The sequence below is a fragment of the Myxine glutinosa genome, chromosome 7, assembly GCF_964187855.1.
Source record: "Myxine glutinosa chromosome 7, kmMyxGlut1.1, whole genome shotgun sequence".
NCBI classification, from domain to species: domain Eukaryota; kingdom Metazoa; phylum Chordata; class Myxini; order Myxiniformes; family Myxinidae; genus Myxine; species Myxine glutinosa.
Genome location: NC_136267.1, coordinates 36,932,089 through 37,220,446, shown reverse-complemented (window position 1 = coordinate 37,220,446; position 288,358 = coordinate 36,932,089). Strand labels below are relative to the sequence as shown.

The following is a 288,358-nucleotide window of genomic DNA, read 5'->3' as shown; positions in this document are numbered from 1 at the left end:
TTGGGCACAGTCTATTCCAGGGCAAGACGAATATGTCTGCAAAGTTTGGCGATTCTCCGTGCAACGGTGTAGACGCAGTGCTGCAGACAGACAGACAAACAGACAGACAGACAGACAAACGAACAGATCAACATACTTGCCAGAATCTTTTCCGGCAAGTAATGAAAAATCGGTCAGAGACCGAGGACTTACCAGAACATACATTTTTATTGGCCATTTTGGACAAATATAGTGGCCGAACCACGTGATAGATGACGTCATCATTAATTGTTTTATAAACTAATTTATTCCGAGACTATGCTCAACAAATTTCATCTTGTTCGGATGACGTTTTGTACTTGTCGAATTATGACATCATAATGGAGGCACCTATAACATCATCATTAAAATATTTTATTCCCCATGGAGAGTTCTTTACAATGAGCAATGGCTCAATTTTTTCTATTCAGCACTTTCGGAGATATAGAGGTGCAAAGTTTTTCGGTTTTCCCAAGATGGCGGCCGAACCACGTGACCGATGAAGTCATCGTTTTTTTTTTCTCCACAAGTTTATGCCATCATGTGGCTCAAGAAATTGCATCTTGATTGGATGAAGTTTTGTACTTGTCAAATTATCAAATTATGACGTCATAATGGAGGCCTTGGGCCGAGAGAGTTAAAAATTGGGTACAGTCTATGCCAGGGCAAGACAAATATGTGTGTAAAGTTTTGCGATTCTACGTGCAATGGTGTAGACGTAGTACTGGGAATAAACAGACAAACAGACAGACAGACAGACAGACAAACAAACCAACCGATCAACATACTTGCCGGAATATTTTCCGGCAAGTAATAAATGAAAAATCACTCATATAGCGACACTTGGCAAAAGAGAAGAAAGCAGAATGGCACTCAGTAGAACATCCATTTGACCTCACAAAGAGTTGGTGGTTGAATTCAGTTCGCCGATATGTAAATCCTATTCAAATGTCAAGTCAATCGGATGAAAATAGAGGATTTTAGAAATTAGAAATTGTTGTTGACCTTTGGCCTATGTTGACGTTTTGGCCTATGCTGATCTCAAAATAGTTGGTGGTTGAATTCAGTTACCTGATGTGTATATCCTATTCAAATTTCAAGTCAATCGGATGAAAATTGAGGATTTTAGAAATTTGAAAAAAATGTGGGTTGACCTCTGGCCTATGTTGACCTTTTGACCCCAAAAATATATAGGATTTTGTCGGACCACGAACTCTACCATTTGGTGAAGTTTCGTGAAGATCTGTTTAAAATTGTGACCTGTAGGCAAGTATAAGTGAGCGGACAGACAAACACACAAACCGGAGTGATCAACATACTTGCAAAAATTTTTTTTTAATTTTTTTGCCAAATAAACAAACAAACGGATTCAAATGGAAAAACCTCTCCTCTGGTGAGGGTAACTAGCTGCTTGCTGACGGAACACCCCCTGCCTCCTACCTGCTTCCTTCATCCTTCGCTCCATCACTCATTCCTTCCTAATAAATCCTTCATGCGACCTCCCTTAGCTCAGAAGACCGTTGCTCGGCAACAGGAAGAGGCGGAAGTGGCAGACGCACGATTAGGGGTGAAGGTGCAACTTGGTCAAAGATGAAATGTGAATATTACCGCAGATTGAGTGCAGAATGGCTGAATTATAGATGAAACATTGTTAAAACAGGACGACGAGTTCTCCAAAACACTGGAATTCCCTGTGGGCATGGTCAGTATTCCAAGAACCTGCGGATGGCGCGAAATTCTCGTCATGGCTTCTCCCTCAGCTGAGGTAAATGTTGTTGTTGAAATCCGTGTAATATAATAACAACAGATCGGTTGAGGATTACTCACCGGAGCTTTCAGGGAAAATCACTTCAATTCATTGAACTCCTGCGTGGTCAAACGACGCGACCGGCGGCGGGAGAAGTTCAAGAGAAAACACAAAACGGACGGAAAACCTGAACGCTGTTTCCGACGAAGTCCGCGATTATTAATTACCTGAACGCTGTTTCCTACGACGTCTGCGTTTATTGATTAAACCATTTACTGTTTTCGCACCAGAACCAGACTCTATGGCGAGGGAACGGTCGCAGATCTTCTAACCCTTTTTTTTTTTCCTTCCCCGTCCCCTCTTGCTCCTTTACCTGTTTTTCCTTACTCAACCTGAAGATCGCGCGAACGGTCCCGCCGCATACAGATGCCATATAGATGTCTCCCCTCGCATGGGGGTGATGCCTGATGGGCAAGCCTGGTTTTGGCGGTCATCGTCAACACCAGGCAGGTGCACTCAGCCAGTCATCCTTCGGAGGTGGACAAACACCTGTCATCCTTTCGAGGTGGACAAACGCTTGTCATCCTTCCGAGGTGGACAAACTGAGCACCAGCTTGCTGGGGCCGAAAGGTCCCCAACAATAAAGAAAGAAAGAAATAATATGACTTATTCGGCAAAGATAGATGGACATAGATAGTGTCATTGCGGTGCGTCACAGACAAGGTACATAGTGTCATGGCGGTGCGTCACAGACACGGTACATCATGTCATGGCGGTGAGTCACAGACACGGTACATCGTGTCATGGCGGTGCGTCACAGACACGGTACATCGTGTCATGACGGTGCGTCACAGGCACGGTACATCGTGTCATGGCGGTGCATCACAGACACGGTACATCATGTCATGGCGGTGAGTCACAGACACGGTACATCGTGTCATGGCGGTGCGTCACAGACACGGTACATCGTGTCATGACGGTGCGTCACAGGCACGGTACATCGTGTCATGGCGGTGCGTCACAGACATGGTACATCGTGTCATGGCGGTGCGTCACAGACACGGTACATCGTGTCATGGCGGTGCGTCACAGGCACGGTACATCGTGTCATGGCGGTGCGTCACAGACACGGTACATCGTGTCATGGCGGTGCGTCACAGACATGGTACATCCTATCATGGCGGTGCGTCACAGACGCGGTACATCGTGTCATGGCGGTGCGTCACAGACACGGTACATCGTGTCATGGCGGTGCGTCATAGACACGGTACATAGTGTCATGGCGGTGCGTCACAGACACGGTACATTGTGTCATGGCGGTGCATCACAGACACGGTACATCGTGTCATGGGGGTGCGTCACAGACACTGTACATCGTGTCATGGGGGTGCGTCACAGACACTGTACATCGTGTCATGGCGGTGCGTCACAGACACGGTACATAGTGTCATGGCGGTGCGTCACAGACACGGTACATAGTGTCATGGCGGTGCGTCACAGACACGGTACATCATGTCATGGCGGTGCGTCACAGACACGGTACATCGTGTCATGGCGGTGCGTCACAGACACGGTACATCGTGTCATGGCGGTGCGTCACAGACACGGTACATCGTGTCATGGCGGTGCGTCACAGACACGGTACATAGTGTCATGGCGGTGCATCACAGGTACGGTACATCGTGTCATGGCGGTGCATCACAGGTACGGTACATCGTGTCATGGCGGTGCGTCACAGGTACGGTACATCGTGTCATGGCGGTGCGTCACAGGTACGGTACATCGTGTCATGGCGGTGCATCACAGACACGGTACATCGTGTCATGGCGGTGCGTCACAGACACGGAACATAGTGTCATGGCGGTGCGTCACAGGCACGCTACACAGTGTCATGGGGGGTGCGTCACAGGCACGGTACATGGTGGTGCGTCACAGGCATGGTACATGGTGTCATGGCGGTGCGTCACAGACACGGTACATGGTGTCATGGCGGTGCGTCACAGACACGGTACATCGTGTCATGGCGGTGCGTCACAGGTACGGTACATGGTGTCATGGCGGTGCGTCACAGACACGGTACATCGTGTTATGGCGGTGCGTCACATACACGGTACATCTTGTCATGGTGGTGCGTCACATACACGGTACATCATGTCATGGCGGTGCGTCACAGGTACGGTACATCGTGTCATGGCGGTGCGTCACAGGTACGGTACGACACATCGTCATGGCGGTGCGTCAGAGGTATGGTACATCGTGTCATGGCGGTGCGTCACAGACACGGTACATCGTGTCATGGCGGTGCGTCACAGACACGGTACATCGTGTCATGGCGGTGCGTCACAGACACGGTACATCGTGTCATGGCGGTGCGTCACAGACACGGTACATCGTGTCATGGCGGTGCGTCATAGACACGGTACATAGTGTCATGGCGGTGCGTCACAGACACGGTACATCGTGTCATGGCGGTGCATCACAGACACGGTACATCGTGTCATGGCGGTGCGTCACAGACACGTTACTTCGTGTCATGGTGGTGCGTCACAGGTACGGTACATGGTGTCATGGCGGTGCGTCACAGACACGGTACATCGTGTCATGGGGGTGCGTCACAGACACTGTACATCGTGTCATGGGGGTGCGTCACAGACACTGTACATCGTGTCATGGCGGTGCGTCACAGACACGGTACATAGTGTCATGGCGGTGCGTCACAGACACGGTACATAGTGTCATGGCGGTGCGTCACAGACACGGTACATCGTGTCATGGCGGTGCGTCACAGACACGGTACATCGTGTCATGGCGGTGCGTCACAGACACGGTACATCGTGTCATGGCGGTGCGTCACAGACACGGTACATGGTGTTATGGTGGTGCGTCACAGACACGGTACATAGTGTCATGGCGGTGCATCACAGGTACGGTACATCGTGTCATGGCGGTGCGTCACAGGTACGGTACATCGTGTCATGGCGGTGCGTCACAGGTACGGTACATCGTGTCATGGCGGTGCATCACAGACACGGTACATCGTGTCATGGCAGTGCGTCACAGGTACGGTACATCGTGTCTTGGCGGTGCGTCATAGGTGCGGTACATCGTGTCATGGCGGTGCGTCACAGACACGGAACATAGTGTCATGGCGGTGCATCACAGGCACGGTACACAGTGTCATGGGGGGTGCGTCACAGGCACGGTACATGGTGTCATGGCGGTGCGTCACAGGCATGGTACATGGTGTCATGGCGGTGCGTCACAGACACGGTACATGGTGTCATGGCGGTGCGTCACAGACACGGTACATCGTGTCATGGCGGTGCGTCACAGGTACGGTACATGGTGTCATGGCGGTGCGTCACAGACACGGTACATCGTGTTATGGCGGTGCGTCACATACACGGTACATCATGTCATGGCGGTGCGTCACAGGTACGGTACATCGTGTCATGGCGGTGCGTCACAGGTACGGCACATCGTGTCATGGCGGTGCGTCAGAGGTATGGTACATCGTGTCATGGCGGTGCGTCACAGACACGGTACATCGTGTCATGGCGGTGCGTCAGAGGTATGGTACATCGTGTCATGGCGGTGCGTCACAGACACGGTACATCGTGTCATGGCGGTGCGTCACAGGCACGGTACACAGTCATGGGGGGTGCGTCACAGGTACGGTACGTCGTGCCATGGCGGTGCGTCACAGGCACGGTACATCGTGTCATGGCAGTGCGTCACAGGCACGGTACATGGTGTCATGGCGGTGCGTCACAGCCACGGTACATCGTGTCATGGCGGTGCGTCACAGACATGGTACATCGTTTCATGGCGGTGCATCACAGGCACGGTACATGGTGTCATGGCGGTGCGTCACAGGCACGGTGATTTATCATTGTGTGTGCGCCGTCCTTCGGATGCACGTTAAGCCGGGTGTCCCGCCTGCTATCATTAGTCGGTGCATGTTATAGATCCCACGGTGTCCTTCGCCAAGAGAGGCGAGTTATCACCGACATCCTGAAGAAATTACAAATTCCTGCCACAATTGTTGGTTCACGAGTTATCAAACAGAGTGACCACTATATTCGTCATGGGTGTGTCTGTCTGTGCGTGTGTCTGTGTTTGTGTCTGTCTGTCCGCAGCATAACTACCCGATGATATCATATGATCTTGATGAAACGTGGGTGGGAGGTTGATATCATGATCTAGTTGTGTCCTGCCTAGAGTGGGCGTATTGCGCCCATTGGGGGTAATCGAGTTCAAGCTCCATCTTCTCCGAGGGGTTTGGTGGAATCTGACAGGGGTTTCGGTATTTGGTTCGGCCAATGTCATGTGTCTTGCCCCACGGAGCTCGATTTTTCATTTTCGCCCCAACGTCAAGGTCACAAGGTCACGAAATTTAGAAAAGTCGATTTTTGATGGTTTTATTACATTGTTCGCTTCCTGATCGGGTGAAATGTCGTGCATGATCTTATATCATATCACATACATCATGAAATACAAGTTTTCCAACAAATTTCAGAATCTTCGACCTTTGACCTTTGAAGGTCACAAAGGTCAAATTTTCAAAGTTGTCGGAATTGAACCGAATTTTCGGTATTGTGTAGCCAACTAACCTCATAACATTGCTCATTGAGCATTGTCATTGAATACCGCTCGCTCGTGAACCATCGTCGTCTCCTGACTTGTTATATTTTCTATTTATGAGGGGCAGGGGAGGGAGGACACATTCGGTAATCAAGGTGACAATTCGTACATAGTATACATACCTCCGCTAGGCTGAACAGTTTATGTTTTGTATCTCTCTGATGGGCCTTGATCTGGATTCGGACCTTAACCTAAATCTAAGCGCATCTTGGAGATCTCGCGAGATCTTGGAGACGGCGGCAGGGATTTTCGAAGCTCCACACGGTCTCCACGTTTTTCGAAGTTAAGTCTGTTCACAATTGTATTTTGTCGAAACTGTATTTATCTTTCGGTGTGTGAAGTTATTGTGTGCAACTTTGGTTGTTTCTCGGTGTTTTTCTTTCATAAATTGATCGTCTGTTTGCCGTGTCGCGAGCAAGGCCTTGTACAGTGTGCACTGTACAACCTTGAGGCTTTGTTTTTCTCTCAGTGGTCCGTCGTTTGTGATCCAATAACTTTCGTTCTCTGTATTCCCAGTCTTTTCACCCATAGCCTACTTCCTTGTGTAAATCTCAACTCAAAAAAAAAAAAAAAAAAAAAAAACATTTCCTTCTCTGTTCTCATTCGTTTATTCATTCTTATTCGTTCGTTCGTTCTTCGACCACGTGTTTCTCCCCCATTTCCCCAGATAGTTTTCACTCATTAACCTTCAATGTTTACACTTTCCCCTCAAGTTATGTATTCCGTCATATTTTATAACACCTTTTTCTTCTTCTTCTTTAAAAGGCTGCTTTCGACTTGCTCACCAAATCAATTCATCCCAAAAAAAATATCCATCTCCTATAGTGCCTTTGTTCTACATTCCCTAAACTCTCCTGCACTGCATCCTCCATCCAGCGTCCTTAAACGTATTTTTAACTCGAAGGTCACAAGAAACTCATTTTGCAATAAATGTTCGTTTCCCATAAATCGTACACTTTCAAAAATCCAATCTCACCCCTCCCCTCCAAATCTTCCCCATAACCCCTCCCCTCCAAATCTTCCCCATCACCCCTCCCCTCCAAATCTTCCCCATCACCCATCCCTTTCAAATCTCCCCCCTTGCCCCCTCCCTCCTAAACTACCCCCTCACCCCTCCCCGCCAAGATGCCCCCTCGCCCCTCCCCTCCTAGAATCCTGCCTCACCCCTCCCCTCCAAATCTCCCCCATATCCCATCCCTTTCAAATCCCTCCCCTTGTCCCTTCCCTCCCAAACTCCCCCCTCACCCCTCCCCTTCAAATCTCCCCACCCTCATTGCTTCTCAATTTCCCCCCGCTCACTCCCCCTCCTCAAAGCGTCCTCCCCGCTTCTTCCCCCTTCAAACTCTCACCTCCATCTCCCCCAACCTTCTGCCTCGCTCTTCCCCCTCCTCAAATAACACCTCATTGTGGCTCACCCAATCACCATCAAACCTTTTGTCCGCCCCATCCTTCCCTTTCTCCGAGCTATTCTGAAATCTCTGACACACCTTCAACAGCTCTCCCTACCTCTTCCACCTCTTCCACATCTTACCCGACCCCTCCTCCCCCCTGTTCTGTATCTGATGCTCCCCCTTCCTCTTCATTAACGGTATGGACCTCAAACATCCGGGGCCTTCGTTCAAACTTAACCGATCTCTCCATACAGGTTGCTTCTGTCAAACCAGACGTGATCTGCTTAACAGAAACTTTCCTCCTTTATGATGTCTCTGATTCCATAGTATCTCTCCCGGGCTACTCCCTCCTCCGGTATGATAGACCTGAGCCTCGTCCTGGAGGCGGGGTTGCTATCTTTATCAAAAACTCTCTTCCTCACTCGCCCTGCACTGCACTCTCTCCACCTCACCCCCAGGAATACCTCTGGCTACGGCTTCCCCTTCGCTCCCACCTCTTGTTCATATGTGTGTTGTACCGTCCACCAAACAGTGATGACTCCATCTACATCTCGCTGTCTGATGATATGGACCAAATTCTATCTACTCATCCCAACTCTCTCTTCCTCATATGTGGTGATTTCAACTGTCATCATGCCAGTTGGCTGGGTGTGGGTACCTCTCTCACCAGCCATGGCTCCTCAGCAAAGGACTTCTGCGACTCACTGGGACTGACACAATCTGTCAATTTCCCGACCCGGATCTCAGTCAACGGAACATCTTCTCTTCTGGACTTGGTTATGACTAACTTCCCTGAAAATGTCTGCTGCTCTTCTTCTGCTCCGATCGGAACATCTGATCATGTCCTTGTTAAAGTGGACATCTCTCTGACCATCCTCAGGGAGCCTGCTCAGCGTCGACGAGTCTGGCATTTCACTCAGGCCAACTGGCACGGTCTTCAAGCAGCCATCAATCATCTGGACTGGTCTCCCATCTCTACCACCTCTGACATCAACTCATCCTGGGAATTCTTCCAAAGTAAATTGCTCTCTCTCATGCACAGATTTATCCCATCTCGTCTTCAGTTGTCATACCCTTCCTCCCGTCCATGGTACACGGAATCTTGTGGTGAGGCTGTTGCCCAGAAACAACTTGCCTTCGTCTCCTGGAAAGCAAATCCAACGGAAGGAAATCTCATTTCCTTTCACAAAGCCCGAAACAAGTGTGTGTCCACCCTCAGGAGAGCCAGGAAACAATATCTCTCCGTTCTCAAGACCGAACTCTCTTATCTGTCTCCCTCTTCCAAATCCTGGTGGCGTCTGGTCAAATCCGTTTCTGGTGTTTGTTCCCCCTCCATCCCCTCCCTTACCTCAAACGGCTACACAGCTGACTCCGCACGTGAAAAAGCTGAATGCCTCAACTCTGTGTTTGCCTCTAAATCTTGTGTCCCAAACCCATCCCTCTCTGTACCCACCATACCCAGTCGTACCCTGCTGCTCCTGGACTCCGTGTCCTTTCCTCCTGACAAGGTGGAAAAGTTTCTGTCAACCCTCGACTCTGATTCTGCAACTGGACCCGACGGCATCAGCCCACGGGTCCTAAAATCCTGCTCTGCTGCTCTATCTCACCCTCTCTCTGTTCTCTTCACCCTCTCTTTTGCTCAAGGTCAACTGCCATCTGCTTGGAAATCAGCCAACATCACCGCTTTGCACAAAAAAGGTGCAAAAACAGATCCTAGCAACTACAGACCAATCAGCCTTCTCCCAATTATCAGCAAAGTCATGGAATCCATCATTGCTTCTGATATGAAATCTTTCCTCTTCTCCAATGGCTTGATCTCTGATCATCAATTTGGTTTCAGACCAGGTCACTCTACTCTGGACATGCTGCTTCTGCTGTCTCAACAATGGATGGAGGTCCTCAATGCCAAACAGGAAATTAGAGCTGTCTCCCTCGACATATCACGTGCCTTCGACACGGTCTGGCACCCCGCTCTGCTCACCAAACTCTCCTCCTTTGGTATCCATGGAAATCTCCACGCATGGCTGGCGGACTTCCTCTCTAGTCGTCGTCAACGTGTGGCCCTGAATGGGTTTCTCTCATCTCCTCTTCCTGTTCAGGCTGGAGTTCCCCAAGGCAGTGTTCTGGGCCCCGTGCTTTTTCTGGTCTTCATCAATGATCTCTCTGACTCTCTCGAAAATCCTCTCTATCTCTTTGCTGATGACTCCACTCTCTGCCGCTCCATTCCTCTTCCCTCAGATCGGCAGTCTGCTGCCTCCTCACTCTCTGAAGACCTGGACAAAATCACAGACTGGTCAAACAAGTGGAACATGTCTTTCAATCCTGACAAATCTCACACTCTTACTATGTCTCTCCGAAAAGATCGACTGGACAACCCTCCCATCTACTTTCTCAACAATCCTCTCCAAGAAGTTCTGTCGCTCAAGATTTTGGGTCTCACTATCTGCCATGATCTTTCTTGGGAAAACCACATTTCCAAGCTGGCCTCCAAAGCCAGTCGCCGACTGGGCATCCTCCGTCGTGCGAAGTCCTTCCTCGGCACACCTGAGCTCCTCACCACATACAAGGCTTTCATCCGCAGCTCAATGGAATACTGTTCTCCCCTATGGGCCGGTGCTCCTGCCTCACACCTAGCTCGGCTTCACGCTGTTGAAACCAAAGCTTTCAGAATTATTGGAATCTCCCGCGATGAAGCTATCTCTGAGGGCCTTTCACTCACTCACCGCAGGCAGGTAGGTGGTCTTTCTGTCTTCTACCGACTCCTCTCCGGCCTTGCACCCCCAGCTCTCTCTGTGCTCTGTCCCCCAAATATTCCTACAGGTCGCACAAGATCTGCCAGCAACCCTCTGATGGTTAAACTGCCGAAATCTCGGCTCTCCGCTCACCTTCACTCTTTCATTCCTCTTTTCTCCCGCCTCTGGAACAAACTCCCTCACTCCCTTCAATCCCACTCCTCCCTCCAGGTCTTTAAAACAGCTGTTCACCACCATCTCTTATCTTCCCCCATCCAAAACCTTGATCTTTTCTACCCCCGCTAATTCACCCCAGATCCACCTTGTTTGAAATTCCAACTTCTTTCCTGGAAGTCCTGGCAGTGTCCATATGTTTTATACCTCTCCCAATGCCCCCTTCCCACGCCCCCCCCCCCCCCAAAGCCCTCGCCCTCTCTCAGATCTCTCGATGTCTCCATGTCTCTCGGTCCCTGCTCTCAAATGTTGTGTTTGTGTCCTTCCCCCTCTCTCCCCATCTTGTCTACCGCTCCCTATGTTATATGTTTTATGTGTCGGTTTGTCTTTCTGTGTGATTAATGTTCGCTCTTTCACGAGCCTCGATATTGAATACAAAAAAAAAAAAAAAAAAAAAAAAAAAAAAAAAAAAAAAAAAAAAAAATTCTTCTTCTCACTTACCCAACTCATCCACCTAATTTTGTCATGAGGCGTCCATACATTTTATGCCTCCGCCGACAAAGTTTCCGGAGGTATTATGTTTTCGGGTTGTCCATACGTCCGTCCATCCGTCCAGGCTAAACCTCATTTTTCTCAGCAACCACATGTCCGATTGAGACGAAACTTTTCGGGTAGGAGTGACACCCATGCAGAATGTTGTTATAATTGTGACGTCATAGGTCACGCGATATGGCAGCCATCTTGAATTAAACACAAATAATTTAAATATATATTTCTCGGAAACCGCTGAATGCAAAAATTTGAAACTTGGCACATTGTGAAGTACTCCCAATAGGGAACAAAATCATGATAATGATGACATCATAGGTGAAGTGGTATACCAGCCAAAAATGTTTTAATCAAATTCCTTGTCCTATCTCACGTCCAATCTCAACTGAAATTTGAGATTTGAAAAAATCACGTCCAATCTCAACTGAAATTGCATGCACATGATCTATGACCCATTTTTATTGAAATATTAAATTTATGACATCATATGCCACATGGTTTGGCAGCCAAATTGGATTGAAGGAAAATATTAAATAATAATATATCTGAAACCGCTGACCCTATCGATGCGAAATTTTACAAATACTATCTAACAGCACTGTTGCATATAGTTTGAAAATGATGATGTCATCGGTCACGTGGTTTGGCAACCATCTTGGATAGAAAAACGAACCTTATACGATCAACACTAAACTTCACAAACGTGATCCCCTACCCATACATATGCAGAGTGATGGCATCTACCCGTTGTGTGACTATGCGGAGGCATATTGGCGACACAGTCGCATTGTTATTGTTGAAATATCGTGCTATATATCATTTTTGGCCCCATCTCTCAATGGTGAAGAATCACTTGAAAACAAAACCGAAAGTCTAACAGCGGCGTAGCCGGGCTTGTAAAATATTATAAACCACAAACACACATGCATGATAAGCTTTTGAAACAGTCGCTAATGTTGTTTATAACATTAAACGAAGAAATTTGGAAGTTTCCCGACATCCCTGAGGTAAGTTATACTTACAGAACCGAGAGAAGATCTACTGTAATCTATATTATACCCCACAAGCGTTGGGTACGTACCGTTTTGTTGGAAGAGACGTAACCCCGATGCTTTCGATATTTGATGATCATTTTAACAATCGGTTTGTTTGTGTTTCACACTGAATGAAAAACGTAAAGGTAAAGCATGGAGATTGTGATGTATAACAGGTTCGATTATATGTTAGGCATGAACGGCATATAAATCAAAATGGCGGTGTGTGGAGAGTTAGCCGCTGTAACGCCGTAATGACATCAGACGTAATCACATCACCCTGTCATGTGACCAGATCCTCAACTCTGATTGGTATACGTTTGAGGGGACATACATACATACATACAGACGGACAAGCACTGTTCTGGACGGGTTTGCCCATAGGGCGTAGCCGTAAAAACGATAATGGCACTCGGTAGAGCACGTACCTCCGCCTGGTGAACAGGTTACGTTTTGTATCCCACTGATAGGCCAGATCTGGATTCGGACCTGAACCAAAATCTAATCAGCTTGTTCTTGTCACCTAACCAACTCATCCCCCAACTTTAGTCATAACTCGTCCATAACGTTTTAAAATATCACGTTTTATCTCGCTTTTCGTCCAATCTCTCAATAGTGAAGAATCACTTAAAATATGATACTATTAGGATCCGGACATGGATATTCACGTAATATTTAACCAATTCTTCCTCGTCACACACCCAACCTCTCCACGAAGTTTCGTCCAAATCCGTCCACAACTTTTTGAGATATCCTGCTATATATCATTTTTGGCTCTATCTCCCAATGGTGAAGAATCACTTTAAAATTCTACTACTTCTAGCCGGATCTGAATCCGGATCTTCACCAAAATCTAATCATTTCGTCCTTGTCACATACGCTACCTCTCTGCCAAATTTGGCCTGAATCCATCTACAACTTTTTGAGATATCTTGTTCACAGACAGACAGGGGTGATAACATAACCTACATCCACCTTCGGTGGATCCACCTTCTGTGGCGGTGGTAAAGATACAAAATGAAAATTGATGATTTTATGCAGCCATGACCTTTGAGATTTAGAGCTAAAAAAAAAAAATCAGCTTCTAGCTTTTGATTGGGAAACCAGTTCTGTGACCCAACATGCAAATTCTTCAAATTTCATGTCAGTCAGTGGACGAAAATTGATGATTTTATGCATCCTTGATGACCTTTCACCTTTTTATCTAAAAAAACAACACAATCGAATTCTACCTTTTGATTAGTGAACCAATTCAGTGACATGCAAAACCATCAATTCGATATGCAAATTCTTTAAATTTCACGTGAATCGGGTGAGTACAAACTCCTCTACCTATGACGTCATGATTATGATTAAAATATTACAAAGGAGGAGGTGCTCCTATGGTGAAAATTTCGTGTCTATCACACCAACAGTTGCTGAGATAAAAAAAATTCATAATGATTGGATAAGTGTTGTATTTGTTGAATTATGACGTCATAATGAAGGCACCGATGATATCATTAACATATCTTATTCCGCATGCGAAGTAGTTGACAATGTGGAAGGTCTCAATTTTTTCCATGGAGTGGTTTCAGAGATATAGAGGTGCAAAGTTTTTCCAAGATGGCGCCTGTACCACGTGACCTGTGATGTCATAATTATCATTAAAATATTATACAGGAGGAGGCGCTCCTATGGTGAAAATTTCGTGTCAATCGGACCAACAATAGTAGAGAAAAAAAATTCATGCAGATCGAATTAAGCGTTGTACTTGTCGAATTATGACGTCATAATGAGGGCACTGATGACATCATCATTAACATATTTTATTCCCCATGGAGAGTTCTTTACAATGAGCCAGGTATCAATGTTTTCTGTGCAGCGCTTTTGGAGACAGAGGTACAATTTTTTTCGGTTTTTCTAGGATGGCGGCCGAACCAGGTGACCGATGACGTCGTCATTATTTTTTTTTCTCCACCAATTTATCTCGAGATGACGCTCAAGAAATTTCATCTTGATCGGACAAAATTTTGTACTTTTCAATTATGACGTCATAATGGAGGCACATACAACATCATCATTAACATATTTTATTTCCCATGGAGAGTTCTTTACAATGAGCCATGTCTCAATTTTTTCTATGCAGCACTTTCGGAGATAGAGGTGCAAATTTTCTTCGATTTTTCCAAGATGGCACCGGTACCACGTGACCTATGACGTCATAATTATCATAAAAAAATTATACAGGTGGAGGTGCGCCATCGTGGAAATTTCCTGTCAATCGGACCAACGGTTGCAGAGAAAATCATATTTATTCTGCACAGACAAACAAACAGACAAATGAAAAATCGGTCAGAGACCGAGGACTTGCCGGAATATACTTTTTTAACGGCCATTTAGGACAAATATGGCGGCCGAACCACGTGACCGGTGATGTCATCATTAACATATTTTATTCCCCATGGAGAGTTCTTTACAATGAGCCATGTCACAATTTTTTCTATTCAGCACTTTTGGAGGTATGGTGCTAAGTTTTTCGGTTTTTCCAAGATGGCGGCCGAACCACGTGACCTATGACGTCATCATTAATATATTTTATTCCAATGGGTTCTTTACAATGAGCCATGTCTCAATTTTTTCTATTCAGCACTTTTGGAGATATGGAGGTGCTAAGTTTTTAGGTTTTTCCAAGATGGCGGCCGAAACACGTGAGCGATGACGTCATCATTGACATATTTTATTCCCCATGGAGATTTCTTTACAATGAGCCATGTCTCAATTTTTTCTCTTCAGCACTTTCGGAGATATAGAGGTGCAAAGTTTTTCGGTTTTTCCAAGATGGCGGCCGAACCACGTGACTGATGACGTCATCATTAACATATTTTATTCCCCATGGAGAGTTCTTTGCAATGAGCAATGGCTCAATTTTTTATATTCAGCACTTTCAGAGATATGGAGGTGCAAAGTTTTTCGGTTTTTCCAAGATGGCGGCCGAACCACGTGACCGATGACGTCATAAATTGGGCACAGTCTATTCCAGGGCAAGACGAATATGTGTGCAAAGTTTGGCGATTCTCCGTGCAACGGTGTAGACGCAGTGCTGCAGACAGACAGACAAACAGACAGACAGACAGACAAACGAACAGATCAACATACTTGCCGGAATTTTTTCCGGCAAATAACGAACAGACAAACCAACCAACCCACATACTTGCCGGAATCTTTTCCGGCAAGTAACAAACAGACAAACCAACCAACCCACATACTTGCCGGAATCTTTTCCGGCAAGTAACAAACAGACAAACCAACCAACCCACATACTTGCCGGAATCTTTTCCGGCAAATAACAAACAGACAAACCAACCAACCCACATACTTGCCGGAATCTTTTCCGGCAAGTAACAAACAGACAAACCAACCAACACACATACTTGCCGGAATCTTTTCCGGCAAGTAACAAACAGACAAACCAACCAACCCACATACTTGCCGGAATCTTTTCCGGCAAATAACAAACAGACAAACCAACCAACCCACATACTTGCCGGAATCTTTTCCGGCAAGTAACAAACAGACAAACCAACCAACACACATACTTGCCGGAATCTTTTCCGGCAAGTAACAAATGAAAAATCACTCATGGAGCGCCACTTGGCAAAACAGAACAAAATAGAATGGCACTCAGTAGAGCATCCTTTTGACTTAAAAAATAATTAGTGGTTGAATTCTGTGACCTGATATGCAAATCGCCTTCAAAGTTTAAGTTAATCTGATGAACATTGACAATTTTAGATATTTGGCCTATGTTGACCTTTTGGCCTATGTTGACCTCAAAAATAGATGGTGGTTTGTTTCAGTAAGCTGATATGCAAATCATATTCAGATTTAAAGTGAATCGGATAAAAATTGAGGATTTTAGAAATTTGAAAAAAGTGGTTGACCTTTAGCCTATGTTGACCTTATGACCGTTGTTGATCTCAAAAATATTTGGTGGTTGAATTCAGTTCGCTGATATGAAAATCATATTCAAATTTCAAGTCAATCGGATGAAAATTGAGGATTTTAGAAACTTGAAAAAAGTCGTTGACCTTTGGCCTATGTTGCCCTTGCGACCTATGTTGATCAAAAAAATAGTTGGTGGTTGAGTTCAGTTCGCTAATATGAAAATCCCATTCAAATTTCAAGTCAATTGGATGAAAATTTAGGATTTTAGAAATTCAAAATTGTTGTTGAGCTTTGGCCTATGTTGACCTTTTGGCTTATGCTGATCTCAAAAATAGTTGGTGGTTGAATTCAGTTAGCTGATGTATAAATCCTCTTCAAATTTCAAGTCAATTGGATGAAAATTGAGGATTTTAGAAATTCAAAAAAAGTGGTTGACCTTTGGCCTATGTTGACCTTTTGGCCGAAGCTGATGTCAAAAATAGTTGGTGGTTGAATTCATTTAGCCGATATGTATATCCTATTCAAATTTCAAGTTAATCAGATGAAAATAAAGGATTTTAGAAATTTGAAAAAGGTGGTTGACCTTTGGCCTATGTTGACCTTTTGACCTCAAAAATATATAGGATTTTGTCGGACCTCGAACTCTACCATTTGGTGAAGGTTCGAGAATGTCGGTTTAAAATTGTGACCTGTAGGCAAGTATAAGTGAGCAGACAGACAAACACACACACACACACAAACCGGGGTGATCAATCTACTTGCAAAAAAAAATAATAAAAAAATTTGCCAAGTAACAAACGGCCTCGAATGCAATACCCTCGCCTCTGGTGAGGGTAACTACGCAGCCCCAATTATTGCCACCATACAGTGATTGGCCAGGTAACCCCTGTGAGCCAAGTCTTTCACGAACTGGCTGGCCAGGCCTGACGTTCGACCGAAAATCCAATGCGCTCCAAATAGTTTGCATTTTGTCCACACGAGCTACACTAGAACTTATGTAAAAGTGAATTATTCTTCTTCCTATCAAACCAAGGAGAATGGCATCAGTTTGCACAATTGCGTTACCCTTAAGGCCTGGCGCAAGCGAGCGTGGCGCAGAACTGGCAGACTGGAGTACAGGAATCGCTGTATCTCATCTATATTATCATCTGCATCACATACTGAGTGCCTCGTTTGGATGAAGCATCCAAGGCATGGCAAATAAACAAACGTACATCGTCTTAAAAAACCATCGACGTCTTAAATAACTCATGAGGGTGAAAATAGATTGGAACTGATGCCAGAAAATTTAACCTCATCATTGCCAAAGTTAGTTTTTTTAATTAAGGCACCACCGACTAGTAACAGCTGCCCAGCAACTGTCAGCCAAGGCTCAGGTCTTGAGCTATGCCTAATTGATCAGCCAGATGGGTTGGTGACGTCTTCATTTTAGAATATTACTCACAGATAACATGGTTACACAGGGCTGTTGCAAGGGAATTTGTTCCCAATAGAGAGTGGAATATTTAGGGAGTGCTGGGAATGCCCTTTGACACCATAATAGTCGCAATAACTGTTAAGACTGCTAAGGTTTCTCGGTAAAGTAAATCGAAAGTGTGCAAACCAGCAACTCTGAACCTACACACCACCTGTGTATGCAACATTGCAACAATAATGCGTATAAATAGAAACTGCATGAATATCAATATTTTTATACCTGCCCATCCACTGTAGGGACCAAAGAGCTCTTAAATGAATTATCATCCAGCATTATGTGTGCTGTGGTTACGATGTTTACCCCGTTCAGACGAAATTGGGCAACTTGCATATATATATACAGTCACGTGAAAAAGTAAGTACACCCCATGTAAAGTTTTGACTTTTTCAACATATTTCAACATACAGCTATTTGATCTTCATTTCAACAATATTGATAGATAAAGGTGATATAATATAACAAATATCATGAAATATTTACATTTTGTAGTCCACGGCAGGCCGTTTTTGTAGTGTAGTATAATATTACATTTTTGGGTTTGTTGATCTGGAGAAAGCATTCGATAGGGTTCCACGCAAAGTATTGACATGGGCATTGAGGAAGTTAGGAGTGGAGGAATGGTTGATCAGAGTAGTGATGGCAATGTACAAAAGAGCACGCACAGCTGTAAGGACGAAGGACGGGAACAGTGGTGAGTTTGAGGTGAAGGTGGGAGTGCATCAGGGGTCGGTACTAAGTCCACTACTATTTGTAGCTGTGATGGAGGTGCTGGCTCAGACCGTAAAGGAGGGTTTACCGTGGGAGTTGTTGTATGCAGATGATCTGGTGTTGATTGCGGAAAGTATGGATGGACTGAAGGAAAAGATGAAGATGAAGAAAGGAATGTATGGAGACAAAAGGTCTGAATGTAGTGGCTACCGCTGGGTTTTCACAATCGCCTTGCACCTATCAAGGACGCGGAGCGATCACCATGCCGGGCTCGTCCAGGACGCCCGGGCAGGCCCGCGCTCAACTTGCCAGGCCTCGGTCGGGACGCCCGGGCATGCCCGGGCATGCCCGGGCAGGCTCGCCCTCAACTTGCCAGGCCGCAGCCAGGACGCTGGGCCACGCCCCCTCTCGCCTTTCCTGGGCAAACGCTCCGGGATAATATGTATATATATTGCTGCCCGATAAACGGGCTTTTCAGAGTGCCTGAGTGTTTGGTTTGATTAAAGCAACTCGGATGAATTCCAGCTTTTTGTCGCGTCCATTCTTCCGATCGACGTGGGAGCCCCAGCTCCTTCATTGGTGACCTACCGACATGGACACGGCAGTCGCCCTTAAACTGCCTACCTTCTGGGAGGCTCACGCGGCGGTTTGGTTCGCACAGGCGGATTCCCTGTTCGCCCTGCGAGGCATCACGGCCGACGACACCCGCTTCCACCATGTGGTAGCAGCGCTCGGTTCGGCCACCGCGGCCCGCGCCCTGAGCCTCCTCGAGAGCCCGCCAGCCGCTGACAAATACGGCGCGATTAAGAAGCTTCTCCTCGACGCTTTCGCCCTCCCATCGGCGGAACGCGCACGGCGCCTGCTCGACCTGCCCGAGCTCGGCGACACGCGCCCTTCCGAGCGAATGGACTACATGCTTTCACTGCTCGGCGAGCACTCTCCGGCATTCCTGTTCCGGGAGCTGTTCCTCCGTCAGCTGCCTAACCCGGTACGCCTCGCCCTGGCAAGCACGACGATCACAGATCCCCGGGCCCTTGCCAGAGAAGCCGACAAGATCTCCGCCGCAGGACAGCACATCGCAGCGGCGACATGGGACCCACCGCCGTCCGACGCAACACCCATGGCGCCCGAGCACCCGGCACGGTCGACGACCGAACTGCCGACGCAATTGGCGGCCGCTACATCGAGCCGACCACCTCCAGCACGACGACCGGGGCCTCCACCTGACCAAGCGTGGTGTTACTATCATGCCAGGTTCGGACAGAAGGCCCGGACATGCCGACCCCCGTGCACCTTCGGCAGGCCGGGAAACGGCCGGGCCGGCGTTCATTACCAGCCATGAGCGCCGGCCACACAGGCAACTTACTGTTCATCACGGATAAAGCGTCCGGACGGCGCTTCCTGTGCGACACCGGCGCCCAACTGAGCGTCATACCCGCCTCTGACCAGGACAGGCAATCCGCGGTTTGCGGCCCCTCCTTGGTTGCGGCCAACGGATCGACCATCCGCACCTTCGTCCCGCGCAACGTCACCCTCTGCTTCGGCGGCCAACGCTTTGCTTGGACGTTTGTAACCGCAAACGTGCCCATGGCTCTGCTAGGCGCCGACTTCCTCTGCGCACACGGACTGCTGGTGGACGTCCAACGGCGTCGTTTAATCAACGCCGAAACCTTCAGCTCCCTGGTATGCACATTGCGCAGCTCTGCGCCGACCGAGCTGGCATGCGCCGTCCCGGCGGCGAACGAGTTTGCTCGCCTGCTCACGGAGTTCCCGGCCCTCACGCGGCCGACGTTTTCGGCCGTCGCAGTACGGCATGGGATCGAGCACCACATACCAACCACGGGCCCGCCGGTCTACGCCAGGGCCCGCCGCCTCGACCCAGCCAAGCTCGCCGTGGCGAAGGCCGAATTCGACGCGTTGGAGCACCTCGGCATCGTGCGGCGCTCCGATAGCGCGTGGGCCTCGCCACTGCACATCGTGCCAAAGCCGGGGGGTGGATGGCGCCCGTGTGGCGACTACCGCCGTCTCAATGACGCTACCACCCCCAACAGGTACCCGATCCCGCATATCCAAGACTTCTCCGCCCGTCTGGCGGGACGGGTCATTTTTTCGAAAATTGATCTCATACGGGGATATCACCAGGTACCTGTCAGGGCGGCTGACCTCCCTAAAACGGCAGTCATCACGCCGTTCGGCTTATTCGAATTCTTGCGGATGCCGTTTGGTCTCAAGAACGCGGCTCAGGCGTTCCAGCGCTTGATGGACGGCGTGCTGCGTGACCTGCCGTTCCTTTTCGTTTACCTGGACGACATCCTCGTCGCCAGCACGTCCCGGGCCGAGCACCTCCTCCACCTCCGAACACTGTTCGGGCGCCTCAGCGAGCACGGCCTCATCGTCAACCCGGCCAAATGCCACTTCGGCACGACGGCGGTTGATTTTTTGGGCCACCACATCACCAAGAACGGGGCCGTGCCGCTGCCAACTAAGGTCGAGGCCATCACCACGTTCCCGCGTCCCCGCACCATAAAGGCCCTGCAGGAATTCCTGGGAATGGTGAATTTTTATCACCGCTTCGTGCCCCGCGCTGCTCAACTCATGCGGCCCCTCTACGAAGCCCTCCGGGGCAAGCCGGCCAAGCACGACATCGCCTGGTCCGCAGCAATGGATGCGGCCTTCCAAAGCTCAAAGCGGGCCCTCGCCGACGCAACACTGCTCGCTCACCCGGTGCTCAACGCTCCCATCGCCCTCACCACGGATGCCTCCGACTACGCGGTGGGCGCCGTACATGAGCAATGGGTGAACGGGGTTTGGCAGCCACACACTTTTTTCAGCCGGCAGCTCCAGCCGAACGAGCTCAAATACAGCACGTTTGACCGGGAGCTCCTCGGTCTACACCTGGCCGTCCGCCATTTCCGCCACCTCCTGGAGGGCCGACCTTTCACGGCGTTCGTCGACCACAAGCCGTTGGTTTACGCCATGGCCAAGGTCACGGAGCCGTGGTCGGCCCGCCAACAGCGCCACCTCTCCGCCGTGTCGGAGTTTACCACGGACATCCGGCACGTCGCCGGCAAAAACAACGCCGTGGCCGACTGTCTTTCCCGGGCCAGCGCGAACGCGGTCCACCTGGGCGTGGACTTTGCGCTTATGGCGGCGGACCAAACCACCGACACCACGGTGCAAGCCCTCCGGGCGGCGGACACGGGCCTCCGCCTGGCCGACATCCCCTTCGCGGACACTGTCCTGCTCTGCGACGTCTCCCAAGGCCAGCCTCGCCCCATCGTGCCCGTCACCTGGCAACGCCGCATCTTCGCCTCCCTCCACGGCCTTTCCCACCCGGGCCGGAAAGCTTCCCAGAAGCTGGTGTCGGCGCGATTCGTCTGGCACGGCCTTCGTTGGGACGTCCGCGATTGGACCAGCACCTGCACGGCCTGCCAACGGGCCAAGGTCCACCGACACACCCAGGCCCCGCTGGCACCTTTCACCGTGCCCGAACGACGTTTCGACCACGTCAACGTGGATCTGGTGGGCCCCCTCCCCCCATCACGGGGGTTCACACACCTGCTCACCATGGTGGACAGGACCACCAGGTGGCCGGAGGCCGTTCCCCTCGTCTCCACCACCACCGCCGACGTGGCGCAGGCTTTCATCGCCACCTGGGTCGCCCGCTTCGGCGCACCGGCGGACATCTCGTCAGACCGCGGACCACAGTTCACCTCCGAGCTGTGGGGCGCGGTCGCCCGCAACCTGGGGGTCAAGCTCCACCGTACTACGGCCTACCACCCCCAAGCAAACGGGTTGTGCGAGCGATTCCACCGCTCCATGAAGGCCGCGCTCATGGCCGGCCTTCAAGACGGCGGTTGGGCCGACCGGCTGCCGTGGGTCCTTTTGGGCCTCCGCACGGCCCCCAAGGAGGACCTCCAGGCATCCACCGCCGAGCTTGTCTATGGCCAGGCGCTACGCGTCCCGGGCGAATTCGTGCCCGACGCTACCAGTCCCTGGTCCGCAGCTCACCAGCGCTCGGACCTCCAGGAGGCCGCCCGACGGTTTGCCCCCGTGCCAACATCCCACCACGGTGACCCCCAGTCCTACGTCCCCCCAGCACTTCGCACAGCGGAGTATGTTTTTGTGCGTCACGACGCACATCGGGGGCCACTCCGGCCGCCGTACGACGGGCCCTTCCGGGTGCTGCGACGGGACGACAAGTCGTTCGTCATCGACATCGGCGGCAGGTCGGACCGGATTGCGGTGGACCGCCTCAAGCCGGCGCACGTGGACGTCGACCACCCACCACGGGTGGCCCTTCCGCCGCGGCGAGGCCGCCCCCCGTCCACGGTGCCCCCCACTCGACCGCCCACCACCACACCGGACCCCCTCCCACGACCCGCCAGGGGTCGCTTCGGCCGGGTCATCAGGACCCCCCTCAAATTGACCCTGCCGGTGCAAGTCGATTCTGGGGGGACGTGTGTAGCGGCTACCGCTGGGTTTTCACAATCGCCTTGCACCTATCAAGGACGCGGAGCGATCACCATGCCGGGCTCGTCCAGGACGCCCGGGCAGGCCCGCGCTCAACTTGCCAGGCCTCGGTCGGGACGCCCGGGCATGCCCGGGCAGGCTCGCCCTCAACTTGCCAGGCCGCAGCCAGGACGCTGGGCCACGCCCCCTCTCGCCTTTCCTGGGCAAACGCTCCGGGATAATATGTATATATATTGCTGCCCGATAAACGGGCTTTTCAGAGTGCCTGAGTGTTTGGTTTGATTAAAGCAACTCGGATGAATTCCAGCTTTTTGTCGCGTCCATTCTTCCGATCGACGTGGGAGCCCCAGCTCCTTCATGAAGGTGAATATCAGAAAGACAAAGGTGATGGCAAGTGGTAAAGCATGTGGTGAGGTGGAAAGAACTGGGAAGTGGCCGTGTGCTGTGTGCAGGAAGGGTGTCGGAGTGAACTCCATTCAATGTACAATGTGTGCTGAGTGGGTTCATCAAAAATGTAGTGGTCTGAGAGGGTCATTAACCAGTGTGGCAGCTACATTCAAATGTAAGGTGTGCACAGAGGGAGCTGCAGATGGAGGAAATGTTGAGTTGGATCTTGGAGACGGCGTGAAGCTGGAAGGTGTGAAAACATTTTGCTACCTCGGAGACATGCTGAATGGAGAAGGTGGATCAGATTCGGCAACGGTTGCTCGAGTGAGATGTGCATGGAAGAAGTTTCGGGAACTGAGTGGCGTGCTGATGAGGAGGAGAGTGTCGCTGAAGCTGAAGGGAAAGGTGTATGCTGCATGTGTGAGAAGTGTTATGATTTATGGGAGCGAGACATGGGTAATGAACGTAGAGCAGCAACGAAGGCTGGAAAGGGTGGAAATGCGAATGGTTCGATGGATGTGCGGAGTATCGTTGAGAGAGAGGAAGACAAATGATGAATTGCGAAAGATGATGGGAATATTGCCTGTGATTGATGCTGTGAAGAGGAACAGGTTGAGATGGTTTGGTCATGTGTTGAGGAAGGATGAAAGTGACTGGTTGAGAAGAGTGATGGAAATTAATGTAGAAGGACGTAGAGGACGGGGAAGACCGAGAAAGACTTGGCTAAAGATGGTGGAAGAAGAAATGCGGGCAAGGGGGTTAACAAGGAGAGATGCAGAAAATAGGGCAAAATGGAGAAGATTGTCATGGGGACCGCAAGGCTAACCCCCGCTCTAGCAGGGAACATGGCCTTAAAATGCATGTTGTGTTGTTGTATTTACATTTTGTAGTCCATTGTATAATTTAAATAAACATAAATGCAAATTTCACATGTGGAAAAAGTAGGTACACCCTTGGCTCTAATAGGTGGTATTGCCCCCTTTAGCAGAAACAACCTCAAGTAGGCGTTTTTTATAACTGTCTACCAGTCTCTGACATCGACTGGGAGAAATTTTTGCCCACTCCTCCATGCAGAATTATTTCAGCTGTGCCATGTTTGAGGGGTTTCTTGCATGCACAACAACAACAACATGCATTTTAAAGGCCATTTTCCCTGCTAGAGCAGGGGTTAGCCTTGCGGTCCCCATGACAATCTTCTCCATTTTGCCCTATTTTCTGCATCTCTCCTTGTTAACCCCCTTGCCCGCATTTCCTCTTCCACCATCTTTAGCCAAGTCTTTCTCGGTCTTCCCCGTCCTCTGCTTCCTTCTACATTCATTTCCATCACTCTTCTCAACCAGTCACTTTCATCCTTCCTCAACACATGACCAAACCATCTCAACCTGTTCCTCTTCACAGCATCAATCACAGGCTCTATTCCCATCATCTTTCGCAATTCATCATTTGTCTTCCTCTCTCTCAACGATACTCCACACATCCACCGAACCATTCGCATTTCCATCCTTTCCAACCTTCGTTGCTGCTCTACGTTCATGACCCATGTCTCGCCCCCATAAATCATAACACTTCTCACACATGCAGCATACACCTTTCCCTTCAGCTTCAACGACACTCCCCTCATCATCAGCACGCCACTCAGTTCCCGAAACTTCTTCCATGCACATCTCACTCGAGCAACCGTTGCCGGGTCTGATCCACCTTCTCCATTCAGCATGTCTCCGAGGTAGCAAAATGTTTTCACACCTTCCAGCTTCACGCCGTCTCCAAGATCCAACTCAACATTTCCTCCATCTGCAGCTCCCTCTGTGCACACCTTACATTTGAATGTAGCTGCCACACTGGTTAATGACCCTCTCAGACCACTACATTTTTGATGAACCCACTCAGCGCACATTGTACATTGAATGGAGTTCACTCCGACACCCTTCCTACACACAGCACAGGGCCACTTCCCAGTTCTTTCCACCTCACCACATGCTTTACCACTTGCCATCACCTTCGTCTTTCCGATATTCACCTTCAGACCTTTTGTCTCCATACATTCCTTCCACGTGTTCATCTTTTCCTTCAGTCCATCCATACTTTCCGCAATCAACACCAGATCATCTGCATACAACAACTCCCACGGTAAACCCTCCTTTACGTTCTGAGCCAGCACCTCCATCACAGCTACAAATAGTAGTGGACTTAGTACCGACCCCTGATGCACTCCCACCTTCACCTCAAACTCACCACTGTTCCCATCCTTCGTCCTTACAGCTGTGCGCGCTCTTTTGTACATTGCCATCACTACTCTGATCAACCATTCCTCCACTCCTAACTTCCTCAATGCCCATGTCAATACTTTGCGTGGTACCCTATCGAATGCTTTCTCCAGATCAACAAACCCAAGAAACAACTTCTTCCTCTTCTCCATGTACTTCTCCTGCAACTGCCTCACAATGAAAAGCGCGTCTGTCGTTCCTCTTCCTGGCATGAATCCAAACTGCATTTCGTCGATCTTCACTTTCTTCCTTATCCTCCTCTCCAACACCCTTTCCAATACCTTCATTCCATGCTCCAATAACTTTATCGCTCAGTACGAGCCACACTCCAGAGGGTCACCTTTCCCCTTGTATAGAGGGATGAGGGTACCCAGTTCCCAGTCCACTGGAATGCGGCCTTCTTTCACCACCAGATTACAGATCTCTGTCATTCTCTTCACACCCCAACTTCCTGCTGCCTTCAACATATCTCCCACAACTCCCGTCGGCCCTCCCGCTTTTCTACCCTTCATTGCTTTTATCGCTTCCTCAACTTCCTTCTCAGTTATCTTCTCTGCCGGTCCTAAAACAGGGTTACTCTCTATGTTGCCATCCCATTCATTCTCTGTATTCAACAGCATTTCCATATATCTTTTCCATCTTCCTTTAATTCCATCTGCGTCGACAACGATTTGTCCCACTTCATCCTTCAAGCAACTCACCCCCATCACATCACACCTCTCTTTCGCTATCTGCTTTGCATGCACAGCTCGTTTCAAATCCCCCCACAACATCTCGATGGGATTTAGATCCGGGCTTTGACTTGGCCATTCCAGAACCCTCCATTTCTTTCTTTTCAGCCATACCTTGGTGGATTTACTGGTATGTTTGGGGTCATTGTCATGTTGCAAGGTCCACCTTCGTTTGAGCTTCAACTTTCCGACAGATGGCCTCACATTATCCTCAAGCACCCTCTGGTACAATGAAGAATTCATCGTGGATTCTATGATGGTGAGCTGCCCAGGCCCTGATGCAGCAAAGCTGCCCCAAACCATAATATTTCCACCACCATGCTTTACAGTTGGTATCAGGTTCTTGTGGTCAAATACTGTCTTTGGTTTTCGCCAAACATGTCTTCTGGTACTGTGGCCAAATAGCTCTACCTTTGTCTCATCTGTCCAGAGCACATTGTTCCAGAAGTGCGGGTCTTTGCCTAGGTGTTCATTAGCAAACTTTAGTTTTGCCCTGATGTTCTTTCTGGACAGCAAAGGTTTCCTCCTGGCACACCTCCTATGGAGATCAAATTTGTTCAGCCTCTTTCTAATGGTAGACTTGTGCACTTTAACATCAACAGTGGCAAGAGCTACCTGTCGGTCCTGTGATGACATTCTGGGGTTCTTCGAGACTTCTTTCAGCATCTTGCGGTCTGCTCTCGGGCTGAACTTGCTGGGGCGGCCTGGCCTGAACAAGTTGGCAGTTGTTTGGAATCTTCTCCACTTGTAGATGATCTTCCGGACAGTCGAATGATTGATTTCAATTTGTTTGGAGATCTTTTTAAATCCCCTCCCAGATTCGTAGGCATCTGTAACCTTCTTTCTGAAGGCCTCAGAGAGCTCTTTTGATCTAGGCATCGTGATGCCGCACACTTCAACAACAAAAAGCAAACCAAACGAAATGTCTGAGGTTTAAATAAGACAGGTTCCTCCAAGATCCTCTCTAACGATGTTCTAATCATTTGCACCTGAGCTGGTGCACCTTTTTTTTTTTTTTTTTTTTTTTGTATACTGAATCGAGGCTCGTGAAAGAGCTAACATTTATTTCACAAACAAATCAACCAGACAAACAAAATATATATAAAAAGAGGGAGCGGAAGACAAGATGGGGTGAGAAGGGGAAGCACACAAACACAACATTTGAGAGCAGGGAGGTGGGAGGGAGGGAGAGGGCTTGAGGGGAGGAGGCGTGAGAAGGGGGGGGGGGCGGTTGGAGAAGAATAAAACACAAGGATACCAAGGACTTCCAGGACAGAAGTTGGTATTTCAAAAAAGTGGATTTGGGTGAAATTAGCGGGGGTAGAAAAGATCAAGGTTTATGAGGGAAGATAAGAGATGGTGGTGAACAGCTGTTTTAAAGACCTGGAGGGTGGAGTGGGATTGAAGAGAGTGAGGGAGTTTGTTCCAGAGGCGGGAGAAAAGAGGAACCTGATTCTAATTTTAGGTATTTGAAGTCGTGATAAATGTAGGGGTGTACTTACTTTTTCCACATGCGAAATTTGCATTTATGTTTATTTAAATTATACAATGGACTACAAAATGTAAATGTTTCATGATATTTGTTATATTATATCACCTTTATCTATCAATATTGGTGAAATGAAGATCAAATAGCTGTATGTTGAAATATGTTGAAAAAGTCAAAACTTTACATGGGGTGTACTTACTTTTTCACGTGACTGTATATATATATATATATATATATATATATATATATATATATATATATATATATATATATATATATATATATATATATTGTTGCGAATATGGAATTTGGCCTCCATATCCGCTTGTAAATATTCCCCTATTTTCTCCAATACTCCCCAACTTTCCCCAGTCCCCCATTCCCTAGTCCCATTGCATGTAAATAACAATCAGTAGAGCCGACCTTCCCCTTATTCCCCCATTAAATGTCGTGCCCAGGTCCACCGCACCACACGTAGACAACTTTCGGACATCTTCCTAGTTATTCTTAATCTATGTCAGTTAAGGCCTCGTTTCCATTAATTATGACTCTTCGTTGCACCAGAATGTGATTATATGGCACCAGTAGTGAGTTTAGGACCTTCCCATACCTCCTCCCATCTTCTTCCCCAAACAACAACAACAACAACAACTACAGCTACAACAACAACAACTACAACAACGGCGCGCGCGGGGAGTGTGCGTCCTCCCTCCGGCTCGGTTAGCCGCCATTATCCATGCGCCCCACGGGGTTACCACGAAGGGGCTGGCTGTCAGCTCCTCGTCAAGGGCGGAGCCTGGTAAACCCCCCCCGCACCCAATAAGAAGGGCGGACCGATTCCATCTGGGCGGAGCTAACGAGCCGAGGGCGTGTCACTCCCCGCCGGATATACGCAGCCGCTTGCCGGACGTGACGTCAGATGCGCCCCCAGCTTGAGACGACAAGACGCCACCTCGAGCGCTGAGAGACCTCCTGCATCTTTTGGGCCGCGCCATCCTGTCCCTGAGCACAAGGTGCACCTTGTGCTGGCCATCGAATACCCGCTTTCCTAGCCATCAATCCCCGTGTGAGTCAGTTTTTGTCCTGTTTCTCTGTGGTCTGTCGGGAATAATATAAGGTTGTGTCTAAGTGCCTGTCTTTCTATGCTGTCCCTCTTGTAGTTGTAATCTAACCTTCCGCCTTAATATAACCTCCTCCGGAGGTCTTGAGAACTGAACCCCTGGTGTCGTATTGTGTCATTATAACCCAGCCGGGTGTCTTCTCTTTCCTATTGAGCCAGCGTAGCGCGGCTTCGTCGACGTTCGAGTACAATCGGGTAATTTGTGCGGACACGACGGCCATTCCGCTCGGCCCACCTTAACATCAAAGTCGTGTCTGTAACAATTGGTGTCGAGGAGTGGAATTCGAACCCGGGACTAAATTAGTTAGGCCCAAATTTTGGGAGGGAAAATCGATTCGGAGCGCGTTTCCCACGCGAAATTATAACGGCGAAATTTGAATTTGTTTTACGAAAATAAAAAAAATAAAAACCGAATTTTGAAAGTCGCGCTATGGCGGGTCAAGACAGCTGGGGTCCGGTAGGGGAGAGTGAAGCAGGGTCGATCCAGGACCAAAATGAGGGACAGGAGGAGAGCGAAGCAGTGAGGGCGGCAGGTTCGCAAAATAGCGCCGTCACGCACGAAGAAGCGGGCGCGCAAAATGGCGCCTCGCTGATCACCGCGCCAGCGACCGTGGCAGCGCCCCCGATGGATTTGAACTCGTTTTGGATACAAATGAAGGCCCTTATGGCCCAGAATAATGAAGAAATGGCAAACAGAATGGGGAATCGGATGGATGCTCAGGGTGAGCGATTGGAGGGCCAAATGGGGGTAATGGGAAACCAAATGGGGGTAATGAGGGACGAAGCGAGGGGTACCAGTGAGAAGTTAGACAATAATTTTGAGGAGTTAGACAAGAAAATTGAGAAGTTAGACAATAATTTTGAGGAGTTAGACAACGGGATAAAAGAAGTAAAGAATGGGTTAACGGGGGTAGAAAACAGAATGGCCGCTCAAGAGAATCAGATAGAGGGAGTGAAACATGGGTTAACGGGGGTAGAAAACAGAATGGCCGCTCAAGAGAATCAAATGGAAGGGATGCAAAAAGGGTTAGAGGGGTTAGAAAACAGTATGGAAGGCAAATTGAGGGACATGAGGGACCAAGCGGAAAGGGAAGTTAAACAAATGGAGCAGCAGATAGAGGGGGTCAGAATGGGGGTAGAAACCAAACTGGATGCTCACAGGGAGGAAATGGAGCAGATGAGGGTGGCATCTGGGCAGGAGATGCAAGTGATGGGAGAGGAGATCAGAAGAGGAGTGAGTGAGGAGGTCGGAGGAGTGCGCGAGGAGGTGAGGCACTGTGAGGAGCACATGGAGAAGGAGGTGAGAAAGGGGACTGTAAAGTTACAAGGGGGCATAGAGGACCTGACGCAGGAGGTGGAGCAGCTGACGGTGGGACAGACGGAGTTAGTGGAGCAGGTTCAAAGGAACACTGCGGTATTAGGAGGGTTGAAAGCGACACAAAACGACATAAAAAACGACTTGATAGCGACAAAGAGGGAATGTCAGATGGTACGTGAGGGACTGACAACGAGGTTGGACGAGGTGATAGAGGTAATGGAGACGAAGGACCGGCAGGTGAGGACGCACCTGGAAACGGTCAAGGTAGCCTTAGAGGATGAGCTTGAGGAGACGTACCGGGGAATAAAAGAGGTGAAGCACAAATTAGAAGAAGTGGAAGAAGGGATGAGCGAAATTAAGAAGCGACGGAGAGGGGATAAGAAAGAGATAAAAGAGGAGATAAAAGAATTGGTCCAAAGTCTGTGTTTGGATCGTGATGATGTGCTCATTAACCGGATGAGGGATTCGCAGGTGATGGAGGAGAAGCGAAGAGGAAGAGGACCCGGTGTAAGTGGTGACCAATATGGTCGTGCGTATGATGCGCCAGGTGATTTAAGAAGATTGGGGGTCGAGATGGACCCGGGTGTTCGTGAGAGGCCGTGGGTGAAGTGTGCGACAGGTCTGGTGTGCGAAAATGGAGGTGTGCAAGAAAGTCCGACTCTGGGGTGTGTGAGGAAAAAGTGTGTACCAAGGAGTGAGTGTGCTGGCGAGAGTGAGTCGGTCGTAGCGTGTGTGCGAGGGAGCACATGGGAGCGCGGTGTGGTGAGTGTTACAGAGGGTGTGACGGGAGAGTGTGCGCGAGGAAGGTGTGTGACGGACAGGTGCATGGGGAAAGAGTGCGCTGTCAAGAGTAAGGGTGAGTGCGCTATCAGGAATGGAGGTGAAAGTAGTGAGAGTGACATGGAGCGTGAGTTAATTGTGACAGGTGAGCGAGGATGTACACCTGGGATGGAAGGATGCACACCTGGAATGGTAGAGCGTGAGTGGGAATGCACGCTGGAGTTGGTGGTGAGGCACGTGGTTGGGTGTGCGAATGAGAGCACACCTGTGATTGTCACAGAGGAGGTGACCGAGGAGGGGGTGCGAAGCGGTGTATTGGTGAGGTGTGCGAGCAACGAATGTGTGCCAAAGTGTTCGGTGGTCAGGTGTGTGACCAAGGCTGTGAGTGGAATGGGTGTACCTGGGTGTGTAAGGAAAGGTACGAGGAGCATGGGCACGGCTGGATGTGTGAGCAAGGAACGGGCTGCGGGGTGTAAGCGTCCAGGTGAAGCATCGACGTTAGACGGGGTCGAGTTTAGAACGACTTATAGCCGAATCGGGCCCTCGGTGCGTGCCGGGCTTCGCGTGCCGCGAGAACCAGCGGGGATCCGAGCCACGGCGGGTTCGAAAGGACCGCCGTGCGCGATCCACGCTGGGCCTCGCGTGGGACGGCCGCGTCCGTGCTCCACTAGGCGGAGCGGGCAGCTGGATAGGAAGGGTCGTTATGGCGACCACTTTTTGTTGAGACGTGCCGGCAGGTCGAGATCGGGACATTGGATGGCTCCACGCCGAGGTGATGCGTGGGATCTCGGCCCGGGTAAGCCCCCGTCCCTGCACCGAGTGCCGGACGCATTCAGCCGCTGGCACAAAACAACCAGCATCCATTGCTTGGCTTTACGAAGCCGGGCTTTGGACAGGGATTGGCGCACCGAGAGGTATTAGTGAGTAGACTGGGTGATGAGGTTAGTGTATTGGACCCAAAATTAGAGAAAACCAAAATTTGATGATTGGCAAGGGATTGGCAGTAGTGATTGGCAGATGATGGGTAGTGATTGGCAAATTTTTAATTTGTTGCAATTTGATGTGCAAAATTGGTAGTGAGAGACCCCCGATGGGGTGGGATGGCATCCCTGCCACCTTTCCCATATGGGGGCAAAGGAGCAATAGTTTATGGGGTGTATGGCAGTGAAAACTAGCCCGGGTGGGTTAGGTTATATCAATAGGGCTCTAGAGAAGATGACATTAGGTGACGTTAAGTTTAGTTGGTGACTGATACCTGTAGTGGGGACGCAGGTAGATTAGTATGGATGATAATGACGTGGGAGCGCAATAGTTTAAAGGGACGACTGGGAAGCGCAAGTTTCAGAAGGGAGTAGTTAGCTGAGATGATGCCGTGTGTGTGTGAGAATTGAACAGGTGTGATTGCACAGGTGTGCAACTGGACAGGTGTGTGGAGCAGTGTATGAGTAGTGAGTGTGTGGATCAGCGCGAATGCGCTTGGGGAGAGAAGGGTGCAGGTGGCACCAGGTGTGAGAGCACAGGTGTGCAAGTACAGGTGTGTGGAGAGAGTTGGAGTAAGTGGTATGAAGTGGTGTGCGTGGTGCGAAGGTGTGGATGGGGGAAGAGTGGACCCCTTTCACGAGTACCCGGGGCGGGTAGTGTAAGTGTTAGGTAGAGGGTACAGGTAAATTGTGGTTGGATATTTGCATCTGTGGTGCGGTTGCAGAATGGTGTTGTGAATGGGTGCATTAGTGTTGTGGAAATGGCTGGGCGTGTAGCCTGTTAGTGTGTGTAGTTGGTTGAGCACTCCACCACTGTGAGGATGTCGGCCAGGTGAGGCCGCAGGTGGGCTCTGGGAGCCGGTAGAGTTGTGGATGGGGCCCGAGGATCCGGAGGATGGACCCGGGTAGCCCAGTGCCAGAGAGGGCACCGAGTGGGGAGAGTGCCAGAGGGCCTTCCCCAGGTAGTTAGGTTAGGGCAAGGAGCAGGTAAGCTCGGAGGCAACTGCAGTGGTGGAGGTGTGCAGGTGGGTAGACCCACTGGGAGAGGTACACGCCACAGCCCAGAAATTGTGCGAGGGCACCGGGAGATGAATCGGGGGAGTGAGACCCCAAATTGAAGCGCACCACAGTTTGGCCAATGGGAATTGGTTTTTAGAACCCATAGTGTAAGAGGGCCAATGGTTTGGCCGGAGAAAGACCCCGGGTAGTGTAAAGTTGTTAAAGTCATTTAGGAAATAGTTAGGATTAATGAACCTGTCGCACCATACGCAGCCACTTACCTGTGGTGATGATGATGACTCCACACCTGTGTTTTCTTTGTTTTGTTGCAGGAGATGAATCGCTGTGTGGATTTGTGAGACGCATCACGACGTGGATGAGACATTGGGGTGATTCCATCTCTCCCTCCCTAGGAGGGACTGATGATGAATTGGTAATGGCAAATTATGATGTTGAGTTGGAGATGGCAAATTTTGATGAGAGTTGAAAATGGCAAATTTGATTGGTTAGGAGGGAGAGAAGACGAATTTGGTTTATGGGAGGAACGGGGAAGACAGTAGGGATGTTTGTTGATTTGTAAAGTAGATGTTTATGGGTAGTGTTGTGTTTTGTGGATACAGTAAGGGGTAAGGGAGGGGCCATGTAGGTTACCTGGTGGGGGGGGGGGCGTACGATAGGAACGTACCTGTCTCACCTGGTTCCCATGTGCCCCCAGTGTGCATCACCTTACATTGCGTGCACTTTTGCGCCCTTACCACCTTACTCACTTGTTTCTTCTTTTGTCTCCCACCTCCGAGGATCTGGCTTTGGGGTAGAGAGAGAGGAGAGAGAGGTGCTGGCTGCGCAGTTGTGGGCCTGCACTTTCGCTGTTTGCTGCCGGGATCGATACACCATATGGACCGCAATGTTTGTGGCCACCCACAATGGACCGCAGTTCGTTTGCGGCCAAGCACCACCCGGGGATGGACCTATGGGTCAACGTGGCACCTATGCCATACAGGTGAACCACTAATAGTTAACACCACCAAGTGCACCACAAGAAGAGCAAGAGACACCTGCAGGGTTAGGGGTTGTCGAATTTATTTTTATTCCAATGAACAATGGTGACTGCACCGGATGGTGCTGACTGTGTGGTGGGGTGGTGCTTTTGATGCTGGGAAAGGGTGCTCTGCACGTTATTAAAGGCCGTCGGCCACAGAGCACTCGTGGGTTGGTGTATCGATGTTGGCAAGCGCGCTCTCTCTATGCATAACATCTGCATGTGTTCCTCCAAAGACAGGTCCTGGATCGTAGTGTAAATAGCAGCGTAGTCGTGTAAATAATGCTCCCTACCGGCTGTATGTTTAGTTTGAGGATTCTTTCCGGATTCGGTTATCCTGTGGGTGTGTTTCTGTGAGGAGAAGGGTGCAACGTCGCAGGGGGACATATTTACTCATTTGTGAATATCTGTAAAACTGTCGCACTCAGGGTAGAGTTAATAGTAGAGGGAACTACATTGCGTGCCACACTAAAGTAGGTAAAAATTTATCGGGTCGGGACGCCCCGAGGGTAGAGAAGGGTGCAATGTTGCGAATATGGAATTTGGCCTCCATATCCGCTTGTAAATATTCCCCTATTTTCTCCAATACTCCCCAACTTTCCCCAGTCCCCCATTCCCTAGTCCCATTGCATGTAAATAACAATCAGTAGAGCCGACCTTCCCCTTATTCCCCCATTAAATGTCGTGCCCAGGTCCACCGCACCACACGTAGACAACTTTCGGACATCTTCCTAGTTATTCTTAATCTATGTCAGTTAAGGCCTCGTTTCCATTAATTATGACTCTTCGTTGCACCAGAATGTGATTATATGGCACCAGTAGTGAGTTTAGGACCTTCCCATACCTCCTCCCATCTTCTTCCCCAAACAACAACAACAACAACAACTACAGCTACAACAACAACAACTACAACAACGGCGCGCGCGGGGAGTGTGCGTCCTCCCTCCGGCTCGGTTAGCCGCCATTATCCATGCGCCCCACGGGGTTACCACGAAGGGGCTGGCTGTCAGCTCCTCGTCAAGGGCGGAGCCTGGTAAACCCCCCCCGCACCCAATAAGAAGGGCGGACCGATTCCATCTGGGCGGAGCTAACGAGCCGAGGGCGTGTCACTCCCCGCCGGATATACGCAGCCGCTTGCCGGACGTGACGTCAGATGCGCCCCCAGCTTGAGACGACAAGACGCCACCTCGAGCGCTGAGAGACCTCCTGCATCTTTTGGGCCGCGCCATCCTGTCCCTGAGCACAAGGTGCACCTTGTGCTGGCCATCGAATACCCGCTTTCCTAGCCATCAATCCCCGTGTGAGTCAGTTTTTGTCCTGTTTCTCTGTGGTCTGTCGGGAATAATATAAGGTTGTGTCTAAGTGCCTGTCTTTCTATGCTGTCCCTCTTGTAGTTGTAATCTAACCTTCCGCCTTAATATAACCTCCTCCGGAGGTCTTGAGAACTGAACCCCTGGTGTCGTATTGTGTCATTATAACCCAGCCGGGTGTCTTCTCTTTCCTATTGAGCCAGCGTAGCGCGGCTTCGTCGACGTTCGAGTACAATCGGGTAATTTGTGCGGACACGACGGCCATTCCGCTCGGCCCACCTTAACATCAAAGTCGTGTCTGTAACAATATATATATATATCGTCCCAACTTTAACCAATTTATTTTTGGTTGACAGATTAGTATTTGTAATCATTCACTCATTCGTTTTCAGTACCTGGGTGCTGGTTGCATCATCAATGCTCTGCAGCAGTTGCAGTCTCGTGCTGACAAGATGGCCGAGACGAGAGGTACGCACTCTCAAATCTGAGCCATCTCACCTGGGTTTGAACCTCAGCCCAAGCTACAAACTGTCTTCCTGGTGTCTGGCAAGCAGGGAGAGGTATCGATGTGTGGGCCATCCCTCAGATGGACATTAAACTGGGCGGCCAACATTAGTTGATGGGCATTAAAGATGTCAAGGTATCCTTCGCGAAGAGTAGGTGAGCTATCGCCAGCACCGTAGCCAAATTCCTCCTGTTGAGAATGATCCTGCGATCCCGTTGGTTAGAATGAAACAAATTGATTTCTCACGTTAAAATCTCTTTGTACGGATATAATATGATGCTCAAGAGAACTTGAAGACCACAGAATATTTAAAATCTTTGCCGAAATTCCTTCTAGAATAACCTCTTCTCACCACGTGTGTAGTGAGGTCGAGAGTAGGTAGGTGGTGCTAGACTGGTTTAAATGTGAAGAACTCCAATCTGGCTGGAAGATCAAAGCAAAAACGTTGAGATGTTTTGACGTCAAAGGATGCCATGAACCTGCAAGAAAAGCAGAGAAGCAGAGAGAGAGAGCTATGATTATATGACGTCATCCTTCTAACATTGCGTCACATTGAAAGTGAAATGAAGCTATCAAGGGAAGCATCTGGGGTAAGATATGCAAATCATTTTGAGATGGACTTCACTTTCATGAACAGGAAATCTATCGCTGCAATATTTGGCACAGCATCTGTTACTCTCAAAAACGCAATCAAGACAAGCCTGTCACAGGCTCCACCGATAAACAAAGATTTCTGAATACGGAGTTTGAGGCTCACGGAAAAAGATGAACTTCAGAGGCGGGAGTGAACACACAAACAATGGAGTAGAAGAGAACAAGCAGATAAGGGATGGACAAACAAAGAGAACAATGAGTGTGCGTGCATGGATGAACAATGGAGTAGAGGGGAACAAGCAGGTAAGGGATGGACAAACACAGCGAACAATGAGTGTGCATGCATGGATAAACAATGGAGTAGAGAGGAACAAGCAGATAAGGGATGGACAAACAGAGAGAACAATGAGTGTGCGTGCATGGATGAACAATGGAGTAGAAGAGAACAAACAGGTAAGGGATGGACAAACACAGCGAACAATGAGTGTGCGTGCATGGATGAACAATGGAGTAGAAGAGAACAAACAGGTAAGGGATGGACAAACAGAGAGAACAATGAGTGTGCGTGCATGGATGAACAATGGAGTAGAAGAGAACAAACAGGTAAGGGATGGACAAACAGAGAGAACAATGAGTGTGCGTGCATGGATGAACAATGGAGTAGAGGGGAACAAGCAGATAAGGGATGGACAAACACAGAGAACAATGAGTGTGCGTGCATGGATGAACAATGGAGTAGAGGGGAACAAGCAGATAAGGGATGGACAAACACAGAGAACAACGAGTGTGCGTGCATGGACGAACAATGGAGTGGAGGGGAACAAGCAGATAAGGGATGGACAAACACAGAGAACAATGAGTGTGCATGCATGGACGAACAATGGAGTAGAGGGGAACAAGCAGATAAGGGATGGACAAACAGAGATCAATGAGTGTGCATGCATGGAAGAACAATGGAGTACAGGGGAACAAGCAGATACGGGATGGACAAACATAGAGAACAATGAGTGTGCATGCATGGACGAATAATGGAGTAGAGGAGAACGAGCAGATAAAGGATGGACAAACAGAGAGAACAATGAGTGTGCATGCATGGAAGAACAATGGAGTACAGGGGAACATGCACATATGGGACGGACAAGCATCGAGAACAATGAGTGTGCATGCATAGATGAACAATGGAGTGGAGGGGAACAAGCAGATAAGGGATGGACAAACACAGAGAACAATGAGTGTGCATTCATGGACAAACAATGGAGTAGAGGGGAACAAGCAGATAAGGGATGGACAAACACAGAGAACAATGAGTGTGCGTGCATGGACAAACAATGAAGTAGATGGGAACAAGCAGATAAGGGATGGACAAACACAGAGAACAATGAGTGTGTGTGCATGGACGAACAATGGAGTGGAGGGGAACAAGCAGACAAGGGGATGGACTAACAGGGGGAACAATGAGTGTGCGTGCATGGACGAACAATGGAGTAGAAGAGAACAAGCAGATAAGGGATGGACAAACACAGAGAACAATGAGTGTGCGTGCATGGATGAACAATGGAGTAGAAAAGAACAAGCAGATAAGGGATGGACAAACACAGAGAACAATGAGTGTGCATGCATGGATGAACAATGGAGTAGAAGAGAACAAGCAGATAAGGGATGGACAAACACAGAGAACAATGAGTGTGCATGCATGGATGAGCAATGGAGTAGAAAAGAACAAGCAGATAAGGGATGGACAAACACAGAGAACAATGAGTGTGCGTGCATGGATGAACAATTGAGTAGAAGAGAACAAGCAGATAAGGGATGGACAAACACAGAGAACAATGAGTTTGCGTGCATGGATGAACAATGGAGTAGAAGAGAACAAGCAGATAAGGGATGGACTAACAGGGGGAACAATGAGTGTGCATGCATGGACGAACAATGGAGTCGAGGGGAACAAGCAGATAAGGGATGGACAAACACAGAGAACAATGAGTGTGCATTCATGGTCAAACAATGGAGTAGAGGGGAACAAGCAGATAAGGGATGGACAAACACAGAGAACAATGAGTGCGCATGCATGGATGAACAATGGAGTAGAGGGAGATGAGTCGACAATGGGCAAGTTGTGATATTGGAGAAACAGACAAACAAGGTCGGTGTGGGTAGATAAAGTAAGCTGCCATTTTTAGAGGGTAGAGAGAGGAGCATGACTGGACGGACTTAAAGAAGCAACTGGGAGGGAGTAACAGGTTTTGCACCGGGTGAGGGTAACAGTATGGACTGGGATGGGGTAACACGGTATGCACTGGAAGGGGGTAACACGGTATGCACTTGAGGGGGTAATACAGTATGCACTGGGAGGGGTAACAGTATGGACTGGGAGGGGCGTAACATGGTATGCACTTCGAGGGGCAACAGTATGGACTGGGAAGGGGTAACATGGAATGCACTGGGAGGGGGTACCATGGTATGCACTGGTAGGGTTAACAGTATAGACTGGGACTTGGAGGGTAACATGCTGGTTTGTGCTCCTTCTTCTTCTTCTGCGGTCTCTGGTATGCAGCACGTTCCTGCGAGTAGAGTCATTACCTTTTAAGGTAATATAAGGGGTGGGAGGGAAGATCAGCCGATGCTCGATGGAGTAATATTGCATGTCGAGTGTTCTATACCCACTCGAGTACCTGAGGGTTTTGTGTGCGCCACAAAGCGTGACGTCATATATAACAGTTGTTGTTGCTGCTGTGATGCATTGTGGGGCTTGGTAAACGTATTCATGGCAATTGCTTCGCTTTTAATGATGGTGATGCCTCGTTGGGCTGGGGACAGGTTGAAGAGCCAGGGAGGAGGTGAGGGGAGATGAACAGGTAAATGTAGTCATGTGTATCCGAGCCAACGAGAATGACTCATCTGTGCGCAATTAAACTAGGAATTCGATGCTGTGTTCAACAGATGATGTCGTTTGCGAGTCCCAAACATGTTTCGAGTATTTATTAGCGTGGCCTGCTTCAATGGCTGAAATTTGGTGTCATCTACTTATTACGTACGCTATTATGGCGGAAATCACCCAGAGTGTGTTCGGTTACCAAGCAGCTTGCTAATGCTCGCCAAGCGGCGCACTCCATTCGAAAGCGTTGATACGGAATGGCTCGCTCGGCGAGCGCTAGCAAGCTGCTTGGTAACTGAACTCACACTGGTATAATATGCTTCTTCTTCTTCACCAAACCAGACCCTTCCTGATGACACCAAATACATCACCTCGCTAGTCCAAGTCTTGCCATTCCGTATTGCCACCCCGGCCCGAGTTTCTCAACAAACATCAGGCATCCTTGCAGGTATGAACACACCTTGGCCAAAATTAAAGTACCAGATTATCTGGTTAACCTGCACCCTTTGACACAGCAGTCATCCGTTACAACCTCACCAGCACAATCCCCCTTACCCTTGGGTCCATTATTGGATTGAATTTGAAGTCTCGCCTCGAATAGGACCTGACGTCGCCTTTGTTTCTCTTTATCTACAGCCATGATGGCCGCTGCTAATGAAATAACCAATCCATTTGTGGATTGAATGGGGAGTGGGTTGTGATTCAGCACTCCCAGCCTTCGGGCAGAGCGAGCAAATGTAAAAAATAATTCTCACGTATTTTACACCAACCTTGTGCTTTTGATCAGTTTTTTTTATCTTCCGTATATTATAATCTGAAACTAGGAAACATTTCATATGATTTAAAGGCATGCTGTTGGGTTTTACGGTGCAATCATCGCTTTGACATCTCATCTCAGAAGCCGAACTCACCATGTACAATATTTTCGGCTTGCTCAGTGCCAGAACGGAAGTTGATAGATTGATCTGAATTGCCCTGTTTTGATCCGAATTTGATCTGTACTCAAATTTGGATCAAACAACTCGGATGCGGGAAGGCTGGCTGTCCTGTTTGTCTCCCAGCGTAAGGGAAAACGTTGGATTGGGGCCTTTCTCCCACCAGTGTAGTACGGAGTGGCATTTCATTTGCTCTGCTGTTCACTTGTTTAATTCCCCCCTCTGAGTACTGGCAAGATGGCCTAGAGGTTCCAATTTCGACCCAGCTATAAACTGTCATCCTGGGGTTTTGTAGGGCGAGATATCAATGGCGTCGCCCCTGCCAGCAGTAGTTGGTGGACATTAAAGATCGCAAGGTGTCTTTTGTGAAATCAACGATCCATCGCCAGCACCTTGAAAAAATATCTTTTTTTTTTTCATGCTAACATTGTTTTTATCCTAACCGACAGGGGCACTGCATCAGCGGCGTGCTCATCCAATGATGCTACTCGCACCCAGGTATGCGAAGAAGGTCCGGTGTCCTCTGAATGTTGGGAAAGTTCCACAAATGGGAGAAAAAAAGGAACAAATGAATGCAGGTGTGCAGAAAGGCACGATTTGGGGAATTTAACCCAAAAAATTTGGGCTATTTTTTAGCCCCTCCTGGTTTAATTTAACCAGGAGGGGACAAGAGGGGGAGAGAGAGGGAAGCACAACAACAGTAGAGAACAGGGACATCAGGAGATCTGTGCAAGAGAGAGGCCTGGGGTGGGGTACATGGGATAAACAAGATGGAAGCTACAAGGGATTTCAGGAAAGAAAACGGAATTTGAAGGAGGTTGGTTTTGGGTGGATTAACGGTGGTAGAAAGGATCAAGGTTTTGGATGGGGGAAGAGAAGAGATGGTGGTGAACAGCTGTTTTGAAGACCTGGAAGGAGGAGTGTGATTGAAGAGACTGTGGGAGTTTGTTCCAGAGGCGGGAGAAAAGAGGAATGAAGGAGTGAAGGTGAGCAGAGAGTCTTGATTTTGGCAGTTTAACCATAAGAGGGTTGCTGGCAGATCTTGTGCATCCTGAAGGAATATTTGGGGGACAGAGCACAGACAGAGCAGGGGGAGCAAGGCTGGAGAGGAGTGGGTAGAAGACAGAAAGACCACCAACCTGCCTGCGGTGAGAGAGAGAAAGACCCTCAGAATCAGCTTCATCGCGGGAGATTCCAATGATTCTGAAAGCCTAGGTTTCTATAGCGTGAAGCCGAGCGAGGTGTGAGGCAGGAGAGGAGGGCAGTATTCCATCAAGCTGAGGATGAAAGCTTTGTAGGTGGTGAGCAACTCAGTAGTCACACACCCAATTTGTCCATTAAGTTTCTTCGAATCTGTCTATACCTTTTTTATATTTAGTACTATGTATCGTTTTTTGGCCCTATATATCTCTCAATGGTGAAACATCACTTTAAAAATTTTCTAGCATCCGGATCCGGATCTTCCCCAAAACTGAACCAATTCTTCCTTGTCGCACACCCAACTTGTCCACCAAATTTCGTCCGAATCTGTCCACAACTTTTTGAATTATCCTTCTAAAGCTAAACTGGTATATACTAGTTATAAGCTAAACTCTTGGTATACAGTACAGAGGTTATAAGGTAAAAGGTTATGGACAATAAAGATTATGATTTAAACATTTGTGACCTTTGGCCTTAAATTCTGATCCTTAGCAACCAATATGGCGTCCATAGCAACCGAGACATGAATGATCAATTCATGAATTTCACTCAGGCCGACTGGGACGGGCTTCAAGCAGCCATCAATCGTCTGGATTGGTCTCCCATCTCCACTGCCTCTGACATCAATTCTTCCTGGGAATTCTTCCAAAGCAAACTGATCTCTCTCATGCACAGATTTATCCCACCTCGTCTTCAGTTGTCTTACCCTTCCTCCCGTCCATGGTACACCGAATCTTGTGGTGAGGCAGTTGCCCTGAAACAACTTGCCTTTGCCTCTTGGAAGGCTAATCCAACTGAAGGCAATCTCAGTTCCTTCCACCAAGCTCGGAACAAGTGTGTGTCTACCCTCAGGAGTGCCAGGAAGCACTATCTCTCCTCACTCAAGAACGAACTCTCAAACCTGTCTCCTTCCTCCAAATCCTGGTGGCATCTGGTCAAATCCGTTTCTGGTGTTTGTTCCCCCTCCATCCCCTCCCTTACCTCAAATGGCCACACAGTTGACATCGCACGTGACAAAGCCGAATGCCTCAACTCTGTGTTTGCCTCAAAATCTTTAGTCCCAAACCCATCTCTCTCTGTTCCCACCTTTCCCAGTCGAACCCAACTGCTCCTGGACTCTGTGTCCTTCTCTCCTGACAAGGTGGAGGAGTTTTTGTCTAACCTCGACTCTGATTCTGCAACTGGACCAGACGGCATCAGCCCACGGGTCCTAAAATCCTGCTCTGCCACTCTATCTCACCCTCTCTCTGTTCTTTTCACCCTATCTTTTGCTCAAGGTCATCTGCCAGCATCCTGGAAATCAGCAAACATTACCGCTTTACACAAAAAAGGTGCAAAAACAGATCCTTTTAACTACAGACCAATCAGCCTGCTCCCAATTATCAGCAAAGTCATGGAATCCATCATTGCTTCGGATATGAAATCTTTCCTCTTCTCCAATGGCTTGATCTCTGATCATCAATTTGGATTCAGACCAGGTCACTCTACTCTGGACATGCTGCTTCTCCTGTCTCAACAATGGATGGAGGTCCTCAATGCCAAACAGGAAATTAGAGCTGTCTCCCTCGACATATCACGTGCCTTCGATACGGTCTGGCACCCAGCTCTGCTCACCAAACTCTACTCCTATGGTATCCATGGAAATCTCCATGCATGGCTTGCGGACTTCCTCTCTGGTCATAGTCAACGTGTGGCCCTGAATGGATTTCTCTCATCTCCCCTTCCTGTTCAGGCTGGAGTTCCCCAAGGCAGTGTGCTGGGCCCTGTGCTTTTTCTGGTCTTTATCAATGATCTCTCCGACTCTCTGGAAAATCCTCTCTATCTCTTTGCTGATGACTCCACTCTCTGCCGCTCCATTCCTCTTCCCTCAGATCGGCAGTCTGCAGCCTCCTCACTCTCTGAAGACCTGGACAAAATCACAGACTGGTCAAACAAGTGGAACATGTCTTTCATTCCTGACAAATCTCACACTCTTACTATGTCTCTCCGAAAAGATCGACTGGACAACCCTCCCATCTACTTTCTCAACAATCCTCTCCAAGAAGTTCTGTCGCTCAAGCTTTTGGGTCTCACTATCTGCCATGATCTTTCTTGGGAAAACCACATTTCCAAGCTGGCCTGCAAAGCCAGTCGCCGACTGGGCATCCTCCGTCGTGCGAAGTCCTTCCTAGGCACACCTGAGCTCCTCACCACATACAAGGCTTTCATCCGCAGCTCAACGGAATACTGTTCTCCCCTATGGGCTGGTGCTCCTGCCTCACACCTAGCTCGGCTTCACGCTGTTGAAACCAAAGCTTTCAGAATCATTGGAATCTCCCGCGATGAAGCTATCTCTGAGGGCCTTTCACTCACTCACCGCAGGCAGGTAGGCGGTCTTTCTGTCTTCTACCGACTCCTCTCCGGCCTTGCTCCCCCAGCTCTCTCTGTGCTCTGTCCCCCAAATATTCCTACAGGTCGCACAAGATCTGCCAGCAAGCCTCTGATGGTTAAACTGCCAAAATCTCGACTCTCTGCTCACCTTCACTCCTTCATTCCTCTTTTCTCCCGCCTCTGGAACAAACTCCCACACTCCCTTCAATCCCACTCCTCCCTCCAGGTCTTTAAAACAGCTGTTCACCACCATCTCTTATCTTCCCCCATCCAAAACCTTGATCTTTTCTACCCCCGCTAATTCACCCCAGATCCACCTTGTTTGAAATTCCAACTTCTTTCCTGGAAGTCCTGGCAGTGTCCATATGTTTTATACCTCTCCCACCGCCCCCTTCCCATGCCCCCCCCCCCCCAAAGCCCTCGCCCTCTCTCAGATCTCTCGATGTCTCCATGTCTCTCGGTCCCTGCTCTCAAATGTTGTGTTTGTGTCCTTCCCCCGCTCTCCCCATCTTGTCTACCGCTCCCGATGTTATATGTTTTATGTGTCGGTTTGTCTTTCTGTGTGATTAATGTTCGCTCTTTCACGAGCCTCGATCTTGTATGCAAAAAAAAAAAAAAAAAAAAAAAAAAAAACATTCCGAAAACATTTTCTCAGTTTGAAGTTGGGCCAACTGCAAAAATTTGAAACTTCAAGGAGTTTGAAATAATCTTTTGAAATAAAAAGATTTAACTCCAGCTTTTCCTGCTTGGAAACCTTAATAGTTGTTCAACAATTGTAGTTATTCTTGCAATAGCAAGACACACTATATCAACTGAGATCTCCAGTGGCCCTTTTTCAGAGGACTGCCATCCAATCCAAGTATGAAGCACACTTGACCATACATTCACGTCTGAGATGTAGTACCAGATCGGATTATTTAAGCAGAATTGTTTTTATAGACAGAGGTCTATACTTATGGAGGAGCGAGTTGACAGGACAACAGATTTAGACTTGCAGGGATCAAAGGGGAAGAGGGAGACAAATACATCACAGATGAGCAAGGTGAGTGAATGAGTGATAGAAAGAAAAGGGGTGAAATGGAGGGGGGTGGGAGTGTGCGAGAATAAGAGTGAGCAGGGTGGGTGTGGGGAAACCATGAAGGGATGATAGAAAGTGGGGAGAGGGGAATGAGCCAGATATCGGGAGTCAGTTTCACAGAGGAGAGAATCAGGGAATGAAAAAATTGAGGAGAGTGAGGAGCAAAGGGAGGATGGAATGGAGGAATGGAGGAATGAAAATAAGTGAGGGATAGAGAGATGAAGAGGTAATCTGAGGATGAAGGAAAGGTGAGTGAGGAATAGAGGAATGAAGGGGATTGACATATAGAAGAATAAAGGAATGAAGGTGAGTGAGATATAGAGGAATGAGGGTGAGTGAGATATAGAGGAATGAAGGGGATTGACATATAGAAGAATAAAGGAATGAAGGTGAGTGAGATATAGAGGAATGAGGGTGAGTGAGATATAGAGGAATGAAGGGGATTGACATATAGAAGAATAAAGGAATGAAGGTGAGTGAGATATAGAGGAATGAGGGTAAGTGAGGATAGAGGAATGAAGGTCAGTGAGGATTGAGGAATGAAGGTCAGTGAGGATTGAGGAATGAAGGTTCGGGAAAATGCAAGAATGAAGGAATTAAGGGGAGAGATATAGAGGAATTAAGGTAAGTGAGATATAGAGGAATAAAGGTAAGTGAGGACAGAGGAATGAAGGTAAGGGAGAATAGAGGAATGAAGGTAAGGGAGAATAGAGGAATGAAGGTAAGGGAGAATAGAGGAATGAAGGTAAGTGAGGACAGAGGAATGAAGGTAAGGGAGATTAGAGGAATGAAGGTAAGTGAGGATAGAGGAATGAAGGTAAGTGAGGATTGAGGAATGAAGGTAAGTGAGGATTGAGGAATGAAGGTTCGGGAAAATGCAAGAATGAAGGAATTAAGGGGAGAGATATAGAGGAATTAAGGTAAGTGAGATATAGAGGAATAAAGGTAAGTGAGGACAGAGGAATGAAGGTAAGGGAGAATAGAGGAATGAAGGTAAGGGAGAATAGAGGAATGAAGGTAAGGGAGAATGCAGGCATGAAGGTGAGTGAGATATAGAGCGATTCTTTTGCCTTGAACATTTTTACTTTTTAATAATATACTCGCAATGCCAAAGGATATTCATCACTTGAAGTCATTCTAAGTTATACCGGTACCTCTCAATATTTATATAACTTATAGGCCGACTGCGTATATGAATACTGGTATTGATGAAGTTCTCCAGGATGAGTCACCATGCACTCATTTTGCCTTCATTCAATGACAAATATCTATCTGTCTGTCTATTTATCTATCTGCCTGTATATCTGCTTCTCTATCTGTCTATCTGCCCTTCTATCTATCGATCGACCTATCAATTTATCTATCTGCCTCTCCATCTGTCCATCTGCCCATCTATCTACAGTGCATTCAGAAAGTATTCAGACCCCTTCACTTTTTTCACATTTTGTTATGTTGCTCGCTTGGAGTTGTTGCTCGCTTGGAGTTTGCATAAAAGCATCTAAAGGACTCTCAGACTGTGAGAAACAAGATTCTGTGGGCTTTCATGTGTCTTTCACTGAGGAGAGGCTTCCATCTGGCCACTCTGCCATAAAGCCCAGATCGGTGGAGTGTTGCAGTGATGGTTGTCCTTCTGGAAGTTTCTCCCATCTTCACACAGGATCTCTGGAGCTCAGCCAGAGTGACCATCGGGTTCTTGGTCACCTCTCTTACCAAGGCCCTTCTTCCCCGATTGGTCAGTTTGGCCGGGCGGCCATCTCTAGGAAGAGTCCTGGTTGTTCCAAACTTCTTCCATTTAAGAATTATGGAGGCCACTGTGCTCCTGGGAATCTTCAATGCAGCAGAGAATTTTTTGTAGGCTTCCCCAGATCTGTGCCTCGACACAATCCTGTCTCTAGGCTCTGCAGGCAGTTCCTTCGACCTCATGGCTTGGATTTTGCTCTGATATGCATTGTCAGCGGTGAGACCTTATATAGACAGGTGTGTGCCTTTCCAAATCATGTCCAATCAATTGAATTTACCACAGGTGGACTCAAATCAAGGTGTAGAAACATCTCACGGGTGATCAAGAGAAATGGGAGGCACCTGGGCTAAATTTCAAGTGTCATAGCAAAGGGTATGAATACTTATGTCAAAGTGATATTTCAGTTTTTTCTTTTTAATGAATTTGCAAAACTTTCTAAAATCCTGTTTTCTCTTTGTCATTATGGGGTATTGGGTGTAGATTGATGAGGGAAAAAATGAATTTAAACGATTTCAGCATAAGGCTGCAACATAACAAAATGTGAAAAAGTGAAGGGGTCTGAATACTTTCTGAATGCACTGTATCTATCTGCCTACATATCGATCTGCTTATCTATCTGTCTGTCTGCCCATCTATCTATCTGTCCATCTATCGATCTATATATCTGCTCATCCATCTACAGTCACGTGAAAAAGTAAGTACACCCCATGTAAAGTTTTGACTTTTTCAACATATTTCGACATACAGCTATTTGATCTTCATTTCAACAATATTGATAGATAAAGGTGATATAATATAACAAATATCATGAAACATTTACATTCTGTAGCCCATTGTATAATTTAAATAAACATAAATGCAAATTTTGCATGTGGAAAAAGTAAGTACACCCTTGGCTCTAATAGGTGGTATTGCCCCCTTTTGGCAGAAACAACCTCAAGTCGGCGTTTCTTGTAACTGTCTACCAGTCTCTGACATCGACTGGGAGAAACTTTTGCCCACTCCTCCATGCAGAATTCTTTCAGCTGTGCGATGTTTGAGGTGTTTCTTGCATGCACAGCTCGTTTCAAATCCCCCCACAACATCTCGATGGGATTTAGACCCGGGCTTTGACTTGGCCATTCCAGAACCCTCCATTTCTTTCTTTTCAGCCATTCCTTGGTGGATTTACTGGTATGTTTAGGGTCATTGTCATGTTGCAAGGTCAACCTTCGGTTGAACTTCAACTTTCTGACAGATGGCCTCACATTATTCTCAAGCACCCTCTGGTACAATGAAGAATTCATAGTGGATTCTGTGATGGTGAGCTGCCCAGGCTCTGATGCAGCAAAGCTGCCCCAAACCATAATATTTCCACCACCATGCTTTACAGTTGGTATCAGGTTCTTGTGGTCAAATGCTGTCTTGGGTTTTCGCCAAACATGTCTTCTGGTACTGTGGCCAAATAGCTCTACCTTTGACTCATCTGTCCAGAGCACTTTGTTCCAGAAGTGCTGGTCTTTGCCTCGGTGTTCATTGGCAAACTTTAGTCTTGCCCTGATGTTCTTTCTGGACAGCAAAGGTTTCCTCCTGGCACACCTCCCATGTAGATCAAATTTGTGCAGCTTCTTTCTAATGGTAGACTCGTGCACTTTGACATCAACAGTGGCAAGAGCTACCTGTAGGTCCCGTGATGACATTCTGGGGTTCTTAGAGACTTCTTTCAGCATCTTGCGGTCTGCTCTCGGGCTGAACTTGCTGGGTCGGCCTGGCCTGAACAAGTTGGCAGTTGTTTGAAATCTTCTCCACTTGTAGATGATCTTCCGGACAGTCGAATGATTGATTTCAAATTGTTTGGGAGATCTTTTAAAATCCCTTCCCAGACTCGTAGGCATCTATAACCTTCTTTCTGAAGGCCTCAGATAGCTCTTTTGATCTAGGCATGGTGACGCCGCACACTTCAACAACAAAGAGCAAACCAAACGAAATGTCTGAGGTTTAAATAAGACAGGTTCCTCCAAGATCCTCTCTAACGATGTTCTCATCATTTGCACCTGAGCTGGTGCACCTGATTCTAATTTTAGGTATTTGAAGTAGTGATAAATGTAGGGGTGTACTTACTTTTTCCACATGCGAAATTTGCATTTATGTTTATTTAAAGTATACAATGGACTACAAAATGTAAATGTTTCATGATATTTGTTATATTATATCACCTTTATCTATCAATAATGTTGAAATGAAAATAAAATAGCTGTATGTTGAAGTATGTTGAAAAAGTCAAAACTTTACATGGGGTGTACTTACTTTTTCATGTGACTGTATGTATCCATCGATCTATCCATCTGCCTATATAATCGATGTGCTCATCTATCTGTCTATCTGCCCATCTATCTATCTGTCTATCTGCCCATCTCTCTATCTGCCTATCAATTTATCTATCTGCCTGTATATCTGTCGAATTTATCTATCTGTCTACCTATCTGCCTATCAATTTATCTATCTGCCTGTATATCTGTCGAATTTATCTATCTGTCTACCTATCTGCCTATTAATTTATCTATCTGCCTGTATATCTGCATATCGATCTGTCTATCTGCCCATCTATCTATATATCGATCTGTCTATCTGTCGATTTATCTATCTGCCTGTATATTTGTCTATCTATCTATCTGCCCATCTATGTATCTGTCTATCTATCTGCTCATCTATCTGTCTATCTATCTGTCGATTTTTCTATCTGCCTGTGTATCTGTCTATTTGTATGTCGATATATGTCTATTTTTCTATCTGTCTATTTGTTTATCTATCTATTTTATCTCTCTGTCTATCTGCCTGTCTGTTTAATGTTTATTTAATTATTTGTTTAATCATTTATTGCCACTTTCTTTAATTGCATTTGCCCTTTAAATTACCAACATTATTCTTCCAGATAAATCTCAGAAGCACTTGAAGCAATCTGGATGAAAATTTCCACCATTGATTAATGAGTGAAACTGGCAATTTAAATGGGAAAGAGGCAATTTGGCAACGTCATCAATGTGAGATGATCACATTGAAAGAACACGATTTTTGTTCACAACTTTGGAACACCTCATGAACACCATCATTCATTTTATAGATTATATTCCCCCGGAACATTTTAGTTCTTCGTGTGTTCTTGCTGGGATTTTAATGATTTTTTTGTCAAATTTTGTCACACAGATTGAACCTGGAACTTCACGGAGATGTCACAAGTGATAGATCTCAAGTAAATCCTCCAGGGAAACTGACTGGTCCAAATTCTTGGTGGCAATCTTGAATTTATCAATCTTTGATATAATCTTCAAATATCTTTTTCTTTAGATGCATTATTGATGGCATTTGGCGTGATCAATCATATATTATAGCTGCACTCCGATCCGATGTATTAGACGTACTATACTCTGTGTTATAGAGTGTTCGTGCTGCCGAAGTAGTTTCCAGGCAAGGGGTCATGCTGGGCAGTTTGCCATCCCTCTCCCAGCAGTAGTTATGGCACGAATTTGTAAATTGTTTGTGGTGCAGGTGATAGCTCACCTACCCTTCTTGAAGGACACCGTGTGATATTAAACGTCCGCCAACTAATGCCGGCAAATGGGACGTCCTAAATGTGAAATCCTAAATGTGAAACACCAGGATGACAGTTTATAGCTGGGTTTATAGCTGGGTCTGGATTCAAATCCAGGCTAGACCTCTAATCCCATCCTGTCAGCCCATAGCTGCACTACTGCTCCGAATAGACGAAACGTCTCATGATGAGGCAATAACCTGTTGATGACATGTCCATACGTTTGTCTGTTTTGTACTCTTTTTGGTTGTGGGTTTAAAACAAAATTTGCCTTTTTATGAATGATTATATATTTTTTATTAATTATATATTATAAATATATTTTGCATTCAGAGTCAAGGCTCATTGAAGAGTGAGAACACTGAATGGATCAGGACACCACAGAACAAAAGGAACAATAGCGAGGGGGGGACACCCAACAGTGGAGTTTAAGGACAAAATAGGGGAGACTTGGACAAACAATAGGTGTGGGGAGGAATTGGCGGGAGAGGGAGAGGGGAGGGGAGGGGAAAAGGATGCATCAAGTGGACAGGATTGATACAGAAAGAAACTCCCTCAAAGGAAAAATTGGACATTTGGATGGAGGTTGGGCTCGGGGTGGGGAGGGATGGGTGTTAACGGCAGTAAGAAAGATCATGATTTGGGATCGGGGATGATCTGAGAATTATATTTTTGTCCTTAATGTCTCATTTTCTACATTTCACCCACTAACCCACACTAACTTGTCGTATCTCTTGCCTACTCACAAACACACCCACTCTTGTTGTCACGGGTAGGCTGTCGTTTGAAGGTTAACATGCACATATTTGCACGCTCGTTTGTAAACTTTGGCGTATTTAAACATAGTACGCGTTACGTTACAATCTTTATCCGGAGGAAAACAATAATAACTAGAACGACACTCAGTAGAGCGCATGCCTCCGCCAGACTGAACAGCTTACGTTTTGTATCCCACTGATAGTTCTGATCTGGATCTAACCTGAACCAAAACCTAATCGGATTATTCTTCTCACTTACCCAACTCATCCACCAAGATTTGTCATAAGTCGTCCATAAATTTTTGAAATATCATGCTATATATTACTACATGTCATAAGTAATACCCTATATTACACAATAGTGAAGAATCACTTTTAAAGAATTAAATAACTCTCGTATCCGGATCCAGATTCGAATATTCACCAAAATTGAATCAATTCGTTTTTGGTGAATTTGTACCCAGATGGACTTAAATATACTGGTGCAAGAGGAACAAGTCGGAGGAGGTCTCTTCCACTCACCTGTCTCAGCAAACACTGCACTTTGTTTGCTTTCACAGTGCCCCTTGTTGGTGGTGGCTCCATACTACTGCAGTCTGGAAAGATTATTCTGTATAATGAGGAACAGTCGGCCAGTTAATGCTCCCATTTGAACACGTGGTTCACAGTAGTTGGGACCAAAGTCCAAATCCCATACACCATATGTTTGTCCTTGTTTACAGTATCATAATATACTGTCATTGTATTTAATATAAAGATACACTGGTGTCTCCTAATGTCTTTGCTCTGCAAGTGTAATATGTGTAGAAGCTCTGCAAGTCTAATATGTGTAGAAGCTCTGCAAGTGTAATATGTGTAGAAGCTCTGCAAGTGTAATATGTGTAGAAGCTCTGCAAGTGTAATATGTGTAGAAGCTCTGCAAGTGTAATATGTGTAGAAGCTCTGCAAGTGTAATATGTGTAGAAGCTCTGCAAGTGTAATATGTGTAGAAGCTCTACTATGACGTCACAGTAAAACTATTTGCTGCTCTGTGAGACAATTGGGGGAATGCCTTGGGTTTAATGGTTAGCCTCTAAAATTAAAGGAATACTGTTTTGGGGTTTGTTCGTTTTCTCTGCCCAAGGACTCCCTTTTTGAAGATAAAGACAAAATGTGGACAGCGTGAGACAAACTGAGACATGGACACGCGGAGCGAATGAGTCGGGTATAAGGTCCATGTTTTGAAGTACCCTTTGCAGAGGTTCAGTTTGCACAGCAAATGGGCGAAGAAGGACATCCAAGATGGCTGGACATGTTTGTTTGTTTTTTTTTTTGTTTTTTTTGTTTTTTTGTATACAAGATCGAGGCTCGTGAAAGAGCGAACATTAATCACACAGAAAGACAAACCGACACATAAAACATATAACATCGGGAGCGGTAGACAAGATGGGGAGAGAGGGGGAAGGACACAAACACAACATTTGAGAGCAGGGACCGAGAGACATGGAGACATCGAGAGATCTGAGAGAGGGCGAGGGCTTTGGGGGGGGGGGGCATGGGAAGGGGGCGGTGGGAGAGGTATAAAACATATGGACACTGCGAGGACTTCCAGGAAAGAAGTTGGAATTTCAAACAAGGTGGATCTGGGGTGAATTAGCGGGGGTAGAAAAGATCAAGGTTTTGGATGGGGGAAGATAAGAGATGGTGGTGAACAGCTGTTTTAAAGACCTGGAGGGAGGAGTGGGATTGAAGGGAGTGAGGGAGTTTGTTCCAGAGGCGGGAGAAAAGAGGAATGAAAGAGTGAAGGTGAGCAGAGAGCCGAGATTTCGGCAGTTTAACCATCAGAGGGTTGCTGGCAGATCTTGTGCGACCTGTAGGAATATTTGGGGGACAGAGCACAGAGAGAGCTGGGGGTGCAAGGCCGGAGAGGAGTCGGTAGAAGACAGAAAGACCACCAACCTGCCTGCGGTGAGTGAGTGAAAGGCCCTCAGAGATAGCTTCATCGCGGGAGATTCCAATAACGTCTAGGTGAGCACCTGCCCTAACCCTAACCCTAACCCTAACCCTAACCCTAACCCTAATTTACTCAATAAAATCTCAAGTTAAACCACCGCCGGAAACCCTTTCGGGACCCTCGATGAAATGCAGACTCCAAACGCAATGGACCCGGATATTGAGCTTCCGTCACCACTAAAAGACTATTCTATGGCTCGAGAGCCAGAGGGACCTTTTATCACATCAGGTTATTTTCCTACCTGATGAGCTAAATAAACATCTGGTGTGTATATATATCTATATATATATATATATATATATATATATATATATATATATATATATATACATATAAGAAAGTTGTTTGTTTGTTTGTTTGTATGTTTGTCTGCATGCGCTAATCTACTGAACGGTGAAAGATAGGAGGAAACCTCTCAAACAAAACATGTCAGGACAGGCCACGGAAAGGTTATAGGCTAGGTGGCGAGGCCGGTCGAGGCCACGTCGGCCGAGCAGGGCCCATTTCACAATTAAAAGCTGAGCTGAATTATAGTAGTCAATCTTCTACAGCCACGAGTAAAAGCTGAATTATAGTAGTAAATTCATTCAAAAAGAACCCGGGCAATGCCGGGTGCTTTCGGCTAGTATATATATATAATTTTTTAAAATCAGAATGCAGACCGAACAATCTTAAGCAATTAACGCGTCTACTCGAGCACCTGCCCAATGATCCAGTGCGACAGACACTCCATGAAGAAAACAGAGATTCGAGGCTCATCTGAGCCAAATGAGAAGATGCAGGATGAGAGAGACTCGAACACCTGATGCTGGAAATACAGTAGTCCTTTATAAGGAAAAGCATGTGACACCGTCTGCTATTATCACGCTACATTATATGACTCCTGCAGCAGAATTCCAAACCAACATGTACAGATCCCAACAAAAACTCCCGGGCGGATTTGCGGCTAGAAACGTATAGCATCACTCAATATAGGAACCTTCAATCACCTAAGTCTTTTGTTCAACATTATCTTGATATATAACATCTTCTGATTGTATGATTTGTCCAGTAGGTCAATACAAGTACGAGTAACTAAGTGGCACGCCAAAATTAAATAAATAAATAAATAAAAACTATCCGCGGCTCCACTCGTGTAACAGATATACAATATCGTAAATATAGACTCTATAACCATGGAGTTTTTGTAACCTGCACAGCCATGACATGATTATAATACAACAATAGCTTCCATAGTTCGTTTTGGATCACTCAAAAAATGTAACTTTATAAAGCTGCAGATATCATAAATGCCATATTAGCTTTTAACGAAACGTCCTGAAAGAAACCGAAACATTTATGCGCATTTGGCTAAAGTACTTTGTCTATTCGTCTAGGTGAGGAATGGTGACCATGTGACATGGGTTATGCCACGCATGATGGTGGCGTCGATGATGTACGTTGTGACGTATGGGTGTGTAAGAGTTTTGAAAGTCCTCAGGTCAAAGGGCAAGGCTACTATATAGTCACAAGAAACCCTGCTTGAAACGAACGTGTTTCCCTTAAGCCGAATCGTCTGTACAGTTGGAAAGTTTCCAAAAAATGCGTAAAATTGTATGGCACGAGCAGGTGACACCATCATTGATGACAGTTTGCCAGAATGGATGCAAAAAGGCACCCATGGGCAATGACCTATAAGGTCTTGGTAGCAGATAATCTGCAAGTATACCAGATGACAGATAGGACCACTGCAGCCATTCTTGGGGATTTGAATGAGAAAGGGCTCAGGTGAGATTGAACTTGGGGTGAGGGGTGGGGAGGAATGGGGTGTAGGTGAATGGGGTAGGAGTGGGAGAGGTAATAATTCTGACCATAGCGATTTTAAGATACGTCCAGACCGGATAAGAACGCGCATGTTGATTGTATAATAGGATAATGCATGACCACTCGCTTCCCCATTTCATGACTTGCACATCCTATAACCCGAAGCGATCGACAAGGGCAGGTGTATGGCTAGGTAGCCTCTGAGAAACATGACCAGTGGAAAAACCGATCAATCCAGATTACAGGTAAACAAATGAGGTCCTTTTGACAGTTATTGAGTAATATACAGAGGTGCCCTTTCCCCGAAAAGTCAGTGGCCACAGAATTAAAGAACTGTGTTTCCTCCAGGTCCACCCTCAGATTGACACCCCATGATGAGCTATCAGGAGGAGAAAGATTGAAAAAAATGAGATGCACAATCTCTTTCTTTCACGCACGTGCACGCACGAACGCACACACACACGAACGCACACACACACACACACACACACACACACACACACACACACACACACACACACACACACACACACACACACACACACACACACACACACACACACACACACACTGTCTCTCTCTCTCTCACCCTCTCATGAGCCATGAGATCGTGGGCGGAATCAAGATATTCTTTAGGCATGGCGACCTTTTGCTCCGCTTCGATTGCACAAATAATGCTTCCCTGTCTTGCGACCTTTCCGAGCAGCCGATCAGTGCACCCTATCTGCAGAACCGGCAGTGCGGAATCTTCTTGAAGGCGTTCTGGAAGTCCTTATTGAAAAAGGCGTATATGATAGGGTTCAGCAGAGAGTTGGAGTAGCCGAGCCAATTGATGACCGCGGCCAAAGTAGGTGGTGGGGAACACGACAGTTTGCAGAATGGCAGCACAAGAGTCACGATGAAAAATGGCAACCAGCACAGCACGAACGTACCCATGATGATTCCCAAGGTCTTCACGGTCTTGCGCTCTCGGGCGAGCGCGATTTTCCTCCGACAAGGAGCTTTGGATTGTTGGACCAGACCATTGTGCTGCTTTTCCTCTGTTCGCAAGTTGATCGGCTGTGAGGGTTGTTCCTGCAGGGGCAGCGTGGATCTGGGAATGTCTGAGCTCATGGCGCTCGGGCTGGATACAGCCGTGGTGGTACAATCCGAAATGGTGGAAAAGGTCGTGGACACGTCCTTCAGGTTCAGTGTTCCGTTAAACATACTTCCCGAAGTACCGGAACAATCCATCATGGTCTTTCTCTCGTTCTCCCCATCCTGGAGATCTTGAGACCTCTCAGCCCGAAGTCGCACCCCTAAGATCGTCGAGGGTCGTGATGGAGCTCTCGGGTTGTTCTTTTTCCCAGCTCGCTTGCGGATGCGGAAGCGTGCTGCCTTGAAGATGCGCCAGTACAGGAAAAGCATGAGTATCAACGGGATGTAAAAAGCACCAAAAGTAGAGTAAATGGTATAGCCATAGTCTTGACTGACGACACACGCGTTTGGATCTGAACGGTCTTCAGGGGTACGCCAGCCCAACATTGGTGGTATTGAGATGGAGAAGCCAACCAGCCAGGTGAGAGAGATGAGAAGTGCGGCGCGGCGTGGAGTGCGCCGGTTCACATAGTTGATCGGGTCCACAATGGCCCAATAACGATCGAGCGCGATGACACACAAATGTAGGATAGAAGAGGTGCAGCAAAGAATGTCAAGGGCAATGAAGATGTCGCACAGCACTTGTCCCAGGGTCCATCGTTCCAACACTTGGTAAAGCGCCGCCATTGGCAGCACCAGCACGGACACCAGAAGGTCGGTGACCGCAAGCGAGCAGATCAAATAGTTGGCCACGTTCTGCAGAGCGCGCTCCAGCACCACCACGGCTATCACGCACGCGTTTCCCACAATGGAGCACAGGATGAGGAGGCCTAGGCAAGCGGATGTTAACACCACGTAGGCTAAGGATGTTTCGGGAACCTCCTGCGCTGCTCCCTGCATGGTGCTTGTCGTGTTTGCTCCGCTTTGGTGAACCTCCATCGTTCACAACTAGTCCTTTCACTTTCCCCTTGACGATCCGACTACAGTTCGGTCCCACTTGCCGTCACAAGTTCATGCACCTCTCGGATCGCCGCGCAGCTATCGCTGCGTCCTCTACTCTCCCGTATTAGTTGCGCTCCTGCCGTCCGGTCATACTGGGATGGGGAGTAGGGGAGGGGGCTCGGGGGTGTCCACGCTGCGCATCGGTCTGCTTGCCGCGGTACTGCGTGTCCGTTTCCCTTCTCTCTCTTCGCTCTTTCCCCCTCTCGCTTAGGGTCCAATCACAAGTCCGGCACGCTTGAAGGTGGGTTGGGGTTTTGAGGGGGGAAGTGGGGAGCGGGGAGATCGCACCGTCGGACCTGTTGCTGTTTCGTTTGTCTTGTCTCGGCGCTGTCCCGTCTACAGCGGTGGCTTCACCATCCCTGGCCCTTTACAGAAATACAACTCTCCACCCCATCCCAATCCCATCAATCCATCATATTTCCCATAGCTCCTCTCTCCAGTACCCTCACCTCCCTGTCACTCTCAACCCCTCCCCCCCCCCCTCAACCCCTAAACGCCCCTCACAGCACGAGCGCTTCACCTCGTGCGAACGCGCATGTAAAGGTCCCATTATGATGTCGAGAATAATAAATGGCGGTTTTAGTGAAATACAACATCCCCGAGCATAGGATTGTTTCTCCCCTAGCATAGGTTGAAAAAAAGGTTAAATCATTAGGATTAGTAAAAGCGTTACGATTGGGTTAATATTACAGGGAATTTACCTGTGTAGGTATATCAGTGATAGTTGAATGGGGCACGGATTGACCAGCGTGCTGCGGAGCCAGTAGATCGGTGCTGGAACATGGGTGGCCATTTTGGCGAGTCTAGTCAGCGAACTTGTGTTACCGACGGACAGATACATAGTCCGGGAGCAGGTCGAACTTACCTGCCCTCCTCAGCGTTCGCGGTGGTCCCGAGGCTGCAGCTGCAGGTGGAGGTGACGCACGCATGAGCCCGGAGGAGGGTAGGAACTGTCATCTCGTCAAACACGTCCCGACACCAGACCATCGGCATTGTACATTCGGTTCGAGCCTCTGAAGGACGTGTTCTCTGAGCCCGAGTCAAAGTGCGTGCGGTTCCCGCGCTTCATTACATTATCGATTATCCTCATGACGTCATGAGCGTACAAAGCTGGGAACGATCAAGTCATTCCAAACTCCGAAAAGTTTCCTTATGAAGGAGAATATTTTACCCACCACGCGCTCTCCAAACATATGCACAGTACATGATAATCCGATCCGATGTACATGTACAGTACATGATTATCCGATCCCATGTACACGTATAGTACCGTACCGGTACATGCTTATCCGATGTGCATGTAGAGGACACGACTATCCCATCCGATGTACATGTACAGTAAATGATTATCAGATCCAATGTACATGTACAGTACCGTACATGATTATCCGATGTGCATGTACAGTACACGATTATCCGATCCGACGTACAGTGCATGTACAGTACGTGATAATCCGATCCGATGTACATGTACAGTACTTACATGATTGTCTGATGTGCATGCACAGTACACGATTATCCGATCCGATGTACATGTACAGTAAATGATGATCCGATCCGATGTACAGTGCATGATAATCGGATCCGATGCACATGTACAGTAAATGATTATCCGATCCGATGTAGATGTACAGTACATGACTATCCGATCTGATGTGCATGTACAGTAAATGATTAACCAATCCGATGTATATATACAGTACACGATTATCCGATCTGATGTACATGTACAGTACCGTACCATACATGATCATCCAATGTACATTGACAGTACCATACATGATTATCTGATGTACATGTACAGAACAGTAATGATTTTCTGATGTACCGGTACATGTACAGTACATGATAATCCGATCCGATGTACATGTACAGTACATTATTATCCGATCCGATGTACGTGTACAGTACCGTGCATGATTATCCGATGTGCATGTACAGTAAATGATTGTCCGATCCGATGTACAGTACATGTACAGTACATGCTAATCCGATCTGATGTACATGTACAGTAAATGATTATCCGATCCGATGTACAGTACATGTACAGTACATGCTAGTCCGATCTGATGTACATGTACAGTAAATGATTATCCGATCCGATGTACATGTACAGTACATGATTATCCGATCCGATGTACATTACAGTACATGATTATCCGATCCGATGTACATGTACAGTCCACGATTTCCCGATCCAATGTACATGTACAGTAAATGACAATCCGATCCGATGTACATCTACCGCACCGTACATGATTATCCGATGTGCATGTACACGATTATCCAATCCGATGTACATGGACAGTAAATGATTATCCGATCCGATGTACAGTACATATACAGCACATGATTATCCGATCCGATGTACATGTACAGTCCACGATTTTCCGATCCGATGTACATGTACAGTAAATGACAATCCGATCCGATGTACATCTACCGTACCGTACATGATTATCCGATGTGCATGTACACGATTATCCGATCCGATGTACACGTACGGTACATGATTATCTAATCCGATGTACGTGTACTGTACATGAGTATTCGATCCGATGTGCATGTACTGTACATGATTATCCGATCCGATGTACATGTGCTGTACATGGTTATAGGATGTACACGTACTGTACATGAATATCCAATCCTATGTACATGTACTGTACATGATTATCCGATCCGATGTACATGTAGGCTACTGCACATGATATGATTATCGGATGTACATGTACTGTACATGATTATTTGATCGGATGTACATGTACTGTACATGATTATTTGATCCGATGTAATGTACTGCAGCTGATGATCCGATGTACATGTACAGACGGTACCGGTACATGATTAATCCGATCCACATGTACAGTACCCGATTATCCAATACGATGTACATGTACAGTAAATAATTATCTGATGGACATGTACAGTAAATGATTAATCTGATCCGATGTACATATACTGAGCGTTGCTTGGCCAAGGCCAAGGGTTCATAAAGGGTGGTTTGCCATCCCTCTCCCAGAAGTAGTTAGGGTATAAATTTGTAATTTGTTCATGGTGCCGGCGATAGCTCGCCTACCCTTCGCGAAGGCATCGTGGGATGTTTAACGTCCACCAACGAATGCTGGTACTGGTATATGTGACGCCCAGTTTAACGTCCATCCGAGGGATCCCACACATTGATGAATGAATCACCTTGTCTGTGAAAATGATAACTCGGTCGGGATTCGAACCCAGGACAAACAGCGTAGTGGACACACCTCGAGGTTATCCTGTGAGCCCACACATGATTATACAGAAACATTATTAAAACACGAAACCTATTGCAGTATGTTTCATACGCAGTTCGTGACGTACCGAAGCCGCAGCCACGCCCACTACCAAACCGTTTATTTGTGACTGACTATACTATTTGAATATGGTTATGTAGCGACCCATGGGTCCCCCAAGCAAGACCGCATCAGAATCTCCTTGCTCCAGCCGGTGACGTCACCGGCGGGGCTCCACGGCGCCAGCGTGGCTGGTCACGTGACCGCCAAAGCGTGCCGCGCGTGCGGGTATAATGAGCTACACCTGTGGATCACGTGACCACCGAAGCACGCCTCGCTTGAGAGGCGTGGGTTTCGGTTTTTGCTTTTGCTTTATAAGGCAGCCCGATAAACGGGCTTTTTAGTGTTCCCGAGTTGGTTTTACGAATAAACATCTTCTCGGACGAGTTTGTGCCTTGCCATACTTTTATCCGTATTCTGCTGGAGTCCGGACTCCTTCACTGGTGACCCCGAATTTGCAACACGACAATGGACACCGCAGTGTCCCTCAAGCTGCCCACCTTCTGGGAAGCACATGCCGCCGTCTGGTTCGCGCAGGCGGACTCCCAGTTCGCCCTGCGTGGCATCACGGAGGACGCCACCCGCTACCATTACGTGGTCGCCGCGCTCGGCTCCGCGACCGCCGCCCGCTGCCTGAGCTTCCTCCAGTACCCGCCCGCTGACGGCAAGTACGACGCCATCAAGGCACTTCTGCTGGGCGCGTTCGCCCTTTCCCCGGCTGAGCGCGCACGACGCCTGCTCGACCTACCGGAGCTCGGCGATACGCGCCCGTCCGAGCGCATGGACTACATGCTCGCGTTGCTCGGCGAGCACCCCTCGGATTTCCTGTTTCAGGAGCTCTTTCTTCGCCAGCTCCCGGCCCCGGTACGGGTCGCCCTGGCAGGTACGACCATCGTAAACCCCCGCGACCTCGCCAAGGAGGCCGACAAGATCGCTTCGGCAAGCCAGCTCGTCGGGGTGGCGGCCGGGAGCCTTCCCGCCCACCCGCCCGACGCCTGCGACGCAGTCTCCCTCCCGGAGACCGCCGGGCCGGCACGACTGGCAGCGGCGACGCCGCGTCGCCCGGTCCCGACACGTTGACCGGAGCCCCCGCCGGACCCGGCCTGGTGCTATTTTCACGCCAGGTTCTGGCGATAGGCCCGATCATGCCGACCCCCGTGCACGTTTGACCCCGGGAAACGGGCGAGCCGGCGTTCCCTCCCAGCAATGAACGCCGGCCGTTCCGGAAACCTGCTGTTCATCGCGGACCGAGCGTCGGGGCGGCGCTTCCTCTGTGACACCGGCGCCCAGCTGAGCGTCATTCCCGCTTCGGCGGAGGACAAGCAGGCCGCCGTCTGCGGCCCCCCATTGGTCGCGGCCAACGGCTCCGCCATCCGCACTTTCGGCCCACGCACCGCCGCCCGCCGCTTCGGCAGCCAGCTCTTTCACTGGGAGTTCGTGACGGCGGACATCCCCATGGCTTTGCTCGGGGCCGATTTCTTGTGCGCCCACGGGCTGCTGGTAGACGTGAAACGTCGGCGTCTTGTCAACGCCGAGACTTTCAGCTCCCTGGCGTGCGCCTTGAGCCGGGCCGCACCAACCGAGTTTTCCTGCACCCTCCCATTGGCGGACGACTTCGCACGTCTCCTCGCGGAGTTCCCGGCCCTCACACGGCCGACGTTTTCGGCCATCGCGGTGAGGCACGGCATCGAGCATCACATCCCCACTACGGGCCCGCCGGTGTACGCCCGGGCTCGCCGTCTCGACCCCGCCAAACTCGCCGTCGCCAAGGCCGAGTTCACGGCGCTGGAGCGCCTCGGCATCATACGGCGCTCCGGCAGCGCCTGGGCCTCGCCGTTGCACATCGTCCCGAAGCCGGGGGGCGGATGGCGGCCATGCGGCGACTACCGCCGCCTCAACGACGCCACTACCCCCGACAGGCACCCCGTCCCGCACATCCAGGATTTTTCCGCCCGGTTGGCGGGGCGGACCATTTTTTCTAAAGTGGACCTGATTCGGGGGTACCACCAGGTGCCCGGCCGACATCCCGAAGACGGCCGTGGTCACACCTTTCGGCCTCTTTGAGTTCCTCCGGATGCCCTTCGGCCTCAAAAACGTGGCGCAGGCGTTCGCCTGATGGACGGCGTGCTGCGCGACCTGCCGTTCCTCTTCACCTACCTGGACGACATCCTCGTCGCCAGCACGTCCAGAGCCGAGCACCTCCTCCACCTCCGGACGCTCTTCGGCCGCCTCAGCGAGCACGGCTTGATTGTCAACCCGGCCAAATGTCACTTTGGTGCGGCGACGATCGACTTTTTGGGCCACCGCATCACTCGGCACGGCGCTGTGCCGCTGCCGGCCAAAGTCGAGGCCATCGCCGCTTTTCCGCGCCCCCGCTCCGTCAAGGCGCTGCAGGAGTTCCTCGGGATGGTGAACTTCTACCACCGCTTCGTGCCCCGAGCGGCGCAACTCATGCGGCCCTTGTACGCCGCCCTCCGAGGCCAGCCGGCGAAGCACGACGTCGTCTGGTGCACGGACATGGACGCGGCCTTTGCCGGCGCGAAACAGGCCCTCGCCAACGCCACGCTGCTGGCCCACCCGGTACCCCATGCCCCCATCACCCTCACCATGGACGCCTCCGACTACGCCGTGGGCGCGGTCCATGAGCAATGGGTGAACGGGGCCTCGCAGCCGCTCGCGTTCTTCAGCTGGCAACTCCTGCCCAACGAGCTGAAGTACAGCACGTTCGACCACGAGCTCCTCGGGCTGTACCTGGCCGTCCGCCATTTTCGCCACCACCTGGAGGGCCGCCCATTCACGGCCTCTGTCGACCACAAGCCATTGATTTTCGCAATGGCCAAGGTCACGGAGCGGTGGTCGGCCCGCCAGCAGCGCCACCTCTCCGCCGTGTCGGAATACACCACGGACATCCGGCACGTCGCCGGGAAAGACAACACCGTGGCCGACTGCCTTTCTCGGGCCGGCGCCAACGCCGTCCACCTCGGCGTGGATTTCACCCTGATGGCGACGGACCAGACCACCGACGGCATGGTGCAGGCGCTCAGGGTGGCAGACACGGGCCTCCACTTGGCTGACGTCCCCTTCGCGGGCACGGTCCTGCTTTGCGACATCTCCCAGGGCTGACCGCGCCCCGTCGTGCCGGTCTCCTGGCGGCGCCGCATTTTCGCTTCCCTCCACGACCTCTCGCACCCAGGCCGGAAGGCGTCCCAGAAGCTGGTGTCGGCACGCTTCGTCTGGCACGGGTTGCGACGAGACGTCCGTGACTGGGCCAATGCCTGCACAGCCTGCCAGCGGGCCAAGGTCCACCGTCACACCCTGGCTCCGTTGGCTCCTTTCACCATGCCCGAGCGGCGTTTCGACCACGTCCACGTGGACCTGGTGGGTCCCCTGCCCCCATTGCGGGGGTTCACCCACCTGCTCACCATGGTGGACAGGACCACCAGGTGGCCGGAGGCCGTGCCCCTCACCTCCACCACCACCGCCGACATGGCGCAGGCGTTCATCGCCACCTGGGTCGCGCGCTTCGGCGCACCGGCGGACATCTCGTCCGACCGCGGCCCACAGTTCACGTCCGAACTTTGGGGCGTGGTCGCCCGCTCGTTGGGAGTCACTCTGCACCGCACCACGGCCTACCACCCCCAAGCCAACGGGTTGTGTGAGCGGTTTCACTCGCTCCATGAAGGCCTCCAGGACGACGGGTGGGCCGACCGGCTCCCGTGGGTCCTTTTGGGCCTCCGCACGGCCCCCAAGGAGGACCTCCAGGCGTCCACCGCCGAGCTGGTGTACGGCCAGACTCTCCGCGTCCCGGGCGAGTTCGTGCCCGACGCCACCAGCCCCTGGTCCGCCGCGCGCCAGCGCACGGACTTCCAGGAGGCCGCCCAACGTTTCGCCCCGGCGCCACGGCGACGCCCACTCCTACGTCCCCCAGCACTCCGCACGGCGGAGTACGTCTTTGTGCGCCACAACGCGCACCGGGGGCCGCTCCGGCCACCTTACGACGGACCCTTCCGGGTCCTACGCCGGGACAACAAGTCCTTCATCGTCAGCATCGGCGGCCGGGCGGACCGGATCTCGCTGGACCGCCTCAAACCGGCCCACATGGACGTCGGCCAGCGGCCACGGCTGGTTCTGCCACCGCGGCGCGGCTGCCCCCCGTCCACTACACCCGCCGTCCGACCATCCACCACCACACCAGACCTCCCCCTCCCCCCCGCGACCGGCCAGGGGTCGTTTCGGTCGGGTCATCCGGACCCCCCTCAGGTTGACCACCCTGGACCAAGTCCATTCTGGGGGGGCGTGTGTAGCGACCCATGGGTCCCCCAAGCAAGACTGGCATCAGAATCTCCTTGCTCCAGCCGGTGACGTCACCGGCGGGGATCCACGGCGCCAGAGTGGCTGGTCACGTGACCGCCAAAGCGTGCCGCACGTGCGGGTATAATGAGCTACACCTGTGGATCACGTGACCACCGAAGCACGCCTCGCTTGAGAGGCGTGGGTTTCGGTTTCGGTTTCGGTTTTTGCTTTTGCTTTATAAGGCAGCCCGATAAACGGGCTTTTTAGTGTTCCCGAGTTGGTTTTACGAATAAACATCTTCTCGGACGAGTTTGTGCCTTGCCATACTTTTATCCGTATTCTGCTGGAGTCCGGACTCCTTCAGTTAATTTTTTTTTTTTTTTTACCGCCAGGAGAACGAGTCAGTTGTGATTTCGTTCACTTTTTACGATCCTGCAAAATAATCAATGAAATGAAATATAAATGGAACCTTGAACCTAATTGATGATGAAGATAGCAAGGCACAGATCGAGTCTCATCACAACATAATTTATGTGCAAGACGTCAGTGTCATATATCACATGACGGGTCACTGTGCGCTTTTCGTTTAATTTATCATTCCTGATTGCCAACCTCCGAATGAGCGGGACAGAGACAACGTGTTCGCATGGCAGACAACACCTGTTGCTTAATGATAACAGTTCATGCAGTAAGTCTGTAAGCGCTTTGATGAGACTCGATCTGGGCCCTGTGTGTGTCCATGTTTGAATGTGTGTGTGTGTGTGTGTGTTTGAATGTGTGTGTTTGAATGTGTGTGTGTTTGAATGTTGGTGTTTGAATGTGTGTGTGTGTGTGTGTGTGTGTGTTTGAATGTGTGTGTTTTTGTGGATGTATATATATGTATATGTGTGTGGAGGACACGAAAGCCCACTGGCGTGGTGACATCATTCCGCGCACCAAGTGGGTGGCGGCCACCCCCCAGGGGTAGGCGTGGCCTCAGGATATACACCGGGCGCGCAGCCCGGAGCGCGCCAGTGCTACAGTGACCTCTTTGAATAAAGAACATTAAACTTACCGCGTTGTCCGCTTCCTCCTTGGTAGCAAGTCACGCGCGTAGCACCGCGTGCTTCATTGGTGACCTCCAACATTCGAGTCAGCCGTCGTTGACCACCCGAAACCGCCGCAACAATGGCTACTAACGCGGTCTCCATCAAGCTCCCCAAATTCTGGGAGTCACAAGCCGAAGTTTGGTTCCTGCAGGCGGAAGCCCAGTTCCGACTTCGAGGCATCACAGTGGACGAGACCATGTACTGCCACGTGGTCGCCGCCCTCGGGCCCGGCATGGCCACCCGCGTCATATCGGTCCTAAGGGATCCACCTGCCGACGGGAAGTACGAGGCGGTCAAGCGTCCCCTCCTCGCCACGTTCGGCCTTACGGTGGACGCACGGGCCGATCGCCTCTTGGACTTCCCCGAGATCGGGGACACGCGACCGTCGGTCCGTATGGACCATATGCTGGCGCTCATGGGCGACGAAACCCCGAACGCTCTATTCCGGGCGTTATTTCGACGCCAGCTGCCAGCACGAGTCCGCCTCGCTTTTGCTGGTTCCGCGTTAACGGAACCCCGTGCGCTCGCTGCCGAGGCCGACAAATACTACGCGGCTTTGGACACGCAGGCGAGTCTTGGCGCGGTTGCTGCTCCCGAGGCTCCCGAGGCTTTCCCCGATGCACCGCACCTCGTGTCCGACGCCACGCCCCGCCCACCACCACCACCGCGAGGAGAAAAACCGCGGCCTCCGATGCCGCAGCTGCCCGCCTGGTGTTTCTTCCATGCCAAGTTCGGCCACGAGGCTCGGCAGTGTCGCCCGCCGTGCTCATTCGGCAGGTCGGGATACGGGCGAGCCGGCGCTCGGCGGCAACGGTGAGCGTCGGCAATTCAAACAGCCTTCTGTACATAACGCACACCTTGTCCGGGCGCCATTACCTGTGCGACACGGGGGCGCAGGTGAGTGTCATTCCTGCCGGTACGTCCGACAAGCACACCGCGGGCCGAGGTCCCGCGCTGCTTGCGGCCAATGGTACGTCTATACGCACGTACGGAAAACGCTGTCTCTCTGCGGTTCGGAGGGCAGGTTTTCCGTTGGTCGTTCGTTACGGCCGACGTGCCCATGGCACTGCTTGGCGCGGACTTCTTATGTGCTAATGGATTACTGGTCGATGTAAAGCGCAGAAGGCTTGTCCAGGCTGAGACGTTCAGCTTGCTCGCGTGCGCGCTGCCCGCCTCGTTGAGCAGCTCACAGAGCGGCTCACCAAGCGGCTCGCCGAGCGGCGTGCTGAGCGGTTCCGTTCCGGCCAGGTTCATCTGTACGCTTTCGGCAGCGGACGAATTCGCCCGCCTCCTCGCGGGTTTCCCGGCCCTCACGCGGCCCACCTTCTCGACGGGGACCGTCAAGCACGGGGTGGAACATCACATCCCCACCGCCGGGCCACCGGTCTACGCCCGGGCACGCCGCCTCGAGCCGACGAAGCTCGTCGTAGCTAAAGCGGAGTTCGCTACGCTGGAGCGGCTCGGCATCGTGCGGCGCTCCGAGAGTGCGTGGGCGTCCCCGCTCCACATCGTGCCCAAGCCCGGCGGGGGATGGCGACCGTGCGGGGACTACCGGCGCCTCAACGACGCCACCACCCCCGACCGCTACCCCATCCCCCACATCCAGGACTTCTCCGCCCGGTTGGCGGGGATGTCCTTCTTTTCAAAGGTGGACCTCGTACGCGGCTACCATCAGGTCCCTGTCAGGCCGGAGGACATCCCGAAGACGGCTGTCATCACGCCATTCAGGCTTTTCGAATTTCTTCGGATGCCCTTCGGTTTGAAAAATGCCGCTCAGGCGTTCCAGCGCCTCATGGACAGCGTCTTGCGCGGCTTGGATTTTTTGTACGTCTACCTGGACGACATCCTCGTCGCCAGCGCGTCCCGCGAAGAGCACCTTCGTCACCTCCGCACGCTCTTCGAACGTCTGGGCCAGCACGGCCTGATCGTGAACCCCGCCAAGTGCCGGTTCGGTGTCGCTGAAATCGACTTTTTGGGGCACCGCGTCACCAGGCACGGGGCCGTCCCCCTACCGGTCAAGGTGGAGGCGGTGAAGGGGTTTCCGTGCCCCCGCACGATCAAGGGGCTCCAGGAGGTCCTGGGCATGGTAAACTTTTACCATCGGTTCCTGCCCCGCATCGCCCAGCTCCTGCGCCCCCTGCACGAGGCCCTTCGAGGGAAGCCGGGCAAAGGTGACGTTACCTGGACCGAGCAGATGGACGCGGCGTTCTCGTGCGCGAAGCTCGCCTTGGCCAACGCCACCATTCTCGCGCACCCGGCGCCCGATGCACCGATCGCCCTCACCACCGACGCCTCGGACTACGCGGTGGGCGCGGTGCACGAGCAATGGGTGCGTGGTGCTTGGCAACCGCTGGCGTTCTTCAGCCGGCAGCTTCGCCCGCCCGAACGCCGTTACAGTACCTTCGACCGCAAGTTGCTTGGGCTTCACCTGGCGGTCAGGCACTTCCGCCATCTGCTCGAGGGCCGTGCGTTCACGGCCTTCGTCGACCACAAGCCGCTGGTTTTCACGATGGGCAAGGTCGCCGAGCCGTGGTCGGCCCGGCAACAGCGTCACCTCGCGGCCGTGTCCGAGTACACGATGGACATCCGACACGTCGCGGGAAAGGACAACCCGGTGGCCGACTGCCTTTCCCGGGCCGTCGCCCACGCAGTCCACCTTGGCATCGACTATGCCCGGATGGCGGCGGACCAGGCCGCCGACCCCGGGGTCCAGGCCTTGCGGACCGCCGTCACGGGCCTCCGCGTCACCGAGGTGCCCTTCGACGGCGCGGGCACGGCCCTCGTTTGCGACGTCTCCCTCGGGCGGCCTCGCCCCATCATGTCTGCAGGCTGGCAGCGCCAGGTTTTTGACGCCATCCACGGCCTGTCCCACCCGGGCACGAAGGCCTCCCAGAGGTTGGTCGCCGACAAGTTTGTCTGGCATGGCCTCCGGAAGGCCGTCCTCGGCTGGACCAGGACGTGCCTCGCGTGCTAGCGCGCAAAGGTACACCGGCATACCCAGGCCCCATTGGCCCCGTTTACGGTGCCGGCACGTAGGTTCGACCACGTGCACGTGGACCTGGTGGGACCTCTGCTCCCCTCGCGGGGTTTCACGCATGTCCTTACCATGGTGGACCGCACCACCCGGTGGCCGGAGGCCGGGCGAGTTCCTCCCCGACCCCACGGCACCTTGGTCCGTGGCGCAGGAGCGTTCTGCGCTGCAGGAGACCGCCCGGAGGTTCGCCCCTGTGCCGACGGCGCACCATGGGCACCCTCCTACACATGTCGCCCCGGAGCTTCGCACCGCGGAGTACGTCTTCGTCCGGCACGACGCCCACCGGACACCACTGCGGCCCCCGTACGACGGGCCTTTCCACGTGCTGGAGACCGGGGTGAAACATTTCACCCTGGACATCGGCGGCACTCCTGACCGGGTCTCCATAGACCGCCTCAAGCCGGCCCACCTCGACGTGGACCACCCAACGCCGGTGGCCCGGCCCCCGCGTCGGGGCCGCCCCCCTGCGGGCGGACCCCCGGCACCGCCCCCCTGCGGGTGGACCCCCGGCACCGCCCAGCACCGCAGGCACGCTGCCCCCCGGTCCGGCACCCATCCTGGATACAGCCGGGGGCATCCCACCTGGCATCCCTGCACCCCGGACGCCGCCGGTCGCCAGAGGGCGCTTCGGCCGGGTCATCCGTTTGCCCCGCAAACTGGCCCTCCAGGTGCGCGGGAATTCTGGGGGGGCGCGTGTGGCAGACACGAAAGCCCAATGGCGTGGTGACATCATTCCGCGCACCAAGTGGGCGGCGGCCACGCCCGATGGGGTAGGCGTGGCCTCAGGATATACACCGGGCGCGCAGCCCGGAGCACGCCAGTGCTACAGTGACCTCTTTGAATAAAGAACATTAAACTTACCGCGTTGTCCGCTTCCTCCTTGGTAGCAAGTCGCGCGCGTAGCACCGCGTGCTTCATGTGTATATATATATGTGTGTGTGTGTGTGTGTGTGTGTGTGTGTGTGTGTGTGTGTGTGTGTGTGTGTGTGTGTGTGTGTGTGTGTGTGTGTGTGTGTATCAATGTATGTGCACACCATACAGGTTGACGGGACATCTTCGAGTTGCGACGTGCGGACAGAATTCGACGGAATCGGGACGTTGAGAGGGGATAATGTGAATCATGCCCCCATCGATGCAGTAACCCCCACGGGACCCCCAAAGCGGTGATTTCCCCATCATTTTACCCGCACGAGTTGTGAAGGAAATTCAAATGAAGCGAGAAATGGTGATTGAGCCGGGGAAGCGGAGAAGCTCTGTTGTAGTGGAGTCGGCTGAGGGTGAGGTTGTCGCTGAGGGTCTCACCCTTCCCTCCCCTCCCCGCAATGCCGAACGAGACACGACCTCGTTTGACGTTTGTACCTGCTCCATTTGGCCGCTCCATGGTGACTCCCCAAAGACCGCGAGTCTCGGGGTTCGACCTGACGAACATTTTTTACCTTCGCAAAAGCGGAAGGTTATGTTTTGATCGCTGTGTATTTATTTGTACTAGGGCATGCCCGTACTATATATATGCCCGTACTATATATCTATCTAAAATTATATCCCCCCCCTCTATTTACATGAAATGGTTTGGTTCATTCGCAACGCCAAAGCGAACGGCGAACGGCTTGCGAGTACAGTGACAATCCCCCCCCTCTATTTACATGAATGGTTTGGTCCATTCGCAACGACCACAGAACCCCCCCCTCTATTTACATGCAATGGTTTGGTCCAAAGCGAACGGCTTCCGGAGTTTGGTAAAGCAATCGCCATCGCGTGCACAAACGCGCAGGAAAGCGAATGAATCGCAAATTCGTTTTTATTAGTTTTAAAACATCGTTTAACGCCAACATAGCGCCAACATAGTTTGCAAACGTGAAATAAATGAATACGCTCTCAAATGTGCCATCCGAGGCAGAGTGTGTCCGCCACGTTCGGCACACGCGCTAGTTCGCTGCTCTCTGATTGGTTGAAGCGTTTTTTGGACATATCTCGGTAAGTAATTGTCCGATTAATATGAAACCTTGAAAAGGCACATCCTCGGGTCCCCAGCAATATACCTGGCAAGTTTCAAGTATATCGGACCCGTGGTTGTCGAGAAACAGCGGTCACAGACAAACACACAGACAGACACACACACACACAGAGATTACTGGAATTATAGATAGATGTCTGTGTGTGTGTATGTTATTCGCATAACTCAAAAAGTATTCAACCGAATTGCATGAAATTTGGTGGGATGATTGGTTATTATACGGGACACATTTGATTAGATTTTGGGAGCAATCGGGTCAAAGGTCAAGGTCAAGGTCAATAACTTTGTTTTTTGTAATAACTCGGTCAATTCTTATCCGATTTGCATGAAATCAGCACCAAACTGTTCACTGTTCTGTTCCCTACACTCCCATGCCAAGTACAGAACAGTAGCTGCGGCGAAGGTATGCGCTCTACCGAGTGCCCGTTCTAGTTTAATGGTGTTTTGATCTTTCTATATAGATCGCGGTGTTTAATATGAGACCAGAAGGCGCATGATTTGAAAAGTTCAAAGTTCTTATATAACTTGGAGATCAATCAATTATCGCAGTTTCGACGTCATTTCCGGTTGTTTTACGTCATTCTGTATTGAACGTCTTTGCTTTGATGTTAAATGGTATTACGATCGCTAAGCTCGGCGTCGCCGTGTCCGCTGCCGTCACGTGCGTGTGTATACAGTGCGTCTCCGTGCGTGCCGTGCGTCTCTTTAGCATTCTCTCGGCGCGCACGTCCTGCGGATGTCACGAAGCCCGGGCCTGGCTCCGTTACCCTCAGGCTCGGGGTGGAGACCGAGGTTGCCGGCTGAGGTGGGAGGTGGGGGGGAAGGGAGTCTGCACGGTGCCGGGCCGAGCCACCTGAGCCCTTCGACTCGAGCAGGACGAAGGTGCGAGACGCGCGAGCGAAGGGCCGTCGTCCAGGTGCTCCTCGCACACGCACCGCGCCCAACACGTCAGCACCGGTACACTATTGGACCGCGTCCGCCCTTGTCCTCCTTCCTGTACCCCACCCTCCACCGATAACTCCAAAACCCGCTACACCTCTTCATCACCTCCTCGGTGCCTCCATACCCCCATCATTGTTCTGTGTGCCTCCTCTCCACCCCCATGAGTTCTCTCCAGATTTGTCCGCCGCACGCCCTCAATCTCCGGACGGCTTGTCTCTCTCTCTCCCGTTCACCCTCCATCAGCGCATGATCCCGCGCTCTTCCCGTCCCGCATGCCGGTCCCTCGGGCCTCTCGCTCCGCCAGGTTCCGCGGGCGCCCCTCTCTCGGAGGCCACGGGGGCCTGGGGGGCACGCGGCGCCACGCCCGGGGGGCTCCGCGACTCGACACCTGTCAAACGGTACGAGCACGCGGCACCGCGTTTGATTCATCTTCTTCATCGTTTGGTTCATTTTTCATTTCGCCGTCCTCTTGATGTCGCGGCTCATTAAAGCTTATTTGCTGCGCTAATGAACCTAATGTAATATTAATAATGAGCGTTCATTTGTTGCTGCTTCTTGAGCTCTTTCTGCTTGTTCCGATGACGAACGCAGTTTTAGTTGAAAACCATGTCGGGTGCATCGTCCGTTTGTGCAGCTGGTTGAGGAGTTCCACGGCCGGGTAGCGCTGTTCCGGGAGTTGGTGATGTGTGTTGGTGACGGGCGCAGCGACGGGACGCCCCGCCGAGTTGCTCTTCGACGTCTGCGGGGCGAGAGTGGTGCACTCGCATCTGAAGCGTGTGGGGCACTTGGCGCACTCGCCTTGTTAGCCAGGTGAGTCCCGATTGTGTGTGTGTGTGTGCGTGTGTGCGTGTCAATGAGTGTGAGTGTGTATGTGTGTGCCAGTCAATGAGTGAGTGAATGTGTATGTGTGTGTCAGTCAATGAGTGAGTGTGTGTGTATGTGTGTGTCAGTCAATGAGAGTGTGTGTGTGTGTGTGTGTGTGTGTGTGTGTGTGTGTGTGTGTGTGTGTGTGTGTGTGTGTGTGTGTGTGTGTGTGTGTGTGTCAATGAGTGTGTGTGTGTGTGACAGTCAATGAGTGAGTGTGTATGTGTGTGCCAGTCAATGAGTGAGTGAATGTGTATGTGTGTGTCAGTCAATGAGTGAGTGTGTGTGTATGTGTGTGTCAGTCAATGAGAGTGTGTGTGTGTGTGTGTGTGTGTGTGTGTGTGTGTGTGTGTGTGTGTGTGTGTGTGTGTGTGTGTGTGTGTGTGTGTGTGTGTGTGTGTATGCATGAGTGTGTGTGTATGCATGAGTGTGTGTGTATGCATGAGTGTGTGTGTGTGTGTGTGTGCCAATGAGTGTGTGCGCGTGTGTGCCAATGAGTGTGTGCGCGTGTGTGCCAATGAGTGTGTGTGCGTGCCAATGAGTGTGTGTGTGTGTCAGTCAATTAGTGTGCATGAGTGTGTTATGTGTGTGTCGTTGCCGGTTTCAGAAGGTGCAACGGAGTCCTCCCAGGTCTCGAAGGATCGACCCCCATTTCAGTAAGGGGTCATGATCCATGGACCACTTTGTGAAGTTTTATTGTTCTCAAAGTTTTGTTCCGAGGGCTCTTTTCAGGATCGTCACCGAGCCCCGGACAGCTTCCAACTGTCGTTCGTTTGTATTAATATTCCAAGGGACGTTTTAAAGATCTGTAAGGTTCTTCTGTATCATTCCCGTTGCTCCAATTATCACTGTTACAATTTTGTTGCTCTTCAGCTTCCAATATATTTTCACGTCATTCTTGGGGTTTTGATAATTGGTCATTTTCTTGAGTTCTGCATTATTTAGACCAAAATCAATTGGGTACTGACACTTCAATTAGCAATGTCTTCTCTTCCTTTTTGCACCTAAGCACTACATCCGATCGCAGCGCTTTGTTTTATGAGATCACACTCAACGGGATAATTAGGGGTCATATGTGAGCATTGCTTCCTTGTTCCCAAGTATCGTTTTTGGTTCATGTTGCCATGAGTTTTCTGGGATGAGGATATTGAAATGTCTGCAGATTTACCAGTGGATTACTCGACATACTTTGTTGTGCCTTTGGGTGTACAGCTGCTCTGACATGAGTTTTCTTTTTTTTACATCCCGATATGAGGTGGCTCATACTTTCTGTTTTTACCTTGCAAAATCTACACCTGTTCGATCAACTCAGTCCAACCATTTTCTTAAGGCCATTCGTGTAGTGTCCTTGGTCTTGGGCATTTATAATGATTCGTTCTCCATCCCAATTGAGCTGACCTCTTCTTAGCCATTCCAAAGAGCCTTCTTTGTTTATCCCCAATCTGCCCAACTCCTCTTCTTTTTTTCTTTTTTTTATACCTTCCTGCTCTTTTATCATTTCCCCAGTTGTTGGTGTATATCTGTTTATATTTCTTTTTATATTTTTCTTTCGTCTTTTTGCAATTGTTGGAGCTGTACTCGTTTTGGTTTATTGTGCGACATCTTTACAGACACCACCAAAGGTGGATGGAGGTTATGTTTTCACCTCTGTCTGTTTGTTTGTCTGTGAACAAGATAACTCAAAAAGTTGTGGACAGATTCGGCAAAATTTGGTGGAGAGGTTCAGTATGTGACACGGATGAAATGATTTAATTTTGGTGAAGATCCAGATCCGGATCTAGATCCGAGAATTTTTAAAGTGATTCTTCACCATTGAGAGATAGAGCAAAAAACAACAACAATTTATAGCACAATATCTCAAAGTTGTGGAGGGTTTCAGACGGAACTTGGTGGAGATGTTGGGTATGTGACAAGGAAGAATTGATTTAATTTTGGTGAAGATTCGAATCCGGATCCAGATGAGAGAATGTTTTTGTGATTCTTCACCATTAAGTGATAGAGCTAAAACTGAAACATAGTACGATATCTCAAAGTTATGGATGGACTAGAACGAAACTTGATGGACAGGTGTGTGTGTGACACGGAAGAATCAATTAGATTTTGGTTCAGGTCCGAATCCAGATCTGGCCTATGAGTGGGATGCAAACAAAGTTGTGTTCAGCCTGGCGGAGGTTTGCTTGCTACCGAGTGCCGTCCCAGTCCTGTTTTTGGAAATGTTTTGCTTGGTAAGTTGGGGATACCTTCTCTGGTTTGTTTCTTCGTGTTTGCTTATAAATTGGATTTGGTAGACTGTTGCACTTTTCACGTATTCAGCCAATCCTTCTGTTGTAATTCTGTGCACTTGGTTGAGCTCCTTCAGGCCACCACCTCCTTCTCATCTCGGCAGGTAAATTGTTGGGATGCATTGATTTTTAGCTCACCTGGAACGTAGTTCCGGGGAGCTTATGCGATCGCGCGTCGTCCGTCCGTCAGTCCATCAGTCTGTAAACACTTGCAACTTCTTCTCCGAAACCGCTGATGGGATTGTGACAAAACTTGGCACAAATGATATTTGTTGTGTTGTGACTAAAGTTTATTCACGGCATTAAAAAAAATCGGGCTTTAAGGGGGTTTACCGGGGGTCAAAGGGGATCCAGGTTTGACCCACTCCCAACCCCCTCCCCCCCCCCCCCCCCCCCCAAAAAATAGGAATTGGCTTTTTCTTTCTGAAACTACACACACAATTTCGATGAAACTTGACCACAACCTTAATCACCCGTGTTGCACCAAAGTTTGTTCACAGCGTTTTTAAAAATCGGGCCCTGAAAGGTTCTACTGGGGGGGGGGGGTTGTCCCCACAAAATACATGCTGCCCTGTCTTCGAGAAACCATTGAAATTGGTTTAAAATACCTTTAGTCGGTGCAGTATACTGTTTATTCTGCCAGGTGAACGTCAGGGGTTGTAAAACCTATGTTGTAAAACCTATGTAAAACCTATGTCAACCCTATGTTGTAAAACATTTTGTGGATGGTGAGGAGTTTCCTTGTTTTGATATCCAGTTTATTGATTTCTGTTTGTTGCCACTTTATTATTCCGCAACTGGATTTGAATGCTGGTACTGCTGGTTGATTATTGCCTCCATCACCGAAGGTGGATGGAGGTTGTGTTTCCACCCCTGTCTGTTTTTATGTCTGTCTGTCTGTGAATGGTATATCTCAAAAAGGTATGGCTGGATTCAGATGAAACTGGGTGGACAGGTTGGGTGTGTGACAAGTACGAATATATTAGATTTTGGTGATGATCTGAAAACGGATCCGGTTACAAGGATTTTTAAGTGATTCTTCACCATTTAGTGATAGGGCCAAAAACAATAAATGGAATAAACCACCGTTTAGAGGCCATTTTTCCCCGCAAAGCGGGGGTTGGCCTTTTCGGGGACCGTGGTAGTTGTTGTTTTTTGGTCCCCTTTTTGAAGCAATGTTTTACGGCCGGATGCCCTTCCTGACGCCAACCCTTTTTGCCGCCTTGGCAAAAACAATAAATGGAATGATATTTCAAAAAGTTGTGGACGATTTTTGACAACTTGGTGGATGAGTTGGTGAGGCAACAAGAACAAGCCGATTGGATTTTAGTTTCTGGTCCAACCCCAGATCCGACCTATCAGTGGAATACAAAATATAAACTCTTCAGCCTGGCAGAGAAATGCTCTCTACTGAGCGTCGTTCTCATTAGTTTTGATTTTCTTTCTCGGGGTGCTGTATGTTTTCAGGAGCTTCCTCGTTCTACCCGTGTTTTTTTTGGGGGTTTTTTTGTACACAAGATCGAGGCTCGTGAAAGAGCTAACATTAATCACACGAAAAGTCAAACCGACACAGAAAACACAAAATAAGGAGAGCGGTAGACAAGATGGGGAGAGATGGGGAAGGACACAAACACAACATTTGAGAGCAGGGACATCGAGAGAACTGTGGGAGGGAGATGTCTTGGGGGAAGGAGGCGTGGGGAGGGGTGGTGGGAGAAGTATAAAACACAAGGACACTGCAAGGACTTCCAGGAAAGAAGTTGGTATTTCAAAAAGTGTATCTGGGGTGAATTAGCGGGGGTAGAAAAGATCAAGGTTTTGGATGGGGGAAGATAAGAGATGGTGGTGAACAGCTGTTTTAAGGACCTGGAGGGAGGAGTGGGATTGAAGGGAGTGAGGGAGTTTGTTCCAGAGGCGGGAGAAAAGGGGAATGAAAGAGTGAAGGTGAACAGAGAGCCGAGATTTTGGCAGTTTAACCATAAGAGGGTTGCTGGCAGATCTTGTGTGACCTGTAGGAATATTTGGGGGACAGAGTCCAGAAAAGAGAGGGCGTGGCCTGTGGGAGTGTGCATATCGAGTGAAGAAGAGCTGCCAACACGGCTATGTCGATGTCGATGCAATGTTAATGGGGTCACAATAATGTGCCCATTAACATTGCATCGACGTCTACATAAGACACAATAACAATAGTTAACACAATAACCTCTCAAACCCTCCAACATCATCATCTCCATCAACTCGTCTTTATCGTCGCCATCTTCAACATCGCCATCACATTATTGGATCAAGTTTATCATCATCATCATTATTATTAAAGGTAAGTTTCATGACCTTAGTAACTCAAGAAAATAAACTTTATTTTATGTTCTTAATACAGGAACCATAAGCCTGGCATTAGCTGAACCGGTAAGGTGGCTGGCTTTAGATCTTATGGTCTTGAGATTGAGCCCCTGTTAAACACCAACAGGTGGGTTGACTTAGCCAGCCATACTTCCAAGGTTGGCAAAATGAGTACCACGTGACTGGAAACTGGGCAATGCATCAGCGGCACAGCTGCACTCTCACTAATGATGCAGCCAGGAGCCACAGGCTGCATACAAAACAATAATAATACTTAATTTTATTATTGGAGAGGAGAGTGGGGGAGGAGGAGAGGAGGGGTTGGAGAAGAGTGAGGGAAGAGGAGTAAAGGGAAGATTGGAGTGAGGAGAGTTGGAGAGGAGTGAGGGAGAGTTGGAAAGGAGTGAGGGGTGAGGGGAAAGGCATAAAGGGAAGAGGAGTGAGGAGGAGTGGGAAAGGAATGAGGGAGTGAGGTTTCGGGGGAAGAGAAGGGTGAGGAAGAGTTGGAAAGGAGTGAGGGGAGAGGAGTAGAGGAAAGAGATGAGTGGGAAGGAATGAGGAAGTGAGGGGAGAGGAGTGAGGAGGAGTTGAAAAGGAGTGAGGAGGAGTTGGAAAGGAGTAGGAGGAGTTGGAAAGGAGTGAGGGGAGAGGATTAAAGGGATGAGAGGAATGAGGGGGAGAGGAGATGAGCGAGAGGTAACATATTATGTGAAGTAAATAAATTGTGTAGATTACATCATTTGTGGATCTGATGAATTGCCAGTTATCATCTATCTATAATTCCAGTAATCTCTGTGTGTGTGTGTGTGTGTCTGTGTGTATGCGACCGCTGTTTCTCGACAACTACCGGTCCGATATACTTGAAACTTGCCAGGTATATTGCTGGGGACCTGAGGATGTGCCTTTTCAAGGTTTCATATTAATCGGACAAGTAGTTACCGAGCTATGTCCAAAAAACGATTCAACCAATCGGAGAGCAGCGAGCTATCACGTGTGCCGAACGTGGCGAACAGACTCTGCCTCGGACGGCACATTTGAGAGCGTATTCATTTATTTCACGTTGGCAAACTATGTTGCCGCTATGTTGGCGTTAAACTATGTTTTAAAACTAATTAAAACTAATTTGCGATTCTTTCGCTTTCCTGCGCATTTGTGCACGCTATGGCGATTTCTTTACCAAACTCCGCAAGCCGTTAGCTTTGGACCAAACCATTTCATGTAAATAGAGGGGGGGATTGTCACCGTACTCGCAAGCCGTTCGCTTTGGACCAAACCATTTCATGTAAATAGAGGGGGGGGATTGTCACCGTACTCGCAAGCCGTTCGCTTTGGACCAAACCATTTCATGTAAATAGAGGAGGGGGATTGTCACCGTACTCGCAAGCCGTTCGCTTTGGACCAAACCATTTCATGTAAATAGAGGGGGGGATTGTCACCGTACTCGCAAGCCGTTCGCTTTGGACCAAACCATTTCATGTAAATAGAGGGGGGGGGGGGGATTGTCACCGTACTCGCAAGCCGTTCGCTTTGGACCAAACCATTTCATGTAAATAGAGGGGGGGGGATATAATTTTAGATATATATATATAGTACGGGCATGCCCTAGTTTTATAAAAACAGAATGTGCAGCATCTAAATGAAGATGTCCAAATGTCATGCACGTCCATGCCCGTGGGATTCCCACTGGTGCCCCCACTCGTGTTTTCGGGGGGTTTTTTGGGGGGGGCCCACTGGTGCCCCCACTCGTGTTTTCGGGGGTTTTTTTTGGGGGGGGGGTTTGTATACAAGATCGAGGCTCGTGAAAGAGCTAACATTAATCACACAAAAAATCAAACAGACACATAAAACATATAATAAGGGGAGCGGTAGACAAGATGGGGAGAGATGGGGAAGCACACAAACACAACATTTGAGAGCAAGGACATCGGGAGATCTGTGGGAGGGAGAGGGCTTGGGGGGAGGAGGCGTGGGAAAGGGGGGGGGGGGGTGGGAGAAGTATAAAACACAAGGACACTGCAAGGACTTCCAGGAAGGATGTTGGAATTTCGAAAAAGTGGATCTGGGGTGAATTAGCAGGGGTAGAAATGATTAAGGTTTTGGATGGGGGAAGATAAGAGATGGTGGTGAACAGCTGTTTTAAAGACCGGGAGGGTGGAGTGGGATTGAAGAGAGTGAGGGAGTTTGTTCCAGAGGCGGGAGAAAAGAGGAGTGAAGGTGAGCAGAGAGTCTTGATTTTGGCAGTTTAACCATAAGAGGGTTGCAGGCAGATCTTGTGCGACCTGTCGGAATATTTGGGGGACAGGGCCCAGAGAGAGCTGGTGGAGCAAGGCCAGAGAGGAGTCGGTAGAAGACAGAAAGGCCACCAACCTGCCTGCGGTGAGTGAGTGAGAGGCTCTCGGAGTTAGCTTCATCGCGGGAGATTCTAATTATTCTGAAAGCTTTGGTTTGAACGGTGTGAGGCATGAGCACTGGCCCAGAGGGGAGAACAGTATTCCATTGAGCTGCGGATGAAAGCCTTTTATGTGGTGAGGAGCTCAGGTGTGCCAAGGAAGGACTTCGCTCGACAGAGGATGCCCATTGCCCAGTCGGCAACTGGCTTTGGAGGCCAGATTGGAAATGTGGTTTTCCCAAGAAAGATTCATTGGGACTCATTGGGACTGACACAATCTGTCAATTTCCGTTCCTGGATCTCAGTCAATGGAGTATCTTCTCTTCTGGACTTGGTTATGACTAACTTCCCTGCAAATGTCTGCTGCTCTTCTTCTGCTCCAATCGGTTCTTCTGATCATGTGCTTGTTAAAGTGGACATCTCTCTGGCCATTCTCAGAGAGCCTCCTCAGCGCTGACGTGTCTGGCATTTCACTCAGGCCGACTGGTACGGTCTGCAAGCAGCCATCAATCATCTGGACTGGTCTCCCATCTCCACTGCCTCTGACATCAATTCTTCCTGGGAATTCTTCCAAAGCAAACTGCTCTCTCTCATGCACAGATTTATCCCATCTCGTCTTCAGTTGTCTTACCCTTCCTCCCGTCCATGGTACACTGAATGTTGTGGTGAGGCAGTTGCCCTGAAGCAACTTGCCTTTGCCTCTTGGAAGGCAAATCCAACTGAAGGCAATCTCAGTTCCTTCCACCAAGCTCAAAACAAGTGTGTGTCTACCCTCAGGAGTGCCAGGAAGCACTATCTCTCCACATTCAAGATTGAACTCTCAAACCTGTCTCCTTCCTCCAAATCCTGGTGGGGTCTGGTCAAATCCGTTTCTGGTGTTTGTTCCCCCTCCATCCCCTCCCTTACCTCAAATGGCTACACAGTTGACACCGCACGTGACAAAGCCGAATGCCTCAACTCTGTGTTTGCCTCAAAATCTTGTGTCCCAAACCCATCTCTCTCTGTACCCACCTTTCCCAGTCGAACCCAACTGTTCCTGGATTCTGTGTCCTTCTCTCCTGACAAGGTGGAGAAGTTTTTATCAAACCTCGACTCTGATTCTGCAACTGGACCAGACGGCATCAGCCCACGGGTCCTAAAATCCTGCTCTGCTGCTCTATATCACTCTCTTTGTTCTTTTCACCCTCTCTTTTGCTCAAGGTCATCTGCCAGCATCTTGGAAATCAGCAAACATTACCGCTTTACACAAAAAATGTGCAAAAACAGATCCTTGCAACTACAGACCAATCAGCCTGCTTCCAATTAATCAGCAAAGTCATGGAATCCATCATTGCTTCGGATATCAAATCCTTCCTCTTCAATGGCTTGATCTCTGATCATCAATTTGGATTCAGACCAGGTCATTCTACTCTGGACATGTTGCTTCTGCTCTTTCAACAATTGATGGAGGTCCTCAATGCCAAACAGGAAATCAGAGCTGTCTTACTTGACATATCACGTGCCTTCGATACGGTCTGGCACCCAGCTCTGCTCACCAAACTCTCCTCCTATGGTACCCATGGAAATCTCCACTCATGGCTTGCGGACTTCCTCTCTGGTCGTAGGCAACGTGTGGCCCTGAATGGATTTCTCTCATCTCCCCTTCCTGTTCTGGCTGGAGTTCCCCAAGGTAGTGTTCTGGGCCCTGTGCTATTTCTGGTCTTCATCAATGATCTCTCCGACTCTCTGGAAAATCCTCTATCTCTTTGCTGATGACTCCACTATCTGCCGCTCCATTCCTCATCCCTCAGATCGGCAGTCTGCAGCCTCCTCACTCTCTGCAGACCTGGACAAAATCACGGACTGGTCAAACAAGTGGAACATGTCTTTCAATCCTGACAAATCTCACTCTTACAATGTCTCTCCGAAAGGACCGACTGGAAAACCCTCCCATCTACTTTCTCAACAATCCTCTCCAAGAAGTTTTGTCGGTCAAGCTTTTGGGTCTCACTATCTGCCATGATCTTTCTTGGGAAAACCACATTTCCAAGCTGGCCTCCAAAGCCAGATGCCGACTGGGCATCCTTCGTCCTGCAAAGTCCTTCCTTGGCACACCTGAGCTCCTCACCACATACAAGGCTTTTATCCGCAGCTCAATGGAATACTGTTCCCCCCTCTGGGCTGGTGCTCCTGCCTCACACCTAGCTCGGCTTCACGCTGTTAAGGCCAAAGCTTTCAGAATCATTGGACTCTCCTGTGATGAAGTTAACTCCGAGGGCCTTTCACCCACTCACCGCAGGCAGGTTGGTGGTCTTTCTGTCTTCTACCGACTCCTCTCCGACCTTGCTCCCCCAGCTCTCTCTGTGCTCTGTCCCCCCAATATTCCTTCAGGTCGCACAAGATCTGCCTGCAATCCTCTTATGGTTAAACTGCCAAAATCTCGGCTCTCTGCTCACCTTCACTCTTTCATTCCCCTTTTCTCCCGCCTCTGGAACAAACTCCCCCACTCCCTTCAATCCCACTCCTCCCTCCAGGTCTTTAAAACAGCTGTTCACCACCATCTCTTATCTTCCCCCATTCAAAACCTTGATCTTTTCTACCCCCGCTAATTCACCCCAGAGTCCTTGCAGTGTTCATATGTTTTATACCTCTCCCACCTCCCCCCAAGTCCTCCCGATGTCCCTGCTCTCAAATGTTGTGTTTGTGTCCTTCCCCCTCTCTCCCCATCTTGTCTGCCGCTCCCCTTGTTTTTTGTGTTTTGTGTGTCGGTTTGACTTTTTGTGTGATTAATGTTAGCTCTTTCACGAGCCTCGATCTTGTATACAAAAAGAAAAAAAAAAAAAAAGCAGGAAAAAAAAGAAAAAGAAAAAGATCATGGCAGATAGTGAGACCCAAAAGCTTGAGTGACAGAACTTCTTGGAGAGGATTGTTCAGAAAGTAGATGGGAGGGTTGTCCAGTCGATGTTTTCGGAGAGACATAGTAAGAGTGTGAGATTTGTCAGGATTGAAAGACATGTTCCACTTATTTGACCAGTCTGTGATTTTGTCCAGGTCTGCAGAGAGTGAGGAGGCTGCAGACTGCCGATCTGAGGGATGAGATGTGGAGTGGCAGAAAGTGGAGTCATCAGCAAAGAGATAGAGAGGATTTTCCAGAGAGTCAGAGAGATCATTCATGAAGACCAGAAAAAGCACAGGACCCAGAACACTGCCTTGAGGAACTCCTACCTGAACAGGAAGGGGAGATGAGAGAATTCCATTCAGGGCCACACGTTGACTGTGATCAGAGAGGAAGTCTGCAAGCCATACATGGAGATTTCCATGGCTACCATCGTAGGAGAGTTTGTTGAGTAGAGCGGGGTGCCAGACCGTATCGAAGGCACGTGATATGTCAAGGGAGACAGCTCTGATTTCCTTTTTGGCATTGAGGACCTCCATCCATTGTTGAGACAGCAGAAGCAGCATGTCCAGAGTAGAGTGACCTTGTCTGAAACCAAATTGATGATCAGAGATCATGCCATTGGAGAAGAGGAAAGATTTGATATCTGAAGCAATGATGGATTCCATGACTTTGCTGATAATTGGGAGAAGGCTGATTGGTCTGTAGTTGCAAGGATCTGTTTTTGCACATTTTTTGTGTAAAGTGGTGATGTTGGCTGATTTCCAAGTTGATGGCAGATGACCTTGATCAAAAGAGAGGGTGAAAAGAACAGAGAGAGGGAGTGAAAGAGCAGCAGAGCAGGATTTTAGGACCTTGGGGCTGATGCCGTCTGGTCCAGTTGCAGAATCAGAGTCGAGGATTGACAGAAACTTGTCAGGAGAAATGGACACAGAGTCAAGGAGCAGCTGGGTACGACTGGGTACGGTGGGTACAGAGAGGGATGGGTTTGGGACACAAGATTTTGAGGCAAACGCAGAGTTGAGGAATTCAGCTTTTGTCCGGGTTGTCCGTACGACCATCCGTATGTCCGTCCGTCCGGGCTAAACCTTGTTTTTTTCAGCAACCACATGTCCGATTGAGGTGAAACTTTCAGGGTAGGAGTGACACCCATGCAGAATGGTTTTTATCATAATTGTGACATCATAGGTCACGTGGTATGGCATCCATCTTGGAATAAACACAAATAATAATAAAAACATTTCTCGGAAACCACTGAATGGAAAAATTTGAAACTTGGCACATTATCAAGTACTCCCAATGGGGAACAAAAGCATGATAATGACTAGACCGGCACTCAGTAGAAAGCAATACCTCCGCCAGTGGAACAGTTTACGTTTTGTATCTCAGAGTAGACCAGAAAATCACAATACAGAATCACATTTAATCAAAATCGTCCATCCACAACTTTTTGAGATATCCTGCTATATATAGTTTTTGTCCCTATCTCCCAATAGTGAAGAATCACTTTTTAAAAATTCTACTACCTGGATCCGGATCCAGATGTTCACCAAAATTGAATCGATTCTTCCTTGTCACACACACAACCTGTCCGACAAGTTTCGTCCAAATCCGTCCATAACGTTTTGAGATATCCTGCTTTATGTTGGATTTAGCCCTATCTCTCAATGGTGAAGAATCACTTAATTTAATAATTATTATCGTATCCAGATTCAGATCTTCACCAAAATAGAATGGAATCTTCCTTGGCAGACACCCAAACGGTCCACCAAGTTTCGTTCAAATCCGTCCATAACCTTTTGAGATATCCTGCAAAGTATCGTTTTTTGCCCTATCTCCCAATGTAGTCAGGCAGATAGGTGTATCCATCATAAGAATTGTGGGTTTAGACGTACAAGCATGAAATTTGGCACAGTCATAGATAAAATCTAATGAATAATTCCAGATGTGGACCCACCGCGAAAACGTCCTATGGTAGCCATGGCGGCCATTTTGTAAAATGGCCGTTTTGACCGCGATTATTTTTTACCGGACGACACAAATGCTTCTTTATGTTCTAATGAAATGACTCTAGATACACATATATGCCATAATTGTATTCTCCAAATGACCACAATTTGCATTTGTGTTGCCAGCAATGTCAATTAACCCACCAAGCACTGTAACGGTAACTTATATTACTAGATAGTTCCAGTTTGATCTTGTTTATACGTCACAATTTTCTCCACCACACTGGCACAAAGCGGTACATTTCAAACTAGCTTGTTTGCACTTGCATCGTCCCTTGCAACCCTTTTTGCATTTACAACAAATCAGCTCCCTTGATGAAATGCTGGCTTCAGGAAGCATGGACCACAGGGGTTTCCAGTTGTGGGGATCGATCCATCCCCAATCCCCAGGTGAGGGCTGATCCATAACAACCTTGAGCATGTTTCCCCAGCAGTGGCCACCCGTGTACACAGCCCTCTTGATTTGTTGTACCAGGGCTCCTCTGGTAGGGGGAATAGCTTGCATGGCTCGTCCTTTCTTCGTGAAGAGTGCCTGTCGAGCTTCGTCTATGTTGACGAGATTGCTGGTGCGATCGTAGAGAAGAATGGTGAACCGCTCGAGCACTGCCACAACGTCATCAGAGATGTCTGCTGTCCCCGTGGAGAGATGAACTAACGCTGGCGTCAATTCGTCAAATACTTTCCAGGTATCCCAGGCTGTATTCTTGCCCCGTGTATTAAATGACGAGACTGTGTCACACCCTGTGTATGCATGTAACATCGGGAGGGCCTGTGACTTATCTGGTCCGAGGAATGCTGCAATTTCATGTGCTGGAATATACCTGAAGTGCTGGCCTGTCCCAAAGGCCACCCAAAGCTCCTGGATTTTGAGTTTGGTTGCTGCTGCCACAGCCAATACCACTATATCTGGGCCAGGATACGATTTTATAACTCTGTGCTATGTTGTCTGACATGCTGCTCCACTCCAAGTTGTTCTAGACGATTAGAATAAAGTTTGACGAGATCTGCAAGTTTAAAGACAGGGGCATGCTCTTCATCTATTCTTGTTTCATCGATAAATGACAGCAACTCGGCTAGTGCAATCCCATGGTTGACTTTATCAGTTGTGTCCATCTTCTGTTTATCTTGTAATGATTTAGTTTTGTTGTAAAGTGAAACAAGACACCTTGGATGATATTTTGCATCTTGTGTGACCATGTCCCCAGCACTCAATTTTGCAAGTAGCCTCTCGTCCTGCAGGTCTAATGCACATCTTCGTACGCGTGAGTCTAGACGAAAAGTTGATGCCTCACGGAGTGGTTCGGAAGTTGACACATCTTCGCATAAAAAACAGACATCCGATGCTGCCACTTCATGATGAGCGACTTGACGAGTGTATTTCTTGGATGGAGTAGCATCAGGGTCGCAACCCTGTGTGCATTTCCTTTTTTCTGCTCGTTGTAGTTTTATATTATTGAATTTTGTATGGCAAGATTTGTGCCACTTGGCATTGTTCTCCAGAAACGTAGCTTCAATGCCATTCCCGTCATCAAGGCGTCCTAATTCTAGTGGCATCGGTAATTCGTGAAGTTCATTGAAACGTCTGATGTTGAAGGCAATGGTAGAATAACCAACTCCAACATCGTGCCGTTTTGATTCTGCTGGGCATTGCAAACTTTCTCGTGTGATTTTTTGGCACAAAACGCACTTGTTCCAATCCGTCTGTACCTGCGCCTTTGATTGTCCAGGTTGCAGTGGATCCACTTGCTGATAACTCTTAGACATTTCGCTGTTCGAAACACCAACTGAAAAAAAAGATAAGATACGATAACAAGTTGCAATAAATAAATAAAAACTTTATTTAATTTGCTAATTTTCACTTTATTTAATTTGCTAATTTGCACTAATTTGCATTAAAATGATACGTGGGACATTTTTTCAACTATTTAACATAGCAAATCATTTTCTACACATTTTTTCCTATCTATAGACACCAATGAGAAGTATATTTCGGGGGGGTGCACGAGACCCCTATCTAGCCACTAGACTAAAAGCGGCCATTTTGTAAAATGGCCGCCACGGCTACCATAGGACGTTTTCGCGGTGGGTCCATATCTGGAATTATTCATTAGACTATTATTATCTATGACTGTGCCAAATTTCATGCTTGTATGTATAAACCCACAATTGTTACACCTATCTGCCTGACTAATGGTGAAGAATCATTTAAAAATTCTCGGAGCCGGATCCGATTCCGGATCGTCACCAAAATCGAATAATTTCGTCGTTGTCACATGCGCTACATCTCTGCCAAATTTCGTCCGAATCCGTCCACAACATTTTGAGATATTTTGTTCACAAACGAACAAACAGACAGACAGGGGTGAAAACATAACCTCCATCCACCTTTGGTGGCGGAGGTATTGACATCATCGGTGAAGTGGTATACCAGCCAAAAAAATCGAATTCCTTTTCCTAAAAATCTGAAATTGCACGCACATGATCTATGACCCATTTGTATTGAAATATTAAACTTATGACATCATATGTCACATGGTTTGGCAGCCATATTGGATTGAAGGTAAATATTAAATAATTATATGTCTGAAACAGCTTACCCTATCGATGCGAAATTTTACAAATATCATCTAGCACCATTGTGCATATAGTTTGAAAATGATGATTATCGTAGGTCACGTGGTTTGGTAGCCACCTTGGATAGAAAAACGAACCTTATCCGATCACCACAAAACTTCACAAACATGCTCCCCTTCCCATACATATGCAGAGTGTACATTTTGTAAGGTCACATGTCACATGGTATGGCAGCCATATTAGTTTGAAAGCCGATATTAAAAACAATCCCTTCTCTGAAACCGCTTCACCGATCGATGTGAAACCTGTCATTGCTGGTGAAAATGTGATACTTGAAAACAGCCAAAGGGATTGAAATCAAACGTTTCTTTTTAGGACAGTGAACGAGGGCATCTACCCATTGTGGGACTGATGGAGGCATATTGGCGACAGTCGCATTGCTCTAGTTTAAAGTTGAAATCCCTAACCCTATTTCCCCCATTACCTCCTAATTTTGCGGATTTGCTGTTCACGGGGATTTTCAAGAATGTAACCCCCACGGACGACAAGGTCCTCCTGTATATATTTGAACACTGTGTGGGGTATCATGTTCTATGAACTTTCGTGTGTGTGTGTGTGTGTGTGTGTGTGTGTGTGTGTGTGTGTGTGTGTGTGTGTGTGTGTGTGTGTGTGTGTGTGTGTGTGTGTGTGTGTACAGTGCATTGTTGAAGTAATTTATCAGTAATTGGGAGAAGAATGCTCGTTTGAATCCTGAAAGAAAAAGTACTTTCACGACGAACATAAACAATTGCTCATCCAGTCATCATAACAAACCAATTCAGCAGTGTTATGAAGGTGTGAGCACTCATTAACAAAAGCGAAAAGGTTACAAATTACGAAGCTCAAAAGGATCTCTCTTTATAAATGCAAGCAGGAGTTGGGCATACATGCATGAATATCTCTAAACAGAGCAGAATACTAAACATACCCAATGCAACGTATTGTGTGTTTTGAAGCTTTTTTTTTTTTTTTTTTTTTTTTTTTTTTAATCAAAACATTCTTATTGGTTGCCTTTTTGCAAATATGTACCGTACTGTATGTATATTTTGTTGGCTTACTGGCAACTGAAAGAGAACAAAATAATATCATCATACTAAAAATAAGGCAAATGTATGTATGTATGTACAGTCACGTGAAAACGTAAGTACACCCCATGTAAAGTGTTGACTTTTTCAACATATTTCAACATACAGCTATTTGATCTTCATTTCATGAATATTGATAGATAAAGGTGATATAATATAACAAATATCATGAAACATTTACATTTTGTAGTCCATTGTATAATTTAAATAAACATAAATGCAAATTACGCATGTGGAAAAAGTAAGTACACCCCTACATTTATCACTACTTCAAATGTCTAAAATTAGAATCAGGTGCACCAGCTCAGGTGCAAATGATTAGAACATCGTTAGAGAGGATCTTGGAGGAACCTGTCTTATTTAAACCTTAGACATTTAGTTTGGTTTGCCCTTTGTTGTTGAAGTGTGCGGCGTCACCATGCCTAGATCAAAAGAGCTCTCTGAGGCCTTCAGAAAGCTTTTTTTTTTTTTTTTCTTTTTTTTTGTATACTGAATCGAGGCTCGTGAAAGAGCTAAAAGGTTATAGATGGTTATAGATGGTTGGGATTATAGATGCCTACGAAGGTTATAGATGCCTACGAGTCTGGGAATGGATTTAAAAAGATCTCCAAACAATTTGAAATCAATCATTCGACTGCCCGGAAGATCATCTACAAGTGGAGAAGATTCCAAACAACTGCCAACTTGTTCAGGCCAGGCCGCCCCAGCAAGTTCAGCCCGAGAGGAGACCGCAAGATGCTGAAAGAAGTCTCTAAGAACCCCCAGAATGTCATCACAGGACCTACAGGTAGCTCTTGCCACTGTTGATGTCAAAGTGCACGAGTCTACCATTAGAAAGAGGCTGCACAAATTTGATCTACATGGGAGGTGTGCCAGGAGGAAACCTTTGCTGTCCAGAAAGAACATCAGGGCAAGACTAAAGTTTGCCAATGAACACCTAGGCAATGACCAGCACTTCTGGAACAAAGTGCTCTGGACTGATGAGTCAAACGTAGAGCTATTTGGCCACAGCACCAGAAGACATGTTTGGCGAAAACCAAAGACAGCATTTGACCACAAGAACCTGATACCACCTGTAAAGCATGGTGGTGGAAATATTATGGTTTGGGGCAGCTTTGCTGCATCAGGGCCTGGGCAGATCACCATCATAGAATCCACTATGAATTCTTCATTGTACCAGAGGGTGCTTGAGGATAATGTGAGGCCATCTGTCGGAAAGTTGAAGCTCAACCGAAGGTGGACCTTGCAACATGACAATGACCCTAAACATGCCAGTAAATCCACCAAGGAATGGCTGAAAAGAAAGAAATGGAGGGTTCTGGAATGGCCAAGTCAAAGCCCGGATCTAAATCCCATCGAGATGTTGTGGGGGGGTTTGAAACGAGCTGTGCATGCAAGAAACCCCTCAAACATCGCACAGCTGAAATAATTCTGCATGGAGGAGTGGGCAAAAATTTCTCCCAGTCGATGTCAGAGACTGGTAGACAGTTATAAGAAACGCCTACTTGAGGTTGTTTCTGCCAAAGGGGGCAATACCACCTATTAGAGCCAAGGGTGTACTTACTTTTTCCACATGCGAAATTTGCATTTATGTTTATTTAAATTATACAATGGACTACAAAATGTAAATGTTTCACGATATTTATTATATTATATCACCTTTATCTATCAATATTGTTGAAATGAAGATCAAATAGCTGTATGTTGAAATATGTTGAAAAAGTCAAAACTTGACATGGGGTGTACTTACTTTTTCATGTGACTGTATATGGATGTGTGGCTGTATGTACATAGTATGTACATAGTATGTATGTGTATGTATGTATGTGTGTTTATGTATTGGGCCTGGGTGATAATGGACCTCATTATCACGATTATCATGATAATATAAATAATGTAATTAGCGCCTTGAGAACCATGTAACATAAAACAAGTGAATCCTCTTGGATTGCGCTGAGGTTCGGGCATGGAATTTCTAGGAGGAAGTATAATTTGTATGCAATGAAAGTACATGTAATATGGGATCGAGTAAGATCGAGTAAGCTTCACCAGTGCGCGTGCGCGAATTTACGTCACGTCGGCAGCGAGAAGGGGTTCCCCAACACGAACCAATCAGGAACTGACACGTCACACTTATATGATCTCAGAATTCCTGTGACAGGAATTCGCGTTACACTGGCTGGAAGTCATTCGCTAGAGGCGCTTCCTCAGCGCTAATAACAACACATGAGAACAAACTGAATAGCCATAGAGTTAAGTGTGTTCGTTCTCTTTATTTCATAATTCTGTTGCAATTTGTTTAAAGTCAAACCTCATTTTTGCCTGGACAAAATCGCTTTGCTCTGTTTGCCGAGTGACTGGAGGAGTGGTTTGCAAAGCGGTTGATACGGAACGTCTGGTTTGGCAAGCAATACCAAGCTGCTTGCTAATGGAACACACCAGAAAAGCTGCTTGCTCACGGAACACACCAAGCAAGCTGCATGCTAACAGAACACACCAAACAAGCTGCTTGCTAACCGAACACACCGCATAAGCTGCTTGCTAACTGAACACACCTAGCAAGCTGCTTGCTAACCAAACACACCGAGTAAGCTGCTTACTAATCGAACACACCTAGCAAGCTGCTTGCGAACCAAACACACCGAACAAGCTGCTTGCTAACCGAACACACCTAGCAAGCTGCTTGGTAACCGAACACACCGAGCAAGCTGCATGCCAACGGAACACACCGAGCAAACCATGCTAACCGAACACACCTAGCAAGCTGTTTGCTAACCGAACACACCTAGCAAGCTGCATGCCAACGGAACACACCTTGCAAGCTGCATGCCAGCAGAACACACTGAGCAAGCTGCATGCCAGCGGAACACACCGAGCAAGCTGCATGCCAGCGGAACACACCGAGCAAGCTGCATGCCAGCGGAACACACCGAGCAAGCTGCATGCCAGCGGAACACACCGAGCAAGCTGCATGCCAGCGGAACACACCGAGCAAGCTGCATGCCAGCGGAACACACCGAGCAAGCTGCATGCCAAAGGAACACACCGAGCAAGCTGCATGCCAGCAGAACACACCGAGCAAGCTGCATGCCAGCGGAACACACCGAGCAAGCTGCATGCCAGCGGAACACACCGAGCAAGCTGCATGCCAGAGGAACACACCGAGCAAGCTGCTTGCTAATGTAACACACCGAGCAAGCTGCTTGCCAACCAAACACACCGAACAAGCTGCTTGCTAACCGAACACACCGAGCAAGCTGCTTGCTAACCGAACACATCGAGCAAGCTGCTTGCTAACCGAACGCACCGAGCAAGCTGCTTGCTAACCGAACACATCGAGCAAGCTGCTTGCTAACCGAACACACCGATCAAGTTGCTTGCTAACCGAACACACCGAGCAAGCTGCTTGCTAATGGAACACACCGAGCAAGCTGCTTGCTAATGGAACACACCGAGCAAGCTGCTTGCTAATGGAACACCGAGCAAGCTGCTTGCTAACCGAACACACCGAGCAAGCTGCTTGCTAACCGAACACACCGAGGAAGCTGCTTGCTAACCGAACACACCGAGCAAGCTGCTTGCGAACCGAACACACCGAGCAAGCTGCTTGCTAACCGAACACACCGAGCAAGCTGCTTGCTAACCGAACACACCGAGCAAGCTGCATGCCAGCGGAACACACCGAGCAAGCTGCTTGCCAACCGAACACACCGAACAAGCTGCTTGCTAACCGAACACACCGAGCAAGCTGCTTGCTAACCGAACACATCGAGCAAGCTGCTTGCTAACCGAACGCACCGAGCAAGCTGCTTGCTAACCGAACACATCGAGCAAGCTGCTTGCTAACCGAACACACCGAGCAAGTTGCTTGCTAACTGAACACACCGAGCAAGCTGCTTGCTAATGGAACACACCGAGCAAGCTGCTTGCTAATGGAACACACCGAGCAAGCTGCTTGCTAATGGAACACACCGAGCAAGCTGCTTGCTAACCGAACACACCGAGCAAGCTGCTTGCTAACCGAACACCGAGCAAGCTGCTTGCTAATTGAGACATTTGTGAAGTCATATATGACTATCTTCACTCTTTAGACATTACAAAAATGCCTTTGGTGTGGAAATACACGAACAATAAATGCCAACAAATCCCACTTTGCCAAACAAAACAAATATGGGATAAATAAATGAAACACACGACACCATGTTTCCCACTCAATTCGGTTCAAGAGAGAGAAGAACAAGATGACCCGATTGTCCTTGTTTTCAGTTTCAAAACTCACATCGAGGGTGCTCATTCTCGATCTTTGGCATGATTTTGCCTTCAGTACTTGACCTTCGTGCACAGACAAAGCAAACTCAAACAGATCCCAGAATTCGATCAAAACAGATCACCCTTGACTAGTCGTTTTGTTGTGGCGTTTATTGTTTACTGATATACCCTTTAAATGACATCTTGGAGAATATGCATTCAATATTATATCACCTACTTTGTTTTATAGCACTGCATATAATACGGGTATGTCTTTTGAGAGAAAATAAACACACTAAACGCTAAACGCAGCCAATACACCGTCGATATCCGGGTTCAAGGTGTGATTTACCTACTGCGCATGCGCAGCAGTTATCGTGATAATTAATTTCCATTATCGTTATCGCGAAAGCAAATTGAAAGCATGATTATCGCCCAGCACTAATAGTAATATACATATGTATTTATATGTATATGCTAGCAAGGTACTCGTGCTACGCACGGGTGGGATGCCTGTCGTCAAACATCAAGCATGGACAGCAGGTTCGTGAAAGACTTGGGCAAAAAAACGTACCCGTCTGAATGGTTCTATATCTAGTCGATGGCGAATCCGGGAATATCACCGTTAGAAAGTAGAAACCCTCACGTCATTTCCTCATTCATATTTAACCTCGACATCTCTATTTTCATTCCAAACAGCATCATTCTAATCATACATAATACTGTGTTAAATCACGATTGTGTTGATATATTATCAAACCAGAACATTGTCGTCATCTGTTCACTTCCGGATTCGGGAGCAGGTCCGTATCGAGCCAATTTCAAAATCATCATTTTATTGAAGAATTTGTGAAAATTCCTACCTACCTCTCTCTACCTTATGACATCTGCTGAGACCCCAAAACATTCCACAGGTTTGGTGGGGCTAGCCCTAAAACTGAGGGAGTAGTTTGAAGACAGACAAACACTCCTGTTTTATAATATAGATATACTGTATGTATGTTATACGGAAAGTAAACGCACACTGAGCTGTAAAGATTAAAATTCTTTGTTTAAAATCCTGACGTTTCAGAAGAATACTATCTTCCGTCCTCAGAGGTAACGGTTGTAATTAAATCACCCGGATGTAATTAAATCACCCGGATGTAATTAAATCACCTGTACTATCTTCCATCCTCAGAGGTAACGGATGTAATTAAATCACCCAGATGTAATTAAATCACCTGTACTATCTTCCGTCCTGAGGTAACGGATGTAATTAAATCACCCGAATGTAATTAAATCACCCGGATGTAATGAAATCACCTGTACTATCTTCCGTCCTGAGAGGTAACGGATGTAATTAAATCACTCGAATGTAATTAAATCACCCGAATGTAATTAAATCACCCGGATGTAATGAAATCACCTGTACTATCTTCCATCCTGAGAGGTAACGGATGTAATTAAATCACCCGAATGTAATTAAATCACCCGGATTTAATTAAATCACCTGTACTATCTTCCGTCCTGAGAGGTAACGGATGTAATTAAATCACTCGAATGTAATTAAATCACCCGGATGTAATGAAATCACCTGTACTATCTTCCATCCTGAGAGGTAACGGATGTAATTAAATCACCCGAATGTAATTAAATCACCCGGATTTAATTAAATCACCTGTACTATCTTCCATCCTCAGAGGTAACGGATGTAATTAAATCACCCAGATGTAATTAAATCACCTGTACTATCTTCCGTCCTGAGGTAACGGATGTAATTAAATCACCCGAATGTAATTAAATCACCCCGATGTAATTAAATCACCTGTACTATCTTCCGTCCTCAGAGGTAACGGATGTAATTAAATCACCCGGATGTAATGAAATCACTCGGATGTAATTAAACTGTACCTGTACTACCTGTACTACCTGTACTGTACCTGTACTGTACCTGTACTATCTTCCGTCCTCAGAGGTAACGGATGTAATTAAATCACCCAGATGTAATTAAATCACCTGTACTATCTTCTGTCCTGAGAGGTAACGGATGTAATTAAATCACCCAGATGTAATTAAATCACCTGTACTATCTTCCATCCTCGGAGGTAACGGATGTAATTAAATCACCTGTACTATCTTCCGTCCTCAGAGGTAACAGATGTAATTAAATCACCCGGATGTAATTAAACCACCTGTACTATCTTCCGTCCTCAGAGGTAACGGATGTAATTAAATCACCCGGATGTAATTAAATCACCCGGATGTAATTAAATCACCGGCACTATCTTCCGTCCTCAGAGGTAACGGATGTAATTAAATCACCCAGATGTAATTAAATCACCCAGATGTAATTAAATCACCTGTACTATCTTCGGTCCTCAGAGGTAACGGATGTAATAAAATCACCTGTACTATCTTCCGTCCTCGGAGGTAACGGATGTAATTAAATCACCCGGATGTAATTAAACCACCTGTACTATCTTCCGTCCTCAGAGGTAGCGGATGTAATTAAATCACCCAGATGTAATTAAATCACCCGGATGTAATTAAATCACCTGCACTATCTTCCGTCCTGAGAGGTAACGGATGTAATTAAATCACCCAGATGTAATTAAATCACCTGTACTATCTTCCGTCCTCAGAGGTAACGGATGTAATTAAATCACCCGGATGTAATTAAATCACCCAGATGTAATTAAATCACCTGTACTATCTTCCGTCCTCGGAGGTAAAGGATGTAATTAAATCACCCGGATGTAATAAAATCACGTGCACTATCTTCCGTCCTCGCAATGGATGTAATTAAATCACCTGTACTATTTTTATTTATTATTATTATTATTTTTTGTATACAAGATCGAGGCTCGTGAAAGAGCTAACATTAGCTAACTCCGTTCCATCCTCAGAGGTAACGGATGTAATTAAATCACCTGTACTATCTTCCGTCCTCAGAGGTAATGGATGTAATTAAATCACCCAGATGTAATTAAATCACCCGGATGTAATTAAATCACCTGCACTATCTTCCGTCCTGAGAGGTAACGGATGTAATTAAATCACCCAGATGTAATTAAATCACCTGTACTATCTTCCGTCCTCAGAGGTAACGGATGTAATTAAATCACCCGGATGTAATTAAATCACCCAGATGTAATTAAATCACCTGTACTATCTTCCGTCCTCGGAGGTAACGGATGTAATTAAATCACCCGGATGTAATAAAATCACGTGCACTATCTTCCGTCCTCGCAATGGATGTAATTAAATCACCTGTACTATTTTTATTTATTATTATTATTATTTTTTGTATACAAGATCGAGGCTCGTGAAAGAGCTAACATTAGCTAACTCCGTTCCATCCTCAGAGGTAACGGATGTAATTAAATCACCTGTACTATCTTCCGTCCTCAGAGGTAATGGATGTAATTAAATCACCTGTACTATCTTCCGTCCTCAGAGGTAATGGATGTAATTAAATCACCTGTACTATCTTCCGTCCTCGGAGGTAATGGATGTAATTAAATCACCTGTACTATCTTCCGTTCTCAGAGGTAACGGATGTAATTAAATCACCTGTACAATCTTCCGTCCTCGGAGGTAACGGATGTAATTAAATCACCTGTACTATCTTCTGTCCTCAGAGGTAACGGATGTAATTAAATCACCTGTACTTTATTAAGTCTGACAGGAATGGCTACGTGTTCTGATTGGACTGCGGGGGGACCAATCGGTATGAGGTTTGGATGGATGTAATAAGGAGAGTGGGATTGCTGGGCGGGTCTGCTTCTGGGTCGAGTATCTGGGTTATTGATTGTGGTTCCTGCACTTCGTGCCTGCCCCGGTCCCGGGTATCGGGCCTGACCCCCACACCCACAGGTGGTGGGTTGGGGACGATCACATAACCCTCGATTATAAAGCATGAAGATCGATATGATGGTTAATCATTCGTGTGCCCAATGGACGCCGTAAAACCAAAGTTTTTCGGGCTATCCAAGGTACAATAGGACTGAGTACCACTCCGACCCATTGTGGCCCTCAGAGATGCGGGTTTCTGCCTGCTGACACCAACGGCAGACTCCCAGGCAAATCCTAAAACAAAGACTAGACATTCACAGTTCTTTTATGTGTGAATCAATGCAATAGCAAACACCTGAGCAACAAAAAAACACCTGTCAATCATCTGTTCCAATACTTATGCTCACCTAAAATGGAGGTACTGAACATCAAAAGTGCTATTGCCCTACAATGGCTGATGTTCTGTACTCTTGCCTCGTATTCATCTTTTGATCTCAAATCCAAATTTCTTGAGTACACAGCAATAATAACAACGGATATCCCTTTCCGAGAAAATTCTCAACGATTCTTATACATTATATTTAAGTGGTGATGTACTCTAATTTAATAAATGACATTTTATTTCTTATAACGTGTCCGTCTTTCAAATGGTGTCTTTTATCCTTCTTTATTACCTCCGCCACCAACGGTGGAAGGAGGTTATGTTTTCACCCCTGTCTGTTTATTACTTGCAAAATCGAAGATTTTTCAAGTATGTTGGTCTGTTGCGTTTGTGGTTCTGTCTGTTTGTCTGTTTGTTTGTCACCGGCCTACAGGTCACAATTCCAAACCGATCGTCACGAAACTTCACCAAGGTGTATAGGTCGTCCCAATTGAGAAGCCTATTGTTTTTGGGGTCAAAAGGTCAACATAGGCCAAAGGTCACCAACTTTGCCAAATTTCTAAAATCCTCAATTTTCATCCGATTGACTTGAAATTTGAAGAGGACTTGCATATCTGGTCACTGAATTCAACCACAAATTATATTTTAGGTGAACATAGGCCAAAAGGTCAACATAGGCCGAATTTCTAAAATCACCAATTTTCATTTGATTAACTTGAAATTTTAAGAGGATTTACATATATGGTCACTGAATTCAACCAACAACTATTTTTGAGGTCAACATAGGCCAAAAGGTCAACATAGGCCAAGTTTTTTAAATCCTCAATTTTCATCCGATTGACTTGAAAATTGAACAGCATTTGCACATTGAGTCACTAAATAGGGAAACGAAATATTTTTGAGGTCAAAAGGTCAAAGGTCAACTCAAGGTCAACCTTCCAAAATCATCATTTTTCATCTGAAAAATCGTCACTTTTCTTCCTGTTGACCCGAGCTTTGATCAAGATTGTCAATTTTAATCTTGATGAAATGGACAATTTGCTGTATCAATGGAATTTTTTTTTCTTGGGGGTTGGGGGGCGGATTTTGCAAGTATCGTGCTCCGCATGACGTCTTCTTGTTTGTTTGTTTATGAACAAAATATCTCAAGTTGTGGATGGATTCGGACGAAATTTGGCAGACAGGCAGCTTATGTCACAAGGACGAAATGATTAGATTTTGGTGAAGATCCGGATTTGGGTCCGGCTACTAGAATTTTTAAAAGTGAATCTTCAACATTGGGAGACAGGACCAAAAACGATACATAGCGGGATATCTCAAAAAAAAAAATGGATTGATTTGGACGAAACTTGTTGGACAGGTTGTGTGTGTGACAAGGAAGAATCGATTCGATTTTGGTGAAGATCTGAATATGGATTCGGATATGATAAAAAAAAATTAATTCTTTAAGTGATTCTTCACCATTGAGAGATAGGGCCAAAAACTATACATTGCGGGATATCTCAAAAGGTTGTGGACGGATTTGGACGAAACTTGGTGGAACGGTTGTATGTGTGACAAGGAAGAATCCATTCGATTTTGGTGAAGATCTGAATATGGATTCAGATATGAGACTTATTTAAGTGATTCTTCACCATTGGGAGATAGGGCCAAAAACGATATATAACAGGATATCTCAAAAAAATATGGATGGATTTGGACGAAACTTGTTGGACAGGTTGTGTGTGTCAAGGAAGAATCGATTCAATTTTGGTGAAGATCCGGATCTGGATCCAGCTGGTAGAATTTTTGAAGTGATTCTTCACCATTGAGTGATATGGCCAACCAGGTGGTGATATGCTCTCTACTGAGTGCCGTTCTAGTTCACAATGTTTTGATTCATTTAATATTGGATGTCCTGCATTTCAAGTAATAAGTTTTTTTTGTTTTGTTTTTTTTTAACCGTAATATGAGGCTCTGGAGGAGCTTTACATGCAAAACACACACATGATAATGACATTAGGAGACTTACAAAGACATCAATAGATGATGGGCAAATCAACAACATGTGAAACTAGCTGGGACAACCCGGCGCTGCCCTGGAAGAAAGAGGGGCGACGTGTATGGAGTTGTTGCGGATCTTGAGCTCGTCGATGTACTGAAGGGGGGTTAAGCCCTGCTCCCCATCGAGCTTCGAGTCCACGAGGCCGTTACCCACTCTACACTTGTGGGGGCGGATTGCTGAGCAATTCCAGCCGTCAAACCCACAGCTAACGCGTGGAAGGGTTAACGGTCACAACCCGAGTACCTTCGACACACGCAGCTGCGAGAACGGGGGCTGAACCTCACACGAGTCACGCTGGTCTGGTACGCCCGAGCAGTTTGTGCGTCGTGTGACTCGTGCCGTTAATCACTATGAACCCGATCGAGCGGTTTTAACTCGTGCAATGCGAGGCCAATGGTGAAGGGACGAAAACGGCCAAGTTGGAAACAAACAAACTGAAGACTTGGACAAAATCACAGACTGGTCAAAAAAGTGGAACATGTCTTTCAACCCTGACAAATCTCACACTCTTACTATGTCTCTCCGAAAAGATCGACTGGACAACCCTCCCATCTACTTTCTCAACAATCCTCTCCAAGAAGTTCTGTCGCTCAAGCTTTTGGGTCTCACTATCTGCCATGATCTTTCTTGGGAAAACCACATTTCCAAGCTGGCCTCCAAAGCCAGTCGCCGACTGGGCATCCTCCGTCGTGCGAAGTCCTTCCTCGGCACACCTGAGCTCCTCACCACATACAAGGCTTTCATCCGCAGCTCAATGGAATACTTTTCTCCCCTATGGGCCGGTGCTCCTGCCTCACACCTAGCTCGGCTTCACGCTGCTGAAACCAAAGCTTTCAGAATTATTGGAATCTCCCACGATGAAGCTATCTTTGAGGGCCTTTCACTCACTCACCGCAGGCAGGTAGGTGGTCTTTCTGTCTTCTACCGACTCCTCTCCGGCCTTGCACCCCCAGCTCTCTCTGTGCTCTGTCCCCCAAATATTCCTACAGGATGCACAAGATCTGCCAGCAACCCTCTGATGGTTAAACTGCCGAAATCTCGGCTCTCTGCTCACCTTCACTCTTTCATTCCTCTTTTCTCCCGCCTCTGGAACAAACTCCCTCACTCCCTTCAATCCCACTCCTCCCTCCAGGTCTTTAAAACAGCTGTTCACCACCATCTCTTATCTTCCCCAATCCAAAACCTTGATCTTTTCTACCCCCGCTAATTCACCCCAGATCCACCTTGTTTGAAATTCCAACTTCTTTCCTGGAAGTCCTGGCAGTGTCCATATGTTTTATACCTCTCCCACCCTCCCCCCTCCTTCCCATGCCCTCCCCTTCCCATGCCCCCCCCCCCCAAAGCCCTCTCCCTCTCACAGATCTCTCGATGTCTCCATGTCTCTCGGTCCCTGCTCTCAAATGTTGTGTTTGTGTCCTTCCCCCTCTCTCCCCATCTTGTCTACTGCTCCCGATGTTATATGTTTTATGTGTCGGTTTGTCTTTCTGTGTGATTAATGTTCGCTCTTTCACGAGCCTCGATCTTGTATACAAAAAAAACAAAAAAAACACAGGATTTATTCACAAATGTACAATGGTGACAGGAAAGGGACACAGAGGAGAACCTTAACAGCCTTACTTACGTTTCCCAGACAAGGGCTCTCAGACTCGTTCGGGGAAGGGGGAGGAAGAGGGGAATGCACACAAAGCTCGGCCGCTTGGTGCAGTTCGCCTGGACGGCTCGTTGGGCGGGTCCCCCCGAGGATGTTCGTGGCAGGGACGTCGATCTCAGTCGTGCACGTAATGGGAATCCACGGAGCGTGCCCCAAAGTCAGCGAGGCGAAGCGCACGTGCAGGGAGTCCAGGCAGAGGTCGTCAAGGCAGAGAGCGCGTTCAGGATCTCGGGACAGAGAGAGACCAGAGGGCGAATCCAGAGCCAGAGAGATCGTCCTGCCAGAGAGTTCGGAGTCCAGGGCCAGAGAGAGAGTTCGGGGGTCCGGGCCGGGTTTTATAGCCTCACGGGCCTCCACTGGCCGCCGGGGGTCACGTGTCGTGATAGCCCCTCATTAATCACTCCCCTTAGCTCTCATTGGCCGCCGTTATTGGCCACTCCCCTTAGCTCTCATTGGCCGCCGTTATTGGCCACTCCCTTTAGCTCCCATTGGCCGTTCGCTGCTTACCAGCCACGCCCTCCAGCTCCTCCCTCAGGCCTCCTAGACTTGTCCTAGGCCCATGACATGGCATTCCCCAGGGCAGGCCTACCCTTACTCTACCTGCCTCAACGCATACTAACATTGGGAAGGAGACTATACTTCACATTTAATAAGGAATAACTAACTAAGCGAGGCTACATGTTGTGGTGTAACTAACTATAGGGGGGTTGCCTTTATTTACAAAACCACAACACGACCCCCCTCTCTGACCAGACTCGTCCCGAGTCGACCTCAGTCGGAACGACCGGTAGAGTCTGGCATGCAATTTACTCTTACCATTAATGTGACACATACATGTAATCCCCCTAACATTTACTCTAACCCATGTGTGTGACATTTTTTTACTCTAGATATGTCCCTCCTAATGCGTTGAGCAGCTAATCTAAGACTCACACCCTCAACTATCCGTGCATTTCCGGAATTTTAAAACTAAGCACATAGCCGGTGGGCACATTCTTATATTTACAAGCACAGAACTTAACCTTTATTTACAATACTACAACCCAGGACCTGCACTCAAGGAAAGAAATGGAGGAAGGAAATGAAGGCACTTGCTGCTTGTATCTTGTATCATCTTCTTGTGGTGTGCGGGCTAACAAAAACCGGCTGGGCCCTGACCGGCATACAGGCCATTTGAACATCAGGGCCATCTAAGTCTCCACAAATGGCACACATCTTCACAATTGCACACACGTTCTTTATTCACAAGCGGGGCCACTCGACACGTGGTCCAACTGCGTGGCGTCGGTGCCACTCAACAGGTGGTCCAAAGCTTGGCCCGAATGCCACCCAACAGGTGGTCCATAAGTACAAGATGGATTAGCAGCAAGATGCTGTACAGGTCGATGGGTCTCCAAATGGTGCTGGGGCGGGGGGGAAGACAAGGCGCAACAATCACACGGAAAAGCACACAGTGGCAAACGAAAAACAAGGTGACCAGGCACCACCATACCTGGTGCGGTACGAGGGACGCGGCAGAGTGAGCGGAGCAAGCTCGTCCCTAACTGTCCGTACCCCCCACCGTTGGCTACACTACCCTAGCCCCCCTTGTATTTAGAATTCATCTCTACGTCTTGTCTCCCATATCCCCCTCTAACACCAAATTCGTCCCCAAATCCCTCCCAGGTTCTCCCAGGAAGGAAGGGATGGAACAAAACAATGTCTCACTCACGTCATGATGCGTCTTACTTCTCAAACAGCTTACAGAGCCTTACGGTGTAAAGCTCGTCCTCGGTGAATGGCTGTGGATGGTGCGAAGGGATCTCACATCCTAATTACCCTAATAACATTTACACTTTTAAACTACCCGGGGTCGTACCCTGCCAATCGGCCTTCTTTAAACTATGTGGTTCTAAGAACCCGAATTCCCATTGCCCACACTGTGGTGCCCTCCTGAATTTGGGTCTCACCCAACAATTTTTCTCCCTGTGCTCTCGCACAATTTCGGGGCTGGGTCGTGTGGCTCTACCAGCAGGTCTATTTACCTGCGCCCCTCCGTCCACTGGAGCCGCCTCCCGAGCTTGCCTGCTCCTCACAACTACCCTAACTGGGGAAGGCCCTCTCTGGCGCTTACCCCCTCGATGCCCACCTCGGCATTGGGCAACCCGGGTCCTTCCCTTGGATCCTCGGGCCCCACTCACTCGCTAACCTAACCGGCTCCCAGAGCCTACATGCGGCCTTACCTGGCCGACAAGCTACCAGCGACAGAGTGCCTCAATAACCATACTCACCAATTAAACCACACGCCTAGCCATTTCACTGTCTCCTGCACCTCACAAAACACTACATTCCACTATCTGCACCACAGGTGTCAATATCCATTCAATTTACCTATGCCCTCCACCTGGCTTTAAACTAACCCCCCCCCCGGGCTTCCGTGAATGGGTTCCACTCCTCCCCCCCCCCACCCCCCATTCAATCCTTCACACCATGCATTCCACACCAATTATTCCACACCATTCATTCCACACTTTCTATTCCACACCATGCATTCCACACCTTTTATTCTTACACCTTTTATTCTTACACCTTTTATTCTTACACCTTTTATTCTTACACCTTTTATTCTTACACCTTTTCACAAAACACACAGCATCATCTGTCTAACTAATTTCCCCTACAACTCGTGCTTCGGCGTCGTCCCTTTAAACTATGCACACCCTTTTTAACAACCAGCTGAACTCTCTACGTCCCCTCTACAGTTCAGGTGTCACTACTTAATTCTTGTCCCTAAAGTCGCTCTAAATCCCTATCATTATCCTAGCCCTCCCTCGGCTAGCTTCGATGCCCCATGGAGGCAACCATTGCTGGCCCCTCCATGGGCCTAACACTGCCATCCCCCTAAACTAATGCTCATGGGCCTCCCCCCCCCCCCCCCCCCGTGAGAGGAATGCTCACACTACCATTCCCCCACATGGGGTACACTACTCCCCCCAGTCCTCTAAACGATGAGCCCCCATCCACGGAGGTACCTTGTCACGGCTCGACCTCGAAGGGCCGAGCGATCCATGCGGGTGGTTGGTCGCCTGTATGGGATGTCCGTCCGGCATTGACGATCCGAGGGGGGTGGGATTGATGGGCCCAAGTGCCAGGCTCCATCCCTGCGCGGGGCCTCACGGTCCCACGCACGATGACCCCAACCGGCCACAGTCAGAGCACCTCACCCGATAAGGTGCGTGGCTCTGAAACTCCAAACCTCCCCTCAAAACCCGCCGATCGCCCTTGCTGCCATACGGCGCCAACCATACCGTGCGGGTGCCGGAGGCACGAATCGTGCACGCCGGTCCTTGCGAGACCGACACAGCACCGATTTCCTCCGGTCCCCACGGCACACAACTCACCGGGGGCTCGCGTATGCTACTCGTCCCGCTAAGCGCTACCCCGGTCGGTGTCGATGCTCGGGCTGCATCATCACAACCCGTGACCCACTCCACACTCGCACACCCAGGTGCACACGCACCCCCCACACACTCCGTCATTGCACACTCCGGTGCACACTTTTTCCACACACTCTGGTGTGCACTCTCTCTCACATTCCGTACTCGTACTTGCACACCTAGGTGCACTCACGCCTTTCACACACACCGTCATCGCACACTCCGGTGCACACTCTTCCTCCACACACTCCGGTGTGCACTCTAGCTCCACGCACTCCGGTGTGCACTCTCGCTCCACACACTCTGGTATGCACTCTCTCTCACACTCTGGGGTGCACTCTCTCTCACACTCCGGGGTGCACTCTCTCTCACCCTCCGGTGTGCACTCTCTCTCACCCTCCGGTGTGCACTTTCTCTCACACTCTGGTGCACACTTTCTCTCACACTCTGGTGCACACTCTCTCTCACACTCCGGTGCACACTCTCTCCCACACTCCGGTGCACACACTCTCTCACACTCCGGTGCACACTCTCTCACACTCTGGTGCACACTCTCTCTCACACTCCGGTGCACACTCTCTTTCACACTCCCGTGTGCACCCTCTCTCCACACACTCCAGTACGCACTCTTTCTCCACACACTCCAGTACGCACTCGCTTTCCATGCACTCCAGTATGCACTCTCTCTCAACGCACTCCGGTCTGCACTCTCTCTCAACGCACTCCGGTACGCACTCTCTCTCTCTCACACTCCGTACCACGACCAATCTCACACCTCGCAATGGGCCCTTCTCGAACCCCCGGGTCTCGCCCGACCCCCAAGCTCGCCGATCATCCGTTCGCACCAAACACATTTCCGCCATTGCAACTCACCTCGGGGCTCTCCTTCTCCCGCTTCTCCGCCAGCACCTGCAAACTTTCCATTTCGTTAGCAAGCACGGCATCACGGTGCGAACACGAACTTTGTACATGCTCCATAACTTCCTCCCGTGATTCACTCCCTGTCTCTCCTCCCGTCTCTTCAACCCCAATTATTTATTCCTTTTCCAGGGTTACCTCCACTATTTCCCGGTGCGCCCCTACTATTTCCTGCTGTGCCCCCAAAATTTCCTCTTCCAATTCGACCATCGTCGGCGCCCCCAAAATTACCTCCTCCAACTCGACCTTCGTCGGTTCCTCTACTTCCCGCTTCGCTACTCTCATAGCCCCAGTCAGCTTGGCCATGCTCCGCTTCAACCCCCTCTCCACGCGCTCCTCGTACCGCCTCACCTCGTCGCATACCACTGCTACCTCCCTGCTCATCCTACGCCAAATCTCCTCCCCCATCTTTTCCATATCACACCTGGATTTGTCCCCCATCTTTTTTTTATCACTTCTTGACTCTGCCGTCATTTCTTTCATTTCTTCACCCGACTTGACCATGTTGCGCCTTGATTCCTCCCTCTGGGTATCCATTTTTTCGCCCATCTCGACCATGTAGGCCCTCATTTGCACCATAGGCCATAGGCCCATGTCCCCTGGCACCGCGGGCTCGGCTTTCGCCGCCACGTGCGAGGCGCCGCCATTTTCTCCACTTCCTCCTGCTGCACCCTCATCAGCTTCCCCTTCTAACAATTCTTCATGCTGGTCCTGGGTCATTAATTCTTCCACATTTCCTACTCCCACCGGCACTTGGTCGTCTTGGCCAGCCATTGCATGAACTCAAAAAATTTGGTTTTACACTAAATTTTGTACGCTCGTCATTTTGTAATTTTGAGTACGTGAAGCGCACTCCAGGTCCAAATAACCCACTCCCGGACACCAATTTGTTGGTGTCGGGTTCAAATCCCACTCCTGACTACCAATTTGTTACGGATCTCGAGCTCGTCGACGTACTGAGGCGGGGGGGGGGGGTTAAGCCCTGCTCCCCCTCGAACTTCTAGTCCACGAGGCCGCTACCCACTCTACACTCGTGGGGGCGGATTGCTGAGCAATTCCAGCCGCCAAACCCACAGCTAACGCGTGGAAGGGTTAACGGTCACAACCCGAGTAGCTTCGACACACGCAGCCGTGAGAACGGGGGCTGAATCTTGCACGAGTCATGCTGGTATGGTACGCCCGAGCGGTTTGTGCGTCGCGTGACTTGTGCCGTTAATCACTATGAACCCGATCGAGCGGTTTTAACTCGTGCAATGTGAGGCCAATGGTGAAGGGACGAAAATGGCCAAGTTGGAATCAAACCACAGGATTTATTCACAAATGTACAATGGTAATAGGAAAGGGACACAGAGGAGAACCTTAACGGCCTTACTTACGTTGCCCCGACAAGGGCCCTCAGACTCGTTCGGGGAAGGGGGAGGAAGAGGGGAATGCGCACAAAGCGCGGCCGCTTGGTGCAGTTCGCCTGGACGGCTCGTTGGGCGGGTCCCCCCGAGGATGCTCGCGGCAGGGACGTCGATCTCAGTCGTGCACGTAACGGGAATCCACGGAGCGTGTCCCAAAGTCAGCGAGGTGAAGCGCACGTGCAGGGAGTCCAGGCAGATGTCATCAAGGCAGAGAGCACGTTCAGGATCTCGGGACAGAGAGAGACCAGAGGGCGAATCCAGAGCCAGAGAGTTCAGAGTCCAGGGCCAGAGAGTGCAGAGTCCAGGGCCAGAGAGTGCAGAGTCCAGGGCCAGAGAGTGCAGAGTCCAGGGCCAGAGAGTGCAGAGTCCAGGGCCAGAGAGTGCAGAGTCCAGGGCCAGAGAGTGCAGAGTCCAGGGCCAGAGAGTGCAGAGTCCAGGGCCAGAGAGTGCAGAGTCCAGGGCCAGAGAGTGCAGAGTCCAGGGCCAGAGAGTGCAGAGTCCAGGGCCAGAGAGTGCAGAGTCCAGGGCCAGAGAGTGCAGAGTCCAGGGCCAGAGAGTGCAGAGTCCAGGGCCAGAGAGTGCAGAGTCCAGGGCCAGAGAGTGCAGAGTCCAGGGCCAGAGAGTGCAGAGTCCAGGGCCAGAGAGTGCAGAGTCCAGGGCCAGAGAGTGCAGAGTCCAGGGCCAGAGAGTGCAGAGTCCAGGGCCAGAGAGTGCAGAGTCCAGGGCCAGAGAGTGCAGAGTCCAGGGCCAGAGAGTGCAGAGTCCAGGGCCAGAGAGTGCAGAGTCCAGGGCCAGAGAGTGCAGAGTCCAGGGCCAGAGAGTGCAGAGTCCAGGGCCAGAGAGTGCAGAGTCCAGGGCCAGAGAGTGCAGAGTCCAGGGCCAGAGAGTGCAGAGTCCAGGGCCAGAGAGTGCAGAGTCCAGGGCCAGAGAGTGCAGAGTCCAGGGCCAGAGAGTGCAGAGTCCAGGGCCAGAGAGTGCAGAGTGCAGGGCCAGAGAGTGCAGAGTGCAGGGCCAGAGAGTGCAGAGTCCAGGGCCAGAGAGTGCAGAGTCCAGGGCCAGAGAGTGCAGAGTCCAGGGCCAGAGAGTGCAGAGTCCAGGGCCAGAGAGTGCAGAGTCCAGGGCCAGAGAGTGCAGAGTCCAGGGCCAGAGAGTGCAGAGTCCAGGGCCAGAGAGTGCAGAGTCCAGGGCCAGAGAGTGCAGAGTCCAGGGCCAGAGAGTGCAGAGTCCAGGGCCAGAGAGTGCAGAGTCCAGGGCCAGAGAGTGCAGAGTCCAGGGCCAGAGAGTGCAGAGTCCAGGGCCAGAGAGTGCAGAGTCCAGGGCCAGAGAGTGCAGAGTCCAGGGCCAGAGAGTGCAGAGTCCAGGGCCAGAGAGTGCAGAGTCCAGGGCCAGAGAGTGCAGAGTCCAGGGCCAGAGAGTGCAGAGTCCAGGGCCAGAGAGTGCAGAGTCCAGGGCCAGAGAGTGCAGAGTCCAGGGCCAGAGAGTGCAGAGTCCAGGGCCAGAGAGTGCAGAGTCCAGGGCCAGAGAGTGCAGAGTCCAGGGCCAGAGAGTGCAGAGTCCAGGGCCAGAGAGTTCAGAGTCCAGGGCCAGAGAGTTCAGAGTCCAGGGCCAGAGAGTTCAGAGTCCAGGGCCAGAGAGTTCAGAGTCCAGGGCCAGAGAGTTCAGAGTCCAGGGCCAGAGAGTTCAGAGTCCAGGGCCAGAGAGTTCAGAGTCCAGGGCCAGAGAGTGAGTTCGGGGGTCCGGGCCGGGTTTTATAGCCCCCGGAGCCTCACTAGAATGTTCCACGGGCCTCCACTGGCCGCCAGGGGTCACGTGTCGTGATGGCTCCTCATTAGTCCCTCCCCTTAGCTCTCATTGGCCGCCGTTATTGGCCACTCCCCTTAGCTCTCATTGGCCGCCTTTATTGGCCACTCCCTTTAGCTCTCATTGGCCGCCGTTATTGGCCAGTGGCCACTCCCTTTAGCTCCCATTGGCTGTTCGCTGCTTACTAGCCACGCCCTCCAGCTCCTCCCTCAGGCCTCCTAGACTTGTCCTAGGCCCATGACATGGCATTCCAGGCTTCAATGAGGCCTACCCTTACTCTACCTGCCTCAATGCATACTAACACTGGGAAGGAGACTATACTTCACATTTAATAAGGAATAACTAACTAAGCGAAGCTACATGTTGTGGTGTAACGAACTATAGGGGGGTTGCCTTTATTTACAAAACCACAACAGAGTTATTTGCCTCACTCAGTCGTTACCTTTTGCTGTGGGCCGGGGGCAGCACTACCTGACCCCACATCCCAATACACACTTTGTAGCGGCCTTTGGCCTCAAAGCGGACGTCAAGGCCAGTGTGTGGTAGCTTAAAACCTTGCCCACATTCTGAAATATCTACACCCAAACTTTGGGGCCTACTCAAAAACCTACACCCAAACTTTGGGGCCTACTTAAAAACCTACACCCAAACTTTGGGGCCTACTTAAAAACCTACACCCAAACTTTGGGGCCTACTTAAAAACCTACACCCCAAAATACAGTTCGGCCGTGAAAGAATAACGTATAAATGCACAAACCTACAAAGAAACTCATTAACACTTGAAAATGTGTTCCTACATCTAGATTTGAACCTTGGATTTGAGCATCATGAGCTAGGTGCTCAGATGGGAGTGCTAAACAGCCCAATATCTAACATTCCCTTGTTTATCCTCAACGTTGTTTCCCTTTGTTGTAAAATATGATGGGATAATGGACTGTGAAGCAATATTAGGCCTAATAAGAAACGGATTATGGAAGAATAGATTGACAGGACACCAAAGAACGAGCATTCTGAGTATTGCACTGCAATACATGTCCCCTACCAGCACTCTGTCGTCCAGAAAAATGTTGGGGAAATTACCAAGGGTTATTTACCCACAGGTTCTGAATCGTTCCCAATCGCTAATTACCTCAGGACGGGCTCACCTGTGATTCGCACTCGGGACTTCGATTTATACACCTTGCAGACAGGTCAGCAGAAGCACGAGAAAATAAGTTGTTGATAAAGAACCTTTCGAGTCGCTAAATATCAGTAATTTATTATATTTTCCGGTTCACGATCAATGATCGATGTGTATATAGATATATGTTGCTCGGCTTGGCTCCGCCCCTCCAGAAAGCGCGCGCTGTGTCGCGCTTTTGACGTTTGCAGACGAGGCTGAGCGCGCGCGGTGCGGCTTGAGGAGAACTCTAGAATAAACAAGAGATATCCATTTTTTAAATATTATCGAAGATTAACGATATCTGCCAAACCACGTGCCCTATCGCAAATTCCAAAAGGACATTTTAGCAGATTGACATGCTGAACCGATCTGTGAAGTTTCCCCTCTATTGGATCAAAAATGAGGGAGGAGCTTGGTTTTAAAGGTTTTAAAGAGCTCGGTTAAAAACGTCATAACTCTGAAACCATGTGATGCATGACGTCATGCTCGCTGACTTTTTTTGTTCGTCATGGGTATGCGATTCTGCCTGCAAAGTTTGGCCTCGATCTGTTCAGCCGTTGCAGAGAAAAAGGGGTTTTCATGTTTTCATGAAAAACAATATGGCGGCCGAACCACATGACCTGTGACGTCATAATTACCATTAAAATATTCTACAGACCGAGTCCCTCATATGGTGAAAATTTGATCTCAATCGGTCCTATTATTGCAGAGAAAATCTTTTTTAAAGGAAATTAAAACTTAAAATGGCACCGAGTTAAGGATCATCAGAATTATCAGAATTCCCAAAGTTCAAATTGCCATAACTTTGTTAAAAATTAAAGTGAAAAAGTTAAAGTTAAAAGTCGTGCTCGCCAACTTGAAAGACTCCGCAATAAAACCGGTCTCACAGTTCACTCCCAAGCCTACAAGGACCACCAACAACACTACAAAGATGCCCTCTCCCGCGCCCGCTCCGCCTACTACTCTCAAATTATCCACTCTGGCTCCGGAAACCCAAAAGCACTCTTCTCAACAATAAACAAACTCCTCCGCCCCCTGAACACCACCACCCAGTCATTCACAGTAGACAACTGCATCTCCTTCCTCTCTTTCTTCCAACGCAAAATTGACAACATCTACAACAGCTTGACCACCACCGCACCCGCTCCCCCTCCAACCACCTGCCCCCCCCCTTGTCCTGCCATCCCCTGTCTCGGTTCTCCCCAATCTCCCCGACTGACCTCTCTGAACTCCTCATAGGAATGAAAACTGCCACCTGCACTCTTGACCCCATCCCCTACAGCTTTGTCAAGGCCTCCCTCCCTGCTCTCTCTCCACTTATCATTGCAACAATAAACTCCTCCCTGTCTACAGGCATCGTCCCACCTTCCCTCAAAATTGCTGCTGTTACCCCCATTCTAAAAAAACCTGGTCTAAACCCTGACACCCTAAACAACTTCAGACCCATCTCCAACCTACCCTTTCTGTCAAAAGTTTTGGAACGCGCTGTAGCCACTCAACTCAAACATCATCTCTCTGCCAATAACCTGTATGAAACATTCCAATCCGGATTCCGCTCCAAACACAGTACTGAAACTGCTCTCCTCAAAATCACCAACGACCTTCTCCTCTCCTCTGACGCTGGCAACCTCAACATTCTCGTCCTCCTCGACCTCAGCGCTGCCTTTGACACCATCGATCACACCATCCTCCTCACCCGACTTGAATCCACCTTTAACGTTACCGGCACTGCCCTCTCTTGGATTAAATCATACCTCTCTGACAGACGCCAGTTCATCTCCATCAATAACTGCAAATCCCCCACTGCTCCCCTCCCCCAAGGTGTCCCCCAAGGTTCAGTTCTTGGCCCCCTACTCTTCATCCTTTACCTGTCCCCCCTCGGTCACTTAATCCGCCGTCATGGTCTCCAATTCCACTGCTTCGCCGATGACATCCAGCTTTTCATCTCCACCAAGTCTGTCTCCACCGACACCCACTCTATCCTGACAAACTGCATCACTGAAATAAAATCCTGGCTTCAAATCAACTTCCTCAAGCTTAACTGTGATAAATCTGAAATAATAATCATTGGCCCAAAAACGCTCACAAAATCCACCCATAACTTTGCCCTCAACATCGACGGTATCCCAGTATCCACCTCCCCTCACATCCAGAATCTTGGCGTCATCTTTGACCAAACCCTTTCCTTCGACAAATACACTAAACAGATCACAAAGTCAGCCTTCTTTCACCTGAAAAACATTGCCCGTCTCCGCTCATCCCTCTCCTCCACGGCTGCAGAAACCCTCATCCACGCCTTCATCACCTCCCGTCTGGACTACTGCAATAGCCTCCTCTATGGTTCACCCTCAAAAATCACCAATAAACTCCAATACATTCAGAACTCCGCTGCCCGTCTACTCACCCATTCCCGGACCCGTGACCACATCACCCCCGTCCTTTACAAGCTTCACTGGCTCCCCATCCCCCAGAGAATCCAGTACAAAATCCTCCTCTTGACATACAAAGCCCTTCATAACCTGGCCCCATCCTACCTGGCTGACCTCCTCTCCAGACACACTCCCACCCACAACCTCCGCTCTGCTGGTACCAACCTCCTGACCCCCTCCATCCAGACCAAATTCAGATCCTGGGGGGACAGGGCCTTCTCCATCGCTGCTCCCACCCTCTGGAACTCACTACCTCACACCATCAGAGACTCCTCCTCACTCACCACATTCAAAACATCACTAAAGACCCACCTGTTCAACACTGCATTCAACATTCAACCCACAGCATTTAACCCCTGACTATCACTTCTCCTTCTCCCTCCTTTTGCTTTAAATATTTCCCGATTGATTCTTGTCTTTTTGCAATTGTTGTTTTCATGTATTGTTATGCATTATGTTTTCCACTCTGTCAAAGCGCCTTTGGGCTTCTGGAAAAGCGCTATACAAAATAAATGAATTATTATTATTATTATTATTATTATTAAAAATGATCGAAACGTCGTGAAGTTCGAACTCGATCTGTAACTTATCCTGAGGAAACGATGTGCCAAGTTTGAAATCATTAGCATTAAGCGTTTAGAAAAAAAAGTCCGGAAAACTGTTCTTTGCGTGACGGACGGACTGACTGACGGACTGACGGACTGACGGACTGACGGACTGACGGACGGAGGGACGGCGTGCAAACCTATAGTCTCCTCCGCTGTACACCGGTAGGGGACTAATAAAGAGAAGGACGAAAACACAAGAGATAATTAGGACGTACACTCGGCTGGACTTTGGCAGCAACACAGTCAGATGGTGTGTTAATGAAGCAGGTGGAGTTAGTGCACTCAAGCTGTTCTCCATTGCCACCAGTAAAGGTCCGGCCGGTGGCCTACATGAATCCTGTTGTTTCCATTAGCACTTTGCCTGATTACAAGGACATTCATCCGACCCTTTACTATTCCCTATTGTGATGAGTTAGGTCAGTGTCACAAAGCTCTTCGTCGAAAAGGTCGGAAGGATACCTTGCAGGTATGTACACCCACCTTCGAGCTGTCTAGACTGAGCTATGGACCGTCATCCTGGCATTTCGCATGCAGGGCGATGTGCGGCGTCCATTGGAGGGACGCAAGCAATGCCTGACTGATGAAATGCTTGAAAAATTCCTGGCATGTAATAAAAATTGAAAGTATGCCTATTCTGGGCATCGTTATGAGGAGGATGTATGCGCTACATCATTTGGAGTGCCAAAGGAGTAATAAGTACCAATTTTGCAAATTTGATCCACACGAGCATCTGAAACATACCTTGAGAGTGCCAGATTGCATTGATACATGTTACTCCCAGCAGATCATGCATGATTTGTTTTATTCCTCCTACACTTCATCTCTCCCTCTTTCTCTCCTCCTCTCCCTCTCCTCCTCCCTCTTCCCCATCTCCCTCTTTCCCTCCCTCCCACTCCCCATCTCTCCCTCCCTCCCACTCCCCATCTCCCCCACTCCCCATCTCTCCCTCTCTCCCACTCCCCATCTCCCTCCCTCCTACTCCCCATCTTTCCCTCCCCACTCCCCATCTCTCCCTTTTTCCCTCCCTCCCACTCCCCATCTCTCCCTCCCTCCCACTCCCCATGTCTCTCTCTTTACCTCCCTCCCACTCCCCATGTTTCCCTCTCCCTCTCCCCATGTCTCCCTCTTTCCCTCCCTCACACTCCACATCTTTCCCTCTCCCTCTCCCCCATCTCTCCCTCTTTCCCTCCCTCCCACTCCACATCTTTCCCTCTCCCTCTCCCCCATCTCTCCCTCTTTCCCTCCCTCCCACTCCCTATCTCTCCCTCCCTCCCACTCTCTTATTCCTCCTACACTTCCTCTCTCTCCCACTCCTCTCTCTCTGAGAGTGCCACATTGCATTTCCGCATGTTGCTCCAGGAGATCATGCATGCTTTGTCTTATTCCTCCTACACTTCCTCTCTCTCCTTCTCCCTCCCTTTCTCTTTCTCTCCATCTCTATCTCCCGCACCCTCTCTTTCCCCCACCCCCTCCCCCACCCTCTCTTTCCCCCACCCTCTCTTTCCCCCACTCTCTCTTTCCCCCATCTCTCCCTCTCTCTCTGAGAGTGCCACATTGCATTGCCGCATGTTTCTCCAGGAGATCATGCATGCTTTGTCTTATTCCTCCTACACTTCCTCTCTCTCCCTCTCCCTCCCTTTCTTTCTCTCCATCTCTATCTCCCGCACCCTCTCTTTCCCCCACCCTCTCTTTCCCCCACCCTCTCTTTCCCCCACCCTCTCTTTCCCCCACCCTCTCTTTCCCCCACTCTCTCTTTCCCCCATCTCTCCCTCTCTCTCTGAGAGTGCCACATTGCATTGCCGCATGTTTCTCCAGGAGATCATGCATGCTTTGTCTTATTCCTCATACACTTCCTCTCTCTCCCTCTCCCTCCCTTTCTTTCTCTCCATCTCTATCTCCCGCATCCTCTCTTTCCCCCACCCTCTCTTTCCCCCACTCTCTCTTTCCCCCATCTCTCCCTCTCTCTCTGAGAGTGCCACATTGCATTGCCGCATGTTTCTCCAGGAGATCATGCATGCTTTGTCTTATTCCTCCTACACTTCCTCTCTCTCCCTCTCCCTCCCTTTCTTTCTCTCCATCTCTATCTCCCACACCCTCTCTTTCCCCCACCCTCTCCCCCACCCTCTCTTTCCCCCACTCTCTCTTTCCCCCATCTCTCCCTCTCTCTCTGAGAGTGCCACATTGCATTGCCGCATGTTTTTCCAGGAGATCATGCATGCTTTGTCTTATTCCTCCTACACTTCCTCTCTCTCCCTCTCCCTCCCTTTCTTTCTTTCCATCTCTATCTCCCGCACCCTCTCTTTCCCCCACCCTCTCTTTCCCCCACCCTCTCTTTCCCCCACCCTCTCTTTCCCCCACCCTCTCTTTCCCCCACCCTCTTTCCCCCACTCTCTCTTTCCCCCATCTCTCCCTCTCTCTCTGAGAGTGCCACAATGCATTGCCGCATGTTTCTCCAGGAGATCATGCATGCTTTGTCTTATTCCTCCTACATTTTTTTCTCTTTCTCTCTCTCTCTCATCCCCTGCTGGCCGTCTGTTGTTGGGTGTGGCAAGATGGCGTGTGCTCGTGTTTGTGTGTTGTAGCTCCTGGCTCGTGTTGTTTTCGTCCTCGCCCCACCTCCCTTTTTACCTTTCCCTTTTGTTTTTGTTTTTTCGGTTTTTTTTTTTTCCTTTTGTCGTGTGTGTTGACCTTTTTCCTCCCTTCCTGCTTCGTTACCACCTGCCCCTCTTTTCCCCCTCCTTCGAGACAGAGAGAGGGAGAGCCAGCACGGTGAGGGTTTGTTTAAACCACGTTTTTTCCTAACGTGGTTTAAACCGTGCTTTCGTTTTTAGTTATTTAATTTTTTTTTTTCCTATTTTTTTTTTAGGATTATACAAATCTATTTGCTTTCACTTCGTTTCTCCTTTGACGATATGGCTAATAGTAATAGGAGTAGCCAAAGGCCTGCCGGTCGTGTTACCGATGAGGGTTTATCGCGTAAGCACGGGCTGTGCCTTGTCCCGCCGGAGGGAGTTGAAATGGTTGACATTTTGCTCGCGATTGGGGATTTGATCGACGTGAGTAATATTCGTGCCGTGTCCCGTATGAATCACAAAATTGTGGTTTTTGTTTCGCAAATAAGTCTGGCCGATGTTGTTGTGCAGAATGGTTTGACCTTGGGAGACGATCTGTTTGTTCCTGTGTCGTCGATGGACACGCCGGCGGTTAAACTTAAAGTCATTTTGAGCAATGTTCCGCCTTTTCTAGGTAACGAGGAAATCCTGCACAAGCTCGGTGAGTTTGGTACTGTCGTCTCTCGAATCATTAGGGTTCCTCTACGTACGAGAAACGGCAGGTTGAAGCACGTACAATCGTTTAGACGTTTTTGTTTTGTTGTTTTAAAAGACGCAGCGAAGCAGTTGAGCACCTCCCACACCTTTAAAGTAGGCGAGCATGAATATAGGATTTTCATGGCTACTGAGACCTTGATCTGCTACGGATGTGGAGCACACGGACACACTAAGCAGTATTGCCCAGACGCCAAGAAGACGTACGCTACAGCAGCTGGGTCGGCCCCCCCTGTGACTGATGCAGTGCCCCCCGTTCATGAGCCTGGTGGGGTACAGAGATCCACACCAGAAGACCAGGGTGTGGCAAGTGGTGGCGGTGTTGCTGAGGTTAGTGCAGCAGGGGAGCACCCAGTCGATGTGGACAAGAGGCTGCAACCTCAAGATAATATGGTTTTTGAGGAGGTATTGATGAAAGGCACCGAGGCTAAGAGGAACCTAAAACGTACCTTTTTGAGCACCGAGGTGGAAGACAAAGGTAGCAAAGTGATACTCGTACAAACAAACAGTATCTCAGACTATCCTGATGATTCTCAGACAAACATTTCCGTTTCCGGTCCGGTCGTGAGAGGACGCTGGCGTCACTTGCTCGCCGCTTCTCTGACTGGACCATTGTCCGTATCTTGCTTTCCTGGTGGTCGTGGCGGATTTTTGGCCATTGAGTCTGCCCTCTGCACGGTCCCGGCTCTGCTCTGCTGCTCCTGGCTTCACCTGCTCGGCTCCTTCGCTGTTTCCTCGGGCTCACTCTCGTGGGTTGTGCCCATTGTTTGCAGCGGCGGTGGTGGCGGTTTGCCGCCGTGATCTTGATTAGCGGCGGCGGTCGTTTGCCGCTGCATTTGCCGCTTTGCCTCCTCAACCTTGGCCTCGTGCTCGTCTCTTCGCTCCTGTCTGCCCTCTGCATGGTCCCGGCTCTGCTCCTGGCTTCACCTGCTCGGCTCCTTCGCTGTTTCCTCGGGCCCACTCCCGTGGGTTGTGACGATTGTTTCGCCTCCTCACCCTTGGCCTCGTGCTCGTCCCTACGCTCCTGCTGGCATGGCTCTGCGGTACTCCGCCGCAAGGCTTCTCCTGCTTAAAACCCGCTCCACCCCATCATGCATCTCTGCAATCAAATCGAATGGACTCCTGCGTCGACCCAGGTACATTCACCGTGGCTCCGGTCGTAAGTTTGTTTATTTACAATCAGGTCACTCCATCCCCATCCTCTGGTCGGCTCAGCGCACTCCCACTCATCGTCCCAACACACCTGGTCACAACAACGCACAAAATTGCACCTCCTGTCTGCGAACCCTGGCCAAATCACCTGGATTCATACCCGCCGTACAAAACAACATCAAGCTCACCCTGTTCAATACCCGGTCCCTCAACAACAAATGCCTCATCCTGAACGACTACATCCTGGAAAATAAACTGGACTTTCTCTGTCTCACTGAGACCTGGCAACAACCACTGGACTACTACACGCTCAACCTCACCACACCCAATGGATATTCTTACATCAATAAACCACGCTCGGAGGGCCGAGGTGGTGGAATTGCCATTATTCACCGACAAGACATCAAGACCAACCTCATCTCCATCTCATCTGCTCCATCATTTGAACACCTGGCTTTTAAACTCTCTGGTCACACACAGTCAGTCATGGCTGTTGTCTACCGCCCTCCCAAACCACACCCATCATTCCTGTCTGACTTCTCCTACTTTCTGACCCAGCTATGTTCCCTCTCCCCCTCAATCCTCCTCCTTGGTGATTTCAATATCCACATGGACTCCACTGACTCCACGCTAACCACTGACTTCACTGATTTACTCACCTGCTTTAACCTCACTCAACATGTCAACTTTCCTACCCATAACCGTGGTCACATTTTGGACCTTGTCTGCTCTACTGGACTAATTTTGCACCATCTCTCTGGCTCCGACCTCACTCTCTCTGACCACCTAGCCATCACTCTGACCATCAACATCCCCACCCCAGCACCAAGGCATTATCGCACTATCAACTTCCGTAAGCTAAACGCTCTTTCACCTAACTCATTCTCATCGACCCTCTCTGAAAAAATGTCCACTTCTCCCTTCGTTGACCTCCACACCCCTTCTGACCTCACTGACTACTACAACCACACTCTCTCCTCCTGCCTTGACCAACTTGCGCCTATAAAAATCAAAACAGTTTCTTTCACCCATTCTGCTCCCTGGTTTACCCCTGAACTCCGCCTGATGAAAACTCGTGCTCGCCAACTTGAAAGACTCCGCAATAAAACAGGTCTCACAGTTCACTCCCAGGCCTACAAGGACCACATACAACACTATTAAGATGCCCTCTCCCGCGCCCGCTCCGCCTACTACTCTCAAATTATCCACTCTGGCTCCGGAAACCCAAAAGCACTCTTCTCTACAATAAACAAACTCCTCAGCCCCCTGAACACCACCACCCAGTCATTCACAATAGACAACTGCATCTCCTTCCTTTCATTCTTCCAACGCAAAATTGAAAACATCTACAACAGCTTGACCACCGCCGCACCCGCTCCCCCTCAAACCACCTGCCCCCCCTTATCCTGCCATCCCCTGTCTCAATTCTCCCCAGTCTCCCCTACTGACCTCTCTGAACTCCTCATCGGAATGAAAACTGCCACCTGCACTCTTGACCCCATCCCCTCCAGCTTTGTCAAGGCCTCGCTTCCTGCTCTCTCTCCACTTATCATTGCAACAATAAACTCCTTCCTGTCTACAGGCATCGTCCCACCATCCCTCAAAATTGCTGCTGTTACCCCCATTCTGAAAAAACCTGGACTAAACCCTGACACCCTAAATAACTTCAGACCCATCTCCAACCTACCCTTTCTGTCAAAGGTTTTGGAACGCGCTGTAGCCACTCAACTCAAACATCACCTCTCTGCCAATAACCTGTATGAAACATTCCAATCCGGATTCCGCTCCAACCACAGTACTGAAACTGCTCTCCTCAAAATCACCAACGACCTTCTCCTCTCCTCTGACGCTGGCAACCTCAACATTCTCATCCTCCTCGACCTCAGCGCCGCCTTTGACATCATCGATCACACCATCCTCCTCACCCGACTTGAAACCACCTTTAACATTACCGGCACTGCCCTCTCTTGGATTAAATCATACCTCTCTGACAGACGTCAGTTCATCTCCATCAATAACTGCAAATCCCCCACTGCTCCCCTCCCCCAAGGTGTCCCCCAAGGTTCAGTTCTTGGCCCCCTCCTCTTCATCCTTTACCTGTCCCCCCTCGGTCACTTAATCCGCCGTCATGGTCTCCAATTCCACTGCTTCGCTGATGACATCCAGCTTTTCATCTCCACCAAGTCCATCTCCACCGCCACCCACTCTATCCTGACAAACTGCATCACTGAAATATAATCCTGGCTTCAAATCAACTTCCTCAAACTTAACTGTGATAAATCTGAAATAATCATCATTAGCCCAAAAACGCTCACCAAGTCCACCCATAACTTTGCCCTCAACATCGACGGTTTCACAGTATCCACCTCCCCTCACATCCGGAATCTTGGCATTATCTTTGACCAAACCCTCTCTTCGACAAATACACTAAACAGATCACAAAGACAGCCTTCTTTCACCTGAAAAACATCGCCCGTCTCCGTCCATCCCTCTCCTCCGTGGCTGCAGAAACCCTCATCCACGCCTTCATCACTTCCCGTCTGGACTACTGCAATAGCCTCCTTTATGGTTCACCCTCAACAATCACCAATAAACTCCAATACATTCAGAACTCCGCTGCCCGTCTACTCACCCATTCCCGGACCCGTGACCACATCACCCCCGTCCTTTACAAGCTTCACTGGCTCCCCATCTCCCAGAGAATCCAGTACAAAATCCTCCTCTTGACCTACAAAGCCCTCCATAACCTGGCCCCATCCTACCTGGCTGACCTCCTCTCCAGACACACTCCCACCCGCAACCTCCGCTCTGCTGGTACCAACCTCCTGACACCCCCCATCCGGACCAAATTTAGATCCTGGGGGGACAGGGCCTTCTCCATCGCTGCTCCCACCCTCTGGAACTCGCTACCTCACACCATCAGAGACTCCTCCTCACTCACCACATTCAAAACATCACTCAAGACCCACCTGTTCAACACTGCATTCAACATTTAACCCCACAGCATCTAACCCCTGACTATCTCCTCTCCTTCTCCCTCCTTTGTGCTTTGAATATTTCCCTATTGATTCTTCTTTTTTTGCAATTGTTTTTATGTTTTGCTATGCATTATGTTTTGCACTCTGTCAAAGCGTCTTTGGGCTTCCTGAAAAGCGCTATATAAAATAAATGCATTATTATTATTATTATTATTCTCGGCAAGCTGGGCAGGGTGGTGACGAAACAGAGGAGAGTAAGACTTCACCCCTTGCTCTTGTTGAAGAAAATCAATGCACCAGTATTGGTTGTGATGATGGGACCATTGTCCCTTGTGACAACGAGCAGTCCCAGGTCCTGAGTGACAACGGTTGTTGCTCACATCCGGTTGAAACGACCAAGGATGATGGTCCAAGCAGACCTATAATAGGCAGCAGTGGTGGCACAGATGTGCCCCTGGTGATGCAACAAGAAGACTGCAGTAGTGATGACACAGAAGGTGTGCCAGCTCTTGACACCCAACAAAGGAGTTTCAACGTTGATGTGGTTAGGGAGCTGGATGAGGAAGCTCAAAGCCTTGTGTCTGTGAATGATCATCAGGGAGAAGAACAGATGGAAGCAACAAAGGAAAACGTCATCAGTTTCCTAAACAAGACGTTTAGGCAATGCTACGTTGTGATCAAAGACCATTTTCCCGATGTGAAAACTTTCATCAGGGCTGCAAGATCCCTCCTGCAAAGAAATGACCCAATGGAAATCTCGGAGGCCCAATTTCAGCGTCTTCGGAAAGCGGTCACAAAGGCGAATAAGGAATTGCAGGTGGAGGGTGAGTTACCTTTGTAAATGGCTTTGCGAGAGATATGTATCGCATCCCTGAATATCAATGGGGGTTGTACGCCCTTACGAAAAATTCAGACAATTCAGGCGATGGAGAGGGTGAAAGCCGACATCATCCTGATACAGGAGACTCATGCTACGAACATCCTGGTTGCTGAATGGGGAAAACTTTATCGAGGGCAGTGGTGGCTGAGTGGTTTTACCACACCCAAAGCTGGTGTTGCCATCGCCTTGAGTGATAGAATCCCTGCTCGGAAGATTGTCTTTAAGGAAATTTATAAGGGACATCTGATAGCGGTGGATTTCTATTACAACACGCAAAGGATCATCATTGTGAACGTATATGCACCGAGTGAGCCCATGGAAAGAAGAGTGTTCTTTTCCACTCTGTATGACTTTGTAAAAGGACTGGATACAACCGCTTTCATCTGTATTGCTGGTGATTTCAATTGCACTATCAATCCTTCCGTAGACAGGACCGGTCATGAACCCCATCCTGCTTCTACGAGGATTTTGGAGAACATCATCAAAAATCAGCATTTGAAAGATGTTTGGAGGTTGCAACACCCAACTTCACGGTGCTATACGTGGTGCAGATGCCATGATGGGAGGATATCAATGGCAAGGCTAGACAGATTCTACGTGAATAAGCCAATGCTAAATGTGATGGCCACAACCCAGATACTCCCAACTGGTTTCACAGACCATTACCTGGTTTCAATGGGTTTTAATTTGCCTCTGGCCTCAGGTGGTAGTGCGTATTGGTCACTTAATACCCACCTGCTGAATGATATGAGATTCAAAGAGGCTTTTCGAGCCGTGTGGGAAAGAATTCGGTCCTCCAAATTTGAGCATGCTAACCTCCGACTGTGGTGGGACCTCGCAAAGGGTCAGGTCAAATCGTTCTGTCAACAATATAGTCTTTATGCCACTAAATTGAAAAATCTCTCGATTGATTCATTAAAGGCTGAAATTGCAGCCCTGGAGGAAAACATTAATACGGCTGGGAAAGACACTACAGGTGACCGGTTGCTATGGACTAAAAAGGCAATGTTGACTGAACTGGTACGGCAGCGAGCAATGGGCACTCTGGTACGCATGAGAATGAGTTATTTAACGTTGGATATGCCAAATAAGGCCTTGTTTGGTTTGGAGAAATCTGTCAAAAAATCACAACAGATTCACGGGCTACGTGCTGCTAATGGGTCAATAGTGACCTCCCAACAGGAGATTAAGTCTGTTTTGAAGGGTTTTTATACAAATTTGTACTCCCCCCAGAGCATAAGTAATGAGACCTTGCAGGAGCTGACTACTGGGCTTCCAAGACTTGAGGAAGACCAGCAACGCACATTGAACATGTCAGTTTCGGCTGCTGAACTTGAAACTGCTATGCGGAGCTTGAAGGATGGTAAAGCCTCTGGGATTGATGGTTTGCCCGGAGAGTTCTATAAGACTTTTTGGAAACTTGTGGGACCTGACCTGCTTGAGGTATTTGATGAATGCCTTCATGTTGGAGAGCTTCCCCTGTCCTGCAGAAGAGCAGTCACGTGCCTGTTGCCAAAGGCTGGGGACACTCAACTAGTCGAGAACTGGCGGCCTGTCTCATTGCTGTGTGCGGATTACAAGCTTTTGTCGAAGGTTTTTGCAAACCGTTTGGGAACTGTGATCAGCTCTATTGTGCACCCTGACCAGACCTACTGTGTACCAGGAAGGTCAATTTATGACAATATTTTTCTGATAAGGGATATTATTTCTTGTAATAAGTACTTGCATGCCAGTTTTGGGTTGTTGTTTCTTGACCAAACAAAGGCTTTTGATCGTGTTGATCATACATATTTGTTTTCTGTTCTGGAGCGGATGGGTTTTGGCGAAACTTTCATTTCCTATGTTAAGCTGTTATACACTAACACCTTCTGCATGATGAAAGTAAACAACAGTTTATGCCCCCCTTTTCCTTTCCGTTGGGGTATCCGTCAAGGTTGTCCCCTTTCTGGACTTCTGTATATAATTGCCCTTGAACCACTCTTAGCATCCATCAGGCAGCGAATAACTCAGGATGTAGGATCCGTTTTTGGTTCAGGATTTGTGGTCACAGCTTATGCTGATGATGTATGTGTTCTGATTAAGGGCCCAAGTAGTGTTGCTGCGGTGCAGCGTTGCTGTAAAGACTACTCTGCGGCCTCTTCCGCCGAAGTAAATAGGGGCAAGAGTGTAGCCTTATGGTGCGGTTCAGATAACCTTTCTTTAACACTGCCACCGTCACTCCCACATAATTTAGAGTGGAAAACAGATGGGGTCAAATATCTTGGTGTCTATCTCGGCAACCAGGAAGTAGAAACGAAGAACTGGGAAGGAATGATTGAACAAATTGCACACCGGTTGAAACGATGGGAAGGACTGCTGCGATCTCTTTCTTATAAAGGCCGCACTCTTGTTATAAATAACTTCATAGCAGCAAGATTATGGCATAAACTAATTGCCTTGCAGCCACCCAAGGAGTTGATGCCAGCCATCCAGCGGGTCTTGGTTAATTTCTTTTGGAATGGATACCACTGGCTTTGGCCGCAAATACTGTACCATCCTCGGAAGGAGGGTGGACATGGAATTGTGGATGTGTCCACCCGGCTTATGGCTTTTCGCCTACAGTCTGTGCAATGTCTGTTGTATGCTGAAGAGCTGCCCTGGTGCTCATTTGCGTTTTTCTTGTTGCAACAAGCGGGATGCCTGTGTTATGATAGGCACTTGTTCCTGGTGAACCTTGACCGTGTCAGCTTAGTTTCAATCCCAACTTTTTATCAGGGTTTGCTGAGAGTTTGGAAAGGTTTTGGGTTCATCGTTGCCTTGAGGCTTATAATTGCCGGATGTTTATCCAAGAGCCTATTTTCTACAACGGGTTTTTTCCATGCATTCCTCATAGTCCGACTTTGATTAGGAAATTTACTCAAGGAGGAATTGGCAAAGTTTGTGACCTGAGGGATACATCTGGGACAAAATGGATGTCTGCTGGCAGGGTGGCGGCCATTCTTGGTTTAAGATCTGTGCGTATTGTCAGCCAAATTATACGCATCGTCAAGAGGAAGTTTAAGGAATTAAATATTGGCTGGGAAGGTATAAACAATGTCGAGGATTTTCGGCTGTCTTTCCCTGAAATTAAGGTGCTCCCAGCTCTCCAGTCAAATGGTGAACTTGTATCTCATTTTCATTTGGTAACAAAGGTGGGTATTCACAAGCTCCTTCGAGAAAACCAAGCATCACCCTTCTCCGGAGTGGCGCGAGTGGCCTTGTGGTCAAAAAGGTTAGGGCCAGGGTCTCCTGCCACGCCACTGTGGCCTAACATGTACAAACTACCTATTTACGGGTTCCTCGCAGATATCCAGTGGAGACTAGCACATTGGGCTCTCCCTACGAACACCTTTGTTCATCACCTTGACAGCTCAGTGCCAGTAGCATGCCCCTTCTGTATACAGAAGGAGGATCTCTTTCATGCCTATGTGAAATGCGAAAGACTAATACCTCTTTTCTCGATTCTCACACACCTTTTTGATCAGTTGTCTTTTCCTTTTACTTCACATTCTTTTGTTTTTGGTGTATCTTTCAGACCCTCCTGCAAGGACTCTGGTGTTCTCCTAAACTTCGTAGCTGCTGTAGCAAAATATTCAATATCTAAATCTAGGAAAATTAAAATTGATAATGGGCATGGATTTGATGTTGTTCCGATGTTTAAAGGGCTGGTGTCTGCAAGAATAAGGTTAGAGTTTGATTATTATGTGGCGAATGAAAATGTCAAACTCTTTGAGTGCAAATGGTGTATTAATGAAGCCTTATGTGTTGTGAATGAATCGAATTTGTACTTTTCTTTTTAATAATAACATTAAGAACTGTTGTTTTTTTCTATTTTTTTTCTCTCCTGTAAAAATGTAACTTGACCTGGTGTGTTTTTGTGAAATAAATGGTGTTGCAAATTCAAAAATTCTCTCTCTCTCTCTCTCTCTCTCTCTCTATCTCTATCTCTATCTCTATCTCTATCTCTCTCTATCTCTCTGTCGCCATCTGCTGGCTGTCGGTGCGCTGGGTGCGGTGTCATGGCGTCTGCTCGCTTCATGTCGTGAGTGCTCTGTCTTGGCTGTTTGTTCCACCCCCCCCCCTCCCCATTTCGACTCCTTCGTGTCCTTGTTTCTATTTGTAAAGCTTCCCTGTGTTTCCCCTTCTATGTTGAGATGAGAGAGAGAGCCATAGAGCACACTTATTGTGCAGGTTAAGGTAATCGCCGTTTCTGGGCGGTTCCCTGTTGTTTTTTACCCCCCGACTTATTTTCTTCACTTCAAACCTTTTTTTCTCGCTTATATTTCCTTAGTTTGTTTTTTTAACGCTCCCTTTCCCTAAGCTGGGAAAGTCGGAGTGCATTACTAACTTCCTCTTCCCGAGCTGGGAGGACGAGGTCGAGCCTCGTGTGTCCAAACATGGCGGCTGCTCATCCGCAGCGATATGCAGCGTTTGAGCAATTATCACGTGAGCATGGCATTGCGTATTATCCACCGGAGGGTATTACAGTAGAAGCTATTGTTCTCGCGATCGGGAACATGATCGGGTTTGATAAGGTACGTGCCGCATCGCGTATGAACAAACGGGTTATCGTGTTTGTGTCCGATGTAGAGCACGTTGCTCCGTACAACAAGGTTTGTCCCTCGACTCTGGACACTGTTATGGTTTATCCCTTGGATACTCCTGCTCAGAAAGTGGTTATTTCAAATGCACCACCATTTCTCGATACCGACACCATCCTTGCAGCGCTGCAGCGATATGGGCAATGTGTGTCCCCATTAATAATGCTCCCTTTGGGCTGTAAGGATGAACGTGTCAGTCACGTGATGAGTTTCCGTAGGCAGGTCTTTATGGTTCTCAAAAAGGAATATCCCTCCTTGAATGTTGCTTTAAAATTCACGACAAATGGCCGCGCTTACCAAGTATACATCACCACCGACACCCTAAAGTGCTTTGGTTGTGGTGCAGTGGGACATATGAAACGGTTTTGCCGCAATCAGAAGGAACAGCCTAACATGGTCGAAACGGGAAACAATGACTCGCATATTAATGTTAACGTTTCCTGCTCGACAAATGTGCAGGATAAACCAGGTAAACAAGTGGACACGCCCCCTCCCGTTGAACCAATGGACAGCGCAAATGAGGGGTTTGTTACCGTTTCCAAAGTAAAAAAACGTAATTCGGCTGTAAGAAGTGCGTTACCTTCTGGGAAAAGGCAAATCAGTGAAAACTCCATCACTGGATTTCAATGTGAAAACAGGTTTGCCTTATTGGAGGAAAAGGACACCTCCACTAGTACAAACATCATCAAGGAAAAAGTGGATTCTAACTTTCCAATCCCAGTGAGTGTCGCTGATCCTTCAGACAGTGTCATCTCACACGAGGACGTTCATTGTGCAGCTTCCTCCTGTCAATCGCAAGAGGAGGAAAAGCACTTAAAATCTCCCCCTAAAAAAGGAATAAATGAGGAAAATAAGGGCACAAGAGAATAAAAGAGGATAGTTCAAATCCACTCAAGGAGAGTGACATCCATGAACCGAGCATCGTGGTCATGTCACAAACATGCTTGGAGCCCCCCACCTCGCATCCCGAAGAATCTTCAAATGTGACTCCGGCACAAAACGTTCCTGAAGAAGTTTACTTTATTGAAACTGAGCAATCATGTGATGTGCGCCAGGAAGCTGAAACACCAATTGATTCCCCATATGAGGAATCTGATGGTGAGGGTCAAGAGGAGTCCTCTCAGATTCTAAAGGCTGTAAACAGCCCTTCGGATGACGAGCTTCGGGACTTTTTGAGAGATTCCTATCGGAAAAGGAACATTGAACTGAAAGATCATTTCCCTGATCTTCAGGTGTTGATTTTTAAATTGAAGGAAATTGTGCGTAACCCTGACACTCCAAATTTCACTGATGCTCAGAAGCACCGGCTAAGAAAAATGATCCAGAAAGCTCGGCAGGAGCTTCGTAAATGAGGTCCCTATGGGTTTTTTGATCTATTTAGTTATTTATCTTCTTTCTTTTTTCGAAAGAATGAGTGTTAGTTTTGGCAGTCTAAACATTAACGGTGGTGTTAGTTTAGAACGCAAAGTTCAGGTAAAAGATCTGACCCGGTGTTTGCACCTGGATGTCTTGTTACTGCAAGAAACGCATGGAGATCTGAATGGCCAAGCCCAATGGAGAAGGCTAATGAAGGGCCAGTGGTTCTTCAGTGATATCAATTGTCTCACTGCTGGAATTGCTTTCATTGTCTCCTCCTCACTAACACTCACACAAGTTCAATATAATGAAATAATTCCCGGACATCTGGCTTGTCTTCAATTCACTGCCAATAATCAAATCTTTGTTTTTGTAAACATATATGCCCCCTGTAAGAATGCTGAAAGGCAAAACTTCTTTCTAAAGCTAGAGGATCTTCTGAGTACAATTGACTTAAATTGCTCTTTTATAATGAGTGGCGACTTCAACTGCACTCTTGACCCTGCGTTAGATAGAAACAGTGCGGAGCCACATCCTAGATCTGCCAAACCTTTGGAGAAAATCGTCAAGACAACGGGATTAATAGATGTCTGGCGTATTCAGCACCCTATGCAACGGCAGTTTACTTGGTCTAGATGTACGTCTCAGATGCACACACTAGCCAGGTTAGACAGAATTTATGTCAATACTGTAATGCTTGACAAGATATTGAAATCTGATATTGTGCCTTCTCTTTTTTCTGATCACCTGGCTGTAACCTTGTCCTTTAAGCTTGCTCTGCAGCAACATGGCAGTCCATATTGGAAGTTCAATGTCATGTTGCTGGAAAATGCTGCTTTTTGTGAAGCTTTCAAAGTGTTTTGGATTAGCCTCAAAGAAAGAAAGAATAATTTTGATAACCCGATATTGTGGTGGGACTACGCAAAGGCACAGATCGCTGTCTTTTGCCAACAGTTTAATTACTTCTCTTCTTTCAGTGTAAAAAGGGAGAGGTTCACACTAGAAAAGGAAATAATGAAGTTGCAAACTGATGTGGCAAATAGCCCCAATAGAATAAATAATCATTTGCTTATGGAAAAGAAGACTCTACTAAACAGCCTAGTCGAATACCAAGCAAAAGGTGCAATGGTCAGTCTACGGATGGATCAGCTATATAATTTAGATGCACCGACCAAATTTTTTTCCCATTTTGATAAAAAGACTACCAATCAAAGGCAAATTGAAACCTTAAAGCTCTCAACTGGTAACACTGTGACGTCACAAGATAATATAAAGAGGGAGGTCTATAACTTCTTTTCAGACCTGTTTATGGCAAATGATGTTGACGATGGCTCAATAGTCAATAAGTTACTTCACATCTGACTTACCCATGCTAAGTGCTGCTCAAAGGGATCAGCTTGGCTCCTTGCTTTCCTTGGAAGAGCTTACACTTTCCCTTGCTTCTTTACCTATGGGTAAATCTCCTGGATTGGACGGCCTCCCAATAGAGTTTTATAAATCCTTTTGGCCCTTATTAGGCCCAGAACTATTGGAGGTCTTTAATAGTTCATTACGTTGTGGTGACTTGCTGATGAGCTGCCGTAGAGCAGTCATTAGTCTATTACCCAAGAAAGGAGACCCTCAGCTCATTGATAATTGGCGTCCAATCTCTCTTCTAACTTCAGATTATAAAATATTTTCTAAAGTTCTAGCTCGACGCATCGCCCCACTCCTAGAGTCGTTGATTCAAAGTGATCAGTCTTTCTGTATCCCTAACCGACAGATACACGATAACATTTTTTTATTAAGAGATCTTTGGGATGTGTGTAAAATAAAAAATGACAATCTTGGTTTGATTGTGCTTGACAAAGAGAAGGCTTTTGACCATGTAAGTCATGTATATCTTTTCAAGGTGCTAGAGTGTTTTGGATTTGGTCCTGTTTTTCTTTCCATGGTAAAACTGCTCTATAATGGCATTTCCTCAATACTCAGAGTAAACTCTGAGCTAACTTCACCTGTAAAGGTTGGAAGGGGTATCCGTCAGGGATGTCCTTTATCTGGTATTCTGTACTCTTTAACCATTGAGCCTCTTTTAATCAAAGTCTGCAGCATCTTAACCGGATGCAGAAATTTGCTCACAAGGCCTGTGAAAGTCTCTGCATATGCTGACGATATTTGCGTCATCGTACATAATAGCGATGAGATCAAGAAACTGGTGGATTGCTTGGACTATTATGGTTCAGCTTCTTCAGCTTTGGTAAACTGGAACAAGTGCCAGGCGATGTGGATGGGCCCATGCCAGCGCCCTATGCCTGTCCTCCCGAAACACCTCACCTGGTCCCTCAACGGAATGAAGTACCTTGGTGTTTACATCGGTGATGAAGCAACACAAGCAAAAAATTGGGAGGGTCTCGCTGACTCTCTCGAACAAAAGCTGCGGAAATGGAAAGGTTTGCTGGCTTTGCTTTCATACCGGGGACGAGTCCTGGTCATAAACAACCTAGCAGCATCTATACTGTGGCACAGAATCAAAGCCATTCCACCTCCTGAACGCTTTCTGCTGAATATACAGAAGACAATAATAAACTTATTCTGGAGTGGAAAACATTGGCTTCGTCCAGAGATCTTGAATCTTCCCTTAGAGGAAGGCGGGCATGGTCTTGTGGACATCATATGCAGGGCTATGGCATTTGGCATCGCCTCAATCTGGCGGCTTCTCTATGGTCCATCAGACCTAGCCTGGAGGTCCACTGCTCTCCTCCTCCTCCGTCAAGCCGGCATGCTAGACTATTCATCTGGTCTATTCCTAATGAACATGAAATGTATTGATCTGTCCTTGCTTCCACCATTTTACAATATAATTTTGAATGCTTGGCGTGTTTTCATGGTCAACCGTGATTATGTTTCCTACACCCAAGAGATGTTTTTCAGAGAGCCTCTTTTCTACAACTCTCTTCAAAAGAATAAGAACGGAACGCTCTTTTATTGATTATTTTGTTCAGAATGGTGTCCATCACGTTGCTGATCTAATGATTGAGACTAGGAGATGGTTAAGTGCTGCAGCACTTGCAAATAAAGTTGGCATGCGGTCTAACCGCATAATATATGCTGTGCTATGCGAAATACTTAGCGTATACCGCAAAGTTAAGGTGCACTGGGAGCAATCTCCTCGCACTGGTGATTGCCCAATTGTTTGTGAGCCAAGCCTCTGTTTCCCAAATTTAGAAGTCACCCCCACTGTAATGAATTCTGGTACAATAATAAAATATTTACCAAAAATACGTTTTGGATCTGCAGGTCTGGAAAATCGTGCAATATACCAGGCCTGCGTCAAAGCAAGCCGGCCCTCCTTAGGAACTTGGCAGTCAAGGAAGTGGCACAATTGCTTGCCTACAGAATACCCCTTCCAACCTAACTGGAAAGCCTATTATCACATACTTATTCCAAAGAAAACTGCCGACCTGTCGTGGAGGTTGGCACATTGGGTATTACCCACCAATAAGCTCTTGCATGTTTTTTCTTCTGAAATATCTGACCATTGTCCCTTCTGTGGTGCTCTTGAGACCGTGTCACATGCTTATGTTGAATGTGCACGCTTGATTCCTTTATTTGGTTTGCTGCATGAAATGTGCATGAAGCTTTCTTTAAACTTTACTTTGAATTTTTTCATTTTTTGCTTTGCCTCAAACACACACCAAATAGAAGTGGCCCTAGCAAACTTTCTCATTGCCATGGCAAAGAAAGCAATATATCGCACGAGGAAAATGCAAATTGAAAATCCTACAAGATGTACAGATAACCTCCCGGCCTGTTTTAAAGGACTTGTTTTTGCCCGGATTAAAACAGAATTTTGTTTCTATACATATATGGATAAAGTATTGATCTTCAAAAGTATATGGGCATTGAATAATGCGCTTTGCTCTGTGCAAAATGGTGTGCTGATCACAGATTGATCACTCCTCGAGCATGATATGATTTCTTTGTGAGGAGCAAAACACTTTATTATTTTTTTTCCTGTTCCCTTTCTTGATGTACTAATGGTCTTCATGTAAATGTTCCCTTTAAAATGGTTTTGCTTGTTTTTTTACCTCTGATTTGTGAAATGCTTTGTGAAATGGTTGCATTTATACGTTTTACAAAATATACTTTTGATATTTTTGTAATAAAAGGATGTAAAAGTCAAGTCTCTCTCTCTCTCTCTCTCTCTCTCTCTCTCTCTCTCTCTCTCTCTCTGTCTCTCTCTCTCTCTGTCTGTCTCGCTCTCTCTCTCTCTCTCTCTCTCTCTCTGTCTGTCTGTCTGTCTCTCTCTCTCTCTCTCTCTCTCTCTCTCTCTCTCTCGCCCCCTGCTGGCCGTTCGTGTGTTGGGCGTGGCAAGATGGCGTGCACTCGTGTTCGTGTGCTGTACCTCCGTGCTTGTGTTGTGTTGTTCCCCCCCCCCCCCCCCATTCCTTCCTTTCCCATCGCGCCTTTGTCGTGTCCTGCTTTACCACCTGTTTCTCTTTCCCTCCCTTGAGACAGAGAGAGTGAGAGAAGAGCCCAAAGGTGAGAGCAGACCCGTTCGGTTCAGTTTACCTGCTCCGTCGGTGCTGTTTACCTTACTCGCGTCGTGAGAACTTTATTATTTATTATTTCATTTCGACTTTATTTATTTTGTGTCCTTTCCGCCTGGTCAAGGTGGAAAGGTGAGACATCGCCGTTATGGCGAGTGTTCGTGCACGGCAGGAAGGGTTTGAAACCCTAACAAGGAAGCATGCTTTCGTGTGTGTCCCTCCCGAAGGTGTTCCTACCGAGGACATTATCCTAGCTGTAGGGAATGTTATCGGCGATGGAAATGTCCGCGCCGGTTCGCGGATGAACCAAAAGTTTGTTGTTTTCGTGTCGGACGAGAAGTTCGTGCATGATGTTGTTAGTACCGGTCTGTCATTGAAAGGTGGGCAGTTCGTCATGGTTTCCCCGATGGACACACCGGCGATTAAAGTTATTATTTCAAATGTCGCTCCGTTTATCACAGATGATAAGTTAATGGCTGTTCTGACCCGGTATGGAACTGTTGTTTCCCGAATCTCGATGATTCCCCTGGGATGTCGGGATGAACGAGTGAAACATGTTATGAGTTTCCGGAGACAAGTATTCATGGTGCTTCCTGATCGCGGCGACGATACAGGACTAAACATCTCGTTTAAAATTTCGGTAAATGATCGTCAATATCAAATGTACGCTTCGTCAGGCACCTTAACGTGCTTCCTTTGTGGAGCCTTCGGACACGTTAAAAGGTTTTGTCCCAAAGCATCTTGTACGAAGTGCGGCAAATTGGGACACACCAATGTGGGCTGTAAAAAAGAAAACGCCCCGACCGTGCTTCCTCACGCCTCGACCGTGCTTCCTCACGCCTCGACCGTGCTTCCTCACGCCTCGACCGTGCTTCCTCACGCCTCGACCGTGCTTCCTCACGCCTCGACCGTGCTTCCTCACGCCTCGACCGTGCTTCCTCACGCCTCGACCGTGCTTCCTCACGCCTCGGCCGTGCCTCCTCACGCCTCGGCCGTGCTTCCTCACGCCTCGACCGTGCTTCCTCACGCCTCGACCGTGCTTCCTCACGCCTCGACCGTGCTTCCTCACGCCTCGACCGTGCTTCCTCACGCCTTGACCATGCTTCCTCACGCCTCGACCGTGCTCCCCGACGCTCAAACCGTACTCCCCGACGCTCAAACCATGCTTCCTGGCGCTCAAACCGTGCTACCTGAAGCCCCGACCGTGCTTCCCGACGCCCCGACTGTGCTTCCCGACGCCCCGACTGTGCTTCCTGATGTCCCAACTGTGCTTCCCGAGGTCCCGACTCCGCTTCCCGAAGCCCCAACCGTGCTACCTGAAGCCCCAACCGTGCTACCCGAAGCCCCAACCGTGCTTCCCGAAGCCCCGACTGTGCTTCCCGACACCACGACTGTGCTTCCCGACACCCCGACCGTGCTTCCCGACGCCCCGACCGTGCTTCCCGACGCCCCGACCGTGCTTCCCGACGCCCCGGTGCTACCCAAACCCAGTGAGATGGCACTTGGTGATGCTAGTACTGCTGGCGAACCCATGAATGAAGAACTTGTCATACTGACCAAAAAACGGAAAGCACCACTAACAAATAGCCCCGATGGTGCGATAAAGAAGGCTGTCTTGGGCAGAGACACTGTCTCTGCAAAAGAGGGCAAAACGTTTACAGCAAACGAAAATATCGAACGCCAAAGTGGAAAAGAGGATGTTACTGATTTCCCAGGCTCTGAGAATAAAGCCTACATTGATCCGAACAATGCGGCCATTTTTGAGCCTGAACGCGAAGCCCTACCGGTTCCCCCTCCAGTAGCTGAGCGGACTGGTGACCAAACAAATTGCTCTGTCTTACAAACAGAAATCGTAACCCCGGCTACGCAGAGATCTGCAGCCATTTGCCAAAGCACACATAAAGAAAGTAAGCACCAGTCTGCTCGTGAGTGTGTACCAGAGTACCCAACGAAATCTCAGGAGATGCATCCAGAGGAGCTCGTGAGAGCTGCAAGTAAGGCCCAAGATCCAGGTGGGACATTATCAGACCTGTCAGAGTCTGAGGACGAGGTGGAAGTGACTGAGCTGTCACAGTCATCAGCATCTCAGTCACAGATACCCCCCCAACACATCGTGTCGTTTCTAGCCGAAACGTACAGACAGCGTAACATAGTCATTAAAGACTATTTTGACGATTTGGTTGCATTCATCCACACTGCAAAATCCATAATTAAAACGCCTGAACAATTTGACCTGAATAAGTCACAATACCACAGGTTAAGAAAATTCATCACACGTGCAGGTGTAGAGTGTTCCCAGCCACAGGCTGATTTCATCAATACAGGATGAAAACTATAAAACTTGCAACTTTAAATATTAACGGTGGTGGTGCTAGCCACCTCCGCCAGGTTCAAGTAAAAAACATATTTCAACGGAAAAAGGTGGATGTGATCTTACTTCAAGAAACTCACATCACACCAAATGTGGAACATAACTGGCATCAACTTTTTAAGAGCCAATGCTATTTCAGCAATTTATCAGCTTCATCTGCTGGAATCGGCTTCTTGCTGAAGCCAGGCCTCGTGTGTGAGTCATGCCATTTTCAGGAGGTAATAAATGGTCGGCTTAGCTCTCTCAAACTAGTAAGCCATAACTTCCATTACACCATTTTTAATGTGTATGCGCCAAGTGATAGCGTAGAGCGTAAGTCCTTCTTCACCTCAATGATAAATCACTTAAGATCGGTTGATTTTGATCATTGTGTGTGTGTCGGAGGTGATTTCAATTGCACCTTCGACCCATCGGTTGACAGAAACTCTGTCAAACCCCATCCTGAGTCCCATGTACACTTATCCAATTTTTTTAGCACAATGGGCTTCGTTGATGTTTGGCGGTTGCACCACCCAAACACATCCCAGTACACCTGGTGTCGATGCGCCAATAGTCGAGTATCCTTGGCAAGGCTTGACAGATGGTACATCAACGTACCCTTTAAAAATACTGCGGTTTCTTCAAATCTTTTTCCTTCCGTGTTTTCAGACCATCATATGGTAACCCTAAACCTTTCCTTTCCTCAACCCGCAAATAGGAGCGCTTATTGGAAGTTTAATGTTAGACTTCTAGAAGATGGTATGTTTAAAGAAGCCTTTCGTGTTTTCTGGGCAAGTCTAGTAGCAAAGAAATCTTCCTTTTCTTCATCCAGCATATGGTGGGATAACATGAAATCTCAAATTCGGGTTTTTTGTCAATGTTTCCAATCACACAGCACAAACGACAAGCACATTACAATGGCCCGGTTGGAATTGGATATTCTACAATTGGAGAGTAAATTGGCTCATGAAAACAATGACGCCAATTACCGGTTATTGCTTGTAAAGAAAGCTCTTTTAAGGGAGTTAGTTCAAGAGAAAGCAGCCGGTACATTAATTAGACTTAGAATACAGAATGTTAAATTATCAGACACCCCCAAACAAGTCTTTCTTTCATTTAGAATCCTTAAGCAAGCCATCACGGCTAATCTCTTCTGTTTTGGACTCAAGAGGCAACGTTGTTGTCAACGAGGATGATGTTAGAATAAACATTATTGAATTCTTTACAAAACTTTTTGAGGAGCAGACTGTTTGTAATGATACAATGATGGATTTAACCTCTCACCTCCCCTCCCTAACTGAGGCTCAACGGTTGGAGCTTGACCTACCAATCACCCTCCTTGAGCTAACCTGTGCTCTTGCTGCCATGGATTCAGGGAAAGCTCCGGGTATTGACGGTCTACCTCCCGAATTCTTTCTGACATTTTGGGACCTTTTAGGCCCTGAGTTGCTGAATGTTTTGGACACTTCTATACAGACTGGTATAATGCCGCTGAGTCTAAGAAGAGCCGTAGTGTGCTTGCTCCCGAAAACTGAAGATCCCCGACTTTTGGTGAACTGGCGACCGATCTCCCTGCTGTGCACGGACTACAAGCTTTTTTCAAAAGTACTAGCTAATCGACTAAAAAAGGTTATTGGTGATCTAGTACTGCCAGAACAGAGTTACTGTGTTCCTGGAAGATCCATCCATGATAATATTTCTTTAATCAGAGATCTCATTGATGGTAACCGTGTTAAAGAAGACTTTGGAATGATGTCGCTTGATCTTGAAAAGGCATTTGACAGTATCGACCATAAGTTTATGCATCATGTGTTACAGGCATGCGGCCTCGGAGCAAACTTTCGTTCCTACATTTCCTTGCTATACACGGATGTATTTAGTTTAATTAAGATTAATAATGTGCTGGCTCCCCCCATCAAGGTTCGGAGAGGGGTTCGGCAAGGGTGCCCAGTCTCTGGTTTATTGTTTGCTCTTTCTTTAGAGCCTCTTCTCAATCTACTGAGAAAGAAGATTTCTGGAATAGCACTCTCTCCCATGAGTGCACCGCTAACCCTATGTGCTTATGCGGATGACGTCTGCATCTTTGTAAAAGATAAGGATGATATTGATATCCTTGTTGAGTACCTATCAAAGTTTCACGCTGCCTCCTCTTTAAAAATCAATTGGAACAAGAGCAAGACGTTATGGATACCCTCCCTTTATCGCAACCTTCTTCAGCCTGTACCACAGCCGCCCCCATCCCTCCCCGCAGGGTTGCTGTGGGGAAGTGAGGGAATTAAGTACTTGGGCATATTCCCTGGTTCCCCACAGTATGCTCAGAGAAATTGGGACGGGGTAATTGAGCAAGTGGGAGAAAGATTGAACCGATGGAAAAGGGTTTTACTTCATTTGTCCTTCAAGGGCCGTGTGCTAGTGATCAACAACTTAGTTGCCACAATGTTGTGGCATAGGTTCATCTGCCTGCAACCGCCGGAGGCCCTACTCAAAGCACTCCAGGGCAAACTGGTGGACTTCTTCTGGGGAGGCTACCACTGGCTACGACCCGATGTGATATGTCGCCCCTCGGCTGAGGGTGGCCACAACCTCGTCGACATCAAAGCCCGCCTAATGGCCTTCCGGCTGCGGTCCATTCAACGTCTCCTCTACATGGAACATCTGCCAGGCCGGCTCCCTGCGCGCCTTGTACTGCAGCGAGCGGGTAGGCTCGGGTACGGGTTTGAACTTTTTCAAATGAACCTCCAACATGTCGACATATCGGTTCTCCCTGCTTTTTACCAAAGCCTCTTAAATGCCTGGCAGAGCCTTTCTGTGAGTCGTCAGGCGGACACATATGTAACGAAAATGCTGGCACACGAGCCGTTGTTCTATAACCCTCTCTTTCCCGACATTCCAAAGAGTCGAGATTTTTGCCAACACTTTATAGCAGCTGGTATCGTGAAGGTGCGGCATCTCCGACATGACTCAGGGTATGGTTGGAAATCCGTAAGTGAAATCGCCGACCTGACAGGGATTTGGTCCCATAGGATGATTGCAAAACTTTTGAGGAAAATGATTCAGGTGGGACGGCAACTTGGCCTAACTTGGACTCGAGGTACAGAAGAAGATCTAAATGAGCCGACAGTGCCTAAATTGATTGTTGAACCCATTCAAAACGATTTGCCCCCTGTTAGCGATGGGTCAAAGCTTTTCCAGACAATGGACAGCAAGGGCATCTACAAGATGTGCCTCAAGCTGTTAAATGGGAACCCTTCGTTAAATGGAGTTACCCGATGGAAAGGATTGTTACCCGGAGGACCCCCCTCCGAACCTATCTGGGAAGCCATGTATAGTGAGCCCACATCCAAAAGAACAGGTGATCTCCAGTGGCGTTTGGCCCACTGGATTGTTCCCTCCAACACGTTTATTAGACATTTTTCTCCTGTATCTGTTTGTTGTCCCTTCTGTACAGTCAATGAGGACTTGTTTCATGCATTCATAGACTGTATCCGATTATTTCCTTTGTTTCATTGGTTGAATTACATTGCACACGAAATGCATGTTACTTTTTCTTTGAGAAATTTCGTCTTTGGTTTTGCTCCTAAACAGAATCCTGCATCTAAACTGTGTAGTTTCCTAATAGCAACTGCGAAACTTGCTGTTTATTTGACAAGAAAAGACAAACTATCTGGCAAACCGATAGAGCACTGCAATATCATGTTGTGTTTGAATGCATTAGTCTCAGCAAGATTGAAACTGGAATTTACCCTTTCCAACGAGGCCGGAAATTTTCAAAACTTTGTTGATACTTGGTGTGTTGGTGGGTTTTGTGAGGTTAAAGAAAACGAATTTAGAATACTGTTGTGAGATACTGATTGTTTCTTATTTGATGATCATTGGGTGCTTCTTCTTTTTCTTTTTCTTTTTTCTTTTTGTTGGCATTATTGATTTCATTGCAAAACGTGTATATTGTTACTTTTATATTTTTGTAATAAAAGGACTAAAAAGTCAAAGTCTCTCTCTCTCTCTCTCTCTCTCTCTCTCTCTCGCCCCCTTCTGGATGGATGTGAGTCGTGCGTGGGTGTGGTAATCATGGCGGCTGTGGGTGTTGAGCTGTGAGTACGGTGCTGTGTTGGTGGTCTTTCCTATCCTCCTTTCACTCCATTTGTGTCCTTGTACGTGGTTGTGAAGTTTTCTCCGTGTTCCCCTTCTGCTCTTGAGACATGAGAGGGAGAGAGAGACAGCACGGTAACGGTTAGCCACCTGTATTAATTTATAACGTGGGTTGGTTATATCGTGCCAATTATTTATTTATTTAATTAATTCTGATTTGTTTGATTCGTTTGTTTAGTTTATTGCATTGTTACTGTTTAGTTTGTTTAGTTTATTGCCGATAAATGGCTAATAGGAATAGTCAAAGGGCTGCTGATCGTGTTAGTGATGAGGTGTTATCGCGTAAGCACGGGCTGTGCCTTGTTCCGCCGGAAGACGTGCAAATGGACGATGTTCTACTTGCAATCGGGGATTTGATCGGAGTGAATAACATCCGTGCTGCGTCTCGAATGAACCACAAAGTGGTGGTTTTCGTGTCACAAGTTAGCCTTGCAGACATCGTGGTGCAGAACGGGTTAACGTTGGGGAACGACCAATTTGTTCCGGTATCGTCCATGGACACGCCGGCGGTGAAAGTTATTTTAAGTAACGTTCCGCCCTTTCTGAGGAATGAAGAAATCCTACGTAAATTAGGGGAGCATGGGACTGTCGTCTCACGAATTATCACGGTCCCCCTGCGAACCAGGAACGGAAGGTTGAAGCATGTAGAGTCGTTTAGACGTTTCTGTTTCGTCATACTAAATGATGAGGCAAAACAGCTGAACATATCTATAAATTTTAAAATAGGAGATCATGATTACCGGATCTTTGCAGCTACTGAGACCTTGATTTGCTATACATGGGGCATACGGACACACTCGGCAGTATTGTCCTGATGTGAGGAAGAGTTACGCCGCAGCAGCTGGGGCACCCCCCCCCCCCCCCTGTAAATGACTTGAACGACTCTGTAGATGAGCCAGGTGTCGAAAAAAGGTCAACACCGGAATACCAGGGTGCGGGTGACAGTGGTGCTGGTGGAGAAGCCCATACGGTAGTGGAGCAACCATATGTGGAGGAGAGGCTGCAACCTCAAGAACAAAGGGACTTCGAGGAGGTGAAGCTGATGGAGACCGAGTCGAGGAGAAACTTGAAACGCTCTCTTGCGAGCGATGAGAATGGAGGAAAGGGAAACAAAATGGTTCTCGTGCAAGCAGATGGTAATACAGACCAACCTGATGACCATGAGCAAAATGGTAATGCAATAGGTAGAGATGGGAATCTGCCCATTTCACAAGATGAAGAGAATCGAAGCATTACCGAGCGTGTCACCGTGTGTGATGGTGGACACCCTGCACCATGCGAAGAGCAGTTAAGGACCCTCATCTCAACGGAAGATGATGAGAAAGAGATTGATAAGTCGGTGGCAGACAACAACGATGGGGTAGTTGGTGCCATGCAGACGCAACAAAAATACCATGGTGACAATGACAGATGAGGTGCCAGTACCTGACACACTACTAGGTGAGAGTGGGGTCGAGGCTGATGAGGAAGGATGCAGTCTTGCTGCCCTGAGTGAGTCTCAGAAGGAGCAGGTGAGGCAAGCAGAGGTGACAAAAGGGAAGGTCATTGATTTCTTAAACGAAACGTTTAGACAACGTCATGTTGTAATTAGAGATCATTTCCCTGATGTTCAAGTTTCATTAAGGCTTCGAAACCTCTTTTACAGAAAAATGACCCCATGCTCTCAGAGCCTCAATTTCAACGTCTTCGTAAAGCAGTAACAAAGGCGAATAAGGAATTGCAGGCGGAGGGTGAGCTACCACCTTAGAATGACAATGCGAGAAATACATATTGCCTCCCTGAACATCAATGGGGGATGTGCCCCCTTACGAAAAATTCAAGCAATCCAGGCAATGGAGAGAGTAAAAGCAGATGTCATTCTATTGCAAGAGACCCATGCCACAAACAATTTGGCAGCTGAATGGTGTAAACTTTTTAAAGGGCAATGGTGGCTGAGTGGGGTTTCCACACCCAAGGCTGGTGTTGCCATCGCCTTAAGTCCCAGGCTTCCCACTCAGAGTGTTATTTATAGGGAGGTCTATAAGGCACATTTGATAGCGGTGGAGTTCTACTGCAATACACAAAAGCTTATTATAGTAAATGTGTATGCACCAAGTGAACCTATAGAAAGAAGAACATTCTTTTCCACATTGCGGGACTTTGTAGAGGGACTGGATCCAGCTGCTCTCACCTGTATCGCAGGGGACTTTAACTGTACAATTGATCCTTCAGTTGACAGGAATGGACATGAACCCCACGGCACTTCTGCAAAGGTGTTGGCGAGCCTCATCAAGAACTATTGTTTTGAAGATGTGTGGAGGTTGCAGCATCCAACTTCACGGGCCTACACATGGTGCAGATGTCATGATGGCGTCATATCAAGGGCAAGGCTGGACAGGATCTATATCAATAAGCCAATGCTGAATGTGGTGTCCACTACCCAAATACTCCCAACAGGGTTTTCAGATCATAATTTAGTGGCAATGTCCTTTAAATTACCCCTGACATCAGGAGGTAGCGCGTACTGGTCACTCAATACTCGGTTGTTAAGTGATAAGAAATTTAAAGATGCCTTCTGAACCGTGTGGGGGAAAATCCGGTCCTCTAAGATTGAGCATGCCAACCTTCGCATATGGTGGGACCTTGCAAAGTGTCAAGCTAAAACGTTTTGTCAACAGTATAGTCTGTTTACTACTAAAATGCAAAGCCTCTCGATTGACTCATTAAAGGCCGAAATTGCAGAATTTGGAACAATCGTAATGGGGCTGGGAAAGATTTGGGATATGATCAGTTACTATGGACAAAAAGGTCATTACTGCCCGAAATGGTGAGGCAGCGGGCAATGGGTACCTTGGTGTGTATGAGGATGAGTTACTTGACTTTGGATATGCCAAATAAGGACTTCTTTAGCTTGGAGAATTCTGTGAAAAACTCGCAGCAAATTCATAAGCTCTGTCCTGCTAATGGGTCAACGGTTACCTCCCAACTGGAGATTAAAGCGGCCTTGAAAGCATTTTACTCTGACCTGTATTCTGCCCAGAGTATCAACAGTGAGGCGATACAGGAGCTGATTGCTGGGCTCCCAGAAGTCGAGGAGGACAAGCAGCACACACTGGAATCGTTAATTTCACCTGATGAACTTGAAGCAGCCATGCGAGGCTTGAAAGATGGTAAAGCCTCGGGGATTGACGGGCTGCCTGGAGAGTTTTATAAGACATTTTGGAATCTTGTGGGACCCGATCTGCTTGAAGTCCTTGACGAAAGCCTTCGTGCTGGAGAACTTCCTCTGTCCTGTAGAAGGGCGGTCGTATGCCTTTTGCCGAAGCCTGGGAACATTCAACTCATTGAGAACTGGCGACCTGTTTCCTTACTGTGTACTGACTACAAAATCTTGTCTAAATTATTAGCGAATCGGCTGAAAGAGGTGATCAGCTCTGTCATACAGCCGGATCAAACCTACTGTGTTCCTGGACGGTCCATGCATGATAATCTGTTTCTGGTAAGAGATATTATTTCCTGTAAAAAGTATGTGCCTGCCAGTTTTGGGTTATTGTTTCTGGATCAAACAAAGGCTTTTGATCGTGTTGATCATGCATACTTGTTTTCGGTTCTTAAGGGGATGGGTTTTGGTGAAACCTTCACAACATATGTTAAACTGTTATATACAAACACTTTCTGTATGTTGAAAGTAAATAATAACTTGTGCTCCCCCTTTCCCTTTCGACGGGGTATCCGCCAAGGCTGTCCTCTCTCGGGACTGTTGTACACAATTGCCCTTGAACCACTTTTGGCATCTTTCAGGAAACGATTGCCTCAGGATATGGGGGTAGAGGGGTTAAAATTTGTCGTAACAGCTTATGCTGATGATGTTTGTGCTTTACTTAAAGGCCCGGGCAGTGTAGCTGCAGTACAGCAGTGCTTAAAAGACTTCTCTGCAGCCTCTTCTGGTGAAGTAAACTGGAGTAAAAGTGTAGCCTTGTGGTGTAGTTCAGGTAACCCCTCAGTCATATCACCACCATCACTCCCACAAAATCTGGTATGGAAAACAGACAGGGTCAAATATCTTGGAGTTTATCTTGGAAACCATGAAATGGAAATGAGGAATTGGGAAGGAGGTGTGGAACAAATCGCATACCGTTTAAAATCATGGAAAGGACTACTGCGGTCTCTTTCATACAGAGGCCGCACTCTTGTTATCAATAACCTGATTGTGGTATAAAGTCATTACCCTGCAGCCACCCAAGGAGCTGATCCCTGCCATCCAGAGGAAGTTGATAGATTTTTTTTGGAGTGGCTACCACTGGCTGCGGCCCAGTATATACTGTACCACCCTCGAAAGGAGGGGGGGCCAAGGAGTCATTGATGTCTCTGGGCGGCTTATGGCTTTTCGCCTGCAGTCTGTGCAGAGACTACTGTATGCGGAGGAGCTGCCCTGGCGCCCATTTGCACATTTTCTATTACAACAGGCTGGTGAACTGAACTATGATCGGCACCTTTTTCTTGGTGGACCTTGATTGTGTCAGCAGCGCTTCACTTCCCGCTTTTTATCGGAGTTTGCTGGATGCATGGAAAGGCCTTGAGGTTAAACGTTGTCTTGAGGCATATAATTGTCGTAATTTCCTCCAAGAACCTCTGTTCTATAACAGCTTTTTCCCATGTATTCCTCGTAGCCATGCTTTAATTCAAAAATTCATTAAAGGAGGCGTAAGCAAAGTGAGTGATCTAAGGGATGCATCTGGAACCAAGTGGAGGTCTGCTGGGGTGGTGGTGACAGGTGTTTGTGTAGCGTCTGTTCGAGTTGTTCAACAAATCAAACATGTAGTCGTAAAAAAATTCAGGCAGCTAAACATTGGCTGGGAAGGCGCTGGAATTGTCGAAGATTTTCAGCTATCTTTCCCCGAAATCAAGGTGCTGCCCTCTGTCCAGTCCAATGATGATGGTTTTCCCTCTCGCTTTCACTTAGTAACGAAGGCGGGTGTCCTTAAACTCGTGAGGGGGAAAGAAGTCTCATCCCTGTCTGGAGCGATGCGTGTGGCCTTGTGGTCAGAACGGTTAGGGCCGGGGTTTCCCTCTACTCCACTGTGGCATAATATGTTTGTTCCACCCATCTATGGGTTCTTAGCGGATATCCAATGGAGGCTAACACATTGGGCTCTCCCCTCAAACACTTTTATCCACCATCTTAATGCCTCGGTGCCTGTAAATTGTCCCTTCTGCGAGCAGGAGGAGGATCTTTTTCATGCATATGTCCAGTGCAGGAGGTTAACACCTCTATTTTCTGTGATTGCACACCTTTCTTATAAATTATCTTTCACTTTTACCTTGCATATGTTTATTTTTGGTGTACCCTTTACCTCCTCTTGTAAAAATGCTGGTGCCTTGATGAATTTCCTGATTGTCATTGCAAAATATGCAATTTATAAGTCAAGGAAAATTAAGATTGATAAATGTTATGGTCATGACGTCATTCCAATATTTAAAGGGCTGGTGTCAGCAAGATTAAGGCTGGAATTTGATCACCATATGAGTAACGAGAATGTTGAACTTTTTGAATGGAAATGGTGCACTAACGAGGCCTTGTGTGTGGTTCAGGACTCGAAACTCGTCATGATGTTTTAAGAATTGCATCAAGAGTGTGATGCTTTGGTTTTGTTGTACCTTTTTTTTTCTCTGCCCCTGCTTGTAAATACCCTTGCAGTATGGATTGACATGCTTGTGCATTTTGTGGAAATAAACGGTGTTCAAATTCAATTCTCTCTCTCTCTCTCTCTCTCTCTCTCTCTCTCTCTCTCTCTCTCTCTCTCTCTCTCTCTCTCTGTCTCTCTCTCTGTCTCTCTCTCTGTCTCTCTGTCTCTCTCTCTGTCTCTCTCTCTCTCTCTCTCTCTCTCTGTCTCTCTCTCTCTCTCTCTCTCTCTCTTTTATATATTCCCATGTCACTGTTCATTATAGTTCGTTTTCATCCATATTTTGAACTCGTTTGGCCCTCACTGTAACTACCGACTTTCTTTTTGCTCCACTAACCCGCAATGTGCCACATCTTTAAAATACTACGTCCATTTGCGATGGATGAATATTTCCCACAAAAGGGTTTTAGGGTTTAGTTGTCATTCTTATTTCAAGAACTGTCAGACTCACAAGTGGGTTGAGACCCAGCGAGAATGGATGCCCATCACACCTATAAAGCAGTGTTCTATGGAGAGCTCTCTTAAGGTAACTGTCACCCCAAGCTATGCTACAAAGACCGCATAAAACGACAACTAACATCTCACTGGAGAGTTGGGAGGAAACGACCAAGTGCAGTTCAGTTTGGTGATGTGCAAGGAATGCTGAGTACAAGCGAAACCTGCAAGCAGAGGCCAAACAACGGCAAAGGCCACTTGGGACAACACCTTCCCAATCTCCAACCAGAGCTACGACACCCAGTTTTCCAATGTAGTTGTGGCAGACGGATTCCAGACATTGGATTTTAATAATGAACACCAATGAATGGATATGTAACCATCTGACTTGACATCTCGACCCCAACTTGTCAGCTGTGTGTGAGTGTGTAAGGTCAGCGGTTCGATTCCAACTGTTTATGTGTGACAGCTGTGTAGCATGAGCTTGCAAAACTGTGGGGAGGGTGTAGGAGCAGGAGAGGGAGATGACCTTTCTATCAAAGGCCTGTTTTATTCATAATTTTCACATCAAACCTCTTTTCATGCTCAACTCATGGTTCAGATTCAGACATATCAAACAATATGCAGTGATGAGCTTTTTTTATTATTACATCCACCACGGGAGGTGGACGGAGGTTATGTTTTCACCCCTGTCTGTCTGTGAGCAGGATATCTTAAAAAGTTGTGGACAGATTCAGACGAAATTTGGTGGAAAGGTTGAATGTGTGTGACAAGGACGAATTGGTTGAAGATCCGGATCCGAAATTTTTTTTTTTTAACTTTTCCAAGTGATTCTTCACCATTGGAGAGATGGGGCCAAAAACGATATATATGGACTTTGGCAGCAACATGTTTCAAAACGCATGATATTTCAAAAAGTTGTGGACGGATTATGACAAAACTTGGTGGATGAGTTGGTTTGGTGACTGTTCAGCCGTGTTGTGCATCGGTCCAAGCGTTTGTGATAGCTTTTCGTCACCACGATAACTTGAGAATGGCTGAAGGAATTTAAATCAAATTTAGATCAAGGTTGTACTATGACGTAAATATGAACTGATTAGATTTTGGGGTCAAAGGTCAGAGGTCATGTTACGTAAAAATACTGTTACTGTGATGACTTGTCAACTGTCAACTTGACAACAGCCAACTGTCAACCAGGATTTTGACCAAAGTTGGTGCAACTATGTATTATGATGCAAAGATGAACTCAAAAAGAGAGGTCAAAGGTCAAGAGGTCAAAGGTACAAGTACATATTATGATGCAAAAATTTACTGATTGGATTTCAGGGTCAAAGGTTACAGGTCATGTCAGGTAAAATTGTGTTACTTGAGAACAGCTGAAGGGATTTAAATCAAACTTGGTACAAGTATGTATTATGATGTAATAAGGCACGTCAGTTGACGTCACGATGTCTGAATGCCGTTTTAGTTTTATGACTTTTACAAACTTTATTTTTCTTCTGTTGAATTATATTTGAACACTGTTGAACCAAAATCGCCTTCTTGTCGCTTCCAAAAACCTCCATTTTTGCACGTACTTGGACACGTTAAATAAATAAGGTGGTAAATAAGACTGCATCAATGGTGCTAAACTTCTGGAATTTCTTCTGGAATAAAATATGTTAATGATGATGCCATTGGTCACGTGGTTCGGCCGCCATCTTGAAAAAACCCGAAAAAATTTGCACCTCCATATCTCTGAAAATGCTGAATTGAAAAAAATTGAGACAAGGCTCATTGTAAATAACTCCATGGGGAATAAAATATGTTAATGATGATGTCATAGGTGCCTCCATTATGACGTCATAATTAGACAAGTACAAAACTTCATCCGATCAAGATGAAATTTCTTGAGCATCATGTAGGCATAAATTGGTGGAGAGAAAAAATAATGATGACGTCATCGGTCACGTGGTTCAGCCGCCATATTTGTTTTAACACAAAAGCCTTAAAAACCACGAAAACACATCCTGGCGAGGGTCTGCAATCTCTGATTGCTCTTTCTTGTTTTAATTGCTTTACCGTGTAGGCGCTGAAAGCTGGAACGATATTCCACATCATCACTGACCTCTGCTGCCTAACTCGCTGCGGCTAAGATGAAATACATGTGGAGGCCTTTTGGAGGAGCATCACTAATTTATATTACCTTATTTACAGTTTATATAAACAAGGCAGATTTACCTGTTGTGCCAACGTGTCCTTTCAAGCTGAATTAACTGCCAACAATCGATAACACATCAGTAAAGTGATGCAACCCTTATCGATTTGGATAATTGATGATTATTCCATGACCACACGCTTGTGACACATTATTTATAGCCTATCCATGGTCCCCACTTCCAAAAAGGATGGAATTCCCTCGATTTAGGCTTTTGGTTCACCAATATTTGTCTGACCCGGTCTGTTTAAAAGCCTAAACCATGCTGTTCTCCCTCGCAGAGCGGAAGAAGGTGAGCTTCCTTGGGAGCTCTGCAAGCTCTATGTGCAGCTGCACGGTGCTATGGAGATGTACATTTCCGAGATGCTTAAAGCTAAGTATCTCCTCCAGACGTTCCATGTACAAGCAGCAGGTATGTGGTGTTCAACAACAGCCCATTGGAGTTTTACTTGATGAAAGTGCAGCAATTAGCTGTTTCCTTAGCAATTCTGAAGTTCATCAGTCCTTCATTTGGTCAGTGTGCGGATAGTGAGGCCATAAACCATGATTTATTATACGCAGATCGCAGGCCCCCTTCAATTCAGCTTATTTTTGGATATCGTTTTGAGACGGTGTGTGGGTTTAAAACCCTTCAGGAAGGCTGCTCTTACACTGTAAAAAATAGTTTAGCATTACTGTATTCAGGAAATAAAAATACAGTATAATTAGCATCGTCTGAAATTGAGAGGCTTTGATGGTGTGCGCATGCACGCACGTGTCGTTGGTTGTTATCTCCAAATGCGGGTTTCAGAAGGTGGAACAGAGCCCTCACAGGTCTCAATGTATCCACCTTTGTGTGTGTGACTGTGTGTGTGTGCACAACATATGTGCAATGTGTCACACACAAGACACGTGTATACAACATACCAATGTATAACATGTCACGCATAACATGTGTGTATTCAATTCAACATGTGCACAATATGTATATGTGTATATAACGCATAAAAATAATGTGTGCATACATTACACAGCATATGATGTCACACAAAACAAAACATGCCAAAGCAAAACCAAAGTGAAACGTGTATAAACCATAATCATGCATGTGTACGTGCAAATCACGACCCATGCACGTGCGTGTGTGTGTGCGTGCATGCATGCATCAAAGCCATCGGTCCTCATCTTTCTCAGCCCCCCCCCCCCCCCCCTTATACACTGATCTGCCAAATTTCAGGCCCCCTTCAACTCGGGTATGCCAAATCTCAGCCCCCCCCCCCTACCCCCTCCGTGTGCGCACATGCGTGTCCTTGACGGGTTAGAGTCGGCAAAAACCATCAGGCCACGCGTGCCTCTCCCTCCTCCCTCCAAACCCACCCACGAAGCTGTTGTATTCGGCACGTTACTGGATCTCACGGAGCTCGGTTCCCTGCAGACATAACATGGCATAAAGGGAGTCACCAAAACCAAATTGTGGGTTTTCATTCTCAGCATGATGAGGATGGAGAAATCCAGCAAGCTACCAGGCCAGGCCACGACCCAGACAATACATGCGACCCTGGGCGCCATGCGCACGGTCCTCCATCCCATTAAAGCCACTGTGCACCCTGAAGCCACAGGTGTGTGTGTGTGTGTGTGTGTGTGTGTGTGTGTGTGTGTGTGTGTGTGTGTGTGTGTGTGTGTGTGTGTGTGTGTGTGCGCGTTAGTCCGCACGTGGATAAACTTTGATATAGATTATTCATTCTTAGATATACTGTAATCTTCTGGTGAAATGTAATCTAATGTAATCTTCTGGTTAAACTGCCAAAATCTCGGCTCTCTGCTCACCTTCACTCTTTCATTCCCCTTTTCTCCCACCTCTGGAACAAACTCCCACACTCCCTTCAATCCCACTCCTCCCTCCAGGTCTTGAAAACAGCTGTTCACCAGCATCTCTTATCTTCCCCCATCGAAAACCTTGATCTTTTCTTCCCCCGTTAATTCACTCCAGATCCGCCTCTTTCAATCTCCAACTTTCTTTCCTGAAATTCCCAGAAGTGTTCATTTGCTTTGTACCATGTACCCCTCCCTCCTCCCCCAGCCCTCCCCCTTCCACAGATCTACCGACGTCCCTGTTATCTTCTGTTGTTGTGCTTGTGTACTTCCCTCTCTCTCCCTCTTGTCTCCCGCTCCCTTCATTGCATGTTTTATGTGTCTGTGCATCTTTTCATGTTCAATGTGTTCGCTCTTACATGAGCCTCGATTCTGTATATAAAAAAAATGAAAAAATCGATATAGACCCCAGAGAGGTGCTAGTTGCATTGTTAAATGCCCAGTATTGTCGTACATCGCAATACCCTCACAACCTCACTGGCATAGAGGCTGGCCCAACGTTTCTGACACATTTTTCAAAAGACGAAATCAATATGGAGCTCAAATATGAAACATCATAGGTCACATGACATTGCGACCATATTGGATTTCATGAAGACCTTTAAAATGCATCACCTCCACTTTTCGATTGAGTTCAAATTTTGCATAATCAGGTCTGGGCTGCTGTTATCAATGACGTCATCAATCACTTGTCCAATAAGAGTGGGGTGGCTTCGTCCCTGGCATCACTGCTTGCAGTTTTAATAATAATATATATATATATATATATATATATATTATTGTAAAAAGTTTAAAAATCAACCCACTGAAATCCATTAATAAAGCTATTACAATATCTTCAAAACGTTATATAAGGAGTAAAAGATGCAAAACTAAAATGCCTATTACATGTGTTGTGTTGAAACCACATTCCAGAGACTCAGCAGAGACCGGGATCGCGAATGGGCGTCCGAAAAGGGCCCAAGGAGCCACAAACGGTCAACCATAAGGAACTCTCTGCAGCTTCTCCACCCTGCAGCCGACATCAAATGGGAATGCAGGTGTGCTGGAGCACTACCTTGGACATCCAAAACACAGAGAGGTACGAGTTTATATCGCATGAGAACAGTTGAAGTTGTAACCTTAACCAAAATATGACCGGCTTGTTCTTGTCACCGACCCAACTCATCCACCAAGTTTTGTCACAATCCATCTACAACTTTTTGAAATATCGTGCTATATATCATTTTTTGGCCCGATCTTTCAACGGTGAAGAATCACTTGGAAGATTCAAAAATTCTCGCACCAAAATCCAATCAATTTAGTCCTGTCACACACGCAACCTCTCTACCAAGTTTCATCTGAATCCTTCCATAACTTTTTGAGATATCCTGCTCACAACCAGAGACAGAGGTGAATACATAACCGCTTTCCACCTTTGGTGGTAGAGGTAAAAAAATAAAAATGCTCTTTTTTGTCATACGAAAATAATTTGGTTGCGTTTTGGGCAGTTAGAAATAAAGTGCAAAAGTACTTACATGCACTCACTCAGCAATTTAACTATTCAAATATAACGTTTTGTAACAAGTAGAGGTTAAAACTTGTTGTTTCCGCTTCCGGATCCTCCGGCGAGGAAGCGTCCTTCGAGCTCTCCACGTCATCAAAGTTAAGTATTTTCCCATTCGTGTCTTTGTCAAATTTGTACTGGTTATTTTATTGTGTATGTGTTACTGTGTGTTTCTAGTTAGTCTTGGTTTGTAATTCATGCAAACTTGTGTGTAATTCATCGTTTTCTGTTCGCACCGCATGTTCTGAACATGTTTCTGTTCGCGGCCTGGTACCTTGAGGCTTCCCACCCCCTCCCCCCCCTCAATCCCCCCTTCCCCGTCGGTGTTTTGTGAATTTAAGTTCTTTCCTTCGCTGTATTGCTTTTTCTTTGATTTTCTTTTCTCCCCCTAACTCCTCCGAACATCTTACCTTTTGTCTAACGTTTTAAATACAAAAACAAAATTTTTTTATTTTTTTTTCCTTCTCTCCTCACAGGCCGCGCCCACATGTGCTGTTGTCTTGCCCCGCCCCCTTTATCTCCTTTTCTTCCACCTCTTCCTTCCATCTCCAGCCGATACTCACCTTTCCAAATCTAGTTTCCACCATACTCATTCAACCCTTTCTCCTTCTTTCGTGGATTCACACCCTCACTTCAGGTACTTTTCCTAGATTGTTTTTTCATGGTTTTGTTTAAATATTATTAAAATATGTTTAAACTTTCAGAGGTGTGTATTGTGTGGGTATTTCCACAGGCTTCTCAGTAAGACCATCCTCTTGGCTCTTGACGTGCCCTGCTTTCAGTATCAATCTGTCATTTGTTGGACATTGTGTCTAGGATATGGGTTCCATCAAAGTCAAATTTGTGGCCAGATTGCAGGCCATGATGCGCTGTGCTTGAATGTTTCACCTTTCCCAGCCTATCTGCTTTAGTATGTTCATCTAGCCTTTGTTTCAAATTCCTTCCAGTTTCTCCAATGTAGAATTGGTCACAGTTTCTGCATGGTGAATGGTAGACTACTCCTGATTTGTCACCAGTTGATATTACGTCTTTTAGTTTTGAAATGACATTACGGATGGTGACTAGAGTCTTGTAGGCTACATCAATCCGTTTGCTGCGTACGAACTTGCCAATCCTTTCGGGAAGGCCCGGGTAGTACAGCAGTACACGGTACCCAAGTGTGTCTGGCTCCTTCCATTAGTTAACATCTCTCTGGCTACTCTTGGAGAGCTGCTTCAATGCCAACGAGTCTGGCATTTCACTCAAGCAGATTGGCAGGGACTGCAAGCAGACGTCTCTCTTGGGGACTGGTCTCCCATGTCTACTGCCCAAGATGTTAACTCAGCCTGATAATTCTTTCACAGAAACCTGCTGTCTCTCATGCACAGATTTATCCCATCTCATCTTCAGGTATACCACCACTCTTCCCGCCCATGGTACACTGACTGAATCCTGTGGTGAGGCTCCTCTGAAACAACTTACCTTCTCTTCCTGGAAGGCTAATCTGACCGAAGACAATTTCAGCGCATTCCAAAAAGTCCAACAATTGTGTGTCCACTCTCAGGAGAGCCAGAAAACATCTGTCCAACCTCGAGAATGAACTTTCAAACTTGTCTCCCTCCTCTAAAACCTGGTGGTGCCTGGTTATGTCTAGCTCTGGAGTATGCTCCTCTTCCTTCCTTCCATTCCCTCTCTTCAAATGGCACCAAAGCCGACTCCGTTCGTGAGAAGGCTGAATGGCTAAATTCAGTGTTTGCTTCAAAATATTGTGTCACTAACCCTTCACTCTCGGTACCCATCCTTCCCTGTCGTACCCAACTGTTCCGGGACTGTATCTTTTGCACCTGAGAAGATGGAGAAGGTTCTTTCATCCTTCGACTCTGACTCTGCTACTGGGCCGGATGAAATCAGCTCACGTGTCCTCAAAACCTGCCCTGCTGCTCTCTCACTTCCTCTTTCTGCCCTTTTCACCTTGTCATTTTTGCAAGGTGATCTTCCATCTGTTTGGAAATCCGCCAACATCACTGCATTCCAAAAAAAGGTGCAAAAACTGATCTCCTTAACGACAGACCAATTTGCTTACTTCCAATCATCAACAAGGTCATGGAATCCATCATCACAGTTGATTATGAAATCTTTTCTTTTATCCAACAATCTCATCTCAGATCACCAATTCGGTTTCAGACCTGGTCACTCTACTTGGACATGCTGCTTCAACTTACCAAACAATGGATGGAGGCCCTCAAAATCAGACATGATATCAAGGCTGTCTCTCTGGACATATCTCATGCTTTTGATACAGTTTGGCATCCTGCTTTACTCTCCAAACTCTCTGCCAATGGCATCCAAGGCCAACTCCACACATGATTTTCTGACTTCCTCTACTCTCGTAGCCAAAGTGTGGCTCTCAGCGGAATACTTTGATCTCCTCTCCCTGTCAAGACTGATGTGCCCCAAGGCAGTGTTCTCGACCCTGTCCTATTCCTGATCTTCAACAATGATCTCTAACTCTCCGGAGAATCGTCCTTATCTATTTGCTGATGTCTGTTCCCTCTGCCATGACATCCCTCATCCTTCAGACAGGCAAGCTGCAGCTTCTTCCCTGTCTTCAGACGTTAAAATAATCACAAGATGGTCAAACACTTCGAATATGTCTTTCAATCGTGACAAATCTTACACCATCACTATCTTTCTCCGAAAGGACCTGCAGGGCGCACATTGTCCACCACCAACCCCCTTCGAGTGAAACACACAAAATCCAGGATCACTGCACACCTCCACTCATTTATTCCTCTTTTTCCCACCTGTAGAACCAACTTCCACATTCACTTCAATCTCATTATTCCCACCAGATCTTCAAGACAGCTGTTCCGCACCATCTCAGATCGTCCGCAATCTAAAACCATGATCTTTTCTGCACTCCTTGACACCCTTCCACCCATAACCCCACCAAAATCCCTTTTCCTGCGAAATTTCCAGTTGTCCCTCCTTGATAGTTACCTCCGCCACCAAAGGTGGATGGAAGTTATGTTTTCACCCCTGTCTGTCTGTCTGTTTGTTTGTCTGTCTGTCTGTTTGTGAACAAGATATCTCAAAAAGTTGTGGACGGATTGGGATGAAATTTGGCAGAGAGGTAGCATGTGTGACAAGGACGAAATGATTCGATTTTGGTGAAGATCCGGATTCGGATTCGGCTACTAGAATTTTTAAGTGATTCTTCACCATTGGGAGATAGGGCCAAAAACTATACATAGCAGGATATCTCAAAAAGTTGTGGACGGATTTGGACGAAACTTGGCGGAGAGGTTGGGTGTGTGACAAGGACAAATACATTAGATTTTGGTGAAAATCTGAATATGTATTCGGATATGAGAATTACTTAATTTTTTAAGTGACGCTTCACCATTGAGAGACAAGGCTGAAACCAACATACAGCAGGATATCTCAAAAAGTTATGGATGGATTTGGACTAAACTTGTTGGACATGTTGTGTGTGTGACAAGGAAGAATCGATTCAATTTTGGTGAAGATACAGATCCGGATTCAGCTAGTAGAATTTTTAAAGTGATTCTTCACTATTGAGTGATATAATCAAAAATGATATACAGTCACGTGAAAAAGTAAGTACACCCCATGTAAAGTTTTGACTTTTTCAACATATTTCAACATACAGCTATTTGATCTTCATTTCAACAATATTGATCGATAAAGGTGATATAACATAACAAATATCATGAAACATTTATATTTTGTAGTCCATTGTACAATTTAAATAAACATAAATGCAAATTTCGCATGTGGAAAAAGTAAGTACACCCCAACATTGATCACTACTTCGAATACCTAAAATTAGAATCAGGTGCACCAGCTCAGGTGCAAATGATTAGAACATCGTTAGAGAGGATCTTGGAGGAACCTGTCTTATTTAAACCTCAGTCATTTAGTTTGGTTTGCTCTTTGTTGTTGAAGTGTGCGGCATCACCATGCCCAGATCAAAATAGCTCTCTGAGGCCTTCAGAAAGAAGGTTATAGATCCCTACGAGTCTGGGAAGGGATTTCAAAAGATCTCCAAACAATTTGAAATCAATCATTCGACTGTCCGGAAGATCATCTACAAGTGGAGAAGATTCCAAACAACTGCCAACTTGTTCAGGCCAGGCCGCCCCAGCAAGTTCAGCCCGAGAGCAGACCGCAAGATGCTGAAAGAAGTCTCTAAGAACCCCAGAATGTCATCACAAGACCTACAGGTAGCTCTTGCCACTGTTGATGTCAAAGTGCACGAGTCTACCATTAGAAAGAGGCTGCCCAAATTTGATCTACATGGGAGGTGTGCCAGGAGGAAACCTTTGCTGTCCAGAAAGAACATCAGGGCAAGACTAAAGTTTGCCAATGAACACCGAGGCAAAGACCAGCACTTCTGGAACAATGTGCTCTGGACAGATGAGTCAAAGGTAGAGCTATTTGGCCATAGTACCAGAAGACATGTTTGGCGAAAACCAAAGACAGCATTTGACCACAAGAACCTGATACCAACTGAAAGCATGGTGGTGGAAATATTATGGTTTGGGGCAGCTTTGCTGCATCAGGGCCTGGGCGGCTCACCATCATAGAATCCACTATGAATTCTTCATTGTACCAGAGGGTGCTTGAGGATAATCTGAGGCCATCTGTCGGAAAGTTGAAGCTCAACCGAAGGTGGACCGTGCAACATGACAATGACCCTAAACATACCAGTAAATCCACCAAGGAATGGCTGAAAAGAAAGAAATGGAGGGTTCTGGAATGGCCAAGTCAAAGCCCGGATCTAAATCCCATCGAGATGTTGTTTGGGGATTTGAAAGGAGCTGTGCATGCAAGAAACCCCTCAAACATCGCACAGCTGAAAGAATTATGCATGGAGGAGTGGGCAAACATTTGTCCCAGTCGATGTCAGAGACTGGTAGACAGTTATAAGAAACGCCTACTTGAGGTTGTTTCTGCCAAAGGGGGCAATACCACCAATTTTTTATTTTTTATTTTTTTTGTGTATACTGAATCGAGGCTCGTGAAAGAGCTAATAGAGCCAAGGGTGTACTTACTTTTTCCACATGCGAAATTTGCATTTATGTTTATTTAAATTATACAATGGACTACAACATATAAATGTTTCATGATATTTGTAATATTATATCACCTTTATCTATCAATATTGTTGACATGAAGATCAAATAGCTGTATGTTGAAATATGTTGAAAAAGTCAAAACTTTACATGGGGTGTACCTACTTTTTCACGTGACTGTAAAGCAGAATGAATGAATGAATGATCGTTTAAAGGCCATTTTCCCCGCTAGAGCGGGGGTTAGCCTTGCGGGCCCCATGACAATCATGGTTCCCTGTTTGAGGCAATGTTTTTTTAATGGCTGGATGCCCTTCCTGGCGCCAACCCTTAGTCGCCTCTTACGATGTGCAGGGATAGGGTGTACCTATTCTAAGCCGGGGTACACACCGGGATCATTCATCCCAGCCAGCTGGTACTCAATTTCCCGACCTCGGAAGGATGACAGGCTGAGTCAACCCCCCTGGCGTTAATTCAGTGATCGACCGGGATTCGAACCCAGGACCCTAGGATCCCAAGCCGGCACCCTAACCGCTAAGCCAACACCAGGGTTGAAAAATATATATATATATATACTGTATATATACACAAAGAATTAAGTTAAGCACCCCCCCCCGTTTTTTTACAACCTCGCACATTACAAGTTTGTTGTCGTCAAAACAGTGTAATATACCCATGATATTGCTATATTTTCTGGAGAAGTGATATTATGGTCACATAAAAACATAACAATCATGCCGTTTTCAATATTTTATTCTGAATAATTTAAGGTGAAATTTTTTGGGAATTTTAGGCATATTTTCACCTCAATTTAAGTATGGAGCTATAGGTCCATCACGGACAGTGTGGATGACGTTTATGTTTTCTAACGTACAGTCATTGTTCTGAGAAGACCTCTAGCGATCTTTGCGTCAATAACGTGTGTAGGACCCACGTGATCGGATCACTGACTCAACCCTACGTCTCATAGACCCTGTAAGCCGTCGTATGCGTTGCTGTGGCAGGTTGTTCCATTCCCGATGTAATGCACGTTCCAATTCATCCAGATTGGCTATTGGAGGGACCATCTTCGCAATTTGTCGTCCCAACATGTCCCAAACGTGCTCGAGGGGGTTCAGGTCAGGACTGTACGCAGGCCAGGGGATGGTTGTCACAGCACCTTGCTCCAGCAAGGCTCGGACGCGTCTCGCACGGTGAGGCCTGGCGTTGTCATCCATGAAGATGGGACATGTTGGGACGACAAATTGCGAAGATGGTCCCTCCAATAGCCAATCTGGATGAATTGGAACGTGCATTACATCGGGAATGGAACAACCTGCCACAGCAACGCATACGACGGCTTACAGGGTCTATGAGACGTAGGGTTGAGTCAGTGATCCGATCACGTGGGTCCTACACACGTTATTGACGCAAAGATCGCTAGAGGTATTCTCAGAACAATGACTGTACGTTAGAAAACATAAACGTCATCCACACTGTCCGTGATGGACCTATAGCTCCATACTTAAATTGAGGTGAAAATATGCCTAAAATTCCCAAAAAATTTCACCTTAAATTATTCAGAATTAAATATTGAAAACGGCATGATTGTTATGTTTTTATGTGACCATAATATCACTTCTCCAGAAAATATAGCAATATCATGGGTATATTACACTGTTTTGACGACAACAAACTTGTAATGTGCGAGGTTGTAAAAAAACGGGGGGGGTGCTTAACTTAATTCTTTGTGTATATATATAGCAGGATTTTAAAAAATGATATATAGCAGGATATCTCAAAACGTTGTGGACGGATTTGGATGAAACCTGGTGGAGAGGTTTGGGTGTGTGAAAAGGACGAATCATTTCGATTTTGGTGAAGATCTGAATATGTATTCAGCTACAATAATTATTTAGTTTTTAAGTCCTTCACCATTAAGAGATCGGGTGCAAAGCTGGTGCTCCTGCCTCACACCAAGCTCGTCTTCACGCTGTTGAAACCAAAGCTTTCAGAATCATTGGACTCTCCTGCGATGAAGCTAACTCCGAGGGCCTTTCACTCACTCACCGCAGGCAGGTTGGTGGTCTTTCTGTCTTCTACAGACACCTCTCCGGCCTTGCTCCCCCTGCTCTGTCTGTGGTCTGTCCCCAAAATATTCCTACAGGTCGCACAAGATATGCCAGCAACCCTCTTATGGTTAAACTGCCAAAATCAAGACTCTCTGCTCACCTTCACTCTTTCATTCCTCTTTTCTCCCACCTCTGGAACAAACTCCCTCACTCTCTTCAATCCCGCTCCTCCCTCCAGGTCTTTAAAACAGCTGTTCACCACCATCCCTTATCTTCCCCCATCCAAAACCTTGATCTTTTCTACCCCCGTTAATCCACCCCAGATCCATTTTTTTTAAATACCGACTTCTTTCCTGGAAGTCCTAGCAGTGTCCATGTGTTTTATACCTCTCCCACCCCAACCCTCCCGCCTCCCATGCCTCCTCCCCCCAAGCCCTCTCCCTCCCACAGATCTCCCGATGTCCCTGTTCTCTACTGTTGTACTTGTGTGCTTCCCTCTCTCTCCCAATCTTGTCTCCCGCTTCCTTTATCATATGTTTTATGTGTCAGTTTTTTTTGTGTGTGATTACTGATTAATGTTAGCTCTTACGCGCGCGACCCTCGATCTTGTATACAAAAAAAAGTTTTAAAAAAAATTGGAATTTTTTCAGGGTGTAATTTGCTCAGGGTGCTATAATTTGTTTAATTTGTTCACTAATTTGTAATTTGATCAGGGTTCTGGCAATAACTCGCCTACTGTTCGCTAAAGACACCATGGTATCTTTAACATCCACCAACCAGCTGCCAGTTAAATGTGAATTCCGACCGCCGATGCAACTTACGACGCCGCAATTTATAGTCGGGTCGGGAATCGAACGCATCTTACCGACAGCTTAAAGGGAGGTGCACTACCTCTGCTAACACAGATTGCTTTAAACAAACTGGTCATTATGGTCAATGGCTCACGCAGGGCTTCTGCTCCTATTAAATTTTGTTTTTTTGGAACTTGTACTCGTGAGAACAATTAGTGGCAGTTCCTCAACGCACACATGCGAAAAAGGGCAGAACTATGTGGTAATGATTAATCATTTATTGTAAAAAGATCTTTTTTAAATAAATAAAAAGTCGAGGCTCGTGAATGAGCTAGAACGCAGAACAAACAAGGACGTACAGAATGAGAAGAACAGTAGAAAAAGAGGGGGGACACCAACAGCAGGGTAGAGGGACAAAATGGAGGGAGACCTGGAAGGATAAGCAACATGGGGAAGAATGGGAGCAAGGGAAAGAAGCAAGGGTGAACAAGATGGATGTATCCACAAACTGTCAATCACAGAAATGGAAGGAAAAACTGGAAACCTGGAAAGAGAATTGCTAGGTTGGGACACGAGTTGGGGGTAGAAAAGGCCATGGATGTAGATGATGGTTAACCTGAGATGGTGGTGAACAGCTGCCTTGAAGCTCTGGAAGGAAGAATGAGATTTAAGAGATTAAAGAAGCTGGTTCCACAGGTGGTGGGGGTGGGGGGGGGGGGGAAGAGGAGCACATGAGTGGAGGTGTGCAGTGATCCTGGATTTTAGGAGTTTAAACAGAAGGTGGACTGTGTGCACCCTATGCTCTTTCCGAGCTTTGTCTCACCCCCAAGATTCTGCAGGGTGCAACACCAAAAAGGAGGTGGAATAAGCCAGAGAGACCACCAACCTGTCTTCGATGTTAAACTGACAAGTCGAGAGACTCAGCTTCAATGCAGGAGATTCCAATGATCTTAAAGACCTCGGTTTCCACGGTGTCAAACTGAGCAAGATGAGGGGCAGGAGCACCAGCCCAGAGGGGAAAGCAGCATCCCATCAAGCTGTGGATGAGTACCTTGTCCTATTGGAGGACAGGAGGTCAGGCGTGCCAAGGAAACACTTCGCAAGATGGAGGATGCCCAACGGAGAATAACCAGACGGCGTCTAGCTTTTGAGGCCAACTTAGATTTATGGTTTACCCAAGAAAGATCATGGCCGATGGTGAGGCCCAAAATATTTGACAATATCCTCATTGAACACACCTCCCTTTCATTACTATCGACCTTCCACCATCTCCAACTTTTTCTGACAACAAGGTTCTGAACCTCCAGCACTTTGTCTCGAATTTCCCACCACTACACTATCGATCCTGTACTACTTTCCAGTTAATGAAACGACTGTACTCCCACCATCATCTGGTCATATTGCGTATTGCTTAGTCACAGGTGGTCATATTGCGTATTGTATTTTCTCACCAGGGATTTTGTATTGAGCTTGTCTTACTCCATTTGAACTGTCATTATTTTGTGATTAAAAATAGGGGCAATACCCCTGGGTCCCCTGATAGAATAAAGCAGTATACCACACTGACTAAAGGTATTTTAAACATTATCACGATATTTTAAACCAATTTCAATGGTTTCTAGAAGACAGGGCAGCATGTACAATCATACTAACATCATCATAAGACTTCAAACACACAAAGAAATACCTATTTTGGGGTACAAACCCCCCACTCCGTATACCTCCTCAGACCCAAATTTTTCTAATGCCTTGGACGAAGATTGGTACATCACGGGTGATGAAAGTTCATGGGCAAATTTCATTGAAATTGTGTGTGTAGTTTCAGAGAAAAAAGCAAATACCTACTTGGGGGGAGGGGGGCAACTTCCCCCTCCCCCCCCCCCCCCCCCCAGACCAGTTTTGTGAACAAAACTTTGGTACAGCACGGGTGGTGAAGGTTGTGGACAAGTTTCATTGAAATTGTGTGTGTAGTTTCGGAGGAAAAAGCAAATTCTCAGATCTCTCTGACGCTCTTGAAAATCCGCTCTATCTCTTTGCTGATGACTCCACTCTCTGCCGCTCCATTCCTCATCCCTCAGATCGGCAGTCTGCAGCCTCCTCACTCTCTGCAGACCTGGACAAAATCACAGACTGGTCAAACAAGTGGAACATGTCTTTCAATCCTGACAAATCTCACACTCTTACGATGTCTCTCCGAAAAGACCGACTGGACAACCCTCCCATCCACTTTCTGAATAATCCTCTCCAAGAAGTTCTGTCACCCAAGCTTTTGGGTCTCACTATCTGCCATGATCTTTCTTGGGAAAACCACATTTCAAATCTGGCCTCCAAAGCCAGTCGCCGACTGGGCATCCTCCGTCGTGCGAAGTCCTTCCTTGGCACACCTGAGCTCCTCACCACATACAAGGCTTTCATCCGCAGCTCAATGGAATACTGCTCTCCCCTCTGGGCTGGTGCTCCTGCCCCACACCTAGCTCGGCTTCACGCTGTTGAAACCAAAGCTTTCAGAATCATTGGAATCTCCCGCAATGAAGCTAACTCTGAGGGCCTTTCACTTACTCACCGCAGGCAGGTTGGTGGTCTTTCCGTCTTCTACCGACTCCTCTCCGGCCTTGCTCCCCCAGCTCTCTCTGGGCTCTGTCCCCCAAATATTCCTACAGGTCGCACAAGATCTGCCTGCAACCCTCTTATGGTTAAACTGCCAAAATCAAGACTCTCTGCTCACCTTCACTCCTCCATTCCTCTTTTCTCCCGCCTCTGGAACAAACTCCCTCACCCTCTTCAATCCCACTCATCCCTCCAGGTCTTTAAAACAGCTGTTCACCACCATCTCTTATCTTCCCCCATCCAAAACCTTGATCTTTTCTACCCCCGCTAATTCACCCCAGATCCACTTTTTGAAATACCAACTTCTTTCCTGGAAGTCCTTGGTGTCCTTGTGTTTTATACTCTTCCCACCCCCCCCCCCCCCCCATTCCCACGCCTCCTCCCCCCAAGCCCTCTCCCTCCCACAGATCTCCCAATGTCCCTGCTCTCAAATGTTGTGTTTGTGCGCTTCCCCTTCTCTCCCCATCTTGTCTACCGCTCCCCTTATTATATACTTTGTGTGTCTGTTTGATTTTTTTTTTATGTCATGAATGTTAGCTCTTTCACGAGCCTCGATTCTGTATGCAAAAATAAATAAATAATTCCTATTTTGAGGGGGGTCAAACCTGGATCCACTTTGACTCCCGGTAGACCCTTTTAAACCCCAATTATTTTTTTTAATACCGTGAACAAACTTTAGTCACACCATACCAAGTATCATTTGTTCAAAGTTTGGTCACAATCCCATCAGTGGTTTCGGGGAAGTTGCAAGTGTTTACGGACTGACGGACGGACGACACGCCGTTGCATAAGCTCCCTGGACCTACGTTCGAGGTGAGCTAATAATCCGAGTTGTGATTGGATAGCTTGACACTAAGATTTATGGATTGGCAGCACAGCTTAGAGCTGATATACTCACTAATGATTTGTGCAATCTACGTTGGATTACAGACATGACTATAAACTACCGTCCTGGTGTTATCAAGGCGTTGCATGGTGCAGCATGGAGTGTGTCAGCATCTCAAATGTGGATTTTAAATGTCCTCAGGCATCTTACGAAAAGAGCTGGTCATTGTGTGCCGGTATACTGGCCAAATTGAAAACTCCCACCTCATTCCCTCGCCAAAGTCTGTTATTATGCTGAAATGTGTCAGTGGACAGACGAACGAGGGATGGCGTTTCTTTTTCTGTACAAGATTGAGGCTCAAGGAAGACCGAGGAGACCGAGGATATAAAGTCGAGGAACCGACAGTGGGGCGGTGGAGCAACAGTTGGACACAACAAGCAGGAGAAGAGGAGAGAAACTAAGGGTGGAGAAACAGTAACCTGCAAGTAAGAGGGTTTGATTATGTAGGTTTAATGGGAGGAAAAAAGATTGCAAGTTGTGATGGGGGATGACATGACATTGTGTTGCACTGCCGAAGAGAAGTCCTGGACGAAGAGTGGTATTGAGCAGCCTTCAGAAGGTGGTTCCACAAAGAGGAGAAAAGAAGAACAAAATAACAGAGGTGTGAAACGAGTCCTCATTTTATGAGTTTAACCAAGTGGAGGACAAGAACAAGTTATTGGAAAACAAGTGCGTCCTGGAAGCTTTGGCTTTGGAGAAGAGAGGCCTTGTGCTCCAGTTTCATCCTGGGATATGCCAATAATATTGAGAGCTTTAGATTCCACAAAATACAGGATGTGATGTGATAGAGAGATGTGATGCTGGGCTTCTCTCCCCCAGCACCAAAGGTCTGGTGGACCGAGTCGATCAATTTTCCAAGGAATGATTTGGTATGATGGAGGGCGCCCTGTTTGCACCTGGCTTTGGAGGTCAGCTTTGTTATTTGCACGACCCAAGGAAAGGTCAAGGCTGATGGTGAGGCCTAGAAGTTCAAGAGAGAACCATTTCCAGTGGATGACCATGGAGATAGATGGATGGGTTTGCTTGACGATCCTTCCAGTGCGACAGGTGAAACTGTGAGATTTGCGAGGATGGAAAGAAGTGTTCCATTTATCAGACCAAAATCAAGAAAGAAATGTCAGACCAGGTTTCAGAGAAGAAACCTGCAAACTATGAACACCACAGTGGAAGCAATGCTTTATTCCATTTCGAGATGAATACATTATCTGTTCAGAGGATAAATGTAACATTAGCCCAAACACACATACATGACACACGCACGCACACACATACATGACACACACACACAAACACACACACACACACCTACATCCATTAACCTCCACAAACAGAGGTGGATACTTTGAGATCTGGTAGGTTTTCCTTCCATCTCTTAAGGCCCACCCACATGTGGGAATAGCAGGCAAAAACAGCTTACATTCATATATATATACACACACACACACACACACACACACACGCATATATGTGCACATACACACACTTGGATACATACAATATACACGTACACATACATACATACATACACACATACACGCACACACACACACACACACACACACACACACACACACACACACACACACATATATATATATATATATATATATATATATATATATATATATATATATACATACAGTCACGTGAAAAAGTAAGCACACCCCATGTAAAGTTTTGACTTTTTCAACATATTTCAACATACAGCTATTTGATCTTCATTTCAACAATATTGACAGATAAAGGTGATATAACATAACAAATATCATGAAACATCTACATTTTGTAGTCCATTGTATAATTTAAATAAACATAAAAGCAAATTTCGCATGTGGAAAAAGTAGGTACACCCTTGGCTCTAATATGTGGTATTGCCCCCTTTGGCAGAAACAACCTCAAGTAGGCGTTTCTTATATCTAGTTAGGCAGCTTAGCAATTTTTGGGGGAACGACTTTTCAAAAGTACCATTTTTATTTTAGTGGTTCATTGGACCATATGCAATAGAATTAGGACCGGAGGCAAGACATATACAGTGTTTGACTTTTGCGCAAATACGACTCGCACAGCATAATATCGAGCAATACATTTATGCAAATAAATCATCAGCTATTGGAGTTATACTAAAATCGTAAATACATAAATTGCTGGACAAATTACCTTGATCAACATGTTGTCTGCTCTAAAGCTATATTGTCATTACATCCTTGTAGTTGCGTACATGTTAGATATATGAGAGTGTGCGCGAGTCACAAGTATAACACATTTGTATAAACACTCGGTATTATATTACTAATTATTATTACATGGAAGCGTAAGATTTATTATGCAAGCATGCATAAGTTTCACAAATAACACTGCATGTAATGAAATAAAAGTTAGCCGCATTGTTGAAAATATATACATAATTGGTTTTTGTCCTTGGTTTTTGTCCAATAAAAAGGTGAAGAACATTGTATATTTCTTGCCTCCAGTCCTAAATCTATTGCATATGGTCTAATGGACCACCAAAATTAAAATGGCGCTTTTGTCAAGCCGTTCCCCATTTTCGATAAATATGCTGCTAAGTTGCCTGACTAATCTGTCTACCAGTCTCTGACATCGACTGAGAAATATTTGCCCACTCCATGCAGAATTCTTTCAGCTGTGCGATGTTTGAGGGGTTTCTTGCATGCACAGCTCGTTTCAAATCCCCCCACAACATATCGATGGGATTTAGATCCGGGCTTTGACTTGGCCATTCCGGAACCCTCCATTTCTTTCTTTTCAGCCATTCATTGGTGGATTTACTGGTGTTTAGGGTCATTGTCATGTTGCAAGGTCCACCTTCGGTTGAGCTTCAACTTTTCGACAGATGGCCTCACATTATCCTCAAGCACCCTCTGGTACAATGAAGAATTCATCGTGGATTCTATGATGGTGAGCTGCCCAGGCCCTGATGCAGCAAAGCTGCCCCAAACCATAATATTTCCACCACCATGCTTTACAGTTGGTATCAGGTTCTTGTGGTCAAATGCTGTCTTTGGTTTTCGCCAAACATGTCTTCTGGTACTGTGGCCAAATAGCTCTACCTTTGACTCATCTGTGCAGAGCACATTGTTCCAGAAGTGTTGGTCTTTGCCTCGGTGTTCATTGGCAAACTTTAGTCTTGCCCTGATATTCTTTCTGGACAGCAAAGGTTTCCTCCTGGCACACCTCCCATGTAGATCAAATGTGTGCAGCCTCTTTCTAATGGTAGACTCGTGCACTTTGACATCAACAGTGGCAAGAGCTACCTGTAGGTCCCGTGATGACATTCTGGGGTTCTTAGAGACTTCTTTCAGCATCTTGCGGTCTGCTCTCGGGCTAAACTTGCTGGGGCGGCCTGGCCTGAACAAGTTGGCAGTTGTTTGGAATCTTGTCCACTTGTAGATGATCTTCCGGACAGTCGAATGATTGATTTCAAATTGTTTGGAGATCTTTTTAAATCCCTCCCCAGACTCGTAGGCATCTATAACCTTCTTTCTGAAGGCCTCAGAGACCTCTTTTGATCTAGGCATGGTGACGCCGCACACTTCAACAACAAAGAGCAAACCAAACTAAATGTCTGAGGTTTAAATAAGACAGGTTCGTCCAAGACAGGTTCCATTTATGTTTATTTAAATTATACAATGGACTACAAAATGTAAATGTTTCACGATATTTGTTATATTATATCACCTTTATCTATCAATATTGTTGAAATGAAGATCAAATAACTGTATGTTGAAATATGTTGAAAAAGTCAAAACTTTACATGGGGTGTACTTACTTTTTCACGTGACTGTATATATATATATATATATATATATATATATACAAACACATAATACATATACACATGCATATACACAGACACACACACAGTTATCATTGTTCATGTAAGCCATGATGATGATACTATTCATGCGACAGCATACATCCCTCTCCAATGACGTATAGGTCCAATTATTTTTTCGAATGATTGTATGAGCGTGTGGGGGAGAGGGAGTTTGTGGAGGAGAGAGGGATTGAGCGGTGGGGGTGGAAAGGTGTGGGGGGTAGGAGGAGCTGTCATAAACACGAGGGAATTATTTAATTGTGTTTCAAACCGACATAGATGACGACAGATCCACATACACGTGATGTTCCCAACGAAGTCTTGATTGCTACTTGTACAAACCTGAACACGTGCATGCAGGGTAACATTAAAGTGTGATTAACGGTGTAACACCTTGTGCATCTCTCAGATGCTGGAACCATATTTAACCCCATCATCGCTCCAATTAGCTCATTAACCTTCAACAGCATTGCAACCACATGACATGCTATGACGTCATGAGACCCGCGTTATGGCAGAGTACATTATATGGTGGGATCACAGAAACGTTTGGAATTTTGCCAAGAACATGATTTATTGGTAAAATCATTTTGTTTAATCAATCTGTCTCTTCGAACCATAATCAGGTTATGTCGCTATTGTGGCGGACACAAAAGCCCACTGGCGTGGTGACATCATTCCACGCACCAAGTGGGCGGTGGCCACGCCCGAGGGGTAGGCGTGGCCTCATGATATACCCCGGGCGACCAGCCCGGAGAAGTTCAGTGTTACAGTGTAGTCTTACAATAAAGACGTTTATATGTTACCGCTTGTCCGCTTCCTCCTTACTCACAAGCAGCGCGCGTAACGCCGCGCTTTACTGGTGACCCTCGACGTTGGATCTGCCGTAGCGATCCTTCCACACGCGACGCCATTGCAATGGCCAACGACAAGTCAATGGCGATTAAACTTCCCGAATTTTGGGAGGCCCAGGCCGAGGTCTGGTTCGTTCAAGCCGAAGCCCAATTTCAGCTTCGGCGCCTCACCAACGACGACCTGCGCTACTGCCATGTCGTCGCCTCCCTCGGGCCCGGCACGGCCGCTCGAGTTGTGTCCGTCCTTCGCCACCCACCGGACGGCCACAAGTACGAGGCACTCAAGCGGCTACTCCTAGCCACGTTCAGCCTCACGGACGACGCACGGGCCGACCGCCTCCTGGATCTCCCCGAGCTCGGTGAGACGTGCCCGTCGGTCCGAATGGACCATATGCTGTCACTGTTGGGCGACGAAGCCCCCGGTTCGCTATTCCGGGCGCTTTTCCGTCGCCAACTTCCAGCGCAGGTTCGCCTCGCGTTGGCCGGGACCGGGCTAACGGAACCCCGAGCATTGGCGGCCGAGGCGGACAAGTACTTCGCCGCTTCGGACACGCGGGCGAGCGTTGGCGTGGCCGTCACGGCCTTCGACGCTGCTGTTCCACAGCATCATCTTCTACAGCACGCTGAGTTTCAGCAGCATGCTGATACGCACCTCGTGAACGCCGCCACGCCCCGCCCGCCACCGCGGGGAAACCCGTCGACTCCACCGGCCTGGCGGAGCCAGCCGCGCTCCTCCAGCTCCACCACCTGGTGCTGGTTCCACGCCAAGTTCGGCCACGAAGCTCGGCGGTGTCATCCGCCGTGCTCCTTCAACGGGTCGGGAAACGCCCGGGCCGGCGCTCAATTGTGGCGATGAGCGCCGGCCGTTCGAGCAGCCTGCTGTTCATAACGGACACCTTCTCCGGGCGCCGTTACCTGTGCGACACGGGAGCACAGGTGAGTGTCATTCCCGCCGGCACGTCAGACAAGCACGCCGCGGGTGGGGGCCCCGCGCTGCTTGCCGCGAATGGGACGCCCATCCGTACGTACGGAAAACGCTGCCTCTCTCTGCGGTTTGGAGGGCAGGTTTTCCGATGGACGTTCGTCACCGCCGACGTGCCCATGGCACTGCTTGGCGCGGACTTCCTGTGCGCTAATGGGCTCCTGGTCGACGTCAAGCGCAGACGGCTTGTCCAGGCCGAGACGTTCAGCTCGCTCGCATGTGCGTTGCCCAGCTCAACGAGCGGCTTGCCAAGCGGCTTGCCGAACGATTCGGTTCCGGCCACGTTGGTCTGTACGCTTCCGGCAGCGGACGCATTCACCCGCCTCCTCGCCGGCTTCCCGGCCCTCACGCGGCCCACCTTCTCGGCGGGGGCCGTCAAGCACGGGGTGGCCCATCACATCCCCACCGTCGGGCCACCGGTCTACGCCCGGGCACGCCGCCTCGAGCCGACGAAGCTGGCGGTGGCAAAAGCGGAGTTCGCTACCCTGGAGCGACTCGGCATCGTTCGGCGCTCAGAGAGCGCTTGGGCGTCGCCGCTGCACATCGTGCCGAAGCCCGGCGGGGGATGGCGACCGTGCGGGGACTATCGCCGTCTCAATGACGCCACGACTCCCGACCGCTACCCCGTCCCCCACATTCAGGACTTTTCCGCCCGTTTGGCGGGCAGGTCCTTCTTCTCGAAGGTGGACCTCATACGCGGCTACCATCAGGTCCCCGTCAGGCCGGAGGACGTCCCGAAGACGGCGGTCATCACGCCATTCGGACTCTTCGAGTTCCTGCGCATGCCCTTCGGTCTGAAGAATGCGGCTCAGGCGTTCCAGCGACTGATGGACAGCGTCCTGCGCGACTTGGATTTTGTCTACGTCTACCTGGACGATATCCTCGTCGCCAGCGCGTCCCGCGAAGAGCACCTACGCCACCTCCGCACGCTCTTCGAACGCCTGGGCCAGCATGGCCTGATTGTGAACCCCGCAAAGTGCCGGTTCGGCGCCGCCACAATCGATTTTCTGGGGCACCGTGTCACCAGGCACGGAGCCGTCCCCCTGCCGGCCAAGGTGGAGGCGGTGAAGGGGTTTCCGCGCCCCCGCACGATCAGAGGGCTGCAGGAGTTCCTGGGCATGGTGAACTTTTACCATCGGTTCCTGCCCCGTATCGCCCAGCTCCTGCGCCCCCTGCACGAAGCTCTCCGAGGTAAGCCGGGCAAAGGCGACGTTACCTGGACCGAGCAGATGGACACGGCGTTCACGGGCGCGAAGCTCGCCTTGGCTAACGCCACCATGCTCGCGCACCCGGCGCCCGATGCACCGATCGCCCTCACCACCGATGCCTCGGACTACGCGGTGGGCGCGGTGCACGAGCAATGGGTGCGTGGAGCTTGGCAACCGCTGGCGTTCTTTAGCCGGCAGCTTCGCCCGCCCGAACGCCGTTACAGTACCTTCGACCGCGAGTTGCTCGGACTTCACTTGGCGGTCAGGCACTTCCGCCATCTGCTCGAGGGCCGGGCGTTCACTGCCTTCGTCGACCACAAGCCGCTGATCTTCGCGATGGGCAAGGTCACCGAGCCGTGGTCGGCCCGGCAGCAGCGTCACCTCTCGGCCGTGTCCGAGTACACGACGGACATCCAGCACGTCGCGGGGAAGGACAACCCGGTGGCGGATTGCCTTTCCCGGGCCGTCGCCCACGCAGTCCACCTCGGCATCGACTATGCCTGGATGGCAGCGGACCAGGCCGCTGACCCCGACGTCCAGGCCTTGCGGACCGCCGTCACGGGCCTCCGCGTCACCGAGGTGCCGTTCGACGGCGCGGGCGCGGCCCTCTTGTGCGACGTCTCCCTCGGGCGTCCTCGCCCCATTGTGCCCGCGGGCTGGCAGCGCCAGGTGTTTGACGCCATCCACGGCCTGTCCCACCCGGGCGCGAGGGCCTCCCAAAGGCTGATCGCCGACAAGTTCGTCTGGCATGGCCTCCGGAAGGCCGTCCGCGGCTGGGCCAGGACGTGCCTCGCGTGCCAGCGCGCCAAGGTGCACCGGCACACCCAGGCCCCGTTGGCCCCGTTCACGGTGCCGGAACGCCGGTTTGACCACGTCCACGTGGACCTGGTGGGACCTCTGCCCCCCTCGCGGGGTTTCACCTACGTCCTCACCATGGTGGACCGCACCACCCGGTGGCCGGAGGCCGTGCCCTTGGCGTCGACAACGGCGGCCGATGTCGCGCAGGCTTTCATCGCCACCTGGGTCGCCCGGTTCGGCGCCCCCTCAGACATCTCATCCGACCGCGGCCCCCAGTTCACCTCGGAGCTCTGGGGGGCGGTTGCGCAGGGGCTCGGGGTCCGGCTGCACCGAACCACGGCCTACCACCCCCAGGCTAACGGCCTGTGTGAGCGATTTCACCGCTCATTGAAGGCCGCGCTCCGGGCCACCCTCCGCGACGGCGGCTGGGTCGACAGGCTCCCCTGGGTCCTGCTGGGCCTCCGGACGGCGCCCAAGGAGGACCTGCGCGCATCCGCGGCGGAATTGGTCTTCGGGCAACCGCTGCGGGTGCCGGGCGAGTTCCTCCCCGAATCCACGGCACCATGGTCCGCGGCACAGCAGCGCTCCGCTCTGCAAGAGACCGCCCAGAGGTTCGCCCCGGTGCCAACGGCATGCCACGGGCACCCACCGACGCACGTCGCCCCGGAGCTTCGCACGGCGGAGTACGTCTTCGTCCGCCACGATGCCCATCGGACACCACTGCGGCCCCCGTACGACGGGCCTTTCCGCGTGCTGGAGACCGGGGCGAAGCACTTCACCCTGGACATCGGCGGTACTCCTGACCGCGTTTCGGTAGACCGCCTCAAGCCGGCCCACCTCGATGTGGACCATCCACCGCCAGTGGCCCGACCCCCACGTCGGGGCCGCCCTCCTGCGGGCGGACCTCCGGCACCGCCCAGCCCCGCCGCCACGGCGCCCCCCGGTCCTGCACCCATCCCAGGGGCAGCCAGGGGCATCCCACCTGGTATCCCTGCACCCCGGACGCCGCCGATCGCCAGGGGGCGCTTCGGCCGGGTCATTCGTCTGCCCCGCAAACTGGCCCTCCAGGTGCGCGGGAATTCTGGGGGGGGGCGCGTGTGGCGGACACAAAAGCCCACTGGCGTGGTGACATCATTCCACGCACCAAGTGGGCGGTGGCCACGCCCGAGGGGTAGGCGTAGCCTCATGATATACCCCGGGCGACCAGCCCGGAGAAGTTCAGTGTTACAGTGTAGTCTTACAATAAAGACGTTTATATGTTACCGCTTGTCCGCTTCCTCCTTGCTCACAAGCAGCGCGCGTAACGCCGCGCTTTACTATTTTGTATTGCAAATATCTACACAAAATGAATGTGATTTGTAATTGCAAGATGTGACAGAGGTCTGATCTCTGTTTATATAAATAGACAATTTTATTCATGTTTTAATGATTTAAATTTAAAAAATCGTGTGTGGTTAAACACACCTGAAATGGGTACAATGATCATCAATGTAATGTACCCCATAGGCCATATAAAGGGGTCTATTCTGCCAAACGGTGGCGTGGTGCGGATTATGATGGATGGTGTGGTTATGATGGATGGTGTGGTTATGATGGATGGTGTGGTTATGATGGATGGTGTGGTTATGATGGATGGTGTGGTTATGATGGATGGTGTGGTTATGATGGATGGTGTGGTTATGATGGATGGTGTGGTTATGATGGATGGTGTGGTTATGATGGATGGTGTGGTTATGATGGATGGTGTGGTTATGATGGATGGTGTGGTTATGATGGATGGTGTGGTTATGATGGGTGGTGTGGTTATGATGGGTGGTGTGGTTATGATGGATGGTGTGGTTATGATGGATGATGTGGTTATGATGGGTGGTGTGGTTATGATGGATGGTGTGGTTATGATGGATGGTGTGGTTATGATGGATGATGTGGTTATGATGGATGGTGTGGTTATGATGGATGGTGTGGTTATGATGGATGGTGTGGTTATGATGGATGGTGTGGTTATGATGGATGATGTGGTTATGATGGATGATGTGGTTATGATGGATGGTGTGGTTGTGATGGATGGTGTGGTTGTGATGGATGATGTGGTTATGATGGATGATGTGGTTATGATGGGTGGTGTGGTTGTGATGGATGGTGTGGTTGTGATGGATGATGTGGTTATGATGGATGATGTGGTTATGATGGGTGGTGTGGTTATGATGGATGATGTGGTTATGATGGATGGTGTGGTTATGATGGATGGTGTGGTTATGATGGATGGTGTGGTTATGATGGATGATGTGGTTATGATGGATGATGTGGTTATGATGGATGGTGTGGTTATGATGGGTGGTGTGGTTATGATGGGTGGTGTGGTTATGATGGATGGTGTGGTTATGATGGATGGTGTGGTTATGATGGATGGTGTGGTTATGATGGGTGGTGTGGTTATGATGGATGGTGTGGTTATGATGGATGGTGTGGTTATGATGGATGATGTGGTTATGATGGGTGGTGTGGTTATGATGGATGGTGTGGTTATGATGGATGGTGTGGTTATGATGGATGATGTGATTATGATGGATGGTGTGGTTATGATGGATGGTGTGGTTATGATGGGTGGTGTGGTTATGATGGGTGGTGTGGTTATGATGGATGGTGTGGTTATGATGGATGGTGTGGTTATGATGGATGGTGTGGTTATGATGGGTGGTGTGGTTATGATGGATGGTGTGGTTATGATGGATGGTGTGGTTATGATGGATGATGTGGTTATGATGGGTGGTGTGGTTATGATGGATGGTGTGGTTATGATGGATGGTGTGGTTATGATGGATGATGTGGTTATGATTGATGGTGTGGTTATGATGGGTGGTGTGGTTATGATGGATGGTGTGGTTATGATGGGTGGTGTGGTTATGATGGATGGTGTGGTTATGATGGATGGTGTGGTTATGATGGATGGTGTGGTTATGATGGATGATGTGGTTATGATGGATGATGTGGTTATGATGGATGATGTGGTTACGATGGATGGTGTGGTTATGATGGATGGTGTTGTTATGATGGATGATGTGGTTGTGATGGATGGTGTGGTTGTGATGGATGGTGTGGTTGTGATGGATGGTGTGGTTGTGATGGATGATGTGGTTGTGATGGATGGTGTGGTTGTGATGGATGGTGTGGTTGTGATGGATGGTGTGGTTGTGATGGATGATGTGGTTATGATGGATGATGTGGTTATGATGGATGATGTGGTTATGATGGATGGTGTGGTTATGATGGATGGTGTGGTTATGATGGATGGTGTGGTTATAATGGATGATGTGGTTGTGATGGACGGTGTGATTGTGATGGATGGTGTGGTTGTGATGGATGGTGTGGTTATGATGGATGATGTGGTTATGATGGATGATGTGGTTATGATGGATGATGTGGTTATGATGGATGGTGTGGTTATGATGGATGGTGTGGTTATGATGGATGGTGTGGTTATGATGGATGGTGTGGTTATGATGGATGGTGTGGTTGTGATGGATGGTGTGGTTGTGATGGATGGTGTGGTTGTGATGGATGGTGTGGTTGTGATGGATGGTGTGGTTGTGATGGATGGTGTGGTTGTGATGGATGGTGTGGTTGTGATGGATGGTGTGGTTGTGATGGATGGTGTGGTTGTGATGGATGGTGTGGTTGTGATGGATGGTGTGGTTCTGATGGATGGTGTGGTTCTGATGGATGGTGTGGTTGTGATCTGTGGTGTGGTTATGATGGATGGTGTGGTTGTGATGGATGGTGTGGTTGTGATCTGTGGTTTGGTTGTGGTGGGTGGTGTGGTTGTGATCTGTGGTTTGGTTGTGCTATGTGGTGTGGTTGTGATCTGTGGTTTGGTTGTGCTATGTGGTGTGGTTGTGATCTGTGGTTTGGTTGTGCTGGGTGGTGTGGTTGTGATCTGTGGTTTGGTTGTGCTGGGTGGTGTGGTTGTGATCTGTGGTTTGGTTGTGCTGGGTGGTGTGGTTGTGATCTGTGGTTTGGTTGTGCTGGGTGGTGTGGTTGTGATCTGTGGTTTGGTTGTGCTGGGTGGTGTGGTTGTGATCTGTGGTTTGGTTGTGCTGGGTGGTGTGGTTGTGATCTGTGGTTTGGTTGTGCTGGGTGGTGTGGTTGTGATCTGTGGTTTGGTTGTGCTGGGTGGTGTGGTTGTGATCTGTGGTTTGGTTGTGCTGGGTGGTGTGGTTGTGATCTGTGGTTTGGTTGTGCTGGGTGGTTTACCGTTGTCTTCCCCAAAGTCAGTCGGGGCAGGAAATTGTAAAAAAAAATTCATGGTGTCAATGATAACTCACTTCACTACACTTTGATAAAGACACCGTGGGGTGTTTAACGTCCACCAACGAGAAATACTGGCAGGTGGGGCCTCTGGCTTAACGTCCATCCAAGCGACAGCACACACATTGATTGATATCTCGCTCTGCATGCAAAACACCAATGAGAGAGTTTATATACCTGGGTCGATATTCAAACCCAGGAGGTTAGACAGCTCAAAGGGGTGTGGGCATACCTCCAATGTATACTGCCAGCCAAAAGAGGTGTAAGGTCAAATGTGGAGACAATAAAAGTGTAACCCAAATGACTCATCATTCCCTGATGGTGTTGCTCCAGCTCTCCTGAAGGCAAGTGGAGGTATCCACACGTAAGCTCACATATCCCTGATGAAATCACATATCCTTGGTTGTGCTGGGTGGTGTGGTTGTGATCTGTGGTTTGGTTGTGCTGGGTGGTGTGGTTGTGATCTGTGGTTTGGTTCTATCTACTCATCCCAACTCTCTCTTCCTCATATGTGGTGATTTCAACTGTCATCATGCCAGTTGGCTGGGTGTGGGTACCTCTCTCACCAGCCATGGCTCCTCAGCAAAGGACTTCTGCGACTCACTGGGACTGACACAATCTGTCAATTTCCCGACCCGGATCTCAGTCAACGGAACATCTTCTCTTCTGGACTTGGTTATGACTAACTTCCCTGAAAATGTCTGCTGCTCTTCTTCTGCTCCGATCGGATCATCTGATCATGTCCTTGTTAAAGTGGACATCTCTCTGACCATCCTCAGGGAGCCTGCTCAGCGTCGACGAGTCTGGCATTTCACTCAGGCCAACTGGCACGGTCTTCAAGCAGCCATCAATCATCTGGACTGGTCTCCCATCTCTACCACCTCTGACATCAACTCATCCTGGGAATTCTTCCAAAGTAAATTGCTCTCTCTCATGCACAGATTTATCCCATCTCGTCTTCAGTTGTCATACCCTTCCTCCCGTCCATGGTACACGGAATCTTGTGGTGAGGCTGTTGCCCAGAAACAACTTGCCTTCGTCTCCTGGAAAGCAAATCCAACGGAAGGAAATCTCATTTCCTTTCACAAAGCCCGAAACAAGTGTGTGTCCACCCTCAGGAGAGCCAGGAAACAATATCTCTCCGTTCTCAAGACCGAACTCTCTTATCTGTCTCCCTCTTCCAAATCCTGGTGGCGTCTGGTCAAATCCGTTTCTGGTGTTTGTTCCCCCTCCATCCCCTCCCTTACCTCAAATGGCTACACAGCTGACTCCGCACGTGAAAAAGCTGAATGCCTCAACTCTGTGTTTGCCTCTAAATCTTGTGTCCCAAACCCATCCCTCTCTGTACCCACCATACCCAGTCGTACCCTGCTGCTCCTGGACTCCGTGTCCTTTCCTCCTGACAAGGTGGAAAAGTTTCTGTCAACCCTCGACTCTGATTCTGCAACTGGACCCGACGGCATCAGCCCACGGGTCCTAAAATCCTGCTCTGCTGCTCTATCTCACCCTCTCTCTGTTCTCTTCACCCTCTCTTTTGCTCAAGGTCAACTGCCATCTGCTTGGAAATCAGCCAACATCACCGCTTTGCACAAAAAAGGTGCAAAAACAGATCCTAGCAACTACAGACCAATCAGCCTTCTCCCAATTATCAGCAAAGTCATGGAATCCATCATTGCTTCTGATATGAAATCTTTCCTCTTCTCCAATGGCTTGATCTCTGATCATCAATTTGGTTTCAGACCAGGTCACTCTACTCTGGACATGCTGCTTCTGCTGTCTCAACAATGGATGGAGGTCCTCAATGCCAAACAGGAAATTAGAGCTGTCTCCCTCGACATATCACGTGCCTTCGACACGGTCTGGCACCCCGCTCTGCTCACCAAACTCTCCTCCTTTGGTATCCATGGAAATCTCCACGCATGGCTGGCGGACTTCCTCTCTAGTCGTCGTCAACGTGTGGCCCTGAATGGGTTTCTCTCATCTCCTCTTCCTGTTCAGGCTGGAGTTCCCCAAGGCAGTGTTCTGGGCCCCGTGCTTTTTCTGGTCTTCATCAATGATCTCTCTGACTCTCTCGAAAATCCTCTCTATCTCTTTGCTGATGACTCCACTCTCTGCCGCTCCATTCCTCTTCCCTCAGATCGGCAGTCTGCTGCCTCCTCACTCTCTGAAGACCTGGACAAAATCACAGACTGGTCAAACAAGTGGAACATGTCTTTCAATCCTGACAAATCTCACACTCTTACTATGTCTCTCCGAAAAGATCGACTGGACAACCCTCCCATCTACTTTCTCAACAATCCTCTCCAAGAAGTTCTGTCGCTCAAGATTTTGGGTCTCACTATCTGCCATGATCTTTCTTGGGAAAACCACATTTCCAAGCTGGCCTCCAAAGCCAGTCGCCGACTGGGCATCCTCCGTCGTGCGAAGTCCTTCCTCGGCACACCTGAGCTCCTCACCACATACAAGGCTTTCATCCGCAGCTCAATGGAATACTGTTCTCCCCTATGGGCCGGTGCTCCTGCCTCACACCTAGCTCGGCTTCACGCTGTTGAAACCAAAGCTTTCAGAATTATTGGAATCTCCCGCGATGAAGCTATCTCTGAGGGCCTTTCACTCACTCACCGCAGGCAGGTAGGTGGTCTTTCTGTCTTCTACCGACTCCTCTCCGGCCTTGCTCCCCCAGCTCTCTCTGTGCTCTGTCCCCCAAATATTCCTACAGGTCGCACAAGATCTGCCAGCAACCCTCTGATGGTTAAACTGCCGAAATCTCGGCTCTCCGCTCACCTTCACTCTTTCATTCCTCTTTTCTCCCGCCTCTGGAACAAACTCCCTCACTCCCTTCAATCCCACTCCTCCCTCCAGGTCTTTAAAACAGCTGTTCACCACCATCTCTTATCTTCCCCCATCCAAAACCTTGATCTTTTCTACCCCCGCTAATTCACCCCAGATCCACCTTGTTTGAAATTCCAACTTCTTTCCTGGAAGTCCTGGCAGTGTCCATATGTTTTATACCTCTCCCACTGCCCCCTTCCCACGCCCCCCCCCCCCCCCCCAAAGCCCTCGCCCTCTCTCAGATCTCTCGATGTCTCCATGTCTCTCGGTCCCTGCTCTCAAATGTTGTGTTTGTGTCCTTCCCCCTCTCTCCCCATCTTGTCTACCGCTCCCTATGTTATATGTTTTATGTGTCGGTTTGTCTTTCTGTGTGTTCATGTGATTAATGTTCGCTCTTTCACGAGCCTCGATATTGTATACAAAAAAAAATAAAAAAAATAAAAAATAAAAAATAAAAAAAATAAAAAAATAAAAAAAAGCCATTCTGTCTGACATGTTGCAGTTTATGTGCCTTGATATTCTTCTGACTATTATCTCTGAGTCCACTGGGCTTCTTGCGTTTCGCACACAGCGGTTGGTGCAACCTTGTGTGAATATGGAAGGGAATTCGATCAGACGTATTGTGCCACAGGCCTGACAGGTGAGCCGAAAGGTATACAAACACGCCTGTGAGCTGTCTGGCCTGTGTTTGAATCCTGACCCAGCTATAAACTCATGCTGGTGTCATCCTCAGGTGGATGTTGAACTGGGTGTCCCATCTGCTAGCATAAGTCAGTCGACATCAAAGATCCCTCTGTGCCCTTCATGAAGAAGAGGGCGGATTACTCCCGGCACCCTGAACAAATTGCAAAATTCCTCCCGTTAGTATCTGCTGGGAAGGCAAACGCAAAGGCAAACCACCTATGCCCAGGAACTTGCCCAAGAACTACACCGACACTATACAGAATATGATCCATTGAGGATGATAATTATGAAACCAGATATTTTTGGTAGTTATTGCCAGTTGGCTTCGGGTCCAAAGCCGTGTTACCGTCACTAATGAGGCCATCGTTGCGATCGGAGAATCGTGCCGGCAGTCACATACGGTAACAGATCTTAATCGATTGGCCAAGCGGAACCAAGTGGGTGCTGCACTCTCATCTAGAGCTCAAATTTCTTGATTAACCAATCATAAAGTTGCTGTGCGCCACCGTCGGGACAGACGCGATGAGTCGGGACACGAAAGAGTGTGAAGCATGTTTTAAACTTTCACACGTATTTACAGGAGCAATTTGTCGTTACATTACAACAAGCATATATGTGCAATCAATGGCATTCCCTCTTATCCCCTACACGGCATTCCCACCCTGAGATTCCTACACATCAACTTAACACCGTGCAACAAGCCAGCTGAATGCATCCGATCAACAAGTGAGAGAGGAAGATGGAGATAGAAAGAGTTAGATAGGGTGGAAGTGACGAATCTCACGTGCCTTGTGGCAGCCCTGGAGAGCTGGCGCAACTTCCCTGGCCTGAACCCATCATGGCTCCTCTCAGGTCCCAGGTCTCGTGTGCGGCATGCCACTCCCGATCAGTGTCACTCCAGCACCGGCGTCACTCCAGCACCGGCGTCACTCCAGCTCCGGCGTCACTCCAGCTCCGGCATCACTCCAGCTCCGGCATCACTCTAGCGCCAGCGTCACTCTAGCACCGGCGTCACTCTAGCACCGGCATCACTCCAGCGGACTCGAGGCTCCCAAAGAACTGCTCTCACAGTTCTAACTCAACTGAAAAAACTGCTCTGAGATCCACTCCAAACACCACTCAAGTTCCTCTAACTCGTGCTTTTATGACCCTCAAAAAGTGCGAGCTTTGTCCTCATTGGTCGGCACCTTCGGGAGTCCTAAGGAGTTCCTCTCTTTGTGAATCGTTCCCCGCTCTTGCTCATAACGAGTCCTTTACCCCCCACCTTTCCTCGTGGATTGGTCGGACTGCGACGAGACTTGTATCACTTGCAATCCATCAGTGTCAGCACTGAAGGGTCATCCTTTGTGTTTGTGTATGCATTGAGACAGAGACAGAGAAGGAAAAGGAGAAGGAAAAGGAGTTAGATAAATGAGGGATGGTCACACTCATTCGTCAATCTGAACACTCGCAACACACGTATCTACTCACATGCAATAAAACATACTTAACTAAACAGATACAACGAAATAACTATCGCTTATACTAAAGGTTGATTATTTTACCCCTAGAAGTCAAAACCACAACTCTTCCCCCACATCCCCTTCATCGTCTCCTGAGGTTGCGCTCAGAGGAAATGGCTGACTCCATTTAACCAACAAGACAACCAACCTCGACCTAATCTAAACTTGCATGTACAAGAGAATATCAAAACGCCAGTTCATGGTATTAGTCCCCTACCGGTGTACACCGGAGGGGAATATAGGTTTGCACGCCGTCCCTCCGTCCGTCAGTCCGTCAGTCTGTCAGTCCGTCAGTCTGTCAGTACGTCATTCCGTCACGCAAAGAACAGTTTTCCGGACTTGTTTTCTAAACGCTTAATGCTAATGATTTCAAACTTGGCACATGGTTTCCTCGTGATAAGTTACAGATCAAGTTCGAACTTCACGACGTTTCGATCATTTTTGACAAAGTTATGGCACTTTGAACTTTGGGAATTCTGATAATTCTGATGATCCTTAACTCAGTGCCATTTTAAGTTTTAATTTCCTTTAAAAAACATTTTCTCTGCAATAATTGGACCGATTGAGATCAAATTTTCACCATGGGGGGGGGGGGGGGGGGGGACTCGGTCTGCAGAATATTTTAATGGTAATTATGACGTCACGGGTCACGTGGTTCGGCCGCCATATTGTTTTTCGTGAAAACACGAAAACCCCTTTTTCTCTGCAACGGCGGAACAGGTCGAGGCCAAACTTTGCAGGCAGAATCGCATACCCATGACGAACAAAAAGGTCAGCGAGCATGACGTCATGCATCACATGGTTTCAGAGTTATGACGTTTTTAAGCATGAACCTTTAAAACCGAGCTCCTCCCTCATTTTTGATCCAATCGAGGGGAAACTTCACAGATCTGTTCAGCATGTCAATCCAATAAAATGTCATTTTGGAATTTGTGATAGGTCACATGGTTTGGCAGATATCGTTAATTAAACGAAAATGTTTTTTTTTAAATGGATATCTCCTGAATCGCTAGTACCTCAGACCGTGAGTTGGTAATTATATAATTCACACAGTGCAATACGTGCAGGCTGCTCCACGGAGCGACCTTGCGGGCTTATCAATGAGGCGAGGCGTGACACACATGTGTCTCAGCATACCTCAGATCAAGTTTGAAAACCAGCATCAACCGTGCATAAATTTGCATATTCGATCATTTTTGAGTTGGATCTTGGAGACGGCGTGAAGCTGGAAGGTGTGAAAACATTTTGCTACCTCGGAGACATGCTGAATGGAGAAGGTGGATCAGACTCGGCAACGGTTGCTCGAGTGAGATGTGCATGGAAGAAGTTTCGGGAACTGAGTGGCGTGCTGATGAGGAGGAGAGTGTCGCTGAAGCTGAAGGGAAAGGTGTATGCTGCATGTGTGAGAAGTGTTATGATTTATGGGAGCGAGACATGGGTAATGAACGTAGAGCAGCAACGAAGGCTGGAAAGGGTGGAAATGCGAATGGTTCGATGGATGTGCGGAGTATCGTTGAGAGAGAGGAAGACAAATGATGAATTGCGAAAGATGATGGGAATAGAGCCTGTGATTGATGCTGTGAAGAGGAACAGGTTGAGATGGTTTGGTCATGTGTTGATGAAGGATGAAAGTGACTGGTTGAGAAGAGTGATGGAAATTAATGTAGAAGGAAGTAGAGGATGGGGAAGACCGAGAAAGACTTGGCTAAAGATGGTGGAAGAAGAAATGTGGGCAAGGGGGTTAACAAGGAGAGATGCAGAAAATAGGGCAAAATGGAGAAGATTGTCATGGGGACCGCAAGGCTAACCCCCGCTCTAGCAGGGAAAATGGCCTTAAAATGCATGTTGTTGTTGTTGATCATTTTTGACAAAGTTATGGCACTTTGAACTTTGGTCGGGGACACGTATTGCAGCGCAATACTCAGAATGCTTGTTATGCTAAAGATGTGTTGCGTATAAGTCTACTCATTCCCTCACAACGCACGTACTTGTATCTCTACACCCGGATAAACCTTACACATTTGGGGAAGGGAATGATGACCAGGACGGCACCTTCTACCTCTTTGTACAGTTCACAAAGGTCTTTAGTAACTGGCCCCCACTACCTGGTATTGAACCCTCCCTATGACTGTTTACCAGAGCCCTGGGTCCCGTCCATCTCGACCCAACATGGCGGCAAACCGCTAATAATTTTTTCGCTTATCACGCTCCACAATTTCGCTTTGAGGCATGATCACTCTTACCTCAGGTCCAACCACACCAGCGTTATGGGGCATGAGGAGGGTCAGGGTTCGCATCCTAATCGTGACACCCAATTGTTATGGGTGAGGGGATTCGAACCACGATCCCAAATGTCACTCCTGCCTCCGAGTGTTCTAGGTGATGACGTCAGCAACCCTAGGTCTTGCTCCCAGGCCGCCGGGCGGAAGCCCTCAAGCTAGCCGAGTAGTTTTTGGAAGCTTGCACAAGGAAGTAAGAGGGAGGAGGGCAAAGACACCATTTGGTAGCTGGCGACGTAACCCTTTTTATAGTATCAGGCCATTTTCTTACGGGCAGGTTTATTCCGGGTATGAATTCAGGGGCCATAATGGCTTCCTTATACAAGCTTTAATGAAATCATTCACTAGCAGCGTAGGCAAACTAAATGCACATGACATTTTACTGGAATGACCATATCCCCTTAACACACACAGAGGTCACAGAACTAATTCAACGAAGGCCTAAACGTTGACACGTTTAGACATCTAGCTGAGGGGTGGGAGTGAGGCGCTTAAAATGACATTAAAAATCACCAGAAATAAGGTAAATGAAAAAGAGAAATGTGGTTCAGGCCTGACTTGCAGTTTCATGGTCTCCTCTTGACTCCAACCATCAGTGCTCCCCCAGACCCAGGCATGTCTGGGAGCATCACCAATGCCTGTCAGGTCTTTCACTTGTCAGGTTGATTCATGGGAGACATGGGGAAAATGGTGGCACATCCTCTCTTCGAGCCAACACCTCTAGATGGGAGAGAGGGGAAATGGTGTTATTTGTCACCTGCCCTATTTGTCACTTCCCTTTCCTTTCGAGCTAGAAAGACATGGCACCCGCTGTGGTTCATAAATAACAATGTACTTTTCATCGGGAATCTCAGAGCGGTATCCAGACATCGCTATGCAGCATCATTGTCCAGAGGTGGTTGATTTCTGCGCTGCCTGTGGTTCCTACTCTGTTCGATGTCCAGGGGTTGTCCAGATTGTCCAGGGGTGGTTGATTGTCCAGGGGTGGTTGATTGTCCAGGGGTGGTTGACTTCTGTGCTGCCTGTGGTTCCTACTCTGTTCGATGTTACTTCTGGTGTTCCTTATGTCAGTGTATTTTCAATTGCTGTGAGGTGTTTGAGTTGTTGTTTCTGGGGGGGGGGGGGGGGGGGGGGTTATTCTAGTCTCTTTATGGTATTCGGTATGTATCTATTTAGGTTTGCCTTCGTGTGACACTGGAGGGGCACAAAGCAGTTGGTGTTTCCTCTCCTGGGGTGGACTGCTTGGTTGACAGTCGAGGCTCGTATAAGAGCTAACACAGAACATATAATAAAGGGAGTGGGAGACAAGAGGGGTGAGAGAGGGAAACACAACAACTGTGGGGAACAGGGACATCAGGAGATCTGTGGAAGAGTAGAGATGGGAGACCAGTCCAGATGATTGATGGCTGCTTGAAGACCGTGCCAGTCAGCCTGAGTGAAATGCCAGACTCGTCGGCGCTGAGGAGGCTCTCTGAGAATGGTCAGAGAGATGTCCACTTTAACAAGCACATGATCAGAAGAGCCGATTGGAGCAGAAGAGCAGCAGACATTTTCAGGGAAGTTAGTCATAACCAATTCCAGAAGAGAAGATGCTCCGTTGACTGAGATCCGGGTCGGGAAATTGACAGATTGTGTCAGTCCCAGTGAGTCGCAGAAGTCCTTTGCTGAGGTGCCTTGGCTGGTGAGAGAGGTACCCACACCCAGCCAGCTGGCATGGTGACAATTGAAATCACCACATATGAGGAAGAGAGAGTTGGGATGAGTTGATAGAAGTTGGTCCATGTTGTCTGACAGCGAAATGTAGATGGAGTCATCACTGTTTGGTGGACGGTACAACACACATATGATCAAAAGGTGGGAGCGAAGGGGAAGCCAGAGGTGCTCCTGGGGATGTGATTGGAGTGAGGGCAGTGCAGGGACAGTAAGGAAGAGAGTTTTTATAAAGAGAGCAACTCCGCCACCAGGACGAGGCTCGGGTCTATCATATCATATCGTATTATCATCGACAAGGTCAGGGGCCTTCGAAAAATCTGTGAATGTAAGGGTCCACATCAATCTTGGTTTGTCTCCTTGCATTTGAAGATTGTTCAAAAGATCTACTAAGTAGTGGGCAGTTGAGACACCTTCACGAATTCTGAATTGTTGTGGGTCCACATTAGGTCGAATGTTTGATAACAGCCATCTGTACATGAAGAACTCCTCGAGTTTGGCGAAATGTTTTGTGAGTGAGACAGGCCTCAATTTGTCAAGTTCGGGTGCTCTGGTTTTGGGGTGAATCTGTACATAAGAGAGCAGATTTCTGTGTGAAGAATTTCCAGGCTGAATAACGCTGAACCAGGTGTAACTCAAAGATCTAAAAAAACAATAAAGGTGCTCGTCTTTCCCACAACTGAAATGATATTTAACACATGGGACACTTAAACATACTTATCACCATTATACAACGAAGCTATCGCATCACTCTCCCTTCTTTTCACAACCGAAACGATACATAACGTGAGAACGAACCATTTGTTCTCTAAACACCTGCAGTTTTTAGCTTATCTCAAGCTTAACACGCCTACACATGGCCCAGGACCACCGAGGATATTCCTGATGAACTTCGCATTCTCCTTAGGGAGCGAAGTGCAAAAGGGTCAACCCCTACCGCTCCATGCAGGCTGCTACACCCTTCAGCTGGGCAATGCAGATTGGTAGTAGTAGTCGACTGCCTTTGAGTAGCAAGGGCATGAAATAACAGTCGAATGGACAAAAGTTGTCAATACAGTTTTGAAGCATGAAATCCTCTTTATTCCAGCAATACAAATGTCCAAAGAAAGGTCAAGCTTTCACAGGGATGAAAAATGGGAGAGGCACACTAAGTATTGAACCGGTTTTAGGAATACTGGAAACCTTAAGTATGATTATGCGATGAGACGATAACCCTTTTTTTTACAGAGCATTGGTGCTGTTAAAGCAGTTTTATTAGTATGAGTTATACTGGGTGGTTTGCCGTTGCCTTCTCAGCAGGCACTGGAAAGGAACCACCTTTAGAGGCCATTTTTCCCCGCAGAGTTGGCCTTTTTCGGGCACCGTGGTCCCCTTTTTTGAAGCAATGTTTTATGGCCGGATGCCCTTCCTGCCGCCAACCCTGTTGGTCGCCTTTTGCGACACACAGGGAATTACCAGTGAACTGGTACTCACTTTGCCGACCTCGGAAGGATGACAGGCTGAGTCAACCCCCCTGGCATGAATTCAGCAATCACCCAGGATTCGAACCTAGGATTCTAGGATCCCAAGCCGGCACCCTAACCGCTAAGGCAACACCAGGCTCAAATTTGAAATTCGTCCATGGTGCCGGCGATGGCTCGCCTGCTCTTCGCGAAGGACGGGACGGGACGCCCAGTTTAACGTCATCCGATGGCACGCACATTGATGTATCGTCCCGCTTGCGAAACACCAGGGTGACAGTTTGTAGCTAGGCCAAGATTTCAACCCAGACTAGATAGCTAGGCTGTCCTGCTAGGCCCCTGTGAAGTACACGTACCGTAGTTATAATATGAGCTATTGCTGAAATTGCTAAAACTTGTACAATGGAGAGCACACAAAACAAATAAACTATAAAATGTCATGCAATAGGCAATCGTTGTTGTACTTTGGTGAGGTGAACGTTACATATTCACAATTCTTTTTTGGTGAATTATTTCAGCATCCGCCGTGATCTAGCTTGGTTGTGATATTTCGTCACCACACTACAACTATCATTTAAATGAAAACGCTAATCAGAGAGTTCGATGATATTTCATCTTTGTTTCACTGCTGTGGATTTCGGCAATTTATATTTCCATGTTCAGGCATCTTATTTATTTGTACACTTCGAATTGCATTATGGGTACCACGTGACCCTATGTTGCGATCTTCGTCGTGCCACAAGGTGCCGTGGCTTGAATTAACCCTTGGCCGTCATGCAACAAGGCCCAATGACTTACGTTGTCTCATCCCATCTTGCCGCAAAGCCTGTGATTTGCGTTGTCCCGTCTCAATGCACCACAAGGCCCGTAACTTGTGTTGTCCCATCATGTTGCAAGGCCCACGACTTGTGTTGTCCTGTCACCTTGAAAGGCCCGTGACTTGTGTTGTCCTGTCACCTTGCAAGGCCTGTGACTTGTGTTGTCCTGTCACCTTGCAAGGCCCATGGCTTGTATTGTCCTGTCACCTTGCAAGGCCCATGACTTGTGTTGTCCTGTCACCTTGCAAGGCCTGTGACTTGTGTTGTCCTGTCACCTTGCAAGGCCCATGACTTGTGTTGTCCTGTCACATTGCAAGGCCTGTGACTTGTGTTGTCCTGTCACCTTGCAAGGCCCATGACTTGTGTTGTCCTGTCACCTTGCAAGGCCCGTGACTTGTGTTGTCCCATCACCTTGCAAGGCCCGTGACCTGTGTTGTCCTGTCACCTTGCAAGGCCCATGACTTGTGTTGTCCTGTCACCTTGCAAGGCCCATGACTTGTGTTGTCCTGTCACCTTGCAAGGCCCATGGCTTGTGTTGTCCTGTCACCTTGCAAGGCCCATGACTTGTGTTGTCCTGTCATCTTGCAAGGCCCATGACTTGTGTTGTCCTGTCACCTTGCAAGGCCCATGACTTGTGTTGTCCTGTCACCTTGCAAGGCCCATGACCTGTGTTGTCCTGTCACCTTGCAAGGCCCATGACTTGTGTTGTCCTGTCACCTTGCAAGGCCCGTGACTTGTGTTGTCCTGTCACCTTGCAAGGCCCATGGCTTGTGTTGTCCTGTCACCTTGCAAGGCCCGTGACTTGGGTTGTCCTGTCACCTTGCAAGGCCCATGACTTGTGTTGTCCTGTCACCTTGCAAGGCCCATGACCTGTGTTGTCCTGTCACCTTGCAAGGCCCATGACTTGTGTTGTCCTGTCACCTTGCAAGGCCCGTGACTTGTGTTGTCCTGTCACCTTGCAAGGCCCATGGCTTGTGTTGTCCTGTCACCTTGCAAGGCCCGTGACTTGGGTTGTCCTGTCACCTTGCAAGGCCCATGACTTGTGTTGTCCTGTCACCTTGCAAGGCCCGTGACTTGTGTTGTCCTGTCACCTTGCAAGGCCCGTGACTTGGGTTGTCCTGTCACCTCGCAAGGCCCGTGACTTGTGTTGTCCTGTCACCTTGCAAGGCCCGTGACTTGGGTTGTCCTGTCACCTTACAAGGCCCGTGACTTGTGTTGTCCTGTCGCACTGCAAGGCCCGAGACTTGCACGGTCCCATCTCATTGCATCGTAAAGCCTGTGACGTATGTTGGCCTGTCGGGCTGCAAGGCCCATGACTTGCATCGTCCCATTCCGTGGCGCAGCATGGCACGTGCCCTGTCCTGTCTCGTTGTGTCGCAAGGCCTTTGACTTTCATTGTCTCTGTGCAGCACAAATCATCTCAGTGCTGCATGTAATTTACTCGCTTATCTTTGTTTTTTTACACCATTGTGGCATTGAGTGCAGTCCAACAAAAACCAAGAGGGCCCCCTCAATGGGGCAAGGGGAAGGGGGAAAGGTAAAGAAAGAAGATAGGAAAACATAATCAGGATGGGGGTGCCGCAGATGATTGGTCCACCGTAAAATAAAGAGGGAGCAGGGGGCTTCATGAAACTTTGCTGATAAACAAGGAGCACTCCAGATGGCACGAACAGTTCCAGCTCTTGGGCTCGGGAGGGCCTCCCGGAATTCCGTTCTTGATGCGGCTCCAATCTCGAACTGGCAGAGGGGATCCGAGATTATGCGGCAGGTGATCAGGCACCGGGGTTGAGGCGAAGGGAAGCTCCACTCGGGTTTGGGTCTGCAGCTGCAAGTCTATGGGAACACCAACTCTCACGGTACCTTCTAGCAGGCACTGCGGAACCTAGAACGCACTCTGTAAGGCAGAAACAATCTCCAAAAACCTACAGATTCCCCCCACACTCTCTAAAAGCTCCTTAGGAACAGGTGTTGGTACCGACCCAGACGGCTGGGACTTCCTACCACCTATAAATGAGTTGTTCAACATGAATACCCACAATGTTATCTTCAGTCGGTGAGTCTGTGTGGTGATTCCATTAACAAACATATCGTATCCTCTCGTACAATTCCGAGGGAATATAGATTGTATGTACAAGGGAATTTCATTCCGAGCACAGTATATTATATTTGGATGGATGTGGAGCCGAGTTGCATGTTGCTGTGTTTAGTGTTGGGCACGTTGGACTTTGGGGAAGAACAAAGGTTGCCACTTATCTGGAATTTATTGAATATTGCTTCCATTGTTATTGACATTAACCGAGATGCTAATGGTATGCTTCTTGTTGCCATCATCGTTGCCACCCGAGGCCACACTGCTGCCTCGTTTACTGCACAATGAATCGAACACTTAACTTCACATCTAGTCATTGGCTCGCTACGTCAGGGTCCCTCGTGTTCCAATACGAGCAGAAGGTTTAACACCAACATGAAAGATTACAATGGAAATCCTCCACTCACCTGTCTCGATTCGTACCATTCTTCCTGTGCCCACAGAATGGTGAACATGAGATTAAGGCCCCTAGTCTGATATCACCCAGGGTGGTATGTTTGCTGCATCCACATGTGATTGGCTTCCTCTCCATCTCTGTGGGTGGGGCCGAGTGAGGCCTGTGTTGCCTGGAATAAAGATGGTGCTTGATCCTCTCTGCGTGTCCGCATCTTTACAACAAAGACACGACAGTTTCCTTCCGGTTTCTCCAACACCACCGGTTTATGCCCAAGGGCATAAAGCCTCGAAAATGGATGTGCAGGAGGGCACGTTACTAACACCTTAACTTCTGCTCATGATGACCACAGCATTGACACGTCATAAAAACTGGCTGAGCAACTGGGCCACCAGTGTCAGACACAGTATATTGGTACCTGCGAAGCAATTATTGTGATCGAGACTATCCTTGGCTATAAGCCGAGCCATGAAATGTGGGGCATGACACCACGGAAAGTAGTCAGATGATCTAAGAAAGCAATAACACTATTTTTATGGTTCCCAGTCTAATACCGCTGAGAAAGAAGATGGAATAATGATCAAGCTTCGATCATCTCTTCCTGGCAGAGCTGTCAAAGTCATCTTCTGTTACATTCGATCTTGTAGTCGCACCGGCCCGAGTGGGAATAGACTGTCACAGGAAACTGAGCGCAGCAACCATGCTTAATCCTGCGAAATGGGTTCAGGCCTTAATCGCTCTCCATCTGAAAGTGAAGATTTCCCCTGAAATCCGAAAGGTTTTCAAATTCCACCATCAGCAGAAGGAGCCGTGAGGAGTATTTAATCAAGTAATCGCTCGGACAGAATCCGATACACAGTAAGGGGCAGTTTGAACCTGTGGAAGGACTTCTTCATGGGATTTTTCTTCGCCATTCGGAAAGGTAATAAAACTGGTGGCCCTGAAGGATAAAGGTCGAGGGCAGGCTGGGAAATGATGGCCAACGGACATCTGAAGGACTCCTTCTTGGGAAGCACAAGGGGTCGGTGATACTGCTTGAGGCCGTGGCAATTGCATTTCCACTTTAAAATCTACTAATGCCAACAATTTGGCGAAAACCTTCTTCAACTGCTTGATGTATCGTCAGTAGATTGCACAAGTTTTGCGTCCGTGGGTCGCGTATTTAATCTTTACCTTCGCAAAAGCGGAAGGTTATGTTTTGATCGCTGTGTATTTATTTGTATGTCTGTGTGTGTGTGTGTATGTTATTCGCATAACTCAAAAAGTATTCAACCGAATTGCATGAAATTTGGTGGGATGATTGGTTATTATACGGGACACATTTGATTAGATTTTGGGAGCAATCGGGTCAAAGGTCAAGGTCAAGGTCACGAAAAGGTCAAAATCGTATTTTTACCATAGCTGCGGCGAAGGTATGCGCTCTACCGAGTGCCCGTTCTAGTTGACCTTATTTTGATCTACGTGAAAAGTTTTGACCAGATGAGTTTCCCTGCCCTCACATGCGACACTGCTTGGTGTGGAGGAGTTTGCTTCTGTGCTGATCGTGGATGTGAAACCCCATAAGAGTTAGTACGGCAGATAGGTGAAATATTTGGGAGAATTGTGCCTTTGATGATACAAGCACGAGAGTTGGCACACAGTTAGAGTACGCCCTAAGGAAGATATTTGGCTATAGGGCCATCGCAGATTTGTCCTGTGACAACAATGGCGGCCATTTTTTCAAAAAAGGACAAATCTGCGATGGCCCTATAGCCAAATCTTTCTTAGGACATACTCTGACTGTGTGCCAAATGCCATGCTTGTATCATCAAAGGCACAATTCCTGCACCTATCTGCCATACTAAGTTGGCAACTCAATAGTCCGACAATCGGATATTGGGAATCCGGCCTACGTAAGGATATGAGCTGGACAACTGATAAATAACATGAGAAGCTAAGACGAGGAAATAGATAATGAATGGGGTGTGATAATTGTAGGGGGATAAACATTTGGGTTTAGTGTTCAACATTACAACCACTGAACATATCATCTATGTTATGTAAGCGGTGACTCTGAATTACCTCTGCCACCGAAGGAGGTTATGTTTTTACCTCTGTTTGTCTAGTCTGTCTGTGAACAGGATATCTCAAAGTTATGGATGGATACGGACAAAATTTGATGGAGAGGTTGGATATGTGACGAGGACGAAATGATTAGATTTTGGTGAAGATTCAAATCCGGATCTGAGAATTTTAAAGTGATTCTTCACCATTGAGTGATATGGCCAAAACTTGATTTTGGTGAAGATTCAAATCCGGATCTGAGAATTTTAAGGTGATTCTTCACCATTGAGTGATATGGCCAAAACTTGATTTTGGTGAAGATTCAAATCCGGATCTGAGAATTTTAAAGTGATTCTTCACCATTGAGTGATATGGCCAAAACTTGATTTTGGTGAAGATTCAAATCCGGATCTGAGAATTTTAAAGTGATTCTTCACCATTGAGTGATATGGCCAAAACTTGTTTTGGTGAAGATTCAAATCCGGATCTGAGAATTTTAAAGTGATTCTTCACCATTGAGTGATATGGCCAAAACTTGATTTTGGTGAAGATTCAAATCCGGATCTGAGAATTTTAAAGTGATTCTTCACCATTGAGTGATATGGCCAAAACTTGTTTTGGTGAAGATTCAAATCCGGATCTGAGAATTTTAAGGTGATTCTTCACCATTGAGTGATGGGACCAAAAACTATACACAGTATATACCATAGCATGATATTTCAAAAAGTTGTGGACGACTTATGCCACAACTAGGTGGACGAGTTGGGTAAGTGACAAGAACAAGCCGATTCGATTTTGGTTCACGTCCGGATCCAGATCCGACCCATCAGTGGATACAAAACGTAAACTGTTCAGCCTGGCGGAGGTATGCTCTCTACCGAGTGTCATTCTCGTTAACACCTGTGGCAAGGGTGGAAGAAGAAAGATGAGAGTGAGGTTATCTGCCACATCATAAAGAGGGTTGTCCCGAGTAATCAGCAGATCATTGTCGTGCATCCATAGACAGGGACACTATTCTGTGAAACACCATTTATAATGAAGAAAGGTGTTATTGTCAGGAGGATTCTCAAGTGGAGAAAGATTCTCAGGCTGATATAAATGTGTCAAAAACACAGTGAATTATCCATGACAGTGTATTTAGAGAAATGATCATTACTGTTTCCATAATCTTGCCGTCGACGGGTACCTTTCGTTTTTGGAGACTTTTTGTGATTGCAATCGAAAACCAGCTCAAAAATTGCAATTTCCTATTGACTTAGATATAATCCCTTCTTTTTCTTCGTCTTTTGTATGCAGCACATGGCTGTGGGTTGCATTATTGGCTGGGAAGCGTTAGAGTCCCACTGATGGAGTGTCCCCCTTAGGTTAGAGCAATAATTTGGAATTTGTTTAGGGTGCCGAAGACAGCTCGCCGACTCCACGAATTTAGGGCGTTTCAAAAAGAGTGATACAACTTTAAACGTTTATTTACAAAGAAACAGAAACCTCAGGAACGTGAACCAAACATTTATTGAAAGCTTATGACATGGTCTTTTCTATCACCGATTGCTATTGCAGTAAATCACTGCTAGAGTTAGTGAGAGGCCAAGGTCTGAAATTGGCATTTACACAAAATCCTTGTAATTGACGTTCTCGATGTCAATTGTCAATGCGCCCTCCGCGGTTCAGACAGGCATTGATCCTGACTCCAAAGTTCTGTCCAACCTTCCTGTAGGTCTCATGTGGTTCTGCCCCCCAGAAAATGTGGTTGTTGATGGCACCGTTCAAGTGGAAATGGGCTTCATCACTGAACTGCATCAGGTTGATCCAGTTTGGGTACCGCTCCATCCTGTCACTGAGCCAATTGCGCATATCAAGTCTCCTTCTCATGTCATCTTGACTCAGTTTATACCTAATAAAGATGATGTATGGGAAAAGCTTCAGTTCCTTCGTGAGGATACGCCAGACTGATGATGGTTTGATGCCCAGCTCCTGGAAGCGCCGGCAGTGGGACTTCTTGGGACTATCCACTGTAGAATCCCGCACTGCGTCTTGGCTCTTGGTTGCTGATACTGGCCTGCCACTGTTGCCCTTGCTCTGGTTGTGGACTGGACCCTTGTGCTCAAAATGTTTCACAATACATTGAATGGCACAATTTGTAGGTCCATCACGTGTTCTGAGGTCATATTAACGGCTGAACCTCTGGTGGGTGTCTCCATATGATTTGGTCTCATACCACAGAGCCACCACTTTTGTGTTCTGCTCCACTGTAAATGGCATAGTTGAGCTACGGAGCTAGAAATCCCATGGAATAAATATCATGATAACACCACCAAACCCTGAAAAGGAAAACGGTATAGGTCAAAAAACAAAGAAATGGCAGGAAGTCAAAGTTGTATCAATCTTTTTGAAACACCCTGTATATCGTGGGGTCTGGAACGTTCAGCAACTAATGCTGGCAGATGGAAAACACAGTTTAACATCTATCGAAGGGACAGCACCCACATTGATGAATCACCCTGCCTGTCAAACACCAGGAGGAAACTCCAGCTGGGACGGGATTCATTTCAGGCTAGACAGCTTTGAGGCAAATCTGCATACTTCTAGGCCATACTACCAGCCCAGAAAGAAACCCCACTCTTGGTGAGTAAGAGATATATATAAAGGAGGTGAATATCTTGACAAAGTTTAATTTGGTGGCATGAAGTATATTCGTACATAAATGCATCTCCAGCCACCCAGATGCTTTCTCAACTTCATGCAACAAGTGAGAACTGACCACACTGTGGTCACAACCTGCGGCGCGAAAAAAACAAACCCGGCTAATGTATAAATCAGCAGAGGCCTACAGGCATGATGTCTTCGGCCCCACCAGAAAACCAAGATGGTGGCCATATTATTTAATCTGGTGTCATGGTGGGTGGAGTCGAGCGACAAATGTGGGTGGGGTTCGACAGCCGTCTGACCAATGGATGCACATTTCAAAAATTGACCCCCACCAAGAACCACAACAAGTACGTTGCAGGCAAAAAAATGTTATGTAAAACAACATTATGGGTTAGCAGAAGATGAATTTTCAGGGGAAAACCAGGAATGGATTTTGATGGCTAAGTTGAAATACTTTGCCCGTACTGACACAAGCACGATAAGGGCGTCAGTGGGTTTTGAAAGAGGGGAATAAGTCGGGGAGTTCAGACTTTTAAAGAGGTAGACGTAATGGAATTGCTTGATGGTTGAAATAGCTCCTGTAGATATTGGTTATTATCTGCATTAAGAATTCAGAATAGTGAAGGAAAGACTGATGATGCTTGGATCAAGACTTTGCCTCAGCGGAACATTCCTGCCACATTCCTGCCTGAAAACAGCACGGAGGAACAACCATATTACCGAGTGAGTCTCTCGAAACCAGGCCGCAACTTTTAAAGCAAACTAGAGCGACACTCGGTAGAGCACATACCTCCGCCAGGCTGAACGGTTTATGTTTTGTATCTCACTGATAGGCCCAATCTGTATCCGGACCTGAACCAAAATCGAATCGGCTTGTTCTCGTCACCGAACCAGCTCATCCCCCAAGTTTAGTTATAACTGGTCCGCAACTTTTTGACATATGTTTATGTTGTTTTTTGGCCCCGTCTCTCAATGCTGAAGAATCACAAAAATCTCGTATCCAGATCTGTATCCGGACCTGAACCAAAATCGATCCGGTTTGTCCTCGCCGCACACCCAACCTGTCCACCAAGTTTCCTCTGAATCGCCATAATGTTTTGAGATATTGTGCTCACAGACAGACACACAGACATACAGGGGTGAAAACTAACTTCCGTCCACCTTCAGTGACAGGGATAATGAAGAAATGCCAGTTCTTCGTATCGTTAGCGATCACGATTCAATTTACTACCTGTGGAAAGACGAAAAAAAACGAGCAAGAATGAGAAATGCAAGCATAATCAAATGTTATATGGAGTACCACTCATCTCCAGCTCCACATGCAGTGTAGCTCTCGCTTTTGGGCTGGAGCCCCTGCATCACACATTTCACATCTTAATGCGGTGAAGTCCAAAGCCCTCAAAATCATTGGATTATTTGTTTCTTCTCAATATTGTGATCCAAACATTAAATACTTCACGAAAGGACAATTACTAATTTGTTAAGACGTTTAATGACCTCAACACCGTTTAAATGCCTCGGTTCTATTTCCTACCTTTCTCGGAGTTGCATATCAAGGTGGCGAGTGGAAAACGTCTTCCTAATTTCATACCTTTATGCTTTAAATTAAACCTTGAATGCAGTGATTGGGCCTCAGAGGCCCACAAGGTTTTTTTGTTGCAAAAACGATGCTGTACGATTATTTTTTTTGGAATGAGCCTCATTTTCACCGACTTTCATGTTGTTACACAAAATTCAGTGACATAAATAAATAAAAAATACATTCAGGCTTGCGGGAAAATCTTCATTCTCCACTTATAACCCGAAAATCCGACACGAATGTGGGCCTGGGACATTTGAGGCCCCGCATAAATGTTATTGTACTACTATGTTATATCATTATTTTCTTGATATGAGCCTCATTATATGCTCCTATAACTTGGTTACAAATAATTCAGTGACAAAAATATGAAAATTTAAAAACTTTACACGAATACATTTGTGGGGCCTCCGAGGCCCAATGGCTGCATAGGTGTAGGATTTTTGGCAGTTGTGGACATATACATTCTAAATAAAAGGATTAGTGAATCATATATTTTGAGCAGATACTCCTCCATGAGCCTCAACTTTTTAGAGAAAAAAAAGTTGAAAACCAAGAACAAAAAAAAAAATTGCAAAAAATATTAAAAGATTCATTGCTTGTAAGGGATTCTTAAAAATAATAGGATCAATGATTCACATTTTCTGAGCAAATACACATCCATGAGCATCGACTTGGATTAAAAAAGGATATGAAAGAAAAAAAAATCTATAAAAAAAAACAAACCAAAAAAAACACAAAATACATCCGTTGGGCCTCCGAGGCGGCCACGTCCAGGTCGAGGCCCAATGGCTGCGTTTATGTAGGATTTTTGACGCCTGCATCTAAGAGTTCAGGTAATAATGGATTGTATTTCGAGAAACACTTGTTCAGCTGTGATAGATCTTTCTAACCACAGAGTCTCCCAATCAGACGGCATATTGTCCAATTGCCAAACCGTACACACCAACCATTTGCCTTTCAGAACTCTTACCACTCCAGATTTTAAACGCCCGGTCTTTACTGCAAACGTCATATCATTTTGATAAATGTGTACTTATTCCTCCTACTATTTCTTGTTGCCACTTCTAATCCATCGGAGATGGCTGTACACCTTTTCACATCACAAAACGACCGTTGAGCGTTATGGCGGCACAGCTGTTGTCGCCGTTCCCAGCTCTAAAACAATGTCCTTCAATTTCCACTGTGATTTCCTTGGGGAGTGCGAGTACCGAGTCGGTAAACACGCGGTTAAGACGTAATTTGTGACGTGACCGTCACCACCTCGCCCGGATTCGTACTCGGAATGTTTACACTCCAAATTGGATTTGCAACATGAGGATCCTAACTCGACAATGTTTCCCGTCTCTGTTCCCGATCACCAGAGACATTTCCGAGATGAAGGCGCTGCTGGACAAGCTCTCCGAAGGAATGCCAACGTCGTTGAAAAACCAAGGTGACATTTTATCTCCCGCTGCACGCGTGTGACGTCATGAGCATGCTCAAATCCCCACAATTTATGTAGCTATAGAGCGAAGGCAGCAGGATTCAAGCAAAATACTCTCAATCTCCAGATAATACGACTTCACATTTCCAATATTTATTGGAATAAACGACCTCGTCTCTCTCCATCAAAGACGTTGAACCCCATCCCTACTGCCCCCCAAACCCAGTCTGGATTCGGGTTATTAACATGCATAATAGACCTGAGAAATAGTGGGGGCTAGTCCAGGGTATACCCAGATATTGACTTGTGAGAAGTGAGAGAGAGGAAGGTTTTTGCTATTACAACAGGTGGAAAAACAGCAGAGCAGATGCAACTCAAACATTGCATTTAATCCCAAGGTTCTTGCAATAACAATCGCTATGTATTTTATATGAAAATGAGATTTTTCTCATTTCTGCCTCGACCGGCGGAATATTGCTCGACATACTGTTTGAAATGATTTTAACTGTTTGCGTTGCGTCGAGGAATGTTAAAAAGAAAAATAATTTATTTGATAATTGGATCGACTGGCAAAACCTTCTCGTTGTTTAACCATCAGCGGTCGAGGCATTGCTACACTAGTATTCGACAGTCTCTCGTGTCATCCGTCTCCTTAACATCACATCGGGCTAATAATCCAGGTCAACGTGGAAAGGGGAAACCTTTCATGATGACAATGATATGAATGAATGAATGAATGAATGAATGATCGTTTTAAGGCCATTTTCCCCGCTAGAGCGGGGGTTAGCCTTGCGGGCCCCATGACAATCATGGTTCCCTGTTTGAGGCAATGTTTTTATGGCCGGATGCCCTTCCTGACGCCAACCCTTAGTCGCCTCTTACGATGCGCAGGGATACGGTGTACCTATTCAACCCTTAGTCGCCTCTTACGATGCGCAGGGATACGGTGTACCTATTCTAAATCGGGGTACACACCGTGATCATTCATCCCAGCAAGCTGGTACTCAATTTGCCGACCTCGGAAGGATGACAGGCTGAGGCGACCCCCCTGGCGTTAATTCAACGGATTGACCGGGATTCGAACCCAGGATCCTAGGATCCCAAGCCGGTACCCTAACCGCTAAGCCAACACCAGGCTCTTTTGATATGATATTTGACATGATGACAATGATATATATAGATATAATAGAGATGGCTGTCCGTTCGTCCATTCCGCGTTATGCTGATTGGCTGGTGTGCGGCTAGGCGCAATGTGATTGGCTCGTGGCAAGATTGAATAATGTTACCGAAGGTGGAAGGATGTTATGTTTTCACCCCTGTCTGTCTTTGTGCACAAGGTATCTGAAAAATTTGTGGACGGATTCGGACGAAATTTGGCAGAGATGTAGCGTATGTGACAAGGACGAAATGATTAGATTTTGGTGAAGATCTGGATTCGGATACTCGAATTTTTTAAGTGATTCTTCACCATTGGGAGATGGGGCCAAAAAAAATATATAGCAGGATATCTCAAAAAGCTATGGACAGATTTGGATGAAACTTGGTGGAAATGTTGTGTGTGTGACAAGGACTAATCGGTTCGATTTTGGTGAAGATCTGAATATGTATTCGGATACGAGAATTATTTAATTTTTAAGTGATTCTTCACCATTGAGAGATCGGGTGAAAAGCGATATATAACATGATATTTGAAAAAGTTATGGACGAGTTATGACTAAAATTGGTGGATGGGTTGGTTCGGTGACAAGAACAAGCCCATTCGATTTTGGTTAAGGTCCGAATCCAGATCCGGCCTATCAGTGGGATACAAAATGTAAACTGTTCAGCCAGGTGGAGGTATGCGCTCTACCGAGTACCGTTCTAGTTAAAAGCTGATATTCAAAATTTTATTACATATTTCATGATCGGAGCTGATGGCCGAGATAGTTATGTCGAAATCTAGTGAAATCGTGAAAAAAATTTGAAAAGGTGATTTTTAAATAAACAATACAGTATTCAAAAAAAATTTGTAATAGGTTCTGTGAGACAGAACTATCTTTTTTAAGAGGAATATATTTTTAAATAATAATTATATATTTTAATTAATAAAAATTTTAATTTTTAATTTTCAAAATAATTATAATTTTTAATAGGTTCCGTGAGACAGAAGTATCTTTTTTAATAGCAATTTTAAAAATAATAATTATATATTTTAATTAATAAAAATTATAATTTTTAATTTTCAAAATAATTATAATTTTTAATTGGTTCCGTGAGACAGAACTATCTTTTTTAATAGCAATTTTTAAAATAATAATTATATATTTTAATTAATAAAAATTATAATTTTTTATTTTCAGAATAATTATAATTTTTAATAGGTTTCATGAGACAGAACTATCTTTTTTAATAGCAATTTTTAAAATAATAATTATATCTTTTAATTAATAAAAATTATAATTTTTAATTTTCAAAATAATTATAATTTTTAATTGGTTCCGTGAGACAAGAGTTAAAATGGCTTCAAATTTCTTTCTTTTTTCCATTCTTAATGGTAATTATTGTACGTCTGATTTTACTTTACACCGTCCAAGGACATCGGTCACGATGATTTTGAATTCGGGTTCTACTTTTATTATACATTTTTGATGTTGTGGTGCTGTGCACACACAATTCGTTTGCCAAGAAGGTAGGCCACAACGCGTTGTACAAACTGAAACACTTTATTAACAGCTCGCATGTAAGCACTGGGCGGGCTCGACTATCGAGCCCGCATATATGTCCCGAGGCCACGCCTTGCCCCCGGGCGTGGCCGGTCAGCCGAAAGGCGGGGCATGTATCTCAGTACCACCCTGCGCCTCGTGACGCCTTTGCTCCGGGCGTGGCCCGAGCTGCGCTTCCACGCCCGGACGCTCGCGCCACCCACTGGTGCGTGGAATTATTGCCCACTGACAATGTGTCCGCCACACGCACCCCCCCAGAATTCCCGTGCACCTGAAGGGTGAGCTTGCGGGGAAGCCGGATGACCCAGCCGAAACGCCCTTTGGCGATGCGTGCAGGGCTGGGGGGTAGCGGGACGGCGGGGCTGGGGGGTGCCGGGGGTCTGCCCGCCGGGGGGCGGCCTCAACACGGAGGCAGAGCTGCTTGCGGGGGGTGGTCCAGGTCGAGGTGGGCCGGCTTGAGGCGGTCCACGGAGATACGATCTGGAGTACTGCCGATGTTCACGGTGAAATGCTTGTCCACGGTCTCCAGCACGCGGAAGGGCCCGTCGTACGGGGGCTGCAGTGGTGCCCGGTGGGCGTCGTGCCGGACAAAAACGTACTCCGCCGTGCGAAGCTCGGGGGCGACGTGGGAGGACGGGCAACCGTGGTGTGCCGTCGGCACCGGGGCGAACCTCCTGGCGGTCTCCTGAAGGGCGGAGCGCTGTTGCGCCGCGGACCAAGGGGCCGTGGAGTCGGGGATAAATTCACCCGGTACCCGCAGTGGTTGTCCGAAGACCAGCTCTGCCGAGGACGCACGCAGGTCGTCCTTGGGCGCCGTCCTGAGGCCCAGCAGGACCCAGGGGAGCCTGTCGGCCCAGCTGCCGTCGCGGAGGCTGGCCCGGAGCGCGGCCTTCATTGAGCGATGGAAGCGCTCGCACAGGCCGTTGGCCTGGGGGTGGTAGGCCGTGGTGCGGTGCAGCTTGACGCCGAGCCCTTGCGCCACTGCTCCCCAGAGCTCCGAGGTGAACTGGGGGCTGCGGTCGGACGAGATGTCCGAAGGGGCGCCGAACCGGGCAACCCACGTGGCGATGAAGGCTTGCGCGACGTCAGCCGCAGCCATCGCCGCCAATAGCACGGCCTCCGGCCACCGGGTTGTGCGGTTCACCATGGTGAGGTGGGTGAAACCCCGCGAGGGGGGCCGAGGTCTCACCAAGTCGACGTGGACGTGGTCGAACCGACGTTCGGGCACCGTAAACGGGGCCAACGGGGCTTGGGTGTGGCGGTGGACTTTCGCGCGCTGGCACGCGAGGCACGTCCTGGCCCAGTCGCGGACGTTCTTTCTGAGGCCATGCCAGACGAACTTCGCCGCGACGAGCTTCTGGGAGGCCTTCGTGCCCGGGTGGGACAGGCCGTGGATGGCGTCAAAAACCGGGCGCTGCCAGCCAGCGGGCACGATGGGGCGAGGCCGGGCGAGGGAGACGTCGCACAAGAGGGCAGTGCCCGCGACGTCGAATGGCACATCGGTGACGTGGAGGCCCGTGACGGCGGTCCGCAAGGCCTGGACGTCGGGGTCGGCGGTCTGGTCCGCCGCCATCCGGGCATAGTCGATCCCGAGGTGGACCGCGTGTGCGACGGACCGGGAAAGGCAATCCGCCACCGGGTTGTCCTTACCCGCGACGTGACGGATGTCCGTCGTGTACTCGGACACGGCAGAGAGGTGACGTTGCTGCCGGGCCGACCATGGCTCGGCGACCTTGGCCATCGCGAAAACAAGGGGCTTGTGATCGACGAAGGCCGTGAACGGGCGGCCCTCGAGAAGATGGCGGAAGTGTCGGACCGCCAGGTGGAGCCCGAGCAGCTCGCGATCGAAGGTGCTGTACCGGCATTCGTGCGGGCGGAGCTTCCGGCTAAAAAACGCCAGCGGCTGCCAAGCACCACTCACCCACTGCTCGTGCACTGCGCCCACCGCATAGTCCTACGCGTCGGTGGTGAGGGCGATTGGTGCATCGGGCGCCGGGTGCGCCAGCATGGTGGCGTTGGCCAAGGCCAGCATTGCGCCCGCAAATGCCGCGGCCATCGGCTCTGTCCAGGCGATGTCACCTTTGCCCGGCTTCCCCCGGAGGGCCTCGTACAGGGGGCGCAGGAGCTGGGCGACGCGGGGCACGAAGTGGTGATAAAAATTCACCATGCCCAGGAATTCCTGGAGCCCCTTGATCGTGCGGGGGTGCGGGAAACTCCTGACCGCCTCCACCTTGGCCGGTAAAGGAATGGCCCCGTGCCTGGTGATGCGGTGCCCCAAGAAGTCGATGGCGGCGACGCCGAAACGACACTTCGCGGGGTTGATTTATCAGGCCATGCTGGCCCAGGCGTTCGAAGACTGTGCGGAGATGGAGCAGGTGCTCCTCCCGGGACGCGCTCGCGACTAGGATGTCGTCCAGGTAGACGTAGATGAAGGACAAGTCGCGCAAGACACTGTCCATGAGCCGCTGGAACGCCTGGGCCACATTTTTCAACCCAAAAGGCATCCGCAAGAACTCGAAGAGGCCGAAAGGTGTGATGATGGCCGTCTTCGGTACATCGTCCGGTTGTACGGGGACCTGGTGGTAGCCCCGGATGAGGTCCACCTTGGAGAAAATGGTCGTTTTCGCCAACCGGGCGGAAAAGTCCTGAATATGCGGGACCGGGTAGCGGTCGGGGGTGGTGGTGTCGTTGAGCCGGCGGTAGTCACTGCACGGCCGCCATCCGCCGCTGGGCCTGGGCACAATGTGCAGAGGAGAGGCCCATGCGCTGTTGGAGCGCCGTACGATGCCCAGCCGCTCCAGCGTGGCGAACTCCGCTTTCGCCACGGCGAGCTTCGTGGGGTCGAGGCGGCGCACCCGGGCGTAGACCGGTGGTCCGACGGTGGGGATATGGTGCTCCACCCCGTGTTTGACGGCCACTGCTGAAAAGGTGGGCCGCGTGAGTGCCGGGAAACTGGCGAGGAGGCGGGTAAACTCGTCCGCTGCCGGAAGCGTACAGACTAACTTCGCCGGGAGGAAACCGCTCAGCAAGCCGCTTGGTAAGCCGCTCGGTGAGCTGCTCAGCGAGCTGCTCAATGAGCCGCTCAGCGAACAAGCGAGCGAGCTGAAGGTTTCTGCCTGCACGAGGCGTCGACGCTTAACGTCCACCAACAGCCCATTCTCACAAAGGAAGTCCGCACCGAGCAGGGCCATTGGCACGCTGGCGGTGACGAAAGACCATTTGAAGCGCTGCCCTCTGAAACGCAGCGAGAGGCAACGCTTCCCGAATGTGTGGATGGGTGTTCCGTTGGCAGCGAGCAAGGCGGGGCCCCGGCCCGCGGCTTGCTTGTCGGACGCGGAGGCAGGGAGGACGCTTACCTGCGCTCCCGTGTCGCACAGAAAACGACGACCAGACGAGGTGTCTGTGATGAACAGGAGGCTGCCGGAATGGCCGACGCTCATGGCTGCAAGTGAGCGCCGGCCCGGTCGTTTCCCGACCCGTCGAAAGAACACGGTGGGCGGCACGCTCTAGCCTTGCGGCCGAACCTGGCATGATAGTAGCACCAGGTTTGTGGTGGTGGCTGCCGCGGTGGCCGTGCCGGCGGTGGTGGCGGCGGCGGTGGTGGGCGGGGTGTAGCAGCGGCCACGAGGGAATCAGGGGGCGCTGTAGCCTCCGCACCGGGATCCACTACGGCAGCACCATACACCGACCACGTGTCGCAGGCCGCAAAAAATTTGTCCGCCTCTCCAGCCAGGACGCGAGGTTCCGTTAAGTTTGAACCAGCCAGCGCAAGCCGTACCTGCGCAGGTAGCTGGCGGAGGAAAAGCGCGCGGAAAAGGAAATCCGGGCGCTGGTCTCCAAGCAGGGACAACATAAAATCCATCCGAACGGACGGTCGTGTGTCGCCGAGGGCGAGAAGGTCCAGGAGGCGGTCGGCGCATTCGGCCTCCGTGAGCCCGAACGTGGCGAGGAGAAGACGTTTGAGCACCACGTACTTGTGGGCGCCCGGCGGGCGCCGAAGGATGGACACGACGTGGGCGGCAGTGCCGGGCCCGAGGGCGGCGACCACGTGGTAGTACATGGTGTCATCCGCCGTGATGCCCCGGAGCTGGAATTGAGCTTCGGCCTGCACAAACCAAATGTCGGCTTGCGCTTCCCAGAACTCCGGGAGTTTGCCGGCGACAGCGTAGGTAGCCATGGCGCGTTCAGGGGTCAGCTACGGCTGAACCAGTCGGGGTCACCAGTGTGGTGCTGTGCACACACAATTCGTTTGCCAAGAAGGTAGGCCACAACGCGTTGTACAAACTGAAACAGTTTATTAACAGCTCGCACGTAAGCACTGGGCGGGCTCGAAAGTCGAGCCCGCATATATCATATGTCCCGAGGCCACGCGTTGCCCCCGGGCGTGGCCGGTCGGCCGAAAGGCGGGGCATGTATCTCAGTTCCACCCTGCGCCTCGTGACGCCTTTGCTCCGGGCGTGGCCCGAGCTGCGCTTCCACACCCGGATGCTCGCGCCACCCACTGGTGCGTGGAATTATTGCCCACTGACAATGTGTCCGCCACAATGTATAGTAATACATACCGGTACAACATGTAATCACAGTTTGTTTATTGACAGTGCGTGAAGGTAAGACTTTGGCAAGACAGGATGACCTCGAGGTACCCACACTCTCCTCTAAGCTGTCCAGTCTGGGTTTGAATCCCGACCAGCTATAAATTATCATCCCAGTTCTTCACAAACTCGGTAAATCATCAATGTGTGCCGTCCCTCCGATGGATGTTAAACTGGCGTCCTGTCTTCCGACATTAGTTGATGGACGTTAAATATCCCCACGGTGTCTTTCACAAAGAGTAGGCGAGATATCGCCGGCACCCTGAACAAATTACAAATTCCTTCCCGAACTACTGCTGGGAAGGCAATGGCAAACCACCCAGTATAACGCTTGCTCAGGAAGCTCTTTTGGCAGCACAGACGCTCTGTAACGAGTATGGTACATCAGATATCAAATATAAGAGCCAACTAAATAGTGAAAGAGAAAAAAACTGAAAAGGAGATTAAAGCCATTTAAAAAGGATGGAGCAAGGACATTTAGAGAGGAGAAGGGAGTGGGGGCGAGAACGGAGTGTGGGCGAGAGGAGAGTGCGGGCGACATGGGAGTGTGGGCGAGAGGGGAGTGGGGGCGAGAGGGGAGTGGGGGCGAGAGGGGAGTGTGAGCGAGAGGGGAGTGTGAGCGAGAGGGGAGTGGGTGCGAGAGGGGAGTGGGGGCGAGAGGGGAGTGGGGGCGAGAAGGGAGTGGGGGCCAGAAGGGAGTGTGGGCGAGAGGGGAGTGTGGGCGAGAGGAGAGTGTGGGCGAGAGGGGAGTGGGAGCGAGAGGGGAGTGGGAGCGAGAGGGGAGTGGCGGCGAGAGGGGAGTGTGGGCGACAGGAGAGTGTGGGCGAGAGGGGAGTGTGGGCGAGAGGAGAGTGTGGGCGAGAGGAGAGTGTGGGCGACAGGGGAGTGTGGGCGAGAGGGGAGTGTGGGCGAGAGGGGAGTGTGGGCGAGAGGGGAGTGTGGGCGAGAGGGGAGTGTGGGCGAGAGGGGAGTGTGGGCGAGAGGGGAGTGGGGTGAGAGGGGAGTGGGGGCGACAGGGGAGTGTGGGCGACAGGGGAGTGTGGGCGACAGGGGAGTGTGGGCGACAGGGGAGTGTGGGCGACAGGGGAGTGTGGGCGACAGGGGAGTGGGGGCGACCGGGGAGTGTGGGCAACAAGGGAGTGGGGGCGAGAGGGCAGTGGGGGTGAGAGGGGAGTGTGGGCGACGGGAGTGTGGGCGAGAGGGGAGTGGGGGCGAGTGGGGAGTGGGGTGAGAAGGGAGTGGGGTGAGAAGGGAGTGGGGTGAGAAGGGAGTGAGGGAGACAGAGGAATGGAGGAGGAAGAGGGGAGTATGGCAGGGAGAGGGGAGTGGGGGAGAGACAGGAGAATGGGGTGGGGAGGGAGAGGGGAGTGGGGGAGAGACAGGAGAATGGGGTGGGGAGGGAGAGGGGAGTAGGGGAGGGAGTGGGATGTGAAGGGCGGGAGAGGGGATTGGGAGATAAACAGGGAGTGCAGGAGGGAGCGGGATGTGAGGGGAAGGAGCAGGGTGGGAGGGAGGGACAGGGAGTGGGGGAGAGGGAGAGAGAGAGGAGGGAGATGCTTTTGCAAGCTTTTCCTGTCACTTAGGATGGGTACTCTTCCTTGTGTGCAAATAAAGCTACAGAAGACGGAAGATAGTAACTGAACGTTAATAACAAAAATAAGCACTTTTTGTAACAAGGGTATTTCCTTTTAGTGGGGCTGCTTAACTGATGAATTGTGCCTTTTCCCTTAAAAGCATGAAACTTGGCACATGGCTAGAATACCCCAAAAGAAAGATTTTTAGTCCAGGGGGCATCTCCAATTTCACCCCATATGGCGGCCATCTTGAAATTCAAGATGGCCGTCATACAAGACCTGTTTTGATGAATATCTCCATAATTAGAACAGATATCAAAATGGTTGAAGTGCCTATACCTACATTTTTAGGGTCTAGGAATCCAATGGCAACATAAAATATTCAATAGTATATGGCAGCCATCTTGAAATCCAAGATGGCCGCCATAACAGACCTGTTTTGATGAATATCTCCATAATTAGAACAGCTATCTAAATGGTTGAAGTGCCTATACCTACATTTTTAGGGTCTAGGAATCCAATGGTAACATAAAATATTAAGCAGTCATATGAAAATATTAATTTTGCATAGTATCATGCATACTGGGAATGCATATAAATACTCTTAACAGGTTGGCATTCTTCAGTGATTAAAAGTGTCTATGACATCGCAGACTGTAACTGTGCCATCTTGTGGTTTTCTAGTCTTTGCTGCATTCTCCATCACATGCGCAGAGAGAAGTACAGGGAAGTGCAGCTTTCTTACACCGGCAACAACCAGTACATCCTTTTTTGCACCCACACTTAACAAGTTCATTGCAGATCTTTGCAGCCTCTGGAAGTGCTGTCCATATTGGTTTGAACTGGCCAGCAGACGTTTTTTGCCAACCCCATTCAGTGGGGCTTGGTAGATCAGGCTTAGCATGCAATGCTCGTCCCCAGCATAGCGCGCCTTGGTATACTGCCCGCTTTACGTGCTGCACAAGGGCATCATGTGTTGGTGGAATTGATTCCACAGGTCTGCCCTTCTTTGCAAACAGTTTCTTTCATACAATGTTAATGTCAGTAGCAGTACTTGTGCGATCATACAACAGAATAACAAATCTCTCAATGACGTTCATGCAGGTTTCAGTTATCTCTGTGCTCTGGTGGCAAATTTCTGCTAGTACCTCTGTGAGCTCAGGGAATGATTCCCACACATTCCATGCAGTTACCTTTCCACGCCCATTAAACGCTGAAGAAGTGTCACACCCTGTTAGTGCATGAAACATGGGGAGGGCTTTAGATTTCTCAGGGCCAAGAGCTGTGGCTATATCATGTGCAGAGATAAATCGCATGTTCTTGCCTGTCCCAAATTGTAACCATATCAACTCGAAGAAAGTTCTGCCACTGTCCAGGAATTGCTCTGTTTTGCTCTGTTTGAATGGTGGATGCACGATAATATAGAGATGCTCGGCACTTCGCATGGTATTTTGATTCCAGTGCAATCATATCTCCACCGCTGAGACGTCTTAGCAAGTCATCGTCTTCTACAAGTGCAGCACACTCCCGAACACGTCTGTCAGTCTTGAATGTGGAAACATCATGAAGCTGGTCTTTTCCAGATGACTTATGTTGCCATTGGATTATGTTGCCATTTTATGTTGCCATTGGATTCCTAGACCCTAAAAATGTAGGTATAGGCACTTCAACCATTTTGATATCTGTTCTAATTATGGAGATATTCATCAAAATAGGTCTTGTATGACGGCCATCTTGGATTTCAAGATGGCCGCCATATGGGGTGAAATTGGGGATGCCCCCTGGACTAAAAATCTTTCTTTTCGGGTATTCTAGCCATGTGCCAAGTTTCATGCTTTTAAGGGAAAAGGCACAATCGATCCGAATTTTTTAGCTAAGCCGCCCAGCTATTTAGGCTTAGACGATCTAGGCTTTTGTTAGCGAATGCATTTTGGACGGGAATTCAAAATTCAGCCCGTTAGTTGCATCATTACTGAAGCGCAGGTTAATGCAGTGCCCCTGCACATTGGAGTATGCATTTGTAAATTGGCCACGGTGCCGGCGATAACTCGCCTACTCTTCACGAGGAACACCATGGGCTCTTCAATGCCCACCAACTAATGATAGCAGACGGGACACCCAGTTTAGCGTCCACCCAACGGACGGAGCATGCGTCGATGCCCCGCACAGCCTGCGGAACACCAGGACGGTCGTTTATAGCTCGGATTGAATTCAAACCCAGGCTGGACGGCTCAAAGGCCTGTACACAAACCTCTAGACTATCCTACCAGCCCGAATATTTTGAGAGGGGAAGAAAGGTAAAATTCTTCATTCGACAAGAACATCTCCGCCATGAGGAATGGTGGCCGAAAGGCAGTGGAATCAAAGCAAAGGAACAAATGTTAAAAATAAAAGCATGGAGCTTGAAGGGAAAATCCATAATATAGAAAACTGTGCACAAAGGGACCATTTACCATTTGGCAATATCCCCAGACAATAATTAATGTTTTTTGGTTTCACCGACTCAGCAAAAGATATCTCATTGTAGAGAGGGAAATAAATAGACGAGGCCCACTTGAGAATGGAAATATGCTGATAAAGGGGAAAATATACAATAAACATAAAAACGTACTCGGTTATGTTGTGCACCGATCATCTCGGAATCACTTGACTTGACAGCTGGAGCAATGATGCGCTTGAGATCACATGTGCGGAAAGATGGCCCTTCATCAAAATCAGCGAAACGACCATGCAACACAATCGCCACGTTCTTGACCCACGACCATGCAGCACAATCGCCACGTTCTTGACCCACGACCATGCAGCACAATCGCCACGTTCTTGACCCACGACCATGCAACACAATCGCCACGTTCTTGACCCACGACCATGCAGCACAATCGCCACGTTCTTGACCCACGACCATGCAACACAATCGCCACGTTCTTGACCCACGACCATGCAACACAATCGCCGCGTTCTTGACCCACGACCATGCAACACAATCGCCACGTTCTTGACCCACGACCATGCAACACAATCGCCACGTTCTTGACCCACGACCATGCAACACAATCGCCACGTTCTTGACCGACGACCAGGCAGCACAATCGCCACGTTCTTGACCCACGACCATGCAACACAATCGCAGCGTTCTTGACCCACGACCATGCAACACAATCGCCACGTTCTTCACCGACGACCATGCAGCACAATCGCCACGTTCTTGACCCACGACCATGCAACACAATCGCCACGTTCTTGACCCACGACCATGCAACACAATCGCCACGTTCTTGACCCATGACCATGCAACACAATCGCTGCGTTCTTGACCCACGACCATGCAACACAATCGCCACGTTCTTGACCCACGACCATGCAACACAATCGCCACGTTCTTGACCCACGACCATGCAACACAATTGCCACGTTCTTGACCGACGACCATGCAGCACAATCGCCACGTTCTTGACCCACGACCATGCAACACAATCGCAGCGTTCTTGACCCACGACCATGCAACACAATTGCCACGTTCTTGACCGACGACCATGCAGCACAATCGCCACGTTCTTGACCCACGACCATGCAACACAATCGCCACGTTCTTGACCCACGACCATGCAACACAATCGCCGCGTTCTTGACCGACGACCATGCAGCACAATCGCCACGTTCTTGACCCACGACCATGCAACACAATCGCCACGTTCTTGACCGACGACCATGCAGCACAATCGCCACGTTCTTGACCCACGACCATGCAACACAATCGCCGCGTTCTTGACCCACGACCATGCAACACAATCGCCGCGTTCTTGACCCACGACCATGCAACACAATCGCCACGTTCTTGACCCACGACCATGCAACACAATCGCCACGTTCTTGACCCACGACCATGCAGCACAATCGCCACGTTCTTGACCCACGACCATGCAACACAATCGCCACGTTCTTGACCCACGACCATGCAACACAATCGCCACGTTCTTGACCCACGACCATGCAGCACAATCGCCACGTTCTTGACCCACGACCATGCAGCACAATCGCCACGTTCTTGACCCACGACCATGCAGCACAATCGCCACGTTCTTGACCCACGACCATGCAACACAATCGCCACGTTCTTGACCCACGACCATGCAACACAATCGCCACGTTCTTGACCCACGACCATGCAGCACAATCGCCACGTTCTTGACCCACGACCATGCAGCACAATCGCCACGTTCTTGACCGACGACCATGCAGCACAATCGCCACGTTCTTGACCCACGACCATGCAACACAATCGCCGCGTTCTTGACCCACGACCATGCAACACAATCGCCACGTTCTTGACCCACGACCATGCAACACAATCGCCACGTTCTTGACCCACGACCATGCAACACAATCGCCACGTTCTTGACCCACGACCATGCAACACAATCGCCACGTTCTTGACCCACGACCATGCAGCACAATCGCCACGTTCTTGACCCACGACCATGCAACACAATCGCCGCGTTCTTGACCCACGACCATGCAACACAATCGCCACGTTCTTGACCCGAAGGTGGTCGTCGTTACCCATTACACTGGAGCTCCGCCACACACTTGTGCATCATTCCGACATGCGGTCAGTTTGCAAATCCTCTAAATATACCAATTTATTATCACCGCAAATTCCACCGTTTGCCTTCAATTTATCGTCTCAAAACCCCAGCGAATTAACGAGACGCTTGTGGCCGCATGTATTAATTTAGCCTCACCGTGATGAATGGTGTCGTTGAGCTGCCCTTCAAGGTGCCGGGCACGTCTGCCGCCTCGCGAGTTACGGCGCCCATCAAGTTAAAGCCAACATGGCCGCCTTGCCCCCGCACCTCTCGCGACGATGCCGTTTATTTACTAAACTCGAATGATCACGGAAAGGGTTCCAAAGTCTTTAATCCCAAAGGCGATGCGTGATACCTGCGCTATGTCCCGGATGTGAATCGATTCCTGGATTTAAAAAAAAGCACCATCGCTTATGACGATGTGGTGTAGGCCTACCCGTAAACTGGTTTTGGCCTCACGATGCGGTTTTAGTATGGCAGACAGGTGAAATATTTGGGAGAATTGTGCCTTTGATGATACAAGCACGAGAGTTGGCACACAGTTAGAATATGCCCTAAGGAAGATATTTGGCTATAGGGCCATCGCAGATTTGTTATGTGACAACAATGGCGGCCATTTTTTCAAAATTGCCTCCATTACTTGTTATTTTACATATATTTGGTACATTACTGTGTATAAACTGTTGTGGTCATACAAGCTTGACATTTGGCACATAATTAAAGACCCCGAACTATAGGGTTATCATATATTTGTCCTGTGACAACAATGTTTTTTAAATGGCCGCCATTTATCTATCTTCTATATTATATTATACTAGCAACGGTACCTGCCCTACGGGCGGGGCTTCAATTGGGAGGCCAAAAAGAAAAGGCAAAATATCAGAAATTGAAGGCTTTTTTTATTTTAAACGATTCATATAAACATCCGTTGAATCATATCACACGCACATCATCAAAATCTAAACAGTATCTTTAGAATTTCAATAAAAGCCACATCACTGTTCATATCGGTAAATATTATTCCATCGTGTTTCTAATCGTGATCGATACACTATGATCGTGATCGTGAATCGTGATCGATAATCGTGTTCACAATCGCTATGTCGTATGTACTCCCGATATGTGTACCAAATTCCCGATACGTGTAACTGTACCAAATCAACAATTAAAAGGATTTTGAGCCGATAGCTGTTACGGCCTTGGCAAGATCGATGGAGACACCGTTTATTGTACTTTTAATGAAGGACACTGTCTCAAGCCGCAGTCCCCATCACGGATGGGGCTCAGCGGTTTACCCGAGCCTGACGGCGAAGGGCAAGGTACATGCTGGCCCGTCCAGTGTAGCGCGCATGCGGCCCTGGACATCGAAGGGCATTAAACGTTCATTAAAAATTAAACGTTCACTAAACATTTAAAGGATTACGAAACGAAAAACATTACGAAATTACGTTCACACCGTCACGTCAAACACTACCGTGAACACATACATCGTCACAATAAGAACATCGTCACAATGAACGTTATGCGAACATGAATGTTATGCGGGAGTCCAAACCTGAGAATGCTGGAGACCAAAGCTGAAATTGGGAAAACTAAATAGCCTATTTTACTCCTGGAGATCCCAGGATTACCCACCCAAAAATATCTTTGCAATCGGTTCAGCAGTTTTAACGGTACCTTCGAACAGACAGACGGACATTTGGTGAATTATAGGAAGATTAATAAAAGGTTTAAAGGAATATTTAAATTTAATAAAAGCTTTCAAGGAATAATAAAAGGTCTTTGTCCGAGGTCACCGAGTTCGATAGGTGCAGCTGTGCAGCCGTTTGTGCAGCATCCGGGAAAACAACATCGTCACAATGAGAACAATGGACGTTATGCGAACGTGAATGTTATGCGGGAGTCCAAACCTGAGAATACTGGAGACCAAAGCTGAAATTGGAAAAACTAAATAGCCTATTTTACTCCTGGAGATCCCAGGATTACCCACACAAAATATCGTTTCGATCGGTCGAGCCGTTTTTGCGGTACCTTCGAACAGACGGACAGACATTTGGTGAATTATAGTAAGATATTATATATTACTAGCGGGGTCACCCGTGGGAATCCCACGGGCATGGATGTGTGTGACATTTCGACATATTGAGTTAGATGCTGCACCTGCACATTCAGTTATATAAAATGGTTACTGGCAATAATTGATCACATCCACAAATGATGTAATCCACACAATTTATGTACTTTACATAACGTTAATAGGAATACATGCCCGTGTAGATGGGAAATACAGTTTGTTTGATATAAATCACAAATATCAGAAGAAAGTTTTTAAAATTTAGAACTATTCTCACTCAGAATTAAACATCACCGTAATATTATGCGGTTGCTTCAACGTTTTCGGTGAATTATATGTCATTCCCATATACACGGGCATGTATTCCTATTAACGTTATGTAAAGTACATAAATTGTGTGGATTACATCATTTGTGGATGTGATCAATTGCCAGTAACCATTTTATATAACTGAATGTGCAGGCGCAGCATCTAACTCAATATGTCGAAATGTCACACACATCCATGCCCGTGGGATTCCCACCCGTGGGAATCCCACGGGCATGGATGTGTGTGACGAATTTTAAATATATGTCGACTGTTATTTTAGGCGGTGTATTTTCGTTTATTATCATGGCGCGATTTTAAAAAATATATCTCTGCATTTTCCTCTCCAATACCTCCTCACACTTTACACACACACCGGCCCATGTTTACATACACACACACACACACACACACACACACACACACACACACACACACACACACACACACACACACACATACACCCACACACATATACACACACACGTACATCGACACACACACACACACACGTACAGACACATATACACATATGCAAATATGTATACACATATACACATATATGCACATTATACACATATATACATCTAACTCAATATGTCGCACTGAATACACTGAATGTGCAGTGAATACATTTGCATGTATTCATGCAGTGCAGGCCATTTTCCCTGCTAGAGCGAGGGTTAGCCTACATACACATACACACACATATATACACACACACACATATGCACGCGCACACACGCACACACACACACACACGTACACGTACACATGTCCCACATGTATATATCCCACATCCCACATGTATATATATATATATATATTTTTTTTTTTATACACATATATACATCTCCACACACACACACACACACACACACACACACACACACACACACACACACACACACACACACACACAAAAGCAGACACACACACACGTACAGACACATATACACACACACAGACATATGTATATATACAGTTATACACGTACAACAACAACAACATGCATTTTAAGGCCATTTTCCCTGCTAGAGCGGGGGTTAGCCTACATACACATACACACACATATATACACACACACACACATATGCACGCGCACACACACGCGCACACACACACACACACACACACACACACACACACACACACACACACACACACACACACACACACGTACACACACACACACACGTACACATGTCCCACATGTATATATCCCACATCCCACATGTATATACATGTTTAAAGTGTACGTGCCCTTCCCCCCTCCCCCGCCCGGCAACGCTGGGTACTTCTGCTGGTAATGAATAAAATAAAAACGAAGAAATATCTCTCGGTAATTTCATGAAACTCGGTGGAATTGGATGACATTCGCTCGGTGAATTCACTCGGTGTATTCGGTTCGGCTCGGTTCACTCGGTTTAAAGAAAAAGCGATAATGTCGACATGTTGCTGTCTGTGTCATGTTGGGCGGTGTATGATACTTGTTGGCTGTTGGGCGGTGATATGGTGTATTTTAAAATACTAGGGCATGCCCGTACTATATCTATATCTAAAATTATATCCCTCCCCTCTATTTACATGAAATGGTTTGGTCCAAAGCGAACGGCTTGCGAGTGGTGACAATCCCCCCCCTCTATTTACATGCAATGGTTTGGTCCAAAGCGAACGGCTTCCGGAGTTTGGTAAAGAAATCGCCATCGCGTGCACAAACGCGCAGGAAAGCGAATGAATCGCAAATTCGTTTTTATTAGTTGTAAAACATAGTTTAACGCCAACATAGTTTGCAAACGTGAAATAAATGAATACGCTCTCAAATGTGCCATCCGAGGCAGAGTGTGCCCGCCACGTTCGGCACACGCGATCGTTCGCTGCTCTCTGATTGGTTGAATCGTTTTTTGGACATAGCTCGGTAAGTAATTGTCCGATTAATATGAAACCTTGAAAAGGCACATCCTCGGGTCCCCAGCAATATACCTGGCAAGTTAAAAGTATATCGGACCCGTGGTTGTCGAGAAACAGCGGTCACAGACAAACGTACAGACGTACAGACAGACAGACAGAGATTACTGGAATTATAGATAGATATATCTCTGCATTTTCCCGCGTTGCTGACACCGAGTCGATCTTCATCGACTGTGTCATTCATTTTGGAAATGGAAGTTTCCACGCAACGCATGAATTGTCACGAGTCAAGAGGAAGTGTCTCGTCGTCATCAAATGACAAATATATTACATTGTGAAAATTAAAGATTTCAAATAAACCTATTTAAAGTGTATGCGCAAATAACTAATAAATAAAGAAACGAAGAAATATCTCTCGGTAATTTCCTGAACCATATTTTACTTCCGGCTAATAATGTTGAATGAAATAAAAACGAAGAAATATATGTCGTTTTGTGACGACTGTCATCAAAAGTAAACGGTGAATTCACTCGGTTTATTCGGTTCGGCTCGGTTCACTCGGTTTAAAGAAAAAGCGATAATGTCGACAAGTTGACGTCTGTCATGTTTGGCGGTGTATGATACATGTTGGGCGGTGTATGATACATGTTGGGCGGTGTATGATACATATTGGGCGGTTGTTGGCGGTTGGGCGGTGGGCGGTGACATGGTGTATTTTAAAAAATATATCTCTGCATTTTCCCGCGTTGCTGACACCGAGTCCAAAACCATCGATAAAAATGAAATCATATGGTGAGTTAGATTGGAGATAAAGGCGTGAGAGAGACTCAATGGCCTTGAAGTTACAGGCGTTTGAGAATTCATTTCGTTCTATAAACGGCAATTTTCATCGGATTTTCTTCCCGTTTTTTTTCAACTAAGTCTAAAACTATGTTAGCGACTGTGAAAAATGAAATGATATATCGAATTTGATTTGAAATAAAACTGGGAGATAGAGCAAGACACCACGGGCCGACAAAACAGGCCTCAAAGCTATGCGAGTTAATAAAATGGTGGATATTTGTTTTTATGAAGCGAAGGCTCTCCCAGAATGGGTGGAGCTACTCTGCAAACTGAGTAAGCCACACCCTGGACAGACACCCAACAGATAGACAGACAGACAGACAGAATCATCTACGGCTATTATAATATAGATATTATATTATATTATATTTTTAATTATATTGTTACGGTACGCGGTTATGGATGTTGTTTGCCGAGCGGAGGCTCCGCGACCGAACAGTTGTTCCCCGACTAAACCCGATTCACCCAAACGTTGGCCGTATCGCGCCACCGCTATTCAATCGGGAAAAGACTAAGACGACGAATGCAAAGAGGAAGAAGAAGACGTACAGAAGAGTAACGGGGTTTATTATTATTTACGTTTACAGTTTATTATTATATTATTATTAGTAAGCAAAAAGAGCAGTCACGGGTATTTACAGCGGACATGAAAACGCAGGTGACACAGTGAAAATTACTAGCTTATACAGACTTAGTTACTACCCAGGACAGCACGAACAAAACAAACTCACGTACGCAAATGGGGAACTTGCAGGCAGGAATGGCTGGAAAGGATGAGCAGGTGGGATCACAGGGCACAGCGAGCAGGTCCACTCCGGGCGGGAAGCGGGGAGCCGGCAGCTCCTTGTATTCCGCTTTACAGCGCACGCCGGCAACTCCTGGTATTCGGCTTTACAGCGCACGCCGGCAGGGTTACTCGCTGCCCCGTCAGGGCTTCACGCGGCTGGTTGAAACGGGGCTGGACTCATCTGCCGTATCTCTTTGCAACTCGTTCGTAAAAGTTCCTCTGCTTTCTCTTGGACCCTTTCTTTGTCGTGTACCTCTCCACGCAGCTCAGCTCGTATTCCTTCCTCTCACTTCTCTCCAGCGCGGGACTGACACGCCCCCTTCGGTTTCGGTACCGCCCTCCTCCCCCGTGCTCTGTTTCGTGACCTTGTATGGTAATCCCACGGGCTTGTTGTCTCCTTATTTGGGCATGGCGCCGACGGCACGCCCATCGTGGCGAGCCACGGGCTTGTTTCCTTATTTGGGCATGGGGCTGAACAGCCTCGCCCTTCGTGGCGCGCCCTGGGCTTGCCTCTCCCGGGCGACCCCGCCCCTCCTGTTCAAACAGAGCACGGAGCACATATTCACTATAGCAGCGAAATGAGAGGGCGTGCACCCCACGCTTGTGAACTGCTTTACCCGCAGATGGAGAGTTTGGCTGGGAAATGGAAGTATTGAAGGGGAGCTATTCTTAATTGATTCGGTGCAATGGAGTATTATTCTAATGGAAGACAAGGCCTTACTCTAAAACACATAATAAGATATAAGCTACTGAACAAGGGTTTTATCGGGTCCTGCAATGTGGTGTTTCATGGAATAACTACCGGGACGCCCTTTTTACCTTTACACGACTCTGGAGGCAGGAGGGGCCATATCCAAACAATGTTCATCACCATTTCCAATACAATACAACACAATCAAAAAAATGCAATCCTCATATCCGCAACAATATATACAGTCACGTGAAAAGGTAAGTACACCCCATGTAAAGTTTTGACTTTTTCAACATATTTCAACATACAGCTATTTGATCTTCATTTCAACAATATTTATCGATAAAGGTGATATAATATAACAAATATCATGAAACATTTACATTTTGTAGTCCATTGTATAATTTAAATAAACATAAATGCAAATTTCGCATGTGGAAAAAGTAAGTACACCCCTACATTTATCACTACTTCAAACACCTAAAATTACAATCAGGTGCACCAGCTCAGGTGCAAACGATTGGAACATCGTTAGAGAGGATCTTGGAGGAGCCTGTCTCATTTAAACCTCAGACATTTAGTTTGGTTTGCTCTTTGTTGTTGAAGTGTGCGGCATCACCATGCCTAGATCAAAAGAGCTCTCTGAGGCCTTCAGAAAGATAGATGCATACGAGTCTGGGAAGGGATTTAAAAAGATCTCCAAACAATTTGAAGTCAATCATTCCACTGTCCGGAAGATCATCTACAAGTGGAGAAGATTCGAAACAACTGCCAACTTGTTCAGGCCAGGCCGCCCCAGCAAGTTCAGCACGAGAGCAGACCGCAAGATGCTGAAAGAAGTCTCTAAGAACCCCAGAATGTCATCACGGGACCTACAGGTAGCTCTTTCCACTGTTGATGTCAAAGTGCATGAGTCTACCATTAGAAAGAGGCTGCACAAATTTGATCTACATGGGAGGTGTGCCAGGGGGAAACCTTTGCTGTCCAGAAAGAACATCAGGGTAAGACTAAAGTTTGCCAATGAACACCTAGGCAAAGACCGGCACTTATGGAACAATGTGCTCTGGATAGATGAGTCAAAGGTAGAGCTATTTGGCCACAGTACCAGAAGACATGTTTGGCGAAAACCAGACAGCATTTGACCACAAGAACCTGATACCAACTGTAAAGCATGGTGGTGGAAATATTATGGTTTGGGGCAGCTTTGCTGCATCAGGGCCTGGGAAGCTCACCATCATATAATCCACTATGAATTATTCATTGTACCAGAGGGTGCTTGAGGATAATGTGAGGCCATCTGTCGGAAAGTTGAAGCTCAACCGAAGGTGGACCTTGCATCATGACAATGACCATAAACATACCAGTAAATCCACCAAGGAATGGCTGAAAAGAAAGAAATGGAGGGTTCTGGAATGGCCAAGTCAAAGCCTGGATCTAAATCCCATTGAGATGTTGTGGGGGGATTTGAAACGAGCTGTGCATGCAAGAAACCCCTCAAACATCGCACTGCTGAAGGAATTCTGCATGGAGGAGTTTGCAAAAATTTCTCCCAGTCGATGTCAGAGACTGGTAGACAGTTATAAGAAATGCCTACTTGAGGCTGTTTCTGCCAAAGGGGGCAATACCCACCTATTAGTACTTACTTTTTCGACATGCGAAATTTGCATTTATATTTATTTAAATTATACAATGGACTACAAAATGTAAATGTTTCATGATATTTGTTATATTATATCACCTTTATACATCAACAGCCTGGTGTTGGGCTAGCAGCTAGGGCGCCAGCTTAGGATCCTAGGATCCTGGGTTCGAATCCCGGTCGATCGATGAATTAACGCCAGGGGGGTTGACTCAGCCTGTCATCCTTCCGAGGTCGGCTAATTGAGTACATGTTCACTGGTAATTCCCTGTTTGTCGTAAAAAGGTGACAAAAAGGGTTGGCGGCAGGAAGGGCATCCGGCCGTAAAACATTGCTTCAAAAAGGGGACCAAAAAAACAACAACAACCACGGTCCCCGAAAAAAGGCCAACCCCCGCCTTGCGGGGAAAAATGGCCTCTAAAGGTGTTTTTTTTGTTTTTTTAATATCACCTTTATCTGTCAATATTGTTGAAATGAAGATCATATAGCTGTATGTTGAAATATGTTGAAAAAGTCAAAACTTTACATGGGGTGTATTTACTTTTTCATGTGACTGTATAAAAGAAAGTTTTTGTTTGTTTATTTGTTTGTTTGTCTGCACGCGCCAATCTCCTGAACGGTGAAAGATAGGAGGAAACCTCTGACAAAAAATGTCGGGACGGGCCCCAGGTGGGTTATAGGCTAGGTGGCGAGGCCGCTTTGGCCGGACTGGGCCCATTTCGCAATTAAAAGCTGAGCTGAATTATAGTCGTCAATCTTCTATGGCTGCGAGTAAAAGCTGAATTATGGTAGTAAATTCATTCAAAAGAACTAAAAATGTCAGGGCGGGCCCCGGGAAGGTTATAGGCTAGGTGGTGAGGCCGGTTGAGGCCGCCTCAGCCAGGCTGGGCCCATTTCGCAATTAAAAGCTGAGCTGAATTATAGTCGTCAATCTTCTATGGCTACGAGTAAAAGCTGAATTATAGTAGTAAATTCATTCAAAAAGAACCCGGGCAACGCCGGGTGCATTCGGCTAGTATGGTATATGGTATACAAAAAAAAAAAAAAAAAAATGGTATATGGTATATGGTATATGGTATATTAATTTGTATAAACTGTTGTTTGAATCATACAATCATGGTATTTGGTACACAGTTAAATATTCTGACTATAAGCGTCATCACAGATGTGTCCAATAAAAATGGCGCCAAATTTTTAGTATGGCAGATAGGTGAAATATTTGGGGGAATTGTGCTTTTGATGATACAAGCATGGCATTTGGCACACAGTTAGAGTACACCCTAAGGAAGATATTTGGATATCGGGCCATCGCTGATTTGTCCTGTGACAACAATGGCGGCCATTTTTCAAAAAAGGACAAATCTGCAATGGCCCTATAGCCAAATATCTTTCTTAGGACATACTTTGTGTGCCAAATGCCATGCTTGTAACATCAAAGGCACAATTCCTGCACCTACCTGCCATACTATTTGTACGATGACCTTAAAATATATATATTGGAAATCAGTGACGAATCTAGATGTTTTTCACAGAAGTAGTCTTTACTGCATTGGTAACCAGTACCCATAATCACTTGCTTCATGCTTTAATGCACGCACGTAGAATCCAAGATGGTGGGCGAGAGAACAGAGGGTGGATAAGGAAATAATTCGAATTCTGGTCGACAAAAACATCAAGGCCATCATGATTTAAAGATTTTTGGCAGTAACTATGGTGATGACTGCTTGTCAAAGTTGGGTAGTGTCTTTCTTTTTTTTTGAAAATTGAACGGTCCACATAAGGTGGCAGCTTCTCGACGGTCACCCTTTAGCAACCCCAACCTGGTGATCTGCTTGCTTATGTCCCACTGCACGTATCCAGACGATTCAAACCCACTTGGGCCTCTACCCTCATTCCCAACTCCACAACACCGCAAGCAGAACACCCTGGGCTTTTGCTGCGCAGACAACAGCTGATCTTTCACCGCCTTCTTCGCTGTATTCAAATCTGAAACTTCAGGTACCTGCGATTCTACGCTGGCTGGAACCACACATGCACCCTCACAGTTGAATCGCTTGAATTGCATACCCGTTGATATAACATGTCCTACGGTGGTGCAGACCAGCAGCCGGGAGCAGGCCAGATGCCAAGTACGGAGCCGGGGACCCGCCAAAGCCATCTCATCAGGAATTACCTGCTCTGCGAGACGTTACGCTGAACTAAAGAGCTCGCACACACAGTCGTGTAATACGAGTCCGTGTACCCAAAAGTCCCATGTCTGAACGTTATGTCGTCGAGCAGTTCTAAGCGTTGGCTTTTTCCTGTTGTTGTGATCCACAAGCTGGCAACACCAGCAGAGCCATTTTGAATTGTGTGTGTGTGAGAACGCTGATGCAACAATGTCAGATGCAAAAACCCAAAGCTTTACATCGATCAATATCTGGCCAGAAGATTTGCAATCATTAGTCCGACGTGCAGAATATATCATGGCAGGCATCTATGTGTGAAAATCTTCAATATCTCCCTGTACAGCCTGTTGTATGTGAGAAGCATGAAAATCATCGTTGAAGCCCTGATATGTTACAAAACACACGAACACGGTTCGCATCAGACTGGCGGAACACATTCCTCCATTTGTCGGGGCTGCAGGACACGACAAACAATTGCACAAGTTGCATCTGTTTGTAACCGGCTGATGGCATTACGAGGTAACTGTGATTCCTGTAAAGTGCATGTTGCTTGTGCATGTGTATATGTATATGTATATGTATATACACACAAGATGTGTCGATTTTTATAAACATTAAAATGAAGCTGTCCAATGCCTCCATTACAGGTCTCTGTTCAATTCATGCCATGCCTATTAAATTATAACTATTTTAGTGCAGTTGGGATTTGCTCCGTGTTATCTGCACGATGTGGCATGGATGGGATTCCTGAAGGAAACATCCAACCATGAACTGACAACACTCCTAATGTGCAGGGAGGCCTAATTGCAAAGGATCGATGCAAAGCCGAGCTGTGCAGTCCAAATTCTATTGTGGATAGGAAATGCATCGTTAAATGTACTTCAGACAAACAAACTGTCTTCACTTAAACTAGAGAGTTCATAGAATATCTTACCCCACGGAGTCTTGAGGAACAAGGAAATGGGCGGGGTCTGCGAGCGGAAAATGTGATTGGTCGAGATGATGGAAAATGCTGTAATATTTTGTGCAATACTGCTAAACTGAAGTGTTTTGAAAGTGTCAATAAGGAGATTTGTCTTCTACAGTGTTCAACTATATAATTCAATTGAAACTAGAACGGCACTCGGTAGAGCGCATACCTCCACCTGGTGAACATTTTATGTTTTGTATCCCAATGATAGGCCGGATCTGGATTCGGACCTGAACCAAAATCTAATCGGCTTGTTCTTGTTACCTGACCAACTCGTCCACTTAGTTTAGTCATAACTCATCCATAACTTTTTAAAATATGTTATATATATCGCTTTTCACCCAATCTCTCAATGGTGAAGAATCACTGAAAAATTAAATAATTGTCATATCCGAATCCATATTCAGATCTTCACCAAAATCGAATCGATTTGTCTTTGTCACACACACAACCGGTCCACCAAGTCTCGTCCAAATCCGTCCACAACTTTTTGAGATATCCTGCTATTTGTTGGTTTTAGCCCAATCTCCCAATGGTGAAGAATCACCTTAAAAATTCTAGTAGCCGGATCCGAATCCGGATCTTCACCAAAATCTAATAATTTCGTCCTGCTCACATACGCTACATCTCTGCCAAATTTCGTCCGAATCCGTCCACAACCTTTTGAGATATCTTGTTCACAAACACAGATAAACAGACAGGGCTGCAAAACATAACCTCCATCCACCTTCGACGGTGGAGGTAATAAAAATATTTTAAAGGTTATCCAAAAAACAAATTAGGAAGTTTATCGCCATTGATTCCACGTCCTTTACAGTCACCTTAATTAACATGTCACATTAGTTATTCGGCCTGTTTTTTGTGTCCTTTATGACATCCTTAAAAACAGTATGTTTGAAGTTTGAAATGATTTTCAATTTTGTTTGGCAGAATCCCCCCCCTTCTTCCCCCCCCTTCTTTGGCATCCCCACCCCCCCCCCCCCTTCACATGCCTCCCCCCCTTCACATGCCTCCCCCCAAAGCCCTCTCCCTCCCACATCTCTCGATGTCTCCATGTCTCTCGGTCCCTGCTCTCAAATGTTGTGTTTGTGTCCTTCCCCCTCTCTCCCCATCTTGTCTACCGCTCCCGATGTTATTTGTTTTATGTGTCTGTCTTTTTGTGTGATTAATGTTCGCTCTTTCACGAGCCTCGATCTTGTATACAAAACAAAACAAAACAAAACAAAAAAAAAAAAAAAAAAAAAAAAAAAAAAAAAAAAAAAAAAAAAAAAAAAAAAAAAAAAAAAAAAAAAAAAAAAAAAAAAAAAAAAAAAAAAGACAGATTAATTTTTTATCTCGCTCCTCCATGCACATGCACGATCAGGACAAATTCCAAGCCAAAGTACTGCTAAACGACAGGTTTGTTTTCTGATTGCTTTTTAAAAATATAACATTCAAATGAAATTGTGTTGTTTGTCCATCATAAAGTGATGTTTATGGACAGACAGACAAACAAAGGGAACCAATTGCTTAACCTTGCGTTTTGCTCCGCGGGCATGGGGGAACAATGTAAACTTTGGTGGGTTCAAAAAAAAAAAAACCTGCACACGAGGGTGGTTGAAGCTCGACACGGGCCTGGTTATCAAAGGAAGAGGAATCAATGAATCATACAAGAGGAGGTTTGTCTCTAGTGTTGAGTTTCCCACTTGGACGTGTGTACTGAAAAATCACGTTATCAAGACCTGGAAACAAAAATCACCTGGGAACGTTATCAAGCAAAGCTATCGGCAAAAGTCCACACTAAATTGGAATCATTGGTATGCAGCCTGTGGCTGCTGGTTGCATCATTTCTGGAAGCACGGCTGAGCCGGTGACACTGAGCTCGGACTCGAGACCCTAAGATCTCAAGCCAGACACCTTAACAGTTAAGCCAACACTAGACTCGGAATCGCTTACAAACCCAATTGTAAAGGACTTGTATAGTCAGCGAGAGTGTCGGTAAAACCCAGCTAGCTTGTTGACCTTCAGAGAGGGTTTGTCACCTGCCTGCTCCACCTGGTCTAATCTACGCGTGATTAATGCTTGTTCGCACTACAGTCTATTCGGGAAACTCAGAAGGACAAAGAAAGGTTATCTATGGAAAAACAAGACCGATAGTCTAACAATGGCATCGTTAAAAAAAAATAAGGATACCCCATCCCAGCAATTCCACAAAACCCAAATGGAGAGAAAGAAAAGAAGATAATTCAAGAGTTCAATCAATCAAATGCCACAAATGATCAAAACCGGTTATTAGTTTGTCCAAGTGTACTTTTGCTTCAGATGTAGTTTAGCACAATTATTATCCCACAGAAAGATGGACAGACAAATTATGGAAGACATGTTATACTTGGATTTATTGCAACATTATTATGATCACGAGTTGAATGAAACGCTGGAACGTTTGTCCATTTACATCATTAATCGGAGAAAGAAAACTTTGCATTTCAAGTTCTTTTAATTTCGATACCACGACGGTGGAATTGCAAGATTCCCAAAATACAGCACAATATTACAAGAGCATAATATCAATGACAAGGGGTCAAGTACTCTGAAATTTCATCCAATGATCTCACTGTGATGAAGAAGAACCTTAGACATTTTTACTCCATTCATAAATGTTCACCAACTAGAGGAGGTGGCCAATCCCAACGATGGCGTGGTGACGTCTCACCCAATTCTTTCAAAACAAGAGGTTCAAATCGATAAGAGACGGTCTCTCCATACACAACGGGAAGTTGAAGAGGCAAAATTGGCCAAAAGTAGGAAGTTCAAACCTGGCGTTTCTGCAGAGGTTATGCACATTTCATCGGTTAGGCGACAGACCTGATGAGAATTAGCAGCGACGACCCAGGGTTTGCTCGCTGGGCCGAGATGAAATAAAACGCTTGAATGTGAGGATGAGAAGAAGATTGACCACCAGACCAAGTCACCAGGGAGAAGGCCCGAACGCTAGGCTAGGTTAGTTGAGAGCAGAGGTTCAAAACCGTTTGGATCTCCGATTCGCCTGTCCATGGCCAAACACGTGAAAATCATTGCAAGAAGCTGGAGGGGCAAGAAGGGTAAAGAAACCCCCCCCCCCAAAAACAATATTTAGGTTTGTTGATGGCAGAATAGATTCCACTTCTTAATCAAAGTTGAAAACTCTTTTTTATGCCGTGGGGTGGCAATTTGAACAAGGCCTTGGGTCAAAACAAGCATGAGAAAGAGCATTTCTACCAACACCGATAATAAAAGCCGATACAGTAAGGCCAAAGAGAAATTGTCAGGTTGGTTAGAGGCTGTCTAGATAACACAACAAAAGGTTTAGGCGGTTGGGTGTTGGGGGACTGGATATCAATTCTTAGGCCTGAAGATTAACCTTCGAAGTTGGTGAAATGTCCACATTTTGCAAATTCAAAATCACCCCCTTAAATCAACAAGAAATGGTTAACCTCTTGCAATATCTTTGATGTATAAATTATAAATGGCGGCACGGCCCTCGAATGCTGCCGGTGTGGCTCCATAGCGATTCCCTTAACAATTGCAACAAGCAATCTGCAGTCACTTCCTGTTTTATCTACCCATCTATTGCAGTAACACAAAAACAAATCGCTAGCAAATGAACAAGGCGAATGAAGATGATGAAAATGGAAGCGCATATTTTGATGCCCTCTACCGAACAGACGGTTCTTTACGAATCGACAGCCAGACCTTCCGCAATTCCATTAGGGCCAGGCCATGTCAGAAAGAAAAAAAAGACATGAAATTACAATCTCACTTGGCCATTTTTCATGCGGTATTACATGCCTTTTCTTACTCGCACGCGTACCTGATAATCCACAGGCCTTACCTGAAAACAGCCAAATGCTACCGCAGACCATAGAATCAAAGTCAATGCGTCCATCAAGGTGCCCACAATTTTGATCTGACAACCCTGAAAGGTATTCAGAAATCAAACACAATACAATCATTAAAAAATGCCCACGAAAATTTGTCCTTGAGCTACGCCCAAGTGAAGGCATCGGGTACGGCGGCAAAAGGGCAACACGACTGTGGGAGGCTCCAAATGTGGTGCACGACCTGGTGGTAGAGGAGCATGGGTTCTTCCAATGATCCATTGCAGATGGAGACGTTATGCGCACAGCAACTTGACGGTGCAGACCCACTGTGGTTATACCACGGCTCCCATCGCCAGTCAGTGTAGTTTCGAATACCACAGCAGTGTAGCTTGGGAATGGGATGAAAGGAGGAAGGATAAAGCCTCAAACTAATTAGGACAAGGCAACTTCCCATGACTTAATACGCTTCACGTTACACACACCTGGCTCTGTACCATGTCCACGGCTCGGCTGACAGTATTCGCATCGGAACCATTATACGCTTGGAACACATCGTCGATCATCATGGACACTTTGCTATTGACCTGCAATGCCCACAAAACCATATAAAGTAAGGCCTTGGGAGAACATCGAGCATCTTCCCAGCTTGACGAATGAATCGGCGATAACATTTGCCCATTTGGTCTTCTCATCCGAGCTTGTGATTTATACCAGATTAAAATCCCATATATTGTGTTGATGGACCGTCTCCAAATCGAGTCCTCAAAATTAATGGGAAAGGAAAAGATAAAGTGTCTCCTGATGCTTGTACCTTATGTGTGATTTACACCCACAACACACCTGACCACGGTAGGCATAGGCCAGCACTCCTGCCACGACCTCGAAGAAGAAGATGGCAATGAGAAAAAACAAGAACTGGGAAAGAAAAGAAAGGCCATCAAACTAACGATACGATGAACCTTCGGGGTAATTGGGTAAATTACCTTTAATATACCTGTCATTGCACATTTCACAACACTTAATAAAACCATGCAGAACTCCATCAATCCTAATATAAAACCTTTCCATGCTACATCCATCGAGCCTGGTGTTGGCTTAGCGGTTAGGGCGCCAGCTTGGGACCCTAGGATCCTGGGTTTGAATCCCGGTCGATCGCTGAATTAACGCCAGGGGCGTTGACTCAGCCTGTCATCCTTCCGAGGTCGGCAAATTGAGTACCAGTTCACTGGTAATTCCCTGTGTGTCGCAAGAGGCGACTAACAGGGTTGGTGGCAGGAAGGGCATCCGGCCGTAAAACATTGCTTCAAAAAGGGGACCACGGTGCCCGAAAAAGGCCAACCCCTGCTCTGCGGGGAAAAATGGCCTCTAAAAGGTGGTTCCATGCTACATCCAAATGGCCTCTAAAAGGTGGTTCCATGCTACATCCATCACCTGCGTTCAAATATGGAAACAAGGAAACGATTTCCATTTAGTCGGCATTTGTTGTGCAGCCATCTTGGTTGCTGAGGTTTCATCTTCCTTGTGTTATTGAACATCATCTTAAGCCCTTTAATCTCACGATCAAGAGTTAAGGCACGAAGGTCTTATAATAAACCTGGAGGCGCTATGCACCACATCTCTATTAGCACGAATGAAGCCAATTTGAAGTGCTTTGGCGGCCATCTTTGCATGCCGATATTTCTGACGCGGTAGATTCAAGTTTCATTCCTGAAATCTTTGCTTTCGTCATTTCTACTGCGATTGCATGAGATTTTCCTATAAAAAAAACAAATCACAATGCCTCAGTGTGCAGCGTTCGGTTGCATTAACACCTCTGGCAACGGCTTGAAACAGTCTTTCCATCGGTATGTTTGATGAAACAAATGGACGGTGATGAATCATCAGGCCCTGATTAAGAATGGTGGACGTTAATCCAGGTGTCCCATATACCAGCAATAGTTGGTGGACGTTAAAGATCCCACGTTGTACTTCCTGAAGAGTAGGCAAGTTTTCGCCAGCAGCCCAAAGAAAGGCAAAGGCAAACCACCCTTGCTGTAAGGCCGCTTTGGCAGCACCGAACCTGCCGTGGTTGCAGAACACCATGGAGAGACAGACAGGCACGACGGACAAATTTTGATGACGTTTTCATGCACTATTCAGAATCTTGATGAACTCTTCTAATGCATAATCCTATAACAGATTATTGGTCAGCCAATTTGGGGAACACAACTCCATCTTTCATTCATTACAAATGCAACTATAACTCAAAACAATCACTTATAGATCGCTTTACTGGTTCAACAGCTGACCTATTCCTGAATGAACATTATTATAAAAGCTTAAAATTTGCAATAGCTCGTATATTTTTTAGCAGGCTGTCCACCTGGCTGCACAATGTTGGTTTCAATCTCTGGCAGAAACGGATTTATGCACTCCTTCAGAGAGGACATTAAGGTGGCCATTTCAAAAAATAATATTAAAAAAAAATCATAATCATATCCAGCCATATAAGAAAATATGAAGAAACGTCACTGTAGTTTTGTATCGGCTACACCGAGTCTAGTAGACGGTGGACAGGTGAAGAATGACTTAAAAATTTAATAATTCTCGTATCCAAATCCATATTCAGATCACCAAAATCGAATCGAATCGTCCGTGTAAGACACCCAACCTGTCCACCAAGTTTCGTCCAAATCCGTCAATTTACTTTTAACAGATATCCGGATCAAATATCAAAAAATATATATTTAACAGATATTTTAAATAAACAAATAAGATATCCTGCTATATATCTTTTTTGGCCCGATCTCCCAATGGTGAAGAATCACTTTTAAAATTCTAGTAGCCAGATCCGAATCCGGATCTTCACCAAAATCTAATCATTTCATCCTTGTCACATACGCTGCCTCTCTGCCAAATTTGATCCGAATCCGTTCACAACTTTTTGAGATATTTTGTTCACAAACAAACAGACAGGGGTGAAAACATAACCTCCATCCATCCACCTTCGGTGGCGGAGGTAATGAGACGGATCTAAATTCGAGTACATATTGTCCCTTGTCCACAGAAACAACTATTTGATTCTTAAAAGTTGGATTCTGAAAAGAATATAGTATGGAAAACTTAAAAAGCTATTGTGCCATTGTGAAACCATGCTAAATGGCATGCCTACTCACATGTAATCATGTCGGTTTTGTGTTCTGTTGGATGTGATTGCCCCTTTACCAGCGTCAGATTTACCTGGTCCCAAGTGCAAACGTATTGATGCTGGACGAATCCCCACTCAGTCTCTCACAATTAGGGAGCAAATAACTTAAGAGAGCCGACAATTTTCCATGAAAACAATCAGTTCAACTCGTTTTCCTGTAGTTTGTTTTCAAAATTATCGGCATGCCAATATGGCCGCCGGAGCACTTCCGGTGGCTTCACTTCCCTCAGGTTTGTCACAAGACCTCCGCGAGTCGAGGCAATAGTAATATAGGCGGTGTATAGTCATGGCGCTTTCAAATAGGTTGCCTTATTTAACACGAACCAATCGGTCACGTTTAGGCGCTCACTTCCTTCATCCATGGATATCGGAGATTATCGGTACTGACGGTACAGAAACAATTGGGATTTACCGTTGAAAGGCCGAACCGGCTGTCACGGGCCGTAGAACAGCAACCGATCACAGCAACGAGAGCGAGGCATGAGGCGACGCTAATGAGCAGCAGCGCCGGTAGCGCCGTGTAGCTGTCAGGGAAGAAGTTCGAGTACCTGTCGAACAAAACGAGTCCCTGCGCTCCCAAGTAGCCAATACCGACGGCCGCCGCCTGCGCACACACGTCGTGTAGACACCGTAAACCGTGTAACTGTAAACACCGTAATGAGCCCGAAATCGAGTACAAAGGCAGGAATGCCAAACACCTACCCAGAAAGCCAACACCAGGATGCCCAAAGATGAGGATCCGCAAGTCGGCATGATCAACTCCACTGTCGTCACACCACTGAACTATCTGCGGTGTATAAGGCGCAAAAAAATCGAATTCATGATTTTTGAAGGAATGTTTTATATTATTATTATTACGAGTATTGTCTCTAGTCAATTGTTACAATTTATATTTTTTTTTCCTTTTTGTTTTTACTTTTCCTTGTTAATTATGAACCGCCAATTCAGAATCGCTCAGCAGCGCCGGTCGCTGGGATTGGAACAAGTTGCACTAAAATATTATGGCGGGTTGTGAAAAAACAATTGATAACTTTGCGAAGGAAACTAAACTGACGTCAAAATCTTTTGGACGACATCGACACGGCATCCATTTCGGATTTCGTATCGATCCAAAAGATTCTTCTTCTCCTGCAAGTGCAAGTGTATCACCGGCCGCCGCGTCCCGAGTGCAGGGCTAACTTGCGTTTTTGGCTTCATCTCTCAATGGTGAAGAATCTCCTTTATAAAATACTCGCAACTGGAACTGGATTTGGATTTTCACAAAAATCGAATCATTTCGTCCTCGTCAGACACCCAAATGGTCGACCAAGTGTTGTCCGAATCTGTCCATAACTTTTTGAGATATCCTGCTCACAAACAAAGAAACAAGTAAGACGTAGTTGAAAAATCCACACGACTCCCCCACCCCAAATAAAAACATAGCTGCCATGGATACATCAAATTGTCCATTTCATAAAGATTAAAATTGACGATCTTAATCAAAGCTCGGGTTAATCGGATTAAAATTGATTCTTTTTCAGATAAAAATTAATGATTTTAGACGTTTGACCTTGAGTATACCTTTGACCTTTTGACCTCAAAAATAGTTGGTTACCCAATTCATTGATGCACAATGCAATTGCTCTATAATCTTCAGGATAACCGGATGAAAATTGACGATTTTTCAGATGAAAATTGATGATTTTAGAAGTTTGACCTTTAGTTGATCTTTGACCTTTTGCCCTCAAAAATAGTTGGTTACCCAATTAATTGATGCAATTTGCAATTGCTCTATAATCTTCAGGATAACCGGATGAAAATTAATGATTTTTCAGATGAAAATTGATGATTTTAGAAGTTTGACCTTTAGTTGACCTTTGACATTTTGACCTCAAAAATAGTTGGTGACCTAATTTGCTAATCCTGTTCAACTTTCAAGTCAATCAGATGAAAAATAACGGTTTTAGAAGTTTGACCTCAAGATCACCTTTGACCTCAAAATCAATAGGTGACTACCTCTACAACCTGGTAAAGTTTTCATGATGATCGGTTCAGAATTGTGACCTGTCGGCGTGTGACAAACATGCAAATAGACAGAATAGCAAACCAATATACTTGAAAAATCTTCATCTATCTATAATTCCAGTAATCTCTGTCTGTCTGTACGTCTGTACGTTTGTCTGTGACCGCTGTTTCTCGACAACCACGGGTCCGATATACTTTTAACTTGCCAGGTATATTGCTGGGGACCCGAGGATGTGCCTTTTCAAGGTTTCATATTAATCGGACAATTACTTACCGAGCTATGTCCAAAAAACGATTCAACCAATCAGAGAGCAGCGAACGATCGCGTGTGCCGAACGTGGCGGGCACACTCTGCCTCGGATGGCACATTTGAGAGCGTATTCATTTATTTCACGTTTGCAAACTATGTTGGCGTTAAACTATGTTTTACAACTAATAAAAACGAATTTGCGATTCATTCGCTTTCCTGCGCGTTTGTGCACGCGATGGCGATTTCTTTACCAAACTCCGGAAGCCGTTCGCTTTGGACCAAACCATTGCATGTAAATAGAGGGGGGGGATTGTCACCACTCGCAAGCCGTTCGCTTTGGACCAAACCATTTCATGTAAATAGAGGGGGGGGGGGATATAATTTTAGATATAGATATAGTACGGGCATGCCCTAGTCTATCTATAATTCCAGTAATCTCTGTCTGTCTGTCTGTACGTCTGTACGTTTGTCTGTGACCGCTGTTTCTCGACAACCACGGGTCCGATATACTTTTAACTTGCCAGGTATATTGCTGGGGACCCGAGGATGTGCCTTTTCAAGGTTTCATATTAATCGGACAATTACTTACCGAGCTATGTCCAAAAAACGATTCAACCAATCAGAGAGCAGCGAACGATCGCGTGTGCCGAACGTGGCGGGCACACTCTGCCTCGGATGGCACATTTGAGAGCGTATTCATTTATTTCACGTTTGCAAACTATGTTGGCGTTAAACTATGTTTTACAACTAATAAAAACGAATTTGCGATTCATTCGCTTTCCTGCGCGTTTGTGCACGCGATGGCGATTTCTTTACCAAACTCCGGAAGCCGTTCGCTTTGGACCAAACCATTGCATGTAAATAGAGGGGGGGGATTGTCACCACTCGCAAGCCGTTCGCTTTGGACCAAACCATTTCATGTAAATAGAGGGGGGGGATATAATTTTAGATATAGATATAGTACGGGCATGCCCTAGTCTATCTATAATTCCAGTAATCTCTGTCTGTACGTTTGTCTGTGACCGCTGTTTCTCGACAACCACGGGTCCGATATACTTTTAACTTGCCAGGTATATTGCTGGGGACCCGAGGATGTGCCTTTTCAAGGTTTCATATTAATCGGACAATTACTTACCGAGCTATGTCCAAAAAACGATTCAACCAATCAGAGAGCAGCGAACGATCGCGTGTGCCGAACGTGGCGGGCACACTCTGCCTCGGATGGCACATTTGAGAGCGTATTCATTTATTTCACGTTTGCAAACTATGTTGGCGTTAAACTATGTTTTACAACTAATAAAAACGAATTTGCGATTCATTCGCTTTCCTGCGCGTTTGTGCACGCGATGGCGATTTCTTTACCAAACTCCGGAAGCCGTTCGCTTTGGACCAAACCATTGCATGTAAATAGAGGGGGGGGGGATTGTCACCACTCGCAAGCCGTTCGCTTTGGACCAAACCATTTCATGTAAATAGAGGGGGGGGATATAATTTTAGATATAGATATAGTACGGGCATGCCCTAGTTATTATAAAAAGGCAGTATCAAAATGCTATTTTCTTGCTTGACTCTCAATTGCGGGCACATTTTAAAACATGTTTTAAAGAAAGTTTGAGCATGCAATCAGAATTAGAGGGCACATGAAATATTGTTATGTTTGTAGGGGGTAGACAATGATTACCTTAGACCAGGTAGATTGCATAGATTAGTGTGCTCCGACTGTCGTGAAAAAGAAGAACCACCCCATGTAATAAGTAGGGATCCGGTAGGTCGTGTGTTCGGATTAAGTGTTACATGTGGCCATATGGAGGGTGGCTCTTGTGTTAATTAGTTAGGGATTATGGGTAAATTAATCCCCTGTGTGCCGTGGCCTCTGTAGGTTGTTCCTTTGTTCCTTATGACACGGCACTATACACTAGCCAAAATCGTCCATTAAACACCACGAGTTAATAAAACTAACCGGAAATCAGGAATCGAACAATGCCGCTGGCTACGCAGCCGCTACATCACCACAAGGACAGGCAGGCCGAGAGCCACACCCCGAAGAGCCGTGATTGGTCTGTGGTTTGATTGACAGAAAGGACTGGTAAGAAGCGGCTCGCTGATTGGTGAAGCACCAAAGATGATGTCAGATCGGCGTGTACAAGATAGTTGGAGCGGCGGACATTTGCCCTTCTCGTTCTGGATGCCATAGTGAACGGTTGTGCATTTTTGCTTCTCGGTTTTGGGTTTTGGTGGTGGACGGCTGTGTATTCTCTTCCCTCCCTCGTGCTCACACTTGCCTTCTCTCGTTGTGAAGGCTTCGTCGTGAGTGGCCGTGTCGGGACATCTTGGTGGTGGTTGTGCGGAGGAAGAGCCGCGGCCTGGGAACTGCGGTTTTCCATGCAGAGGATGGGTGGATGAGCACGGCATGGAAGAGCGGGCTGCACACCTGCCGTTCACTTCGCACATAAGGCCTGTTTTGCACCAACGAGCGCGGCCTAGTGAATGAGGGCGAGAGAGGCCTTTTTCCCGCCAACACCAGAGCCGCGTCCGGACTGCGTGCTCGGGGCGGGGGGGGGGGGGGGGGGAGAGGGAACCTGGATGATCCTGACGAGATTTCGGAGACGCTCAGAGTTAGGTGCACACAGACGCATATTTATTTTCAGTTATCTTTCCCTTTCATCTGTCTTTGGGTCTGTTTGTGGGGACGTCCCGTTTCGGAATTTAGTTTTATTGATTGATTGCTCGAATTTAGTTTTATTTTCTTTGCTACCAGCATTTTATTTAATAAACCTGTTTATTTTTGTACATTTTCATTCCGTTTCGTGTGAGGTTATTTATTGCAGGGTCAAGGACATCGAAGGGGATCGGCGAAGGTAAGGCTCCGGTTTCTCTCCCCCGTTTGCTCCTCACGCGTATTAAATCTGCCATTTAACTGAACACCTCAAAGTGTTAAAGCTAGTTTGGTCATCCGCGTTACCCTACGGTGTTCACCAAGGGTAGTCACACGACAATATGTAACTATTTTTTTTAATTTTACCCCGGGTTCATGCACTGGGATATGGCGACTTAGCATCGTCGGGGTCAAAGCAGAAGATTATTTTTAGCTTATCTGGAATTGGAATTTCAGATAAGGTATTGTTACGAATTTGGTAGAGCAATATGTAGAGCAGAGTAGATCTGAGTAGGTAACATGCTTCGAGATGTCGCGATAGGGAATCTACCTGTAATAAGTCATGTGTAGGCGTTTGTCGGGTTAAGATGTATGATTGTGGATCTACCAGGAGATTCGGGTGATAGGTAGTGTTGGGGTTAATCAGTAGAGCCCTTGTATGTCTCACCTGGTAGTCAAACCTTTGTCCATTTTGGCACTGCACACCACTTAAACATTAGTTAGGACCTTTAGTACAACACTAAATGACGCTTTCCCCCCTGACATGACTTAGGAAGAAATCAGGCTAGAACACCGCCACAATTGGCCGCCACCATTTACACCTCCGAGAGGCCTACCCACCTCGCATAGCACGTGCTGTGACAGAGGAGCAGGAGCGGGAGTGGAGTGACGCAGTGGGCGTGACCTGGACGAGCAGGAGAGCCGGGGAAGGCTCTGATTGGCTGAGGAGTGCGCCAATGCTGACGTCATCGGCCGGAGATATTAGCGGAGGCCGGACGCCATTTCGGGAAGATGAGACGGGAGTTCAAGTTGAGCGCAGAGAGCAGATCTGATCCCGAGTTGAGCGCAGAGAGCCCAAGCGGAGTTGGCAGTTCGCAGTTCGAGAGTTGAGCCTGAGCAGTTGCCGAACGCCATTGCGCAGTTCAGTAGTTGATCCCAAGCAGTTGGATTCCTGGCAGCGCAGTTCAGAGACCCCGACCCGAGTTGGGCTGAGGTGTAGCCTTAGTGGAGCTCGCTGTCCTGCTGTGGGACCACGTGGTGCTTTGGAGCTTGGTGCAAGGACCTCGTTGGTGGCGAGAGGATCGGAGCTTGGAGCGAGGCCTCGTGGGTACATCGGTGCCAGAGTTTGGAGCCGCGTTGGACGGACAAGACGACGAGATGATAAGCCCGAGACAGATCCCGATTTAGTACCTTATTTTATTACCGGCGCGTGTTTTTCCTGTCCTTGCTCTTTTCCTGAATAAACCCTTGCATTATTTTCTGTACATACCTGAACCCAGTTTACCACCTGATTGAATTGATAGTTAAGGCTGCAGGGACTTGTGCTGTTTCCCTCCATTCCGCGCGCCTAGGTGTTTTAGATTTTGGAATCCGCTATTGAGCTTCCGCCTCGGAGTTAAAGCCTTCGTGATCGGCAATCCGCGACCGCCTGATATAAATTTCGGCGGTTGCGCGACAGTATTGTCATCGTGCACTGTCTGTCGTCCCTTCGTAGTCTATTTCGACTTTTCTGGCCAAGCCGCTGTGTCGATTCACCTGAAATTTGGCAGTAAGGTGCCGCTCTTGACTGGTATTGGGGATTGCAAAGCTCGTTCTGGTCACCGGCAGTGTGTCAAAATGGCGGACTTAGTACATTTCTTCAAATATCTTCTTCTCCAGACCCACCAGTCAGAATGCCACCAAATTTGGGTGACACCATTTCTGATGTAACTTTTTGCGATCTTTCAACCTTGCTTTCGGTAGGCAGCATGGGGATTTGAGATGGCGCACGATTGACTTCGCTCTAGTTGGTCTTTACTTTTTAATCTCAAAGGTTCTCAAAAGAGTCACTATTTTCGATAACTCGGTGTACATCTTGCACACGATCCTTAATTCGAAGTAGTTTCCATTTTTAGGGAAGAGCACACCATCTAATATATATATATATATATATATATATATATATATATATATATATATATATATATATATATTGTTGTGGATATGAGAATGTTTTTTTTTTATTGTTGTGGTAAAATGTTGTTGTAAAAGGTTGTGGTAAAATGTCACCCTCCTTCCTGCAATAGTTGTATAAAGATCAAAGGGCGTTCCCGTAGTTAATTCCATAAAGCATACACGAAGGACACCATATATCCATGTTCAGTAGTTATATCCTTATTATGTGTATTAGGCTAAGGATTTGTCTTCCATTAATTTGACACTCCATTGCACTGCATTAAATAAAGTAGATCCCTCCGACATGGCATCTTCCAAGTGCCAGGTTTAGCCACTTTGCTGCATTTCATCTGCCGTCCACTTTGCTGCAATTGCCAACTGCATTTTGGGCGGTTTTCTTCATTGCCATTGCTGCCCTTTGGCTGGGGCTAGCGCGAATCGCCCCCAAAACCACCATTGGCCACGAAGCAAGGTCGGGGAAGAAGGGCGTGTCTCCACCTCGTCATAGAGGGGAGGAATGAACCAGCCCTTGCCGACCAACCCAGAACGAGGGGTTGGCTTTAGAGGGCGGAGAGAGAACGTTTGGGGTCGGTTCGCAAAAGGGTCAAGGGTGGGGCTTATATAACCCGAGGCAGAGGCCCCCAGAGAGAGTCGAGGAGGGAGGAGATCAGAGCACCGAAAAGCCTGGAAGTTGTTGTTGGACTAAGCAAGAGAGGAAGTTGTTGGACTGGGTTGGACTAAGAAAGAGAGAGGAGAGAACCCGTCACGCCAGACCCCCCACCAGCGCGTCGGCTCCACCAAGCAGCTCCGGCCCGTGATCCCGCGCACACGACAGGATCGGTGGCATCGGCTGCCGTCGAGGTCCAGCCCGACGTCCCGTACGGGATCAAGCTCCAGCCAGCTCCGTGCCTTCCTCCCCCTCCAGCCACCCACCTCCTTCCAGCCAATCCACTCTGCAATTCCCCGTGTGAGTCTGTCTTTGTTTGTTCTGTCCAGGGAATAAGTTAAGCCTGTTAGATAAGCTAGTATTTTCACTGTGTCTCTGATTTCTTCTGTAAATTGTTTTATTATCCTTCCTTCTCCTTGGTTTCTTTGATTGTGTAAATAGTAGGAATAAATTTAGTAGCATTTCAAACCTTTTTGTCTTCTTCTTTTTCTTCTTCTTCACATCCGTGTCGCCTTTGTCTTTTCCCTATTGAATATCTGTGGCGCGATTCGGCCAACGTCCAGGAATCGGGTTAGTCGGGGTAACTGTTAGGGCCGCGGCGCTATCCGCTCGGCAAATCAACATCTTATCCGCGGTCCGTAACAATATATATATATATATATATATATATATATATATATATATATATATATATATATATATATATATATAGATATAGATATATATATATATATATATATATATATATATATATATATACTGAAACGCAAAAGAAACTTACCACCTTTGAAACCTTTAAATATCAACAATAACACAGCGTGTAGTAAATGTGTGAACTTATTTGCGGACAATCGTGTCCTCACTGTCAGACAAAACGGTCACGGATGGTCACTTGAACCTTCAATGGTCACTTCATAGCACAGCTGTTGAACAGCCGTTTTGAATGTCAGTGATTAGCCAAGGGGTACGGGATGATTTTAATGAGCTGCACGTGATGTCTTGATATTGGCTTTAAAAAGGCCAGTGCAAAATGGGCATTTTGACCGAAAAATTTGACCATTTTGACCAACTTCAAAAAGACCGAAAACGCAAAAGAAACTTACCACCTTTGAAACCTTTAAATATCAACAATAACACTGCGTGTAGTAAATGTGTGAACTTATTTGTGGACAATAGTGTCCTCACTGTCAGACAAAACGGTCACGGATGGTCACTTGAACCTTCAATGGTCACTTCATAGCACAGCTGTTGAACAGCCGTTTTGACTGTCAGTGATTAGCCAAGGGGTACGGGATGATTTGAATGAGCTGCACGTGATGTCTTGATATTGGCTTTAAAAAGGCCAGTGCAAAATGGGCATTTTGACCGAAAAGTTTGACCATTTTGACCATTTTGACCAACTTCAAAAAGACCGAAAACACAAAAGAAACTTACCACTTGTTTGAAATGTAATAAAATTGTAACAGTTAAAAATAAAACAAACCAACAATTGCTAATTGAAAGATTGGCATTTTATTGATGACATGTCAAGTTTTTGACCAAGATACACCATCTCATCAGTTTGTTCTACAGTACAGAACAGCACAGGGTGCAATGTCAGTCCCCTTTCAATAGCGTGTGTGGCCATCATTGTTTTGGATACAGGCAGTGCATCATCGGCGTATACTGCCTACCAGTCTTTGGATGGATTGCTGCTGGATTCTGTCCCACTCAGTCCTCAATGTCTAAAGCAGCTCTGCCCGTGTCCTGGCCCTGCCAACTACGCGTCTCCCAAGCTCATCTCACAGGTGCTCTATGGGATTCAGGTCAGGGGAGAGCGCAGGCCACTGCATGGTGTTGATGTTCTCGCCTTGGAGAAATGCAGTGGTAAAGCGAGCAGCATGAGGACGAGCGTTGTCATGCTGAAAGGTTCTCAGTTCTGGGTGGTCTAGCAGGAATGGCAGCAGATGAGGTCGCAGGATGTTATCCACATACCGCTGGGCGTTAAGATTCTCATCCACAACCACCAGTGGCATCCTGTACCGGCCTGATATGGCGCCCACACCATCACACTTGGGCCACCCCACCTGTTGGCTTGACGCACGCAACAATCGGCATATCGCTCGCCAGTTCTTCTCCAGACACGCTCACGCCCATCAGGACTGTCCACACAGAACCTTGACTCATCGCTGAAAGCGACCTCATTCCACTGCGCCAAGGTCCACCGCTGATGCTGCTGGCACCATCTCTGTCAGTTGCGGCGATGGGCAGCCGTCATCACGGGGCCTCTGTATGGTCTTCTGGCAGTCAGGCCATAGTCATACAGTCGTCTTCGTGCAGTATCATTGGAGATCCGTGGGTTTGCACGCCCAGGAGTTTCTGCCGCAGTGTGGGATGCTGGACGGAATCGATCCCGCAGGTGACTTCGGACCATCTGCCTGTCCTGCCTTGCAGTGGTGACTCTTGGCCTCCCTGATCGAGGTCTGTCATCTGCAGAGTTGTGGAGGGTGTCTCTGTCCACCAGGGCCGATATCGTCTGGTGTGAACAGCCAAGGCGACGTGCCACCTCAGGCTAGCTCAGTCCGCCTTGCAGCATGCCCAGGGCACGCTGCCGTTGATCCCTTGACAATCGTGGCATGTTGATTGAAATGCCCATTTTGCACTGGCCTTTTTAAAGCCAATATCAAGACATCACGTGCAGCTCAATAAAATCATCCCGTACCCCTTGGCTAATCACTGACAGTCAAAAATGCTGTTCAACAGCTGTGCTATGAAGTGACCATTGAAGGTTCAAGTGACCATCCATGACCGTTTTGTCTGACAGTGAGGACACTATTGTCCACAAATAAGTTCACACATTTACTACACGCAGTGTTATTGTTGATATTTAAAGGTTTCAAAGGTGGTAAGTTTCTTTTGCGTTTCAGTATATATATATATATATATATACGTATATATATATATATATATATATATATGTATATATATATATATATATATATATATATATATATATATATATATATATATATATATATATATATATATATATATATATATATATATATATATATATATATATATATATATATATATATATATATATATACAGTGAAACCTTGACTTACGAGTTTAATTCGTTCTGTGACCGAGCTCGTAACTCAATTTGCTCGTTTCTCAAATTAAATTTCCCCATTAAAATGAATTGAAATGCTATTAATCCATTCCAGCCCCCCAAAAACCACACCAATTTTTTTTGAAATATATATATATAAATATCTCGCGCTTTATATTTCACCTGTATGCAGCATACAAGTTGGCAGGATGGCCTGGACTTGTACGCACACTTGACTCTAAACTGTCCAGCCTGGGTTTGAATCCCGACCCAGCTATAACCTGTCATGTCGGTGTTTCACAGGCAGGGTGATTCATCAATGTGTGTACCGCTAAACTGGGCGCCCCGTTTGCGTCCCATTAGTTGTTGGATGTTAAGGATCTCACCGTGTCTTCCACAAAGAGAAGGCGAGCTATCGCCGGCACTCTGAACAAGTTGTGGCCTGGCATGCTCTTCTCCTCTGCCGTTATATACGTCCTCCTCGGCATCTTTTTCCAGAAGAGCCCTGTCTCGTCACAGTTGAAGATTTGCTGGGGGATGTATCCTTCAGCTTCTATCAGTTCGGCAAAAGTTATAATAAAATCTTCAGCTGCCTTCACATCCGAGCTTGCTGCCTCACCATGCCTGACGACGGAGTGAATGCCGGTCCTCTTCTTAAAATTATCAAACCATCCCCGACTGGCTTTGAATGACTTCCGATGCCTCGTCCGTTGATGTTCCCGCCGTCTGCTGCACCAAATCCCCGTAAATGTCTCGGGCCTTCTCACACATGATGCTCTCGGTCACGGTATCTCCTGCGAGCTGCTTCTCCGTCAACCACACAAACAACAACTTCTCCATCTCTTCATGGACAGAGGTCCGGAGCTTTGAAATAATCGTAACGCCCTTGGCTGGCGTTATAGCCTTTATCGACTCCTTCTGCTTCAAAATCGTACATATCGTAGAAGTACTACGATCGTACTGCCTCGCCAAGTCGACAACACGCACACCTCGCTCATGTTTTTCGACGATTGCGTGTTTTATATCCAAGCACATCATCTTCTTCTTCTTCTCAGCTTGGCACTCAATTTCTTAGGACCCATGGTTAAAACTAAGAAATTTTCCAAATTAACAAAAATGCGAAAACAAAGTAGTGAAGGAGCTGGGGCTCCCACGTCGATCGGAAGAATGGACGCGACAAAAAGCTGGAATTCATCCGAGTTGCTTTAATCAAACCAAACACTCAGGCACTCTCTAAAAAGCCCGTTTATCGGGCAGCAATATATATACATATTATCCCGGAGCGTTTGCCCAGGAAAGGCGAGAGGGGGCGTGGCCCAGCGTCCTGGCTGCGGCCAGGCAAGTTGAGGGCGAGCCTGCCCCGGCGTCCTGGACGAGCCCGGCATGGTGATCGCTCCGCGTCCTTGATAGGTGCAAGGCGATTGTGAAAACCCAGCGGTAGCCGCTACACACGTCCCCCCAGAATCGACTTGCACCGGCAGGGTCAATTTGAGGGGGGTCCTGATGACCCGGCCGAAGCGAACCCTGGCGGGTCGTGGGAGGGGGTCTGGTGTGGTGGTGGGCGGTCGAGTGGGGGGCACCGTGGACGGGGGGCGGCCTCGCCGCGGCGGAAGGGCCACCCGTGGTGGGTGGTCGACGTCCACGTGCGCCGGATTGAGGCGGTCCACCGCAATCTGGTCCGACCTGCCGCCGATGTCGATGATGAACGACTTGTCGTCCCGTCGCAGCACCCGGAAGGGCCCGTCGTACGGCGGCCGAAGTGGCCCCCGATGTGCGTCGTGACGCACAAAAACATACTCCGCTGTGCGAAGTGCTGGGGGGACGTAGGACTGGGGGTCACCGTGGTGGGATGTTGGCACGGGGGCAAACCGTCGGGCGGCCTCCTGGAGATCCGAGTGCTGGTGAGCTGCGGACCAGGGACTGGTAGCGTCGGGCACGAATTCGCCCGGGACGCGTAGCGCCTGGCCATAGACAAGCTCGGTGGTGGATGCCTGGAGGTCCTCCTTGGGGGCCGTGCGGAGGCCCAAAAGGACCCACGGCAGCCGGTCGGCCCAACCGCCGTCTTGAAGGCCGGCCATGAGCGCGACCTTCATGGAGCGGTGGAATCGCTCGCACAACCCGTTTGCTTGGGGGTGGTAGGCCGTAGTACGGTGGAGCTTGACCCCCAGGTTGCGGGCGACCGCGCCCCACAGCTCGGAGGTGAACTGTGGTCCGCGGTCTGACGAGATGTCCGCCGGTGCGCCGAAGCGGGCGACCCAGGTGGCGATGAAAGCCTGCGCCACGTCGGCGGTGGTGGTGGAGACGAGGGGAACGGCCTCCGGCCACCTGGTGGTCCTGTCCACCATGGTGAGCAGGTGTGTGAACCCCCGTGACGGGGGGAGGGGGCCCACCAGATCCACGTTGACGTGGTCGAAACGTCGTTCGGGCACGGTGAAAGGTGCCAGCGGGGCCTGGGTGTGTCGGTGGACCTTGGCCCGTTGGCAGGCCGTGCAGGTGCTGGTCCAATCGTGGACGTCCCGACGAAGGCCGTGCCAGACGAATCGCGCTGACACCAGCTTCTGGGAAGCTTTCCGGCCCGGGTGGGAAAGGCCGTGGAGGGAGGCGAAGATGCGGCGTTGCCAGGTGACGGGCACGATGGGGCGAGGCTGGCCTTGGGAGACGTCGCAGAGCAGGACAGTGTCCGCGAAGGGGATGTCGGCCAGGCGGAGGCCCGTGTCCGCCGCCCGGAGGGCTTGCACCGTGGTGTCGGTGGTTTAGTCCGCCGCCATAAGCGCAAAGTCCACGCCCAGGTGGACCGCGTTCGCGCTGGCCCGGGAAAGACAGTCGGCCACGGCGTTGTTTTTGCCGGCGACGTGCCGGATGTCCGTGGTAAACTCCGACACGGCGGAGAGGTGGCGCTGTTGGCGGGCCGACCACGGCTCCGTGACCTTGGCCATGGCGTAAACCAACGGCTTGTGGTCGACGAACGCCCTGAAAGGTCGGCCCTCCAGGAGGTGGCGGAAATGGCGGACGGCCAGGTGTAGACCGAGGAGCTCCCGGTCAAACATGCTGTATTTGAGCTCATTCGGCCGGAGCGGCCGGCTGAAAAAAGCGAGTGGCTGCCAAACCCCGTTCACCCATTGCTCATGTACGGCGCCCACCGCGTAGTCGGAGGCATCCGTGGTGAGGGCGATGGGAGCGTTGAGCACCGGGTGAGCGAGCAGTGTTGCGTCGGCGAGGGCCCGCTTTGAGCTTTGGAAGGCCGCATCCATTGCTGCGGACCAGGCGATGTCGTGCATGGCCGGCTTGCCCCGGAGGGCTTCTTAGAGGGGCCGCATGAGTTGAGCAGCGCGTGGCACGAAGCGGTGATAAAAATTCACCATTCCCAGGAATTCCTGCAGGGCCTTTATGGTGCGGGGACGCGGGAACGTGGTGATGGCCTCGACCTTGGTTGGCAGCGGCACGGCCCCGTTCTTGGTGATGTGGTGGCCCAAAAAATCAACGGCCGTCGTGCCGAAGTGGCATTTGGCCGGGTTGACGATGAGGCCATGCTCGCTGAGGCGCCCGAACAGTGTTCGGAGGTGGAGGAGGTGCTCGGCCCGGGACGTGCTGGCGACGAGGATGTCGTCCAGGTAAACGAAAAGGAACGGCAGGTCACGCAGCACGCCGTCCATCAAGCGCTGGAACGCCTGAGCCGCGTTCTTGAGACCAAACGGCATCCGCAAGAATTCGAATAAGCCGAACGGCGTGATGACTGCCGTTTTAGGGACGTCGGCCGCCCTGACAGGTACCTGGTGATATCCCCGTATGAGATCAATTTTCGAAAAAATGACCCGTCCCGCCAGACGGGCGGAGAAGTCTTGGATATGCGGGATCGGGTACCTGTCGGGGGTGGTAGCGTCATTGAGACGGCGGTAGTCGCCACACGGGCGCCATCCACCCCCCGGCTTTGGCACGATGTGCAGTGGCGAGGCCCACGCGCTATCGGAGCGCCGCACGATGCCGAGGTGCTCCAACGCGTCGAATTCGGCCTTCGCCACGGCGAGCTTGGCTGGGTCGAGGCGGCGGGCCCTGGCGTAGACCGGCGGGCCTGTGGTTGGTATGTGGTGCTCGATATCCCATGCCGTACTGCGACGGCCGAAAACGTCGGCTGCGTGAGGGCCGGGAACTCCGTGAGCAGGCGAGCAAACTCGTTCGCCGCCGGGACGGCGCATGCCAGCTCGGTCGGCGCGGAGCTGCTCAATGTGCATACCAGGGAGCTGAAGGTTTCGGCGTTGATTAAACGACGCCGTTGGACGTCCACCAGCAGTCCGTGTGCGCAGAGGAAGTCGGCGCCTAGCAGAGCCATGGGCACGTTTGCGGTTACAAACGTCCAAGCAAAGCATTGGCCGCCGAAGCAGAGGGTGACGTTGCGCGGGCCGAAGGTGCAGATGGTCGATCCGTTGGCCGCAACCAAGGAGGGGCCGCAAACCGCGGATTGCCTGTCCTGGTCAGAGGCGGGTATGACGCTCAGTTGGGCGCCGGTGTCGCACAGGAAGCGCCGTCCGGACGCTTTATCCGTGATGAACAGTAAGTTGCCCGTGTGGCCGGCGCTCATGGCTGGTAATGAACGCCGGCCCGGCCGTTTCCCGGCCTGCCGAAGGTGCACGGGGGTCGGCATGTCCGGGCCTTCTGTCCGAACCTGGCATGATAGTAACACCACGCTTGGTCAGGTGGAGGCCCCGGTCGTCGTGCTGGAGGTGGTCGGCTCGGTGTAGCGGCCGCCAATTGCGTCGGCAGTTCGGTCGTCGACCGTGCCGGGTGCTCGGGCGCCATGGGTGTTGCGTCGGACGGCGGTGGGTCCCATGTCGCCGCTGCGATGCGCTGTCCTGCGGCGTAGATCTTGTCGGCTTCTCTGGCAAGGGCCCGGGGATCTGTGATCGTCGTGCTTGCCAGGGCGAGGCATACCGGGTTAGGCAGCTGATGGAGGAACAGCTCCCGGAACAGGAATGCCAGAGAGTGCTCGCCGAGCAGTGAAAGCATGTAGTCCATTCACTCGGAAGGGCGCGTGTCGCCGAGCTCGGGCAGGTCGAGCAGGCGCCGTGCGCGTTCCGCCGATGGGAGGACGAAAGCGTCGAGGAGAAGCTTCTTAATCGCGCCGTATTTGTCAGCGGCTGGCGGGCTCTCGAGGAGGCTCAGGGCGCGGGCCGCGGTGGCCGAACCGAGCGCTGCTACCACATGGTGGAAGCGGGTGTCGTCGACCGTGATGCCTCGCAGGGCGAACAGGGAATCCGCCTGTGCGAACCAAACCGCCGCGTGAGCCTCCCAGAAGGTAGGCAGTTTAAGGGCGACTGCCGTGTCCATGTCGGTAGGTCACCAATGAAGGAGCTGGGGCTCCCACGTCGATCGGAAGAATGGACGCGACAAAAAGCTGGAATTCAGCCGAGTTGTTTAATCAAACCAAACACTCAGGCACTCTCTAAAAAGCCCGTTTATCGGGCAGCAATATATATACACTAGCGGGGTCACCCGTGGGAATCCCACGGGCATGGATGTGTGTGACATTTCGACATATTGAGTTAGATGCTGCACCTGCACATTCAGTTATATAAAATGGTTACTGGCAATAATTGATCACATCCACAAATGATGTAATCCACACAATTTATGTACTTTACATAACGTTAATAGGAATACATACATGCCCGTGTAGATGGGAAATACAGTTTGTTTGAAAGAAATCACAAATATCAGAAGAAAGTTTTAAAAATTTAGAACTATTCTCACTCAGAGTTAAACATCACCGTAATATTATGCGGTTGCTTCAACGTTTTCGTTGAATTATATGTCATCATTGTGAGATTTTTTTGGAATTTTTTTTTTTGAAATGAGATTTTTAGGCAAAACGGCAAAAAAGCATCAGAACAGCTGTGAAACAACATCAAAACAGCAGTGAAAAAGCATCAAAACAACAGTGGAAAGCGTCAAAACAGCAGTGAAAAAGCATCAAAACAGCTGAAAAAGCATCAAAACAGCAGTGAAAAAGCATCAAAACAGCAGTGAAAAAGCATCAGAACAGCTGTGAAAAAACAGCACTGAAAAAGCATCAAAACAGCAGTGAAAAAGCATCAAAACAGCAGTAAAAAGCATCAAAACAGCAACAATAGTCCGGTGATTTTTCAATCACCGCAACTAAATGTGTCGGAGTAATTAACTATTTTCCTTCGTGACCTCCTTTTGTTGCCTGAATGGTGTCACTGCAGGACCTCCGTCCTCCGGGTAAACAACATTACGGGTGAAGATTCCACTGCGGCCATCAATTTTTCCCTGTTGGCCATTACTGACTACCTTTACCTTGACATCCTCAAATCGTTTAGCACGCGACAATGCAACATATAATTGGCCATGGCTGAAGACGGGTTCTGGTAGGTAAATCCCAACTTTGTGTAATGTTTGACCTTGACTCTTGTTTATTGAGAAAGAGAATGCCACACGAACTGGAAATTGATGGCGTTTGAGTACGAATGGTAGTGTTGTATCGGAAGGTGCAATACTAATCCTGGGTAAAAATGTGCGTGTTCCTTTGTGACTGCCAGAAATTATTTCTCCATCTATTATGTTTGGCAACAATCTTTTAACAACCAATCTTGCACCATTGCACAGTCCCTGTTTCGGATCAAAGTTACGGAGTAACATGATGACAGCACCATCTTTGAGACGAAGTTTGTGCAATGGCATTCCAGAAGGAGTTAATTGATTTAGGAATTCCATAGGATAATTTAGTGCCTCTTCAGGGTCATCACAGACAATGGAATCAGCGCTGAAGTACGTCTTTTCTTCCCCAGGAAATGCATCCAGTATCTCCTCGTTGATCACAAATGTGGATTCATTCTTTGGACACAACACGGCTCGTTGTGCCAGCGCATCATAGTTTGAATGGATTTCGTTCAAATTACCAAAAACAGCCTCTGCTAAAGACATGTTGTCTTCTACACAGATACGATCAGGCAGTCGTTGGTCAGTCAGGCAGTCGTTTTTTTTTTTTTTGGCAAGGAACGGGCACCCACGTACGGGCAATGCCCTAGTGTTTGCTGAGCACTCCAACGTCTTTGTTGCTCAGCATGCCGTGCGAGTCTGTGTTGGCGTTCATCGACGGTCTCGTTCTCGCACCTCATCGTTGTTGCAGCAGCATCCTGTGCGAGTCTGTGTTCACGTTCGTCGAGGGTCTCGTTCTCCCTCCTCATCGTTGTTGCAGCAGCATCCTGTGCGAGTCTGTGTTCACGTTCGTCGAGGGTCTCGTTCTCCCTCATCGTTGTTGCAGCAGCATCCTGTGCGAGTCTGTGTTCACGTTCGTCGAGGGTCTCGTTCTCCCTCCTCATCGTTGTTGCAGCAGCATCCTGTGCGAGTCTGTGTTCACGTTCGTCGAGGGTCTCGTTCTCCCTCCTCATCGTTGTTGCAGCAGCATCCTGTGCGAGTCTGTGTTCACGTTCGTCGAGGGTCTCGTTCTCCCTCCTCATCGTTGTTGCAGCAGCATCCTGTGCGAGTCTGTGTTCACGTTCGTCGAGGGTCTCGTTCTCCCTCCTCATCGTTGTTGCAGCAGCATCCTGTGCGAGTCTGTGTTCACGTTCCTCAACTGTCTCGTTCTCCTGTCTCATTCGTTTTCTTGCTGCAACCTGTTCAAGTCTGCATTGACGTTCGTCGACGGACTCGTTCTCCCGTCTCATTCGTTTTCTGGCTGCATCCTGTTCAAGTCTGCATTGACGTTCGACGACGGACTCGTTCGCCCTTCTCATTCGTTTTCTTGCTGCATCCTGTTCAGGTCTGCGTTCTTCATCCATTTTGGAAATGGAAGTTTCCACGCACCGCATGAATTGTCACGATCCTCAATAGGAAGTGTCTCATAATTATCAAATGACAAATGGCAAGTAAATTACATTGTGAAAATTTAATATTTCAAATAGACCTATTTAAAGTGTATGCGCAAATAACTAATAAATAAAAAAACGAAGAAATATGTCTCGGTAATTTCCTGAACTCGGTAATTTCTCGGTAATTTTACTTCCGGCTAAAAATGTTGAATGAAATAAAAACGAAGAAATATATGTCGTTTTGTGACGACTGTCAGCAAAGGTAAACGGTGAATTCACTCGGTTTATTCGGTTCGGCTCGGTTTAAAGAAAAAGCGATAATGTCGAAATGTTGACGTCTGTGTCATGTTGGGCGGTGTATGATACTTGTTGGCTGTTGGGCGGTGATATGGTGTATTTTTAAAAATATATCTCTGCGTTTTCCCGCGTTGCTGACACCGAGTCTAAAACCATGATGGTGAGTTATATTGGAGATAAAGGCGTGAGAGAGACTCAATGGCCTTGAAGTTACAGGCATTTGAGAATTCATTTCGTTCTATAAACGGCAACTTTCATCGGATTTTCTTCTCGTTTTTTTTCAACCGAGTCTAAAACTATGTTAGCGACTGTGAAAAATGAAATGATATATCGAATTTAAAATAGATATCGACACATTGCCGTCGGTGTCATGTTGGGCGGTGTATGATACACCATGACGCGATTTTAAAAAATATATCTCTGCATTTTCCCGCGTGTGTGGAATGTTTGTGGAAAATTAAAGATTTCAAATAAACCTATTTAAAGTGTATGCGCACATAACTAATAAAAAAAACGAAGAAATATCTCTCGGTAATTTCCTGAAACATATTTTACTTCCGGCTAATATGTTGAATGAAATAAAAACGAAGAAATATATGTCGGCATCATTGTTGACGTTTTTGTGACGACTATCATCAAACGAAATAGTAATATATCATAACGGAAAAGCAAAAGCGAATTTTTAATATATATCGACACATTGCCGGCGGTGTCATGTTGGGCGGTGTATGATACACCATGACGCGATTTTAAAAAATATATCTCTGCATTTTCCCGCGTGTGTGGATTGTTCTCAATTATTGCTGACACCGAGTCTAAAAGTAAAACCATCGATAAAAATGAAATCATATGGTGAGTTAGATTGGAGATAAAGGCGTGAGAGAGACTCAATGGCCTTGAAGTTACAGGCCTTTGAGAATTCATTTCGTTCTATAAACGGCAACTTTCATCGGATTTTCTTCCCGTTTTTTTTCAACCGAGTCTAAAACTATGTTAGCGACTGTGAAAAATGAAATGATTTATCGAATTTGATTTGAAATAAAACTGGGGGAGAGCAAGACACCACGGGCCTACAAAACAGGACTCAAAGCTATGCGAGTTAATAAAATGGTGGATATTTGTTTATAGCCACTCCCAGAATGGGTGGAGCTATGGGTGGAGCTACTCTGCAAACCGAGTAAGCCACACCCCGGACAGACACCCAACAGATAGACAGACAGACAGACAGACAGAATCATCTACGGCTATTATAATATAGATATTATCCCGGAGCGTTTGCCCAGGAAAGGCGAGAGGGGGCGTGGCCCAGCGTCCTGGCTGCGGCCTGGCAAGTTGAGGGCGAGCCTGCCCGGGCGTCCTGGACGAGCCCGGCATGGTGATCGCTCCGCGTCCTTGATAGGTGCAAGGCGATTGTGAAAACCCAGCGGTAGCCGCTACAGTAGCAACGATACGGCAGAGATGCTTGCACGGCAAGATAACCACGTGACCTGAACGCTCGTTGGGCCACCTAGTGGCGGGTGGCGTAAGCTCATAACTCAGATCTCGGCTCGCATCACAAAGCAAAAAACCGCCCGAGCGACGGCTCGTATCTCGGAAAACTCGTAAGTTGGTGCACTCATAAGTCAAGGTTTCACTGTATATATATATATATATATATATAGATATATATATATATATATATATATATATATATATATATATATATATATATATATATATAGATATATATATATATATATATATATATATATAGATATATAGATATATATATATATATATATATATATATATATATATATATATATTGTTGGGGTTTTGAGAACCATGCACTGTGTAAATTGTTGTAAATATACCCTTTGTAAATAATTCTCTTTGTAAATACCTCCATTTCATTGGTAAGATCAAAGGTCGTCCCCTAGTTAGTCCATGAACAACACGTAGCGAACCATAGGCCCTCTTCATAGTTATTTCATTATTATGTGTTTCAGGTAAGGCTGTGTTTCCAATAGTTTGACTCTACGTTGCATTAATCAAATAAGATATGCCCCATTCGGTCCATTTGCTCTCCCTCTCCCAATTGTGGTATGTGCCTCTGCCAGCCACAGTCGCCTCAGCGCTTGCCCCAGACGCCATTGCCCATGTGCTCCATCTCGGAGAAGAAGGGGGGAGGAGCCGCCAAATCACGGGCGTGGCACGTCGTCATCATCGGAGGTGGAGTCAGCCAGCCATAACCACCAACCAGCACCGCGGTGAGCAAACCGGTAGGCGTGCCCTCGCAGCCCACGGCTTGATACAGCCACGAGTAATAAAAGCGACTGGAAGGGACTGCTTCGAGAGAGTCGGTGCAGAGTCGGTGGAGAGTTGGAGTTGAGTGAGGGAGTTGGAGTGAGAGGGTCCGAAGAGAGTTGAGTGAGTGGGACGAACAAGTACGAGGGCCGGTGAGAAGGCATGAGAGACGAGCTGCGCGGAGCTGCTTCAGAAAAGCCCTGCCGTGTGAAACCGAATACGTGGAGTCGTCGGCTGCTCGCTTCCAGCGTGGAGCTGGAGCGGACCTCCTTGCTGTACCCTGCCGAACCTGCCAGCCCTGCTGTCCCGCATGGACCCTTCTCCCTCCTCCAGTGATTCCTGCCTGCAATTCCCCTTTGTCGTGTAAGTCCGTGGTCTGTCCTTTGTGTTGTCTGGGATTCCATAATTAAGACTGTTTAAGACTTGCCCTGTGTATCTGCTTTCTCTTCTGTAAATTACTTTTGTTTCTCTTTCTTTGGTTTTGTGTAAATAATTAATAAATACCTGTTCCTCCTTATTCTTTGGTTTCATTCTCATCCGATCGCTTTAGTCCCTTCTTTCGATTGAGTACCTGTGGCGCGATTTTGGCCAAACTGCTTTATAATCGGGTTTAGTCTCTTGGTAACGGCCCGAGTCGCAGCTCGCTTCGCTCGGCGCAAACCAACCACGCTGCGGCCCGGGTGGGAGTATTTCCTCGCTTACGGCCGGTGGTAGTACTTAGGTATTAAGACAAATTGGGCTTACAACCCTACTTACCATCGACCGGAAGTGACGTTATACCCCCAGGACCGGTCGGACGGCCAGCTTACAGGACAAGGGGATTACCCCCCCCCCCCCTTGCTAATGGGAGTGCCGTCCCCCGGATCCATAACAATTGGTGTCAGGAGTGGGATCTGGAACCTGGGACTAAATTTATTTAGCCCAAATTTTGGACACCAATTGTGCTATTGGCCCTAACAATTGGTGTCGGGAGTGGGATTTGGACCCGAACCAAATTTTTAAGATCATCAAAAAATTTGGTCAAAATTTGGAGCGGCCGAAATTGTATTTAATATCCCAAATTAAAGTCGTGCCATGGATGGTCAAGGCGGTCGGATGCCGGTAGGGGAGGTAGAAGAGGGGGTTAGAGGCAACCCAGGACCCCAGGGAGGAATTGAGAGAGAGGGAGGAGGAGAGCGATGAGGATGCGGTAGAGGGGGTTGCAGGCGCACAAGATGGCGGCGCCTCGCACGAGGTTAGAGGAGCACAAAATGGCGCCTCGCACGTGGCCGCGGTAGCCACGCCCGCTGTACCACTACCAGCGGGCTTCGATGTGGAGGACTTCGCGACGCAATTCACCGCGATGCTGAGAATGAGTGTGGGAAGCCAACTTGAGCAATTGGGATACCAAATTGGAGCAATAAGGGACGAAATGAGGGCCGATAGAGAGGGAATGGAAAACAGATTGGGGGATCAATTGGTAAGCAAATTATGGGGGCTAGGAAGCAAATTGGAGGGATTCGGAAGCAGATTAGGGGAGAAACTGGGGGGAATAATTGGCCAAGCCAAATAAATTAATGAGGGGTTGGCGAGGGGGCAAGCCACGTATGAGGAAAAGGAATTGGAGAGGGAGGTTAACCGCAGGTTGAGCGAAGAGGTCGCGGGGGTACGCGACGGGGCAACACGGGTTGAGAAGCGCGGGTTGAGCGAAGTGGAGCAAAGCGCAGGTAACTGGACCGGGGTAGAAATCGCGACCCGGGGTATGGGGAAGCCGGCGACCACCGAGGTGGGAGAGAAAATTTTATTAGAGCCAGCGGTCGTCGAGGGAAAAGAAGATAAAGGAAAAGAATTAATTCAAATTGGCAAGGAAACAGAACAAATAGTCGAAATCGAAATTGAAAAGACGATGGAGGTAGCCCAGGAATTGAAGGGAGAGGTGGATAATGTACAAAGTCTGAATTCACATCCTGATGTCGTACTTGTTAATCCTTATAAAGATTTGCAGGTGCGCGTGGAGAGGAGGATCCCAAAGGTGAGTAAGGTGGTATATGGTGCTAAGAGGTTTTGCGGGAGGATGTTTGGCGCAAAAAGAATTTTCGCGCGCTTGGGATCCCAGCGTACTGCGGGCGTTTGTGGGAGGTCCGTGGTGCGCTGTGTGAGAGAAAATGGCATGCGTGTGAGGAAAAAGTGTGCGTCGGAGAGTGAGTGTGTGACAGAGTATGGGAGTGATACCGGGTGCGAGAGCGAATGCACGTCGGAGGGTATGTGCGAAACAGAGAATACGGAGTGTGACACGGAAAGTGAGTTGGTGGTGGAGCGGGTGCGAGAATGCACACTTGGAATGGTTGAGCGTGTGCAAGGAGGCACACCTGAGTTGGTGGTGGCGCGGGTGCGGGAGGGCACATCGGAGCGCGTGAGTGGGTGGATGCAAGAGTGCACCCCCATGAGTGGTATGGAGTACGTACCGAGGGAGAGTTCACAAGACGGTGCGAGAGGAGGTGTGTTAAGGAAGTGTGCGAATGACGAGTGTGCGCAAGAAGGTGCGCGAGAGGAGTGGTGTGTAACAGGGAGTGCGGTGGTGGAATGGACGGAGTGTGTGGGATGTACGAGAGGCGCTGAGACGCCGGGCTTGGTGAGTGTGAAAGGGGTCGCGTATGCGTGTGAGCATGCGAGTAAAGCATCGACGTTAAACGGGATAGCGGTTACACCGACGTTTAACCGACGCGAGCTCTCGGTCCATGCCGGGCTGTGGGTATTGCGGGAGCCGGCGGGGATCGGTGCAATGTCGCTTCTGTTTGGAGCGTCGTGCACGATCCGGGCCTGGCCCCGCCCCGCACGGTCGAGTCCGGGCTTTGCCGGGCAAGGCGACCGGTCCGGTTCGAGGGAAGGTAGGAGGGATCGGAACGGCAACCCCTTGTGGTGACGGCGTCCCACCCGGGCAAGGTTGGCCCACCACGCATGGGAGCGAAAGGCCCTGTGTAGGGATGGTGCTTTAAACCTTGGCCCAACCAAACTTCCTCCCCTGAACCGAATGCCGGACGGACCCAACCTGCAGGCGACCAAACCACCCGTATGCATTGCGCGGCTTTGCGAAGCCGCACTTTGAAAATGCATTGACGTACCGAGAGGCTCAAGTTTAATGGACTGTGATGGCGATAGTGATAGTGTAATTGTTTGAAATTGATAGGGGACTGGCTTGGAATTACTAGTGATTCGAAATTGGGAATAGTGAATAGGATTTGCAAATTTGATTGGCGAAGATGATTGGCAGTAAAGATTGGCAAATTTTGATTGGCAAAAATTGGATGGGCAAAATTGAGAGTGGGAGATGCCCGATGTAGAGGGATGGCAAATCCACCATCCCTCACATCCGCCCGGGCACATGAGCAATAGTTATGGGGTTTTGGCAGTGTAAGCTCGCCGAGGGCGGGTTAGGATAAATGTATAGGGACCTAGAGATGACCATAGGTGACTGAGATTTAAGTAGTGACATTGTACAAGTAGTGGGGACGTAGAATAGATTAGTGGATGATAAGGACGTGGTATGTGCAATAGTGTAAGGGATGACTGGGGATGCACTAAGTTAGAAGGGCACCAGGTAGTTTAGATGATGCAGTTGTGTTTGTGGTGAGAGTGATGAAATGAGGAATTGGTATGAAAGTGCACGGTAGTGCTGGTTATGAAATGAGGAATTGCTCGAGAGAGATGTGTGTGTGTGTCGAGAGCGTATTGAGCAGAGTATTGTGAAACGGTGTGATTGAGTATGGAGTGAATGGTCCCGGAGGAAGGAGGGAGCAGGGAGCACCAGGTGTGATGGAACAGGGGCTGTGCAAGTGAACAGGTGTATGGCGAATGGTTTAATGGAATAACTGGTCTGGAGTAAATGGAGTATGGAATGGATGGTGTGGAGTGAGTATGGTGGAAAATGTGGAGTGGAAGTGCATGATGCGAAGGTGTGAATGGGGGAAAGGTGGACCCCCTTCACGAATACCCGGGGAGGGTAGTTTAAGAGTTAGATAGTGGGTGTAGGTAAATTGTGGTGGATATTGGCATCTGTGGTGCGTGTGGTAGAATGGTGTTTGGATGGGTGCATTAGTGAAGTGGAAATGGCTGGGCGTGTGGCCTGTTAGTTAGTGTAATTGAATGGGCACTCCACCACTGTGAGGATGTCGGCCAGGTGAGGCCACAGGTGGGCTCTGGGAGCCGGTAGAGTTGTTCAGTGGGGCCCGAGGATCCGGAGGACGGACCCGGGTAGCCCAGTGCCAGAGAGGGCACCGAGTGAGGAGAGCGCCAGAGGGCCTTCCACAGGTAGATAGGTTAGGGTAAGGAGCAGGTAAGCTCGGAGGCAACTACAGTGGCAGAGGTGTGCAGGTGAGCAGACCTGCTGGGAGCGCCACACGACCCAGTCCTGAAATTGTGCGAAGGCGCAGGGAGTTGAATCGGGGGAGTGAGACCCCAAATTGGTGAGCACCACAGATGGTCAATGGGAGTTTGGTTTTTAGAACCGCATGGAGTAAGATGGCCAATGGTTTGGCAGGGAAAGACCCCGGGTAGTGTAAAAGTGTGTTAATGTCATTTAGAAGGTAGATAGAATTGAATTCTCCTCGCACCATCTGCATCCACTCACCTGAGGTGATGACAGTGCTCCACACCATGCCATGGTCCTTTTTGTGCAAATGTTTTGGGATGTAAGACGCATCATGACGTGAGGGTGACATTGTGCTGGTATTCCATCTCTTCCTCCTTAAGAGGGATTGATGATGAATTGGGTGGTGGCAAATTTGTTTTAGATGGGAGTAATAAGAAATTGGGAGTGGGGACGAATTTGCTTTAAGGGGAGATATGGGGAAGACAGGATGGGTAGTGACGAATCTGTAAAGTTGTAAATTTTGTAAATATGAGGTGAGGGGCAAGGGTAGAGTAGGTGACGGGGGGGGGGGGCGGGGGGGTGACGTACGTTAGAAACGGGCTTCTCCGCTCGCTCTTCATGCGCACCTCACTCTGCATTGCCTTGTTTTAATGTGTACTCTTGCGCCCTTACCCATTGCTGACTCTGCTTTGTCTTCCTCCCCACCCATGGACCGTGGTCTTGCGCACTGAGGGAAAAGTGTGCAGGCGCCGCATTTGTGTGCCCGCATTCCCGCTGCCAGCTGCCTGGACCGATGCACCACTTTATGGACCGCACAACTTGTGGCCAAGCACCACACCCTTATGGGCCCCACATGTTGGGGCCTGCCCCCTCTGCTGGGACCGGCCATGATGGCCAGAGAAGAGTTGGCTTGCGGACCACAGTGAGGTGGCCCCTTTTGCCCTACAGGTGGACCACCCATAGTTGGCCCCTGTGGGCCCCAAACAAAAATGGACGAGTTTTGTGCCTTTTTATTATGTGCAAATAGGCAGCAAGCCACAAGAAGGACAACACCAGGAAGAAACATCGGCCAGCAGAGGGAGCAGCAAGAAGAACCGGGCAACAGTTTGTGTTGTTTTCATTGAAATGTATGACTGTGCACTTGATGGTGCTTGTCATTGGTGTTTTGGTGTTTTTTGTGCTTGCATGCTCGGGGATGCATTGCAATATCAATTATGCATCCCCGGGCATGTGAGGGTGGTGTATCGGTGCGGTGCAGTGCATGCTTTTCCTCCCTCCCGCAGGATTCTTTTTGTCTCCCAAAATGACAGGTCCTGGGTTGCAGTGTAAATACAAATTAGTGTTTTGTAAATAATGCTCCCCACCGTAAATGTTTAGTTTGAAAATAATTCTGCAATTCGGTTATCCTGTGGGTGTAAATCTGTTAGGTAGGATGCAACGTAGCAGGGGGGCATACTTGATTGTGTTTTAAAACTGTCACACTCAAGGGTGAGGTTAATCGTAGAGGGTAACTACATCTGAGTGTCACATTAAGTTAAAGTTTTTTCGGCCCGGGACGTGCCTGGAGGATTGAGGGTGCTGTGTTGGGGTTTTGAGAACCGTGCACTGTGTAAATTGTTGTAAATATACCCTTTGTAAATAATTCTCTTTGTAAATACCTCCATTTCATTGGTAAGATCAAAGGTTGTCGCATAGTTAGTCCATGAACAACACGTAGTGAACCATAGGCCCTCTTCATAGTTATTTCATTATTATTATTTGTTTCAGGTAAGGCTGTGTTTCCAATAGTTTGACTCTACGTTGCATTAATCAAATAGAATAGGCCCCATTCGGTCCATTTGCTCTCCCTCTCCCAATTGTGGTACGCGCCTCTGCCAGCCGCAGTCGCCTCAGCGCTCGCCCCAGACGCCATTGCCCATGTGCTCCATCTCGGAGAAGAAGGGGGGAGGAGCCGTCAAATCACGGGCGAGGCACGTCGTCATCATCAGAGGTGGAGTCAGCCAGTCCTAACCACCAACCAGCACCGCGGTGAGTGAACCTGTAGGCGTGCCCTCGCAGCCCGCGGCTTTATACGGTCAGGAGTAATAAAAGCGACTGGAAGGGACTGCTTCGAAAGAGTCGGTGCAGAGTCGGTGGAGAGTTGGAGTTGAGTGAGGGAGTTGGAGTGAGAGGGTCCGAAGAGAGTTGAGTGAGTGGGACGAACAAGTACGAGGGCCGGTGAGAAGGCATGAGAGACGAGCTGCACGGAGCTGCTTCAGAAAAGCCCTGCCGTGTGAAACCGAATACATGGAGTCGCCGGCTGCTCGCTTCCAGCGTGGAGCTGGAGCGGACCTCCTTGCTGTACCCTGCCGAACCTGCCAGCCCTGCTGTCCCGCATGGACCCTTCTCCCTCCTCCAGTGATTCCTGCCTGCAATTCCCCTTTGTCGTGTAAGTCCGTGGTCTGTCCTTTGTGTTGTCTGGGGTTCCATAATTAAGACTGTTTAAGACTTGCCCTGTGTATCTGCTTTCTCTTCTGTAAATTACTTTCGTTTTTCTTTCTTTGGTTTTGTGTAAATAATTAATAAATACCTGTTCCTCCTTATTCTTTGGTTTCATTCTCATCCGATCCCTTTAGTCCCTTCTTTCCATTGAGTACCTGTGGCGCGATTTTGGCCAAACTGCTTTATAATCGGGTTTAGTCTCTTGGTAACGGCCCGAGTCGCAGCTCGCTTCACTCGGCTCAATCCAACCACGCTGCGGCCCGGGTGGGAGTATTTCCTCGCTTACGGCCGGTGGTAGTACTTAGGTATTAAGACAAATTGGGCTTACAACCCTACTTACCATCGACCGGAAGTGGCGTCATACCCCCAGGAGCGGTCGGACGGCCAGCTTACAGGACAAGGGGATTAACCTCCCCTTGCTAACGGGAGTGCCGTCCCCCGGATCCATAACAATATATATATATATATATATATATATATATATATATATATATATATATATATATATTATACTCGTCGTTTGTGGAGTATATGTCTGCATGTATGTATGGATGAACCATTGACAGGCTGCCTTTGCCCCATTGGTTGGACAGCTGGCCCAACTCCTCCCACAATTGTAACCTGAAATAGTCTTTCCTCGTACCTCCGCCATTTTGTGAAATCGACAGAACACATTGGCCTCAAGCTTCAGGCTTTTGGTGTCATCAGGTTGAATTCGTGCAATTTGAATTATCCGAGCTGTATAACCACGATGTATTATATATGCACATAAGCAGTAGGCATGTTTTTGCTTTATGTTTCGAAACCCAAGATATTTCTTTATTATTTTCAGGATGGATCTAGGCAGCAGTCTGTTGCTTATACACTGCCCAATAAAGGGATGAGCAATTTGGATAATAAATGAAGGTTTCTGTCCGTAATTATGGTTTTAGGCTAAATAGTGTGAAAACACAGAAGGGTTACCAATGCTAAGCATTAGGCATTGTTTTGCTTCATGTATCTGCATGTTATCTGGGTAACTGAACATTTGAACGGAATACAATGTAACCCCTTTAAATTACACTCAAGAGGACTTCTGACATTATGTACATTTGAGGAATGAACAACGCGTCTGATATCGTGAAAGAAAGGTACGTTTTAATTACAACACATGCAGAGGAAAGAAAATAGTCTTGGAGGCAATGCATGTTGATTCTATAAAGTATAAAAATATATGTATATATTTGAAGTTTTTATGAAAACAAATGTAATCCATCATTTTGATGGCTTTATGCTGTACACCAGCGAAATAAATTAAGGGTTTTGAACGTAGTTTTGATTTTATCCCGACTTTTCAAGGTTGCATAGTGTGAAAATACAGAAGGGTCATTCGTCATTTTGACGGGTTTTTCTGATAATTTATATATATAATGAGTAAGGTCGTGGATATTTCGTGAGAACATCATTGTGCTAAGAAATACCTTTTTATCAGAAATACATTGTGTTCATAAACAGTCACACTGTGTTTCTAAAGATTGCACCCATGCATCCTGATAACAACATGTATACACACACACACACACTCACACTCACACATACATATACGCACACACACATACATACACATACACACACACACACACACTCACACACACAGATACACTCACACTCACACACACACACACACTCACACTTACACACAAACACACACACTCACACACACACACACACACACTCACACTCACACACACAAACACACACACATACACATACACATACTCACACTTACACACACACACACACACACACACACATACTCACACATACACTCACACACATACACATACACACACACACACTCACACTTACACACATACACTCACACACATACACATACACACACATACTCACACTTACACACATACACTCACACTCACACACAAACACACAAACACACACACACACAGATACACACACACACACACACACACACACACACACACACACACACACATACACACACATACATACTGTTACGGATTCGTCACTTCCGTTGTTGTGGTTTTCATCCACTTGGCATATTTCTGATATTATGTACTATTATTGTCTTCAAAAGGTTTATTGTTCATGAATCATTTGCAAAGGTTAAAAGCGTTAATGTTTAAAAGAGACAGGAAGCCAGATCGGGAACTGGAAGAGGAAAAAGAAGGAGAAGAAGAAGAAGGTGTGGCGAGTAAAGTCGGACAAGACGCATGGCTTCCAGCTCCATAGCGAGCGTTATCGAACGAAAGTCGAGAGTGAACTTTGAGTTTCCTTGAAAGGAATTTCCTGCGATAGGTGTTATCGCTGGAGGATTGAGAAACCTGCGTAGTCAGGTTTCGGCGTTGAGATTCTGAAGAATCCTCGCCGGTCGCTTTGTCTCCAGTAAGAGCCGTCGGCCATTTTGACCCTCGCGCTGCATTCACCGAAAAAGGTTTTGCTACGCGTCAGCTTTTCTCACCATCCTGTCGTCTGTCGGGGATGTATGTGCGCAATCGCTGCGTTTGAAGATTACGTTGCGGTTCTCTGACTGAACTGTGAACGTGCACATCTGGAGGGCGCCTTTGGTTTTGGACCACGTGATGTTCTACGCTTTGTCTATGCTTACGCCTCGTCATCATCAACGGGGTTCGTGTCTCGATTCGATCTCGCTCTGACACTCGCTGGAGGGGATCACCTTTGGGTTATAGAGACATTGAGGAGTGTTCTTTTTCACTCACTTGGAGCGCAGTGAGTTATCTTACTTTAGCTGATGGTACCATCATAAGATATATTGAGTGTACTTTTGATTGCCATTGGTTGTACCGTTATTCTTGTGTGATTTTCACTACAATATTTGTTCGTTTATAATCATTGGTGTGGTTTCACTATTGATTGCTGACACAGAATAACATATTTTTCTGCCGTGGCTCCTCTCGGGGCTCGGAGGTACATCGCGACCAGGGGGTCGGGGAGGAACACGTAACAATACACACTCACACACACACACACACACACACATACATACATACACATACACACACACTCACACACAAACACACACACACACACACTCAGACTTGACAAAACTCAGAGAAAGACGAAAACCGTATCGCATATAAAACAATAAAGAGACAAAAATCTTAGTGAGTCGAACCAACCATTCAATTAGAAAAATGATTTCAAAATCATCCACCTTGAAAGAAACCAGTCATTGTCATCTGTTTGGCAGCGGCACTACTTATTCAAGAAAAAGTAATGGGCAATCAACACCAGCAGAAGAAAAGCCAGGCCCTACAAATAGAAACCAAATTCCACCTTGGAGACAGAGATTAGAAACACAAAGAAAGCAACTGTTGAAGGAAATAGGACAAATACAGCAGTTCAGGAAAGGAAACAGACATCCAAAACTAAAAAAGAGAATACAAAGAATTTAAAAAACAATAGAAATTATAGCAAGGACGATAAAAACTATGAAGAAGGAAACAACAGGAGAAAACAAAACCACATGTTTAAAAGTAACCCAAAGAGATTTTACCATGAATTGGGGAAACAAAAGCAGAATGTGTCAACTCCCCCTTAAAAAGAAAAACTGGAAAAATTCAGGAACGGAATCATTGAAGATCAAGAAGAACATAACAAGGAAGCAGAATGGATCCCAAATTTGGAAAAGAAGAAGCAACATCTCGAGGAAATGCCCCCATTGATTATATTGATGAAGAGAAAATTTAAAAAACAACTTCAAAAAATGCCAAAACTTCACAAGCCCAGGCCCAGATGGAATTCTAAATTTCTGGCTAAAACAACTGGATGCTCTTCACAATCACTACGCCAGGACATTTAATTAACTGATCCAAGAGGAAAAGGCAGTGGATGAGTCGACGTAGAAGGGAACACCTTTCTTATCCCAAAATCGGAGGAAACCCAACTCCCCCACAAATACCGGCTGAAAACATGCCTACCAACAACAAACAAACTGCTGACAGGAATCATCACAGAAATGATGCACCATCATCGAACACAGCATGGAGGTTTAGAGGCAGAGCAAAAGGGATGTAAGAGAGGGTGTTGTGAAACAATTGACCAACTACTACTGAACAAGGCCAGACTTAAAAATTGCAAAATGCGAAGAACTAAATTGTCCACCACCTGGATAGACCACAAGAAAGCAGTGTCCCACATAGGTGGATGATAAAATACATGCAAATATACAAAATGAATCCCCAAATAATCAAACGGATTGAGAAAGCAATGGAGCTCTGGAATACCACATTGATATTACAGCACTCTGAAGGAAAAACCGAAATACCAGATGTGAAGATACGGCATGGGATCTTCCAGGAATACAGTCTTTCCCTCCTTCTGTTTTGTCTGGCTCTGGACCCACTCAGTAACCTCATCAATGAATAAGGACACGAATACACCCTAACAACCACTAGACGAACATCCAAAGAAATAGGAAAGGTGACACATCTGTAGTGGAAAATCAATCAAGTCCACAACTTTGTCCCGTAGGTAGGTTTAATGACAATCTGATCTCTGGCAACATCCTGTAGAATACAATCATGCAATATATATATATATATATATATATATATATATATATATATATATATATATATATATATATATATATATATCAGGATCATGGCATCATATAGAAAGGATCAATAATATTGGTCAATGCAAGCAAGCCTAGATCATCAGCATATACACACCATCCGAGACTACATGTCATAGATTAAATGTCGCAGGAGTGGCCCGGAGCCGCAGACGTCCGAGTTCTTATAGACGCCTCTCAGCGGTTCAAGCGAGCATCACACCTGGGTTCAACTTGGATACATTTTCATTACAACATCTACTATACATAGATGATTTAAAGCTCTTCGCACCTATGATTCGCACCTATGATTCGCACCTACTTCGCACCACCTATGATTTAAAGCTATACAAAGATGAAAAATTGACAGAACAACTAAAACTAGTAAAATGGTTTATGGTTTTACGAGGACATTCAAATGGAATTTGGACTAGATAAGTGCTCCAAGTGCACATTTGTACAAGGTAAACCAACAAAAACAGACAACATAAAAATTTACCTTGAAACAACAATACAGCAGTTAGAAAACGAAGCATCATACAAATACTTCAGAGTAGAAGAGGGCCACCAAATTTGTCACAAACAAATGCGCAAAACAATCGCCAAGGAATACCTACGTAGCACAAAGCTGAACCTGAAAACACACCTCTCCCCAATAAACAAAATCAAAGCCATAAACCAGCTCGCAGCACCAGTGTTCCAATCTAGCTCTGGAATAATAAACTGGGCCCAATCAGAAATCAACAAGTTAGACATCAAAACAAGAAACCTCCTTAGCATCAACAAAATGTTTTACAAAAACCAGTGCATCCCGAGAATGTACCTGCCAAGCCGACAGGGAGGGAGCTCAACCAGGTGCACGGAGCGACAAGTATAGGACTGGTTGAGTATGTGAAATGCTGAACAGTCTAAGGATGCAATTTATAAACACACATGAACACAACAAACCTGAAAAAGTATCCCAAACTCACCTTGCAAAGAATTTCCAAAAACAGGTGCGAATAGAAGATGCCACACAGGAAAATGAAACAACAACAAATACAGCCCCAACAATTGCCATAAAGACAAAATAAATGTATAAGAAGAAATATCAAGAAACACACACCAACAACTGGGAGAATGACAAAAGAGTAGGAAAATACAAAAAAGAATTGGACAGAATGGGGATAGACAAGGAAGGATCATTGGAATGGCTAAGAAGAGGTCAGCTCAACTGGGACAGAGAATGAATCATAATAAATGCCCAAGTTCAAGGACATTACACCAATGGATTTTAAAATATGGTGGGACTGAGCCAGACGGACAAGTGGAGATTCTGCAAGACAGAAACAGAAAGTACGAGTCACCTGCTCTTGGGATGCAAAAAACTATCAGAACAACCTTATACACAACGACACAACAAAGTATGCAAAGTGATTCATTGGCATATCTGCAAAAAATTTAACATCCCAGTACCAGAAAACTCATGAAAACACGAACCAAGGGCAATCATTGAAATTGAGGACATCATGCTCATGTACGACCTGATGATTCCATCGAGCATGAACATATAAAACAAAGCATTGCGTCCGGATATTGTACTCAGGAACAAAAAGAAAAAGACAGTATTGATGATTGAGATATCAGTACCCAGCGATTTTGGCCTAAACAACGCAGATATCAAGAAAATGACCAAATACCAGAACCTCAAAAATGAGGTCTAGAGATCTTGGAAGTTGAAGAACATCAAAATTGTGCCAGTGATAATTGGAGCAACTGGATGATGAAGAAGAACCTCACTGAGATTTAAAAACCATTCCCATGAATATGACCACAAATGAACTACAACTGGAGGCAATCCGGGGTTCGGTGACGATTCTGAAAAGAGAACTTAGAACAAAACTCTGAAAAAGTTGAACATCTTGGTCCATGAACCATGATCCGTTACTGAAGAGGAGGGAGATACTTTGGGTCCTGGGAGAACTCTGTTCCACCTCCTAAATCCCATGTATGGAGATAACAACCAACGACACACACACACACACACACACACCACACACACACAAACAGAAAAACACATATATACACACACACACACACATATATATACTATAGATATATATATATCTGTGCAGCGTCTGTCCTGTGTTGTCCTGTGTTGTATTGTCTTGTCACTGAACTACTTTCTCAAACTTTTGGGAAATCGTACCAAACTTCTGGTATGCACATATCTCTCCCGTCGGTATGTCCGAAGGGTATTTTTTTTGAAAAAATTTCCAATATTTATATTATTTTTTTGGAATTTTTTTGGGGAATTTTTTTTTTTTCAACCTCAATTGTTTATCAAATGTGATATCACGTATATTACAAATACATTTGGGCAAAATAATTGTTTCATTTATGATTGGTTTAAACCATGACAAAACGGCAACTCGGGTACAGTCATTTATCTATACTAGGGCATGCCCGTACTATATATATATCTAAAATTATATCCCCCCCCCTCTATTTACATGAAATGGTTTGGTTCATGAAATGTTTTGGTCCATTCGCAACGCCAAAGCGAACGGCGAACGCTTTACATGAAATGGTTTGGTCCATGAAATGTTTTGGTCCATTCGCAACGCCAAAGCGAACGGCGAACGGCTTGCGAGTACAGTGACAATCCCCCCCCCCCCCCCCCCCTCTATTTACATGAAATGGTTTTAATTAGTTTTAAAACATAGTTTAACGCCAACATATGGCATGCCCGTACCCGTACTATCCGTAATGGCGCACGCTCTCACAGGAGCTCCGGAAGGCGGAAGGTCGCATATCGCAGGAAAGCGAAAGAATCGCAAATTAGTTTTAATTAGTTTTAAAACATCGTTTAATGCCAACATAGCGCCAACATAGTTTGCCGACGGGAAATAAATGAATACGCTCTCAAATGTGCCATCCGAGGCAGAGTGTGTTCGCCACGTTCGGCACACGTGATAGCTCGCTGCTCTCTGATTGGTTGAATCGTTTTTTGGACATAGCTCGGTAACTACTTCTGCGATTAATTTAAAACCTTGAAAAGGCACATCCTCGGGTCCCCAGCAATATACCTGGCAAGTTTAAAGTATATCGGACCCGTGGTTGTCGAGAAACAGCGGTCACAGACAAACACACACACAGACACACACACACACACACATACACACACACACACACACACACAGAGATTGCTGGAATTATAGATAGATATCTACACATCTGGGCAGTGTCTGTGTTATCACTTAACGACTCCCTCAAACTTTTTTTCCCGTGGTTGTGAAGTGTTTTTAATAACGTGGTGGTGAGGTATTTTGAATTATGTGGTGGTGATGTGTTTTGATTTACGTGGTGGTGAGGTGTTTTGAATTACTTGGTGGTTAGGTGTTTTGAATTACGTGGTGGTGAGGTGTTTTGAATTACTTGGTGGTGAGGTGTTTTGAATTACTTGGTGGTGAGGTGTTTTGAATTACTTGGTGGTGAGGTGTTTTGAATTATGTGGTGGTGAGGTGTTTTGAATTACTTGGTGGTGAGGTGTTTTGAATTACGTGGTGGTGAGGTGTTTTGAATTATGTGGTGGTGAGGTGTTTTGAATTACGTGGTGGTGAGGTGTTTTTAATTTCGTGGCTGTGAGGTGTTTTTAATTTCGTGGCTGTGAGGTATTTTTTAATTTCATGGCTGTGAGGTGTTTTCAATATTGTGGCTGTGAGGTGTTTTCAATTTCGTGGCTGTGAGGTGTTTTTAATTTCGTGGCTGTGAGGTGTTTTTAATTTCGTGGCTGTGAGGTGTTTTTAATTTCGTGGCTGTGAGGTGTTTTTAATTTCGTGGCTGTGAGGTGTTTTCAATTTCGTGGCTGTGAGGTGTTTTTAATTTCGTGGCTGTGGGGTGTTTTTATTCCGTGTTTTATGGCTGTGAGGTGTTTTCAGTTTCGTGGCGGTGAGGTGTTTTTATTATGTGTTTTATGGCTGTGAGGTGTTTTAAATTTTGTGGTGGTGAGGCGTTTTTAATTTCATGGCTCTGAGGTGTTTTTAATTTTGTGGTGGTGAGGTGTTTTCAATTTTGTGGTGGTGAGGTGTTTTTAATTTCATGGCTGTGAGTTGTTTTTAGTTTTGCAGCTGTGAGGTGTTTTCAATTTCGTGGCTGTGAGGTGTTTTTATTACGTGTTTTATGGCTGAGGTGTTTTTAATTTCGTGGCAGTGAGGTGTTTTTAATTTCGTGGCGGTGAGGTGTTTTTAATTTCATGGCTGTGAGGTGTTTTTAATTTCATGGCTGTGAGTTGTTTTTAGTTTTGCAGCTGTGAGGTGTTTTCAATTTCGTGGCTGTGAGGTGTTTTTATTACGTGTTTTATGGCTGAGGTGTTTTTAATTTCGTGGCAGTGAGGTGTTTTTAATTTCGTGGCTGTGAGGTGTTTTTAATTTCGTGGCTGTGAGGTGTTTTTAATTTCGTGGCTGTGAGGTTTTTTTAATTTTGGGGCTGTGAGGTGTTTTTAATTTCGTGGCTGTGAGGTGTTTTTAATTTCGTGGTGGTGAGGTGTTTTCAATTTCGTGGTGGTGAGGTGTTTTTAATTTCATGGCTGTGAGTTGTTTTTAATTTTGTGACTGTGAGGTGTTTTCAATTTCGTGGCTGTGAGGTGTTTTTATTATGTGTTTTATGGCTGAGGTGTTTTTAATTTCGTGGCTGTGAGGTGTTTTTAATTTCATGGCTGTGAGGTGTTTTTAATTTCGTGGCTGTGAGGTGTTTTTATTATGTGTTTTATGGCTGAGGTGTTTTTAATTTCGTGGCTGTGAGGTGTTTTTAATTTTGGGGCTGTGAGGTGTTTTTAATTTCGTGGCTGTGAGGTGTTTTTAATTTCGTGGCTGTGAGGTTTTTTTAATTTTGGGGCTGTGAGGTGTTTTTAATTTCGTGGCTGTGAGGTGTTTTTAATTTCGTGGTGGTGAGGTGTTTTCAATTTCGTGGTGGTGAGGTGTTTTTAATTTCATGGCTGTGAGTTGTTTTCAATTTCATGGCTGTGAGGTGTTTTTAATTTCATGGCTGTGAGGTGTTTTTAATTTCATGGCTGTGAGGTGTTTTTAATTTCATGGCTGTGAGGTGTTTTTAATTTCATGGCTGTGAGGTGTTTTCAATTTCGTGGCTGTGAGGTGTTTTTATTACGTGTTTTATGGCTGAGGTGTTTTTAATTTCGTGGCAGTGAGGTGTTTTTAATTTCGTGGCTGTGAGGTGTTTTTAATTTCGTGGCTGTGAGGTGTTTTTAATTTCGTGGCTGTGAGGTTTTTTTAATTTTGGGGCTGTGAGGTGTTTTTAATTTCGTGGCTGTGAGGTGTTTTTAATTTCGTGGTGGTGAGGTGTTTTCAATTTCGTGGTGGTGAGGTGTTTTTAATTTCATGGCTGTGAGTTGTTTTTAATTTTGTGACTGTGAGGTGTTTTCAATTTCGTGGCTGTGAGGTGTTTTTATTATGTGTTTTATGGCTGAGGTGTTTTTAATTTCGTGGCTGTGAGGTGTTTTTAATTTCATGGCTGTGAGGTGTTTTTAATTTCGTGGCTGTGAGGTGTTTTTATTATGTGTTTTATGGCTGAGGTGTTTTTAATTTCGTGGCTGTGAGGTGTTTTTAATTTTGGGGCTGTGAGGTGTTTTTAATTTCGTGGCTGTGAGGTGTTTTTATTATGTGTTTTATGGCTGAGGTGTTTTTAATTTCGTGGCTGTGAGGTGTTTTTAATTTCGTGGCTGTGAGGTGTTTTTAATTTCGTGGCTGTGAGGTTTTTTTAATTTTGGGGCTGTGAGGTGTTTTTAATTTCGTGGCTGTGAGGTGTTTTTAATTTCGTGGTGGTGAGGTGTTTTCAATTTCGTGGTGGTGAGGTGTTTTTAATTTCATGGCTGTGAGTTGTTTTTAATTTTGTGACTGTGAGGTGTTTTCAATTTCGTGGCTGTGAGGTGTTTTTATTATGTGTTTTATGGCTGAGGTGTTTTTAATTTCGTGGCTGTGAGGTGTTTTTAATTTCATGGCTGTGAGGTGTTTTTAATTTTGTGGCTGTGAGGTGTTTTTAATTTCATGGCTGTGAGGTGTTTTCAATTTCATGGCTGTGAGGTGTTTTTAATTTCATGGCTGTGAGGTGTTTTTAATTTCATGGCTGTGAGGTGTTTTTAATTTCATGGCTGTGAGGTGTTTTCAATTTCGTGGCTGTGAGGTGTTTTTATTATGTGTTTTATGGCTGAGGTGTTTTTAATTTCGTGGCTGTGAGGTGTTTTCAATTCCATGGCTGTGAGGTGTTTTTAATTTCGTGGCTGTGAGGTTTTTTTAATTTTGGGGCTGTGAGGTGTTTTTAATTTCGTGGCTGTGAGGTGTTTTTAATTTCGTGGTGGTGAGGTGTTTTCAATTTCGTGGTGGTGAGGTGTTTTTAATTTCATGGCTGTGAGTTGTTTTTAATTTTGTGACTGTGAGGTGTTTTCAATTTCGTGGCTGTGAGGTGTTTTTATTATGTGTTTTATGGCTGAGGTGTTTTTAATTTCGTGGCTGTGAGGTGTTTTTAATTCCGTGGCTGTGAGGTGTTTCATTTCGTGGCTGTGAGGTGTTTTTAATTTTGTGGCTGTGAGGTGTTTTTAATTTTGTGGCTGTGAGGTCTTTTCAATTTCATGGCTGAGGTGTTTTTAATTTTGTGGCTGTGAGGTGTTTTTAATTTTGTGGATGTGAGGTGTTTTTAATTTCGTGGCTGTGAGGTGTTTTTAACATCATGTTTCATGGCTGTGAGGTGTTTTTAACATCATGTTTCATGGCTGTGAGGTGTTTTTAATATCATGTTTGGTGGCTGTGGGGTGTTTTTAATTTCGTGGCTGTGAGGTGTTTTTAATTTCATGGATGTGAGGTGTTTTTATAACGTGTTTATGGCTGTGATGTGTTTTTAATTTTGTGGCTGTGAGGTGATTTCAATTTCGAGGCTGTGAGGTGTTTTTAATTTCATGGATGTGAGGTGTTTTTATAACGTGTTTATGGCTGTGATGTGTTTTTAATTTTGTGGCTGTAAGGTGTTTTTAATTTCGTGGCTGTGAGGTGTTTTTTATTTCGAGGCTGTGAGGTGTTTTTAATTTCGTGGCTGTGAGGTGTTTTTAATTTCGTGGCTGTGAGTTTTTTTTAATTTCGTGGCTGTGAGGTGTTTTTATTACGTGTTTTATGGCTGTAAGGTGTTTTCAATTTTGTGTTGGTGAGGTGTTTTTATTACGTGTTTTATGGCTGTGAGGTGTTTTTAATTTTGTGGCTGTGAGGTGTTTTCAATTTCGTGGCTGTGAGGTGTTTTTATTACGTGTTTTATGGCTGAGGTGTTTTTAATTTCGTGGCTGTGAGGTGTTTTTAATTTCGTGGCTGTGAGGTGTTTTTAATTTCGTGGCTGTGAGGAGTTTTTAATTTTGTGGCTGTGAGGTGTTTTTAATTTTGTGGTGATGAGGTGTTTTCAATTTCGTGGCTGTGAGGTGTTTTTAATTTCATGGCTGTAAGGTGTTTTTAATTTTGTGGCTGTGAGGTGTTTTTAATTTCGTGGCTGTGAGATGTTTTTAATTTTGTGGCTGTGAGGTGTTTTTAATTTCGTGGCTGTGAGGTGTTTTCTATTTTGTAGCTGTGAGGTGTTTTTAATTTCGTGGCTGTGAGGTTTTTTAAAATTTTGTGGGTGTGAGGTGTTTTCAATTTCGTGGCTGTGAGGTGTTTTTAATTTAGTGGCTGTGAGGTTTTTTTAATTTCGTGGCTGTGAGGTGTTTTTTATTTCGAGGCTGTGAGGTGTTTTTAATTTCGTGGCTGTGAGGTGTTTTTATTATGTGTTTTATGACTGTGAGGTGTTTTTAATTTTGTGGCTGTGAGGTGTTTTTAATTTCGTGGCTGTGAGGTGTTTTTAATTTCGTGGCTGTGAGGTGTTTTTAATTTTGTGGCTGTGAGGTGTTTTTAATTTCATGGCTGTGAGGTGTTTTTAATTTCGTGGCTGTGAGGTGTTTTTAATTTTGTGGCTGTGAGGTGAATTCAATTTCGTGGCTGTGAGGTGTTTTTAATTTTGTGGCTGTGAGATGTTTTTAATTTCGTGGCTGTGAGGTGTTTGTAATTTCGTGGCTGTGAGGAGTTTTTAATTTCGTGGCTGTGAGGTGTTTTTAATTTCGTGGCTGTGAGGTGTTTTTAATTTCGTGGCTGTGAGGAGTTTTTAATTTCGTGGCTGTGAGGTGTTTTTATTATGTGTTTTATGACTGTGAGGTGTTTTTAATTTTGTGGCTGTGAGGAGTTTTTAATTTCGTGGCTGTGAGGTGTTTTTAATTTCGTGGCTGGGAGGTGTTTTTAATTTTGTGGCTGTGAGGTGAATTCAATTTCGTGGCTGTGAGGTGTTTTTAATTTCGTGGCTGTGAGATGTTTTTAATTTCGTGGCCGTGAGGTGTTTTTAATTTCGTGGCTGTGAGGTGTTTGTAATTTCGTGGCTGTGAGGTGTTTTTAATTTCGTGGCTGTGAGGTGTTTTTAATTTCGTGGCTGTGAGGAGTTTTTAATTTCGTAGCTGTGAGGTGTTTTTAATTTCATGGCTGTGAGGAGTTTTTAATTTCGTGGCTGTGAGGAGTTTTTAATTTCGTAGCTGTGAGGTGTTTTTAATTTCATGGCTGTGAGGTGTTTTTAATTTCGTGGCTGTGAGGAGTTTTTAATTTCGTAGCTGTGAGGTGTTTTTAATTTCGTGGATGTGAGGTGTTTTTAATTTCGTGGCTGTGAGGTGTTTTTAATGTCGTGGCTGTGAGGTGTTTTTAATTTCGTGGCTGTGAGGTGTTTGTAATTTTGTGGCTGTGAGGTGTTTGTAATTTCGTGGCTGTGAGTTTTTTTTTAATTTCGTGGCTGTGGGGTGTTTTTATTCCGTGTTTTATTGTTGTGAGGTGTTTTAAATTTTGTGGCTGTGAGTTGTTTTTAATTTCATGGTGGTGAGGTGTTTTCAATTTCGTGGTGGTGAGGTGTTTTTAATTTTGTGGCTGTGAGGTATTTTTAATTTCGTGGCTGTGAGGTGTTTTTAATTTTGTGGCTGTGAGGTGTTTTCAATTTCGTGGATGTGAGGTGTTTTTAATTTCGTGGCTGTGAGGTGTTTTTAATTTTGTGGCTGTGAGGTGTTTTCAATTTTGTGGCTGTGAGGTGTTTTCAATTTCGTGGATGTGAGGTGTTTTTAATTTCGTGGCTGTGAGGTCTTTTTAATTTTGTGGCTGTGAGGTGTTTTTAATTTCGTGGCTGTGAGGTGTTTTTAATTTCGTGGCTGTGAGGTGTTTTCAATTTCGTGGCTGTGAGGTGTTTTCAATTTTGTGGCTGTGAGGTGTTTTTAAGTTTGTGGTGGTAAGGTGTTTTTAATTTCATGGCTGTGAGGTGTTTTTATTATGTGTTTTATGGCTGTGAGGTGTTTTCAATTTCGTGGTGGTGAGGTGTTTTTATTATGTGTTTTATGGCTGTGAGGTGTTTTAAATTTTGTGGTGGTGAGGTGTTTTTATTTTCGTGGCTGTGAGGTGTTTTTAATTTCGTGGTGTTGAGGTGTTTTCAATTTCATGGTGGTGACGTGTTTTTTATTTCATGGCTGTGAGTTGTTTTTAGTTTTTTGGCTGTGAGGTGTTTTCAATTTTGTGGCTGTGAGGTGTTTTTATTACGTGTTTTATGGCTGTGAGGTGTTTTTAATTTCGTGGCTGTGAGGTATTTTTAATTTCATGGCTGTGAGGTGTTTTTAATTTTGTGGCCTTGAGGTGTTTTTATTATGTGTTTTATGGCTGTGAGGTGTTTTTAATTTGGTGGCTGTGATGTATTTTTAATTTCATGGCTGTGAGGTGTTTTTAATTTTGTGGCCTTGAGGTGTTTTTATTACGTGTTTTATGGCTGTGAGGTGTTTTTAATTTCGTGGCTGTGAGGTGTTTTTAATTTTGTGGCTGTGAGGTGTTTTTAATTTCGTGGCTGTGAGGTATTTTTAATTTCGTGGCTGTGAGGTGTTTTTAATTTCATGGCTGTGAGGTGTTTTTAATTTTGTGGCTGTGAGGTGTTTTTGATTTTGTGGTTGTGAGGTGTTTTTAATTTCGTGGCTGTGAGGTGTTTTTAATTTCGTGGCCGTGAGGTGTTTTTAATTTCGTGGCTGTGAGGTCTTTTTAATTTCGTGGCTGTGAGGTGTTTTCAATTTAGTGGCTTGAGGTGTTTTTAATTTCGTGGCTGTGAGGTGTTTTTAATTTTATGGCTGTAAGGTGTTTTTAATTTCATGGCTGTGAGGTGTTTTTAATTTCGTAGCTGTGAGCTGTTTTTAATTTTGTGGGTTTGAGGTGTTTTCAATTTCGTGGCTGTGAGGTGTTTTTAATTTCGTGGCTGTGAGGTGTTTTTAATTTCGTGGCTGTGAGGTGTTTTTAATTTCCTGGCTGTGGTGTTTTTAATGTCGTGGCTGTGAGATGTTTTTAATTTTGTGGCTCTGAGGTGTTTTTAATTTCATGGCTGTGAGGTGTTTTTAATTTTGTGGCTGTGAGATGTTTTTAATTTCGTGGCTGTGAGGTGTTTTTAATTTCGTGGCTGTGAGGTGTTTTTAATTTCCTGGCTGTGAGGTCTTTTTAATTTCGTGGCTGTGAGGTGTTTTTAATTTTGTGGCTCTGAGGTGTTTTTAATTTCATGGCTGTGAGGTGTTTTCAATTTTGTGGCTGTGAGATGTTTTTAATTTTGTGGCTCTGAGGTGTTTTTAATTTTGTGGCTGTGAGGTGTTTTTAATTTCGTGGCTGTGAGGTGTTTTTTATTTTGTGGCTGTGAGGTGTTTTTAATTTCATGGCTGTGAGGTGTTTTTTATTTTGTGGCTGTGAGGTGTTTTTAATTTCGTGGCTGTGAGGTGTTTTTAATTTAGTGGCTGTGAGGTGTTTTTAATTTCGTGGCTGTGAGGTGTTTTCAATTTAGTGGCTGTGAGGTGTTTTTAATTTAGTGGCTGTGAGGTGTTTTTAATTTCGTGGCTGTGAGGTGTTTTTAATTTAGTGGCTGTGAGGTGTTTTTAATTTCATGGCTGTGGGGTGTTTTCAATTTAGTGGCTGTGAGGTGTTTTTAATTTTGTGGCTGTGAGATGTTTTTAATTTTGTGGCTCTGAGGTGTTTTTAATTTTGTGGCTGTGAGGTGTTTTTAATTTCGTGGCTGTGAGGTGTTTTTTATTTTGTGGCTGTGAGGTGTTTTTAATTTCATGGCTGTGAGGTGTTTTTTATTTTGTGGCTGTGAGGTGTTTTAATTTCATGGCTGTGAGGTGTTTTTTATTTTGTGGCTGTGAGGTGTTTTAATTTCATGGCTGTGGGGTGTTTTCAATTTAGTGGCTGTGAGGTGTTTTTAATTTCGTGGCTGTGAGGTGTTTTTAATTTAGTGGCTGTGAGGTGTTTTCAATTTAGTTGCTGTGAGGTGTTTTTAATTTCGTGGCTGTGAGGTGTTTTTAATTTAGTGGCTGTGAGGTGTTTTCAATTTAGTGGCTGTGAGGTGTTTTTAATTTCGTGGCTGTGAGGTGTTTTTAATTTAGTGGCTGTGAGGTGTTTTCAATTTAGTTGCTGTGAGGTGTTTTTAATTTTGTGGCTGTGAGGTGTTTTCAATTTAGTGGCTGTGAGGTGTTTTTAATTTTGTGGCTGTGGGGTGTTTTCAATTTTGTGGCTGTGAGGTGTTTTTAATTTCGTGGCTGTGAGGTGTTTTTAATTTCGTGGCTGTGAGGTGTTTTTAATTTCGAGGCTGTGAGGTGTTTTTAATTTCGTGGCTGTGAGGTGTTTTTAATTTTGTGGCTGTGAGGTGTTTTTATTATGTGTTTTATGGCTGTGAGGTGTTTTTAATTTCATGGCTATAAGTTGTTTTTAATTTCATGGCTGTGAGTTGTTTTTAATTTCATGGCTGTGAGGTGTTTTTAATTTTGTGGCTGTGAGGTGTTTTTATTATGTGTTTTATGGCTGTGAGGTGTTTTTAATTTCATGGCTGTAAGTTGTTTTTAATTTCATGGCTGTGAGGTGTTTTTAATTTTGTGGCTGTGAGGTGTTTTTATTATGTGTTTTATGGCTGTGAGGTGTTTTTAATTTCATGGCTGTGAGGTGTTTTTATTTTCATGGCTGTGAGTTGTTTTTAATTTCATGGTTGTGATGTGTTTTTAATTTCGTGGATGTGAGGTGTTTTTAATTTCGTGGCTGTGAGGTGTTTTTAATTTCGTGGCTGTGAGGTGTTTTTAATTTCGTGGCTGTGAGGAGTTTTTAATTTCGTGGCTGTGAGGTGTTTTTATTATGTGTTTTATGGCTGTGAGGTGTTTTTAATTTCATGGCTGTAAGTTGTTTTTAATTTCATGGCTGTGAGGTGTTTTTAATTTTGTGGCTGTGAGGTGTTTTTATTATGTGTTTTATGGCTGTGAGGTGTTTTTAATTTCATGGCTGTGAGGTGTTTTTATTTTCATGGCTGTGAGTTGTTTTTAATTTCATGGTTGTGAGGTGTTTTTAATTTCGTGGATGTGAGGTGTTTTTAATTTCGTGGCTGTGAGGTGTTTTTAATTTCGTGGCTGTGAGGTGTTTTTAATTTCGTGGCTGTGAGGTGTTTTTAATTTTGTGGCTGTGAGGTGAATTCAATTTCGTGGCTGTGAGGTGTTTTTAATTTTGTGGCTGTGAGTTGTTTTTAATTTCGTGGATGTGAGGTGTTTTTAATTTCGTGGTGGTGAGGTATTTTAAATTACATGGGGGTGAGGCGTAATCGTCCCAAACTTCCAGTCTGCACCTACCCCTCCTGTATGTATGTGCTGAGCGGGTCTTTCTTGAATTTCATATATTTTTTCAACCTAAATCTTCAACCTAAATTGCCGATAAAAATGTAATATCACAAACACTACAAATAAATTTGTGCAAAATAATTGTTTGTATTATGATTGGTGTAAATCATGACAACACAGCAACTCAGGTTCAGTCATTATCCTCAGCTAAAATAAGCCCGGTCCTCAGTGACGACGCATTGTGAGGCGAGCGCAGCGAGCCGAGCCAAGCTAGTATATATATATATATATATATATATATATATATATATATATATATATATACACAGGGTGTCCCATATACACACACATATATCTATATATTGTTACGGATCTCAGAGACGGCACTCCCCTTAGCAAGGGGTGGGGGGGGGGGGGAGGGGGGTTAATCCCCTTGGCCTGTTAAGCTGGCCGTCTCTAGTCCTGGTACTTCTAACGCTCTTTTGCGGGGTCAAATTGGTCAGGGTTATTGGTCAAGTTGTTCTCCCGAATACCTTTACCAATCCCTCCGCAAAACAGGGAGACAAATACCGCTCGAACCACGGACAAGATGATATTTGCCGAGCGGTTTAGCAATCCGCGATTCGAGCTGTTAGCAATTGACTAACCCGATTCCGAGCGGTGGCCAAATCGTGCCACAGGTACTCAATTGGAGACAGGATGAAATCGATTGGGGGAAAGAAGAAACCAAAGGTAAGAAATACCAGGTATTTATTAACTATATACAAAACCAAAACCAAAGAAGAAGAAACGAAAGTAATATACAGTGAAGAAGAAGAAGACACAGGGCAGCCTTAAGCAGTCTTATATTATCAACGCCCAGGACAGACAAACAGACTTACATGAAAGGGAATGGCAGGCAGGAATGACTGGAAGAAGGAGAAGGGTCCAGGTGGGACAGCAGGGCTGGAAGGTTCGGGCAGAGGCAGAGCAGGGAGGTCTGCTCCAGGTCCACGCTCCGGGCTGGAAGCGAACAGCCAGCAGCAACTTCACGTATTCATTATCGCGGTAGGGTTTTTCGAAGCAGCTTGTCAAAGAGCTCCACGCAGCTTCGTCTCTCTCAGCCAGACCTCACCACGCGCCGTCTCCAACCCAAGTCGATTCTCGTTCATCTCCGTCAAAAGGCTTGCGCTGGCGCTTATATTACATGCTTCCCAATCCATGCGCGCTTCACAGAGCCACGCCCGTGATCGTATTTCGTCAGCCCTGGTTGGTCGGTAAGGGCTTGATGACTCCACCTCTGATGGTGCGTCGACGTGCCACACCTTGTTCTGGCGGCTCCGCCCCCTTCCTCCTCGGCTTGACCGCATGGCTAATGGCGGTTTGGGGCCAACAACCGAATCAAGGCAAGGAGCAGCGAACGCTGCTGGCAAACGAAGTACTGGGGCCTATCTTATTTGATTAATGCAACGCAGATTCAACTATTGGGAACAGATCCTTAACTGAAACACATAATAATGAAATAACTACAGAGAGGTCCTATGGTTCGCTACGTGTTGTACATGGACTAACTAGGGTGTGATCTTTAACAAGCCAATTGATGGGGATATTTACAGGGGAACATTTATAAGGGAACCATTTACTAAAATTTACTAGTGAAGGTTCTAAAAACCGTAACAGTATATATATATATATATATATATATATATATATATATATATATATATATATATATATATATATATATATATATATATATATATATATATATATATATATATATATATATACATATATTGTTGCGGATATGAGGATTGCATTTTTTTGATTGTGTTGTATTATATTGGAAATGGTGATGAACATTGTTTGAATATGGCCCCTCCTGCCTCCAGAGTTGTGTAAAGGTAAAAAGGGCGTCCCGGTAGTTATTCCATGAAACACCACATTGAAGGACCCGATAAAACCCTTGTTCAGTAGCTTATATCTTATTATGTGTTTTAGGGTAAGGCCTTGTCTTCCATTAAAATAATACTCCATTGCACCGAATCAATTAAGAATAGCTCCCCTTCAATAATTCCATTTCCCAGCCAAACTCTCCATCTGTGGGTAAAGCAGTTCACAAGCGTGGGGTGCACGCCCTCTCATTTCGCTGCGATAGTGAATATGTGCTCCGTGCTCTGTTTGAACAGGAGGGGCGGGGTCGCCAGGGAGAGGCAAGCCCAGGGCGCGCCATGAAGGGCGGGCTGTTCAGCCCCATGCCCAAATAAGGAAACAAGCCCGTGGCTCGCCACGAGGGGCGTGCCGTCGGCGCCATGCCCAAATAAGGAGACAAGCCCGTGGGATTACCATACAAGGTCACGAAACAGAGCATGGGGGGGTGGGCGGTACCGAAACCGAAGGGGGCGTGTCAGACCCGCGCTGAAGGTATGAGAGAAGGGTGCGACGATCGCTGGGACAAGCTACACCAGAGATACGGCAGATGAGTCCAGGTGCGTAAGAGGGTTGGCAGTCCACCGGGAGAGAGTTCAGTGTGGCACCGGAGTTGCGTGAGAGATACGCAAAGCCTTTGACAAAGAGCCGCTTCAACCAGCCCCGAATCAACCAGCCGAGTGACCCTGCCGGCGTGCGCTGTAAAGCCGAATACAAGGAGCTGCCGGCTCCTCGCTTCCCGCCCGGAGTGGACCTGCTCGCTGTGCCCTGTGATCCCACCTGCTCATCCCTCCAAACGATTCCTACCTTTCCATCCATTTGTGTACGTGAGTTTGTTCTGTTCGTGCTGTCCTGGGTAGTAAACTAAGTCAGTATAAGCTAGTAATTTGCACTGTGTTACCTGCTTTTTCATGTCCGCTGTAAATACCAGTGACTGCTCTTTTTGCTTATGTGTGTGTAAATAATAATAAACCCCATTACTCTTCTGTACGTCTTCTTCTTCTTCCTCTTTGCATTCGTCGTCTTAGTCTTTTCCCCATTGAATATCTGTGGCGCGATACGGCCAACGTTTGGGTGAATCGGGTTTAGTCGGGGAACAACTGTTCGGTCGCGGAGCCTCCGCTCGGCAAACATACCATCCTTAACCACGTACCGTAACAATATATATATATATGTCAAGTAGTAGATTTGTTATTGCCTAAAGTTCAGTTATAGACGTTGGGTGCTAATGTGTTGTGATTTGTATGATGTCTAAAAGTGCTGTTTCATAAAGTGGATAAAGGGTTTTTGCTTCGTTTTGGTTTTGGATGAGGAGGGGCTTGGAGTGAGGTCATGCTGAACGGGTTGTATACGTGTGCTTTTTTCGAGGCTGGTCGTAAAACCACGCCCACATGCGCTTGTTTTAGCGTAATGCAAGTAGAATGACATGAACCTATCGTTAACTATATATATTTTGTTTTAATCTCAGCAAACGCATGACTCTGTATAAACATGCTTTGGATTACTCATGTACACAAACCCATAAAATATATGGGTTTGTTTGGCTAAGCATACACTCTTCTCTTTGTGAGTTACAGTTCTGTTTTCTCGGAGCCCAGAAAAACAATTGATAAGGACGGGCTGACTCCCCCGAATGATAACGGTGGGAGGAACCTCTCCCAGTGTTGTTTGTTCCCTCGGAGATTTCCTGATAAAACGTGTCCCTATATAAATGGACTGGGAATCAATGTGTTTTCAGGAAGGCTTGACGTGGCATGTTCTTGCTGTAGATTGCTGTAGACGTCGGTCTCCTCCGGATCCGTATAAGTTGGTTATTAATAAAGCTGCGCCATTTTTCAGGCTATTTGTGGACTTCTTTTGCAAACGAAGAGCTGATTCTTCACAGATGGTACCAGGAGTGGGGTGTCAACAGACGCGGAGGACGGGAAACGGAGCCCGAGGGACAGGAGGAAGGCTGACCTGAGGCCGGCGCCGGCACGTTGATTTGAGTAAAGGTGGGAGTTGTTTTATATCAGAGGGCTATTATTCCAAATTCGTACCTTCCTCCCTCGCGCGGGTTCAGTCTCCTTGTCTTCCCCGCTGTCTGCACTCGAACAGAAATTGTAAGTAGAGGCTCATTTAGGCCTCAGAATGGCGTAGCTTTGTTAAAGCCAGGATAAATAAATAATAGTAAGGATACAAGTAAGGACTTAACAGTAAGCTTAAAGTTACAGTTAGCACCAGGAGGGGAAAATGAGGTCGGACAGCCATATAGGTTGAAACCAGGTGGCCAAGATTTTTCCAGGAAGGAACAGCCCAGAGACAAGATGGGGTATGCCATTGCATGCCAGGGAACGAAGGGCTGTGGCTAACTTAGGCTAAACTTAGATAGAAAGCCATAGGAACATAGAAGGCCATAGGAACATGGCCAGTAAAAGGATTTGCGCAGGATATCGGTGAAGATATCGGTGAAGATAACGTTCGGTAAAAGGGAAGGGGGGAAAGTGAGGTCGAGCCAGGCCGAGAACTTTCCAGGAAGGAACAGCCCAGAGACAAGATGGGGTATGCCATTGCATGCCAGGGAAAAATGGGCCAGGTGAAACAATTAAGGAGGTAGTTAAGCAAGCAAATCAGCGGCTAATGCCGCTCGTCCATAATCCGGACCAAGACCCCGCGAAAGGGGAGGTAGCCACCATGCCCCCCACCCCCCCAAGACCTGAGCTCAGCCCCGGGGCTCTAGGCAACACCCCAACACCCCCCGCCCTGCCTCCCCTTTCCACCTCAACCCACCCCCCGTCCAAACCCGTCCCAAAAAATCCTTTTCCTTGAATGAGAGATGTAACATGAATGAGGAATGAATGTATATTGGGATGTTAATTGACGTGTGTGTCTGGCCAATGTGTTTGTCTGTGTGTCATGTGCAAAGCAGAGGGTTTCGGTGTGAAACTTTGTAAGCGATCTGCTCGACTTGGGGGAAATTCAGGCCGGGAATGTCCATTTTAACGTCTATCCGAGAGAACAGGCGAGGTCCTGAACTGAGTCCGGATTTTCATCTGTTTGGGAGTTGTTTGGGAAGCGAATTGATATAAATCGGGTCAGGAAAGCACCCGGAGTGCCCTTGTCGATCTACTGTTGATATGAAGCGGTTTCTCGGAGATGGTTGCAGAATTCGAATCAATATGTGTGTTTTACTTGAATTGAAGAGTTCGTTCAATGGCAGATATTGTGTATTGTATGTGTGGGATGTATCGCTGAGGCAGCTCACCTTTGGAATTGGTGTCATATAGTGCATTTTGGGTCAGAGAGGTCAAGCGTCGGAGATCCTGTTAGCTAGGGATGAGTTCTGACAGCTCAATGTTCTGACAGCTCACTACATGTCAGGTAGTAGATTTGTTATGACAGCACTTTGTTATGACAGCCGACTGCATGTCCCAACGCGAGGTAAACCCCGCCGCGAACGCGAATAGAGCGGCGTGCAGGAAGTGTTGGGATTCGTGTGGAGGCACGAGGGTGCGCGCCAAGACGGGGGGGGCGGCGTGGCGTCGTCGCGTTGAGATGGTCGTGCCAGATCGATCGGCGATCTCTGAATTTAAATCGGATTTTTGTCATGTGTGTTGTGAAATTAAACGTCTATCCGAGAATCCTGGCAATGGTCGTTTAACTAAAGTGTGGTACAAACCTGCGTTTCCGCCGTGCGGCTCCGTGGAAGTTTGGGTAGAGGGATATTGGGTGTTCAGACAGGAGCCAAGCGAGCCGCGAGTCACGGGTGTGCTGTATGAGGTTGCTCAGAGTGCCGGCGATAACTCGCCCACTCTCAGAGGAAGTGTGTGCCCAAATGCATTGTGGGTCATTTCGACTTTGCTGGATGTCGGACGTTCACATGTCAGTATCTTGTCAGAATCTTCTTCTTCATATCATGTCCTTCATCCTTCATCTTCTTGTCAGAATTAGACATGAGTCATGAGCCATGTCGGAATAGTGGCCGGCTGTGACATATATGCCAGGCAATGTCACAGGACGAATACGTTATTTAAGATGGATTTATAAGATGGATAGATGGATGGATTTATTTAAGATGGCTAAAATAAACGATTTCAAGACAGAGTAATTAATTTCCGGAGTCAAGTTCCAACAGGAAGTCTTGTTCATACAGTAAGTGAGATACAGTGCGAATAAATGAGATTCAGAGAGATCTCTGATTGAGGTAGGCAGAAATGTCACGTTTTCAACAGAACGCTGATCCGAGGAAGGAGGACGGTCGAGGTTTCAACTGTCGGTATGTGGTGTGGCTTGTGCCAAGGTGTGGGCGCGAGGAGGTGCGTTGATGAAGCGTTGTGCGAACGAGGAAGGATGTGCGATGGGCATTGTGAAGCACGCCTCGTACGGAAGTTCCTGGACGGATTGTGACGGTTGTTGGATTCGTAGGAGCTAGCATTTTGCGATGTAGAGCCTCAATAAGGGTCATTTGTCTGTCTGGATGTGGTTCCTGCAGGGAATGACGCCGGACTTGTATTATTTGCGGAAAAATAAAGCGCTGGTTACCCCAATTCGAAGTTTGACCTTTTAAAGTTTAGTTGACCTTTGTTCGAGATATGCAAGGGAAAGGTCAGAGGTAATTCACTAACCTTGGAAGAACGACAGGCGGAGTCAGTCTACAGGGTGTTGCTTTAACGACAGGATATAGAACCTAAATCTGGGGAGAATATCGGGACATTATATTGTGGGTAAAACCAAAATCATGTACATAATTAGTGGACAGAGAATACAGTACGCTTGGAATTTAATTTAACCGGGCCGAGCGGTGGGGATTTGAGATGGATTTGAGTCACGTTAAATTTTGTGAGGATGAAGAGATGCAAGTAACGTGGATTAAATTGTGGTATCACGAGCTGGGTGCCAGAGATATTGTGGTTATTATAACTCACTGATTATAGGGGGCGCCGGGCGCACCGAGTACAGATCGGGTTGCATGATGGAGCACGCATGCATGGATTTTGGCTTTGCGAGGCCCCGGATAGAAATTGGCATTTCGATGCTGTGGATTATATTGTACCTGCCCGGAAAGGGGATGTCCTGTGCTGGGGCTGGCGACATGCCTCTGTTATTTGTCTGTCTGTCGGTCTGATTGTAAGTCTTTGGTACTGGGAGGGCTAATTGAGTGCTTAGGCGTCATTGTTCCATGGAGGCAGGTCCAGGGGTTTTGGTCCAGCCTGCAAGGAGTCCAGGGGCTTGTTTTAGGGTTGGGTCGCCAAAAATGGGATGCTGTGCCCATCTGGATGTAAAATTATCCATCAAGGACGGGGAATAATGTGCAGTGTGATTGGGTAAGAGGTAAAGGCCATAAAACACCAACCCCATGAGGAACGAAATAAATGGAGAGATGTTGGGATCACATGATGGTTGGGATTGAAGAACAACCTACTGGGATTTCAAACCTGTGTTTGGGTCTGGGGCAACTGGGTGATGGGCAACAGTGTATGAGTGAGTAATTATGATCTGTTTAAGTGTAAGAGGCGGTGGAGAAGAAAGGGGTGATGAAAGGTTATTTGTTTAGTGTGAAGTAGGTTGGTTGCTTATTTGTCACAGTAAGATGAGAGTTGTGTTTTTAAGCTTGGTCTTTGAATGAATTGTTGCTTGGAATGTGTTGATTGGAAAAGTGATTTCTGATCGCTGATCCGATCTGGTTTTGAATTGTTTGATTTAATTTTGAATTGATTGGAGGTAATAAGGATTTGTGTTGATTTCCTGATTTGAGTTCATCTGGAAACGAAGACAGATGGGATTAATGTGTATATCAGGAACAATTTGGAAAAGAAATATGGATATATGACATTACTAAAATATAACCAAGCAATTGAGAGTTCTTGGGTTAATGGGATATAAATAAATGCATCTACAAGTTGATGGTTTATAAAAAATTTAGGTCTGGATGATACTTAAACGATGAACAATGTTGGCAATATACAAAGAATGTGACTTGTTTTTGGGGGGAAAACATGTGGTTTAAATTTGGTTGGCTAAGTTTTAAAGATGGAGATGTTTCGCAGAACTCTTATGATTATTTACATGAGTGGTGGACTATTCCATGGCGAAGCATTTTTCAGTTTTTATGATTAAGGTTTAAGGTCTTTATGATCTGTTTAGTGTATTTTTCAAAGGAGAGGGTTTTGGTCAATGATGATGCCAAGATTCCGGATGTGGATACTGGGAAACCATCGATGTTGGGGGGAATGAAGATTAATTCAGATTTAGCGTAGTTAAGTTCGAGGAAGCTGATCTGAAGCTAGAATTTTATTTCAGTTAGGCAGTTTGTCAGGATAGAGTGGGTGGTGGTGGAGCACGATTTGGTGGAGATGAAAAAGCTGGATGTCATCGGTGAAGCAGTGGAATTGGAGACCATGGTGCATTGGCTATGGTGCATGACGGATTAAGTGACCAAGGGGGGATAGGTACAGGACGAAGAGGAGGGGGCCAAGAACTGAACCTTGGGGGACACCTTAAGGGGGAGTGAATTGTGGTGATTAAGCTGTTGTAGATGCTGTCAATTTTGCTTTGGATGAATGGTCCAGGAAGGAAGGAGGGTGCAGGTGGCACCAGGTGTGAGTGCACAGGTGTGCACCAACAGGTGTGTGGAGCAAGGTGGTGGTATCCAGGGAGCTGAGGAGTTTGTTCACGTTGTAAAGTTTGTTTATTTAGTTTGTGAATTGTAGAGAAGAGTGCTTTTGGGATTCCGGAGCCAGAGTGGATAATTTGAGAGTAGTAGGTGGTCCATGTGAAGCTTGGGGGTGAACTAATTTGGGTTTAATAGGCACAAGCTGGTCTAAACAGGGTGAGGAGGATGGCGTGATTGATGATGTCAAAGGAGGCGTTGAGGTGAGGAGGATGAAAATGTTGAGGTTGCCGGCATCAGAGGAGAGAAAAGGTCGCTGGTGATTTTGAGGAGAGCAGTTTCAGTACTGTGGCTGGAGCAGAATCCGGATTGGGATGTTTCATACAGGTTATTGGCAGAGTGGTGATGTTTGAGTTGAGTGGCCACAGCACGTTCCAAAACTTTTGACAGAAAGGGTAGATTGGAGATGGGTCTGAAGTTATTTAGGGTGTCAGGGTTTAGTCCAGGGTTTTTCCAGAATGGGGGTGAAGTTTCACGAGTTTTGGGGAAATCGGTATGTGAAGCTGGATTAAGTTGGAACTGCTTGATGAGCCATGGAGATGGATTGGGTTTTGTTGTTGGTTGTCTGGGTGTTCGGTTGTTGCATTGCCAAAGGTTTCTGTGTGGTGGACACACTCGTTGGCTGTTGTCTTGTGTGACGTGGATGGAGATGTATGTGGCTGTGTGTGGCTGCCTGGAGGGGAAGGCGGCTACAGTGGTTGATATTGGTTGTGGGTTGTCCGGGGTGCTTCGATTTGCATAAAGGGTGAAGATTGGGATATTACATTATTTTAAGTAAGTATTGGTATGAGTAATTACATAAGTAATTATGAGCTATTATGAGTAATTAGTGGTATGAGTATTAGTTATGAGTAAGTGATTATTTTAGTAAAATTACATGTTTCGCTGTGTTGTTGATCTGGGGACAAGCTAGTTTGATGGGTACCCTGGGGTCTTCGGCGTGTCTATGTGTTTGGCTGTCTGTCACACCGGACTCTTGAATGGGTTTTCATGAGACGAATTTCAGAATTGATGACAATTCAGTGAGTATGGTGGACAACGTGAAGTGGCTGGTGTGAAGGAAGGGGTTGGGAAAGATGGACCCCCTTCACGAATACCCAGTAGGGTAGCTTAATTTCAGACATAACAGTGAGAATCTATTTTGAGCGAATCACAGTGGGTGAGGAAAACATTGTGTGTGACCAGACACCAGAACTGACCAGAATTGAAATTGGAAGTAGACCAGGTTATTTCTATTATTTGTTTATTCGTGAAAATAAATAAATAATAGGGGGAGGTTAATGGAGGTTAATGGTGGTTTGTTTGTGTTAATGGAGGTTAATGGTGGTTTGTTTGTGTTAATGGAGGTTAATGGTGGTTTGTTTGTGTTAATTCTAGTGGAAACTCTCGCTGAAGTAATTTTCGTTTATTTTTATTTTTTGATTCGATTTGAGAGTTGAGATGATTGATTTTTTATTAATTTTATAATTTTATTTTTATTGATGTTGGAAACAGGTAATGGGATGCTGAGAGAAGGATGGAATTTAATTTGAATTGGACTGGATTAAATGGGATTGAATTTAAAAATTGAATATTGAATAAAATTGGATCCACTTGGAAAAAAGTGGATTAGGAAATTGGAGACCTGTAGACCAGGCGCTCCCAGGAGACTTGTGGATCAGGTGTTCCACCAGAGGAAAAAGACCAGGTGTTCGTGGAGCACTTCACCTGCAAGAACGCCTTGGAACCAAGGTGGAAGGGACCAGTCCAGGTGTTGCTGACTACACCAACGGCAGTCTTTTGCAAGGGCAAGACTTCGTGGATCCACGCCACGCACTGTAAGTTGGCCATACAAGCACCAGACACCACACCCCCAGAACACAGTAAGGATGGGCCTAATCATAGGTACAATACTATTGATAGCGACAGCAGCTAGGGGAAACTCCGATTCCAATAGATGCGAAAACGAAACCCGACACCTCACCGTAACATGGGGACAAAGAGTATCACTACCATGTTTCGAACAGAAAGCCCTGCACACAAATTGGGTGAACATAAATTGGCTAGCACTGTCGGCAGGGCCTGGACGCATTGGCATGATACTACAAAAGCAACGAGAGTTCCGGGAAGACGGGCAAGCTAGCATTAAGACCTTGGCCCAACCAGGATACCAATGGGGAACCCCTGATTTTAAGCTACAAACACGCACACGCCTAGGGAAAGACATGACCATGCAGGTCCGGTGCAGCGTCTGGACCCCTGGCGCGGCCGGTGGCGAAAGGAACTACATACCATGCATCGAATACATACTCACGCCACAACCCCAGGATAAGGCCCCAAAGAGGGGGGAAAACACATATTGGAAAGTGGCCAGGGAGGTGGCAACAATTCAAAATAGGACACACTGCTGGTCGTGCATGCACTTTCCCCAAGCAGGCACCACAGGAATACACATGATAGTGCTACCCTCGTCCCTCAATGACCTCTGCTCACAACCTATCGATTCCCCATGTTTAGTCACCACGCTGGAAAGAGAAGGGGTTGACAACGGCAAGAGTTGCAATCGACAATTTAATTATCGCCCGTCAATGATTGCCCATGTGGCCGAGAGGCCTGCCCCCGTCTGGGTCAAACCACAGAAAGGGAGGGTCTGCCTCCAGGGTTCCGGCCACTTGCGTATGGGAGAATCAGAATGCGCCTACACTCTCCCCGGGAAGCTGGGACAAGGGAGCTCGGGGATTACATTACGAATAGTACTGCAAGATAAACGCAACCACAACATAACGGCTATAACATTCTCTAGGGGGGTTAGTAGGATTAATGGGGTGGTAAAGGGACCCCAGTGCTTATCCACCCACCTGGTCCCACCCCATGGGACAATGTTTATATGCGGCGACAAGGCTTACCCCTATTTACCAAATAATTGGGGGGGCACATGTTATCTGGGTTCAGTCCTTCCTGACGTTGAGATACTGGATGAGCTAGACCCAAAGTCCTTGGACAGGCGTTATAAGAGGTCAGTCATGAACGAAGATGGAACCACTAAACTACACGGGAGCCTAGGGGAAAAGGTGTTTGGTTTCTTCTTCCCAGGAGCGGGCACAGTCATGGATAGTTTCCGGATAGATAAATTGGCTTTGGCCCTAGAAAAGGTGGCAAACGACACCGCTACGGCTCATGACATACTATTGGATCGATCGGATCGCGCGCGAAAATTCTTATACATTTAGCTGGCTCACTGACTGGTTCCAGGGATGGACGGGCACCATAGTGAAGTGGTTATTGACCGCACTGGCTGTGATAATCGGGGTAGTAATTTGGGGGGCACTAATGAAATCTCTAGTCCTCCTCTGTATGAGAAAGTATTTTACAGGATGGAAAGTGAAAAAGCCGCCGACAACGACTATGGCTCTGACCACAGAGGCCGTCGACCTGAACGGGTCCTTCAACAAGGCAGTTGCGACCGGCGCTCCAGAAAATTGCATTGAATTTTGTGGCAACTGTGATACTTGTGTGGATCCCATGTGGGAACTGGCTGCTGCCTGTAACGGTGTATGTGATGACTGTGATACTTGTGCTATAAACCCCTTGCGTGTACTGGCTAACGCTGCTTATGTATTACAAGCTGACAGCTGCACGCCCCCTTCCGACCCAACTATGGATCTGATTGCGACACTGGGTCTGGCGGTTGAGGGACCCGACGCGGATGTCCTAGACCCGCAAGCCGACCAGGCGCCCATGGGAGACTTTGAAATAAAGGAAGTCCCTCTCTTTTCCTCAAATGTTTCGGATCTCTTTGATCCAAATGTTTCGGATCTCTTTGATCCACATGTTGCGGATCTCTTTGCTTCAAGTGATTCGGATTCGGATTTTTACGCTCTGTACCCTGACCAGGAAATTGAGACACAAGATACTGACGACATTTTGTATTCCCCAGAACAGCAACACGTGAGGGACCTCATGGGCATGACCGTTGATTAACTTCGAAGATCTGCAAGGACTGCGTCTGCAAAGGGTGGGGGGAGCCAGTTCCGCAGGGGAAGTGATGCACCCTCTGGCGGAGCAGAACCTCATCTGGACCAGACGTCTTCGTTGTGGATCCGAAACGTTAATGAACTTTCATGTTTTGAGCCCTCAGGCTCCGAGCACGCACCACACGACACGTTCGCCAAATGCACGGGCGAGGCGCTTTGGGCGCACGATATGCCCTTGGGAGATACCCGCATTACACAATTATTTTTTCAATACCCGCATTACACAATTATTTTTCAATAAAGCCCGATGTGGCACGTTGTCTCTTAAGATACTTTGTCTCGACGAGACAAGAGGAAGGAATGTCAAGTAGTAGATTTGTTATTGCCTAAAGTTCAGTTATAGACGTTGGGTGCTAATGTGTTGTGATTTGTATGATGTCTAAAAGTGCTGTTTCATAAAGTGGATAAAGGGTTTTTGCTTCGTTTTGGTTTTGGATGAGGAGGGGCTTGGAGTGAGGTCATGCTGAACGGGTTGTATACGTGTGCTTTTTTCGAGGCTGGTCGTAAAACCACGCCCACATGCGCTTGTTTTAGCGTAATGCAAGTAGAATGACATGAACCTATCGTTAACTATATATATTTTGTTTTAATCTCAGCAAACGCATGACTCTGTATAAACATGCTTTGGATTACTCATGTACACAAACCCATAAAATATATGGGTTTGTTTGGCTAAGCATACACTCTTCTCTTTGTGAGTTACAGTTCTGTTTTCTCGGAGCCCAGAAAAACAATTGATAAGGACGGGCTGACTCCCCCGAATGATAACGGTGGGAGGAACCTCTCCCAGTGTTGTTTGTTCCCTCGGAGATTTCCTGATAAAACGTGTCCCTATATAAATGGACTGGGAATCAATGTGTTTTCAGGAAGGCTTGACGTGGCATGTTCTTGCTGTAGATTGCTGTAGACGTCGGTCTCCTCCGGATCCGTATAAGTTGGTTATTAATAAAGCTGCGCCATTTTTCAGGCTATTTGTGGACTTCTTTTGCAAACGAAGAGCTGATTCTTCACATATATATATATATATATATACATATATATATATATATATATATATATATATATATATGTAAATATATATACACACACACACACACACATATACAGAAACACACATATACAGTGCATTCAGGTAGTATTCAGACCACTTCACTTTTTTCACATTTTGTTATGTTGCAGCCTTATGCTGAAATCGTTTAAATTCATTTTTTCCCTCATCAATCTACACTTAATACCCCATAATGACAAAGAGAAAACAGGATTTTAGAAAGTTTTGCAAATTTATTAAAAAGAAAAACCTGAAATATCACATTGACAAAAGTATTCATACCCTTTGCTATGACACTTGAAATTTAGCTCAGGTGCCTCCCATTTCTCTTGATCATCTTTGAGATGTTTCTACACCTTGATTGGAGTCCACCTGTGGTAAATTCGATTGATTGGACATGACTTGGAAAGGCACACACCTGTCCATATAAGGTCTCACAGCTGACAATGCATATCAGAGCAAAAACCAAGCCAAGAGGTCGAAGGAACTGCCTGCAGAGCTCAGAGACAGGATTGTGTCGACGCACAGATCTGGGAAAGCCTACAAAAAATTCTCTGCTGCATTGAAGGTTCCCATGAGCACAGTGGCCTCCATAATTCTTAAATGGAGGAAGTTTGGAACAACCAGGACTCTTCCTAGAGCTGGCCGCCTGGCCAAACTGAGCAATAGGGGGAGAAGGGCCTTGGTAAGAGAGGTGACCAAGAACCCGATGGTCACTCTGGCTGAGCTCCAGAGATCCTGTGTGGAGATGGGAGAAACTTCCAGAAGGACAACCATCACTGCAACACTCCACCGATCTGGGCGTTATGGCAGAGTGGCCAGACGGAAGCCTCTCCTCAGTGAAAAACACATGCAAGCCCGCTTGGAGTTTGCAAAAAAGCACCTGAAGGACTCAGACTGTGAGAAACAAGATCTGTGGTCTGATGAAACCAAGATTGAACTGTTTGGCTTCCGTTTTGCCATATACACATATATATACACACACACACACACACACACACACACACACACACACACACACACACACACACACACATACAAATACACACACATATACAGTCACGTGAAAAAGTAAGTACACCCCATGTAAAGTTTTGACTTTTTCAACATATTTCAACGTACAGCTATTTGATCGTCATTTCAACAATATTGATAGATAAAGGTGATATAATATAACAAATATCATGAAACATTTACATTTTGTAGTCCATTGTATCATTTAAATGAACATAAATGCAAATTTCCCATGTGGAAAAAGTAAATACACCCCTACATTTATCACTACTTCAAATACCTAAAATTAGAATCAGGTGCACCAGCTCAGGTGCAAATGATTAGAACATCGTTAGAGAGGATCTTGGAGGAACCTGTCTTATTTAAACCTCAGACATTTAGTTTGGTTTGCTCTTTGTTGTTGAAGTGTGTGGCGTCACCATGCCGAGATCAAAAGAGCTCTCTGAGGCCTTCAGAAAGAAGGTTATAGATGCCTACGAGTCTGGGGAGGGATTTAAAAAGATCTCCAAACAATTTGAAATCAATCATTCGACTGTCCGGAAGATCATGTACAAGTGGAGAAGATTCCAAGACATGTTTAGCAGTACCAGAAGACATGTTTGGCGAAAACCAAAGACAGCATTTGACCACAAGAACCCTGATACCAACTGTAAAGCATGGTGGTGGAAATATTATGGTTTGGGGCAGCTTTGCTGCATCAGGGCCTGGGCAGCTCACCATCATAGAATCCACTATGAATTCTTCATTGTACCAGAGGGTGCTTGAGGATAATGTGAGGCCATCTGTCGGAAAGTTGAAGCTCAACCGAAGGTGGACCTTGCAATATGACAATGACCCTAAACATACCAGTGAATCCACCAAGGAATGGCTGAAAAGAAAGAAATGGAGGGTTCTGGAATGGCCAAGTCAAAGCCCGGGTCTAAATCCCATCGAGATGTTGTGGGGGGATTTGAAACGAGCTGTGCAAGCAAGAAACCCCTCAAACATCGCACAGCTGAAAGAATTCTGCATGGAGGAGTGGGCAAAAATTTCTCCCAGTCGATGTCAGAGACTAGTAGACAGCTATAAGAAACGCCGACTTGACGTTGTTTCTGCCAAAGGGGACAATACCACCTATTAGAGCCAAGGGTGTACTTAATTTTTCCACATGCGAAATTTGCATTTATGTTTATTTAAATTATACAATGGACTACAAAATGTAACTGTTTCATGATATTTCTTATGTTATATCACCTTTATCTCTCAATATTGTTGAAATGAAGATCAAATAGCTGCATGTTGAAATATGTTGAAAAAGTCAAAACTTTACATGGGGTGCACTTACTTTTCCACGTGACTGTATATGTGTGTATATATATATATATATATATATATATATATATATATATATATATATTGTTACGGACACGACTTAGATGTTATGATGGGCCGAGCGGAATGGCCGCCGTGTTCGCACAGTTTACCCGATTACACTCGAACGTTGGCCGAATCGCGCTACGCTAGATCAATGAAGGAAAGGACACAACGGCTGGGATTAAGGCAACGACACAAGGGGTACAGTTCTCAAGACCTCCGGAGGAGGATATAATATTGGTTATGCAGAACGGTTAGATTACACGGCAAGAGGTAAAGCACAGCAAGATGGGCACTTAGACACAGTCTTGTCTTATACCCGACAGACCACAGACAAACGGGACAAGACTGACTCACACAGGGATTGATGGCAAGGAAGGGCAGGCAGTCGATAGCTCAAGGTGCACCTTGGCTCAGGGGCAGAATCGACCCGGTCCGGTCTAGAGATGCGGGGAGGTATCGTCGCGCTGGAGGTGGCGTCCTTTTCTCTCCAAGCTGAGGCGCATCTGACGTCACCTCCGTCTTCCTGCGCATGTCCAGCGGGGAGTGACACGCCCTCGGCTCGTTAGCTCCGCCCCAGATGGAATCGGTCCGCCGCTTCTTATTGGGTGCGGGGGGTTACCGGGCTCCGCCCTTGACGAGGAGCTGACAGTGAGCCCCTGCGTGGTAACCCCGTCGGAGCACATGTTCAATGGCGGCTAACCAAGCCGGAGTGAGGACGCGCACTCCCCGCGCCGCCTCCGCGCCGCCGCCGCTGTTGTTGTTGTTGGTGTTGTTGTTCCATGAGGAAGAGATGCGGGGAGGTATTGGGAGGTCCTAAACTTACTAATGGTGCCATACAATCACATTCTGGTGCAACGAAGAGTCAGAATTAATGGAAACGAGTCCTTAACTGACATAGACTAAGAATAACTAGCAAGATGTCCTATAGTTGTCTACGTGAGATGCGGTGAACCTGGGTACGACATTTAATGGGGGAAAAAGGGGAAGGTCGGGGCTACAGAGTGTTGTTTACAGACAATGGGACTAGGGAATGGGGGATTGGGGATAGTTGGGGAGTATTGGGGAAATAGGGGAATATTTACAAGCGGATATGGATGGAGGCCAAATCCCATATCCGCAACAATATATATATATATATATATATATATATATATATATATATATATATATATATATATATATATATATATATATATATATATATATATATATACGTATATTGTTACGGACACGGTTAAAGATGTTATATTTGCCGAGCGGAGGCTCCGCGACCGAACAGTTATTCCCCGACTCTAAAACCCGTTTGACCCCAAACTTTGGCCAGATCGCGCCACCGCTATTCAATCGGGAAAACTCTAAAGCGACCGAATGCAAAGAGGAAAAGGAATAAGACGAGAAAAGGGTTGAAAATACTACTAAATTTATTTACTATTTACAGGCTCAAAATAACCAAGGAAGAAGGAAAGAT

The 288,358-nt window shown here is 47.3% G+C and overlaps 3 protein-coding genes across 3 annotated transcripts; 1 reads left to right on the top strand and 2 right to left on the bottom strand.

Moving 5' to 3' along the window:
- Nucleotides 1-55,431: 55,431 nt before the first annotated feature.
- On the bottom strand, nucleotides 55,432-56,727 carry LOC137430724 (5-hydroxytryptamine receptor 1A-like). Its single transcript, XM_068121501.2, has 2 exons — nucleotides 55,888-56,727; nucleotides 55,432-55,785 (listed from the first exon to the last, which is right to left on the bottom strand). Exons 1-2 carry the CDS (start codon nucleotides 56,725-56,727, stop codon nucleotides 55,432-55,434), a joined length of 1,194 nt encoding a protein of 397 aa, XP_067977602.1.
- Nucleotides 56,728-71,378: 14,651 nt separating this feature from the next.
- RGS7BP (regulator of G protein signaling 7 binding protein) lies at nucleotides 71,379-218,187 on the top strand. Its single transcript, XM_078781494.1, has 8 exons — nucleotides 71,379-71,464; nucleotides 71,734-71,888; nucleotides 72,125-72,300; nucleotides 145,704-145,834; nucleotides 148,189-148,354; nucleotides 193,612-193,682; nucleotides 217,239-217,376; nucleotides 217,478-218,187. The coding sequence occupies exons 2-7, from the start codon at nucleotides 71,763-71,765 to the stop codon at nucleotides 217,331-217,333; spliced, it is 765 nt and encodes a 254-aa protein (XP_078637620.1). The 5' UTR covers nucleotides 71,379-71,464; nucleotides 71,734-71,762; the 3' UTR covers nucleotides 217,334-217,376; nucleotides 217,478-218,187.
- Nucleotides 218,188-220,872: 2,685 nt separating this feature from the next.
- Nucleotides 220,873-226,357, bottom strand: LOC137417258 (tetraspanin-3-like). The gene is made up of 7 exons (XM_068122094.2): nucleotides 226,245-226,357; nucleotides 225,955-226,146; nucleotides 223,196-223,270; nucleotides 222,838-222,939; nucleotides 222,597-222,743; nucleotides 222,367-222,450; nucleotides 220,873-221,579 (listed from the first exon to the last, which is right to left on the bottom strand). Exons 1-7 carry the CDS (start codon nucleotides 226,293-226,295, stop codon nucleotides 221,487-221,489), a joined length of 744 nt encoding a protein of 247 aa, XP_067978195.1. The 5' UTR covers nucleotides 226,296-226,357; the 3' UTR covers nucleotides 220,873-221,486.
- Nucleotides 226,358-288,358: the final 62,001 nt, after the last annotated feature.

Excerpts from the sequence above, each read along its gene's own strand:
- RGS7BP (XM_078781494.1), top strand. The coding sequence starts at position 71,763 with ATGCCGGTCCCTCGGGCCTCTCGCTCCGCCAGGTTCCGCGGGCGCCCC. Across the intron at positions 72,301-145,703 it reads GCACTCGCCTTGTTAGCCAG|AGCGGAAGAAGGTGAGCTTC; the intron begins GTGAGTCCCGAT and ends TCTCCCTCGCAG. Across the intron at positions 193,683-217,238 it reads AACGTCGTTGAAAAACCAAG|ACGATTCAAACCCACTTGGG; the intron begins GTGACATTTTAT and ends GCACGTATCCAG.
- LOC137430724 (XM_068121501.2), bottom strand. The coding sequence starts at position 56,727 with ATGGAGGTTCACCAAAGCGGAGCAAACACGACAAGCACCATGCAGGGA. Across the intron at positions 55,786-55,887 it reads GAACACTGAACCTGAAGGAC|GAACAACCCTCACAGCCGAT; the intron begins GTGTCCACGACC and ends CTGCCCCTGCAG.
- LOC137417258 (XM_068122094.2), bottom strand. The coding sequence starts at position 226,295 with ATGCCGACTTGCGGATCCTCATCTTTGGGCATCCTGGTGTTGGCTTTC. Across the intron at positions 222,744-222,837 it reads TGGACATGGTACAGAGCCAG|CTACACTGCTGTGGTATTCG; the intron begins GTGTGTGTAACG and ends CCCATTCCCAAG. Across the intron at positions 221,580-222,366 it reads TAGCATTTGGCTGTTTTCAG|CTTCTTGCAATGATTTTCAC; the intron begins GTAAGGCCTGTG and ends TTGCCCCTCCAG.